The sequence below is a fragment of the Phascolarctos cinereus genome, unplaced genomic scaffold, assembly GCF_003287225.1.
Source record: "Phascolarctos cinereus isolate Bilbo 61053 unplaced genomic scaffold, phaCin_HiC Scaffold_726;HRSCAF=1367, whole genome shotgun sequence".
Taxonomy (NCBI): domain Eukaryota; kingdom Metazoa; phylum Chordata; class Mammalia; order Diprotodontia; family Phascolarctidae; genus Phascolarctos; species Phascolarctos cinereus.
Genome location: NW_027556098.1, coordinates 338,993,212 through 339,281,569, shown reverse-complemented (window position 1 = coordinate 339,281,569; position 288,358 = coordinate 338,993,212). Strand labels below are relative to the sequence as shown.

Below are 288,358 nucleotides of genomic sequence, written 5' to 3'. Positions count from 1 at the left end.
AGGAAGGAGAAAAGAACTTTTAGTGTTTAGGGTGCAACATTTTATATTATAATAACAAATAATAATAACATAATGTAATATATTATATAACATATTTTCTAATGTTATATATTTAGTATAGTAACATAATAGCTGTTTGGAACTATAGGACTAAAATACAATTTAAGAATATGTGCAATCATATTCTAGAGACCTATTCAGATGATCATCATCAGAAGATGACCCTACGTTTCCAAAGGCTCAGGTCCTATTCAACTGACATGGTTTCAAGATTGAGCCCAGGAGCCAGAATGCATGTCTGCCATCCAAGCACCAGCCTAGCCAGGTTTGAGAAGGCTTATCACCAACTGATTGGTCACCATGTCTGTCTATACTCTATTCTCCAAAGTGATAAATTCCTTTGGTCAGAGCCATTGGTAAAGAATACCAACTAAGGCACTCTTAGGTGTTATGATTCATGTCATCTGAGGACCCAGTTTCAAGTCCCTACTCTGCTACTGACTATCCCTATGAGCACGGGCAAGTCACAAGCTTCTTGGATCTCATTTTACTTTTTTAAATCAAAGATTTGAAATAGATGATCCTTCATAGCTCTAAAATTCCATGACTCTATTACATTCTTAAACTGAATGTTGGACTTGAAATTGTCTGAAATCAAATGTGGATAAGCAGTTATGTCTGCTGCCAGCTCTGTTATCATATAAGGTGAATCATCTGCTTTGCAGATTTCCCATGGTAACCTTGGGGCCTGTTTCCCTTCCTCCACTTCTTTAGATAGTCTTAATCACTGACAAGGCCAGACATGTCAGGCATTGAGGTCAAGCATTAAGAAGCAATAAGTGTCCATATATTTTAATATCTAATAAATGATTTTTGGACAAAAAAATCCATATAAATGAAATCAAGTATCTTTTGAAGAAATAGTCATGGGCCTATGGAAGATCATAAACAGTCATCTGGTTCAGTCCCTGGATGTAGGCAGAAAACATCTAAACTTTGCCAGATAGATAGCCTTATCTTAAAACTCTCTAAGAAATTCCATCAGAAATATAACCAGGCATTTTTTTTCACATGGAACAGACACTGAAAGGCACAGACACCAGGGAGAGAGACTGAATATCTAATGCTACTGTATCAGAGGAGACAAAGACCCAAGGACATTAGCCTCAGAGGCAGTGTTCCTAGGACAACACAAGGCTGCTAAGGAAGATGTAGCACCCCATTGCCTAGGGAGTAGGTACATGACTGAGATGTATAGATCTGTAGCATGAGTAGACTGGCTTGTGAGGGCCAGTTCTTGAAGCATGAACAGACATTCTCTTCCTAGTTCCAATACAACATGTGGAAAGTTTGGTGAGCCTACTTCCAACTGAGAAGGTGGTACTATATGATGCTGAAAAGTCTTTTAATTCAGTGCGGAGCTCAAAGAACCGGTGATTCAGAAGGTGCTGAGTGCACACAGATATAAAAGATGCCACCAGTTCAATCTCTCAGTCTCCTTTCTTTGCTGACAGTGAAAGAGGCAGGGCAGCTTTGAGCTGCTGAGTGGAGGTGGGGAAGCTGGCTATGTTACTTCATTAGGGAACTGTGTCTCTGACATCTCTGACATGAAGTAGCTCTGGATTTCTCTGTTCTTTTTCTTATCTTAGATAAATGAGTAGACCAAAAGAGGAGTGACCAAATAACCATGTGTGTTCAAAAGATCCTGAGGTCCTATCAGAGATCCCACCAGTGCCCGGGTGGGTAGTAGAGTCCACTGGAACTAGTAGCATCACTGCAAAAACCAGGAGGTAGCCGAGTAGCAATCTTGAGATGACCAGGCTCAGGCAGCAAACTTGTGGCCATTTCAAGGCCTGGAGAGATTATAGGGCAGCAGCTAAGAGAGCCAACCTAGCAGCAGCTGAGCACAGGGTCAGTGAGTGTCTTGGCATCTGAATACAAGTGGGGATAAAATGTCAGTAGCAGCTATGTGCAGTGACCCAACAACAGCTGAGTGGCCTGGCCTAGCACTGAATGACAGAGAGTTCGGACCTGAGGAGAAGCTTCATGAAGATTCCACAAAGGGAAAAAGGGACTCCCGTGACCATGAGTCAGAAAGTACCCCTTGAACACATGTTCTCCATACCTGTGATTGTCTCTACTATCTCTAAGGAGCTTGCATGAGCCTACGATTTAATAAAAGCTAGGAACAGCTAACATCTATATAGCACTTACTTTGTTCCAAGTATTTTCTTAAGCACTTAATTATTATCTCATTTTATTCTCCCAACAACCCTGGGAAATAAGTGCAATTATTATCCCTATTTAACTATTGAGGAAACTGAGGCAGAGGTCAAGTGACTTGCCCAGGGTCACATAGCTAATAAGTTCTGAGGCTGGATTTGAACTCTTTCTGACTCCAGCAAATCCCTGTCTAAAAAGCTAAAGGAGCTCAATTTCTTGATTAATAATTGGGGGTGGGGGTGGAGGGCCATAGCAGTGAGAGTCCAAGAGCTACAGAATGTGAGGCCACAATTCCTCAAGGTTAGCCCCTAGGACTCTGGAAGAAAAAAGTAGTCCTCCCTTCCTTCTGAGGACCCCAGCTTGCAAATACAAGTGCTCAGTTGGGGATGGTAGCCCCAAAAGGGGTGCTACATATCTTTTTAGAAGTAATGCTTGTTCATGAATTTCTCCTTTGTTTTCTTCCTTTTAACAAAATTTTTGTCTTTTTTTTTAAGGTATTATTCACATTTGGCATCTAAGAAGCCTGAGAGGTAACTCTTACAGCAAATAGATATTTTTGGAGCAGTTATTGAAAGAGAATGACAGCAACAACCACTACCACCAAACTTTATATAGTACCTAAAGGTTTTCAGAGCGCTCTACAAATATCATCTCCTTTTCTAGCTTGAAGCCAATCCACACCACCTTGCCCCCTTGAAGAAATCATCAAAGTGTAATGCCAGGGCTGGAAGGGACCTTAAGAATTATTTGATCCAACCCCTTCATTTGATAGAGGAGGAAATAGCCTCCATGGAGAGGAAGTGACTTACCAAAGGTCACAGCTCATTCAGTTCATATGGAAATTAAGGCTGAGCTAAGGTAGTGTCAAATAGAGACCATTTCTCATAGATGTACAGACTATTTGAGCTGGAAGAGGCTTTAGAAACCATCTTATCTGACTTTCTCATTCTACAGAGGAAGAAACAGAGGCCCAGAGTTAAGCGACAGAGCAGGGCCTTGGCTCCCAGCCTAGAGGGCTCTCAAGTGAGCTGTTGATACTTGCCTGCCAGGGGCTGACAACACTTTCTGAACAGCAATCCCTGGTCTATGGACTTAGGATAAGCAGCTGAGCAAGAAGTCAGGCCTCTCAGTGTTTCTAGGGACAGCTTGCTCCTGTGCTCACCCACTCCTATCTGGAATGGCAGGAATCAATCAATAAGCATATATTAAGTGCCTACTCTGTGCCTGGCACTGAACTAAGTTCTGTGGATACAAAGGGAGGCAAAAGGCCTCAAGAAGCATACAATCTAATGGAAGACACAAAATGCAAGCATACAAAGCAAGCTATACACAGGATAAATAGGAAATAATTAATTAGAGGGAAAGCACTAGAATTAAGAGGGGAAAAGCTTCCTGTTAATGATGGGATATTGCTTGGAACTTCAATGAAGAGGAAGTCAATAGGTGGAGAAGTTTTAGAATCCAGAGAGGTCACACTTAGAGGGAAAAGAAAGGAGGAAAGGTCCCTATGGTTGATGGGCTGCCTCTCTTCCCCCAGCCTTTCCTTGCCTGAAGGACCTGCCCCTCCTGCAGGGCAGACCATGCCCAGAGGTAGCTAGAAATTCCGAAGTTTAGGGAAGCCATTTTCCTCTCCTGGAAGCAGCCTGATCCATGTTCTTCTCAAAGCCTGGAGGCCTTGAAAAGCCCTGCTTTAATTTACAAGATGGCCCCCATGTGGCTCTCCAGCTGTCCCAGGCTCCAGGCTTTGACTTCCTTCACTAGCCTTAGACCAGCCAAGATCCAGGGAGGCTGAGTGAGGGATGGGGAAGGGATCACCATATTGCCAACTGCTGGTCTGCCCTGAAGTGCTACTGCTGTTGTTGCTGAGGTAACCAGCTAATTGGGCCAGGGCAAGGCCTTTTCTATTCACCCCTTGGCAGGGCCAGAGATCAGGTTCTTCTCTACCCCCTCACCCAATTAACCTAGAATTGAAGTCCAACCACTTTCCTAGCTGGAGTGGGAGTCTATTAACCACCTATTCTCACCATCCCGTCATCCCTCCTTCACCAGAGCTGCTTTGCCTCTTAGACTGCGTCTTTCTTAGAGGGGTAGAATCATGTCAGTGACCTTTTAAATTGCCCCCACCCTACAACAAAGCCTTAGTTGCCCTTCTCTGGTCATTCCTTTACGCCCCATTGCTACCCCAAGAAATCTCTTTCAGATGTTAAAAGTCTTAGAGTCAGGCAATTTTTCCTATTTCTAGCCTGAATCCCTCTTGATACAATTTATGCCAACTAGGCAACATATTAGCAACCACAGTTAGAACTCTGTTAGCTAATTCCTTGACAACGAATGGGATTAATCTGAGTTATGCAATGAATTACATTCATTCATTTTAGCACGCATTTATTGATTGCCCACTATTTGCACTGTGCTAGGAAACTTTGGGGATGCAAAGTAATTACATTGCCTCCCTGAAGGAATTAATAATCTGTAAATTCCTTAAGGTAGCACTGTGACTGATTCAACCACTTATGAGAAATAGTACAAACCGCTTCTTTACTTTTAAAGTTTTTGTGGATCTAATATTCCAAATCAGTGCTAAAACCATCAAAATTATTAGTGGTCCAATCTCTCTGCCAGAGGATACAGCCATTGGCAAAATGCATTTAGAGGTGAGAGGATGGGGAGAAGGTACAAAACACAGAGGCCTCTTCATGCTGAAAGTGTGTGTGCATTGTAGCAATCCAAGGATAAGGAAGTCTTTTTTAAAATTTTGGCTTGGGGAGCCAGAATTTAAATCCACACCATTAGTTGCCACCCCCAGTCATAAGAAAATCACAATATCATTGTCTTTGGTGTGGGAAAATTAAGATTTTGGAGCTCTGTCTTTATTCCGGTTTGGAAGATCATGACCATGGTTTAAAGTCCCCATATCTCCACACACTTGTGTCATTAACAACAGTATCTATGCCTGAAGGGAAACTGAAACAGGTGAAAAGTTTAAAAAAAATTTTTTAGTTTGTCATTTGGATATTTGGTCTTCGTGATGCTCCCCCCTATATTGGGGGGGGGGGAGAATTCCAAGTAATTAGCTACACTTTCCCATTTTTATCCAGTTGTTGGAGGATACGTAGATTCAATGCGATCCTCTTCACTTCCTAGCCAGAACTGTGGTAAGGAACAATTGTTCGTTGTTAAGAAAGAATTAGCCTCTGGCACGTTATTTAAAAAAAATAAAAAACAAAACTCCTTAAGCTTCCACAGCTACTCTTAGGCTAAAAGATACTATAATTAATGAAACTGAGAGGCCATTCCAAATCTACCTCCTCTCTCTTTCAAACTAAGTAGGGGAACTGCCTTTGGCTCAAGAATGTAGCAGAGGAGAATTTTCCACTCTCAGACTAGATTTTAGGATAACAACACAGAATGACTCCACCTAGACAAAAATATGATTCCTGCTATTACTTTCACAGAAAACCACTGGTACAATTAAAGCATATTAATGTGCAGGGAGAAGAGTACCAGACAGCCACAGAACTCCAGAAACCAGCTGCAGCTCTATGAAGTAAGATGCCGGAGCAGACCCTTGCCCACAAAGATGAGGTAAGTAAGACATGAAGTATAGCAGTCCCATAGAACACAAATGCATAAAGCAGCTGTATCTGTCTTACTGAACTATACAAGTGAGTCAGCCAAGCCTCTAAAGACTTCGGGGCCGAAAACTAATAACAATAAGCATATCAGACACATGGTTTCTATACAACTTGGACTCTGTGTTGAAAAGTTGGTTCTCTGGCAGTTTATATTTCTTTAATCCAATTTTTTTTCTCAATCTTTGAAAAAGGACCATCTATCACAATCATTTTCCCTCACCCCTTATTCTTTCATGACAGTTTGCCACCAGAACAGGTGTTGAGTTAATATAAGTATTTCTTGGTACTATGTGCCAGGTACTATGCTAAGTTCTTCTTACAAATATTATCAACATTACAATAAATGCTAAAGTGTTCTTTGCTTTACGTGACTTATGATTACCTAAGCTAAAGTTTCAAGCCTATGTTAATAGCACTATCTTAATCCACTGATATTTCCTTTTTCTACGATAAGTTCAGAATAGTCAACAGGATGTGTATAATAAAGTTTTCAACATAGGCCAAGAGTATACATTCCTTCCATCAACAGTAATTATATATGTATATATACTCATATACACACAATACATATACACTTGTGTGTACCTGTATGTATAAAAGGCTTTATATATGTATAGTTTTGTATCTATACAGAAAGAGAAGTTACATATATAGAGGAGAGGAGACAAAAAAGAGAGAGCAAGTGAGAGAAGGAAGGATAGGTAGAAAGAGTGAGGGGGTGAGAGAGAGAGAGAGAGAGAGAGAGAGAGAGAGAGAGAGAGAGAGAGAAAGAGATGCTAACATCAAACTCAATGTTGACAATAAGAAAAGAAACCTAGAACCACATCAGACCTTTTATTTGCCAACATGGTTTGTGCTCCTGGGAAGGGCATAGTGACTGGGGATTAAGCTAGCTCTATACATTAAGAGAAAATTCCCAGACACTGTAACTTCACATTTTTCTGTCTTATACTGTGTAAACTATACAAAATTGGCAGCATTATAAAATCTGTATACCACCTCCATTCAAGGTTTTTAAGATAGACTCAAAGTCAGCACACACCACACTTTTACAGTTGTTTTAATGTTGTTGGAGTTGTTTTAACTATTAAAAATTGAGAATGAAACTTGAAGACATTTTGGTCCAGTTAAATAGGGCAAACAAAGTGAGTACTGTCGTCTGATGTCTTTTATTAGTCCAACTTTGAATTCTGAACAAGTTTTCTTGCAAGTTCTCTTGACCACATAGAAATGGGTATGTGTAGATTTCTAAGATGAAAGCCCTTGCTTTTACTTTTTTCATGATGTGCTCTAAAAGAAAAAAAATCATTTTTCAGATATGCAATTATACTAATGCTTCACTTGAGTGAGGGTGACAATAAATTCTCAGAGGCATACCGGCAGAGTACAGGCTTGGACAGTGGCCTCCTGCTTGTTCCTGGAATGAGACACTTAGCTCCAGGCATTTTCTCTGGCTATCCCTCAAGCCTGGAATGATCTTCCTCCTCTGCTCTGACTTTTGATCTCTCTGTCTTCCTTTATGTTCTGACTAAAATCTCACCTTCTACCGGAAGCTTTCTCCAACCCATCTTAATCCCAGTGCCTTCCCTCTGTTAATTATTTCCTATTTATCTTAATTCCTATTATATCCCATTTGTCTTAGCTTGATTGTTTACATTTATTTGTATATTTTCTCCCCCATTAGCCTGTAAGCTGCTTGTGGGCAGGAAATGTCTTTTGACTCTTTTGCAAAGCCAGCATTTAGCACAGTCTTGGCACATAGTAGGCATTTAATAAATGTTTGTTGATTGCCCTACAAAGCTCAAAATGCTTTGCTGTGTGGGCTCCATGGTGGTTAGGTGGTGCAGTGAGTAGAACGCTGAGCCTGGAATTAGACAGATTTGAACTCAAATCCCACCATTAACTTACTACTTGTGTGACCATGAGCAACTCACTCAACTTCTCTGGGCTTTAAGTTTCCTCCTCTTTAAAAGGGGCTGGATTTAATGGCCTCTAAGGCCTTTTCCAACTCTAAATCTATGATTCTAACTGTAATTATGTGTCTGCTACCTAAGGGCAGGAGATTTAGAACTGAAAGGCACTTTAGAGACCATCTGGTTCAACCACCTCATTCTACAGAATGTGAAGGAACCTGAACATCAGAGAAATGACTGTGCCCAAGCCTACACAATGATAACAAAGGCAGAATCTGAACCCAGGTAACACCACCAGGTAATGTTTGACCACAACTCTCAAAGTCCACTTACTAAATTATAGAAGGATGGTGATATGCATTGGTCAAGGGAGCACCAATACTGATGAAATTACAGCCCCTTGAAGAATAGTCTACGGGACTATTCAACTATCTCTCAACTTCAATTATTTTTGATGGCTGTTCCCCATACCTGAAACTCTCTGACTCCTCATATGTCTCCTGGCTCCCCTAGGTTTTTTCACGTGGCAGCTAAAGTCCCATCTTCTGCCATTCTTTCCCAGTCTTCCTTAATCTTAGTGCCTTCCCCCTGAGACTACTGCCAATTTATCCTGCATGTAGTTTGTTTACACATAGTTATTTCCATGTTGTCTTCCAGATCAGACTGTGAGCGCTTGAGGGCAGTGACTGTCTTTTGCCTTTCTTTGTATCCCCAGTGCTTAGCACAGTACCTCATCAATTGCAGGCACTTAATAACTGCTTGTTAATTTGACTTGACTTGACTAAGTCAGTTCTTACCCTAGAGGTCTCACCAGGATCCACAAATTTAATTCACCTTTGACTAATAGTACCAGACTGACCTATGGGCTTTTCAACATCCAATGAGATTGAGATATTCTGATTCTGTTTTCTCTCCTGTGGATGAAAAGGTATATTTCAGTTTTCCAAGCTTTGCGTCAAGAAGTCAAGGTTCAGCCTTTGGGTGTGAGAAAGAGCAGAAGCCCCCTCGTTGTCTGTCAAAACGCAGTTCTGTTGAACTCACTTCGTTGTGTCTTTGTGAAATGACTATTAAGGAAATAAGTAAAAGAGAAAGAAAACACCCTGTTCAAAAGTCTGGTGTGGCATAGGAAAAGGTCATTTTCATTTTCTTTAATGACATTTTTGTAGAATGATGTCAGAAGCAGACTTAAAAACACAGTTTTAATCTTTGGCCTTTTCAAAGTCATTTGGAGGAGAAAAATCACTAGGCTAGGACCTGAAGACGTTTAATCTTTCATCTTAACTGTTAAAGAACAAAGCATTCGCATTTTATTTGATTCCCTTTTTTTATGTAGCTTCACCATTATTTGTCTTGAATTAACCTCATTTTCAGTGATTCTTTTTCAGTGATTGCATGTAAAGTAACCAAGAATGCTTTGTAACTTTGAATGCTCAGCTCTATGGCCTTCAATCAAAGCAGTTATTTTGCAAAGTTATTAGGCAGTGTCTAGACAGTGCATTCAGTCTAACAACTAATCAAGTCAGTGAAAAGGGGGGGGGAAGCATAACAGATCTTTTCTTTTATTAAATTAACTAATTTTTAAAGTTAATATTACCAGTTTAGTATTTTTGTAATATTTACTAATTATCCAAGAAATCACAATCATAGATTTAGAAATGGTAGGGACCTGGGAGCTCATATAGTCAAATTCATTGATTTTATACATGAGGGAAAAGAGCCCTTGCCCAAGGTCACAAGTAGTAAGTGACAGAGATGGGATTCTAACACAGATTCTTTGCTTTCAGATCCAGCACTGTTTTTCCCCCAATATGAATGTTCCCTATTTATGTAATAATATAGCAACCATTCTAGAGCTCCTCCTCCTCTCCAACTCATATCCACAGGGGATCCCTGCAATTTCCAGTTCTTTGCCACCACAAAGAGAGCTGCTATAAATATCCCATTCACATTCAAAGTTATAATTACTATTTGTGAATTTCCCCCACCTTATTTTTACTCACTATTTTCTTTCTCACCTTCTCTTTTTACCCTAACCCTGTTACCTTATCTTCTCCTCCTGCTTCACTCACTTCTCCAAAAGTTTCCCTCATCCCTTCCCCCCACCACCCCCAATCACAACCACACCCTCCAAAACTTCCCTCCCCCATCCATATATATATATATATGTATATATATAGTATATATATATATATATGTATGTATATGTGTATATATATATATATATGTGTATATATATATACATATATATACTTCTGTACTGTGTGGGCCATTACCAAGTTCACACCTTTTAGTATTAGAATAGACCACTCAGTGTATGAGCCACTAATGGTCACACATCCTTTACAAGATACAGATATGATTACTATAATTCAGGAAGGGAAAAATCCTTAAAACCTCATTGTTTCTGTTACCAGTTCTTTATCTTCTGTAATTTCATGCCCCCAACCCCAACTACAACAACTGGCATTTATGCTCTAAGATTCAAAAATCATTATAAACAGTATTAATCCTAGGATAAAAGATTTCTTTTTGGAAAAGAGCTTAGCAGTTATCTAATAGCTAGCATCTGTACAGCACTTTAAGGTTTACAAATACTTTACATATATTATCTCATTGGATTCTCACAACAATACTATGGGACAGATGTTAATATTATCCCCATTTTATGAATGAGGAAAACTGAGGCTGACAAAGGTTAAGTGACTTGGCCAGTCTGAGGCAGGATGTCAATCCCAGCCTTCCTAATTCCAAGACCATCTCTCTCTCCAAAACACCACCCTACTGCCTGTTTTCAAACCTCCTCATTTTTCATATAAAGACACCCTAGAGAGGTAAATTAATTTGTTCAAGGTTGCACAGTAAATGGAAAAGTCAAGATTTGAACCTAGATACTCTTACTCCAAATACAACATTCTTTTCCCTACACCTCAAGATGTTTCCTTTGAACCTTACAGCAAGCTTGTAAGGTAAGCACAGTAAGTATTATCATTTTTATTTTAGGCTCCGAGAATTTAAGTGACTTAATCATGGTTACACAGCTAGCAGCATGAAATCATGGTCTCTTTTGATATGCCCATTCCACGAAATTATGATAATACAGTATCACAATTGCCAAACATTCTTAGGGCAAACTCATCCAACTCAGATTTCTGACACCTGGTGGGACCTCAGCTGAAGGTCAGACCTCAAACTCTTCTTGGAGGAAGAAAGCCTGTGAATTCAGGCAAAGTTGCCTAATATCACCATAGGGATCAGCCCTCAGATATCATACCTGCAAACAGAACGACTAGAATTTTCAACAAAAGCCTAAAGTTCACCCACCTGTAACCTCACATACCAGAATGAATGCCAAAAGAGCCAGTGCCTCGCTGCATGCATCCCATGTGAGATGTTTTCTGGTTGCATTTCACCCCCCCCACCACCATCTTGGGGAATAATTACTGAGATTGCTCCACACAAGAGGCAGCTACGTGGTGCAATGGATAGAGTGCAGAGCCTGGAGGCAGGGAATCCTGAATTCAAATCCAGCCCCAGACACTTACTGGGCAAATCACTTAATTTCAATTTCCCAATCTGTAAAATGGGGGTAATAATATTACCCACCTCTCAGGATTGTTTGTTGTAAGGATCAAATAAGATAATAATTGTAAAGTGCTTAAGATAGTGCCTAGCACACAGTAAGTGCTATGTAAGTGTTAGCTATCATAATTATTATTAGTTCATGCTAGTCTTTGGGAACCCAGACTTCTGGTATAAGCTCTCTGCCACTTTTTTCTATCTTCCTGCCCTCTTGGCTGTCTCTGGAAGACAGTGCATCACAATCCATCCTCTTCAGGACTTCATTTTTCACCCAGGCAGTTTGCTGAGAGGGAAGAGAAAAAGCATATCCCTTGGTTCCTGCTCCCTGTTTCAGACATTCCCTTTGATACCATTACTCCGCAATCTGTCCTCTTTTGAGGATCACTCCAACCATTTGTATCATCATAATCAACTGACCTGAAATCATTTTCCCTTCTTTATCAAAGAATCCAGAATCTGGACAACAGTCTTTATCTTTAAAGTAACCCTTACTCTCATATTTGGGTACTTGACGATATACATTTATGTATATGTGTGCACATACATATATACACATGAGTATGCATATATACATACATGTGTATACATAAACATACATTCCAGATGTCCAGTTCATCCTCCTCCTCGATCCAATGGCCTACAGTTTCACTCTGCCTCAGTCATTCACATATCTAAGTCTTCAATATCACCCATAACTGGGCAACCTCCATAATTTTGAACTCAAAAGTCCCCTCTTTGAACATAGTTTTTTGTTGTTTCATCTCTCTTCCTCACCCCTACAAAATCTATTTCTCTTTTTTATACTTTTTACACATTTTATTTTCTGTCCCTCCCACTTCCCCTCCACTCCAGTTAATTTTTTTAAATGGAAATAAAACTTTTACTATATATCCATAGTCCCATAAAACAAAATCCCACATCCAAAAATGTATGTTGAATTCTGCATTTTAAGTCCATCATCATCATCATCATCTCTCCCTCTTTCATTTTTTTGGGGGTATAGGCTAAGTAATGATATTGTAGGAATAAAATACATAGCCATTTTAGTGACATTTCTGGCATAGTTTCAAACTGCTTTCCAAAATGTCTAGGCCAATTCACAGCTCCACCAACAGTGCATAAGTGCCTTGTTTTACCACAGCCCCTCAAACATTTTCCATTTTCCTCTTTTATTGTCTTTACCAATCTGATGAGTTTAATGAGTTACTTCAAAGTTTCTTTAATTGGCTTTTCTCTAAGTATTAGTGATTTGGAGCAATTTTTCATATGGTTGTTGATAGCTTGGATTTCTTCCTTTGAGAAATTCCTGTTCATATCTTTTGATCATTGATCTATTGGGGAACAGCTCTTATTCTTACAATTTTGAATTAATTCTTTATGTGTCTCAGATATGACTTCCCTATTTAACTTTTTTTTGGTCAACGTTCACTAGGATTATTGGTCTACTTGTTTGCCTTCTTTGCTTTGTCTCTCCCTGGTTTAGAAATCAAAACCAAATTTGTGTCATCGAAAGAAGTTGGAAGGGTCCCATCATTTTCTATTTTTGAAAAGTTTGTAAGTTATTGGAATTAATCATGCTGTGAATGTTTAATAGAATGTATGTCCATCTGCTCCTAGGGATCTTTTTATGTGGGAATTCATTCTGGATTGTTCAATTTCTATTCCTAATATTGAATTATCTAAGCAATCTATTTCTTCTTTTGTTAATATGGGAATTTCAATTTTTTGTTAATATATATCAGTTTTGTAAGCCTATAATTTGGCAAAATGGTTTCTGATAATTTCTTGCATCTTCAATTGTTGTGAATTCTTTTTTTTTCATTTTTTCTACAAACAATTTGGTTTTCCTCTCTTTTATTTTATTTTAGCAAGGCAATTGGGGTTAAGTGACTTGTCCAGGGTCACACAGCTAGTAAGTGTCAAGGGTCTGGTCTGAGACCAGATCTGATCTCAGGTCTGCCTGACGCCATCTAGCACCATCTAGCTGCCCCTTTTCTTCTCTTTTAAAAATCAAATTAGCTAACTATTTGTTTTTATTTAAAAGTATAGTTCTTACTTTTATTAATCAATTTAGTGATTTTTAAGAACATTATTAATTTCTTCTTTGATAGTCAACATTTCTACTCTGTTTTTAGTTGGGGGTTTTTTATTTGATATCGTTCTAGGATTTTTTTTTCCAGTTGTGTGCCCAATTCATTGATTAAAAAGTTTAACAATATGTGTTTTCCATTAAAACTGCTTTAGCTTCATCCCGTAGGTTTTAGCATGTTATCTCATCATTTTCTCTGATGAAATTTTCTGCTGTTTTTATAATTTGTTCTTTGAGCCACCAGTTATTTAAAATTGTCATTTGGTCTCCAAATAATTTTTAATTCTTTCTTCAAAGGTCCTCATTAAAAATAATTGCATTGCATTGTGATCAATAAATGACATGTGCAATATTTCTTTTCTGAATTTTTAATGAGGTCTTTATGCCCCACTACATGGACAATTTTTGTAAAAATATCATACACAGCTGAAAGATATGTAAATTCCTTCTGATTCCCATTCAGTAATCACTAGAAATTTTTCTAAGTCTCTATTCAATTCCTTGACTTTTTTCTTACTTATCTTTTGTTTAGATTTGCCTACATCTGAAAGGGGTACTTAAATTTATTTATCATCCTCACCACAACTTCCAGTGTTTCTATCTCCCCTTGTTCTCCCAATCTATCTCCTTCTCTGGACTCACTTTCCTTTTTTCCAGTCTTGCCCCAATAGTTGACTTGTTTTTCTATGCATTCGATTCCACCTTTGAATCTCTTGCTACCTTGTTCTGCTACTATTTATACCCTGACAATTTTCAACCCCAGATCACCTCCACCGTCAGTCAAATCCACATATACTCCCAAGTATAGAACATTACTAGAAGGAATCACAATGCCAAATTGGTTCCCTACAAATTCATATTTTCTAATTTCAACTAGGTCTTCATTACTACAGGACAATTCTGTTTTTTCCTGAATTGACGTTCAGTCTTCTGAGTAGCACACTTTTCCTCAAGCCTCCAACTCTCCTTCACACCCTTCTCATTCAGCAGATGTCACATCCTACTTGCAGAGAAAACAAAAGGCATCCTTCTGACACCATTAATCAGCAGCTAACTGCTATGAGCTCCTTCTTTACCCCCGCTTCATGTCTCAAAACCTCTCTGCATCTTTACCTATTACTTCCTTTTTTATCCCATCTTTAAGGAATGAGTGGCCTTTCTCCTTGCCAAAGCCAGCCTTTCTGTCTGTGGCCATAATTCCATCTCCTGCTTCCCAGAGGAGATTGTCCAATTGATCGTTTTCTCTCTTATCTTCAGTCTTTGTCTATCTATTGACTCTTTCCCTTACACCTACCAACATGCTAGGGCTTAATCCAGTCTCACATTTCAGGACAGCCTGGTCTTCTCAGTATTAGCATTCTGGTTATTGCTTCTGCCCAGTTTCCCTACTGAGATTCATAGTTGTTGAAAAAATGACAAACAGAAGGCATTGATGGCACAAGTTTTTGAAGATGAAGGGAGGTGGGATGAAGGGCAAGGGGAAACTGGATAATATCCAAACTGGATAATAGCCATTGTGGACATTAGATTTTATGACTGTCAGTCTTTGCTGTTGGTTGTGCATAATCTCTTTTGTCTTTTATCAACACCCTATTTCAGAGCATATACAGAGCAAATACAAAAGAAGTTTCAAATCCTACAGAATAGCAAACCTAAAACCTTGGACCCAGCACTCTGCCGTCCTGTTTCTCCATGTCTTCAACCAGGAGAGAGACCCATTAGTTAATCTCATATCCATTTTCTCCACAATTTCATTTATCACTTTTACTGGGAACCAGGATGGTTCTGACTACATACTGATTGATTCCTTACCATCCTAATACCTAGACCTCAGCACAGGAAGCAACATTTAAGAGCAGGAAAATGGACCTCAACAGCATTGTAGTTTTTGATTCAGAGGACTCTGAAGTAAGGCTTAAACAAAAGTTGTAGTTTTTGATTTGTTGTTGTTCAGCCATTTTCCAGTTGTGTCTGACTCTTTGTGACCCTGCTTGGGATTTTTTTGGCAAAGATACTAGAGTGGTTTGCCATTTCCCTCTTCAGCTCATTCTATAGATGAGGAAACTGAGTCGAACAGGGTGAAATGACTCGCCCAGGGTCACACACCTGGTAAGTGTCTGAGGCCAGATTTGAACTCAGGAAGATGTGTTCTTGACTCTAGTCCCAGCACTCTATCCATTGTGCCACCTAGATGCCCTTTTATGATACCCAATATTAATGATTTAATATTAATATATTTATTTTTACCACTTCATTTGCACACTTTTCTAAAATTGTGACCTTGATGAGGGGAATACAATGAAGTATAGCTCAAAGGGCAAAAGCAGGAATAGCTGAGTGAGTACAGTGGGGACCTGTACTAAAGGATTCAGTTGGTGGATGTATCTATGTACTCTATTGGTGTAGGGGGCAGAGCCAATGGATGATCGACAGTCATCTGCTCAGAGATCTTGACAGAGGAAGAGCAGATTGGCTTGGCAGACACCCACAGAGCCCTCTGGTGTGAGGTGGTTGTTATTACACTTTAGAAATCCTTAAGATCCTGCCAACCTCTCAACCTTAGTAGAGCTAGCAAGGGCCCTTAAAAGTCATCTGGTCCAAACTCTAATTTTACAGATTAAGAAATTGAGGCCTAGAGAGGTAAGGTGACTTACCTTAGGTGAAACAGATAGCAGAAAAGCTTGTATTCTTTTGAATACAAATCCAGCATTTTGTCTATCCTGCTGCCTCCCATATTGCTATCTATATAATAATGTGATCAGGATTATTCCTACTGTTCCTTCTCTTCTCCCTTTCACTGACAAATTATAGAAATAATTGATGATACTCACTCTTCTTCTTCACCAACTATTTTCACTCCTGTGTTACCTGACTTCTAACTCCACCATTCTACTGAAATTACTCCAAGGTTACCAACAACATCTTAACTTTCAAACAAATGATCTTTTTTTCATTCCTCATCTCTTTGGCCTCTCTACAATTTTTTATATTGTTGACCATTCCTTCCTCATGGACATTCTCTCTTCCTTCATCTTCCATGACCCTGATCTCTCCTGGTTCTCCTCATACCTAAGTGACCACTACTCCTCCTTCTCAGTGTTCTTTGCTGCATCACCATCCATCTCTTGACTTATTAAAATGAGTATTACCCAAGGCTTTGTCCTGGACCTTATTCTCTTTCTACATGAACTTTTGGGGGAATCTCATCAGATCCCAAGGGTTCAAGAATCACTTCTATACATATGAATCTCAAGTCTACATGTTTACCTCTAATCTCTCTCTCCTAAATTCTAACCATGTATCAACAGTTAACTATTGGATATCCCTTCCTGGATTTACAGAAGATATTCCAACTCAACTTATCCAAAATGGGATTCATTATTTTCTCCTCTAAACTGCTCCTTTCCTAATATCCCCTCTTACTTTTGAGGATAGCACCATCACCCCAATCACCTAGATTTGTAACCTTGGAGTTATGCTTGATTTTTCTTTTTTCCTCATCACTTATATCCAATCAGATGGGATGTTTGGGGAGGACTAGCACCTCTGGTGTGAAGGCTTACTGAGCGCTTTTCAGGGTTACTCATCCATCTTTGGTATCCAACTTTCACACAGCTCTCACCTGTGGCTCCAAGAAGCTATAGCATGTACAATGGCCACACCCTGGTAAAACCATCTTGACAGACAGGCTAAACCAAGTTGAGAGTAACCAAAAGGCCTCAAACCCACCAGTGAGTTAGGTGGGGTATCTACCCCAAGCATGTGAAGACTTCTTCTGGTGGAATGGGCAGATGAGAACAATTTCTTCTAACAGCCATGAAGCTGGCTAAAGCAGACACTGTGGAACACTTAAAGCTTGGTCAGACATGGGAAGATGCCAAGATCACCCACTGCATCCTGGGCCATTGCCAGTTGCCCTGACTTTTGTCTTGCCACTGGACTTCAATGACTCTGGAAGAGAGAGTGAAACTGGTGATTTTGTGCAACTCTGCCTCACTTAAATACAATTCACATGAAAGTCAAGACATTACCCATGATGTCATTGGTCCTCTTCAAAAACAAAGCATGAATGATAACAAGATGCCAAAGTCTTGATTTCACTTTCACAAAATTTCTCACACTTGTCCTTTTCTCTCCACTCACAGAGGCACCACCATGGGTTAGACCCTCATTACCTTCCTCTTGAACTACTATAACAACCTCCTAATTTGTCTCCCTGCATATAGTCTCTTCATTTCTCTCCACCCGGCTGCCAAAATGACCACCCTAAGGCATAAATCTGACCACGTGATCCCCCCCCAATCATAAAATGCAAACTCTGTGCCTGGCATTTAAGGTCCTCCACAATTTGGTTCTCCCCTACTTTCTAGCCTAATTTCATACTACTTCCCTTTGCAAACTCTACATTCTAGCTAAACTGAAAACGAGTACCTATTCCCTGAATTAGGAACTATATTTCCTTCCATTCCCTATGCCTGGATTTCCTATGTTCTCACCTCATTGTCCACACTCAGAATCTTTGTCTGTCAAAGTTCTCCAGTGCCTCCCCCACCTCCAAGTGTCAGTATTCTTTTTCTCTCTCTATTTTTCTTATATAGTACTTAATCAAATACCTATTGTATCCCTGCAATGGACTGTAAGCACCTTAAGAATAGGGATTATTTTTCATTTGTATCTTCTTGTCTGCAAAGTCTATTACAGTACCTTGAATAGACTCAATAAATGTTTGTTGAATTGAATTGGATTGATTAAATCCATTATATTTATGTTGAACCAGATGATCCCAACCCAAGTCTCCTTCTAGTTCTAATTCCATGATATAATTCTAATGGAAAAGATGTGTTCCTTACTTCTTTTTTAGACATAAATCCAAATTCATAGACCTATGATTCAAAGTAGTCAATGAAAGAACAGAGAGAACTATGACAAACTATTCTATGCTGGCGAAGACAAAATTTTAAAAGATTGTTTTGCTTAAGGTGATCAGCATAAACTGCCATTTTGATTCAGGCAAGGCACAAACTCCTCTTTATATGGCAGTGTTTTAATAACTGCAAAAAGTCTCTGGGAAATGCCTCCAAAAAAATCTTGGAAAACCCTGCAACATACAACTACAGAACCTTAAGGGATACAAAAACTCAAAGGGAAGAAATATACTAGCAATAAAACACCTGCCACCAGCAAACAGACATAACAAAATGTCAAGAGTTGTTCCTAATACAAAGAGAAACCTTAAAAGGGCTCACATTCTCTAGAATACTTCCTCATCTACCAAGCAGTCTTTGAAGCGAGGTCTAAGACTATCAATTCTATTTTGTTACTGTATTTTTTTAGCTCCTCCATCCCTCACTTTCTACTCTTGACTCTTCACCAAGTTAAACAAAGAACACCTAAACTCCATGGAGACTTAACCTGTTAAAAGCAGTTAAATGTTACTGGGCCTAGAAACCCTTGCATTCATGATGCCTAGATATGTCCATATCCAGGGGTTTGTCTCTGTGTCGATATGACCACCAATGGAATCCTTTAGTACAAGTCCCCATTGTATTCAGTCAGCTATTCCTGCTTTCGCCCTTTTAGCTATACCTCATTGTATTTCCCTCATCAGGGTCACAATTTCAGAAAAGTGTTCAAATGAAGTGGTAAAAATAAATGGAAGTACATTAATATTATAAATAAGTGGTGCAATGGATAAAGTGCTGGGCCTGGAGTTAGGAAGACTCATCTTCTTGAGTTCAATTCTGGCCTCAGACATTTACTAGCTGTGTGATCCTGGGCAAGAATCAGGAAGATCTGAGTTCAAATCTAAACTTAGAAATGTAATAGTTGTGTGACCCTGAAAAAGTTGACCTCTGTCTGCCTCAGATTCTTCAGCTGTAAAAATGGGGATAATAATAGTGCCTGTCTCCCAGGGCTATTAGGAGAATCAAAGGAGATAACATCTGTAAAGCACTTAGTACAGTGCCTCAATTCAGGAGGACCTTAAAAGAGGCTTATTCCCTTTCCTTCCCTCTCTCCTCAACAGTGGTAGAAAACCACTGGTCATCTAGCATCCTCTGCATCATTACCCTTCATATCCTCGAAAATGTACCACCACCTTCACTTTTCTCTTTTCCAGGACAAATAATCAAAGCTGTGTTAAACTTTGCTCAGTAGGCTGATTTTCCAATTCTTTGTTCATTTTCATTTCTTTCCCATAAGTTATCTTCATTTTATTTACCTGCATTAGTCCTTAATTGCCTAGTCCAAAAGTAGACATTATATATATATATAAAACAACAAAAGATATGCATATATAGTTGTTATAGTTATATACATATATATAAAACAACTATATAACTACAATACCAAAAAAATACAATTGACAATAAGTAAAATGGGACATGTTCCTCCCAGTTTTTATACTCCCAATCTCTACACAACTGAGAGTAAAACCAGAGGTATGGAAGCATTAACAGAGTCCTGAGCAGGTCTGAACATATAGAGACAAAATGGGGTCAGAGTGGCAAAATCAGGTGATGCAGCAAAAAAGCAGAACCAAAGAAAGTTTTATTGTCAGTCAACTAGTATTTATTAAGCACCTACTATGCGCCAGGCATAGTAAGCGTTGGGGATACAAAGAAAGGAACCCAAAAAAATCTGCACTCAAGCAGCTCAGAGTCTATCTACTTCCTATGACAAAATTAATGTGGGCCTGGGGAATCCAAGATCAGGGACTGCTATGAGCTTGATGTAATTATCTCACAGAATAAAGCAAAGCACAGAGTACAGGGACAGTATTGGCTTAAGGGCCAATTCATCAGATAGAATTGGAATTTCAGTCTTTCCCAGTTCTTGGAAAATACATCCTCCAAGGCACTTTTTGTGCAATTTGAGACGGCATACTAGTGGATATATGACACTCTCTGACTTGGAGGAGAGTCAAGGAGCTGTCTGAATCCTGTAGCTCATCAGTAATTTAATGAAGCTAGAAACAATAAAAGTTATAGTTAGTCTATTGCACATTCACAGAAATCCCAACTACCCTTAATATTTCCCAGGGGGAATATTATCAGTGAATGTAAAGAACACCTTTTTTCCTAAGGTAATCAGTCATTTTGATTCAAATCCAGTACTAATGAGTATCATAAAAAGTGAGTTTCTTAAAATACCCTATTCTTATTTGAACCAAAGTACTTCCCACCCATACATAATCTACAAAGGCAGTTTTTAACCAGTCCAATATAAAATAGATTTTTAAACCAAATAAGTACCCCCAAAATAATTGAGATCAAGTCTACCCTCCTAACAAGTTAAAATATGGTCTTTTCAATAGGCAAGATAGCAGGGTGCCAAAGAAAGGAAAATGGCTCATGAATGATAAGAGATGGGACTTTCCCCAATTTGTGACCTGGACAAGGTTAAAGATTAGTAAAACTCAGCCCACCAAAATGAAAAATGTCTATATAGAAAAAGCTAGAATATGGTATTTTACAACTTCTCATTTCTTGAAGAACTACAATTCTGCCACCAGAAATTGACATTGTATTTTATGGAGCAATTTGTATTTTTTTAATGCAAGTGCTTAATGAATGGAAATAGAAAGGATTTCACATACTTTTCAGCACCCATTTTATAGGTCAAATTCTATCTGGACACTTACTAGCTATACAGCCCGAGTCAAGGCACTTCTCTGAGTTTCACTTCATTTCTAAAATGGTAAGACTAAAGGTACTTACTTCACAGAATTGTTATGAAGATTAAATAAGATAATGTGTTTCAAACATTTTTGCAGACTTTAAAGCATTATATAAATATGAGCTAATACTATTATTGTTATCATTATTATGAAATACTGAAGAACAACTCCTCTGTAAGTCAGTCACAAGAGAGACAATATGACAAAATAGAGAGTATGTCTCAGAGTCAGGGAAACCCATATTCAAGTCTCAAATCTAACACATATTAGCTGTGTGACACTGGACAAACTACTTCATTTCTCAGTGCCTCTATAACATTATAACTTAATTATAAGTACCTATCCATATATATAAGCAACACTGTAAGTTACAGAGCTGTTATGGACCTCCATTGGTAGAGGGAGTTTCAGCAGTTCTTCATTAGAAATACTCTGAATTAACAAAATCATAAGTCTGGACAAAAAAAAGTAAATTTTTACACATTAAATATACATACACACATGTATATTTGTGGTTATGCTTAAAGGCATTGTAGATGATGAATCAACAGGAATACTTAATATCTATTACATTGTAATGCATGGTATCTAAATACTTAAAGAAAAAGTTAATCCAATTACAGGAGAAATAGACAATGATAGACAAATAGACAGAAAATAGATAAATGTTTGCAAAAATAAGAAAATAAGAGCTCTTTCCAAACTGCTTCTCTGATATAAATAAGATCTTGAGAACTAAACCAGGAAAAGATGAAGCATAGAAAGAAAACAACTGGACTAATATTCCAAATGAACATCAGCACAAAAAAATTAAATAAAATACTAACAAATAGGTTACAAAAATGTATTTAAAAGACTATATACACAGTACTGATTGTATTTGTACAAGGAATTCAGGGTCAGTTCAATATAAGGAAAACTATAAATATAAATAGACTATGTTAATAGCAAAAATAAAAATTATATGATTTGTATCAATAGATGTTGGAAAAGCTTTTTTAAGGGCAAAATTCAACACCCTTTTCTTTTAAAAATAATAATAATAACAAAAGTTTACAATAAATGGACCTTTCCTTAATAAAGTAAGTGGTATCTAACTAAAACCAAAAACCACCATTATATTTACTGGAGAAAGGCGAGAGGAATTTCCAGTAAGATCAGGGGTAAAGCAAGGATATCAGTGATCACCTTTGCTATTAAACATTGTATTAGAAATGCTAGCTCTAGCAATAAGATAAGAAAAAGAAATTGAGAGAATAAGTGTAGGCAAAGAGGAAACACAATTGTCACTTTTTTGCAGATGATATGATGATTAAATTAGAAAATCCTAAAGAATCACCTGAAAAGTAATTAAAACAATAACCAGTAAAGTTTGAGAATATAAAACTATTCTAGTATAAAGCTTCAGAATTTCTATACGAGATCAACAAAATTCAGTGGGAAGAGATAGAAAAAGAAATTGTATTCAAATTAACAACCAAGTATTTAAGATATTTGGGAGTCTATCTTCTAAGACACACATAGGAACTATATGAATACAACTCTAAAACATTCTTCGCAGAAATACAGACCCAATTAAGTGGAGAAATAGTACTTGTTCATGGGCAGGCCATGCCGAAATTCTAAAAATGACAATATCACACAAATTAATTTATTTATTCAGTTTCTTCCCAATAAAACTACCAGAATATTATTTTATAGAGCTATAAAAATAATAATGAAATTTATCCTCTTACCTCTTATCCTCCCCTATCCCACACCCCTGCCCTTTTAACATTTTCTGTCCTCAGTAAATCTACTGGACAGCTGCAGCAAAGTCTATAGTTCCATACCTGGGTTAGGCTAGTGATTTAATTAGGTTCAGCATATTCTTTTTTAAATACTTTCCCCAGGGCCTTGTACTAAAGAGTCTCAAAAAAAGTCTGCATGGCATAGTACATAATCAAATATGGAAATTTACGTTCTTCCATACTTCCAAATACATGCCAAATAATTTAACATATGTTATTTCACAAAATCCCTGTGTTACTACCTGTGTTGTTCCTTGCAAAAGGCCTTTTCCAACCCCGAAACAATAAGTACAAGAAAAAGATAGTCAAGCCTTCCTCCCCAGAGTGAAAGCCTGTCCCTACCGGGCTTCCCAGAACATGTGAAACTCTCCTTTTAGGACCTGAGACCAACTGGGCATCATCTCTTTAATCTTTAGTGAGAAACCAAACTATTCTGGATACGATCATTCCATGATTCCCTTAGGATATAAGGCCATCCAACTGTGGTCCAGATAAAATCACTATACATCCCTTCCCATGTAAGATACACCAAAATTTCTCAAAGGGTTCCTATATAAAGGCAAATTCCTTGGAGGTCCAGGCAAATTTCTTCTGAGTCCCCATACCAGAGGACACCTGAAATTTTCTCAGTGTATTCCTGCCACTGCAAGGACAGTCCAAATACACTTTTTAACTCACCTCTCCCTAGGACAAGCAGATTAACTTAAAGAGAAACACACACACACACACACACACACACACACACACACACACACACACACACACACACAACCTTCAAAGAAATATAGAATTCCCAAGGAGCATTTAGGGTTGACTGTTCAAAGTTTCTAGGTTAGCAGGCAGATTTTACCCCTATGGACCACAAAGATTCCTGACAAGCTGCCTAGCTTCATGTCACAAATAAGGCAAGCAATCTAGAACTACTTTTAAAAGAAATAAAGGAGGAAAGAAATAAAGGAAGAAAGAAAAGAGCAAAGAAAAAGAAAGAAAAGAGCATTTATGAACTAGGCACCAAAATTTTAGGTATATAAAATGTACATTCATATTGGCTACATTAATTACATTAATATAATGGGTACATATGCATTTGTATGAGCAAAAAATTATCTCAGGGAAGCTGGTCTAACTTCAGGGAAACACAAGAAAAGTTCTCTATTGTACAGTTGAAGCCTAAAACAAAAAGAGAGAAAAAATGCCCATTTTATTCTTCTGGATTCTAGAAACTAAGATATCTAATAGCTAAAGTCTCAAGTGGAGACTTTACCTTGTTTGACCTGCTTGACCTAGCTTAGAAAAGGAGACAGCCCAGCTGAATGAGGGAAAAAGTCATCCATTATACATTCAGAAGTAAACTTGGTGATGACTCCATGAAGGTAGGAATGGATTCCCAGAACTAGGAAACATTCCTCTCCCTCCCACTCATGTTTTGGAGGAAGGAGAAAGAGGAAGTCTCTTGTAGTAACCACTTTGAGTCTCTTGTAGCAACCACTTTCTCCCCAGGGACTGAGTATGTAGCAAAGTGATTGAACCTTTGATTTTTTTGAGTGGGGGGTGGGGTTTTGGATTTTGTGCTTTGGTCCTTGCTATACTTTCTAAGTAAATATTCCTTTGTTCAACTGAATTGATGTTAATTGATTAATTGATATTGGGACCATATCAGCTGATTAATTGATATTGGAGAGCACATTAGTTGAGGATTTATGAGCAACCATACTAGAGAAACCCTTAACCCCTTCAGAGATCTAGGCATAATTCCTGAGAGAAGTAGAAAGAACTGCCTACTGAGAATTTTACCACCAATTTGAATGGGAGTAGTGAAAAGTAGCCCCAGAGGGGATGGTACACATATACACAGCTGCAGATTCATAAATATCCTAGTACCCCCAGTATTTTCTTGAGGAAGATATAGATGTATGTGTGTATGTATAAACTCACACACACATACATACACATATATTTATATATACACATACATAGGCATGTGCATGCATGATTGCATGTATGTATTTAATACACACGTCTATATGGCTTGTCATCCTGATTTGTGGATTACTTAGTTTCTTTAGACAATGACTTAAAAGAGACTTAGATACTCAGAAAAATTTGCCAATAATGTAAAAACAAAAGACTTCAATAAAAGAGATGTTTTAGGAAAAATGTGCTGCTAGCTGAAGAATAAATGGCTTAAAGATTATTTGCAATACAGCATACAAAGTGTCCAGATCAATGTGTGAAAAGTAGTATTCAGACAAACTACGTGACACAAATTTGTGAGGTTTCAACATAGAGTCTTCATCTAAGAAAAGCAAAGTGTTCTTTCCGCTAACAATAATGGTGTAGCTATGCCCTTATTACTCACTGTTATGTGGTCGGCAACAAACAAGGAGGTTTCAGACATCCTGCAGCCTCCACATTTGGGTAGAACACTGAATTCGGGGCCCCACAGTCCATGGATGACTCATTTTGTGTGGGTTCTCTAGTCCTGCCTCTCATAGTCCCAATCCCACTCTGGTGAGGATACAAACTTTTCCAAGTTCCAACTCATCACTGGAAACCCATCCTATATCAGTATCTACATGTTGTTATAGAGAGAAAAACTAAGAAAGGGAGCAATAAAGGGGAAGTGCATATAACCAAAAGCAGAACCACAGTAAGAATTCAATTCATTGCTATCCATTTATTCTGGCTTTCCAGAACCAATGTAGCCAAACTGCTCATGTGGACAACTGGAAGGATCCTTCAGAGCCTCATTTGAACCAGTCCACCGAACTGCAATCCATTTGTCTGGCTGCACCTACAAACCTGGCCTAAATTAATTGTCCAGAGTAATATAGGTCTATCTGGAATATCAGGAATAGAACCCAGACCTTCTACCTACTAACTATGTGTTCTCTCCACCATATCATGGATTCCCTTCCCTTGTGGCCTGTTAGCTTTCATTTGCCCCAGGGTCACAGACTGCAATTTCACTACAAAAGATTAAAAGAATTGGTTTTATATATATGTATATATATATATATGTTTTTGACATTTTCAGATCCACAATATTTGAAAAGCTCATTAACTAAAATTGATCACTGGTTTAAGCATGCCTTTTTATTGAAGATCAGAAGAAAATGAAATGTTCTTTTATCAGCTGTAATTAACTATAAACATAGAATAAAAGTACTATGTTATATTAATATTATAAAATTTTGTCAGCATTGATATTGCTACTGCTGTTTGCAGTTTTGAATCTTAACGTTTTTAGTCTCAGTGGTGTTGGTCACTGTTCTGGTAGAATGGTGTTTTGTAGAGTCAGCCCTCCATAAAACTGGGCAAAAAGCTGCTTCCCACAGTCCCAAGGACTCCTTTGTGTCCCCTCAGAGGGCACCCTTTCTGGTTTCCCAATAACTTAATGCTGTCTGATCCCTTTTTTAATGAAAATCTGCCCTCATATAAGGCTCATTCATTTGTACTACAATGTAAAGGATAAATAGAGTCTAATGCTGCTACCATTTCAGTAGGGAGGTGCCGTAAAAAAAAATGAATGGAATGAATCTATGATTGGCATCCATTGAAAGTGACGAGATATCTCAGGGAGTATGGAAGTTTTCATTATCCTCCTGAAATACATGCATCAGCCAAGACCCCTACAACACTTGAAAGGTTAGAAAGCACTTCCCGCCCCCACAAACCTGATCACTCTGTGCAGGAAGCTGCCTGTTCAATGTACCTGTCTCCTACTGTTCACTGAACTGTATACTTCTCTTAAGTCTTTGTATCATAGTTACCTCTGTACATGTTTTAGCTCTCCTACTGAACTTTAAGATTCTAGAATTAAAGAACCAAATTTTCTTAATCTCCATTCCCTCTTAACACCTAGAATAGGACCTTGCACATAACAGATGTTGAATGCCCATTGAATGAATCAGTTAATAAGTGTTAGCTTTGAATGTGTTGTCTATAAAGGCATAGAAATTTGATTTTTTGGGTAGTATTATATTTCGTGGCTTAAATAAAAGCATTGACTTTGTCTTTACTAAATACCTTAGTCATGATCCTGTGACATTATGCTGGGCAGGACCTGCCATATTGGATATATAAATGAAGTACAGGGCTAAAATATTCAAATACATCTAATATTTTAAAATACATTTTATTATATTTATTCTTCCTTTTTTTCCCCTTTCGTCTTTTCTCCTCAACAGAAATGTAATCTTCTCACAAGCCACCTAGGGGCATGCTTTCAAAAAAACCAAAACATTAATATGTCAAGCTTAAGAACAGCAGCAATAAAACAAAGCCTCCCATAGTGACCAGCAGTTGCTGACCACCTCTAGGGTCATTTCCACAGGATGGCTTCCACATGCAGGGGCAGAAGATTGGCTAGCCCAAAAGATCTGATTCACCCAATGAATGAAGGCAATGGCTGGACACAAATGGAAGAGGCTAGTTCTCCCACTTTGCTGGTTGTCAGCCACTTTGTAGATGAGTAGTTCTCAAACTTCTTTTGCTCATAGCTCAGTATTATTCTTTGCCAAGAGACACCTTAACATATTATGAGATAGTTACAAATGTAAGTTCCATGCATTTACCAGCATACCTAGCCAAAATTCATGTTTGTCAGGACATATCTTTTGATATATTTATCTCCTCTTCCCCCCTCAATTTTTTCTGTTGGCTAGATTTAGAAATGAAGTTTATATTTCTATCTAAATAAACTACTCCAAACAGACAACGTAGGTCACAGGATACAGCACCTGGTAGAGACCATGTGATTCTATTGTTCTCTGCATCCAATGTTATATTGAAGTCTGTTTTTCTATATTGTTTCTCACAAAGCCGATGTCATAGTCTTACTCCAGAAATTACTTAATGGCTAATTCCCAAGTTGACATCAGTAGAGAAAATTAGGAGGGAGACAACCATGTAGTGCTGTGGCTGGAGACCCACATCCACTCTATTGCCAAACCTTGGCAATTTTACCTTCCTGACATCTCACATAGCTCCTCTTCTCTCCTCTGCCCTTGCCACTGCCCTGGTGCAGGCCCTCAACATCTCTCACCTGGACTATTGCAATAGCCTGCTGATTGGTGTCCTTGCCACAGGTCCCTCTTCACTTCAATCCATTCTCCACTCTGCTGTCAAAGTGATCTTCCTAAAGCCATGGCTTCTTCTTATCTCCATGATTAAATATAAACATTCTTAGTTTGGCTCCAAAGCCTTTCATAACCTGCCCCTCCCCCTACTTTTCCACTCTTCTTATACCTTACACTGGGGATCATCTCCAGTTGTCCTGATCTATATGTAGCCACTAGATCCAAATGGCTCCTGAGGAGAGAGTGAGGCTGGTGACTTTGCAAAGCCCTGCCTCACTTCAATCCAATTCACTTGCAAGTCATGGCATCACCTTCCTGATCATCACCATCACCATCACCTTCAAGAAAAAAGACAAACAACCACCTTATACCACCCCTCCCTCTACCCACATGCTTTGTAATCTACTGACCCTGGCCTCCCTGAAGTTCTCTGCTCTCCCTCTTCACCTCCACCCCCTGGTTTTCCTAGATTCCTTCAAGTCCCAGCTAAAATGCCATCTTCTACATGAAGCCTTTCCCAATCCCTTACTTCTAGTGCCTTCCGTCTGTTGACTATTTCAAAGTTATTCTGTATATAGTTTGTACATAGTGGTTCATATGTTGTCTCCCCCATTAGACTGTGAGCTCCTTGAGAGCAGAAATTATCTTTCTCCCCCTTTTCTGTGTGTCCCCAGAACTTAATATAGTGCCTGGCACATAGTAGGCACTTTTAAAATGTTTATTGACTGACTGAAAATCAGGAAGACCTAGATCTGAGTTCAAATTCTGTCTTAGACACATACCACTTGCGTGATCCTGTTAAGTCAATTAACTTCTCCCAGACTCATTTTCCTTCTGTGGTAAAAAAAAAAAAGGGGGGGGGGAGGTTGGACTCCATGGTGCCTAAAACTCCTTCTGGTTCTAAATCTATGATCCTATGACATATGGTAAGGTATATTTCTGATTATGAAGAATCAAAATAACCAGAAATGTATATGCACATATATTTATGTATTCTGCACTTTGTTTTTGTGATTCAGAAACAAATAACAAGGAAATACATTACTATGGGGCTTTAGCTTTAAAAAAAATTCTGTTATGGTAAACATACATTTCCCCCATCTATAGAATTTCATATTGATAACTGCTATTTATAATAATAAATTCAAGTGATTAAAGTGTCCTCTGTATTGTTCTGACCTACCTGGCCCCACTATGATTCCAAAATGGGAATCCACCTAGGGTTTGAAGAAGAAAGCAAGAGTGTCTCAACAATACAAAAGGGACAGAGGCAAATATCTGAGCAAACAGATATTTGTGTCCTGGGTCAAAAAGCCAGAGATCAACCCATATTCAAAGGAGTAAGAGAGAGGGGCCTGTCTGCTGTCCATCACAGAGAGTTCAATCCCTGGGGCTAAGGCTAAATGAGGAACTAGATCAAAAGAAACAGGTCAACAGAGAAAAAATATGCAGAGAACAGGATCAAAGGCAGGAATTACTGAGCTCAGGAGTCTCAGACAATACATTGGTTCGGCTTGCCCCCATGATTGGGAGCACTCAGCCCTGGCCAAGCTTTCCCATTCTGTTCCCGAGCCACAGCTGTGTTATGGCAGGCACTAACAGACATGAATCATCAGAGAAAGGCAAACTTCTCTGGTCAGTCTAGTTTTATCTTATTGTGTCTTAATTCTTTGAAAACTTGATAAACCATATATAGTACTATATGGCACATACGGTAAGTGAGCCAGTCAGAATGTCCAGTTAAACAGAACACACACCATTCCCCCATGATTTCAATTTAACTAAGTTTAACATGTGGTTTTTTTTTAAACCTTCCTATATGCGAGACACAGTGCTAGGCACTTGGAATACAGTGAAATAAGACAACATCCTGAAGGAGCTTACAGTCTAATTGTAAAGTACACAAAAAGCTATCATGCTAATTAACAGTAATAACAGTAATGATAATAGCTAGCATTTGTTTACTGCTTTAGGGTTGTAGTGCTTTATATATGTTACCCTAGCTGACCTCACGACAACCCTGTGAGGTAGGTCTTCTTATCATGCCCATTCTACAGATGGGAAAACTGAAGCTAAGAGAGGTTAGGTAATTTGCCCAATGTCCGAAAGCTAGCAAGTGTTTGAGGCAGGATTTGAACTCAGGTCTCCAAGCCCACTATTCTTCCTACTGACTCACCCAGCTGCCCCATTAAAATATGATACTTGAATTAGAAAGGTCCTTTTAGACCTTCAGCCCTGTCAATCCTTTTAGAGATTTGATGAGGGTAAGGTTACTTCCATTTGAAGGGACCAGCAGAGGTGGAATCTCAGCTGGATCTGGAAAGATTTCAACAAGTAGAGATTGGAAGCTCACATTGTCCAGACCCACAGCAGCTCCTAATACAGCCAAAGAATTTATATAAAGGAACATCAAAATCTAACCCAATGCTGCCATCAAAGACTGAGAGATTGGGACAAGAGAAAAGTGGTCTGAACTGTACTTCATTACTACCTACTCTCTCATTGGCCTCTTGAAATCTGGTTTCTGAACCAAGACTCAACTAAAACTGCTCTCTCCAAAGGTCACCAATGGCTTCCTGATCACAAAATCCAGTGGTCTTTTTCCAATCCTCGTTCTCCTTGACTTCCCTAACTTGTGACCCTGTTGATCACCACCCTCTTCCTAGATGCTTTCTTCTCTCACGGCCCTAGAACCACCATCATACTTTCATAGAATCCTCCGAATCTAAGAATTGGAAAGAACTTCAAAGACCATCTAGTCCAACTTATACCTGAACAATTTAACAATGCGACAGAAAAGCACTGTGACAATCACTGGAGATACAAAGACAACGATGAAATAGTCCTTGCTTTCAGGGAGTTTATATTCTACTGAAAGACACAACATGAGTACAAAGTAACTTCAAGGCAGAGAAAATGTCTAATAAATGGTAGTGAGAGGGAAGGAAAGTACATCTAGGAAAGCCCTTATATAGAAAGAGGAATCACCTAAGCTTCGTTTGGAAGAAAGCTAGGGATTCTGCAAGGTGGAGGTTAGAAAGGAGTGCATTCTAGGCACAGGAGACTACTTGTGCAAAAAAGCGCAAAGACTAGAGAGGGAATACTGCATATGGAGAGCAGGTAACTAGCAGGCTAGTTTGACTGAAACAGACAGTGTATATAGGAGAATTATATCAAATATAACAAGGTAGCAGGAAGCTAGATTATGAAAGGCCTTAAATGCCAGGCTGAGTATTCTGTATCTTACCTTAGAGGCAGTAGGACACCACTGAAGAATTCTGAAGTGGGAAACATGGTAAGATTTATGTATTAGGGATACCGACTTGGCCATTTTTATTTTTATTATTTATTTATTAATAAATATTGATTCTTTACCAATAATAATTATTATTATTTATTAAGCTGCTGTTGTTGTATAGCCTTCATTCTCAAAGTGATCAATGACATCCTAAGGGTGATGTCTTGCCTTGCTTGTGAATAGGTTATAAGTGAGGCAGAGCTGCTCAAAGTCATCAGCCTCACTCACTCCCCCAGTGGCATCAAAGTCCAGTGGCAAGACAAAGGTCAAGATGACTGGTCATGGCCCAGGATGCAGTGGGTGACCTCGGCCTTTCTAAATTAAGGTCTTTCCCAGGTCTGTGTGTCTGAGGCCATGTCCATTCAATGACTAAGGGCTAGGTAAGAGTAGAGACAAAAGATGGTTCATTTTACCATCACAAAGATATCAGTCTGGGAAGGCAAGACCCTCAAAGTTTCTGGCTAGAACAGAAAACGATTGCTATTTAAAATCATTCAAAACCATCAAAATCTAGACAATAAGCCACAAAAACCAGCATCCTTTTTTTTTTGACTATGCAATGGGGTTAAGTGACTTGCCCAGGGTCACACAGCTAGTAAGTGTCAAGTGTCTGGTCTGAAACCAAATTTCTATCCACTGCACCACCTAGCTGCCCCCAAAACCAGCATTTTTGCAGTGCTTTAGATGCAGATGCTACATATACCTATTTATAGATGGGGAAACCAAGGCTGAAAGGTTAAATGAGTTGTCCAGGGCCACAAAGCTGAAGCAGGATTCAAACTCCATTCTTCCTACATTCTAGTCCAGAACTCTATCCACTGCACCACCTAACTGCCAGTTTTTGGAGGATGGCTTAAGCAGGGGTGGGGAACCTTTGACTTCCAGGCCATATGTGGCCCTCTAGGTCCTCAGGTGTGGCTCTTTGACTGAATCTAAACTTCACAGAGCAAACCCCCTTAATAAAAGGATTTGTTCAGTAAAACTTGGACTCATTCAACAGGCTGCACCGAGGACCTAGAGGCTGCAGGTTCCCCATCCCTGAATTAGAGAGAGCAGAGACTGGAACCTGAGAAACCAATCTGGAGGCAATCTCATTTGTAATAGTCCAGGCAAGAGGTGATAAGAGCTTGAACTATAGTAGCAGCTGTGCAAGTTGTCCAAGAGTTCTTTCTGCATTTCCAACAAATGGTCATCCAGGCTTTACACGAAGACCTTCAATGAGAAGGAACCCACTTGCTCCCAAGGTACTATATTCAATGTTTTGGACAACTCTCATTGCAAGGCAGTTTTCCCTTACATTAAGCCTCCCAGCAACTTCTGCACCAAGCAGAACAGGACTAATCCATGTTCCAGTATTACGTGAGATTTGAACACTGGTATCATGTTCCAAAATCTTTTCTTCTCCGTTTTAAACATTTCTAGATCCTCCAAGCAAACCTCTATGACATTATCTGCAGAGCTCCATCCTGAACCCTAGAACCATCATCCTTATCAAGATGTGTGCCAGCTTGCCTCTCTCTGTACTAAACTGAACACTGTGAACACTAAACTGACCTGTGAAGGGTATTGAGAAATATGACATCCTTCATTCTGAACACTGTATCTTCTAGGACAGCATCAGCTTTCCTGGTTGCCATGTCATATTGTTGACTTATTTTGAGCTCGGAGTCTACTAACCCCCACCTGCTCTTTTAAATAACTATTCAACAACAAGCCACATCCTCTCCACCCTGTATTTGTGAAGTTGATTTTTACAAAAACCAAAGGGCATGACTTCATATTTATCCCTTATTAAGTTTCATTTCATTCAATGCAAGTTATAGTTCTAGTATTTTGGGATTTTTTTGAATCCTGACTCTGTCATCTATCATGTCACCCACTTCTTCAAGCTCCATGTCATCTGCAACTTTAAAGAGCATGCCATGTATACCTTCAGCTAAGGAAATTATAAACATGTTGATAGCATAGGGCCAAAGTTAGATGCCAGGGTCAATCTACTGAAGACCTCCTTCCAAGCTTATATGGACCAAGTAATGAATACCCTTTGGGTCCAGCTGTTCAACTAATTTTAAAGCTACCTGACTGCACTATCACATAGCCCATTTCCACCATTTTGTCCACATAGCTAGCTAACACAAGAGTCACAAAATGTTTTGCTGATATCTAAGTATATATTATATATATATAGTATTTTCCAATATAACAAGAAGAAAAAAGAGGAGGAGAAAGAAGAGGAGAAGGAAGAGGAGGAGGAAGAGAAGGTGAAAGAGAAGGGGAGGAGGAAGAGTTGTTAAGACTTGATGGAATTGTGTTAACATCTACTGATCACTGCTCTCCTTTTTAGGTACTCACAAACCATTCCCTTTAATAATGTGCTCTTGGATTTTTCCAGAATTAGAAATCAAACTCACTGTTCTGAAGACTCAATTCTTCTCCCTTTTTAATGACAACCAGGTCAAAATTCGCCCTCTTCCAATCCTATAACACCTCTCCCATTCTCCAAGATCTTTCAGAGATCAGTGGTGGTGATTTAGCAATCACACCTGCCAGTTCTTTCAGTACTCACATAGATAGTTTATTGAGAACTAATGACTTGAACACATTGAGGGTAGCTAGATGATGTCTGACTTTCTCCCCATTTATCTTGGGTTTCTACTTTGCTAACAATTGTTGCTTTATCTTTCCCAATTCAAAGATCATTCTTCCTCAGAAGAGCAAACAGTAGAAAAAAATAGAGAAAGAGTTCAGTCTCCTGACTAAAACTCATTATCACTATCCCATCCATCCCAAGCAGACATCCCATTCTTTCTTTGGTCTTCTTGTACTCAACATAGTTGTGTTTTTTTTCTTACTATAAATTTTGGTTATCTTTAATACTCGTCATTTAACAACCCCTGACAATCAGCTAGCTGGCCACAACAACCTCTGGGACTTGCAGTTCTTCCCTTATGGGAGATCAACCCTCAGACAAGGTAGAGGAGAGGGGTTTCACTCCCAGAGATGACAGGAGTTGGGGGAGACTCTCAAGGAAAAATAGGAAAGAAAGAGAGAGGTGACAGTCATCCCATGACAGCTGCAGGATCAGGGCAGCATCTGGTACCTGCTTTGTCTGTAGTTTCCTTCTATAATATCATGAGAGATGACCTCCATCTGAATAGGCAAGTTAGGAAGCCTGTGTGATAGTACTTTTTATCATAGGTGTTCACCCCCATAGAAAAAACAATGCTTAAGCTCATGTATTCTTTATGCCTTGAATTTCTTCCCTTCCTGTCTCCACCTGACAAATCCTTATACATTGTCCGTTTGTCCATCACCTCTTCCATGAAGCCATAATCTTCCTTCAGTAATAACTTTTACCTAAATATCTAATTTTGTACTGGGATAGACCAAAAAACCTGAATACTAGGCAGACTTTGTCTTCTTGCCTAACACTCACATTTCATTTTCTGGAAACTTCCAAAAACTCATGCTTGGACTCCTTACCTTGTTTAGCCAGGGCTTCTTGCCTTAGCCAATATATTCCTCTCTGGAACCACAGCAATTGGAAACTAACACAAAGTGCCTGAGTAAGATTTTGGCTCCTCCCCATAAAATCCATGACCGTTGGCTGTCTCCTGCAAACTGCTTTGGGGTGAAGACGATTGTGACCCAGACACACCAACTAGAAGATATGATGAAATGTTCAGCCAAGCTAGGTTCTAATCTGAGGGCCATCTCTTCCAAGATTTGCTGACCATCCTTGCTCCTCTATAGCCTAAACACCAATCTACCCTCATCCTGTTGAACACCCTAATCTTATTCTTGTCATAAAGGACTGAGACAGCTCCTCTCTAATGTATTTATTATGTTATACAAGAAATTGTTATGTTACATGATCAAATGAGAATACATAAAGTGTTTTGTATATCTTGAAGCACTACAAAAAAGCCAGCTATTATTATCCATTGTCTCATTCTCATGTCATTTTCATTTTATTTTAATAAAGTTCACATAGAATTGTTCCTAGGACAAGTTGCTATCCTGCTGTTATTCTATTTCATATTCTACAGACTTGTGCAAATGGATAAAATGAATGCTTTTTATAATTGAATGACAGTATTGCAATATGAATTCACTTTCTATAGATTCACTAAGCATTTTTGATACAACTGTATTAGGAAGGGGAAAGGGAAGGAAAGGAAGAAGCATTTATTAAGCACCAACTTGTTACACTAAAGCTTTGCAAATTTTATCTCATTTGGTAGTAGCAGTCAATGGGGATGGTATGTGCCTTATCCTATTTCCATTTGATTTTTCTTTACTCTGCTAGGTCTCTATAAATGGAAAACTTTTCATTCCATGTAGCATAGAGACTGTTAGTATTTAGCAAGTCAACATCTATTTTTAAAAATACTGTCCTAAGTTTTTATGGTCTTAGATGTCTTCTGGACTATTGTGGGTAACACTTCAATCAGTGATAACAAGCTGATTTTAGTAGTTCATAAGGTTAAATTCTCCAGGATATTTTATGGTCTCCATTTGTAATAAAAGACTCTGTTGTCTGTCAGTCTATTCAAGATAGCAAGCTTCTGATGCAAAAATGTTAACCATCAGGGCATATCTTTTTAGGTATTCAGTAGGTGTTAAGCTTTTGCAGTCTGCAGCAATGTGTGACACAGTTTCTACAGTGATTCCTTGGTCTCCTTATAGATGATCCTTACGTAATTTCTGGTGGCAATGACCTGGTTATGAATTGCCAACATAAACCCTTTCATTTCCACAAACAAATCCACATGACTCAGTCATTGGTTTGGCTCTTCATTGTCTACATATTTTTGGTGCAGTTCATGCAGATGTCACCCACAGAGGGTCTTTTGATTTCACTCATGGATCCTGGCTATTTGGAAGGCTCCATCTGGAGTTAATCCATTTTTTGTTACGTTCAACAAATTCAGTGATGTCTACCTGTTATCAGCCTTTATTCTTGCTCAGTAAAGCGATGTCTGCTTGTTCCTAAAGTATTTCTGTAGGTTTTTTGACTAGTTTATCACATGGTCTGAGAATGTCAGCCCTCTTCCTCATTTGTGGCAAGGAAATGTTAATCTTTCTAAAGCTGCATTAGGACAGTGGCCTTGTGTTTTGTTAATATCAAATTGGTTTCTGTTAAAATACTTTACTTACTCCCACCTCACCCTTCTTCATTTTGGGTGGAACAGAGTCAGTCATACAAGATAAACAGGCATAGGTGTATTGTAAACTGCATCTCACCCATCATTACATTCCCTTCCCCAATTCCTCAACCTCTTCCAAACTTCCAAATTATTGTTGTAGCTGTTATTTTTATTATTGTCGTCTCTGTTTGTACTTGATTCCTATACAACACTATAGGCCCTGGAGGATAGAGATTGTATCTCATCTATACTCTGAATCTCTGAATCTCCCTCAGCACTTAGCAGACTTACCTATCCTCAATAGGCACTTAAAAAATGTTTGCCAAACGAATGAATGAGACCAGATTGTGGGAGGTTTAAAATGCCAGACTAAAATGTTTATACTTTAAGGCAATGGGGTCTAGTTTGAATCTATGGCAATTGACTCTTTTGGAAGCTCTACTAGAGAAGAAGAAGAAAAAAAAGAAGAAGAAGAAGAAGAAGAAGAAGAAGAAGAAGAAGAAGAAGAAGAAGAAGAAGAAAGAAGAAGAAAAGAGAGGAGAAGGAGGAGGAGGAAAGATAGGAAAGGAGGGAAACTAAGGAGGAGGAGAGGACAGGAGAGGACAGGATGGGAGAGGACAGGAGGGGAGGGGGAGAGGAGGAGAAACTACAGGAAAATCTACCAAGCAATAAAAAAATTATTAAGAGTTTACTGTATGCAGAATACTCTGCTGGATGTTAGGGGAGATGTGTGTTTTAGGTAAGAGATCCTTCTTACCCTTGGGAAATTAGAAATAGGATATAGTAGTATAATGTTAAGTAAAGCAAGTATCACCAACTATATTTGAAATGTGTCCAGAAATTGGAAACAATGGTGGATGCAGATCTTACATCCCTATAATAGATAGAGCAGCACCATCATCTTCCAGATGTCTAAATGTAGGGTTTGATACAAGGAACAAAGGAACCAGTGTATTTTCTCCTACTCCCCAGCTTCTATCCTCACTACACTTCCTTATAATTCTGCTACTTGAGGTTTGGGGAGTAGGGAAGAGGAAGAGTTTAAAGACAAGGAACAGGATTAAAGTGAAGAAACAGTCATGACATTCTACCCTGAATCATTCATATGCTGTCAAATTCAGTGGATAAAAAATACAAGAAAGGAAATAGTAATAAAACCCATGGCTTCAAATACCTAGCCACACAATGCACTGAGTATGAGTCACAAATAAGATGAATTGCACTGTAATTAGAAAAAGGAGTGCAAAGAGGCCAATCTGACCTCCTAAGTATCACTGAGACTTGTTTTTTTTAGCTAACACTTCTATAGCTTTTACTATGTGCCGGGCACTTTACCAATTATTATCTCATTTGATCCTCACAACAACCCTGGAAGGTAGATGCTATTATCATTCCCATTTCACAGATGGGGAAACTGAGGCAAACTGAGATTTGTTTGTTTTTTTTAAGGGATTTGCCCAGGATTGCATATGTAGTGTCTGAGGCCAAATTTGAACTCGTCTTCCTGACTCAGGTCCACACTCTACCCCCTGTACTACCTAGCTGAATGAAATATGGCCACAGAAGGATATAATTCCTTCAAAAGGTACATGACTGGTAAAAGGAATGGCAAAGTCATACTGTACATAAAAAAGATATGCACATGTGAAGAAGGGCAGGAACTAGAGTAGAAAATTACAGAGGAGAATATTTTGGTGAAGGTCAAAGGGGAAGAAACAAAAATAATATTGTCATCAGAGTATATACTACAGGCTACCTAGGAAGTAAGAAGAAATAGAGGAAGAGCTTAGGAAATATAATAAGCCCAACACAGAAGTATGCAAAAATAGTGACAGAATACATCAGATGCAAAAGATATCTTTAATTAGAATTGAATCCCTTCTCTGTCTCTGTCTCTTCTCTCCTCTATCTGTCCTCTGTGTGTATATTTCTCTCTGTATGTCTCTGTTTCCATCTGTCTCTATCTGTCTCTCTCTGCCATCTGTCCTCTTTATGCCTTTCTGTCTCTCTCTGCCTTTCTCTATCTCTCTATCTCTGTGTCTCTGTCTCTCTGTCTCTCCTTCTGTCTCTGTCGGTCTCCCCCCCACCCACCCAAAGCAGAGTAGCTAGTAATTTCTTGACTTGGCAATTTATTCTTCAAAAAGCTCAAGATTTACAGCTAGAAGACACTTTAGCAATCATCTAGTTTTCCCTCCCCCATCCATTTTATTGATAAGGCTACTGAGGCCCAGAGAGGGGAAGTAACTTGACCAAAGCCATGAAGTGACTTTGACGCCATAAGTGGTAGAGGTAAGTTCTGAACCCTGATCTTATTTCAAATCCAGTATGTTTTCCACTGTGCCATGAAGAACCTGCAAGGGGAATTTTTATTCTGCATCTGAATATTGCCACCAAGAAGAAACTAGTTATTGAGATAAAAAACAATGAGAATACTTTGGGGAAGTAGCAACTAATCTTAAAATCCGTGACAGTTGAAAGAGAAGAAAGCCAGGCATAGGCTCACATGGTCAGTCATACAGCTAGTCCATGTCAAAGTCAGGACTTGAACCCAGGTCTTCCTGATTCTGAGGTCGAAGCTCTATCCTCAGTTCCATCCTGCTTCTCTATTAGTAAAATTACAAGTTTAATACAAGTTAGCAGTTTGAGATAGATGGGATGTCAGTTAAAAAGATTTGCATTAAGAGAGACATGATGTTCAGGACAACGGAAGTAAAAGTCCCATCATACTCTACTCTAGACAGAATACATATGGAGCATTGTGCTTAGGTGTTGAGCACAATAGTGTAGGTATAACATTTAGCACCTTATTTTAGGAATGACATTGATAAGCTAGAGTGCATCCAGGGGGGAAAACCTGGATCTAAAGAACATTGAAGTCATACTTTGTGAGGAATACTTGAAGGAGGTATGGCCTGGAAAGTAGAGTTAGGGAGAATAGAGTAACTGTCTCAATGTATTTGCAAGGGCACAAAGGTAAAAGAAGAAACATTACATGTGTAAAACATCAAGTAGTCTAGTATAACTGGATCACAGAATATGTCAAGGGGAGTGATATTCCAGAATACTAGAAAGGTAGGAAGGGGACAGTTTGTAAAGAGATTTAAATGTCAAAGAGCTTACATTTTATCTTAGAAGTAATGAAGAGTCACTTGTGTTTATAGAATGAGGAAAGTAATATGATCAGACCTGAGCTTTAGAAAAATTGTGGTGGTAGCTATGTGAAGGATGGATTTGAGTGGAGATGAGTTAAGCCAACTTAAAGAGATCAATGGAGAGGTTATTGCAATAACACAGGCAAGATTTAATGAGGAACCTGCACTACAGATATGGTTACATGAATAGAGAGAAGGTGATTTGTGGGAGAGACGTTGCAAGGATAGAAATTACAAGATCTGGCAATAGACTGGATATATTGGATGGAATAAAATGAGAAATCAATGATGATATCCAAGTTAAGAACTCAAGTAACTGAAAGGACCTTGGTGCACTTGATAATAATAGGAAAGTTTGGAAGAGGAATGACTTTGGAGAAAATTTACATTTGTTGAGTTTTAGGCACCCACAGGACATACAGTTTGAAATGTGAGATAGGCACTTGGTGATATGGGATTGGAGCCCAAGAGAAAGATTAGGATTCAATGTCTAGAGCTGAAAATCATCCATATATAGATGGTAACTGAACCCATGGGAATTGATGAGGCCAAAGTGAGAGAATGTTGAAAGAAAAGAGATGAGGGCCAAGGACAGAGCCATAGGACATGCCCATAATTATTGAGTGTGATGTGAATAAATCATCACAAGAGACTGGGGAGAAGCCATCAGATCAGTTAAGAACTAGGAGAGAGAAGTATTACGAAAACCCTAGAGGTGAAAATATCCAGAAAGAGAGGGCAGTCAAGAGTATCAAAGGCAACAGAGAAGTCAGAAAGGATGAAAATTGAGAAGAATTAGATTGGCAATTGATGCATCGTTGGTAGAAAGTAGTTTAAAATAATGATGAAGCAGGAAGTCAAACTGCTGGGAACTGAGAATGAAGGCATTCAGCTAGAAAAGGGAGGTAAGATGTAGGATAAAGGTAGCAGGAGTGGTAGGATCCAGTGAGGATGTTTTTAAGGATAGGAGAGACAGGTATACTTGTAAGCAGCAGGAAAGGAACCAGTAGATAAAGATGAAAGAGAAAAAAGAAAAAAGGACAATAGTGAGGGCAATCTTTTGGAGAAGTAGGAAGGGGATGGGATCCACCTCAACAGAGATCTACACAAAGGAGAAAATGGTAAGGGATAATGTCAAGGGGTGGTGAGATGAGGAAGGGAGAAAAACAAGTTTTCTATGAATGTCATCGAATTTTTCACTAAAGCCTGGTGAAGGATTGCTTCCAGTGGAGATGGCCATGTGAAAAGCTACAGAGGAGCCCAATTCTCACACATATACTCTAGTAAAGATTAAAAAAAAGGTACCAGATCAAATAATAAGCAAGAAATGAAAAGAAAAACAGTCTCAGGATATAAAATAAACCCACACAAATCATCGGCATTTCTATCTGTTACCAGCAAAGCCCAACAGCAAGAGATAGAAAGAGAAATTCTATTTAAAGTTACCATAGACGTTATAAAATATTTAGGAGTCTACCTGACAAGACAAACCCGGGAACTATGTGAACACAATTACAAAACACTCTTCACACAAATAATGTCAGATCTAAATAATAGGGAAAATATCAGTTGCTTATGAGTACGCCCGGCTAACATAATAAAAATGAAAATTCTACCTAAATTAAATTACTTATTTAGTGCCATACCAATCAAACTACCAAAAAATTATTTTATAGAGCTAGAAAAACAACAACAACAACAAAATTCATCTGGAAGAACGAAAGGTCCAGAATATCAAAGGAACTAATGGAAAGAAATTCAAGGGAAGGTGGCCTAGCTGTATCAGATCTTAAATTATATTATAAAGCAGCAATCATCAAAACTACTTGGTACTGCCTAAGAAATAGAGTGTGGATCAGTAGAACAGGTTAGGTATGCAAGACACAACAGTCAATGACTATAGTAATCTACTATTTGATAAATACAAAGACTCCAGCTTCTGGAGTGATGAGAAATCACTATTTATTTATTTTTGTTTTCTTGGTGAGGCAATTGTGGTTAAGTTATTTGCCCAAAGTCACATGTTATGTGTCTGAGGCTGGATTTGAACTCAGTTGCTCCTGATTCTAGGGCTGGTGCTCTATCCACTGTACCACCTAACTGCCCCAAGAAATCAATATTTAACAAAAACTACTGGGAAAATTGGAAAACAGATTGGCAGAAACGAGGCATAGACCAACATCTTACACCCTGTACCAAGATAAAGTCAAAATGGGTACATGATTTAGACATAAAGGGTGTTACCATAAATAAATTAGGAGAGCAAGGAATAGTTTACCTGTCAGATCTATGGAGAAGGAAAGAATTTATGACCAAACCAGAGATAGAGAACATTATGAAATGCAAAATGGATAATTTTGATTACATTAAATTGAAAAGTTTTTGTACAAACAAAGCCAAGATTAAGAGGGAAGCAGAAAACTGGAAAAGAATTTTTATAACAAATGTCTTTGATAAAGGCCTCATTTCTAAAATATACAGAGAACTGAGTCAAATTTATAAGAATACAAGTCATTCTCCAATTGATAAATGGTCAAAGGATATAATAGGCAGTTTTCAGATGAAGAAATTAAAGCTATCTATAGGCATATGAAAAAAGTGCTCTAAATCACTATTAATTAGAGAAATGCAAATACAACTCAGAGGTACCACATCACACCTATCAGATTGGCTAACATGACAAAACAGGAATGATAAATGTTGGAGAAGATGTGGGAAAATTGCAACACTAATGCATTGCTGGTGGAGTTGTGAACTGATCCAACCACTCTGGAGAGCAATTTGGAACTATGCCCAAAAGGCTAAAAAAAAATGTGCATACCCTTTGACTCAGCAATGGCACTTCTAGGTCTGTGTCCCAAAGAGATCATAAAAACAGGAAAAGGACCTACATGTACAAAAATATTTCTAGCAGCTCTTTTGTGATGGCAAAGAATTGGAAATTGAGGGGATGCCCATTAATCGGGGAATGGCTGAATAAGTTGTGGTATATGAATGTAATGGAATACTATTGTGCTATAAGAAATGATGAACAGGCGGACTTCAGAAAAACCTGGAAAGACTTATATGAACTGATGCTAAGTGAAACGAGCAGAACCAGGAGAACATTATACACAGTAACAGCCACATTGTGCCGATGACTGACTTTGATAGACTTGGCTCTTCTCAGCAATGCAAGGGTCTTAGACAACTCCAAAAGACTCATAATGGAAAATGTTTATCCACATCAAGAGAAAGAATTGTGGAGTCTGAATGCATATGGAAGCATACTATTTGCTCTCTTTTTCTTTTGTTGTTTTGTTTTATTGCTTCATTCTCACGGTTCCTCCCATTAGTTCTAATTCTTCTTTACATCATGACTAATGGGGAAAATAGGCTTACTATGAATGTATAAGTAGAGCCTATGTCAGATTACATGCCATATTGGGGAAGGGGGAGAAAATGTAAAACTCAAAATCTTATGGAAGTAAATGTTGAAAACTAAAAATAAATGCATTGATTATTTAATTTAAAAAAAAGAAAAGAAAAGAAAAACAACAGTGAGCTCTAGGATCCAGCCTAGGACTGCTTGAAAACGGGTCCTGCCAAGGCAGCCAGTATGAGTTAAGTCAATAGACCTGAAGCCTGACAGTACACTGATCAGAGACGCACTGGAGTGGGGGAGGGGGGCCTGAAGCCTGCAGCTGTCCTACCAATGTCACTCTTATAGTACTTGAAACTACTGGTATTCTGTACCCAGATATTCCAGAGAAGGTGGAAGCCAATGGCAGGAGCCACAGAAGCTGGAGACAATTAAACAGGGCCAGACTACCCTATCCAAGACCTTGGGAAGAGGTAGATCTTGGCCTTCACATAAAGTCCCAAACCAAGAACTGGGGCTGGAGATCTGAGTACATAAAAGAAAACAATGAAGAAATGCTATGGGTTAAGATAAGAAACCCAAGAAGTAAACTCAGAAGAAGAAGGTAAGTCCCCAATAAATACAAGTAGAGCCTCAGGGAGAAAAAAATGGCTTAGCCACAAGGACTCCAAGCGTGGCTAGAATAAATGAAGCAAGAGATAAATAAAAACATAAGTAAAATAAGATACTGGAGGTGGGGAATTGAAGGTGAATAAATAACTCAGAATTGGTAATGGGAAATCTTAATCATGTATTGGAAACCCTGAAAAAAATAATAATGGAGCAAAACAAACTCAATAATTCCAAAAGAGAAGAAAGAGTTTTAAAAAGCCAAAAAATTGAAAAAATAATGTACAATATAAGATATCTACTACCCAAAACAAATGACCTGGAAAATATATTAAGAAATAATTTAAGAAGGTTAGACCTCCATAAAACTATAACCAAAGAATATGATAAGAGGAGTAATATAAAATAAAACTAAAAAATATAACCACTCTGAGATATTACCTCATACACTTTAACTTAGCAAAAAATGGTAAAAGATGGACAATCTCATTGTTGGAGGAGCTTTAGAATAGGCACATTAAATTTATTGCTCGTGGAATTGTCAATTGGATCATCATAAATTCTCTTCCCTTCATCTTATGTCTTTTTCTCTCCCACTCCTTCTATCTTCTAGCTATTACTGAAACTTGTCTCCCCACTGATGACATAGCCTCCCCAGTCACCCTCTCTGATATTAGCTGCACCTTCATTCATTCCCCTCCCCTCATTGATCAAGGCAAAGGAGTTGGAATACTCCTTGTTCCCCACTGCTTCTTCCAGGTTCTCCCCTCTCCTCCATTACTCCTTTACCTCTCCTCCTTTGAGGTCCATGAAATTCATATCTGCTACCGAAACAAAATCCTGGTAGCTGTTTTCTACAGACTTCCAAGTCACCCCCCTTCCTTCCTCAATGAGTTCAACACATAGCTCAAAATTTGTCTCTCTTCCTCAACTCCTGCCTTCATACTTGAGCCATATCCAATCTGTTGACAAGGCCTGTCAGTTTCACCTTTGCAACATCTCTGTAACATGTCCCCTTCTCCACTCTAGTGCAGGCTCTCATCACTAATAATTACTGCAATAGGCTGAATGTGGGTCTGCCTGCCTCAAAAAGTCTCTCCCCACTGCAGTCCATCCTCCATTCAGCCACCAAAGTACTCTGAGGAACGGAAAAATCTTAGCGAACTGATACTAAAGCATCCTTCCTCTCTTATGGCAGAGAGGTAGGGAACTAAATAAAAGAGAATGTTGGATGTACTGGGGATCACAAGCTCTGTAGCAGATCTTTTTCCCTAAGGGGTTTTCTTCTTCTTTGACCTAGGATTTCATTAGTATAGGAAACTCTTGCTTCAGGGAGCTTTTCCTCCAGATGCAGAATTGCACCTTCTCTGCAAATTATAGCCTAGAAAGTTACCTAGAACCTTAAGAGGTCAAGTGACTTATTCAGGTCATATAACAAATATCTTAAATTCAGGTCTTCCCGGCTACTAGAAAGGCTCTCTCTGCACTATACTATGGTGCCTTTAACGGTTTTCTTTTCCCTAAGGAGGGTTCAGTCTAATGGGGTGGTAAATTACTGTGATGTAAAGATAAAAGGCCGCAGTGAAATATATTTGTAAAGTATATTTCATATTACTAAAAAATGCTTCATTAACCAATTAAAATATTGGCTCTTTTAACTATAACATCATGGAAGTGATTGTGTTAACTGTAATTGCCCTTAATTGTAATACTCCCCCCAACCCCCATATAGCCTTCACAGGGTGGAGTCTTTAACTCTGACAGCTCTGAGTGATATGGCCTGAAAAATTAAGCAGAAAATGTCCTAGCATACATGTATGGCCATGTGATTTTAAATGTCTGTAATTCTGAAGATCTTTAACCAATTTTCTTCAAATTTGGCTTGCTTTTCTTCCCCATATACAGACTATAAAGCTGCCATGTTTAAAGTTTACAAAAGATGGCCAATATTTTTTTTCACTTATGGAAGCAAAAAGAAAAACTAAAGTGTTTTTCCTAAGTGGGTAAAGTATATTTTTCGCCTCTGAGTAATTCAAAAATGTATGAGACTCTTTTGTTTAAAATTTTCACATAAGTGTGTGTCTATACACACACACACACACACACATACACACACACACACACACACACAAAACACATCTCCTCACACTCATATGAATATCCTTTGTAAGCAGAACAAAAGAAAATGTCAATTCAAGGACCATGAGCAGAGTTGGGGAGTTTGGAGAGGGAACAGAAGATACATAGTTCATAGTGTCATGCTGATAGCCATGTTATGCTTCTGCTATGAACATTACTGCAATTCGGCTGAAAACTAACTTTCACCCCTCTAAACATATATTCTGATGTTTTTCAAATCACAAATGTGGTGAACTGACTACTTTCAGCCTCCACACAAGTAATCTGAAACATCAAAAAGGGTCCCCGAGCCAATTCACAACCAAAGATAGACTCCAACTGAGAGGTGGTGAAGGCAGCAGTGTGAGTGGTGCTGGGGGGAATATTTTATGACTAAAAGAGACTTAAAAAATAGCAAATGAGGAAACCTCTCAACATGCCCTGCAATGGATCAGTATAATTGAGTCTCTCCAACCTGCGGGGGTTTTTTGTCTATGAAAAGCAAAACAAAACAAAACATTTTGAATCTTTTTTAAAGAACTTTTTTTGATTCAAGGTTTGGAATATCTCTAAATCTGACAGGGCCTAGACCTCCCTCACACACTTTAAATTCACACAGGACAGAGTTAGGAAGACTGTGAGCTCTCAGGTTAGGAGAAGTAACTAATGTTAATCATAAATCTCAAGACCCTTATTGCAAAGCCTCTAAGCAGAATACTAGATTCTTATTGTCCAAATTCACATCTAACAAATATGTACTCTCAAATCATCTTTTGAAGAAGGTGACAAAAGTCCAGAATACTCTAGACCTCGTATAACAGACCAATCAGATGTAGATAATTCACTATGGCCCAGGGGCATCATCTATGTGATAGGTTTGAGGGAATGTGAAGGTTAAGTTATGGAACTATTAGCCAAAATGAGTAACCTAATATTACATATAGCCATCATGCCAGAAGACTGGCAGATAGCCAGCATAACTTTCAGGAATAAGAAAGGTTCAGGAAGTAACTGAGAATTATAGGACTAGTTAATCTCATTCCTTTCTCTGCTGGAGAGCCTGAGAGAATCTAGAGTACATGGCAGGATAACTAAACAACTAAATAAATATGACTTTTTAAGAGGCTTTCTACAAAATTTCAAGTGAAAGTCCATTAAAAAAATAGTCACCAGGGGGTTAGAATGACTTTTTCATAGATAGGAAAAGGAATTGAAGACAAAGGGGAAAGGAAAGAAATAAACAGATACCTTTTGAGGTAGAGGAATTTAAACAGTGAGCTCTCTTAAAGTATGACTACTGATCTTATATAATAGGATATTTTCATAAATCACCTGGGAGAAGAAATACATGGTCAACATTTCAGGTTTGCAGAAGACACAAAGCTATTCTACGTAATGAAACCTAAAGGCAAAATGTGATAAGAAATCAATTACTAGACTAATAAATTAACATTTGTTAAATGTCCTACTACGAGTCAGACACTGTGCTAGGTGATACGGAGATAAAGACAAAAATTAAACAGGACCTGTGCTCAAAAAATGTTTGGAACATGCACTTATATAAGTAGATATAAAATATATAGATATAGTAAATGCAACGTAACGGGGAAAAGAGAGGTACATATTAACAGGTGAGGGGATCAGGAAAGACTTTATGGGGTAGATGATGCTTAAGCTAAGCTTTGAAGCAAGCCAAGGATTTTAAGTTGTGGAGGCTGGTAGGGAGAGCATTCTAGGCATGGTGGGAAGCCTGTGCAAAGGTACAGAGATGGAAGATGAAATGTGTGGGATGACAGCAAGAAGGTTGTTTATCTACACTATAGAGTTCATGAAGGTGGACTGTGTAATACACCTAAATAGACAGGCTGGGGTCAAATTGTGAAGGCTTTTGATGCCCAAAAAAAAGGGAGAATTTGTATTTTATTCTTGGCAAAAGGGAACCACTAAAAGGGGATGGGGGTGGGGTGATGGGAGAGTCAGAGCAGAGGAGTGACATGATCAAGCCCGCTATAACTTAGAAATATCACTTAGGCAGCTATGTAGAGGACAGACGAGAGACAGCAGAGATTTGGAGCAAGTCAAAAAATTAGGAAGTGATTGCAATAGTCCAGGGGGGAAATATGATGACCTCTTGAACAATGGTAGCTGTAGAATGAATTGATAGAACAACAGATGTAAGACATTATATAGGTAGTATCAATCTAGGCCAGAGAAGGGCCAGGTAAGTTTCAGTCTTTCCATTCCTTTCTAGGCTAATACGCCTGACTCTCCTGGTGTTTCCCTGGAAGCTCACTTTACCCCAGGACTTCACACATTGGAAGTGTCCTCTGTACCTGCAGCTTCTCCCTGTGATTGGATGGCTCTTCCCCAAACCTCTATTTAAAGAAGACATCCAGGACAGGTGTGTCTCCTTCCTCTACATACTGAATTCCTGACTTTCTCTACTTAGAACGCTGACTAGCACATAGTAGGCTTAATAAATGTGTATTGATTGATTGATATTCTACCGGGGGTAGTGCTTCCTTTTAAGTGTCATCTTCCCCTATTACAAGGTATGCTATGGGGGGCGGGGACTTTCTTTCTGCTTGTATTTGTATCCTAATGGCAATAGGGAATTATCAGAGGGTTCTGAAACTCACCTGGCTCTTTTCCCAGTGCTTAGCATAGTGCCTGGCACATAGTAAGCTCTTCATAAAAACTTGCGGACTTGTTTTGATTTGAACAAAACTGCATGATATGAAATAACAGGACTAAGGACTGGACCTGTTATTTTTAATATAGGGAACTCTAGGATGAGAAAATCCCCTCCATTAATGCAGGTCAGCAGGTTCTTTACAACTCACAGTCTTAGAGAGAAGGAATAAATATGTCAAGTTTAAAGATTTTAACATATAAAGACCTTTGGTATTTTTAAAAGTTGCCATGGGTCAACAGGTGGGAAATATTGAAAGGGATTATAGTAAGTGCAGAAGAGAATATTTGCAAATAGATGGCTATAACCCTGAGTTACTAAGTGAGTTGCCCAGACTAAGACAGCCAGTACTTGAACCCATATATTCTGGGGCTGAGGTCCATCTCTATACGCTATGCCATGCTGCCTTTCATAAGATAATAGTCAATATAAATAACCCAAATTCTGAGCAAGTCTGCCTGGGCAAGTCACCTGAGGGATAATCAGGGGACAGCTCCATTTGTTCCTACAAAATGTTAAGAGATCTAGAGGAAATCCTTTCCCAGAATGTTGGTCAGCCCAAGCCCTGTGGAGTTATCTGAGAAGACATGGACAAGAATAGTGATGGAGTCCTAATAAAGCTGCTCCCAGCCCCAATATTCTAACTTCCTTATGGGCCCCGCTGAATAACAGACATGTCCTGATTTAACCACACACTCCGACTTTAACCACACCACAGGCCCCCAGACTCAATATAGCCTCTGCCCCCAGATCCAATCCACGTATTTGAACAGGTATGTTCTTGTACTCAACCACAATCATATCATCCACTTAGCCCAAGACAGGACCATAATACCTAACTATCCATCTTGACCAGATAGGACCACAATAGCTAGCCAATAAGAAAGCAGCATGATCAGGATGTTTGACCACCAAACCACAGAAGGGACCTCTCCCCATTACCTAATCCCTTAACAAATCCCTCCTGCCTTTTTAATATTCATAATTTCTGTTGTATAATCAACATTATTACAGTATAAATTTGCCTATGTTGTCTTACTAAGCTGCTGGTGCCTCTTTGAACCTAGCACACTTCTGAGGGGTGTCACTTGCCTTTATTTGGATTAGAGGAGGTCTTACTCAGAATTCTTTGAGATGGTGTCACCACAACATACCATGAAACCGCAACAATAGTACAGGATGAATACATTTGAATGGGTTGCATCCTACATGGTTGGAAAAATATATCCATATCAAGATGATTATAAAATCCACTAAAATAGAGGAACAATCCAAACTATATTTTTGGGATAAATAGCCTGTAAACTATAAAGGGACATGACCCAGGAAAGGGACCTGAGAGATAATGTACACTGTTACCTGAAGACACCGTGTTAGTCAAAAAGGCCAAAGTGTAAGGCGTCACTGGGGAGAATATATACACAGAGAGAGAGAGAACAGTGGACATAAAGCTTGGTCTAGATGGAGACTGAGATAAAGATCTTTAATCTTTCTATATGCAGATATCAATATATAGGCCCAAAAGTCTCAGTGAAGTTTTTAAGTTTTAATAACTTCAGAAGTATAAAGGCTATGTAAACTTACAGGAAAACATTTGAAAGGTTAATTATTTAACATTTTAAAATACTGATATTTTTAATTAAAATTTTATATCATCCACCATTATATATATATGTGTGTGTGTGTGTGTGTCTGTGTATACATATATATGTGCATATATGTATATATACATATATACATACTGTAGTCATTTTTTTGAATTTTGAAAAACTTTCATCAGTTACTGCTCAGTGACTGAAAGGATGGCATTTGCATTCCTAGCTTTAAGATCATCCACAGAATAAGGTTTTAATGCATACATGACAGTTTTGATTTGATCCCTCAAGAAAAAGTATAATGGAGAGAGATCAGGTGACCAAGGTGTCTAAGCAAGAGGACCTCCTCTACATCTCCACCGATATGAAGTGTCATTCAAAAAATTAAATTAAAATTTAAAAATTATTGTACAAATTTTATAGAACTAAATAGACATAAAGAAATTCAAATCATTAAATTTTCAAATGATTTTTCTAAGTAGCATTTATACTTCTGAAGTTTTTAAAACTTAAAATGCACTAAGATTTTTGAGACATGCTATATATCTTTAGATATATTCCAATATGATATATGCAATTGCTTATACATATATATGCTGATATACATACATCTATTTCCATATATATGCACACATGTGAATATTATATGATATTATCTTTGTATGGAATTGTGCTTCTGTCTCTGAAATACATATCATTCTGGTTGCTATACCACTAATTCACATTTATATGTTGCTTTAAGGTTTGCCAAATGCTTTCTTTATAACAACCATGTCAGGCAAGTATTGCAAGTATTATTATCTCCATTTTTCATATTATGAATGAGTATGTAAGAAATTAAGTGAACTGACCCATAATTACACCATCAGCAAGTGTCTAAGGCCATCTAAACCTAGATCTCCTAATTATATGTCTAGCATCTTTAAATCCCAGAGAAAGAGATCAAGGGACCACTGTGTGAGGACAAACAGAAATAATTAGGACTATTTAGCCTGGAAAGGTAAAAATCACAAGAAGTTATAGTTAAAATCTATGAAAAATCAAAAGGGTGGTTAAGTTGAACACAAATTTATTCACCATCTACTTGAGAAAGTCCTTTGAAACTTGTTTAGAACCAATAAATGGAAGTATCACTTAACAAAGAAAGTAAAAAGCTTATGGAATACAAAGTGCATAAATAAAAAATACAAACACTGTTGTAAAAGGTACAGATCTATTTTCATTATGGGTTATTAAGGAAAGCTAAGGTGTTTGGCATCCCTGGCAGCAACAGGATTCCAGGCTGGATGAACCATGGATTTCACCCAATATGTCAGTTCCGTTCCTCATTAAAACAGCTTCAGTAGAGTGGAAATATCCTGGCTTTGAAATCAAAAGACCTGGATTTGAATCCCTTTTTCTGTCACTTGTTAGCTGCATGATGATGGAAAAAATCCTTCACCTTCTTTGTGCTTCAATTTCCTCATCTGTAAAATGGAAAAAAATAATAGCACTTATGTAACATCCACCTCACAGAGGCTGTAGGTTGGAAACACAGAAACATTTTAAGTGCTACATAAACATGCACTGGTATTGTATGTAAACAGGAGTAATAATACCTGTACTATCTACCTCACAAGGTTTTTGGGAGGATGGAATGAGATAATAAATGTTAAATCAGTAACAGCTTTTAGAATTAAAAGTAAAAATGATCAATGAGGCACAAAAGTGTATGGTTGAGATAGAAATCCCACTCACAATTACAGGTTGGGTTTCCAGAGAGTGGCTAACTACTACTTGCCTCAGTTCTAATGGTATTCCTGAGGGCATTGGGGTTTCTAATATTGTCATTCCCAAGCCCCCATCCACTGACTTTCCATTGTCAATTAAGCAGTAAAAATTCTACTAGTTCTTAGAAGGGGTATTTACTGAGAAGGTATAGCTAGAATCATAATTTCAAAAATGTCCTCTTCCTGCCCCAAACCAGAGCTTTGCTCTCTCTTTGCACAAGTAAAGTTCCCTGAAAGTTGGATACAAACAAAATACGATAGGGAAACACATATATAAAGAACACACATGCCCAAAAGATGCTTCCTAGTTTGTAGCATTGGAGATCTTCTTTGCCTTTCATACAGTCTTCATAAAGTTCCCCTTAGGTGTAGCTTTCTTCTGGGCCCTGAGAATTGATGCCTTTCTAAAGTCCGTAGGCAGCATACGTCTTCGTCATGAGAAGTCATGATCCTTGAACCTTCCATCCTTGGAGGACCGTCTTTCCAGCTCCATCTGCAGTCACTTCCTACGTCCTTATTGGCCACTACTGTTCCAGAGAACTCTACCAACTCCACACGTCAGTGGGATCCCCTCTGATGGCTCTAATGGATTTCACTGCCCGTTGTGCAATCCTTTCTTACAATACTCAATCACCTAAGATTAGGAAAGAAAAAACACACGAAAAACTGAAGCTTTGTTTTGCTGCTATTGTATGTCCTTGGTTTTTGAAGAGGACCAATGATATCACATGGGGTGATGTCTTCACTTGTGCTCTAGGTGTAAGTGAGGCAGAGTTGTGCAAAGTCGTCAGCCTCATTCTCTTTCCAGAATCATGGAAGATCGGAAACACAAAAGAAACTGAGGCAAAATGTGTTCGTAGACACATGGCAACCAGATGAGAAAGGAGCAGCTACCCTTCTTCTACTCACAGCTCACCAGGGTTCCATCTCATTCACCACCAGGAAGGAAAAGAAACAAAAGGGCAGATTGTTCCTCTTGGATGTACAATCAGTTCCAGTTCAGCATCTCATGAGTCATCATTCCTTTCAGATCCTCAGACAACCAGAAAACTCTTTGTCACCACACAATATTAGCCTCTGCCTCACTCAAGGATGCAAGAAGTCTCACCAAGCCTCCATGTGTTGGATCAAAGATGGTAAATTACAGCTGGATGGCCAAATTCAACCTCCCACCTATTTTTGTATGGCCAGTGAACTAAGAATGACTTGTTCATTTTTAAATGCAATAAAACTTCATTTGAAAATGTAAAAAAAAATTAGCTTTAATAAAAAAAAAACAGGCACCAGATTAGAGTTGGCCCATGGACCATAGTTTGTTGACCTCTGTGTTGTATTAGAACCAGTCAGGGAGCATCTGCACACAGTCTATATAAGCCACCAGGAAGGACAAATCTGAATATACTCTTCAGACTAGGCCTTCATTGGCCAGCTCCCCTCATTACTTAAGCGATCTGCAGCATACTACCAATGATAATTTGAGGATGAGAAATAGGATGATGATGATGATGATGACGATAGCTAACATTTGTATAGTGCTTTAAGATTTATAAAGTGCTTTATATATCTAATTTGATCCTTACAACAACCCTCTAAGATAGATGCTGTTATTATCCATATTTTACAGATGAGAAAACTGAGGCTGATAAAAATTAAGAGTCTTGTCCAGAATCACATGTTAAGTGTCTGTGGCAGGATTCAAACTCATCTTGCTGACTCCAGGTCTAGCATTATTGCCACTATACTACCTAGCCATATCATTAAGAAAATATATATGACCAGAAAAGGATATGGGCTGCTCCCTCACATATCAACAGCCCTAGTGTGGTGATGGAATCTATGTAATAAGTAAAATCATAGAGGGAAGGCTTCCAGCAACTGAAATTCAATTCAATAAACATTTATTATATGCCTACTATATCTAAGAGACAATGAAGCACAGGGGATAGAGAGCCTGCTTTAGCGCCAGAAAGACCTGGGTTCAAGTCCTGTCAATGACACATATATTTATGTGACCCTGGGCAATGAACTTAACCTCTGAAAACAACTGTCTAAGATTGAAAGTTGTAGAGAAATTGCCAGTCTGCATTCCCTGTAGAGGGAATTTTCTCACATGGGAGTTCTTTACATCAATGCAAGGCCTAGTCCCTACCTTTATCCTTATTGCTAGGGGATAAAAGACAAAAACAAAAGGGCCCCTGCTCCAAAAGGGCTTGTATTCCAAAGTAGAAAATAGTATGTTCAGAGACTTAAACAGAAAGTAAATTCAAAATAATTTGGGGGTGAGGGGAACCTCATATGGAAGGCTGTACTTGAGCTGAGGTTTAAAGGGAATTCAGTGTTTCAGAGGACAAAAGAGAAGAAGAGAGGATGGAAATGCCTGGGCAAGAGAGGGAGAACACAGCAAATAGCACCATCTGCTTGGAATGTAGGGCAGATGAGAGGAAGGAAAGGAAAATCAATTTGGAAAAATTGGTCAGAGCCAGATTGTAGAAGGCTTGAAATGCCAAGCCAAGGAATTTTATCTTAGTGGCAACTAGAGGTATTGATGTTTCTGAAACAGGGAATAGCAAAGAAGTAAACAAAAATTACATGAATATAATGGGTTGCAATCTGCACTAGTAGAGGGAATATCCACATTAATGAAAAAAGTGGATCCATCTAGTTGTTGTTGCTGCTGTTGTTATTGTTGTGGTTATTGTTACAGAATAATCTTGGTCAAAGATATCTGGTCCCGGACCTGGGGGTGATGAAGGGGTTGGTAATTTGTTGTTGTTGAAAGGACTATATGTCTAGCAAATATTTCCATTTTTTAGTATTCTTCCAATGTGCAATTAAGGATTGCATTTGAAGCAATGTTATTAACTTGAAAGGCAGTGTTGTGCTATTAACAGTAAATAATAATAATAGAATTTATATAGCACTTACTGTGTGGAAGGCAATTTACAAATATATCTCACTGAATCCTCAAAACAGTCTTGAGAGGTAAGTGCTATTATTATTCCCATTTTCAACTGATGAAACAGAGGCAAACAAGTTGGTAACTGTCCAAGGTCAAATCTGAACTCAATTCTTCCTGCCTCCAGGCCTGGTATTCTACCTACTGCCCCGCCTAGCCATCTACTATAGAAAAAAGAGGAAAACTGGGAATCAGAGGACTTGGGTTTGAAACTCAGCTCTGCTATTTACTACCCGCATGACCTTGAATGAATCATTTCTGGTCATCGGTTTCCTTACCTATAAAATGAGCACTGTGGACTGGCTCTAAATGATTCCTGAATAAATAAGCCTTTTTCTCTCCATAGGCCACCTTTACCTACCTGAAGATTGTAGAATTCTACCAAATAATTCCTCTTCCTCATGACATGGAGGTGATCAGAGGAGCAGAACACAAGTTCCAGTAAGGTTTACTAGTTGGAAAGACTTCAAGTCTGGGCACACATTCTGTACATCTGTTATCCAAGGACCTACTACTTAGCTTTGAGTGAAGAGGGAGAATTATTTCTACCGGATGATGAATAAAAAGTTCAGCCACAGAAACTCATAAAGAGGAGGTGTGCTCTTCATACCTGTGGAGAAAGTATACACACTGACAAAATCATAGAGCTTTCAAACTATAAAAACAAAGTAAAATTTCAGCGCTTCACTACTATTTACCTTCAAGATAAGACATGAGCATAAATTAGATATTTTGTCTGTAGAGATCATTCAGCTTCAGAACGTTTTTGTTTCATGTACTTTACAAAAGAAACATTTAAATTCACTATATCACTTGGCATTTAAGAAGTGGGAAGTTTCTCTAGAGATAAAAAGGTCTTTGTACAGTTAACTGCTAGATCTTTCTGTTCTTTTTCCACCATAGCAGTCAATAGTTCATCTCATGCTGCAACCTCAGACCTAAAGTAGGTGTCCAACCTCAGTAGGGCTTCTGAAGTACTGAAATGATAATAAAACTGAGACCCGGCTATCTCTGTCCCCTTTCCCAAATAGAAGAAAGTAAACTATCACATAAGGTCTAAAGGAAGAGGAAAACATTTCCATTCAATATTTGACAGGGAGGGGGTTGGGAGGAAGAGCATGTGCCTTCCTAAACAGAGGTTACCCTGATTTCAGAAGTCAAGCTTCACCACAGGGAATCACCTAAATGTCATCTTCCTCCTAATTTCCCACTTAACTTTATCAAGAGATAAATCTGTATGGTTTGAGATGGTTTGTGCCATTAGTATGTACTTTTGAGTGAGATAATAACCAAGAAATCATTTTTAAATGTTTCTTAAGAGGTGCTCTTCAACTTAGTTTATAGTTGTTCTCAACTGTTTTGTATTGTTTTTTAAATTACTGGGATGTTACTCACAAAGTATTTATAAACTTTATGTATGTCTTATTAGGTCCTGCCAACTATATTTTTGACTGTGGAGCTTGCACTTTCAAAAAGAAAAAATGTCTTCAGTACATCCTTATAGGCCAGAAAAACCTAAGTGGCCATAGGAGTGGAGTCCCACTTGGCCTTCCATTTTCTAATTTCATTACAGGATAGTTTACTGAATGAGAAAAAGGCAGTACTAACCCCAGCTACACATCAACAAACCCTTGGAGATGCCCTTGTGATTTCTCTTGAGGCCTTGGAACTGAAGTAGCTCAGGGTCTTAGAGGCCTAACCTCAGTGAAAGAGCTGGATCATTTTAAACCCAGTTTTTGCTGACTTTGCCTTAATGGACGTTAACAGAGGATATTTGTGTATGTCTACAAGTCACTAGTTTCTCTCTATGTATACTCTCCCTGTTTATATTCTGATGTAACTCCCTCTCTCCAGCTTTTGTCTGGTCTCTTAAGGCTGAGACCTTGCAAGATATAAGAAAGGGCCTCCTTCACTGTTCACTGGACTTACTGAGATCTGCCAAGGTCAGAGAAGCTTCCTAACACAGGGACCATCCTTTCCCTTTGGCCTCCAATGTCCTCCCTCTGGCCCAGTGGGCCAAACCAGTCCTGGACTCTCACTAATCCAACTGTTGCTTAAGGGTCAGACACCAGATATTTGTGGGATTTTCCTGCTTGATAGTGTTGTCCTGTCACTTTTCCCGCTAATTTCCTAACCTAAACACTTTTCTATTGCTGCCAGACCAGGAGCAGGTGATGGAAACTGTAATGAGTTGCTAAAACAGTTTGGCAGCTCAGTTAGGCAAGGGCCCTTAGTGACCCTCTCTTCTTCAGCCTAACCACTTTCACCTCCCTGGACCAGTAACAAATTTAACAAACCAGATATGTGAGCCCTCGAGTTTATTCGGATAAAGAGACAAGGAATTTCACTGCTATGTCTGATTGCTCAGAACTTGCAAAAAAAAAGTGACAACTTTTTGTTTACCACCACAACAAAGTGAAGGCAATCATTAGATAATAAGTGTTTTACTGGGTAAGAGTAATGGAGTGTTTTCCTGTTTAGCTAAGGAGGTTAAAACAACAATCCTGTAGCAAATCCTTAGGGTGAAGAAGGATTTAGAGGGGTTGGCGGATTTGAGGAAAGAGGAACCAATGTTAGGGCGAACGTGAGCGCCTGTCCACCACTCAGACCTGAGTTTGGAGATGCTGAATTTATTGGAACCTCCTTTCCCTTCCCTCCCCGCTTCAAGGAGACCAAGAAAAGCGCTTTATCTCGCTTACCAACTAAAATTGTTTGGGGAAAGTGTGGCAACTCTGGAAGTGGGAAGAAAATCCCGGGTTGTTGGAGAGGCGGCTGTCCACAGCAGCCTGATATGCCTTCGAAAAGGTAAGCCATTCATGCGCTCGCGTGTAAAAAATGGTGCACAACTGCTTTCCAAATCTTATCCAGAGCGCTCTTGGTTAAAAGTCAGGAGGGAAACAAACTTGAGACTTACCCCCCTGTGTGGTCATGTATGTTGTGAAAAAGGTAAATGTGAAACGCGATGCATTTCTTTCTTTCTTTCTTTCTTTCTTTCTTTCTTTCTTTCTTTCTTTCTTCTTTCTTTCTTTCTTTCTTTCTTTCTTTCTTTCTTCCTTCCTTCCTTCCTTCCTTCCTTCCTTCCTTCCTTCCTTCCTTCCTTCCTTCCTTTCTTTCTTTCTTTCTTTCTTTCTTTCTTTCTTTCTTTCTTTCTTTCTTTCTTTCTTTCTTTCTTTCTTTCTTTTTTTCTTGGAGCTCGGAAAAGATGTAACTGGAGGCGATGGTCCTAGAAAGTCCTCTTCGTTTTGTTTTATTTCTCCTTTTCTAGAGCCAGGCTAACATGTTGCTGAGGAAACTCAACTCAGAAGTGTCTGTTTATTCCCCGAGAATGGGCCCCAAAGAAAATATTTTTTGGACTAGGTGATCCGTAGTGATTCTCCAAGCAGCCCTTTGCTTTGCTCTCACCTCAAGCAGAAGTTAGAAAGGGGGAGGGAAGGAGCCAGGGTGAATTTCCTCAAACCATAAGCGCTACAATCTCCTCCTCCCACCTATTTTCTTTCTAAAAACCGAAACATTCCACGCAAAAGGCACCAGCCCCGGTAACGATGCCGTCGAGACTGAGGTGTGCTTTAAAGGTAAATAAATGAGCACATGTACCGTAAGCTTCTCAACGGAAAGGCGGCTCTGTCAGAAATGAAATTTGGGAGTCAAGAACCCACAAATTTCGTTTTTACTCTAAGCAACTTGTAAAAATGGAAGCAAATAATGACAGGTAGCTTACATTACAAGAGTTTGACTTATTTTGGTCAGTTTCGAGTTTATGTATAACTGTCATAGATGATTTTCATTCTTTGTGGATATTTAGTAAGGCAAAAACCACAAAAGTTATAGGAGAGAGAAATTCGGATTTTTTTTGTGAGTAAAGTCTGTATATGAACGGCAAGAGAAATTTGAACACAATTGTCTTAAAAACACTTGTAAGTCTATGTCACTTATTTAAGTTTGGGATAATAAAATGTCTTTCTCAAGGCTAATTCTCCTTCATTTACACCCTCAAAATCGGGTGTCTTTGCTATTGAATACTTTTTCTCAAGAATTTCGTTGCTAAGTGTGTTACTTCCCCCATCGAAGTTACACTGTCGACACTATAAGGAAAAGAGAAATGTGCTCTGTCAATGAGATTTCTTGTTAATGCCATTTTTAAAGCAAACTGTTCAATCAAGGTGTTAGCTCCTTGTCTGAAACATCCAAAGAAGCTCGGCACAGATGAGAATATCCCCAATTCTTTAGGAATATAAAAGAAATCCTGGAAGTACTGAGGGGGTGGGGGAGGGGAGTAAGGGAGGGAATAAAGGTACTAGTAATTATTTTTATTTCCATTAAGAGCATGGGACAGTTACTGCCCTCCGGGTGTGATAATAAGATGTAAAAGCAAAAGCCCATTCCGTAGTTGTGGGTGGATATCGAAAACATTACTCATTTTGTAAAGGACGTGCGAACTATGTGGTACACACTGACTTTTACAACATTGATATTGTACTAGCTGTAAAATACAATTGTATTATAATAGAGTGGAGCAGCTGAAACTGAAGATGAGAGGGGGAAACCAAGGAAAACTTCACGGCAGTTAAAAGGGGGGAAAGAAGAAGGAGAGAAGGGAAGGGACTTGATTCTCAGGAAGAAAAGTCATTAACATTTTGGTCATCATACTTTTGCATGGAAAAGGCATTATTCTGTTGCATGGAAAATACTTGTCTGGGATGAAACCTAAAGGCGTGCATATTTCTGGTGGTGTCTTTCAGACTGCCTATAGAGTAACTGATTTAGTTATTTGTTCAAACGTGTTGCCAGAAAGAACGAAAATGGGGCGCAAACCTGGTACAGTCAGTGCTGCGCAGGGTATTGGTGATGTTAAGAGTTAGTTGGTGCAGCTCCGGTTCTTCAGGATATAAAGGAGGGCTTCTCAGACACGAGCTAATTAGAAGGAATTTTCGTAGTTCGCAAATAATGAAGAGTAAGGTGTGAATGGTAGCTGCTAAGAATAGCGAGAGCAGACACATTAGTTGTTTATCACCGCATATTTCTGATTCTCTTAACTTCAAGGCTCTCTGTGGTATTTCTCCAAACGCTCAGACCTCAAGCTGCTGTGAGCACTGTTCCCCGCAAAGACGGTCCGGACTTACTCAAGTGTCAAATCTCACTAAGAAAGGGGTGGGAAAGGAAAAAGGACTCTAATAACTAAATGACTAAAGGCTTCCAGTATCTTGATGCATTTCCCATTAGTAAGGTAAAGTTATTTTATTATCCTTCAAGGTGCTGTGAGGGGGTGGGCGTATTTTATTTTGTAGTGAAATTTTCTTTCCCAAAACTTTTCAGGAACAAAACAAAACACAAAGGTCACTTGAAAATCATGTTTAATCTCCTCAACAGCTTTAAGAACTTTGGAGGCACCAGACCTCGTCCTCTGGGGCTTGTCTCTGGCTCCTTGGAGAGAAAAACGGATATTCATAGTTGGTTCGCAAGGCTGGACCCCGGCTCTAGCTAGAGAGAGAAAAACTGGCATAATCCTGTCCTCTAGAACTGAGCAGTGCAATTAACTACTGCTGTTTTCCCTCAAGGCATCCCCACTCCTCCCATCTTCTCTCGTAAGACCATCCCCTTCCATTGCAGGTGTTTGTTTTCTCTCATTTTATATTTTCCCTTTCTACTCTCACAAATCCCGTTACGCTAATCTGGTTTCTCCAGCCAGTTTGGTCAAAGCAGGTAAATTTGTGACAGAGGATCATAGAAATAGTGGTAGAAAGAACTTTAGAGGCTATCTAGTCCTTTTACAAATCAGGAAACTGAGGCCTAGAGAGGCTAAATGACTTGTCTAAAGTCACACAGACAAGTAAACTTGAGAGGGAAGACTGGAACTCAAGGTTTTCTGACATCAGCCTCTTTACCCTACACTGTGCTGCTCCCAAACCGCTACCTTCACTTTACCGGGTATTTTTGTTTCTCCAGAATTCTTTTAACCCTTTAGGCATCTCCGATGCTTAGGGGAAAGACGGGGGAGAATTCATTTCGCAAGCAGCCCGGATCCCTGGAGGCTAAAGGGAATGATGAAATAACGGAGGGGCAGAGGAGGTTAGGGGTCCAGTAGACTATCTCAGGACTCTTTAGAAGGGGGGGGGAAGGGGACGGGCTAGGGAAAATCTCAGAAACTCGTCTAATTGCAGGACGAGTTACTTTGCCTTACTAAAAGCCTCGGGTGTGCAAGATTTTCTTTAATTAAGAAAAAGAAAACGCCCCACTCCTCCCTTGTTGTTGAAGAACTTATCTTTATCCCCAAGCAAACTTTCTCCTTCAGTGTAAAAACTTTGTTGTGGAGGTCAAGAGGCAGACCGGAAGAGAGGAGGCGGTGAGGGGGGAGGTGAAGGGAGGGAGTAGGATAACCTGGGTTTGGGGTTAGCGTCTTCCTAAATCCACAAAGGTTCTGACCTCAGAGACTAGTCCCAAAGGGGTAGCAAATTGACAAGCTCTTTGGAAGCTAGAAAGAGCCCAAGAGAACAGACGCGGGGTGTGTTGCCGTTGCAAAAGCAGGCGTTCCCATTTCCAGATCATATTCCCCATAAAACCTAAAGCCAGACCCATCGCTAGGGTAAGTCCCCATTTCCCCGCGAGAAATAGATTTGTTTCCGATGCGAAATCCAAATCGAGGTCTTTGGTTCGGATTCAGGTGATGTGAGCAAGGCCAAGGCTTTCGATGACTCTAGGGAATAGCAGCTTTAGCAGATTACTTTTAAAAGAAAGGAGTCTAAATTATAGCTATTTCTCTCCAAACACAACAGTTTTTAAAACGCCAGAGATAGAAAACAGTGGAACTATAGAGTGAAAACAACTTCAGGTTTTAAAAATACTTTTGTTATTTCTACATTTTAAGGATTAAAAACAGCAAGAAATATCCCAGATCTTAACGAGGCAGTAGAATTCTCGACGCCTCAGTTTGCAATCAAATTTTATTATATGTGTATTTTCCCAAGAGAAGTTAAAAGGGACTGCAATAGGCAAAAGAAGTCTAGGGAAACAACAGATCATTGGCCACAAGTAAATCACAGGAAAACTCAAAGAGCTGGTGTTCTCTGAAATATGGCATTTTTGTCTCAATAACTGGGCCAAGAAAGTTTTCAATAAATTATTTTTAAAGAAATCCAAAGCATTTCTTCTTATAAGGTGGAACTCGGGGTACCATTTCTCAAGATTTTTCTTCTGTCCTTGAAAAAAAAAAAAGAGAATGGGACTGTCAGTCTTACGTTTTTAGACTCTGGTGTACTTACAGGTATGGCTAGGGAGATTTTTTTTTTCAAATCCAGAATGTTGGTCATTTTTAGCCAAACACCTCCTTGACATTATTCTATTCCAGGGAGCTCAGCTGAAATAGCTCCAACTTTCAAAACTTCATCCAGCATCATTAAAAATAGGGCTCTTTTTTTTTTGGAGTATTGAGGGTTCTTAATCCTCAATTCAGATTCTAGATAAACAAAAAGTAAACAAACTTAGCTGCGCAAGTTTTCTTGGAAAAATAAACCCATCAATTTTTAAAGAGGAATAGAAGAGGTGTCTGCCTAAGGATTTTTCTGCTGCTACGTGCGGAATAACACCTGATCTACTCAATTCAGCTGACCATCTGACAATGAAGCACTTGTTACGTGACATTGTTGCTAACATTTTGCTGAGCCATTTAGATATATAGATTTTTAAACAATTGATAAAAGCTGTACCTGCCCGTGCTGCAAACTCTCATACAGAGTCCTTGCTATCAGGGTAACCCATTAGATTTTTGTTGGGATCGTATCTGGTCAGGTTTTCGCACTAATGTACCGCACTGAAAAAGTAAACAACCTGAAGGCAAATTTGTTAGTGAGAAAAATCTCCTTTTTAAGTGGTGAGCCTTGGACTAGACGCCATCTCTCTAAGGGTTTTCATATACATAACTCTGGAAACAGCTCCACCCAGGAAATCCTCCACTGCCCAGAGGGCCTTACCCACAGGAATTGTACTTAATACAAACCTATCCTGGGCTCATCTGTCCCTAACTCAGTGGCTGAATCAAGTGAAAGGAATGAGTTCCCCACCAGTTTCATGAAGTGATAATAATAATTGAGAGGTTTTCTGCTGGGTTTTATCCAACTCCCATGTTGCAACAACTCTGAACGACCAAAGCTTTTTGCTCGATATTAATCCCAGTTGAACTGCCGGTTGCCCTGTGGTTAGCCGAGGTCTATTGCAGCTCTGCCTACTGTTTTCCGCACTGCTGCTTGAGCTTGCCCCTTCTTCCTGTGCCCATATCAGCATCTCGCTGCTAGTCTGCCACGTTCTCTGGGCAGTTGGCTAGCTTAGGCAAATCTGTTTTTAGAAAGACGTCGGGAATATTTTCCCTCCTCCTACTTCGCAACTGCCATCTCTACCCCACGGCACGTCCCTAATGACAGTTAACTTTATTTTTACACTAGCTAGAGGCCAAAGTTTTTCAAGCGTACCTACTCCAGACTCTTGCTAGGATAAGGCATTTGTTTGGTTTTCCCCTGGAGGAGAAGAAGGCGGGCAAGCTACCGGCGCCTCCCCAACCCCTTTCCCCAGCCCCCCTCCGTCACCCATCCGCTACCCTACTTCCCACTAGTCTTGGCGAGATCTCGGGAAAAGCCGCTGGTCCTGGTCTGCTCGGGGCTCTGGGAGCTGGGTGCTTTCGTTTTCCTTTCGCTCCTTTCGCTAAGCAGTTTGGAAAGCCGCGGAAAAGTCTGTGGTTGGGGGGGTAAATGGAGAGCGAAGAAAAGTGTTCTTTGGCTGCAATAAAGTAACTCTGGTGCTGAGGAGGGGGAGGGGAGACGAGGGGCATTAGGAGAGGAAAATGTGGGGAGGGAGCCAGGAAGAGTGAGGTTGGCGGAGTTGATCTAAATCGCTAGAGCTGATTGTAAAGACTGACTGACCCTGGAGGGTGTGTCATAAAGCCATTGTTTCTTTTGTGACAAAGAAAAATAAAACTCCACTTTTTTTAATGTAAGAAAAAATGTTTTGTGAAATGTAAATGCGACCACAAGGCAACGAAAATGTGTCCTCAATCCAGCCTAAGGGCGAACTGTAAAATAAAAGGAATGGGATAAGGGAGAAAGTGATAGTAGAAAGGTCCAACAGAGGCCTATTTGCTAATTACTTAGAAACCAGGATAGAAAGGTGGTAAACATCCACTAAGAAAAATCAGTCTTCTGCAGCAGGGGGAAAATCACGAAACCAACAGTTAGGATTAAAATCTGCTCAAAATTCTGACTTATTTGCAACAGGTTCCACTGAGCCTGAATTTGAAATCTCATTGTAAAGTATTCGAGTGTAAAGTACCCCACCTCATAATCTCCCTTTTTTTTAAATAACATATCTCGATATAAAAAAGAAACTCAGTAAGTTGATTGAACTAATGTTTAAGGTTCCCCCCCCTTTTTTTTAAATTCACAGCTAGGAAAGTTACACAAATATCTAACACAAGTAACAAAACCCAATAGCAACTTCTTGGTGACCTGAGTCTGAAACTTGAAGATCACACTACAGGTTCAGACAAGTCCAGTCCCCCAGCTTGCCTTGTATCGCTTTTACAACCTGCAACCCTCTCCGACATAGTGAGCACGGTGCTCTTTCCTCTCGAGGGGATGTTCTGGCCAAAGCCCCATTGGTCCCCTCTACACTAGGGCAAGGAGAGATTGGTACCTTCCAAAAACGACCTTTAAAAAAAAAATCCCACAACCTTTCCAGCAAGTTGTTTACCATGCTGCCCAGCTGCCCAAAGAGGAAAAAAGAGGTCCTATGTGTTTCCTGACCTTCTTCACGTGTCCAGCTCATCCTTGCTTGCTTTCTTTCAGGACCTGGCTTGTGAAATTATCGTAGCACAACTCTAACAAAGTTAAAATATGATATAAAAACAAGTAAATGAGTAGGGGAGCGGCTGGAAGCTGAGATTGTAAATAACCCTTGGAAAAAGTTAATTTTACTTAGTTCCATTGAAAGGCCGCCTCTTGTGTTTGTAGTATTCCTTATTTACACTGTTCAGACTTTGGCTATAAGCCAAAGAAGTGCTCAGTTTCATTTTGGGGCATGGTGAAGTCTATAATTTCGTGACCAGGTATAAATAGAAGGGACACATATTTTTCTTACAAGCCTATTGCCATTAACTCTTCAAAAACTAACGCTTTCACCTGCCGGTTTCAAACACCTTCCAGCAACAGGAATTTCAATCAAGGAATTGCCCCTAAAGAGTGGCACCCAGTAGGTGGAAGTAAACTGTGGCAAGTTGTCACAGAACCTGTGAAGACAAATCTTTTCTGAGCCCCTTTTTAACGCCTGAGCCTGTTGCCTTATGTGTGATTACCATCTCCCGATAATGTGCAGGCGTGTCGTTATCATGACCCAGGCGCAGCCAGGGTCTTTTTTTTTTCTCTTTCTACGTAGACATTCGGCCAAGAGTACGAGAGAGAACTAGAAAGGTTTGAAACACAAATATATACACATGCAATACACCGGCTTAGGTCATATATAAATGCACGAACATGAATACACCCTGGGGTGTAGACTGTTTCTCTGGAGGTGTAGAAACAAGGACACATGGGAACGCACAAATACACGTAAGCAAGGTGCGAACCCAACGGGGAACCGATCCCGTTTGCTAAGACGCTCTGGAATCGAGCAGTAGCGGGGACATTCGGGTACTAAGGGAGTAGTGCAGGGAGAGGGTTCAGGGGAAGGCAGGGGTGGGAGGCAGTTTCTCTTTGCGACTGCTACCGCTGATGGCAGGCGGCGCGGGAGCACTTGGGCTCTGGCAAGCTGGTTTTCCCTGGCAGGCACGTGACGGAGCTTGGCCGGATTGCTCCCGGGGCTGCAGAGTGGGAGGAGGAGGAGGAGGAGGAGGCGAGGGGGAAGAGGAGGGGTGGGGGGCTGTCCTGTTGTGTACTTAGGTCGTGTGCTGGGGCTTTTCTCTCCTAGGAGCGGAGAAGGGGAGAGGAGGGGGGGAGGGGCCACTGCTCCGCCTTCTCCTTTTCGCAATGTTGACGCAATCTATAAATAGTGGAACAAAAGGACCAACTTCCTCGGAGCTTTGCTGAAACTGCACAAAAAAATACCGTCGGGGGGTTCCCTCCAGCGGGGCGGTGGGGAGGGGAGAGCCGGGCGCGGGCCCGACCCGGGCCGCGGGGGACACCTGGCTGCAGGCGCTACCGCCTCCTCGCTTTGTATGCGCGGCAGCTCGAGTCCCGGGGCCAGGGGCTCTGCCGCTGCCTCCCTCGCCCGCCCGCCCGCCCGCCTGCCCGCCCGCGATCTTCCTCGGCTGACAGGTCAGTAGGTGCCGCCCGCTCCGGTGTCCTGTGCGCCCAGCCTCAGGGGAAGGGAGGGCAGCGGGGCAAAGACGACGGGAAAACCGCCTCCATCTACGCGCGCCGCGAGCCCGGGGCGGCGGGGAGGAACGAGGGCAGCTCGAGCCGTGCTGGGGCTGGGGCGCGGGAGCCGCACGGCTGGAAGGTCGGCGCGCCGGGAAGCCCAGCCCAGCCCCGCCCCGCCCCGCGGGCCCGGCTCGGAGGGCAGCAGACGGTGTCGGGCCGCCTCTGCCCAGCTCCGAGCCCGCACTGGAGCTCTCCGGCACCCCGAGGAGATTGGAGCGGCGAGAGGCAGTACAGCCGCCCAGCCGCACACGCCCGAGCTCCGGAGCCTCCTCACCCCGAGCGCCCGCCGTTGGGGGGCGGAGGGGGCGGGGGACCTGGCCTCCGAGCGCCCGGACGCGCAGCTGTGGCAGTTGCTTCGGAGTGGGGGGGAAGGAAGGGAGGAGGCGGGGGGACGGAGGCGGGGCGGGCGCTGTTGACAGCCGGGCGAGCGAGGGGAGGGCGGAGGTGGGAGACAGAGGTGGGGGTGGGGGAGCCCACGAGCGCGCGCGCAATGGGGTGTGGGGGTAATGGGAGGGAAAGAGTTGAGGACACGTGATGGGCAGACGCCCCCGCCACAGGCTGACAACGGTAGGATGACGTAATGGCCCCTAACAACGGGAGGCGGCACTTCCGTCCCCCTTCCCCATCTCCTCCGCTACATTACTGCGCTAGCCCCCAGCGGCTGCCGTTGATTTGCTAGGTCTTTCGAGACGAGGGTATTTCTCTCTACACCTTTGCCCCAGGAGAAGATAATGGCACACCACTCCAGTATCTTTGCCAAGAACACCCCAAAATGGGGTCACCGAAAGTCGGACACCACTGTAACGACTACCACCACCACCACCTCCCCTCCAGCCTCCATTCCTAGCTTCGTGTCCCCGCTTGGCCTGGAGCCAGGGCATTTTTTTCTAACCCTCTCCCCTGCGGGGCCGCCCCGCTCGCGTTCCCGCCTCCCCATTGTGTGAGCGGCCGTTCGGGACGGGGGGGGGCGGAGGCCGGAGCCGGCCCCCTGCGGCTCCGCGTCCATCCCGCCCCCACCGCACTCGGGCGGCCTAGTCCCGACAGCCTCGCGTTCCGCCGCCGCTCGGCGCTGTTTCCGGAGCAGCTGGGTGCGGGGGCGGGCTCGGAGGAGCCACCCCCCCCCACCGCCGCGTCCCTCGAGGGCGAGGTTCCCCACTGGGGCCGGGCCTCCTGGAGGTGTTGCACCGGCTTGTCGAGGGCCGCGGGGGAGGGGCGCGCTGTCCCTCTTCTCGGGGGAAGCTCAAGGCTTGGGGTGACTCAGCGCAGCGGTAGCTATTTGTAGGTCGGTTCGTTGTGGGCAAGAAAGACTGCACCCAAATCCGTCCGCTCGATGCGAAATAACTCCCTTAAGCAAGAATTGAACGATTTAAATTCTAGAAAAGCAAATGTTTGGCTGCAGGGGTATGGCGCAGAACCTGTCTTTTACATAAACGCAAGTTACTATAGAACTGCTAAACTTTTCGAGACGTTACTATAGATAGGTGAATTTGGGGGGATGCTGCAAAGCGCTCACGGCGCGTCCCCTTTGGTGTGCTTGTGCTACCTTGCGAGCGATATAATCAGGGAAAGCCCCAGCAGTCCTCTTAAGGAGGTTCTGAAATAACAGGAACAATGTTATTTACCGCCTGGTTGCACCAAATTTGTCAGGTGGGAGACAATGAAATCCAGATCTGAGGTCAGAGGCTAATTACAGAATTTGTAAAATATATTTCTTAAACGTTACCATGTGGTGCTTAGGTACAAAAGTGACTGTGTTTAATTCCTATAGGGTACTTGAAACACAATGAAAACATCGTAATTCTTAACAAAAAGATATGGCAAGAAATTCTTTGAGGATTTATAGAGCTAAATAGGTGTCTTAAGGAATAAACCAATCACTTCCAGGAGCTATCCTTTTTTAAAGTGGCACAACAGGTACCACAAATATTTTAAGTTTTCAGAAACACAGTGAAAGTTGCAGGTACTTAGTAACTGTGGGTGAATTTTTTTTTTTACTCGATGGCTGTTATTTTATTTCCTCATCCCTTTTATGGGAAGGAAAGGCGGGAGGGGGAAAGAGGAGGAGAGGGCAGACTAAGGTCCTACTAGGTGTCAGTCACTGTACTAAGTAAGCACTTTATAAATATCTCACTTGGTCCTCACAACAACCCTGTGAGGTAGATGGTGGTTTTATCCCCACTTTTACAGTTGAAGAAACTGAGGCAACATGTTAAATGACTTGCCCTGGGTCATGCAGCTAGTGTCAAGCTTAATTTGAATTCAGGTTTTCCTGACTCGAGGCCCAGTGCTTTGCAGCGCCACCTAGCTGAAATACAAGGAAATAAAAGCTGGTATAGAGAAGCGTCCTCAGCCAAATTTCTTGACTTGGAAAGTTTTCCTTTAGGAAATGGGACTTGGGGATGTTCTTGGAAAAGAAAAGGGAAATGCTTTTCTGGATGGGGAAATTGATTTTTTTAATCTACCTAGATAAAGAAATACAGAGTCTAAATTAAAAGTGAGACAAAAGTAGCTTGATAAAAAAAATTATTTCATCAAAAAGTCTGCAAATAATGAACCTTACTTTATGAAACAAGAAAAGAGTCCCTAATTGGGTATATGCCAAGATTCTTAATGTACTTTCAAAACTAGCTGAAATTCTGGTTTTTAGGTACTCCCTCTCATAGCTGATAGTTGTTGTTACCACAGCCTGAACGAGGGGCTTACCTTGTTACATGAGGCTCATTTGTAAGTGATCAGCGCTACACTTGTAGCATTTACTGTGATCTTGGTATCCCTCTCCTCTGCTGGGAGATCATCCCCACATTCATCCTTACAGATAGGTGCTAAAGGTAGCTTGAACCTGAATTGTTATGTTTCCACTGTGAGTACTTGTAGACCTCAGAAACTGACACACTATTAGCAGATCAGGGCTTGATTTCTTGTTTTGTTGATTTTCTAGACCTAAGAAAGTGATAGAGTAATTATTAATATTGCAGACTAGACTTAAGTATATTCTTCCTGGGGGAGCCAGTTGTTATAAACATTTACCAGCATATACTTAGACCATGCTCCTGCAGAATTAAGACCTAAGTAAAGGAAGGACCATAAAAAGATAAAACTTTTATACTAGGTCAAATCTACGTGCAATCTATTGAGTCCAGTATGCTGATGTGGCACTACAAATAGTTTTGGGTGATGGAATGGTTTGTCTCCCTTGTCAATCTCTAAGCATGCTTCAAACACATTTCCTTTAATAACATGTTACACAGTTATCACCATGAACTCATGTTCTTTAAAAAATTATATCTTTTGTCTTCATGTAGCTTTCATTTCCCAATACCCACAGACCTATCTCCTAAAATAGTAAGAAGGGTGAAAAAAGCAGTTTAGCCAAAAGAACCAGCGAATCAACTGGGATGACAGTATGTACAGTGTCTCTTGGTGCAGCAGAGTGGAGGAAAATGTGCTCTTGCCTCCTTTTAAAGGCCAAGTCTAGCTATCATACATACATAGTTCAGGTTTTTTTTGCTATTTCTGGTTCCAATTCACCTTAAATAAGTTGATAAGCCTCCCCAAGCTTCTCTGTATTTTTCATTTCTATCTTTTCTTACAGTGAAATAACATGCCATTGCGTTTCTTTTTCTTTTTCTTTTTTTAAGGTAATTGGGGTTAAGTGACTTTCCCAGGGTCACACAGCTAGTGTCAAGTGTTTGGTCTGAGGCTGGCCAGTGCTCTATCCACTGTGCCACCTAGCTGCCAGGTCATTGTATTTCTTTACCACAACCTTTAGCCACTTGCCATTTGAGGAGTGCCTACTTTACTACTCAAAAAAAAAATGCTGCTATAGAATTCAAATCTTTTTGAGATTATTTATATTTTATGGTGATACTACTGGAGGATTACTCTGCAATCTCAGTTTTCTCATCTATAAAATGGAGATGATATCTTTCTCCCTGCCTTGAATGAAAATATATGTTAAACACTTTACAAACTTTAAAGTGTTATATAAATGTCTGTTGAATTTAAAAGCTGGAAAAGTATACTATCCAATGTGTAAAATAGTACTTCATTAGTCATTGGATCATAAATTTTTAACTTAAAAGTCATCTAGCCTGCCCCTTTTAGCAGTCAATTAGCAAGTATTAAGCGCCTCCTGTGAGCCAGGCACTGAGGATACAGGTACAAAGCATGAAACGATCAGCGTTTGAAATGAGCTTTCATTTTGATGGGAGAGACAACTACATATGCAAATGTGTACTACATAAATATGAATATAAACATTTAGTTAATATAAAGTCAATAAATACACATACACCAAATGTTAAGTATAAGGTTACTTATGTAGAGAAAGAGAGAGAGAGTCCTAGCAGTTGGGAGAAATAAAGAGACTTCATAAAGAAAAGTGGTGTCTGAACACTTCATTTTCCATATTAGGCAGCTGGGCCTACAGTGGTTAAATGATTTGCCCAAAGTCACACAGAGCCAGAATTTGAACCCAAGTCTTTTGAGCCAAGTCTAACACTTCCCTTTGTACTATACAGCCCTTTTGAGAGTCAAGGGATGGTTCTAGCTAGAGTTCATTTCGGGACCTTTAGCAAAATTTTCAAAACCTCCCCCTCTCCCATCCTGTTTCTCATACCTTCTATGTATTATTTTTTTAAAAAAATCTCCCCCCCAAAAAAAAAACATCTCAAGCAAAATGTTGACTTGTAAATCCTCAGTTCAGGTACTGTTTAGGCACGTTGTCATTTGCAAAGGCATCTCTACTAAATCCTTTGATATGAAAGACTCTTTCACTTCTATCATGGCTGTCTGTCTGCCTTGGCATTAGCAAACATTCCTTGTCATCAGAAGCATCAAGGACTTAAGTGACTTGCCTAGGGTCACACAGCTACTGTTATGTGTCTGAGGCTGAAGTTGAACTCAGGTCCTCCTGACTCCAGGGCTGGTGCTCTATCCACTGCGCCACCTAGCTGCCCTTCATCAAGGACTTTTTAGGTTTGACTGTTAGTGCTAGTGAGATAATAGGACCACCGATTTAGAGCTGTGAGAGACTTCAGGGGCTATCTTGTTCAGTCTTCTAATTTAACAAGGAAAACTGATACTCAGGGAGACCAAGGGCCTTGCCCAGGGTCTCACAAGGAGTCATACTTGGAGGCAGGAATTGACCAGAGTTTCTTAGGCTACAGAACCAAGTGCATTCTACTGTGCCACACTGCTTCCCCAGCTCTGTTATTTCCATAAGATCATGGATCAGAGACCATCCTGATTGGCCTCATCATTTTAGATGAGGAAACCGAGGCTTAAGGAGGTGAAGGGATTGGTCTAAGTTCATACTGGAAGTGTCATAGACCAGATATGAATCCAGGCCCTCTGACTCCAGAGCTAGTGTTCTTGCCACTCTCACCCTGCATATCTCAACTGTTGTGGCAAAATGTCCATAATACTTTCATTCCAATAAGCAGAAACTTCGTCCTTCATTCATTAATGGTCCAAAAATTTCCTTTCTTGGATGGAATAAGCATCCATATCATACTAAGCACTTTACAAATATTCTTACCTGATCTTCACAAAAACCCTTGAAGATAGATGCTGTTATTTCTTCCATCTCACAGTTAAGGAAACTGAGGCAGACAGAGGTTAAGTGACTTATCTAGGTTACATAACTATTAAGTGTCTGAGGCTGGATTTGAACTCTGATCTTCAGGACCAGGCCCAATGCTCTAACCATTGCCCTACTTAATTGCCTCTAGGGCAGCTACACAAAGAAAAGCAAAAACATGGTTCTTGCCCTCAAGGAGCTCACATTCTAAGGTAGGGGTTTTAAGAAGCAGAGGTGAAGAGAAGATGCATTTCAGGCCTGGAACACAACAGCTGTACACATAAGGAATTGAGAGAGACGGTGAATGTTGTGTATGGGGAACAGCAAGCAGGGCGGTTTGACTGGAATGCAGAAGGGTATATTTTAAAAAGTGATTGCAAATTAATATAATATGCTGAAGCCTTCTATGTATTATTAAAATCTATATTGTGAATTGGAATATTTAGAATGTAGATTTTTTAAAACAAAAGATTATTTAGATGTAATTCATGTATCTGAGCATATAAAGAAAAAAGTATATTGCTTTTTAAAAATAAATGTTTTTATGTTTGATATTTTCTATACAGCAAGGATATAACAAAAGGTCTTATCATGCCATTCAATTTAAACAAACAGGTTGGTTTAGACCAACATCTTAAGACATGTTCCGTAATTAATTCAAAATGGATACATGACCCAAATATTAAATGTTATTGTATTGTTGGCAGAGTTGTGAATTAATGTAACCATTCTAGAAAGCAATTTGGAACTATTCAAAGAAAGCAACTATAATATCCATACCTTGTGCACACCTCCTAAGGAAATCAGTGACAAAAATGAAAGGCTCTGTTATACTTACACCAAAATGGTTCTATCAGTACTTTTCATGATAACAAAGACCTCAAAACAAAAGTTGATGCCTGTCCATTGAGGTGTGGATAAACGAGTTGTAGTATATGAATATAGTGGAATATTATTGAGCTACAAGAAACAATATGATGAATACAAAGAAGCAGGGAAAGACTTAGAAGAACTGATGCCAAGTAAGCAGAACCAGGAAAACTGTATACACAGTGATTGCAACAATATAAATAGAAAAAAACCCCCCACACACAGAGCAGCTAAACAATAACAACAATTCTGTGAAATTATGATGACCAAGTTTGACCCCAAAGAAGTGGAAAACATAGATGATGTGAAAATAAAAAATAAAAGCTATCAAAAATTATTTTTTAAAAACCTTGTAGGCCAGGCCTCAACTAGTAATGCTCCCAGTTTTCTGACTTAATAACTACCATTGAGCCAGTCCATAGGAACTTGGGTAAACAATGTTTTCATTGTGGAATTGAAGAGAGAATAATTGTCACCAAACCATACCGTGCAATTTTACAAATGCTATTTATCTACACTCTAGACATGCATCCTGACAGTGTTACTATGACAGAAAACTGTCAGCGAGCCAACTCATTTTGAGGGATCTAAAGTGATGGCAGGGTTGGCAAAATAAGTTTCAAATTAGTTTTATGATGAATGCTATTCTTACCTTTGTATGCCATTAAGACTATTGCACATACATAGAAGCACTTCAGAAGAATAGCAAAATGGAAATGACATATTAAGTCTGTTTAATAAAGACCATATACTGGTAATGCTAGTGTCTTAAGACAGAATACAGCCTTACTTTTTTAATAAGTAAAACCTAATATCTTTTCAGGTTATTCTGTATAATGCTATTTATCTTCACCTCATCTATCTTCTGTCTTTGATAGTTTAATATGAAATGGATTTTGAAAGATTAAAAAAAATTTATTAAGTACCTTTTATTTATGTACAAGGAAGTATAATGTATAGTCAAGGCAACAAGCATTTATTAACTTCTCTCTATGTGCCAAACACTGTGGCAAGCACTGTATAGCAGTGTATAAGATAGTCCATGAGGTGGTCTGGATGATCAAATGACTACATGCTGGTGGAAATTTAACTTCATCACAGAAGTATTCTTGCTGTGCATATTTGCTTCTACTGGTATGAGGATAATTACTACATACATTTTGAGCATACTTCCTGTGGCAACACATATGCTTTAAATAACCGATCAAGGAAAACAGAGATTCCAAAATTGCATTTCATAACATCTAGTAACAATAATAAAAGGAGAAAACTAGTAACAGTATATTTTCATGGCAAAATCTCATTCTTTTAAAGTACATATCCTCACAATTCAGCCTTGACATTTTATGAGATGCTTTGTCCTTTACTCTTTACATATGTTAAGTTTTACTTGATTCTTAATTTGCCTACTTATAATAAATAACCAGTTACCAAAATTATTCATTTCTCATGTGCTCCTATTAAATAAAGTTATTCAGATAATCTGGGAGAACTTTTATTTAGAGAAGTAACAAGAGTTGACACTTGTTTTCATATGAAACCTCAACCTTGGTGTCACCCTTAACTCATCTCTGAAACTCACCCCACAGATTCAGTGTCGTGCCAGGTCATACTTTCTACTCTGTCCCTGGCTGTCATATAAGTCCCTTTCTCTCTGTTCATTCAGCAGCCACCCTGGTATAGGTCCTCATCACCTCATGCTTGGACTACTACAGTAGCCTGCTGATTGGTCTCCTTGCCTTGTTTCTCCCCACACAGCCGGCAGCTGATCCTCCAGCTCAGCTTCCTAAAGTGCAGGTCTGACCATGTCACCCTTCTCCATAAAGTCGATAGTTATAATATAAAATATATATATATATATATATATATATATATAATATAAATATATATATACACATATATATATATATAGTTATAATATAACTATATATATATATATACATATATATATATACACACATATATATATGTATATATATATATGATATAAAATTCTATGTTTGGCATTTAAAGTCCTTAACAACCTAGACCCTTCCTACCTTTCCAGTCTTCTTAGATTTTACCCCCTTTTCACACCCTCCTGACATTAACCTTTGGGATTTTAATCATCATGTTGGCTTCCTTGAATAGTACTTGAATGATAAGATTCTTCAACCTCCTTAGTTCTAGCAACCTCCCATTCCACCATTCTTCTGCTATGGCCAATCCTAAACTTTATAATTCCACCCTTATACCATAATTTACCACCCTCTCACTCACACATTAAACAAGCGTCTTTCCCCATATTGTGACCTCCAGGTTCTTATTCTTCCAGCCCATTTCCCCCATTCTTATTTCACATGCCTCTACACTGAAATCTGACCCCCAAATCTGCTACTTTATGTTCTTAGAGAGCTTTTTGCCCCTAATCTTCTATTCTTCCTCTCATCTTCAATCCAGGATAACCCCCACCATCAAACTGTGTCTGCTCCTGATAGCTAAAACAAAGTTAGGAAGTCATGCTGATTTCACAAGCTTGTTGTTTAGTTATGTCCTACCCTTCCTTGGTCCTGTGGACCATAGCACACCAATACCAGCCATGGGGTTTTCTTGGCAAAGTTACTGGTTTGCCATTTCCTTCTCCAGTGGATTAAGGCAAACAGAGGTTCAATAAATTGCCCAGGATCACTCAGCTAGTGTCTGAGGCTGGATTTGAACTTGGGTCTTCCTGACTGTAGGCCCCCTGCTCTATCCACTGAGCTACCTAGCTACCTCACAGGTTTATGGTCATTTATAGCTCAGTTGGGCTGTTGTCTCCAACATTTACTGATTCAATTTTATTCTCCAAAGTGACTATTTTAAACTTTTTATCCTCTCAAATTCTCATCACAATCTTACCTTCCTCCTTTTCCATTTCTACCCCATTCACTCTCCCACTAACTTAGAGCAGATAATCTAATTTTTTATTTCATGGAGAAGATTGAGACAATCCACTCTAATCCTGAGGAGCTGTTAGCTGGATCCATAGGGATGAGGGCATTTGTTCCTCTTGATCTGGGGTGTGGACATGTAATTTGGACCCAGGTCAGACCTGGGGGACTTGGCCTCTAATGAGGAGTAGGCTTGTTTCTCACGTGTTTCATCCCATCATGCTACGCACCCTGGAGCCCATAGGAAAAATAGCTTACAACTTAGGTCTCACAAAAAAGGGAGTTATCTAAGAGGTACTTGGTACACAATATGAAGATATGGGATAAGTACTTTATTTTTACATACAAAGTAATGCTAAGCATGAAAGAATCATGGCACACATTAACATGATCAATGTAATATCCGCATGATTCACGTAGAATAACTTTCAACTATTGTTAAAAAAAAAAAAACCTGTCATGAGGCTAGTACTTAAACCTCATTTGAACATAAAGCAGTTTGCAGGTCTCCTGAGCAGGCATTTTATATTTCACCTTGGCTTGACACTGTCCAAAAAGATGCAGCCAGACTTGAGTTGGTCATCTTCTTGTGAATGGCTGTCCTCTCCAAGTGTGCTGGAGTAATCACTGCAGATTCCTCCTCTGCTACCATTTAATTCCAACTGCCGATGGAACTTCCAGACCTTTCAGACAACATTGTCTGCAATGATGGACAGGTCTGCCTCAGGATAGTCATTTGTCTAAGATTAAGAAAGAACAAACACAGAAGTTACGGAAGTGACCAGGGGTCCAACTGTAAGCTTGCTTCTTTGTGCCTCTTGGCACTAGCTGCCATGTGGGTGACATCCCTTCACCCATAGAGGGCAAGGTGTGCATCTGGAGAGTGGAAGCTGAGAGGAAGCCAGCTAATTGTCAGCAGCTGACTCTTTTTTCAACAATTTCAGCACCTAGTCCTGTTATCATTGTCATGGGGTAGGGAGATGGTGAAGGGACTACTCAGGGTTTATTTACCAAGTCATATTAAAAAGCAACATGAATAGCCAGAAGCATCTGGAAAAGTTCATCATCCTTAAATGGCCCTAACAATGAGTCACCATGTCCTTAGGGTCCTCAGAAGTTTCCAGGGGAGTTCTGGCTCTGGGCACATGTTCTATGGGATGGCTCTTACAGGCCATTCAGGCTCAATTCTAAATGGAAAACTGCTCAGACTCCCCTCCACAATCTAAAACTTAATAGGAATCCTTGTCCATCATATCTTCTCTCCTGTCTTAGAGGGAATGCATATTATTACTTTCTGAAGCCAATCTCTTTACCTTAAGATTTTATCCTTTCTCCACATTGCTTCTCTCAGCAAATCACCCTTCTGTCTTTCTCATGCATCTTAAGCTTCTCACTCTCCATTACTTCTTTCACATGTTTACAAATGAGCTGTTTTCCTATTCCTAAAAATATCTTCCATTGACCATTCTATAGTCTAGCTACCATCTCTGCCCTTTCATAGACAGCCTTGAAAAATGGCCTCCATCTCTACCCCTCTATTAAAACTGCTCTTTCAGAGGTTATCAGTGATCTACTAATTACCACATCAGGCCTTCTTACCTCCTTGACTGTAGCCTTTGACATTGTCAATCACCTTTTCTTTCTGGATACTCTTCCCCTTCCTTGACTTGTAAGATCTTCTGTTCTCTTGATTCTCCTCCTGCCTTTCTCTAATATGTCTCTTAAGATGAATGTTCCCTAAGGTTCTGTCCCTAATCCTCTTTTCTTTTAGTAGTCTCTCTTCCTTCTTGGCAATATCATTTGCTTCTATGGTTTGTTTCAACTGCACTCTCAATGAAGATAATTCTTAAGTCTATATTCCTGACCTGTGGAGCTCCAGACCTTTGAAAGTTTCTGTAATAGTTCTTTGAAGTAAACCACAAGGCATAACGTCTCCCTGGCTCCCTCTCCTCCCATGCATCAAAGCACACATCTTTGACCACACTTGTCTTTTCTTTCTTTTGCCAGTTACTGTTCCAAGTGACCCTGATTCACCATGTGCTGCGATAGTGGTGTCAGGTCACAAAATTCAGCTGGAGTTTGCAGCTGGCTAAAATAAGTAAGGTAAGAACATACTCTTTTCTTTTTTTATGTTTGTCACAAACTAGTATTAAGATTGTATATTATTTGAAACTAAAGTCTCACTAACTTGCAAAATATATAGCACAAACAAGGAAAAGAGGGGCAGTTACAGTAGTTTTCTGCTTGATGACTGTTGAGGTCAAGACTGTGCTGCATCATTATAACCACTCTTACAAGAAGCGGTCATAAAATTTAATAGACTTCTAAAATGAAGGATGGAGTGTATGCTTCCATTTATCAACATTATTGACTAACATTTATTTAAAACCTACCAGAGGTAGAATTTATCCTGATTACCTATGAGACATTTAGCAAGTTACAAGGAAAAAAAAACTTATAATATTTAATCTGAACAAAAAATTAAAAAGAAAATTTTAAAAATATTTAATCTGAATATTTCTCCACTGCAAAAACTCTCTTACATCATTAAATGTACTGTTTCACAATGGTTTGTTGTTGGGGTTTTTTTTTACATTTTTAAGCTGTTTACTTGGGGGAAAGTATTTATAACTTTTTGCTAAGTTGAAGAATTTACTTAATGTGAGAATAAAAGTTCAAATATGATGTTTTGGTTTTTTTACATCTTTTATTTTGATGTCTTTTGTTCTTTTGATGTCTCTCATTCATTTCTGAGTAGTTCCCTTCCAAAATTAGTTCAGCAAAACTAATCTACACATCAACCATTCCTGACAGTATACATAATATTACATGCTCATTTTCTCCCACCTCTGCAATAAAGGGCAAAGAAGGTCGTATGCATTTTTTTTGAATCATGGCTTTTACTTTCAAATTGTTATGAATATATTTCCTATTTCAAACCACATTCACCCAAACACAGTTGCCTCCTGAATCTTCAATTCAGAGTCACATTTTTACCACTAGTTTGTGGGAATAAGTTTAAGCATATATTATTGAAGTATAATTATAGGCTAAGGCTCTGTCTAAACCTAGTATGACAGTTATCTAAATTACCAATGAATAATAACATTTTATGATAAATTTTATCATGCCACATTATAAAACAGTTTCATTTGATTTCTAATATTCCTTTAAAACATTAGCAGAATCATAATTCTGAGAGTGAAGAAACTAATTTATGTTTCTAAAACTAGATACTGTAGGGTGTATCAGCTAGAATGTAGAAAGAACAACAGTAGAAATGCTCACTAATAGAGAAAATCAAGAAAGGAGCCAAAAGTAATAACCATGGCATCATATGTCTACAGAAATGCATAAAATATGGATAATCACAAGGTGAACTACATCTCCTAATGTAAGGAATCAAATTTGACCTCATTTGTGTATTACTAAGACTTAGTGACGAGAACAGAGCTCTGGAACAATGTGACATTAGGAAACTTCTCAGTGTTTTAGGATTATTGATAATTAACTAACCACAGCCAAATAAACTGATGTAATTTTAGGCCATATTAATAAAGAGAGGCATAGTATCCAGAGCCCAGGAAAAGAAAGTCTTCTGTACTCCGTCCTGGTCAGACTGCATTTAGGAATATTAATAGTCATTTCTGGGCACTGTTTTAAGAACGTTGAGGGGCAGCTAGGTGGCGCAGTAGATAGAGCACCAGCCCTGGAGTCAGGAGGACCTGAGTTCAAATTCGGCCTCAGACACATAACACTCACTAGCTGTGTGACTCTGGGCAAGTCACTTAACCCCAATTGCCTTCACCAAGGAAAAAAAAAAGTTGACATACTATGTATAGGAGGGCTACCAGGATGGTGAAGAGCCTTGAGACCATCTTCCAGGAAGTAGGAATATCTATCTTAGAGAAGAGAAGACTTGGGGCAAAGGGAACATGATAGCTGTCCTGTAGAAAATGGACTGGTCTTGGTCTGATTGACCTCAAAAGGCAGAACTAGTAGCAGTCATTTAAAACACTGAAGTGAGGCAGTTTCCAGTTCAAACAACTTAAGGAAAATGTCCTATTGCTTGTGTCTCTTCCATCCAGGATCCTTTGACTATTCTTCATGTGACATGGTTTCTAGACTTCTTCCATCATCCTATTTATCCTCCATTGGTTGCACTTTAGTTTGTTAGTTTCTCTTTTTAAAATGTTCCCAGATGTTAACACAAAATTTTACATGTCATCTGATTAATGCAGGATACAGGGAACTATTACTTTCCTTGACCTGGACTGCTAGAGTATATCCCAAGCCATGTTACACATAATCCTTTTGTTACTTGTGATGTGCATAGGAGTTTCATGAGAAAATTTCATTCTATATTTATTCCATGCGTACCAAATATATTCCACTATAACATATTAAACATGAAGTCCTATATTATAACAAAATAAATATAACTTTTTTGAATGAAAACAGACTTACTTCATCTATTTTATGCCAAAATATACCAATACCATCCCTTTCTTTCTCAGGCATAACATTCACCAGGGTCAGGATTTATAGGTTTCATAAATATAGTTCCAATCTGAAAGTATTTCATGGCTTAATTAATTTGGATAAATTGTTTTATATTAATAATAAAGACTAAAATTACTCTAGTTGCCATATCATACTGTGATAGTCTTATATTGAACTTCTGGCTCAATTAAAATCTCTAGATCATTTTATATAAATTATCAAACCATGTCTTCCCAATTTTGTATTTATGTTGCTTTTTTTTTTCTAAACATAGGATTTGAAATTTCAAAGCAATCTATTTTGTTTGGTCTTATTTTTCCAGCGTATGTTGATATTTTAAAATATTGATTCTGGTATTGAATATATTCAACAATTTGATGTATACTCCCAAAATAAGACATTTAAATGACAGTTCCTTTCCCATAGAATTTACAGAGTAAGAGGGACAATATTTATGTATACTCATATAAATATGATATAGAATAATATACATTACATGCATTATATTACATAATTATGTACATTATTATGACTTAGTGATTGGTAGGAATTCAGCAGGTAAGGTGGTTGTGAGGGATTGGTTTCCTTGGATTCATTGTCATCTAACGTTTTCCTTCAACACCATTCTTCAGGTCTCTTCACTGTTTGTTGCCCATGCCCGCAATGCTCTGACCTCCTCACTTCTATCTCTTACTGCCCTGTTTTCTTTCAAGACTCAGCTCAAATCCCACCTTCTGCAGGAAGCCTCTCCTTGCCTCTCCCAGTTACTAATTTTTTCCCCTTTCAAATTCATCTATTCTGTTTATATTTTATGTATACCTAGTTACTTATATGTTTTCTACCCCATTATAATGTATTCTCCTTGAGGGCAGGACCTTTTCTGGCCTTTCTTTGTATCCCTAGCATTTAGCAGAGTGCTGAGCACATAGTGACTAATAGAGCCAGAAAAGCATGGGGTATATATAAGGGGCACAGCCAGTAGTCCAGTAGAGCTGAAATGTAGAGGAAGTACATGGAGGGAAGGGGGAAGAGTAGTATGAGATGAGGCTAGGGAGGGAGGATGACATACCGGCTTGTGAACAGTATAAAATTCTAGGTAAAATATTTTGAACGATGAATAGGGAGTGATTGGGGGATTTTAAATAGAAGACTGCATCATGACTAGATCTGTGCCTAAGGAAAACAAGTGGCAGCAGTGAAGATGGTTGGGCGGCAGGAAGACCACTTAGGAAGCCCTTACAAGTCCAAGGAGGCGGTGGTAGTAAGGCATGTATTGAGATGATGGCAGTGGGAGAACAGGAAAAGATGGATGTTAGAGATCATAGAGGCAGAACTGATGAGCTACTCAAATATAACACCAGTGTTTGGAACGTAGAAGACTAGTTGAATTGTGTCTCTCACAATAGTAAAGTTAACACATTAGCCATTCCACCTATCATTGGGCCATCTGCAAACCTGATAACTATGCCTCTCATGTCTCCAAATTACTGATTAAAATGTTGAATGGGACAGGATCAAACATGCTATAGCACAGTTTTAGAGGTTACCCTCCAGGACAATCAATTACAGTGCTCTTTGGGTACAACTGTTCAACCACCTACCATTCAGCCCATATTCTTACATCTTCACAAAGATATCATGAGATATTTTGTCAAACACTTTATTGATGTTAAGGTAGATGGTTTATGCCATTCTCTTAACCTACCCATCTAATAACTTGCATAAAAAAAGAAACCATACACTTTATTTGATATGATTTAGTTTTAGAGAATCCATGTTGGTACACAGTAGTCGATGATTTCTTTTTTATGCTTATAAACCATCTGTTTTTAGAGTTTTGCAGGGATAGGTATCTTACTAGTCTGTTTTCTGGAGTCTGCGTTTTCTTCCCTTTTTTGAAAACTATGACACCTACCTGTTCTAGTCTTTTGGTAGCATTTCTCTGAAGAGATCAGTAGCAGTAATGCTTAAATTAAATCTGCAAGTTTACTCAAATTACTTAAGAAGTAATTTGACTAGCCCTAGAGGGCTTATTTTAAAAGAACTAGATGTCCTTTTTCTTTTTACCTTAGTCCTCAATTGTCACATTTATTCTTCCCATTTCTGGTTTGCAGATTATCATGACCACCAACATTCCTGCAGCTCTAAATTTATGATCCTATGATTCATCATAGAAAAGACTGAAACAAAAAAATTTAATGCTGCCTTCTTTCTTTCAATCATACTTTTCCCTCCAAGTTGTGGCACTATTCCTTATTCTCCTGGAAAGAGAAGCAGAAGGGAATTGGTATTTATAGAGACCCTACTGTGTATCAGGCACTATGGCTAAGCACTTTTTTACAAATATCTCATTTGATCCTCAACAACAACCCCGCAAGGTAGGTACTGTTAAGATCCTCATTTTATAGTTGAGTAAACGAAGGCAAACAGAAGTTAAGTTGTCCAGGTACACACAGCTAGTACCTATCTGAGGCTGGAATTGAATTCAGGTCTCCTTGATTCCAGGCTCATTACTATCCCTCTGTCCATGGCACCATCAGCTGCCTGCGTAAGTGCCTTAGTTGCAGTGGAGAAATTCTAAAACCTTTGCCAATAAATACAGGGGATAAAGAGAGGATACTACATTACCCCACTATTATTTGACAGAGTTCTATAAATGCTAATGGTAGCAGTATGACGAGGGAAAAAAATTAAAAGCATAAGCATTGACCAAAAAAAAAAAAACTCCACAAAATCATACATACAAGTGACATGCTGGTTTGTTTGTTTTTTTAACAACAGAGAAGCAAATAAACTAATTGAAATGATTGATAGTGTTAGTAAAATAGTAGGATATAAAATAAATTAATAAAAATTTCCACTATACATTACATTTAGGAAAAATACAACCCAGGAAGGAATATAATGAAATTCCAATCAAAATGATGATGAACACCCACTATCCCCCCCCTTTTTTTTTTTTTTGCTACCACAAAAAGTATAACATGTTGACTTTTGAGTGATTACTGATCTTGGTCTACATAGATTGAACTTGGGCAACTGACAAAATCAACCTCCCTAGACAGATTTGTTCTCCATAGTAGATGAAGAAATGAAAAGAGTATTTATTGAACAAGTGATGTTCCCAGCCAGCTCAGTGTAAGGTTATTAAGTTTACTGAAATAGATACAATATTTTGGACTGAAGAGAGCCTCCTCTCCATTTGAAATGCTGGGACTCTTAAATAGGATTTTGGTTTGAAGTTCATCTGATCTTTAAAGGCAAACCTCACAGAGGTTTTATAGATACACACGGCAATGGTATTATAGATAAACCAACTAAAGGCTCATCAAATTGAAGACTATTATGTTGACATGCTTCAGGCCCACCTTTCCCTTTGAGCCTATTGCTTGAATGGAAGATATGAATTCAGTCTAGACCTAAAAACAAGCAACGCATGATTTTTCTGAGCTCTGCATTAATCCCAGCCTAACTCCAAAATTACTCAGACTAAAATTAGCTAGGAGGACTTGCCATCCCAGGCTTAAATGTAACTGACTATCCAAGTTATGGGATTATAAATTAAGATATTAAAAAACCAAATGTCCACTAAAAATAAAATATCCCTGTTTTTATTATTTTTAAAGCAGAGTAATTATTTGACAAATTTGAAATGTTTTTATTTAATAAATCTCAACCAGTTTTATTTATTTTAGTAATATAGTTAATGAAGAAATAGAAAGTGAATAGTTCAATTTGAACTATTCAATACTATTCAATTTCTATTTCTTCATTAACTACTTAGTGAATTAAAATTATTCATAAATATAGGACAGTAACAAAGAGAACATTATTTTCTTTGAAGCTGTAAACCATTGTAAAGTTAGGATGAACTAACTTTTCATTTCAAGACACACGGGCTCACATTTCAAGTAAAAAGTAGTTTAATAACATCTCATCTCTCTCCCATCTAGTCTTCCAGGAAGATTTTTGTGCAGTTTAACAACCAGAAAAATATAGAATGGACAGAACTATTAACATTTCAGGATTTTGGTTTCATGTTACTGGTCTAGTTTTACCACTTGCATAATATTAAGTTTTCAAATTAACAAATTTTAAAGACATTTTCTCTTTTGTAATTAATCTTAACTCAGACTGCTAATATATAATGTGGTTTGTGTACATTTTCAACTTTCTTCTGAAAATAAGGTATGTGTTTGAATACTTTGGTTTTCATTTATTTATATGGTTTAAGAGTACATACTAGAATTATTAAGTTGTGTAATTAATAACTTATCTTGACAACTCAAGTATTTGGAACAAAAGAGCAAAGAAGTCAACTAACAAACCTGCTAGCATCCAAAATAAGTATTACAAAGGCCATGTTCAAATATTTAATTCAAAGGAGAGCATCTGAGACTCTCATTGCTCCAGAACCGATTGTCTCCTTTTTTTTTCATATTAGCTCTTAGTTTATCCAGTTCTATTTTTTTTTTTGCTTTTTTTAGGCAATTGGGGTTAAGTGACTTGCACAGGGTCACACAGCTAGTAAGTGTCAAGTGTTTAGTCTGAGGCCTGCATTTGAACTCAGGTCCTCCTGACTTCAGGGCCAGTGCTCTATCCACTGCGCCACCTAGCTGCCCCTAGTTTATCCAGTTCTAAAAATTTAGTTATTTGTTTCCTAACCCACTAAAGGGTTGTCCTGAAGAAAGTGCAAACCTTAAATCACTTTAGAAATTTAAAGTATTAGAAGCAACAAATAAGAAGGCAGGGGCAGCTAGATGGCTCAGTGGATAAAGCTCTGGCTTTGGAGTCAGAAGGACCTGAGTTCAAATTTGGCCTCAGACACTTGACACTTACTAGCTGTGTGACCCTGAGCAAGTCACTTAACCCTGATTGATTGCCTCACCAAAAAGAAAAAAAAAACAAATAAGAAGGCAAATAGCTGATAAAAGGGAGGAAACGGAAGAACTATAAAAAATGGACACGAGAACTAAAAAGTTTAGCAGAACTGGTAGAACTAACTGCTTAGAATAAGGACAGATTGTTCTTCATGCCTCACTGTGTGTTAGAGGCATCGTTATATCATTGGAAATGATAATTGGCATTTGTAATGACAACCTTGAGTCCTCAAGAAAATTATGTTCAGTATATGTTCTCTCTACCGAAGTTCTACTCCAGTATCTCATCAGATATGAAGGTGATCTTCAGTTCTTGAAGGCTATTGCAGTCCTGTATGAGATGTGGAAGAGTCAACCTCTCTGAAAAAGTTTCAGATATGGGCCTGATGACAGATGATATGTCCTCCAAAGATTGAGGCATATTACCAAGTCAACAAGCATTTTATTAAGTGTTCACTGTGCTAAATACTGGGAATGCAAGTAGAAAGAAAAAAGTCCCTGCCCTCAAGGAATTTATATTCTAATGGGGTAGAAAACACCTAAAAGGAATCTGAGAAATTAAGCATTTTAGAAAGATTTCTGTTCAAATGATTAAAATGAAAAAAGTTTTAAAACTTCATTTATCTCGAATCTTCAATTACATGAAATACCCTGTTCATTAGCAATGATTAAGATATAGGGTATTGTTCTTTCTATATACCAACATTGGCACAGGAGGTATTGCTGAATTTTATTGATCAAGAAAGGCTTTAATTTATGTGATACTAAATACTGTCGTATAGTACCATTCTAAAATAATTTATACCCAACATAATATTTTAATCTTATTTTTGATTCACTGAAACATTAAAAAATATCTATTAAAGGTACATAATTTTAGACTGCCTCTAGTTAGCTAAGCTCCATGAAGGCAGAATATCTCAACCAAACTTTGTAATTCCCATAGTCCCTAGCCAAGTACTGTGCACATAGTAAGGATGACTTCTCTCTTCCACCTATTCTAGCATACATGCTGCTTTTTTCCAAGTTGGGAGAAATATTTAATAGAGATGGACCGAAGCTGATCCTCCACAAATAGCAAGCACCAGTACCAACGTGGAGCAAGTACCACATTTCTACAGGTAACATTCCTAGTTGTTTATCAGCAGAATAGGTACATCCAATACAGTAAGTAGAATAAGAAAACTCTATATATAGATAAGGATCTTGGAAATGGATATTTTGTTTTTAACTTAGGTTTTCTATTTTATAGTTTTTAACCTAACTAGCAAATCATTTTGCAAATTATGTCTATTATTGGCTGTTTCCAAATGTATAAATGTTGTTATAGCATTAGTTCGCTAAAAAAATTGTTTGAACAATGATATTTAGTTATCGTTTTGAGTAAGAACATAGTGTCAGCATATTTACTTTAATTACTATTTATACATCCTTAGTAATAAATATTTATTGATTAATTGACATATATGTACTTGTACCAAAGTAAACATATACTCATGATACAGAACAATTTAACTCTCAGTCAGTAAAAATATGTGATGTGCTGTCTAGTTGATGATTTTTTGTCACATACTGTGTATCATCAAAATGTTTACCAAGGTAAAGTTATTAACTTTGATGGCCTCTTTACCCATCTAAATCAAATCCAGAATTACTGGAATTTTCAAAGAGTAGAGAGTTCAATTCATTTCCAGTCATCTCACAGTATTTTTATTTGGGGAAAGAGAAAACTTCTTTGTATCCGTTTCAGCCTTACCAGAGGAAGTTGTGTAAAAGAAAGCCCTAAATTTTCTATCAAATAACAAAAAAAAAAAGTTTGTTAGCCACCCTTAAAAGAGACTTAATGTTTGACAAATAGAATATTCATTTTTGAAAATTCTGAAAAAGGAAAAAAAGTCTCCTATTACTTGACTTCAGTACCAATTTAAACACAAGAAGGAAATGTGATGATTAGTATTCTAAGGATACCTTTTTCATTTATGATTCTTGTTTGTAGACTATTCAACAAAAAAGACATGAAAACATAGTCTTTGTAACATGGAATAAGCCCTATAAACAATAGAATCAATTCAGAGAAAAATTCAAGTTTGCAGGCATGAGTTTTGCTTATAATCCCAATTCATTTTTTCATTCAATTCTTCACAAGCCCATTATTTCATCACTGTGAATAATCCAGTGATAGTCAAGCTTCTGATGATGAACTTCTACCCTTAGCTGGGCTGGTCTTCACTCAAACTCACAGATCTCTGAAAATTCAGAGTGCACTTTAACCACATGCCACAATATGGATTGAATAGGACTTTAGCAGAAGAATTTTAAAAGTATGGAATAGAAGGTAAAATAGGGTGTACAGAATACTGAGGCTGTGATCAAAGGCCATTTTTCCATTGGATAACTGAATTCAGCAGCAGTTAAGTTTTGCCTCATGGTAGGCCATCAATAATTTTACTGTTGTAGACAGTCTTGAATAATTTTTATAATAGAAATGTGAATTTGAAGTAGAAAAAAGTAACACTGAAATGTCTTTTATTAAAAAAATTACTATCGTCTTATTTTCTACTTTTTGCAACCTATTTTCCTACAGTTTTTTTAAAGCCTTATTGATACCTTTTTTTACATGATAGTCATTTCTAGATTTCTACCCTCCAGTCTCTCCAGAATGAATCTTTTAATAAAGAAAAACAATTAAGCAAAAGCAGCCAGTACTGTAACTGTGTCTGTGACAATGCATCCAATGTTATTACCCTATGAATCCCTCTCTGGTAAAGGAAGGGGAGTTGTTTCATTATCTATGCTCTAGGATCAAGACTGAGTTTGGTTTCATTTGATTTATTAAAGTTTTAATGATGCTGTTTTATTTTTTTTTACATCACTCTCTCTTGTCAATGGCTGCAGTAGAACTTCTTGTAACAAATAAATATAGTCAAGTAAAACCAATCCACACATTGAGCCATATCTACAATCTTGTGCCTCATTCTGCACCCACATGGCTTCTTTGCTGCTAGTGGGGGTTGGATCTTTGAGTGTGTGGCCAGGGCAGGGAGGGGATAGAGGGGATTGAAATGTATCAGTTACCCTGAAGTCATTGCATTATTAGAGATCTGAAAGTCTTTCTGTATTGTTTTCTTTTTCATGATTGTGGTCATCACGTACATTGTTCTGGTTCTACTTACTTGATTCTTCATTCATTGATAAAAAGTTTTCTGAAGTTTCTCTGGATTTTCATAGGTATCATTACTTTATGGCATAATAATCATAGGATGATAGATTTTGAGTTGAAAGGAATCTTAGAAGGCCATCTAGTTTAACCCTCCTCATTTTTAAAGATGGCTAGTCCTAGGGACCCAGCTAACAGATCATACCAGTAATGTGACAAAAAGTGGAATTTGAAACCAGGTCCTCTGACTCCAAATCACTTTCCATTCTGTTACACCACACTGCCTCTCTAACATTCTTGCTTTCAATACTATATTTTGTTCCACATGCCATCTATCATAATTTGTTCAGCCATTCCATAATTGATAGGTAGTTACTTTCTTTGCAATTTTTTGTGACTACAAAAAATAATGTTATATTTAAGTATTTATGGGGTTGTAACCTCTTTGGGGCATATGCCTAATATCAATGAGTATTTACAAGTAAGTACCTTCTTAAATATAATTTCAAAATTGTTTTCCAGAATTGTTCAAAGCTCCACTAACAGTCTATTAGTGTGCCTGTCTTCTGACAGGCTCTACAATATGCATCATTTTTGTCTCCTTTGCCAATCTTATGGGTGGTATGAAATGTTACTAGACTTAACGATTTCACTGTGATGGTTTCCAATATGGAAATTCCCTCTACCAGTGCACCATAATACCTTTTTTACAATTTACAGTCCTAAGAGAATTGCCTGGGACTCTACAAGGTTAAGTGACTTGCCCAAGATCATATAGCCAGTATCTGTCAGAAGAAAGACTTAATTTAAACCCTGTTTTTCTAGAATCCAAGGAAGCTTATTATCTACTGTGCAACACTGCTTCTTTTAAGAGGAAAAATCTCTGTGCTTAAATTTGTATTTCTCTTAAGTATTAGTGATTTAGAGTATTCTTTCACGTGGTTTTAATGGTTTGTATTTCATCTTTTTAAAAAATGCCTAATTCATATCCTTTAACTACTTGTCTATTGGAGAATGGTTCTTATTTAAGATATAGTGATACAAATATATAAAAACTTTTTTTTGCCCCTTTTTCAGAGGCATTTGCTGTAAATATTTTCCCAATTAACTGCTTCTCTTCTAATTAGATGCAATTATTATGTTCATGCAAGAGTTTTTCAATTTTGTGTAATCAAAACTGTTTTATTTTCTATGAATATCTTTATCCCTTGTTTAGTTAGGAATTATCTTCCAAGCCATATTTGTATAAGGTATCTCTTTCTATTCTCCTTTATTTTCTTTACAAAATCATATTATTTTATATACATAGGTTATGTATCCATTGAAACTTATCATGGCACATGGTATAAAATGTTGGTCTAAATCCAATTTTTGCCAAAATGCTTTCTAATTTTCCACAAAGTTTTGGGATTTTTTTTTTTTGCTTATTTTTTGTCAAATAGGGAATCTTTATTCTAGGAACTGGTTGGTGTATTTGGGTTCTGAGCCTTGTTTAACCTCATCTATTTCATTGATCAACTTTTCTACTAACCAGTAGTAAACAGTTTTGATGTTACTATACTATACTTTGACCCATTAATTCCTATCTTTTTTCATTATTTTTTAAACGGTCTTGACCTTTTGTTTCTCTAGATGAATTTTATCATTTTTCTCCAAAATAACCTCTTGTGGTGTGATTGGTTTGATGACAAATCTGTAAATATGAGAAAGTCCAAGTTTGATATATTCTGAATTTTCCTTTTTATTTTTACACATAAGGAAATGAGTCTAAAGAAACTAAATAACTTGCCCAAAATCATACAGGTAGGTAGGAAGTAGTAGATGGGACGATTTGAACCATGGCCTTGTATAGCACTTTTTCTAGTGTATCTGACCTTTTTGCATACCTCACTCCCAAAGTCAGGAATTATTATTATTATTAAAAATAATAACACATTAGAGTTTAAAGGAATCCATTCGCAAACTCTAGACAAAATTGTACTTAAACAATTAAAATGAATTTGTACCACATCCACAGATGGATCCAAAGATTTAGTATCTACTATATGCAAGGCATGTTCCTCAGTGCTGTGTTTAGTCTATTTAAATTCCTAAGCTTTCCAAAATTAACTGGTATTAATATTATTAATAACATATTAGGTAAATTAAGTCCTTTCCTTTCATTTTCCAACCTTACTAGAGAAATCAATAAACTATACACAGTACTCTTTCTACTACAGTTCTATATTTTAAAGACTATTTGTTATACATGAGGTTGAGGAAGAAAAATAAAGATGGGTAGGGAATGATAAAAAGAAAGAAGATTAGGGGAGACAAAATTGGGTGTGATCAAGAGAAGAGACATAGAAGAGCTAAAAGTATAATGTAAGAAAATTATTTTACTTGTTATATTCAGATATGAGTGGCAGTGTGGTACAGTTAGTCAATAAGCATTTATTAAGTGCCTCCTATGTGCTAGGCACTGTGCTAAGTGTTGGGAAACAAAGAAAGGCAAAAGATAGTCCCTGCTTTCAAGGAGTTTAGAGTGTAATGGAACAGACAATATACAAATGACTGTGTACTAGTTCTATAGACGTCATATACAGGGATATAATCCTGTGTAAGGAACATACAGGAGATAATCAATAGAGGGAAGGCACTAGTATTAAAAAGATCAGAAAAGGCTTTTAGTGGACAACGTAATTTTAGCTGGTGAAGGAAACCAGGTGAATATGAAGAAGGGTCATATTCCAGTCATCAGAAACAGCCAGTGATAATGCCCAGGGTCTGGACATGGAGCTTCTCATGTGAGGAACAGCAAGGTGACCAGTATTACTGAACTGGAGAATATATAATAGGCAGTAAGGTGTGAGAAGGCTAGAAAGGTAGAAGGTGGATAGGTTATGAAGTGCTTTAAAAGCCAAACCATAGGATTTTTTTTATTTGATCCTTGAGATGATAGGGATCTACTGGAGATTAGTAGAGTAGGAGTGGCCTGATAAGATCTGTGCTTTAGGAAGAGAGTAATTTGACAGCTGAACGGAGGATGTTTTGGGATGGCGAGAGACTTGAAGCAAGAAGAACAACCAGCAGGCTATTGAAATAGTCCAGGCATGAAGTGATGTGTGGGCCTGAACCAGTGTTGTAGCAGTATGAAAAAATGGGGCACATTTGAGAGATATTAAAAAGGTAAAATCCACAGGTCTTGACACCTAGCAAACTTGGATGACTGGGAGAGTGGGTATATCCTTGACAGAAATAGGGAAGCTTAGAAAGGTGGAAGATTTCAGGAGAAAGATAATGAGTCCAGTTTTGGACATGTTAAGTTTAAGATGCCTATGGGACGTAAAATTTGAGATGTCTATGAGCTTGTTAGAGATGTGTCTGGAGGTCAGCAGAAAGGTTAGGGCTAGGTAAGTAGATTTGAGAATAGTCAATATAGAGATGATAATTAAAACTGTGGGAGCTGATAAGATCACCAAATAAAATAGTATGGGGGAGAAGAGAAGAGGGCCCAGGATGGAGGCCAGGACTGTAGAGAGCTGGCCTAGAAATGAGGAGGACTTGGATCTGCCTTTGACACATACCATCTGTGTGACAGTGCACAAATTACTTTAACCTCTCAGTGTCCCAGACAACTCTCTGAACCTTAAATTACACATGAATTGCCAGTCAGCATTGGTGGAGGGAATTTTCAGACAGGTCTGCCTCCCCCCTTCCCACTCTAAACACACACACACACACACACACACACACACACACACACACACACAAATCTTAATCCAAATGCTTTGGATACTTTGGATTTTCTGTGTATTTTATTCCATTCAGAAAGCAATATGATAGGATAATAGAAAAAAATTTGCATTTGAATTTCTTTTTAGTTGTGAAAGAAACAAGCATTAGTTTGCATTTTTATTTTAAGTCTGCTAGATACATTTTTAATGTTATTACAACAATTACAGGGAGAACTGTTAACTCACAGTTTCCTGTCAGTAAGGGCTCTGATTACAAGCAATTTCCAGCTAGTATATGTGATACAAAGTAAAGACGAAGAAAACTGTTACTAATTAAAAAAACAAGCCAATATTCCACTCAAGGAGAGATGGATAGAGTATGCAGTTCTCAAATAGTGTGCATCAGTTATAAGAGGAAGACTGGCTATTTGATTTTTTTTGTTCTGTAATCAAGAAGTCACTTTGTGGGCTATAACTAAATTTGGCTTACTATGTGCAGGTTCAAAGTTTCTAAACTACAACCAGCATTCATGAAGCTTAAAATCCAATTAATAATTACTTTAATGATTAAAAATTAAAGCTCATAATCCAAGAATAGAAGGATTTTAAATAAAATGCAGTCACCAGATGCTCTGCAGTCACCAGATGCAAAACTCAAGAATGAGACTTTTGTGGTAGCTCATCAAAAGACCTCAGAAGAATCCTCTCTGCTGGAAACTAATCCTTCATGGTTCAAACCACCACTTTATATATAAAGCATCAAGTGGGACTGAGCTAAGGGGCAGCATGGAAGAGAGGCCTGACCCCAGTAGCTGCAACAGCTCCAGGATGCATTCAAGTTCTTATTATAAGTGGAAAAGAGGGGTTGAGGAGGTGAGCACTCACAGTTGCAGGATGGATAGCAAGAACATGGCCAGAGTGAACAGCTGGATGGAATTTGAAATATGGCCTGGTCTGGGACCAACTAGATAATGGGCTAGGTGAGTCTGTGCTCACTCAGTCATCAGCTGGGACAGCTCAATTCTAGGGTGGGAGTTTCAAAGTTGTAAAAGAGATATGTATGACAAAAAGCCATTTTCCAGTAGATAAGTATACAACAAATTTGAACAAATGGCTCTCAAAAGAAAAATTGTAAAATATTAATGATCATATGCAAGAATTTTCCAACTCACTAATAATACGAGAAATGCAAATCCAAATAACTCAAAGGTTTCATCTTGTACCCTGTAAATTGGCCAACATATCATGGGAATAATCAGTTTTTGGAAAGGTTGTGGAAAGACAGGCAAATTAATGCTATAAAGTGATCTAACTACTCTGGAAACAAGTTGGTGTTATGGTAAGGAAGTGACTAAAAATCCATACCCTTCCATTCAGAGATCTCAGTGCTAGGCATAAGTCCTCATATAGGTTTTCAACTTTATTTTTTTAATAATTTAACTTTGTAGGTTAAAATGATAGGCCAAATCTAACAAGATAAAATTTAGTAAGGATAAATGTAAAATCCTTATACTTGACTTCAGAAACATCAGGGACCAAATGACTAGATAGAAGTTCACATGAAAAAGATCTGGGAACAAAAGTCTGAACAGTGTGAGATAGCAACCAAAAAAACTAATACAGGATTAGCTAGGTGGCACAGTACATAAGCTCTGGCCTTGGAGTCAGGAGGACCTGAGTTCAAATGTGACCTCAGACACTTGACACTTACTAGCTGTGTGACCTGGGCAAGTCACTTAACCCTGATTGCCTCACCAAAAAGAAACAAACCAAAATTACAAACTTAAGTCTGCTTTACTAGAGGCATAATGTCCAGAGTAGAGTTGATGATGGTATTATTGTGCTCTACCCTAGTCTGACTACATCTAGAATATTCTATTCAGCTAGGGGTACCATATTTTTTCCATTTTTTTTTCAGTCTTTTGATTTTATTCTTTTAATATATTTTTATTTATTTTGGTAAATATTTCCCAATTACATGTAAAAATATTTTAGTAATTACCTTTTAAAATTTTGAGTTCCAAATTCTCTCCCTCCCTTTTGCTCCTCCCCTTTTTCCTTGACAAGAGAAGCAATTTTATATCAAATATATATGCGAAGAGTCATGCTAAACATATTTATATATTAGCCATGTTCCAAAAAAAAAACAAAACAAAAAGAAAACAAGAAAAATAAAGTTAAAAAAAAGCATGCTTCAGTTTGCATTCAGAGTTTATCAGTTGTATCTGTGGAGGTGGACAGCATTTTTCATAGTGGAGGCCTTTGGAATTATCTTGGATCACTGTCATGATCAGAGTAGCTAAATCTTTCATAGTTGATCATCCTTACAATGTTGCTGTTACTGTGTACAGAGTTCTCCTAGTTCTGCTCACTACACTTTCCATGAGTTCACATAAGTCTTCCTAGGTTTTTCTGAAACCATCTTGCTTGTCATTTCTTATAGCACAGTAGTATTCCATTACAACCATATACCACAACTTGTTCAGCCATTTCTCAATTGATGGGCATTCCCCTGATTATTAATTCATTCCCACCAGAAAAAAAAAAGAGTTGCTCTAAATATTTTTGTACAAATAGATTTTTTTCCCCTAATCTTTGATCTTTTAGGGATATAAACCTAGTAGTAGTATTGCTGGGTCAAAGGGTATGCACAGTTTTATAGATCTCTGGGCATAATTCCAAATTGTTTTCCAGAATGGCTGGATTATTTCACAATTCCACCAACAGTGCATTAATGTTCCGATTTTCCCACATCCCCTCCAGCATCTGTCATTTTCCTTTTCTGTCACATTAGCCAATCTAACAGGTATGACGTAGTATCTCAAAATTGTTTTAATTTGCATTTCTTTAATTAGTAGTGATTTAGTGCATTTTTTCATGTGACTTTTGCTAGCTTTGATTTCTTCTGAAAACTGCCTGTTCATATCCTTTGATCATTTATCAACAGGGGAATTGGCTCTTATGCTTATAAATTTGGATCAGTTCCCTATAAATTTGAGAAATGGGGCCTTTATCAGAAAAACTTGCTATAAATTTTCCCCTAGTTTCCTGTTTTCCTTCTAATTTTGGTTGCATTGGTTTTGTTTGTGCAAATGCTTTTTTAATTTCATGTAATGAAAATTAATTTACTTCCTGTGATTTTCCCCGTCTCTTGTTTGGTCATAAACTCTTCCCTTATCCGTATATCTGACAGGTACTTTTTTTATGCTCCCCTAGTTTACTTATGATATCACCTATCATATCTGAATTATTTCTACATCTTGACCTTATTTTGGTATACAGTTTGAGAGATTGGTCCATGCCTAGTTTCTGACAAGTTGCTTTGCAGTTTTTGTCAGATGTTGAGTTCTTATCCCAAAACTTGGATCTTTGGATTTATCAGACACTAAATTATTATGGTCATTTGCTACTGTGTATTATGTACATAATCTATTCCACTGATCCACTACTCTGTTTCATAGCCAGTACCAGATTGTTTTGTTGATTACTGCTTTGTAGTACAGTTTTAAATCTGGAACTTTGAGGGCACGTTTCTTCACTTTTTTTTTCATTGATTCCATTGATATTATTGACCTTTTGATATTCCAAATGAATTCTGTTATTATTTTTTCTAGTTCTAAGAAATAATTTTTGATAGTTTGATTGGTATGGCACTGAATTAAGCAAATTAATTTAGGTGTGATTGGCATTTTTATTATATTGGCTCAGCCTACCCATGAGCAATTAGTATTTTTCCAAATGTTTAGATCTGACTTTATTTGTATGAAAAGCATTTTGTAATTGTGTTCATATAACCCTTGGGTCTGGTTTAGCAGGCAGACTTCCAAGTATTTTATACAGAGTTATTTTAAATGGAATTTCTCTGTCTCTTGCTGTTGGATTTTATTGGTAATACATGGAAGTGCTGATGATTTATGTAGGTTTATTTTATATACTGCTTTATAACAACTTTGCTGAAGTTGTTAATTGTTTGAGGTAGCTTTTTAGTTGATCCTCTGGGGTTTTCTAAGTATACCATCATGTCATCTGCAAAGAACAATAGTTTTGTTTCCTCATTGCCTATTTTTATGTCTTCAATTTCATTTTCTTGTCATTGCTATAACTAGCATTTCTAGTACAATATTGAATAATAGTGGTGATAATGGATATCCTTGCTTTACTCTTGATCTTATTGGGAAGGCTTCAAGTTTATCCCCATTATAGACAATGCTTGCTCTTGGTTTTAGGTAGATATTGCTTATTATTTTAAGAAAAGTTCCATTTATTCCTATGCTTTCCAGTGTTTATAGTAGGAATGTGTGTTATATTTTTGTCAAAGGCTTTTTCTGCATCTATTGATATAATCATGACTTTTGTTATTTTTTTTATTGATGTGGTCAATAATACTGATAGTTTTCCTGAGGTACCATATTTTTAAAAGACAGTAATTAACAATTATTATTAATAATAGCAACAATAAATCAAACCCAGTGGCCTATTCTTAATCCTTATTCTCCTCACCACTCTGCAATCTTTGACACTATCCCTCATTCTCTTCTTCTTTATGATAGTCTCTTCTGTCTAGTTCTCCTCCTACCTATCTGACTATTCCTTCAATGGCTTCTCTTCTAGATCATGCCCTCTAACTTTAGGTGTCCCTCAGGGTTCAGTCTAGGGCCCTGTTCTCTTCTTCCTGTATACTACCTCATTTGATGATTTCATCAGCTCCCTTGTGGATTTAATTATCATCTCTGCTGATGATTCTGAAATCTTCCTCTACTGCCCCAACCTCTCTGCTCACTTCCAATCTCCTATCTACAACTGCCTTTAAAACACCTTAAACTGGCTGTCCAGTAGACATTTTAAATTCAGTTTGTCCAAAACAGAACTCATTAGCTTTTCCCTGAAGCCCTCCTCTCCTTTTACCTTTCCTATTACTGTACAGGGTAACACCATCTTCCTAGTCTCTAAGGCTCACGGCATGGAAGACATTCTAGATTCCCCACTGCTCTCACCATCCGCATCCAATCTGTTACCAAGGCCTGTTAATGTCACTTTTGCAATATCTCTCAAATATGCTCCGTTCTTTCTGCTGACACTCTACCACCCTAGTGCAGGGCTAACACCTGGACTACTACAGTTGCTTGATAGGGGTCTGCCAGCCTCAAGTCCCTCCCTATTTCTATTCTCCATTTAGCCACCAAAGTGATTTTCTTAAAGTGCATATCCAATCATGTCATCTCCCTATTCAGTAAAACCCAATAGTTCCTTATTACCTCCAGGATCAAATAAAAAATGATTTGTTTGGCATTCAAAGCTCTTCACAACCTAGCCCCCTCTTATCTTTCTAGTCTTCTTACACCTTACTCCCCTTCATGTACTTTTTGATCCAGTGACACTGGCCTCTGGCAGTTCCATGAACAAGACACTCCACCTCATGGCTCATTTTTGAGACATTGTCTCTGGCTGTCCTCTCTTTCTGAAATGCTCTCCCTCTTCTGCTCTGCCTGCTGACTTCTCTGGCTTCCTTTAAGTACCAACTAAAATCTCATCTTTTATTTGAAGCCTTTCTTTCTGAAGCAAACAGAGGTTAAGTGGCTTGCCAGTTCCACAAAGCTAGTAAGTGTGTGACTAGTTTGAATTCAGGTTTTCTTGATTCCAGGCCCAGTACTCTATCCACTTCACCACTAAGCTGTCCCAAAAGGTATAGCTAACACAAGGTGGCATTCATATAGAGATCAACTAGGATGACACAGGGACATACAAGGCTTGGTTGAAGAAATCAGGGATATTTATCTCAGAGAACAGAAGACTTACAGGGACGTAGATAGTTGTATTTGAAACCGTTAAAGGACTACCATGGGAAAGGAGAAACAGACTTGTTCTGTTTGACCCTAGAGGTGAGAATTAGCAGTAGGTGTAAATAAGTTCCTTATCCCAATGAAAACACAAGTTCAGTCCCTATTCTTTTCCCCATGCTACTGTTAGATCACCATATCACTAACATTAATACTATAGGGTAGCATTTTATAATATGAAGTTAATTGCAAAAAATTTAAGTATTTAAATTTAGAATATGAGAAGTCTAATCCTTTAATGGAGTGATGTAAGTAAAAGTGTTCCCTCTAGAGCTATAAACTGCTCAACTATTTTAAATGAACTATTTCTTCAAGAGCAGCCTGAAAAGGGTAATTTGGCCTAAATACATGAGTATTCTGCATCCAAGAGGAAGTATGCTGTATTTTATTCAGCTTATTTAGCTATAGGATTGGTTCTATTTTGTAATTATAAAAAAAGGCAAGACTATGCTTTAAATAGACAACCTAGCCTAATCTGACAGATAATCTTTAAGGTCCCTTCCAGATGTTAAAACAAAAAACACAGTGATCTATTGAATTACATGAGGGTGAAATGATGTAGAAAACCAGCCATAGTTCCTGGGGGAGGCTTCTGATACAGTGTTTTCCATTTTCCTTAGGGTTCATCACCAACACCTCAGAGTACTTTCCTGTCAACTTCATGCAAAGTAATTATTTTGATTTTATAGTATGAACAGATAAACATATAAAGCAAAGTGACTTGCCTCGGGTCATAGAATTAGTAGGTGATACTCAGAGAAACAAGGACATGGTTAGCAGAAATCTTTTGTCTCCTTATCCTTTATACTTCCTTGATAGTGTCTACACTGTCAAGCCAAAACCCCACTAAGAAACTTTTGAAGTCTTCAGTGCTCCTTGTAAAAATTTTTCTAAAAATCAAGGTAGACTTTGGATTTTACTATATTGTAACTTCTCTAATTTCTTTGAGTAAACAGTAAAAATAGATCCATTTCTACATCTTTAACAGTTCCTTTTAAAAATGGTATTAACTTGAAAAATAGAGATTTTTAGATCCATACAATTTGCATTTTAACATTCTTTTTTTAATGTGCAAATTTGTGAGTGGGAGATTTGGAGAAAACAATTCATGTTCTAAAATTTTTAAACTAAGAATGTTAGGGTCATTGCAAGCTCAGTGGGTGCCAACAGTGTGGGGAACCTGTCCACAAAGCAAATGTAATCTTTTGTTAATGCCAACCTAAGTAATAGACAAAACAGTGCAATTAAACACACGTGGCTCCCCTACTATATGTCATATCTGGAATTTTGTACTCAGTAGTAAGTATCACATTTTAGGAAGGACATTGATAGACAGAAAGGAAAGCAGATGAGGGAAACAAGGATGAAGGGCCTATATTACGCGATATGAGAAAGAATTATGGTTACATAATCTTTCTAGAGGGGTCATTAAAGCTGCCTTCAAGTCTTTGAAGAATTCTTACATGGAAGAGGGATTAAACTTGTTAAACTTGGGCCTAAAGGACAAAACTAGAAATCATGGGGGGAAGTTAAAGAGAAGCAGATTTAAGCTTGATGTGGGATCATTTTTCCTTACAGTTTTAACTATCCAAAAGTCAAATGGGTCACACTTTCAAATGATGTGATAATCAAGCAAAATTGGGATGATCATCTCTTCGGAATGTTGTAGAGGGCTTCTTGTTCAGAAGTTAATTGGACTAGATAGATATTCTCTGAGATTCCTTCTATCTCAGATCCTGTGATTGTAACAATATGTCAGTCAACAAGCATTTATTAAGCAATTACTGAGCACCCAAAAAATAGTCCCAAAGGTCGAATTTTAACAGGGCAGACAACATGAAAACAACTTATGTACACATAAATGGAAGGGAATTCAGAGGATAGGCAATAGCCCCCTAAGGAGGGCAAGAAAGGCTTCTCTCAGAGGTGGGTTTTGACATGAATTTTAAAAAAAGCTAGGGAAACCAGAAAGTAGAGGTGAGGAAGAAAAGCAGTCTAGGCCCGGGGGACGACCAGTGAAAAGGCAGAGAATCAGAAAATAAAGTGCTATATTTAGGAACAGCAAAAAGGTCAGGGTTATTGGAGGGGAGTATGTGTGGAGTATAGTATATATATGTGTGGAGTAAAGTATAAGAAAAGTAGTGTACTGAAAGGTAGGAAGGGGTGAGGTTATGAAGGACTGTAAAAGTCAAACAGCATTTTATAGTTGATCTCAGAGGTAATAGGGAGCCAGTGGACTTTATCAAATAGAGAAACAACATGGTCAAATGTGCCCTTTAGGGGAATCGCTTTGGCAGCTAAATGGAACATGAATTGGAATGGGGAAGAGACTGGGGCAGGGAAACCAGCCAGAAGGTTATTTTAGTATCCAAGGCATAAGGTGATAAGGGATTGTACCACAATATGTGAATTGAGAAAAGGGGAAGTATACAAGAAACATTGTGAAGGTAGAAGCCACAAGGCTTGGCAACAGATCAGATATGGAGCTAAGTGTGAATGAGTTGAAGATTAACACCTAGGTTGCATGCCTAGGTGACTGGGAGGATGGTGATGCCCATTGCTAGGGAAATTTCAAAGAGGGGAGAGTTTAAGGGGAAAGAGAAGGAATAGTTATGAACATATTAAGTTTGAGATGTTTTTGGGACATCAAATTTGAGATGTGCAAGAGGAAATGGTGTAGCATATGCAAGGTACTAGGAGGCAGTATCCCCATTTTACTCTTAAGTTGGCAAAATGATATTGAAATACCGAGTTCAGTTATGAGTTCTACATTTTAAAAGAGTTTGGGATGCCAAAGCACATGGAGAGAAAAGGCACCCAGAATAGAGAGGGCTTGAAAATTTATGTTGCTTGGAGAAAACCTAAAGCAATTAGAGGTCATTAATCTTGGATTTATCCAGCCCCTAGTATGTGTCAGGCACTATACTAGGCACTGTGGCTGGAAGTGTCAAAATGATTAATCTCTGCTCTCAGTCTTAACATTCTACTGAGCAGATACATAGTGTTCACAAACAAATTGAAAGTGATTTCTTAGAGGGAGGGAAGGAAGAGCCCTAACAACTGGACGACGCAAGAAAAATGTAGTAAAGGAAAGGAGGCTGCACTTATACTGAACCTTGAAGGGACCTATGGATTCCCAATGGCAGAGGTAAAGAAGAAAAGCCTTCCAAGGCGTGGGCAAAGACACAGGCAGGAAATAGAACGAGGTGCATGAGGAACAGAAAGTAGGCCTATTTGGCTGGACTATTGAGTATATGATGGGGAGTAACGTATAATGAACCCAGAAAAATGGGATAAAGCCAAATTGTGAAGCATTTTAAATTCTCAACAGAGGAGTTTGCATTTGGAGGTAACAGGGAGCCACTGACACTTCTTGAGCAAAAAATGTGCCATAGAACTGTGTTTTTGAAATACCAGTGTGGCAGTAGAATGGATGGTGGAGTCTGGAGAGGATAAAGACAAGTTGCAGAAAGGCCAATTTGAAGGTTATGGTAATAACCCAGGTGAGAGGTGTTGAGGACTAAATTGATAGTGATATATGAGTGGAGAGGAGAAGAATGAAAGAAATAATGGAGGAGGTAGAATGAACAACTGATTAGACAGTGAGATGATAGTGAAAGTTAAGGATGAAGCCTTGGTTATGAACCTGAGAGATTAGCAAAATGGTGAAGATAAGACTAGGAGAATTTGGGGAAGAACATGCCAGACGTTAAAAACACAAAATGTTTTGACTCATGCACAGTACTGGCAGTATTACATTTCCTGATCCACTTTCAAACTTTCCCCTTTGTATGGCTCATTTTAATGCCTCAGTATTCACATAAAACCAATAGAATCTAAACCAAATGAGTCATCTGTGTGCATACAGAAAGTTGAGTATATCTTATTGAGCTGTCTTCTGAAGTTCTACCATATGAATTATAAGCCTGAGCTTTTAAGCAGTATTATGCTCAGATCAATATAAATAAATAAGACAAACGGCCATGCTCCATCTATAGGTTTTTCAAGAATCAAGTTCCAGGGAGAATTGTTTAATTGTAATTATTTACATTAAATTTTGATTTATAAGAATTGTCTGATTAACATTAGCTAGAGAAAATAAATTAGATTGAGGGAAACAAGAGCATTATGCAGTTGAAGAACCACAAAGATTCTTCAACTTAAGATGTAGTACCCAAAGTATTCCACAGTAGCTGAATTTTAAATAAAGACAGTTTGTTAGATCAGTAGACATTTTAACAAGCATTTACTGAGCACCTGCTGAACAAAAAGGCCTAGAGGATAGACATGTAGGATGCATAGACTGAAATGAGACACTCTAGACTTGAAGGAACTTATGATCTAAAGACAGAAATAAGATGTATACACAAAAAACAGACATCTTTCCACTTAACGTAGTTACTTCTGAGAAAATATTAAGGGGGTATAATTAGTTCCAAGGAGCAACATTTATATATGGATAGTAATCAATATGGAAAGAATAAGCTAGTCAATTTAGGGGAATTAAAGCCACTGGAGCTGAAGAGTTAGCTCAGATAGTTACCAGTCATTGATCTGTCTTGAGTGATGGGTTATAATATAAACTTTTCATAAGAAGATTTCACATTATTATAACTAGAGTTTGGTCATAAACACTATACATGACATCCATATGACTAATAAAAATTAGAATTTGATAACTGTAGGAGAGAAAGGAAACCTAAGCTTTTCCTGGTTCTTCAAATTATTTTGTATTTATCCTGCATTTACTTAACAGTGGGCATATTGTATCCTACCCAATAGAATGTAAACTCCTTGAAGGCAGCAGGGATTATTTCATTTTCATATCTGTATCCCCTATAACATAGCACAGTACTTATGACATATCAGACACTTGATAAATACTAGATTTGTTGATTCACAACTTTAAGCATGTAATCTGTGATTCTTCCCTTTTGCTCAGTAAGTCATCTAGCATTTATTAAATACCTACCATGTGGCAGGCACCGTGCTATCCAGTTACTAAGAGTCCTACCAGCTCCATCTCATTTTCTGGTGGTATAGTGGTGAGAATACTAGATTTGCAGACAAAAGACCAGCCTGACAAAGGATTTCAGGCCGTGGGGGGGTGGGGGAATATAGGGTTGCCAAGGAGAACTCTCCTGTTTGTCATGTGACCCTAGGCAACCAACCATCATTGACCTGTGTCTAGTCCAACCTATCTGCTGCCAGAAGTTTACAAGTTGTGCAGGTCTGGATTGGATGATCTCTAAGGTCTCTTAAAAATTCATCCTTTCCCTCTCTGTGCCACCATTTTAATGTTGTCCTTTTATTATCACTGGCTTGGACACAATACACTCTCTGCCTACTTCAAACTTTCATCATACTATTTCCAGAATAATAGTTCTTATATTTTTGTTATGTTACTCCTCTGCTGAAAAAATTTTCCATGGCTACTGCCATTGAATGAAGTCCAAATTCCTTTAGCTATTTTCAAGGTACTACCCTCCCTTTCCAACCTTATTTCATATTAACCCTCCACAAACTCTACCTGCCATTCAAAGTGAATTACTCTCTACCCTCCACCTCCCCCCTCAAAAAAATTCACTATACCCTTTCCTGACTCTAGGCCTTCAGGATCATGCAATTAATTCCTACTCTTCGAAAAGTCCTCCTATCTTCAACTTTACCTACCTATTTAGTATCTTAACCATCCTTTTAAATCAGACTCCAAAGCCATTCCCTCCCTAGTCTTCTCATCTGACTTCACATTAGTTTTTTTTGTTTAATAACTCACGAATGTATGTATGCAACATTTTCTATTGTTGTTCATTCATTTTTCAGTTGCATAGGACTTTCTGCGACCCCATTTGAGGTGTTCTTAGCAAAGATATTGGGGTGGTTTTTCATTTCCTTTTCTAGCTTATTTTACAGATGAGTAAACTGAGGCAGGCAGGGTAAAGTGATTTGCCTAGGGTCACACAGCTAGTAAATGTCCCAAGGCCAGATTTGAACTCATGAAGATGAGTCTTCCTGACTCCAGGCTTGCCCAATGTAACATTATATTATAGTTATTTACATTTTTATCATATCCTTCTTTAAGCTGCAGGAGGGAGAATCTTACCCAAACTTTAAATCTCCCCAAATATCTCTAACAGTAGTCATTTCTATTTTTAAAAAGTGAATGAATGAGAGAGAAGAAGGTAGTAGTGGAGAAACACAATAATTGACTTCAAATATTTGAGGGATTGTGATTTGGAAGAATAATAATGTCTTCTGTAGGTAGCTCCAGAGAATAAAATTAGAACCAGTAAGTAAAGATTATTTAGGGAGGTAGACCCTTTGTCCAGACCTAGAGAATTTGTGTGAGCCAAGGCAGAGGCCAGAAAGCACACTAAGTCCCTTCCTTAAGGGTAGGAATTTGTCTTAGTTAAATCTTCCCAAGTGCCTGACACATTTTTTCTCTACACACTAACACGTTTGTTTTGTTGTATTTATTTGCTAAGTAATAGGAAGGTTTTTGAGGAATGGAATGCTGTGAGCAGAGCTGTGCATTAGGAAGATTAATCTGGCAGCAGCATTTAGGATGAATTCAAAGGAGAATAAACTGGAAATGGAAAACCCTCATCTTCCATTGGGGGTTGGAGGCCATGGTAGAGAAGGAAAAGGGGAGACAGATACTAGAGATATTATAGAGGCAAAATCAGCTTAGGACTTCGAAATTAAACGGGGCAGGAATGATTGAAAATTATCAAAGGAAAGATTTGAGACCTAGGTTACTAGAAAAATAATGGCCCTATTCATAGAAACTGGGAAGTCAGAAAGAATTGTTGGCAAGGAGAAGATAATGAGTTATATTTTTGGAAAGTTAGAATCTGAGATCGTAATAGGACTAAATTTACATCCAAGTTGCTAGAAATAGGAAAATAGCATGGCAAAAGAACATATCACACCTTCAGCCCTTATCTAGATATAGGTGGGTGGCACAGTAGGTTGAGTTAGTCAACCAGCCGACCAGCAGGTACCTACCACATGACAGGCATTTTTATGCTAAGCCCTGGAGATACAACAAAAGGCAGAAACATTCCCTGATTTCAAGGAACTCATAGTCTAATGGGATAGACAATATGCAGACAACTATACAAAAGATGTATACAGGATAATTTGTAAATGATCTTTGGGGAAAAGCACTAGAATCAAGAGGGGCTTTGGCAAGGCTTCTTACAGAAGAGGGGATTTTTAGCTTAGGCTTGAAAGAAACCAAGGAACTGGGGAGGGAGAGGGTGAAATAAAAAGAGAGAATTGTAGGCATGGAGGACAACCAGTGACAATTCTCAGTGTAGAGAGGGAGTATCTTATGAAATGATCATCTAGGAGGCCAGTGTTACTGCATCCTAAAATATGCGGAGGGAAAGGCAGCTGGGGGCTAAGTTATGAAGGGCTCTAAAAATCAAACCAGATAATTTTATATTTGATCCTAGAGGTGATGATAGGAAGCCACTGGAGTTTATTGAATAGGAAGATGACATAGTCAAACCTTTAGGAAGATGAATTTGACTGCTGAGGGGAGGATGGATTGGAGTAGGGAGATCAAGCAGAGATATCAGCCAGAAAGTTGTTGCCTTCAGTATGAGGTGATAAGAGTCTAGTGGCATATCAGAGTAGAGAAGGAGGCATATGAAAAGATATGACAAAGATAAAATCAACAGGCATTGTCAACTGATTGAATTTTGGGTACGAGAGTGAGGAATCAAGGGTATATGCCTGTGTTGCAAGCCAAGGTGAAAAGCAGGATGGTAGAGCTCTTGACCTTAATGGGGAAATTACAAAGAGGGGAGGTCCTGGGGAAAAGAGAATGAGTTCTTTAGCACTAGAATGAAGTTAGGAAGGCCTAGGTTCGCATCCTGCCTCAGAGACTCACTGAGCCTTTGATTCATCTTTTTATGAAGTGGGGATAATCAATAGGATCTAATTTGGTTTTCATAAAAATAAGAAAAAATACATAAAGTGCTTAGCTCACATTGCTATTTGTTCATTTAAAATATGGGGCTGGAACTAAAGACAAGCATAAAACTGGAATTACAGGTCAATAAGGGTGATAACTTGAAGACATTGAAGCAAATGATACCACTAATGCATATACAGAGAGAGAAGAGAGTTGCTCACAATATCTCAGAATTAATTCTGTATCTAAGGGACAAAAGGAAAAACAGAAGTTAAATCAAAGTTCTGTGTCATAGAAGCATATAAAGAATTGTCAAGTGTGGGGCAGCTAGGTGGTGCAGTGGATAGAGTACTGACCCTGGAGTCAGGAGGACCTCAGTTCAAATCCAGCCTCAGACATATAACACTTACTAGCTGTGTGACCTTGCTCCAGTCCCTTAATCCCATTGCCTGTTCAGCAGTGTCAGAGGATTGAGAAGATTAGACCTGGGAAAAGACCATTAGGTTTAGCAATTAGGCAGTCATTCCTGATAGTTTAGTATTGGGGAAGAAACCAGATTATGAGGAGTTGAAGAATAATTAAATGATGAAGAATGGCAGGCGATGAATGTATGATATTACATTCTAGTTCAACAAGAAAACAAAGGAAATAAGATGGAGTGTGTAGTTCAGAGGACAGTATTTGTTCTCACAAGGGAAGACCTGAGCATGTTTTTTGGTAGAGACCAATTGGAAAAGGAGAGATTGAAGGTGCAGGGTTTTTTTTTTAAAGTAGTACATAAGGGGGCAGCTAGGTGGTGCAGTGGATGGAGCGGTGGCCCTGGAGTCAGGAGGACCTCAGTTCAAATCCAGCTCCTAGGAGATTTTTGCCCCAGGAAGTTAAGGAAGGACTAAGAGGTCCAAGGATTTCTGCTAACCACATCTTTGGTGGTCCAATGTACTAGAAGAGAGAGAGAAATTTAATATTGAGGGTTCCTATTAGCTATTTTTGAGGATTCCTATTAGGCCATAACAATGGCCTAAAAATCATAAATCATATAAATAATGCTTAAATGTGGTGCATTTGTTGGGGGGGGGGGGATTGCCATATTCACAGGTTTGAACAGTATTCTGTTTAGATACATTTCCACTAGCAGATTATGTGTATACTATGTCAAACTGAACAGTTATTGACCACTATGAATAATTCTTGAAAATTCATAAGTATTGAAAAAACAATATATTTTTAACTTCACAGTTAAATCAAGCATTTGCAACAATACTTAGGTAGCACGTCATAGTTATTTAGATAGAATGAGGAGCAGCTTCATTATAGAATGAATAATTTTAATTTTTTGTGAGGAAAGGGAAGGGAAATAGCATTTATGGAAGTTCCTACTATGTGCAAGACACTATACTAAGTCTAGACCTATTATCTCATTTGATTTTCACAACAACTATTCAAGGTAGGTACTATTATTGTCCACATTTTACAGTTGAGGAAACTGAGGCAAACAGGTTAAGCAACTTGCCCAGGGTCACACAGCTATTAAGTGTCTGAGGCCATATTCTGTACATTAAAAACAAAAATTACGGAAAAAAGGGTATAGCTAAGGATGTGTGACAGTTAATTTAGTTATTTGAAAATACAGTGGACAGTCCTTCCACTTCACTACTCATAATATTTATTTTTTAAAAAAAGAATAGTTTAGAAATCAATTATTATACAATATGGGTCAGTAATAGGCTAGAAGACCAGAGTAAATAAGTACAGAAATTCCATATTAAGCAGGACCCATTTAGGTGTCTTGAACATAGCAGATAAAAAAATATTTGTTAATTGGATTTAAACCAGTGTTAGGCATTAAAATATTTCTATAGCCTTTGCTACTGGGAAGGGTGAGGCTGGTAGGTCTCAGGAGTTATGAGCTGCAGTAGAAATAAAGCTCTGTCTAAATCTACCACCAGTAGGATGAGCCCCTAGAAGTAGGGGCTCACCAGAATGCCTAAGGAGGGAGAAGCTGGCCCAGGTTAGAAATGGAGCAGATCAGAGCTTTGTACCAATCTGCACTGAGGTCAGGCCTGTGAGTGGCGCCTGTACTTCAAGCCTAGGTAAGGTAGGGAGACCCAGTGTGCGCTCACACACACACACACACACAAATTGATTTAAACCAGCAAAATGTTATTTCTTTTAACATATACAGTATAAATATAAACTATTATCATAAGATTCATAAGATTTGGATTTTTTTTTTCATTGTGACAAAGTGGTATTCTACAAAAAACATAACTCCCATTAGCAAAATACGATTATTTAAACCCTTTAGGACTAGTAGTGCAAATATACCACTTCAAAGGAAATCCTCAAGGTTTCTCTAAGTCTGACAGAAACTGACATGGAATCAAGTAGAACTAAGCAAATCCTGGTCCTACACACTACACTGATTTACCTTTCTCTATAAGCTAGGTTCTATTATTATCCTAATTTTGCAGTTGAGGAAACTGAGTCAAATCACTTGCCCAGCCAGGGTCACACAGCTAGTAAGTGGGAGGCTAATAGGACATACAGGATAGGAATGAACAAAAACCCATAAACACCTTAGACATTTTTCCTCTCTGCCTTATTTTCTTCAACTATAAAATAAGGGTAGTGGATTCTGTAATGTTCAAGTTTCCTTTTAGCTTTAACAAAAGCAAAAGTATATAGGAAAATGTTAGACTCTAGGCAGATTTTTCAGACTCACGTGTTGTCTCTTTAAATATTAGGTCATGAGGCCAGGTTTAGAGACTTCTAAATGTATATTAATAGTCCCTCAACCTTGGTATTTAGTTACTTATTCACAAAACTTGGTCCATCTCTTCCTCTTGGTACCTGGGTAGCAGAGAGTTTTAAAAATGCTTTCCATTAGGCAGTGGAGAGCACATCTTTCTGAAAGGGCATTAACAAACTGGAAGGCATCAGAGGGAGGTAAGCAGGGTGGTAAGGAGTCCTGAAAGAATACTAAATGATTTTGGTTAGAAAAATTGGGAATGCTTAACTTTGAGAACACCAGACTTAGGGATAGATATGTTCAAGACAAAAAAAAACTTGAACTGTTTGAAAGGCTGTCATCTGGAAAAGGGATTAGACTTATTCTTTTGCAGTGGGTGGTAGTTTTAGAGAAGTAGTTTTAGGCTGGACATAAGGGAATACTTCCTAATAATTAGCACTATCCAGTGGTGAAAAGGGCTCCTTTGGGAGATAAGTACCTTCTAACCGAAGAGTCTTCAAAGAGATGACAAGTGACCTCTTCTAGTAAAGGGGATCCAGGCTTCAGGTTCTCACATTGGCCTAGTTGACCTCTGAGGTCTCTCAGGACTTGGACATCATGTAATTCTGATTCCAACAGACAGTGGAGGAGGGATCAGAACTGTGTTTTACTCACCCAGTGAAATATCAGGTTATCAAATCATGACCCAGTGATCTTCTCCTAAACAAAATGAAAAACGGATATTCAGAGAAATGGGAATTAAAAACCAGAAGCAGTAGAACCACTAACCTGCCTAAATTACAGTTTTAAGAAAGTACTTACTTCTGTTAGGTTACCAAAATTTCCTCTAATTCTTGCTACATTTTCAGCAATGAATTTAATTGCCCGAAACCAATATATATGTTGAAGTGCTCCTGATTCAGTAATCTCCACCCCACAATGGTCAGATTTTCAAATTCTTAACCTTCAGGAGGCAATCTTTTTAATTTTTTTTTTGTCAGTAGAGGAGCCATACTATTAACTGTTTAAAAAAATTTCCCTTTTTTTCCTTCCATAGTTTCATAGCATCAGTTAGTTTTGGCCATGAACAGCAGTCTGGGAAATAAAATAAAGTTAAGGTATTCATCCTAATTAAATTTGTGAAAAAAGCACCCAACACATATTTCTTTACTTCTGCACTTTACACTGCACATACCTTCAAATAAATCGAGTCAGCCAACACTCAAACTGTATCACAGAACAGATCTGAAAGTCACCAGGTCAAAGGTTCTTTGCTGACACTGTTAAGAGTATGAAATTCAGTAATTAAGCCCTAGTTTTACAAATAAGTACCAAAAATATACTAGCCCTCCTTAGGATTTTTACTACTTTATAAAGTATAAACAATATGATGTACTCTGATATATTGTTGTTGTTCAGTTGTTTCTGACTCTTTGTGACTCCATTTGGGATTTTCTTGGCAAAGATACTCTGATATAGGTAGTAAAATAAAACCCACCTTTGGCAAATAATTTTAAAAATTGATGTCTTTTTAGAGAGCTTATTGACCTAAGCATCTGTCTTACAAGTTGGCATACTAATAACTTACTGGTAATGAATTTAGCAGTTTTCAGAACATCCTGGTATCACTGTGAAAGATACTTCAGTATTCCAAAGGATCCAGAATTTCTTTTCTGTGGGTACACACTCTACTACAGGGATTCCATAGGCCCCCTACGTCAATGGATAGATTTCATCAAGTCCCCTTAACTTGGACAGAAAAAAAAAAAGTTAATCTTTATTTTCACTAACCTCTAACTGAAATTGGGCATTTTCTTCAGTTAATTTAGAATATTCTGAAAAGAGGTCTACAGGCTTCATCAGATTATGAACAGGATCCATGACACAGAAAAGATTAAGAACTCCTACTCTATTAAGAGTTATTGTGACCAAAGAATTCATCATCCTGATGACTCTATAAACTTAGCTATGCTCATCTTTGAACAGGTACAATATCTCCTTCACAGAGCCAGGACCAGAGCCTTTCCCAGCTTGATAGGACCTTCTCCAAAGTATGTGTTCCATTAGAAAGTCTTCAAGAATCTAGCACAGGGAGAGGTAGTATTTTAATGGAAGCTGGTGAATAAAATAAAAATTCAATTCAGTAAACATTTAAGTGCTTCCTATTTGAGGGGCACCCTCAAAGACAGTTGCTTCCCTCAAGAAACTTAATATTCTACCTGAGTGTATAACTACACAGCTAAATAAATACAAAACCCACTACATTGTTCAGTTCTTGAAGGCTATGACTTTATTTCTTTTTTTGTTTTTTGTATCCTCAGTACTAAAGCACAGTGCCTGGTGCATAGCAGGCACTTTAAAAATGTGTATTGGCTGTCCACAAAGTAATTTCAGAAAGAAGCCTGTACTAATGACTGGTGAGAATGAGAAAAGGCTTCTCTTTGGAGGTGGCAGGTGAACATGAATGAATCTGGGGATTGTAAGAGACCAAGGTGAGGAAGAAATACCTTCAAGCCTGGAGAAAAATTGTGCAAAGGCAGGTTGGTAGAAGATGCCATGTCAAGTTCTGGAAGTAACTAGTAAGTCAGCTAGCCAACATGTAGAACTTGTAAAGGGGTATAATGTAAAATAAGTCCAGAAAGATAGATGAGAGCAATTATGGAGGTTTTAATACAAGGTTGAGGAATTGGTATATCCTTGAAGAAATAAGGAAACATTTGAGATTTTTGAACAGGGGAATATGTTTAAACCTCTATCATAAAACATATTTGTTTAGCAAAGCATAGATTTGGAGAGGGGGATAGACTGGAAACAGAACCTAGAGAATTAGGAGGACATGGCAATAATGCATAGAAAGGTGATGAGAACCTGAAGTGAGGTGGGGGATGTGAAGTAGAGAGGAGGGGATGCATGTGAGATGTGGACACAGAATCAAGACTCAAAACTAATTGGACAGAGGGGGAGAGGGAAAGGGAAGAGTTGAAGAGTCGACTGACCTTATAGAGTAGTAACAAGAAGGATGGTGTGCCCTCATCAGAAACAGCATAGTGTGGGAAAGAAATGTGTAATATTAAGCTTAGGTCAGAAGCTACTTTAAAATCTCAGGAAGGAGACAGACACAGAAAAAATAACCAAATAAAAATCGAGGAAGTTGAACTAGGTGGCCTCTGACAGTCCTTCCAGCGCAACATCTATCATTTAGCAAACACAAGGGAATGCACAAGTGAAAAGGGATCGCTTTACTTGGCAAATAACTGGCCAGAAAGACCTAAGGACTTTTTTTAAAAAAAGCTGGATGACCTTATCATAGGATCGTAGTTATTTATAGAGCGGGAAGGGCTCTCAGTAGCCACCTGGTCAAAGTCTCTCATCGACAGATGTGGAAACTGAGGCTTAGGGAGATAAAGCGACCTGCCCACGGTTACCCAGGGGTAGTAAGTGTTGGAGCCATCCAAGTCCTCTGACCCAGAGCCAGTGAGCTTTCCACTGTAACATGATACCCACATAACTTAAAAGTAACGAACAGAAACTAGGAAAATAAAAGTGGGCCTGTATACTCCACCATACGCCTAAATCTCAGTTCTGTTCTGAGTGCTGATAATTCAGCTTACCAAGGACTGCACACTTAGACTTTTTTATTGGTGTAGTCATTAGTAGTAATTAAAGAGAAGGGGATTCGTCCAAGCAAAGTCTCTCTTGAACAGTGTGCCCTACACACAGGCAGCCTAGAGGAGGGAAGGAGTCCGTTGATCCTCAAAAACCATTCCTTCCAAACTCCCTAAATCTATGTAGAGATGCCACTAATACCCGCTTGGACTGTGGCTTTGGGTAGCACGCGTCTGAGCCGGCTGCAGCGCAGAGACTGACGGATGTGCTCAGACAGAAACACACTTATCGCATGGGTAAATTCACACAGTCTTACAAGCATTCTCTTATTCGGAGTGTTTCTAAAGGATCGGTTGCCCACCGTTTTCTTTTACGTTTATCCTAAACCACACTTGTTTACTTCGATCAGTTCATTAAACGGGAAACTACCTACAGACGGTTGCTGCGTTGCTGTAGCAGTTGGCTAGGTCTCTGCGGTTGAGAGGCGTGAGGGAGGACGCATGCGCCGTCACAGCAACTAAAGGATGTTGAAGTGGGGGACGCGGGGCGCGAAGAGTTTGATGCGCATGTGTAAAAGACTCGAGGGAGGGAGTGGAGAGTTGGGTGGGGTTTTGCGCATGCGCAAAAGTTGTTGGGAAAGTGAAGGGGGAGGGATGAGGGGAGAGATATTGACAGTAGTAGCCGCCCGCGTTCCCGGCATGCCCTGGGGCGGCGGGGTTGGCTCTAACGAATTTGAATGAGGAGCCCCTGCGCTTTCGGCGCCATTTTCGAGTGATGCCTGATCGCATCAATTCAGCGGGAGAGACTGGTCACTCTGGCCTGGGTGGAGAACCCTATGGAGAACCTGCCGAAAAATCACAAAAAAATACAAAAAAATTTCCTGTAGATGGAGGCGGTTCGGGGAGCTTCTTTGGGGCCAGCGCCATCGGTAAGGAACTGAGGAGACGGCGGAACGCCACCAGGGAGGCGGCAGCGGCGGCAGAGGGGGAGGGGGCTCTGGGGAAAGGGCGCAGAATCCGCCCTCTCCCAGGACAGGAAAATTCCCCCAGCCGGGGGACCAGGGCTAACCTGGGCGGGAGGGATTGGGCGGCGGCCGGTGGGTTGTGGCGGGAGAGGGAGAAGTGGAGGTGGGGGAGGGGAGCTTAGTTTGAGCGGGACCCGGCTGAGCCGCGGCGGTCGCGCCGAGGCCGCCCGGGGATCTGTCATCCCTGCTCCTCCCCGAGAGCCGAGGGGAGGGGGAGTCAGGGCTGGGGGTGGCGGGTCCCGGCCGCCGCGCTCCTTGACAGCGGCTGGCGGGCTGTCCCTTGCGCTTATCCCGCCGCGCACTCGCCGCGACCCCGCATTTCTGAATTCCCAGACGCTGGGTGCCCCGCGCCCTGCTCTTGCTCCTCTGACGGACTCTTCCTCGAGACAGGGAAATTGGGGAGGGGGGAGAATTCAAGAGCCTTAAGCAACCGGTGTCCGGAGACTCGGCAGTGTGCAGAGCTGGCTGCCCGCTGCCCAGGTGGACAATTGGTTTTCCTTGCGAGCCTGGCTCCGGACGTCCCGAAGGGAGGGCTGGACGCCCCGCAGCCGCTGCCCCCCGACCCCGTTCGGGTTGCTGGCAGGGAGGGGACTTGTAACGGCGCCTAATTTCTCCTCTGGTGGGGGGCGGGGGTTCGGAGGTGGCACCCCTGCTCTGGCCTCTTGTTTTCTCCTGCGGTTTGTCGGGTTTGGTTTTGTTATCATGGTGGGGGTGAGGCTTCGGAGGTGCGGCTCCCTCCTTTCCCCGTGGACCTAGTTTACTTCTGTTTCTCAGACACGTCGCAGTCAGAAAAGGCGATTTGCCAAGCGTTTCCCCCCGAAAAGTCTCCCCTTGGATTTGCTGGATGATTTATCCACCTCCATCTCCTTTAGAGAGCGCGCTTGTCTCCGTGGGGTAAGGAAGTGTTCCTTGTCGTTGGCTTAGTCGTTGTAGGTTGTTCTCTGTTGATTGTCAGGACCTTTTTGCTCAACAGCTCACGAATGACCGTGGTGATTGCTTTAACTTCATTTATGTAGTGCTTTATGCGTAATGTACCTTGTAAAATTCTTTCAGTGAAGGAAGATACGTATTCTAGATCTTGCCCCCCGCCTTTCCTCCAAATCGCCCGATTAACCCCTCTCTGTCGTGTACTTGGCATGTGGGGCGCTCGCCCTGGGAAGATGGTTTTTGCTTCAGTTATTGGGTTGTTCACCAGGGGAATAACGATGCACGGCGAACACAATTCACGCACTGTTAACTGGGGATTGGACTAAACATTGGGTTTATTCCGGAATTACTGCACGGATTAAGTTCGCGGGGGGGGGGGGTTGCCTCCGGGATGGACCGGACCGGCTTCGCTAATTGGCCTTTTCAAAAGAAGAAACGAAGGGGAAAAGTGGCCTGATGATTTTCAAATTTTGTGTAGTATTGGACCTAAAAAAGTACGGGACTGGAGGGTAGATCTGTCTCTTGCCCCCCGATTGGCTGGCAAGAAGCGGTTTGGGAGTTTGAAGGTTGAACTGGATGGTGGTATTTTCGATTTCCCCTGGTCCCTGGGCTAATTAATGCTCAGAACCTGTAAATTTTACTTAGAACTCCTGTAACTTGGAAATAACTAATTAATGGAAGGTGACCAGCGAAAAATGGTGTTAAAGTTTAAAATCGTTTTTAAAAAGATTTTCCAGTTATCTAAAGTTTGTGATTTTAAAGTAAAACAGTAGAGACTATGACTTTACAAAATAGTGATCTAAGGCAACACATTTAAGACTTTCGTATTTTGAAACCTTAGTTTTCATTGGTTAATGAAGCAAATGGGCATTTTTTTTAAAATTACCTATGTTAAATTTAGACTTTATTTACTTTTATTTTGATTTAGATCTTTTTTTTCCTTTGAGAGAAAAACATCCTATTTGTGTGAATGAATACACAAATTTTTTGTATATGTATTCACACACATACATATATATGTACACATGTATTTTAACCTAATTTTAAACTGAAAAGCTTTTCCTACAGGTTTTCATGAGTGGGAAACAAAATTTTTATAAAGATATTTTATAACAAATGTCATTAAACACAAGGTTTGGTCAGTCTGCCATTAATTTTCAATAAATTTACGCTGCTTCATACTTTATATCCCATAAGAGGTAGACATTAAGTATATGTGTACATCATATTTCATACTTTTGGTGGTGAATTCACTACCTAGAAATGTTCCTTTCTCTTTTGTAATTTTATTTTTTAGTAACTTGTGTTTGTTTAAATACTATTAGAAGTAGATTATTTTCCGATTTATTTCTGAAACTGTCATTCTCATTTCAGTTAGGCATGATAAAAGAAAGGTGGGTGTGGTTTTCAAAGAAAAGAAGTAAGCGCTGATAAACCAGGTGGCTGTAGATGTTGTACAGATAATTCTTTTGTATTTCCTAAGTAGATTTTCTTCATATTTTGATTCATATGATGGAACATTTTCGTTTTGTTCTTAAATTCTCACATTAGGTAAAGGATAAGTTCTTAGAAAACATTCAAGTAATTTTTAAATAAAATATTTAAAGAGACATACTTTTTTATGACACCCATATTGATAAATTGAAACTGTCTTGTGATCAGACAAATAGTATTGCTTATAAACAGAATCTTGTATGTTTTTCATTTCTAAGTTGGAGAGTTTCAAGAATATATCATTAAAGGAGGGATGACCTTCAAAAAATTTTTAGGGAATGAAAGTATTAAATGATCACTTACTAGAATCGGATGTGGGTCATAATTTTGTTTTGTTTTGTTTTTTTACTTTTCATTTTCTTTAAAGCTGTTATGAGAATTTTCAGAAGGTAGGAAATGTTCGATCTAATCATACTGGTCAAATTTAAGTATTAAATATATGAAGTGCCGTTATTTTAAATTTATTTTGTGTTTAGAAAATCCTTCATGTGAAAAAGGTGATAATTTCATGAATTCCAGATGTAACAAATACATCGTTTTGAGCTTTATATATGAATGGGTGTTAATTGATAATGATAATAAAAATAACCAGATTTTAATGACTTCTTTAATGTGATTTCTAGCTAACAGTGAAACTTTGTTTGGTTTTAGTGATAAGTAGATATATATTCCAACAGGTGTAAATTAGAAATATGTACTTGTACACCTTTATTTCTACACAGAATCGTGTTTTATTTATTAGTATATATGAACACAAGTACTCTTCTAATAATAGTGGTTATTATATATTGTGATAATAGAGTGGTTTTACTTTTTAGTGGCCTATATACTTGTAGTAAATTATTAGGGTACTTGGCTAGTATTGTGTGGGTTACCAGAATATATAACTATAATTATTAAAATATTTTTATTTATAAATGTGTGTTTTTAGTTTGTTAACCATTCAGTCAAGCAACATGCATTGATTAAGTGCCTGCTATTTGCCAGGTACTGTGCTAATCAGTGGGCATACAAAAAAGTCCCCTCCTCCCCCCAGAAAAAACCCCAAAGTTATGCAAGATCTAAAATGAAATTAATTTTTCATTGGAAAAATAATTTAATTCTTTTATTTTGCTAGGATCCTAACATTTTATGTATGTAGACTTCTGTAGTACAACATTGCATATTTTTCCAGTCACCTTAATAATTGATTTTTTTTAATAATCAATACTCCAATGGTGAGAGAACCGAAAACACTTTGTTTTCAAACTTTTCCCTTTTGTTATATTTTTAACTGCCTCCTTTTAGGGTGTTGTGAAGCCTTTTGTTTAGAGTTTTCTATTGTAGTGACTTCAGTCATAATAAAATGTAACCTACAAAAAGAAATTTTTGTAGAATAATTATATTTACCGAAAGGGAGAATGTGGTAAAAGACCTAGTGTAAACTTTCTTTATTTTTGCATTCAGTAGTTTATAGCAAATTCAAATTAAATAGCCAATTTCCTTTTTTTAACTTTTTTTTTAATTAAAGAACATGAGTTAACAAAATTTTGTCACTTTATTTGTCGAACTGTTTTAGGTTGTTACTTGAAATTGGCCCTTGTGTCAAGACTTCTGTCTTTGTTTAATGGAGCTTAAATCCACACATGTATTGATTTCTTTAACCCTTTCTAGAAAGAACAATATGACTTTGTCTGATTTTACTGGAAGAAACATGTTAGATAACCATGTCTTATTAGAGATTTAATGGATCTGTGATTTGTAGAAGTAATTATGATACAGATTTTTATTTTTTTTCTTCAATAAATGCTTCCCCTGACATTCCTCCCCTACCCTCAAACTTTTAGGACTAAAGGAGTTCCAAAGCAAAACTATGCTTTTATTCAGGTACTAAATATTTGAATTTTGAATTTTCAACCGATATTTCTATATAATTTTAGTTTCTTAAGTCCATTTACAATTAGTTTTTATTTTAAAGAAGTAACACATTAATGCTAGGTCATCAGTATTAATCATATTCATGCACATTCGTATTTCAGTCTAATTTATTGTATTTATCTCTGAATATTTTTATTTTTCAATCACCATGTTTCCTAATAATGAGGGAAATAGATATGGCCCTCATTAAGTTGCTTTAATATCTAAAATAAGATCAACCTTTTGAAACAAATCACAGATACTTGAATTTACAGGCTTCAAATATGTCTAGTAAAAAAGGTCTGGATTCTGTTCTAATATTTTTCATAACATTTCGTGATGTTTAATATGCTAAGAAACAGAAAATATTTATTTGTGCTATCAGAAAGTTGCTCAGATTTTTAATTTCCCTTGTTACTGCTGCATTTGTTCAGAAGCAAATCCCAAAATATCACCTGAAAATAGTCTTCCCAGTAGAAATAGAAGTTAAACAGAAAACTTTAACTATGTGCTTGTATTTGTGAAAGTGTTTTCTTAACAATGAGAAGTTATTTACTAAGAATGTTTTCTTAACAAAATAATGTATGATTTCCTAACAGAATGTGGAATTACACAATATTCTTACACTACACTTGAAATTTGATTCCTTATGTTTTAGAATTCCTTCTCCACCTTTTCTTCTTGCCCTATACATATGACATTAATATTTGGTTTATAATGTTCTTAATCTTACTTTCATTACCCTTGTCAATATAGTATTGTCTTATTTAACGATCTAACATTTTTCTTGGATTCTGCTTTAAAATAGCATCCCTTATATAATTTTAAACTCACTTAAAAAATGTGTAGAAGTGTATATATACATATGGATAAAAGTTAAATAGATTCAAATATTTTAGTTGGTCTTTGGAGGATTTTGCATGTTGAAGGAATGCTTTTGGATTTTCTTTTGAACAAATGTTGCATTTGAAGGAAGGTTTAAAAAATCTTGAGAAATAAAGATGGTTTGAAATTTTTTCTTAAGTGAAAATGGAAAATTTCAAGTACTGAAGTTCACTTTAGTTAACTAGTATTTGCCATCATTCTTTGTTGATATAAAAAATAGCATTTAAAATCTGTTATCATTGGAACATGAGAAGGCTAAACAATAAATGTTAAATGGGAAATGTATATTTGGTCACATCATTCTTAGCATAAGACAACCAAAATGATTTGGCCAAATAATCATTTCAGATCTGTTTCTTGCTTGTTAATAAGAGTATCTTTTTTGCATAAGTTTTGATTGAATGGACTCATTATACTATGGTCTTCCTTCATGTTTTCTGTTATTTAAACTTTATTTCAAAATTGGTTATTAAGGACTATTATAGTAGACTACATAGTAAATGCTACTTTGGATAAATTCATTTATATTTGTATAATTATTTAAAAATTTGACAATTTGGGGACACGATTGATTAAACAATTTGTCCCAAATACACCACCATCTTTTTAGCAATTTGAGGTGTGGTGTATTTTAGGAAGAGCAGTTAGCCACTCTAAAATCATCAAACTCTTTTTTAAAAAATGTAAAATAACATTTTCAAGTGTAACAAGTCTTGGGTAGCAATTCCAAATAACCTACCTAATTAGCCATACTATAGTTATTATGCATTCCTCATATCTTTCCCCACCCTTCCTACTCTCTAAAATGAATGTTGTAAAAAGAAATGAAAGCAGAAACATTAATCTGATTTGAAGAGGCTTCTGAAGATAAAGAAGCATATCACAGGTGTTTCTAATCAGCCAGTCTTTAAAACCAGCAGTATTTTCACATTAGGACTTCCCCTGAACATAAGCAAGGTGAGGGTCATTTTGATGACCTTACATCTATGTTTAAGGATCAGCTACAGAACTGTGGGTGTCGGAAATCTGTTGAGTGTCTTCGAGCTATAATACATGACATTTTTATTGCAGGTTTTGACCTTTCTATAGAGGAGAACTGATTCTGGAGAACAACTTAACTTCTGTGATTGAAAACCCCTGTGTTCTATGTGAAAAGAGATGGGAGATTAAGGTAGATTAATGAATTTATTACTTCTGTGGTTTCATATTTAAGAACTCAAAATTTTATGTTTGACTTTTGATATATGATTGAACTGTTGTTGTAGTTTAGGATTTTAGTAAAGTTAAGCAGACTAACTTTTCATTTGTGAAGAAAATTTGAAATCAGCCTCTCCATTTAAAAGACTCTGTGAGGAGTCAAGTTATGTGTAAGAAAACTGAGTTTGTAAGCAGTTTTTGGAATTACAAGAAATTTACTACAAAGTGATTCTCTTATGGATAGTTTCTCCAACTGAAATTTTAATGAGGGTGAGAAGGGGGAAGTATGCATAATTAAAGTGGTTTTTTGTTTGTTTGAATTTATTCTATTGTAAATAAGTCATTTTGTGGTTTACAATAGAGTTTTGTTGAAAGGAATTAACATTTGGGTAGTTTTGAGGGGTGGGTTCTAGATAGCTTGCAAAATTAATTTTCAAGAAACATTCATTTGTATAATTAACAGAATAGTGTTTAAAAAAAATGAGTACGAAATTAATATTAAGTCTTGATCTAGACAAGAATGCCAGTTTGGTTGAAACTGAAAACCTCACTGTCATTTAAGCAACAATAGTCTTACATGGAGCAAAATGTTTAAATTGCTCAAATCACATATTGTAATAAATGCTAACTTTATGTGCTAAATCTTAGAATAGCATGCCTCTTAATGCCTTTAATTTTGTGGGAAATGATTTAATAACAAACTTTTAAATAACAATTTATATTTTTCTGGAATCTTTTCCTTTTGGTCTGGGACATTTGGAAATTTAAGCTAATGACAAGAGTTTTCAAAATAGGAACTTTAAGTCTCTTAATTTAAACATACTAAACAGTACAGTTGAAATATTATCAAAAGTAATAACATTTTCAAGTAATGTCATCTTAATTTTTTTATGTTCCTTACCAGAACATTCTTTACATCAATTTTTTATAAATGGTGTAATTAGAATTTTAAGATAACTGAAATATAAGTTTGATTTTTAGTGTTCTTAAGGTTTTTTGTGGTTTTTTCCCCTGTTAAGTGTTAATCTCTATTCCAATATATTAGTCTCTTAAGTTGAGGAAAATCAATCTTTTAACATTTGGAGTGAATGAAATAATTGTAAACATATTATAAAGGTACTTTTATGACTAAATCATGATGGTTTTTTTTTATTTAAACTTGCAGTAGTAAACACATGGGCTATACAAAGTGTGTGACTATTAAAATATGAAATTGTGTCTTTGATTACAGTACAATTGGGATAAGGATGAGTAATTTTTCTCTTTCTCCTCACCTTCCCCCCATACAATTATAAAACATAAATAAGCATTAGCATCCCATGCTTAGATTTTTTTTTCATTTGCTAGAAATGTATTGGTGTAACTAGCTGATTGTATTTTTTATTTATATTCCCAAATGATAAGCTTAAGTCAAATAAATATTGTCAATTTTATCAGTTAAAAGCATCTAAAAGAAAGGTGAAATTTTATAATTATCTAAATATTTAGAATCAACCAGATTTAATACATCACTTTTAAATTTAAAATTTTTTAGAACTTTTTACTGCTGTATCAGATGTAACAATTAGAGGAAATGTACACTTTTGCCCAATGTTTGTAAATACATAAATTGTGTTCGTTGCTGTTGAAGTGACTATATGTTCTTCAAGGGCTACTTCATAGAATTGCCTTTTCCAGACTTAAACCACTGATGCACAAACATTTCAGTAGCTTAAGTTTAGTAATTCCTTAGATCTATAAAAACTGTATAGGTGTATTTTCTTTTTCTTTTTAGTTGTGGACAGTTTTGCCTGACTGAAAAACTTAAACTAAAAAGTAATACCTCTTACTTAGGAGATAGATACTAAGTGCCATTAGAAGAGTGTAGCTGTTTATAATATACTTCTCCCTTTAAACGGGGTGAGGGGATATTTTACAAAATTGTGGCTGTTTCAGTTTAGGAATTGCTTCACTAGATAAGTTTATTTCCAGTTTATTTAGCAAACAATTTGTCAGCGTTTTTGGTGGCATTTTTATTTTCATGCTAATATTTATCTTTACTTTTTTTTCATCATTTATATTCCATATGTTTTCAGAATTCTCAACATATATAGGCTTTTGCAGAGAAAATCATAACTGGTTGCAAAGTGCTGTTATCCTGTCAACATGCTTGCGTTTTATTAGAATTTTTTTAATTTTCAGAACTATTGCTTTTCCTGAGTATTTCAGTAGCAAAGTAGAAATACAAATAAATCATATGATGAATAATACTATGTATGTAGTGTATTAGCAGAGTTACTTTAATTTTAGATAGTTTGTCTGTTGTAAAACTTTAAAGTGTTAATGGTAATTTCCCCCCCCCAAGGGAGCTTTTGGTGGTAAATTTATTAAATTATTTTTAAGCATTTAGCTTCATGTTTTTATTTTTATCTCAGTGGCAGACATTTTAAAATTATATTTCTAATGTGTACTTTTTAAAGGAAAAATATCTAATAATTTTAACCCTAAGCATTATTATTATTAAGTGATACTTTGGGTAAATTTTGTTTTTGTTTTTTAGGAAAAAATCATGTAAAATAAGCTGGAAATATTTTAGGTGCTTATAAAATAATATTTCTTATACAATCAAGGCTTAGCTAAAATGTTTACTGCTCTGATATTTTATTCATGTGTACATTACTGGGAGTTGGTTTTGCTTTTTTTGTGACTAGATCATCATTTGGAGAAGAAACAGCATGTTTCACAATGTGGTTGCTGAGACATCTGATTAATCCACTAGTTAAAGTTTGGGTAATCCATTGGTGTTTTGAGATATGTTTTTAGAAATTTTTAAAAAATCATATTTAGATGTTTACTGTAGAATTTTTTCTTTACTTTGAGTGACTAGGGTTTTGTTTTAGTTTGTTATTTTTTTGTGTGTGTATGTGATTTGGGGATGTTTGTGTTTTTGATGTATGACTCCTGTCAAAATAAACATAAGGAGTGTAATTTCTTGGGGACATGGTCAAAATTAGACTGTTATCTTCTAATGTTCTTTACCCATGTTACTTTTGTAGTGAACTTGAACATTATTTGCTTTTTAATGATGGGGCAGAGAAATTGCTTAGTTCTGGCCAAAACTATATTTAATATTCTCTTAAGAACAGTTTTAAATTATATAAATAATTGAATAAAATTTAATGTTGCACATTTTTCTTCTAATGCCATGTAACCTTTCGGGATGAGCAATATTTGTAGCTATTAAACGATGTGGGTAATACTTTGATTCTCATGTTTATATTTCAATAAATATCTATTGAGTTATCAGCTAAGTTCTTATCCTATTAAAAAGTAGAAGTGTCATATTTTTAAAACAGTTGTATGTTTTTCAAAAGAAAGAGCAGGCCAAATTTGCTTTTTCTTTCTATATCAGAGTTTGAAGTTGTAGTGCCAGGAGCCTGCTGTTTTTTCTTCTTGGATGGGACTTTCATATTTTATAGGTGAATATTGATGAGATACCTGAACTTGTTTAAGTTCGTACAGAAAGACTTGGTAAACTCTCCAGTATAGTTCACATCAGTTCCTCATCTCATACTTCTGTAAGCTAAATTTGGAGGAGTTTAGGTAGTTGAATTAGTAATTGGGTATAAATTTGGCAATTCAGGGTCATGTTATGTCATTAAAAGGAAATGAAAACTCAGAAAAATATAATCGTATTTTCCCCCCTCAATGAGCAGATGCTTTGCTCACAGCAGTGTACCCCAGCCCACTGTTTAAGCAGCTGCTGATGGGCATATCATCCCAGTCCTTGTTTCTGCCCTCTTGAAGCTGGGAACAAGTTCTTGGGAATCTGCTCTTTGTCAACTGCTAAACATTAAAAACATTAGTGTGCAGGAGTGATAGTATAGGGGGCTGTCTACCTATTAGTGGCTGAGAACCTGAGAGGGAATCAAACATATGCAGATTATACTAACTTAGGGGAAATTATTCTTCACAATAAAAAATACTGTTATAAATTGGTGGTACTATTGATAGCTTATTCATTACCATATATAACAAATTATCTCTTTGTAAAAGTATTTTCCCACTTAAATACAAAAGGCAAGAAGACTTTAGTAATTAGTTGCTTTGTGTAATTTGTTGTGTGACATTTAATTTCTTTTGTGCCTTTTCAGAATTACCTAGCAGAAATAAGTATTGATGTTTAGGAAGAAATTCTTAGAGAAAAAATACTTAATATATGTTGGTACCCAAATTTAGGTTCTAGCTGTCAGAAGAGAAGTGGAAGGGGGGGATAGCATCACATAGGAATCTTTTCTACTTTTAGACTAGGTACCATAGTGGCCAGCTTTGCATCTTACTTTGGATTCTGATACATCTTTCCTGATTTCATCTACCATCTCCTTAACTGCAGAAGCAGTGGCCAGTATTTGTTTACTTGCCAGCATGTGTGCCGGCATCACAGAACCAAGACAGCTAAAGAAAACTAAGTAGCTTAATAAGTCAAATGGAGTTAATATGTTTACAAGTAGAAACCTGTATACTTCATTTTTTGAATTCCTGCATTTTGTCTCAATATTGATACAACCTATAAAGGGCAACAGTTAAATTAGGACTTTCTCTTTTTCTTCATTACTATATAACCAGCCCACCTCCTTTTCTAGTAATACCTGGCATTGATGGTAAAATTTTTCTAACGAAAAAAGTCTTCAGCACAGCAGTTAGAATCTTACAAAGTTATTTACCTAAAGATGTAGGTAACAATTGTAGTGTGAAAAAGTCTGAGCCATTTAAAATCTGCCCTTGTAAAAGAGTATCCACTCTAGTGTAATCACTGGTTTGCTGAAGGATTAGAACAAGTTAAATTTTAATATCACAGTAGAATTTTTCTCTAAATTTCTGGTGTAAAAGTTTTAGAATTCTTCATCTTTCTTGACTAGTTAATAATTTGATAACAACTGGGATTTATATAATAATCATTTATATCTCAATAAATAGTTTCATAAAATTTTCCCCACTAAATCATAGAAATTTCCAATATAATAAAATGAATGCAGTTTCTGAAAAGTATGGGACTTTTACATATTCCTTATGTAAGCTAAAAAATGATTGTGGACAAATTACAAATAAAATTTTGTAGTGCTACCATAACTCCTTTATGACATAATTTAAAATCTTGGTGTTTAAAATAGCATATTTTTCAAAAAATTGCAGTGATTTTATGTTCTTCATTAATATGATATTCATTATTTTCAAGATGAATGCAAATGAAAGTTCCTTGGAAAAATACAAAAAATATTATCTGATATACTCGGTATTTGTAGAGTTGTAAGAATAAGAAGTTTAGCCACAAATTCTTGAGGTTATTATATTGCGTTTGTACACACAAAACTGCCTTAAAACTAGAACAGAAAAATAAAAATATTAAAGAAAATTCAAAGATGCAGTATTTGTATTTCCCTTATTATCCTTATCTGTAGAATGAGGGAATTAAACTATATATTCTCTGAGGTTACTTCTGGCTTCAAATCTAACGAATGTTTACCACAAAATTCAGTCCTTTTTTTTTTTAAAACTGCATTGTTTCTGTATTTATTCCAGTTAAAAAGGAGGATTTTTCTATATAATAAAAGTCATATTTTTCTCTTGGTCTTTCTTTAGCTCTTTTTTTTTTAAATACCTAAACAGATTTAAATGTATTCTGCCATTACCGTAAGCCACTTGTAAAAATTCAAACATTTTGCAGGTCGATTTATATACTTTGAAGAAGTGTTGTGATTGTTTTTAGTAATTTTTTTTTCCCCTGAAGGAGTGACTGTGTCTTGGGCCAAATTCCCTGCCATTCTTGTTATTTGGGCCATTTTAGTATATTGTGCCCATGCCTAGACAGTGCCAGACAGCACAGTGAAAATGTGGGGGTGGAATCAGTTATTTAGGTGCTTCACATTTTGAAACACCAAACTTTTTCTATTTTATTTGGTGTTTTTCTTTAAAAATAAAATAATTTTTACATCAGTGTATTGCTGTTTTGTAAAAGAGCTATAAAGCAGCATTATATGATATAGAGCTAGAAGGGACCTTAAACATCATCTAGTCTGATACCCTCATTTTGCAGATAAGGAACCTGAAGCCCCCCCAAAAATGAAATAGCCTACTTGGGATGTGAACAAATCTCTGATCCCTCTATTTTCTGTCCTGTGGTATATGTTTGCAGGATAGCTGTTTATGAGGGGTATTGAAAAGTCTAGCACTAAAAAAGAATAAAACTGACTGAACTATGCAGGAATCAAACTATAACCTTGTCCTCATTGACTTGCTAATTTAAAAGTTCTTTAATTTTTTTTTTAATCCTGAAAACAGGTAAAATTTTCTGCCTTGATATGCTGACAATCCTTTTTCATTATTGCAGGTAGAAGATCAACAATGAAACAAGAATTTTCTTGTTGCTGCCTCTTATATCTATGATATCTCAAATATCTTAATCATAAATTGCAAGCTAAATCTTAATTTTATCTAGTACTGTAGGTCATAACTTTAGGACCACATCATGTGTAAATGTTTAGGTATTTGCAGATTTCAGATATGTTGGCCATGAGTAACTTATAACAGAATGTTTTATGTATATATTCAATATATAATCTAATTCATATTTATTTGATATAACACAAAGTTTTAACTGAGTATCTGCCATGTTGTTATCTTCAAGCCTAGATCTTTCTCTTTTTTTGTAGTTCTCCAAATTGTTAGACCAATCTCTAGTTTCTGCCAAGCTTCAACCTTAATATGTAAATTTTAGACATCTTTGTAATTTGCTTTTAGTTTTACAGAAGATACAATTAGTAGAAAAATGGGCTCTTTTTCAGATAGAAGAAAATTAATATTTTTGCTAATTGTACTGAGATGTATGAGGATTAGAAAATAGACTTGTGTTACACCTTTAAGAATATGGATCACACTGGGGCATAAAAAAAGATTTTAAATGATCCATTTTCTATTAAGCTTTTTTTTAAATCTTTTCTATTTTTTCCTAGGCTATAACAAATTAAGATAGGCTGTACTGGTACTATGTGATAACAACTTGTTGGCCTCAATTGAACAAGCATTCTTGTAAGTATTCTGTGATCTTCTCAGCCCTTTATCATTTCTATGAAAAGAGTTTATTATGTTTCAGCTTCTGATTTGTGAAATTTACTCTTAAAAGAGCCTTGACCTTAGACTATCAGCCTTCCATTTTCTTTTTAACCTTAGTTAAAAGTTAGCTGCTGACTGACTCAACATTAAAAAAAAGTGGGGGGTGGGGGTACCAAATCAATACTTGGTAAGTGTTCTTGATTTTGAAAGATAATTCTTCTTTAAAGATTATTTAACATAGTTTGACTTCTTTCCCTCACTTCCTCAAGTATAGAAATGGTAGTGACTTTAAGGTAGCTATGTATGTATTTTGGGGTTTTTTTATTCATTTTATGAAATGTTTAGTAACAAGTAAGTTTAATGGTTGCCTTATGCTTCCTTCACTTTGTAAAAAGAGTGGCATAGCCACTTAAAACATTTTTTATTATGCATGTCACTGGAGAGTAGATGTCTTGGTAAGCACCAATAGGTGGAAAAACAGGAAGAATCTTGTCTTTTTTCCTTCCTCATATATGCACACATCCTCCTACAGGATAAGAAACAGACATCTCTTCCAGTTCCTTTAGTTTTTGAGAAACTTGTGAATTATGCTGGAATCATTCTAGACAAAAGTTTGCGAAATACCAGTGCTACCTAGTATAGAAATAAATTTTTGTTAACCACTTATCAAATTGATCTCAATGCCATCTTATCTTCATGTAACCTTTGAGTGAATTGTTGATCTTTAAATGAAATCCAAATGTCAGATTACTATATCTATTTTCAATGGTGTTGCACCGTGACTTTTAGGTAAAAGAAAACGTAAGGCTTCAGATGCTTTTCCCTTACTTGGTTATATTTTCTCAGTATACCTTTGTTCTGATGACTCATTAAGTAAAGTTAGATTATTCTACACTTAAAAGGTAAAGCTCTAGATCAGAGCATTAATTCAGTAATTGGTGGCAAAAAGTTTTGAGTGAAAAATTAAAGTAACCTTTAAGGGCCCATAATAGTAAACTAGTGCTTCTTCAAACTGATAGCCAGAAATCCCAAGTTATCTTATTTTCTTTTTTTCCCCCTTTTAGTAGCACATGTTTAATCCACATTTGGATTTCTTAATTGGCTCCATGAAAGCCAACTTAACTTTCTCATTCTTAAATCTTGTACCAAAAAAAGGATCTTTTGGATGGTATTGTGCTGCTACCAATGGATAGAAGACTATCCATTTTCATGAAGACTTGAATGTCTGTTCACATCAGACACTTTTATGAGAAAGTTTAATGCATTCTTAACCTCTTTCTTTCTAACTACTTGATAAATTTCTAAGCAAACAATCTTTCTGGATGTTCTCTAGCATCTTTTTTTAACAAAGGGTGTTTGCCATATTTTTGATTGTGGTGCTTTACTGGGATCTCCTTGGCAATAGTGTGCCAGGATTTGCATAGACCTAGATCATAAATGGTTTAATATGCATCTGAAAGTAAGAACCATAATAATAGCCAAGATAATTGGAACATAAAACCACAGTCATTGGTCCTTATGTGTTTTTCATATCAAATTTTATCTATTTCTTATTCCTTTTAAATTTGCTGTTATATCTCTTTGTAATACTTAGAAATCATAGATTTCTAAGTCTGGATAGAAAGGGCTCATGGAATATCTTTGGCTTAGATAAGGTAATAAATCAATTTCTCTAATAACTAATAAAATGTTTGTTTTCTAGTTTGTTTTTTCTTTGTGATATGATTTTAGAAGATCTGAATTAATAGTCTAAGGCTAGGCTCTTACACTTGTAGCTTTGTAACACTGGTCAAGTTACTTCTCTTCTGAGCCGTTTATTCATCTGCAAAATGGATATAATACTACTTTAACTTAAGTGATTGTTTGGAAAGTACTTTGGAAGCCCTGAAGTAACATATGAAAATGAGTTACTATTAATCTTTAAGTACCAAATCTGAATATAGAGATAGTATTTTATTTTATGCATTTAAAAATATCATTCAGTGAAGGGGTCTGTGACACACACAAAAAAGGTTAAGAACCCCCACTCTCAGGGGAGCAATTGTTAAAAGAGAAAGGTAAGATAAAGTCAAAGGATCGAACCTTAGGGGATAGGAAATAGAAGCGGTTCTAGAGATAGAGGAAAAAGAAAGGAGTAGGAAAGCTGAAACAAGCAGAGAATAAAAGTTGGGAAAGTCAGTGGGGTGGGAAAAAACATCAAAACTTTTTTTTTTTAAGTCAAAGGAAAAGGGGGAGGGAGTTTGCCAAAAGTATTTCTAATGGGGAGGGTAAGTTACAGCAAGCATTTATTTTTTAAAAGATATTATCAAGGGGCCATGACAGTATATAAAATGAATTGGGTTGGTTTGGTTTTTTTTTAGCCTTGCAAGATATGCAAATACTAATGTAGGTGAATAGTATTTTTTTTATACCTAATTACCATTTCTCTTGTTGAGTTCAGGAGGTAAATGTTGATACCTAAGGTTTTCCTAAGATTAATTGCATTTTTATTTATTTACTCTTAAAAGTTAAGGTCATTTTGCAAGATGGAATACATCATTGGTATTGCAATAGTGTTTGTTCTTGAAATTGAGCCAGTTTAATTTTTAAGTTATTTATTTAAAAATTGTATGCTAAAAATTTAAAAATCATAGAAATTTCCATAAAATTATTGCATCAAAACAATTAAAAAATGAATGTTTAAATGACTATAGTAAAGAAACTTTTTAAAGGGTGCTTTTTTAAAAATTTCTGCTATTCCCTAACCCAAAACTTCTGTTATAGTAGTGACAGATGGAAGGGATGCTTTTAAATCTTGAAACTTTCAGCTAATTTCTTGATTTAAAATATTTGTGATCAAATTAAGCAAAACTTTACTGATATGATTTGATTTTTACTTTATAATTCACTATGAGGAATACTTTGGACAAAAGATATGCATGCTTATCAGTTTATACATAGATGATAGGAAATTTTCTTGTTGTTGTTTTCTATGCATAAAATCTTCAGGCAAATTGCAACCTTTAGGTAAATTTAATTTTTATTTAGGTATCAGTTCCCTTGATGTTATTATGTAATCAAAATGGAAAGCACTAGATATGTAATACCAACTAAGTATTTCAAAGAAATCTTCCAGAGTAAAGTATTAAATTAATATAAGAATTTGTAAAATTAAGTGATGAAATTGTACCCTGCTACTCATCTTCTATGATTATACCCAGATTTTGGTTGTTCTGGAGAGGATTAAGCCCCTCACTGCTTTTTCCCTCATGCTTTTGAATCATTTAATTATTCATTAGTTTTTCTATCAGAGGAATTCAGTGGGAAGTAGGGGAAGCAAAACCCAGATTAGTTAATTTGGCAACTCTAGTCAAGACTTTGAAATCTGAAAGAAAAATGTGAAACTGTGTTCTAAAATAGTCTTTTGAATTATACTTATATATTGTATTTACATTATTCCTTGATACTGATAGTGCAGATTTAACTGAATTTTTCTACAACTTGTGGTTAAATTCTTGAGGTCTAATGTTTAACTGTCTATTTTGGCACCATGCAACCAAAACTGATCAAATAATGCTAAATTTCTAGTTGTTGTGTAATCAAGATAAATGTCTATATTTAAATTTCACATAGAATTTTGTAAAATTGCATTTGTATTAAATGTCAGGGTTAATATAAATTTAGCAGTATTAATAATAATAGTCCTGTCCCTTTAAGGTTTTTGTTAGCTGCATAGTCCTTTGCTAGGGCTTTAAAAATGCATTTGTTCTTTGATTTTCCTCCAGATCATAATGGCATACCAAACCACCAGTGCAGTACTAGAGCAGTGGTGATCAAGGGCTGTGATATATCCCTTGAAGCCTGCCTACATGAAGAAAAAAAAAAACACCATTACAAGTTGTGTTGACACTGTGCTTTAAAATATTACGTTCTTTGAAAGACCTAAAATAATATAACAGTGACCCATCAGGATGCTCGAACAAACCAATAAGATAGAGAAGAAAGACATTTTCATAGCCATACTGAAAGATCTGTATTAGTATTGTGACATTCCTGTTTTGTGGTGATTGTACTGTTTCAAGGCCTGAACATAGTTCCCTTATAAATGGATCATCCAGATTTATCAGTCAAAAGAATAGTCTTTTGAGAGTACAATACTATGTGGGTAATGCAAAACAGGCACTACCTATTCTTTTCTCTACCGGGGAAAACCAACTGAATTGCAAAATAAAGTAGAAAATAGAACAAAGGGATTTTAAAAGTTGATTCTAATGTCAAAGCCACGATTTCCCTTCTCTACCTAACAAGCTTTATTCATCTAAAATCTCTGCAACTTCAACAGTATTGTTCTACTTACCACTAAAGAACTTCACCCATATACATTTAAATATAAACTGAACAATGTTGGGGGGAGAAGTGACAAAACAAGTATAAGTATTTAGCAGTTTTTCCAGACAACCTGAAATGATAACTTTCACTCTATCATGAGGTGTGGAACCTAATAGGAAAAATCCTACCCTGAGAATTATTTTTTTTCAGTGTGATTTTAATAATGTCACCAGAAGGTTACATCCTTTTACACTACAAAATAACTATTCAAAACAGCAATAATATCACATTTGAATGAGAATGTTATTACATATCAGCTATAATAATAGCTTCTGCAGTCATTTCTTAAACATAGCAGCGTGATTTGTAACAGAAGACACACTTCAGTTGGTATTGTTTGTTCATTTAGTCGGACATTTACACCATAAGAGTATAGGCCTTTAAAATTCTGGCATTCAACTATATATGTAAAAGAAACATTAATGTTCATGAAAAAAAATAATGACTAAGCAGACAATTTTTTAGCAATTGGAGTGATTGGTGAAAATCTTAAGATTTGATTACATTTTCAATATTTTGTATATTTCATTGGAGCAATTTATCTCAGAAATATCAAAAAGTTGTATTGTATCATGAAATCAGTGTTGAACATTCATTTTAAAAAAATGTATTTGCATGATTATACTGGATCCCTGAAAATTCTGAAGTGTAAATTGAAGAATTAGATGACGACCTCCCAGTCAACTAGGCGATTTGTTGTGCTCTGTAGTGTGGCTTTCAAAAGGTAATGTTATTTTTCCAAAGCTGCTAGGTCTGGGGAAATTTTTTATAGGCAAGAACAAGATTTGTCCAAAGTTCTTAAACTCTTGATAGTTTCTAAATGCGGCATTATTTGGTCAAACTGTAAGTTTAAGGAGAAAATAAAGTAACAAGTCTTTTGAAAGTGTTTGCTACATTTGTAATGAAATGAGATGCTTGAAAGGCAAATGCACAGGGGAATAGCTAAAGTGTTTTATGTGTCTAAATTTTACTCCATGTCCAAAGATGAAGCAGCAGTGTTTTGAAATAGAGTATAGATAGAATAATAGCAAGTTAAATTTTACTATGCATTTGTTAGGACTCTAAATTAGTTTGTATCTTTTTAAGACTGAAATCAACTGTCCAGTGTTTCTTTTAGCCATTAATTATAGCTTACATGAATGATTTGGATTTCACAAAATAGTCAATAAAAATTTGTACCAAAAGAAAACTTACCTAGAATGTCTGCATCAAAGAACAGCTGCATCTTAGCACAGCCTATTATAAACCAAAATTCAGGACTTTTTTAGGAAGGAAGATGTGTTCACAGTCATACTGAGCTTTAAATTCAGGTATAAAAATATTTTTAGGTACTTTAAATACAGCAATATTTATATAGTTTAAACTGAACATACTTGGTTATAACAGTTCTGATTGCCTGAACTTTATGTGTGAAAATGTGCTTTTTTGTCTTGTTTTCTAAAAGGTAGGCAACTGAAGTATAATTTATGAATATACTTTATAAATGTAAATTAACTACTACTTTTCCAAATCAGATATTTTTTAGGTCATTGATAACAGATGGCCTCAGTTTTACATGGGAAGATATTTAAAGACTGAAAAAGAAGATGGGGTAGAGTAAATAACTTGGGGGGAACATAGGTTTCTCAGTATGGGGACTATGTGCTATTTTTTTTGTATTTTTGATAAAATAATGCAAAAAAACCTCACTTTAATATGTAAATGAATAACTGAATGACTTAATAGTAATATTTATTAATTTCTCTTCATTATTATGAATCAATTGAGTACAGAAATTAAGTGGAGGGAAAAGAATTAGTGCAGCTCTTTGAACTCATCATGCTGATTAAACCATCTACTACAAATGTAAGACATTTAACAACGATACTGGTGAATTTTGTCTCCTGTGGTTGATGAGATTGACCACCTTGGCCCTAGTCAGTGGTAAGAGGTTATTTTTATTTTTTGAGAGTTTAATTTCATTTCAGATCTGAGCAAGTGAGCTTTTGCAGTTCACTAAAGAATGAAGGTGAAGGCATTAAGTGATTTGCCCAAGGTTGAGCAGCTGTTTATTGTAAAAGACAGTGTCCAATCTATCCCTAGTCCAGTATTTCTAATAGACCACATACTTCTTTCATCTCACAGATTTTTCTGTTTTCCAGTTCAAAAACTTGAAGTTATAAAGTATTAGTGATAGTATAGTCACTTAGATTTCAAGACAAAAGAAAACTTTTTTTAGTTTTTCTGAGCAATGAAAGATTTAGTTGTTTTAAAACTTTTCCTACACCTGTGGCCTTTTCTACTGATTGAAGGCATGTTCAAATTACCTCACTTTAAATTCTCACTCAGTGGGCTCTTTAATTTTTTTCTTGATACTTTATGTTTTACATCAATTACATTTCCTTGGATGATGAAGTACTAAAGAATATTACACTTGAAATCAGGAAGACCCAAGTTCAAATCGTGAATTAATCACTTAAAACTCAGTGCTTTCATCAGTTTCCTTATCTGCAAAATTGGAATAATAATAGTACTTATTTTACAGGATTGTCTCGAGGATCAAATGAGATAGTGTACATAGCAAAGTGCCATATAAATACTAACTATCCCCTCTCAGTGAGTCCACACTAGTGAAAGCAGGTAGTTGGGAAAGGGAACAGGTAAAACTGTGTATTGAAGAAATCTCTGCGATATTTCATACCTGTCACAGTTCCTCTACTTTTTTGCTCCATGCAAAGAAGTGAGGAGTTGTCATTTAATCTCTTGCCTTTTGGTCCTTTTCACAGCATTGAGTTTTAATTGACTTGTGATTCTTTCTGTTTGTTATATTTGTATATATTATTTTCCTAGTTCTTAGTTCATTTTGTATCAGTTACATGATCTTTTAACATGTGGCTAAAATAACAAGATTACTTTTGAAGGGGTTTGTCTTAAAGTATAAAATATGTGTTAACTCTGCTGTTATCTAAGGTAAAAATAAAATTGTTATTTTTTTGTTTCAGGTTAAAGTTATTTGGGTTTGTGGTCAAGACAGTATTGATTTTTTTTTCCAGAAATGTTAGAGGAAAAGAACTAGCTTTTCTTGTGTTGCTACACTTAGAGTGTTTATACTGTGTAAAAGAACTATGAACTTACTAAATTAAGTCTATTTAAAAAATAAAAACCTGGCTAATGTATATTCAATTCTTTTTCTAAAAATTGTATCTTAGGTTCTTCTTTAGGAGCTAGTGTGTAGACACCTTGGGGTAAAGTAGCAGCACATAATGGTTTGTTGGTTTTGAAAAGGTGCAGGCCATATTGTGCTGCCTCAAAAATACAAGGATCTGATCTTCTGAAGAAACTATATTGCTTGATAGCCAAAGCTTCATTGTGTGATATCAATGTCAACAGTGCCTTAGCAGCACGTAAATATTGGCGTTAAGATTTTAAAAGTATCTCCAGTATTAACTGTGCTGCTGAAGTAAGGTTGACCCCTCTCTACAAAAAACAAAAACACCTTGGTTTTTACTTTAAGATATATAATCCTAAACTATCTGTAGAAACATTTGGAAAATTAGTGTTTACATATATTTCAGTATTACTTTGCTTTTAAAAAATAATAGTTGTATTAAATTACCTAGTGAATTTCTGTTTTGTAAAGTAAACTGAAGGCATCTGATCTATGAATATTTGTCCACCATTTCCGAAGATAGAGAAATAGCCAGTTTTGGGTTTTTTTTTTACTGTTTTTTTAAATGGTTCTAAAGTATAAACTCTGGGAGCATGGAAAGGTGAGCATTTAGATATTTTTAAATGATGTGAAATTGCTAGCCATAAAATGTTTAGGGGTTTTTTCCCCCATAAAAGTCTTGGGTACTTCTTGTGCTAAAACTGCTTTTTAAGATGTAACCTTTAGCTCCATAGAGAGTCTCAGTTTTAAGATTGTAGTATCCATTTTAAAATGACTATTTTTAGATGCAGTGACAGAAAAAGCGTCTCCTTTAGGTGTTCTTCTTATTGTGACCTAATAAGCTCTTTTGTTATTCCATCATATTCTTGAATTAAAATTGATTATAATTAGTTTGTACGTCTGTATATTGAATAAAGCCAAATAAAGTCTTAGCACTTTGTCCTTTAAATAGCAAAAAATATACTTAGCAAAATATAAACTAAAAGTATAATGAATTATTTCCAGTAATTGTAATTAACCATTTGGGGAACTTAAAATAAGTTCCATTTCAGATATAAGTTAAATAATTACATTAAAGTTGGGAAATTAGAGAGAAGAGAGTTAAAAATAGTGTCTTTTATATGGGTGGTTGGGCCATTTAAAACCTATCTCTGAGGAAATCTGGCTGCAACAGCTTCATTAACAAGTCTTGCAAAGGAATAGGATATTGACTCAGCTTTCTGTAGTCCAGGTAATATTCAGAGATAGTCTTTATTTTGAAATATCTAATTGAGGGGAGGAAATAATCTCATTCTCTTTGATGTTTTCTAACAGTCACCATAAAATTCTTAATTCTAATTATGTATTGATTCAATTCAACATTTGTAATATCTTCTTAGTAGTCCAATAAATATTTTATGGTCAATTTAAGTTCAAATTGTATTATTCCAAACTTTGTCTAACGTGCCAGTCATTCAACTGAGAGCTTGCTTCCTAAGTATTTGAGGGTTTTGTTTTATTGGCGGGGGTTGTTTGCTTGTTTTGGAGGTTTTTATGTTTATGTTTTTATTGTTTTATATTTATGTTTAGTGTTTTTTTATTTATTTTTTATTGTATTTTTTTTCCTTGCTTTTTTTTAAAACCATATCAGATTATTCCAAGTTAGGGTTAATACTCTGCTTCTAAATTATTGTCCAGTATATCTTTTATATCCAAAGAAATCCTGTGTTTAATATTCATGTTCCAAATGTGATTAAGATCAGTTTATGTTGCTATTTCTAGTTAGATCATAGCTTCTCTTTCTAAAGATTACTGTAAAATCTCTCACCTGGGAGAGAGAAGATGAACTTTGGAAAAATAAACAGTGAAGCATACAAAGAAAGTAAAAATTTCAAAAATTTAATTTGCAGCCATCTCTATTAAAAACTTCTGACGGTAGCATATAGTAGGTATGTACTATATAGACCAATAGCAGCTCATCAGAATAAGAATTGAAACGCATCTCATTTAGTAGTGATCTTTGTTATGTCAAATCTTTTTGGAACTTTTAAGGAGCAGGTTTATTTTCATGTGTTGTTAAAACTTCAGCTTTAATTTTAATTCAGTAGTTTGCAAAACTTCACCTAGAAAGTAATATAAATGCTTATCAGTGTAAATTCAACTTTTTTGCTTCTTAGATTGCTTAGATTGCTTCCCAATGTCTTTCAGGTTTTCTTAAGTTGGTGCCGAATAATTGCATTGTTGACAGTTTCTCCAATGCATTAGTTGGAGTATGGAACTAAACCAAAATAATTCGGGCAAGTACATAGAGAATAGTGAAAAAAGTATTTTAGTATATTAAGAAAAAAATAAGATATTTTACTAAAATGTAGCCGCTGTTCATTTTTTACAGAGTTCAAAAGCTAAATAAAAATTAAACAACAAAATAAGAAAATTTTCAATAAACTAAAAGATATGCTTCACATTGTTTTTAATATGTTTTATACATAATACATAATTGAAAGAGCTTTTCTTGGGTCCATTCCTAAATAAGAGAGTACATACAACAGTATTTCCTACTCAGGGCTATCAGTATCATTAAGTTTACACTTGCATTTGGGGTACTTAGTTTATATTCTATAAATCATGACCTCTCTATACATTAATATCTTCATTTAAGCCTGCATTCCAAATCTTAATTACATTTCTTGCCTTTTGCAGGTGGATATTACCATCCTGATGGAAAAAGGCCTTGTCTCGAGTGTTTCAATATCTCATTTATTAAAGAAAGTAAAAATTAGTGTCCCAGTGTTTTGAGAGAGCTTTGGCTCTTTTAACATTTAGGTAGATTAATGTACTTACTGGAAATGAAGTAAAAATTATATTCAGTAATTCTTATCTATTACTTTAACAGAGGTTCTTTTAATTACTTATAATTGTTAAGGAGTTCTCATATATATATACACACATATATATGTACATATATATATGATAATATATATAATCAATTAACTCATATCCTCCTTTAAAAAAATAGCATAAGAGCCTATGACTTTTGCCTTTTTTTTAATTCTCTGTCTTTGTTTTGTTTAATTCAAGGAATCAGCAAAATTAGAATTATCCTCAGTGACTTTTACCCTTATTAATTTGTAATTCTACTGAAAAAGTCTGAAATTTAATTCAAAACAAAAAACATTTTAAGTTCTTTCAAAAAGTCGTCTTCCATACCAAAGAAACCTAGTTTGAAATGAGTAATAGATCCCTTTAGGTTACTATGTTGAATAAATTGTATAATAGAGGCTTCAGGTATTACAAATTGTTAAATAATCTGGCTGTATTGTTGATTTGTAGTTACATAGCTAGACGTTTTCCACCTAGTACTACAGGAACTCATCCTTTAACAGAAAAAGGACTGTACAGGAATAGGAGAATTTTCAGAAATAAAAGATTTCAAAATATTAAAATTTTGTTATGAATTTGTACTTCATAAAATGTTATTGTGTCAGAATTAAAATTGCACTATAACTGTTTAAATTTCCAACTAATAAGATAGCAAGGGACAAGCAAATAATTTTTTCATAGAGGACTACAAAAAGAATTGTTTTAAGTTGTAGGCTTCCCAATTTCATTCTATAAAATGTTTTAGTTGTTTTAGTATCCAAGACAATGAGGTCAAAGAATATCCTGAAATAATTCACAAATTTTATTTTGCTGTCTCAAAACTTCAGTATTTTAAAACCATTGTACATCTTTTTCTTTTGGTCTTTTTTGCTATTGTCATCTAGTTTAGTTGCTTGCTTATTTTTAGATATTTGGTTGTTTCCATTTGGGAAATTAATCACTCATTTAAATTTTTTATCCTGGAAATGGCTAAACATCTTAAGATTAACAAGAAAAATTTGTTGTTGCTGAGTGATTTCAGTCATGTCTAGCTCTTCCTGACCTGACCCCATTTGGGGTTTTATTAATAAAGTAATTTTATATAGAAATAGTTTTTTTTAACATGTTTTATAGACTACACTTCCACATAATTCTAATTCACTGTTCTTAGAACTGAAGAGGAACTCAGCTTTTCAATGTCTAGGATCATGTCTGAATATTATTTTTAAATAGTATATGTTATCTATATTACCGTTCTATGGCATTTCTATTGTCAGTTTTTTAAAATTAAAGACGCAACATGTTAACAAAATTTTATCATGCAGTCTTTGTCAGTTCTCATGTAAATGAAGGGAAAATATTTCTACATAAGCTTTTTACAACAAATTTTAAAGGAGTATGTAAATTATTTTGTATCTGGTTTTAACTGGGAATTAGTGGACCTTTTTTGGCTAGTTCTTGGAAATAATTTTCTTAATATAGAGATTTTCATCATCTGATTTTTTTGTTGTGGAATATAACTTTTAGGAGCCTTCACTTTTTAGCAACATTAATACATGACTGGGGGGTGGGGGGAAAAGGGGTAGATTCAGAAGCTCTTAGAGTGTTTTCATAATGAAAACTATTCCTAATTCAGTCATTTTTTAAAAAATGTATGTTTGAACTACATTATATATGTTGTTATTATACTTAGTCTCTATTTTTCTTTCTATATGTCACATTTTTCCTCTAATTGCTATTTATGACTAATTAAAGGTAGTAAAAACATATGAGGAATTTCTCATGTTCATTTGGCAAGGGAAACTGAAACTTTTTAGACATCTCTTAACTGGATTATGGATTTTTTATGTTTTTAGTGAAAACTTAGTATTTCAACTTTACGTTGGTGGAGTCACATTTCTACTGATGGTGAGACATAACCTATTAATCACTTTGAAGATTTCTCTAAAAGGCATTAAGTTTTATTAAGAAATATCCTTAGTATCAAAAGCATGCATAAAACAAAAAAATCTTTAAATATTGTCAAGAATACTTTCAACAGTATGTTCTGTAACCCAACATACTCTGTCATTCTCTATTTAGAATACCAGTCTGTGTATATACACATATATGTGTATAGTACATGCCATATTAAAACCATGGAGTCTTCATTTCTGTGGGAATTAACCTTATTGATTCATATTTCTCAGGAAAATTTTTAGTACTTTGACAGTAACCCATTTTTGAAATCCTATCATAGGCATACTAGGAGTACCATCCACAAATACTGTAAGTTTAGAGAATTATTTAGGATTATTCGAAATGAAGGAAGAAACAAAAATAAGCCTATGAGAAGGTATTTAAAAAATAGTAAAGCTGTGAGAACTTGCAAATCTTGGGACTTAGGGCAGAGCCTATTAGGACATTGCTGCTCAGTAACCCCTAACAAGCTCCTTCATGCATAGTCTGCTGTTGCCACCTGGCACAAGCTTAATAGAACTAAAATCAAACTAGCCCAGAACTAACTGTATACAGTAAGTTGTGTTTTATGCCATTCAAAAGCAGATTGACAACTCCTACATAATATGAACATTGTGGGAAATTGTACCCGTTTAACGTCCATACACAAAATGTTCCTTTCCTGACATTGTCCTTGATGATCTAAACTACGACAAGACTGTTCAGAATAGTGTGTGTGCAGTGGGGACAGAAAGCTGGAGTTTGAGTCAGAAAACCTGCATGAGAGCTCCAGTTCTTTTATTTGCTCTGCTTCTGTGATTTGGAGCAAGTGACAGGCTCTTCAGATTTAAAATGAGAGGGCTGGACTGGAGCATGTCTAAGAGCCTTTCTACTCAAACTCCTGTGGCATACGTGGCAGTCAACAAGCTATATTGAACACCCACTGAATGAAACAGTCCCTACTTTCAAGGAGCTTAAGCTCATACTTTTTGTTATACTTAACCAATTTGTATGTTGTCTTTCTTAATAGATTTTGAGCTCTTTAAGGGCAGGGAAAATGTCTTACACAAATTTGCATTCTTGCCAGTTTGCATAGTACTTTGCACATAATAGATGATTAAATATTAATTGAATAGAATGCCTTCTTCCCTTTTGCTACTGACCATGTATTCTACGTGATAGTGAAACTGAAATAATGTTCCCTCAATGTGTTCCTGAGATTTCCTTATGCTGTTTTAGGGAGAAAAACTTTTAAATGAATGTAAGAAAAAACTTCCTTTTGACTGAAATTAGCCAAAAATAAATGGGGCTACTTTTGGAGGTAGTTAATTCATAGGTTTATATATATGGTGGTTTGTTCATTATCATACAGGGAGTAGCAGCTGGAATTTGAACCCAGTCCTCTCTTGACTTTAGTGCCTTCTCAATCTTGCCATACTGACATCTGTAAACCATTTTGGCACAGAACAACTCACTTGAAGAGATTGATGACTAAAAGACTCTAGTTTTGACTTTGAAAAACAAGATTTAACCTATCATAATAGCCATTAATGAATGGTAGAAATGTACATCAGGAATAGGGGAAACCTGTAGAAGGTCGCTGATGGACACAAAATAGTCTGGCTGTATACACCTACTTTTTTAGTTTGGGAGTGAATCAGGAGAGCAAATAGAACATCCATTTCACTAACTTTTAAGGTTTTTCACAGTGTGACTTCCAAGGAACCTTTCCAACAGTTAACTTGTCTTGCTTCTCACATAGTCTTCGTCTCCTTCCTTTTTTTACTTTGTGTCAGCTGTCTCCCAGACCCAAAATACATTTTGTTTTTATTTCTGCCTCTTAGAAACTTTAGCTTCCTTCCAAATGTAAACTCAGGTGCCACCACCTACAAAAAAACCTTTCCTGATATCCTTAATTGTTTGTTCTTTTCGCATTAAATACATAAAATCAGTTTAATTCATACTTCCTATTAGAATATAGTTCTTTGAAGGTGAAGACTTTTTGTGTTTGTATTCCCAGGACTTTGCACATAGTAAGCACTTAATATTTATTGAATTATATAATTTAAATGATTGTTATAGGCCGTAAATGCCAAAGGTGTAAAAATGTGGAAGAAGTTGCTATGATTACAGTGATCAGGACCAGGATAGTATAACGTCACAGGAATTAAAGAGTTTCAGGAAAGGAGAGAGGGTGCACAGTAATTTCAAAGGCTTCATAAACGAATAACATAAACTAAGTTTAGAATGCATAAACAAGCATTTATTAAGTACATACTGTGTGTCTTTCACTGTACTTACAGAAGGGAAAGATCCTGGATTGCTTACAACAGCCACGGTGCTTCCAATGCCTTAAATTTTTTTCCACTTAATTCGGTTAGACTGCCTAAAATTTTACCAATTTATTTGGCTTAGACACCGCCCCGCCCCCCCCCCTTTTTTAATGCAACTAACTCAAAAGGGGTAAAGAGCTTTTCTTTTTAAAGTACTTTTCTATGAAACAGTTCTGTAGCTTTGAGAAGCTGTTCTGAATTAGTTGGAATAAGGAAAACAAGGAGAGAATTTTCTTAATTTCAAAATGAGGTACTTGAGGGGTAGGTCAGGATATGTGTAGACTGGGGACCTAGAGAAAAGAGTGCTAGAAAGTAGGGGAGGATTTAGAAATGGAGACTAGATTGACAAAAGTGGTTATCTATTTTAGGTTTTCTTTTCCTTCTGCCTCATATATACCCCCTTGCTTCTAGGACCTTGAGTTTAGGCTAGTTCTTTGTTCAGATATTTTGTATATTAAGTAGACTGTTGTAAGACTATGTCAGGAACCTACTATTATTTTATAACATTTCTGTTACAAGATGTTTCTCAAAAGTTGATTTAAAGAAATTTTTGGAAAAACACCTCTTATAGATTAAGTGCTACCTACACCCAGAAAACTAAACTAGAAGGCCTAAATTAATTTTATATAAACTAAATTTAAATTCTAAGAGTTGCTAAGGTGACTCCTGACATTGAGAAGCAGGCATAGCATTTTAAATCTAAAGGAATGAGTGAACCTGCAAATCCTAAAGAGTGATGAAGAAGTTCAGGGCCATAGTCAGCATGTATCTATTAAGTGCCTACTATGTGTCGGGCATTGTATAACCCTATATTTATAAGATTTATGGAGAACCTATATCCACAAGACCAATAAATACTATCTAATATAAAACAAACTTGCAAAATCATAGAATTTGTGAGCTAGAAGAGGACTTAGAAACCATTGTTTCATTTCACACATGAGGAAAAGGAGGTCTACAAAAATGTAATGATTTATTCAAGGATACACATTGCTCAAGTGAACTGTGTTAATATATTCTTGACACAACCCAGATATGCCATTCTCTGATTATCTTTTTTTAGGTCCCCCGAAGGATGGACAAATGGGCTGGAGAATGATTGTTAAGAGGAGGTTATATGACTGGTTATTCAAAGAAAGAGGACTTTCCCGTTCTGAATACATGCCACCACTATTCATGGGTGGGAAAGACTTGGTAGGAGTTTTTTATCCAGGTACTTCTAGTTGAGTAACAGCATGCACATTTCTCATGTTGCTTTTTTAAAAAAATAACATTTGAATGAGGAAAAGAATTATTCTTAGTATGAGTAAACCATTATAAGCATTTGATTTCATTTACAATAAATGACTATTTTAGAAGTCGCTTTTTGAAATGCTTTTCTGTGCTACTTGGGATTAAAAGATTTGGGAGAGGTGGCATGATGTGCTGAATCTGGAGTCAGAAGTCATAGTTTTCAATCTCTTATTTGTGTGACCTGAGATAAGTCATCTCAACTATAAAGCCCCCAGTTTCTCTAAGGCTTACCAGCTCTAAATCTCTGACTCTGTCATTTTCAGGAAATTAAGAAGTGTCATAATTCTAGTGGGAATGAACCTTATCATCTGGACTAACTACCTCATTCAGGAATCAACATATATAGCATCCCCACCAAGTAGATAGCATTAGCTTAAATATATTCAGGAATGGGGAAAATAACTATATTACAAAGCAGTTTATTCTAGGCCATTTTCAATTGTTAGAAAGTTCTTATAGTGACCAAAAATAAAGTCTACTTCCCTATACTTTCATTCTTTGATGTTACTTGTTACTTACGTTTACACTGGGTAAAACAAATTCATTTTCCAGAAAACAGCTTTTGAAGGCAGCTAAGTGGTGCAGTGGATAGAGTGTCAGGTTTAGAGTTCCTGAAGACCTGAGCTCAAATCTGGTTTGAGATATTTACTGGTTGTGTGACAACAAGCAGTCATTTAACCTCTTTTTGCCTTCATTTATAAAATGGGGGCTGTTATTATAGCACCTACGTCCCAAAGGTGTTGTGAGGATCTAATGAGATAATTGTAATGTGCTTGGTTCGGTGCCCAGCCAAGAATAAGTGCCACGTCAAAGTTACCTATCATTATTATTATCATCATACATCTTCCATATCATTTCTCCCTGCACATTTTTTTTCTCCTTTCATTACTAGTTCCTTTAGCTATTTTCATTTTGAATTTTAATGAGGAGGAAACTGGAGCCAAGGGAGGTGAAATGACTTGGCCAGAGACTGAGTATAGCTTCAGAGTGAGGTTCTCTGACTCCAAATCCAGTGCCCTTTTCTGCTTCCTCTTACCTTCTGGATGTGTTCCTGTTTGTCAGTATCTGCTTAAAATGAGACAAGTAGTCAACAGAGTGTAAGTCAGTAAATACATAGGTAACAATTGAATTGAAAATTGGAAATAATTCTAGCTTCTAAGATAGGATTATGTCTCATCAGTACTCTGTGTATATATGGGAAAATCATCCTTATAATTTTATATCTCTGTGTATTACCTGGTCATTGGCATCACCAATACATCATCTTTCAGAGATGCTCAAGAGAAATAAATAACTGCTGGTTTAGCTAATATGTATAAGAGGCAGAATACCTAAGATGACACAGGCAGTGAGTAGCAGAAGTCAAATTTCAACCTGTGTTCTCTAATTACATATCCAGCATTCTTCCTACTATACCACTGCCTTTATTGATTAGCAATCTAACATTCACTTAAATTAGAGATAAAATATGCAAGGACAAATCAGGTATTCATTTATAAAATTAGGATGTTAAACTACAGTTTTACCAGATGATCTCTAAGTAAGCCCTCTTCCATCTCTAAAGTTCTTTGATTATTTGAATAAGAAAAAATACTTAACTTTGTTATTACCTAAGTCACAATTGATAGATTTATTTTTTATTAATATTTTGCTCTTTAATTAGACACTTTGTATCAGAAGAATTTTTAACTGAATTTTGTTAATATCTCAAATATGTTCAGTATTTGAACCTCTGGACATTGGCAATATTTTAGTTTATATGATTTTTAAGGAATAAAATCAGTTTTATTGTAAGGAAGAAGTTTTTACATCCCAAAAGAAACATTTATGAAATGAATTAGATATTAGTTAAATATATAGTATGTATATGTAATACATTCTGTATGACATAACCTAATATTTTTTGAAGCAGACTTATACTCTGCTACTAGCTAAGCAGAGAAAGACACATCGCCTGGCCATTTGGGGATGACTTCCTCAGCTGTGGCAACCCAGGAAATAAAGAAAAATGCAAAAATGTGACTCAATCTCCCACTATTCCTGCACTAACAATGGTATTGTCAGAACGAGGTATACTTGGCACGTGGTATTCTTAAGGTGATACCCTGATTCAGTGACCAATAGATGAATCTTCCTCTGACAGAAATTATTCATGTCAATCTTTTCACTCCTACTATAAATTAAACCAAAAGAAGAAAGTCAACGATAAATGGAAGAAGTCAGGTTCTCATTGAAGAGGGAAATGAAGAAATTGGTAGCATCGGTTTTATTATACATCCACAGACGGAAAGGAACAGTTCATAGAATAACATGGTCTTCTGGCACTGTAGTGGTCATGATAAGTATCTGTAAAACATTTACCATGAAAATAATTGCAGCATGTGTACCAATACTCTTACAAAGGATAAGTTAGAGAAATTCTGTCAAGAACTTAATATATAGGTCAGTACGGAAGCAAAAGTGAGAATAGAGGAGGATGGCAAGAAATACATTGGAAAAGTGCATTAGTGATAAAAATGAGAGCAAATGCTGTGGACTACGCAGAATTATATCTGTACATCTTTGGGGGGGAAAAAACCTGGCAAATTTTGGACATGGCAAGCACCCAAATAACATCACAAAGAAATGAAATTGATTTTATTTTACCAAAAAAAAATTACTCATAACTGATATTGTAGTAATTCTTAAATCATCTCTCTCTACAGTTGTACCACTGACTTAGAGCAAAGATCAAAATCATTACAAAACTAGAATAATTAAAATTATTAAAAAGACATTTCAGTTGAAACAACTCAGTTGTGTTATATTTGAACAATTTATTGCTAAGAAAAACCTGGGAAAACTTATATGACTTAATGGCAAAGAGAAGTGAGCAGAACCAGAACAATTTATACAAAAACAGCAATATTGTAAAGATAACTTTGAAAGACCATTGTTATGACCAATATAATTAAGAAGGTTTTGATGTGAATCAACCATAACAGAGAACAATAGAGCCTAAAAAGCAACTTCATCAGAAAACAATGTATATGCCTAGCAAAAGATGGCAGTCCCAGACAACACCATTTTAGAACTTCAGGCTTGTTGTAAGAAATCTTAGAACGATAATGGAAGATAATGAGCTGGATCACCTCATAAAGCAGAAAGGAATGGAGATTTAAACTAATTTAAAAGAAAACTGAGTGAGAGATGCAACTGAGCAGTTATCCTGATTGCTGTTACAGCATTAAACATGAAAAGAGGACAATGAACCGAAGAAAAAAAAAATCCAAAAAATTTTATAGGACATTCTTCACTTTCAAAAACAGTAGAACTGTTTGTTTATAAGAAGAGTACAAATAAGGTATTAGCATTTTTATATAGCACTTACTATGTGCTAGGCATTGTGTTAGTACTTTTACAAATGTTTCACATGATCCTAATAACATACCTGCAAGGTAGGTATTGTTATCCTTGTTTTACGGGGATAAAACTTTAACAGGTTAAATGACTTGCCCACAGTCACTGAGCTAGAAAGTGTCTAAGGCTAGATTTAAACTTAGGTCTGTCTGACTCCAAGCCCAGGACTCTATCCTACTAACTGCTACCAGTGCCAAAGGTCCGGGAAAACAGCAAGATTGGATGAAGTATATGTTATGTTAACATGCTAGACAACATATTTATGCAGGTGTTGAAAGATTCGTAGTGTCTAAGCAGTCTGTAATACGACAAATAAGGAATTGGAAGAACTGAAGTAAAGGATGTCATCAGGAAGATGTATGCTAAGAAAATAAAGCTTACTGTTCCTGTGGCCAACGTGAAATATAAAAAGTAGATAGCCCAAACGCTCCACTGATAACCTTTTGGTATTAGGAGAAAGCAAGGAAAGATTCTAGCGCATTAGGTGGACCCTCTCTTGCAAACTGAGGAAACTTGGACAAGAGTTAGCTATGATGGGGTGGGTGTGCTTGGGTTATGATCTTCATTGTTGGAGGGAACTTCCAAATTTATTAACTGACAGCCTCCTGAATAGATAAATTTGTGTAATGTTTTTATTAAAATATAAAAAGACTGATGCCAGAGTCATAGGTTCTCCCTAGGATAGTTTGTTTATTCTTGCATTAACAGGCATATAAACTTAAGCACTCTATCCTCATAAATTTATAGTGTGTATGTAGTAAGCTATAGGGAACAGCATTTTAAACATAGGAAGGATTGGGAATAATATATTGTCTTTCACTTAAATATTTTCAATATAGATAACCTAGGTCTATGAGTGTGCATGCACGTGTGTACATATAAATGGAATAATTGTTTTCCATTTCAAGAAAGCTGTATGCATGTATACACACACACACACTTTATACTTTACCACAAAAGGACAGAATTTACCAATATCTGACTTACCCTACTGTAAGTTATTTTTTAATAAGAATATGAAAGCAGAGTATACAAAAACAGTAGGCCAAATTTTATCTTAACCCTCCTTTAAAAAGCCTAGGTCAAAGAGGTCCTGAACCGTACATGTGAATTTCATACTGCTGTAGTGGTGCAGTTGATTCCATTTGTTCAGTGACCTGAATTGTCATCTTCAGGCAAATATCACCATTTTATCTCCGTAATCAAATCTCTATTCGTTTTAGTACAGATGCTTGAAATAAAGATTTTAACACATTAAAATTGAATATGATTAAATTGTTATTTCTCTTTAAAGTAAGATTAAGTTAACTTTCTTGAAGAATCATTAAAAAATAAGTTCAAGCAACCATACAAACTAGTCAGCCATCTAATATAGATCAGATTTGTTGAAGAACATGATCCTTGAGGAATGGATAGACTTTGTTGGTCCTGGGTGTGTTGCTAACTTGCAGGAAGCAAATTAGCATCGTTGTAGAGGTGAGACTAAAGATGTTAGCCATGGTAAGAACTGTGTAAGTAAACAATGTTAAAAATAGGGGCAGCTAGGTGGCGCAGTGGATAGAGCACTGGCCCTGGATTCAGGAGGACCTGAGTTCAAATTTAGCCTCAGATACATAACACTAGCTGTGTGACCCTGGGCAAGTCACTTAACCCCATTGCCTAATTAAAAAAAAAACAATGTTAAAAATAGGATTAGACTATGTTTTTGTAGCTTTATTTGATTGTCTCTATAGCTAATAGTTGTAATTTTCTTTGAAGGAAAAAAAGGAAGGGGGAAGGGTGACAGAATAGAAAGTTTAGGGATTGCCTTCCTTTTGGCTTCAGAGTCTCAGGTGCTATCTTGGGTAAAAAATGGTTATTATATATGTACTCTGGTGATAAAAATCTTAATGTTCAAAGGTACTTCAGAAGTAATCTAGTTCAGTCCATAAATGGGAACTGATCTATAACATCACTGACCAGCATTATCCAAGCTCTCTTCAAAAACCTTAGAGGGTCTTATTACTTCATGAGGCAACTCATTCCACTTTTGAACAAGTTTTAGGAAGTTCTTTCACTTCACAAATTTGTTTCTTTTTAGCTTCCATCCATTGCTAAAAGTTTGATTCCTGGGGCCAAACAAAGTAAATCCAATCTATCTTCATTGAACAGAGATTTATTAACTGAATATTGTTTGCAGAGAAAGCTTCTTGGGCAGGATCCATATCTTATCTAAACTGTATCTCCCCTAGCCAAGTGCAATTCACTGAGATTTTTGTCTTTAACTTAATCAATCATGAAGACACCTTCAAGAGAACTTTAAGCATAGGTTTGTTACCCTCACACACACCTAAAACCTGGTAATGAACATATAGAGAATAAAGAAGTATAGTCCTTTTTATTTTTTGATTCTTAGTCTCTAGTAAGGTATTGTATAAATGAAAACTTGAAGAAGCCTCATTGTTAAAGAGAAAGTTATAAATAATTAATGAAAGGATAGTAAGAATGTTATAAAAGCTTTAATTCAGTTTAGCAATCATTTATTAATCATACCCGCTACAAGAAGCAACCCAAAAATGGATACTTGGTCTATCCTCAAATAGCATAAAATCCAAAAGAAGAAATAATACACGTTCGCATATACTAATTCACACAGCTTCCACTTTAGTTAAGGGGCCCTGATCACTTCTCACCAAGGTTATTGGAATAGCTTCCTAATTACTCTCAGTTCTCTCCCCATTCCTTTCTATCCTTCATACTGCTGCCAAATTTCCTTAAACACAGATCTAACCATGTGACTGCCCTATGAAAGCAATCCTGATGACTTATTGTTGTTTTTAGGGTCAAGTATAAACTATTTTTTAGCTTTTAAAGCCCTGATACAACTTGGTCCCAACCCATCTTTCCAGTCTTCATTGGATATTACTCCCCTTTGAGGCAGGTGGTGAGCTGGGCCTAGAATCTAGATGACCAGAGTTCAAATCTAGTCTGAGATACTAGCTGTGGAATCCTAGACAAGACATTTAATCTCTGCCTCAGCTTCCTCAAGCAGAAAAAGTTTTAATACTAGCACCTCCCTCCCAAGGTTGTTGTAAGGAGATGTTTTTAAAGCATTTAGGATGATGCCTAGCACATGGTTGGTGCTGTATGCTTATTCCCCACACTCTCCAGTCCAAATTGGCCTCTGTTCCTCACACATAACATTTGGTGCCTTTGCATTGGCCAGTTTGTACCTTGAGAAGGAGGTAAAGCTAGGAACCTGGTCTAAAGTAGGAAGAAACAGAATGAGTAAAGCTGTATCCAAAGAAACATCCAGGTAATTTAACAGAAAACCAGGAACTAGGGCAGAGCAAGAAGCCCCCTAGCTTTAGAATAAGGAGAGATTTTACTCTTGAGATGGAAGCATATATATAGAAGAGTTAAAAGTAGTACATGGTAAAGGAAAGCCATCTTTATTGCATGAACAAATAATATTATCTAATTAATTTTACTTTTCACCAAGCACTTAGTGAAATAGTGCTAGTATCCACATTTTGAATATGAGAAAACATTGAATTTGCATTCTATTGAGAGAATGTAACCTGTACACAGTTAAAATTATTACAAGGTAAGTTGAGAAAAAGAGAATGTCAACATGGCAAAATGAAGTAGGTGGCAAAAGAATTGAGCCTTGAAGAAAAATTAGAATGGTGGAAAGCACAGGAGGAGAGTATATCCCAGGCATATAGTGAGAGATGGAATGTTGAATATGGGAAGTAGTCCAGTTTGATGAATAACTTTCAATATTTGAAATAAAATAAATCTGGAAAGATAGATTGGAACCAGACCAGAAAAAATCTTAAATTCCATTCTAAGAAGTTTATATTTTGCCTCAGAGATAAGAGGGAGCCTCTGAAGGACTTTGAGCAATAAAATGATATGCTCAAACTTGTGTCTTATTAAGAGTCTGTTGGCAGCTATGTGAAGGATACATCAGAAGAAACTGGAAGCAGAAACCATTAAGCTGAGCCTTGCTATAAATGCAAGTATGTAATTCACATGTACTTGTAAAATTTAATTATATTATCTTTTATTGATTGGTAGTAAAGATATATGAGCTATGGTTACACAGTTTAAACAAACAGTTACATTTGTTCATTAAAATGTAAAAATTGTAATTCATTTATAAATAGTTATTTCCCCTATGGTCATTTTTCAGAGGTCTAGTTTCAAGCCCCCAGTATTATTTTTAAATTTTTTCCATGACTAGACCTGTTTAACAGGGATGATTTAGATTCATTTTTTAAAAATCATATTAGTAATAATAAGACCAAAGAGAGAAATTTATGAGAAAGTGATTTAGGAGAGAGAAGCAAGAGAGGCTATAAACATGTAGATTATATAGAAGCTCCCCAATTGTATATCATAAACACTTTTTTAAAAAATTAGTAGACTCTGGACATGGCAAGCACCAAACATCTTAGCCCCAAAAATCCTCTTTGCCCCCCCAAAAAAAGTGACCAAGAAAAAACTACTAACCTATGCCTACTTTGCCAAAATCTTTGAGGGTTATCTAGGCACCAACTGCAAGAATCCTTGAGCATATTAGTAGGGAAGAAACAGGCTTTTACAAACAATTTTCAGTAATGGACTCATCCTTACCAAAAGAAGTAGCAAACATTAGACCCCATTGTACTTATTTGTTGATTATAGAAAAACATTGGCTGAATGGAACAAAAAATACAGGCTTTTCTTTTTTTTTATCACAAGATAGCTCCCATTTCTTTAATATCAAGAATATTCATTTTCCTTGAAAAGTATAGCAAAAATAACACCATTCAGTGATCCTCTGATTATAAATGCTCTTCATTTGTGGTTGACTCTTCATGGTCCTGTGGACCATAGTATCCATGGGGTTTTCTTGGAAAAGATGCTGGGGTGGTTTGCCATTTCTTTCTCCAGTGGATTAAGGCAAATAGAGGTTAAGTGATTTGCCTAGGGTTGAACAGCTATAAAGTCTGAGGCAGGATTTGAATTCAGGTCTTCCTCACTATCAGCCCAGGTCTATCCACTGCACCATTTAGCTACCCCAAATGTTGGATAAAGCATAAAACATACGTATGCTTGCTAAAAAATGAACTGCTGGTAGAGGAGATCCAGCACAGATTCTAGGTCAAGGATTTCCTGTGGATGGTGAGGTTCTACTAGATGATTTTGTTTGCAGGTGACATTACATTGATTGCCTCAAGTCTCTGAATTTTTTTAAAGTAGCTAAAAATCTAAATAGTTCAGGTCCATTTGAAAGAATAGATTTTACAGGGTAATGGACAACAGGACTAACATGGTGATTCTTATTATAGGGTTTTAAAAGTTAAAATCTGGATTGTGGTCAACTTCGTAGTCCTATCAGGTAGGCAAAAATGTGCAGTAAAGATTTTGAGACAGGCTGATTCAAAAATCAGACAATATAGACCAAATGCCATTCTTAACATTAAAAATTTCAGTTGTTTTCACCTGTGTGAATATTTGGTAAACCTTGAATCCTTTGAAACATTAAGAAAAGTAGGAATAAAACAGTGGTAAAAGTTTCAGGTTCAAATTGTAAAACCATCAGGCTGTTGACTAGTTCATCCCATGAAGTTTAGATGTCTCCTGAGTCTTTTCTTCTCCAACCAAAAGAAATCTTAAGTTTCCTGGAAATCTTTTGTGTGGCCATTTCACTCTGATGGAAAAACCACATGACCAAGTACCATTTTGAAGACTTAAAGAAAAAAAATGTCAGATCTTGTATAGAGTTGATTATTTTTCTGTATTCAGAAATTGCAAAAATCAGTGCATCTTGTTTATAAGTAAATTATAAGTATTATATTTACTTTATATAAGTAAATTAGATTCTGCAGACCAGGAATAAGGTTTGGTAGGGATGGGGCAGAATTGTAAACTAATTTGGAGCTTTGAGAAAACGTGTAGTGGATCAGCTTCCCTAATTGGGAGGAGCCCTTCCATTGCATCCAAATACTTTTCACTGTGTTCTTAAGGTTTTTATTCTTTTTTGGAGCCATTTCTTACTTATACAACTAGAAATGCATTTGGATTAATAAGCATCTTTTTTAAATGCAGATATTTCTTGCAGATGGAGCATAGTCCCTTTATACTTTGGTATGAATTAGTTTGGTCAGATAGCTTTTCTCCTAATTTCTAATTCCAATTCCAACTCACCAAGAATATGGGAGTCTTCCAGGCAGATAGGCAAAGAAAGGATTCCAAGATAATTTTGTCCACAAGGCAAGGATTTGGGTGAGATTTGAAGGAAGCTAGAGAAGATAAGGTGGAAGAGCATTCCAAACACGGGGAGTATACAGTGATAGAAAAGCATAGGGTTGGGAGATGGCACATTGTGTTTAAGAAATAGTAAGTGGGCCACCGTAGAGAGATTGTGGAGTATTTGGGAAAGAGTCAAGTGTAAGATTGTGTATGACAAAGTGTAACAAGATTGGAAAGTGAGGAAGGGGCCAGGTTGTGAAGGGATTTAAATGACAAGTGGAGGACTTGATACTTGATGCTGGAGGAAATAAGGAACCATTGAAGCTTATTGAATAGTGGACCCAGTAGCCTAAGGCATTTCCAAAGGAAAAAAAAATGTAAAGTGAGTGATTTGGTGGTACCCTTTAATTTGGTTGAAATACTTTCACTAATCATGGAGGTTTCAGGCCTAAACAGAGTTTTGATAATTTTACTAATGCTTGTTGAAAACTAATCATATGGTGGCCAACCTATTGGTAATAAGCTTTTTGAAACTTAGAGATTAGTCCTTAGGTGACAGATGTACAACCCATCATTGGACCCACGGCCTTTTGCTTTACCATCATACCCTTTTAGAACACAGGGTTTACAAGCTCTGAGATGTCAGAATGGGACTTTGTAAAGGATGTATTAAAAGAAAGAATGTGTGTAAGGGTGTTAAGAAATTACACCAAAAATGAAACAACCCCAGGATTCACAAAATCAGCTGTATTGTCATTGAATTTTTAAGTCAAAGATCAAAGAAACACTGGAATAAGAGAAGACTTAGGTTATGACATTTGTCATCTGTGAGACCTTGGAGAGAGTCATAACCTCACTAAATCTCAATTTCTTCTGTGAAATGATGGGTCTGGGTTAGATAATCCCTAAGGGCCTTTGCAACTCTTAACATTCTTTGAAAATTGAGGAGAGGGGCATCTAGGTGGCACAGTGGATAGAGCACCAGCCCTGGATTCAGGAGGACCTGAGTTCAAATGTGGCCTCAGACACGTAATACTCACTAGCTGTGTGACTCTGGGCAAGTCACTTAACCCCAATTGCCTCACCAAAAAAAGAAAAGAAAATTGAGAGGCAATAAGAAAAAATTCAGTAAGATTGAGCTGATGAAGTATTTTGTTTTCTTAAGTTTTAAAAGTATGAAAAGAAGAAATTCAGCCTAGCCACTAGTTTAATTTAGTTCAAGAGCTAGAATTGGAAATTTTTAAATCAAGTGGAAAACATGGATTAAGATAATTAACCAGTAACTTAAATGCCAAGATACTATGCAAGATCAACATCCCTGTGTACTACCAAGAAACACACAAAAAGTGACAAAATCTTGAAGAATTGAAGTTCATTCTTTGCCATATATTCAGTGTAGAGCATGATAGGAAAATTTCCATCCCTAGTGCTCTTTCTGAGGGTATTATTCCAGCTCCCTTCCAGCTTGTAGTCAAGATTCTTGACTCCCTTGGCCATTTTGATAAAGAGGAATAGTTATTGGACATTCTATGTTTTTATTACCTAGTGCATAGTCCAGTGTAGTCCAGTCCTATGCTTATGAGCCATCTTTGACATCACTCTGAAAAATAATCTCAGAAATCTCAAGAGGCTCCAACTTTTACTGCCATTGATATTCATTAGCTTTTGACAAGCCATCATTCCATAATTTGGTAAACTAATATATAATAGCTTTGGATAACTTTAGTTATACTAGTTTGATTGTCTGGGGCAGAAACAAGCATTTTAGTAAGAAGTGAACTTTAATTGTGAAATTCTTACTTCATTCAAATTAGAAGTTTTTGTTTAGTACCTACACATACATACTAAGCTTTCTACTAGGTATCCCTAGGGGAGATTACAAAAGAATTAGTTCCTCAAAGAATTAATGATCCAGTTGGAGAAATAAGGCTTATAAACATGAAAAGTGAGCACAATTAAATGCCAGATGTTGTGATACCAAATGCAATGATAATAATCCTTAATTTTTTAATAGTTCACAAACATATTATTGGACAGATACTTTGCTCAGGTTGAGGCCTAGAAGGGTTAAGTGATTTGGCTAAGGTCAGACAACTTAATATGTGGACTAAAGTTCCAGTTATAGCTGAAATTAGAATGTAGATCTTCTGACTTTTGGTCCAACATTGTTCCTAATATACTATGGTTTCTCTGCTAAAAGAGGAATTTGCAGAAGAGAATGTTAACTGGGAGGCCTCATGTCAGAGGTAGGAGTTGAGCTGGACCAAAGACATGAGAATTAGGCAGGAGGAAATAGAAAAACATATCTGATATAAAGAGCAGCATGAGTAAACTGACTGTTAGTAGACATAGAGTTAGAAATTTTTCCCCCCAGGAGTTGGATTTCTATAAATTTTTCCATCAACACTTTTTTTTCTTTTTTTGGCCAGTCCCAGGGCTAGGAGCATAGAACAGAGTATGTGGTTTAAAACAAAGTAGTCTGACTCACGTAGGAATCCAGCTAATGTTTTTAGTGCAGTCTTCGCTTGGTTGGTTGATTTGGAAGAGCAAAATGGTGATTTTTTTTGTTGTTTGTGTGCTTTATTGATGCCTTATATTTTTATATCACAATCATTTCCAGACATCCCTCCCACCGCCAACGAGCCTGCACTTGAAACAGAGAAAGTAATTAAGTAAAACCAGCCATCACAGTGTGATATTCCACAGCCATAGCCCCCCACCCCTCCAAAGAAAGGAGTGGGGCGAATTTCCTTTTCTCCACAGCCAAGTTTGGTCATTACAGTTGCATAGCTTCCAAATGATTTTGAGTGTTTGTTGTTGTTGTTGTTGTTGTTATTTATGCTATTAATAGTGTATATATGTATATATATATATTTTTTTTTCTGGATCTGCTGCTTTTTCCACTTTGCATCATTATATACAAGTCTTCATCTGTGTTCTCTGAATTCTTATTTGGAGTTTCATGTAGCACAGTCTTTTTTCATTACTTTCATACATATACACACACATCAGCTTTCATAGAATCATTAATTTACAGCTGGAAAGGACCTTACAGAACATCAAATCCATCACCCCACATTTTATAGTTGAGCAAACTTAGGGTGAGAGAGGTTAAATGGTTTGTCTAGGGTCACATACCTAGAAGTATCCAAGGCAGGATTTAGACATATGATGCTACTATTTTAAATGTGTCTGAAAAAATAGTTTTGCAGCCTCCACTTAAATAATCTCCAACAAAAGGCAACTCATTGGACAGCTTTTGATTGTGTTGTGGTTTCTCCCGATTTTGAGCCAAAATCTCCTATAGTTTCACCTAGTGCTTTAATTTGTTTTCCTAGATCCAGCAGAACACATCTAATTATTTGAAACCTATATCTTGTTTTCAGATACTTAAAGGGTATCAAATTTTTACTTTTTCAGGTTAAACATTCCCAGTATCTTAAATCAAGCATGGTATAACATGGTTTTCTGTCTCCATACCATCCTGTTTGTTCATTGTAAAAGAATTATTACATGTCAATATCCTTTTTATGTGTTGCCCAGAAATGGATGCAATGTGCCAAAGTAGACTATGGCAGACTTCTCTCTTGCTCAAGATGCTGCACTTATATTAATGCAGCCTCAAGATTGAATTATGTCCTTGGCTGCCACCTCACATTATTAAATCATTTAAATTGCAGTATAGCAAAATCCATAAGGCTTCGTGTGAACTATTGTCTAGCCCACAGGTTCTTCACCTTTTGGTGGTCAGAATAATGTCTTTAAATGCATAAAACAAAATATATGAGATTACAAAGAAAACCAATTGTCTTGAAACATAATTTAAAACATGTTCACAGATCCCAAGTTTAGAACCTCTCATCTAACTACAAATTATACCTAGCTGATTGACTTTTGTAATCCATGTGTTAGTTAACAAGATCCTATGATATTTTACAAGGTCTGAGCTTCATTTTTCTCATCTGTGTTATTGTAAAGAATGAATGAAATAATGTATAAAAAACTTTTCGCCCCTCAAATTGAAAATCTATCATCAGTGTTCAGAAACCTGTGCTTTCACATATAGAGATTTAAGGTGGTTTGATAAATATCTTTTCTACAACAAATTTTGAATGATCCTGGGATTGTCAGAGTATTAAAATAGAAGCAGCATGAGTTCCATGGCCTATATAGCTCAGTATTCAATCTTAATGGTAGTACCAAAGACTATCTTGTTGAAGGACATTTCTTGACATCAATCTCAAAGATAAAAAAGCTAAGCTGAATGACCTGGTTTTCCTTTATAACCTATATTAGGATCCATCATCCATGAATTTGTCTGGACCTTAAAATCATAATATATTGATACATCAGATAAATCATATTTTTCTTATTTGGAATTTCATGCAGCACAATCTTTTTTCATTGCATTCATACATGTCTATATGTATATGTGTATATATATATGCACATATACACATACATACATGTATATTGATCACACTTTCTAGGTTAAATATCTTACTCTGAGAGAAATCTGCTAAAAACAACTGCTGTATAGTCAATTAAAAGCACATATGAAGCATTGATATAATTCTAAGTAAGTTATACTCTTCCATCAGTAGTAAAAATTAAATCCACTGGTAGCCAGCCATTTCTCATAGCCAGGATCAAGTTTGACTTTGCTATATAATCACCCTCAAACTCTTCAGGGGCCAGAGAGTCTCAAGCATCATCTAGTTTACAAATGACTTGGGTGGGAGGGTATAAGGAAAGAGTTGAGAAATATATAATACACATAGTTTAATGTTTCACAGGGTAGCCTTCAATGCTTAGACTTTGATGTGTACTAAAATGTCTCCACTAATGTATTCTGTTAAAGTAGTAAAGTCTTTCAGTAAGATAATACTTTGCAAGAATTTTCTTCTTTCTGTTGTCATAGTTGAGGTGTAGACCTGGCTTCTGGGGACAGGATGCCACAAAAGGATATTGAAGGATTTGGAAACCTTTGCTTATCCCATTATCATGTATGAAGTGATTCTCACTTTGCCTCCTAGGGCTACAAGTGAGACTTCACAATATTTCTGAAGTAACTCTTAAGAGAGCTTGGTTCCTCTTTGGCTCACTGAAAAGGATTCCTGCATGCTGAGTCTGTGATATGATACTACAAGGAATCATTTCAGAGAATTACAAGGATTTTGTTGGCATTGCCACCGTCCCAAGCTTTAAGTCTCAAGTAAGTATCTGAACTTAACCAAAATAGCCCTGTAATTTCAGCTATTTTTATGGCTGGTTTGGATTACACTATAATTGTTTAATAAATTATATCAATATAGTCTCAAACCCCAAATCAATCATTCTTTGGTTCATTTATGCAACAAAAACACATTCTATATGTTAGAATCAACCCAGAATTGCATGATATGAAATAAGCCCAGAAATAGGTTTCACCTGTAAGCTTCTAACCTCTTTCTGGCCAAAATCAACATTTGTTCAAACTCAGCAAGAGGCAAAAAATCAGGGCAGTACAAAACAGTCCGTGTCCTAGGATCAGAGATTATTAAAATGTTCGCTTGTACTGGGCTTGTTCATCTCCTTGTTCTTCCTCACTTTTGCTGATCTTCTGGACCCTGAGCTCTGCCTGCCTGGATCTACACACAGTACCTGCTTGATCTTCCCTGCCTTTGCTGAAATCCTGGACTTTGCCTATCTACATGAACCCATGGTACCCGCTTGTTCCTCTCTGCCTTTGCTGATCTCCTGGATTCTGGACTTTCGTTTTTCTACTGGAACTGATTTGCTCCTCCCTATGTTAATTGACCCTACTCTGTCCTTAACCCCTTGCCTGCCTATACTTTTGGTATCTAGCAAATGCTGGTGAATTAACTGAATACCCTTCCCTGCCCTTTCCTTCCTACCACATTCCATGGCATCCAAGCCCCCCTGCATGACAGTGGGAATTTATTGGCTTTTAAAAATAAATAAATATGATAAGAAAAGTGCCTGGTGTTATAGAATTCATTTTCTTTTTAAAGCTTAAATTCATTATTTTTAAATCTCCCTAAAATTAACTAGACCTCCTAATGTGACTTTTAGCTGCCCTCTCCTCCGCATTTTGTAGTCAAATGTATAGCATAAGATATGTTTTGAGCAAGATTCTGTAATATTCATGAAGCCATGATGCTTTCTAGAGGGACAGAGTTCATGTCATAGGCTTCCTTTACATATTCTACAAGGCACAATGTTAACACACTAGGAGATTTTCGGTACCACATTGGTCTGCATATAAGTTATACTTTCCTACAAAATCAGACAAAACCTGAGTGTGGTTTATATCTTAGTGAGAACATATTATTAGTAAGAAATCTAGACTTGTTCTGTAATTTCATTGGTATTGGGAACTCCCTCTATTAGATGCAGGTTGGCCTCTGCAGCTAGAGGACTAAGAGATGAAGTCTGTGACCCTTCTTTCCTAGGGTCCCACAGCCAGCATGTATGAGGGACAGGACTTGAACCTGGGCCTTCCTGGCCCACTCTACTCACTATACCAAGCTGTTGCTAGTAAGAGAATTCAATAAAAGTGACAAAGATGGAAGGAAAATCAAGATGAGCAAAGTAAATAAATAATTGTATTTGAATGGAAGGAAATGTTTAAAAAAAAACCTTTCAAAGTAAAGATTTTAATGCAATAATTTTGTGTAATTGTTATTCAGTTTTTGCCAATTCTTTTTAAAAATCTCATTTTAGGAAGCCAGTCTTTATTTGAGTCCAGCCTATATTCTGATAAATATGGTACAAGTTCAATGGAATTGAACTAGGGACCTGTTCAAGGAGGTATAAGGATGAGGTGATGAGTTGTATTCTAATCTCAGCTTTAAATTTTGCCTGGAACTGCCTCTGGTATTAAACAGCCAGAGCCAAATCTGAATGAAAATCCTTTTTGTTCCAAACCTTTTACTATGCAAACCACATTTTCTATTATGCCTTTAATACCACCATGCCCTTTGATGAAAATGTAATGTGAAATGTTTCTGTATGACAATTATGAAGAATTTTTATTTATTCATGTTTCCATAGTTATCACATAATTTGTCTTCATAAAATGTTTATGCTCCTTCATTATTGTACTTTATTTGACGTAAGGGACTGTGTCTTAATTCATCTTTGTATCCCTAATGCCTGGCACAGTGCCTTGAATTACTGTAAGTGTTTAATAAATATTATGTATTTATTCTGTTTTAATTTATTTTTAATTAAGATTAATTTCTTTATAAAAAGGAAGCTTTAGAATTAACCTGTTATTTAACATTGTCAATTTAAAAGATGTCAGTTATATTTATGGTATCTGTTGCCAACATAGTAATTGTCATATAAATTTCTTTGTATTTCTTTTTCATATCTATGTTTAATTCCTCATAGATGAAACTATGAAGCTAATGGACTGGTTTTATATAGTGAATAATCCTGCTTTACATAGTACTTTTTATTCTCAGTTCCTGGGAAAACGGCTCTCATATACTTATGTCATCCATTTTTTCATTAATAATGAGTACTCTCAACAATATAGACCATAATTCTTTCACATATTAGAATACAGTGTTTATGGTTGCTTTGCCCCCAAACACGGTGGTCATACATCTAGTACTCTCCAGATTTTGCTAAACTAGTTCTTAGGTGACAGACGTACATACAGTCTATCACTTAGCCCACATGTGAAGCTATTGTACTTTGGTAAGGTTTATCAGAGCTTGTACTCCACTGGCATTGCTTCTGAGACTCCAGAGCCATCTCTACACCATGATGAGGCAGCAGAGTAGAACTTTAGTAGTTGAGTTTAATAAAGTTTTCTTAAAATTGTTGTGCAGCTATCTGAAACAACTGATTTCCAGTGTAGAGAACTTCTAATACCAGGAGAAATCACAACCAGGCTACAACTTCTTAAGTGAGTCCTAGGAAGTTGCAGGAACTTGATAGGTTAAGTGACCCTCAGGGTCAGCTAGCATCAGAGACTAGATCTTCTGTCTTATGCACAGTACCAGGCTGCCTCTGTTTAACATTAATAATGTTTGTCAAAAATTGGAAACTTTAGGATACTGTTCAGTGCAGTTGCAAAATAAGGCAATTAAATCAGATCAACTTGAAGATTCTGAAGAGTATGTGGCCTGTGATTTACTATCTCCTGCTTCATCTAGTAACCTTTTAAATGTCTCATGGGGTGAAACTGCTGTGACTTAACCCTCATCAAACAGCTATTTATCCAGCCCCCAGCTCACTTTGTTCTGAAGCAATCGTCTTTGATAAAGAATCTTTCTAATGTCATCAAAATGTAATTTATTAAGATAACAGTCAGGTATGAATGAGAAGATAAAACCTTCCCACCGAGTTAGAAAAGGCCATGGAATGAGGCAGAACAAGAAGCGAGAGATACTGCAGCACTCTCAAATTCATGGTTGTGCTTCATGTGTTAAGGAAACTCCTCCATTCATAAGGACAGTTTACACAGAAGGGTGGGCTATTCTTGTGCTGATGAAATAGCTCATGTCATTTTTTTTAACTAAAAATGTGTGCGTTTTAAACCAGCGTCTTTCATCTTCAATTACAGGTTGGTCTTTTCCAGCTCTTCCCACCTTCTTGGGTGCCCTTTCTACTTCCTCACATGCATTACAAGTACTAAAATGTTGGATTCCAAATTATTGGTTAAACCAGCATATTACTTGTAAAAACAAAGAAAAGTAGTTTGGGTTTTTTGTTTTGTTTTAGTTTTTAAATAATCCACAGTACCAGTATACAAAGCAAAATAGTGCTTAGGGTTGCTGGAAATAACATATTTAATTTTGCCAGTGTTAAAAAAAGCCTCAATCAAAGCTCAATTATTTCTGCTACCCTTGTTTTTCATTAAAGATCCTTTTGATGTGTGAAGTGCTGGACATAAGTATAGGAAAACCAGCCAAGCACATGGATTCTGGAAAGAAATTAGACCCACAAATAGATATATAGAGATATACGTGCATAAACATAATTGTAAAACCAATTTCATTATTGCTAGAAAACACTGGTCAACAAGAACATTTGTGGAAATGGAATATTTTGATTATTAAATATTTTGGCTTATTTAACTTTTTTTTTCCTTTGGCCCTGGTTGGAAATCTTTCTAAAAGGTACGAATACACATTCTTGCTTCAGTAAGTAAGAGTATAGTGAGTATAATTGAGTCCTTCAGTGACTAAAGATCTGAACACGTATTACTACTTCAGAATGTGCCAGTATGTGTGGAAGGTTTAGGAGATTGGAATCAGGATGCACTGTCTCCAAGATTTCCCTAGAAATTGTGCCTTTTAATGTGTCTGCTATGGTCATTTTTTTGTTTCTACAAAATCCATAATACTTTTTCTTAGGATTTATCCTTTCCACTAAAAGCATGATGTAAGGGTTAAAAATCAGATTAACTGTCTTTTCCTCAATTCAAATCAAATGAGTTCTGGTTGTTAACCAAAGCTTCACTGGATAGGTCTGAAACAGTCATATCACATATTCGTTACTGAGTAACACAGTTTAAACCCTACAAGTACAATAGGATATGACTTCTCTCAAATGCATTTGTTTGCTATAAACAAAGCCATGAAGTTGATATGTTTGAAAACCTCCTGCTTCTGAAGGCTGAAGGGATGCTGCTACTGCTAACCCTGTTATGTTATGCCAAGAATGATAATACTTTCGGCTTTAGAATATGCCAGTAAAAAAATAAATAAATAAATTTTTTTAAAAAATTTTTAAAAAAATATGCCAGTAGCAATTGGGTGGTAGAGTTTTGCTCACATTCAGATCCATTTCAGTCATTTGTGAGTGATGTGGTTTGATTTAGCAAGTGAGTTTGAGGTTTTATAATTAAAACAGTTTTAATTATATACATTTTTTAAAATGATATTCTGAAATACCTTTGAAAAGACTGCATTTTTTAGTAGAAATGAGGCAATCAACAGATAATTATTGAGTGTGTACTGTGTGTCCACTGATGTGCTAAAAACTTTGAAGGTTACAAAAAATGTTAGCACTTGGGGAAATAAAACTCATACCCTTGAAACAATTAGAGGATAATTGAGTGCTAAATAATGTAGTACTGAAAAAAGAACAGTCATTGTGGGTTAGAGTAGTCAGAGGAGGTTGGACTTATTTGAACCTTAAAGAATGGTAAGATTTGAAAAGGTAGGAGGGATGAAAGAGGAGTATTCAGGGCTGGGGAAACAGCATGAGCTAAAGACAGAAGTGGAAATGAGCATGGTTTGGGGATACGCCAGGGAGGAGACTGGCCTGAATGGGACAAAGGGTACATGTTAAAAAAAATTATGAGAAATAAGTGCAACATGGGCTGGAAGAAGAGGGGATGGGGAGAGAGAGAAAGATGCTTGTTTTTAATCCAGGTGTCCTGATGCCTCTTGGGACAAAGCTGACAAAAAAAAAGTGGTTTGATAGGCCCTTGAAAGTTAGGATGCAATCATGAGAAAGGAATACAGCCTTCTGAAGAATTTTGGAAGGTGTACTGGAGAAAAAACAGAAGTCACCTGTGTATGGTATTGTCACTGTGACATCTCCCACACACACACACACACACGCACACACACACACACACACACACGCACACACACACACACAAAGACAGAAATGAGAGAAGGGCACAAAGACACTGCTCTGATTTCTGTATCCTGGATGTGGTTGAGCTTACCCCTGTGAAATGACTGAGCTCTAGCATCAGTGGAACAGCCTTTGGAGGAGAAGGCTCTTGATCTGTTTTTACAGCAGGAACTGTACACTTTGCTCAATAACTACTCATTCTTGGCTTATATCATCATTCAGTTTCTCAAATTCATTTTTGCTAACACAGGCTCTCCCACTTTTTCTGCATCTCTGCTGTACTCATTCCATGCCACCTAATAGTTGCAAGTATCTTACTACTTAACTCCTTTATCCCACGTTGGCAGTTTGCTCTGGCACAAAGGTGCATGCCTAATTAGAATCCTTGTTTTAACAATTCTATATGCTTTGTTTTTAAACTCAATGTAATTGGTGAAAAGTGCTCTGAACTTGGAGTCAAAAGGCCTGGGTTTGAGTGAGTTCCACTCTGCCATTTATTAGCTGGCTGACCTTGGACAAGTCATATAAGCTCTCTGAACCTCAGTTTCCTTATCTATAAAATGGTATAAAACTTGTAACTTCCCTACCTTATAAAATTAAGTTATTTCGGATGTTTTTTATTGCTTCTTGGTAGCCTTTCACTTTTCTGATGAGAACCCACTTTGAACAAGCTGAGAAGGTAGAGTAGGCAAAAGGAAGAAACGTTAGGTCTGCCCTTGTTACTAAAAAATGCTTTTTCAGTGAGGAAATGCCATAATGAGAAAGGAATACTGCCTTCTGAGGAATTTTGGAAGGTATACTGGAAGAGTACAAATGTATATTGATCACCTACCATAGTCCTTAAGGGTAGCTCTGTAAAAGTTCTTAGCCCAAGGTCCATGAATAGATTTCAGGGAGTCTGTGGCCTTGAATGGGGAAAAAACAAAAAAGCTACATCTTTGTTTTCACTAACCTGTAACTGAAATTTAGCATCTTCTTCATTATTTAAAAATCATTCAAAGAAGGGGTTCATGGAAAAAAAAGTTCAAGAACCCCTCTTCTCAGGTCTATGGAATGATTTTTGAATGATTTTGCTTTATATAGAAATTTATTAAGAGGAAAAGGAATAATAATACATTGCAAATTAAATATTTAATCATTTACTATAATAAGCATTTCTAATGTCAAATTAATGATACAGCACAGTTGTATCTTTTATGTTATACACACTGGAATTTTTTTTTGTATAAACAATGTATACAGGACATTAATTTCCATTTTATAGGATCCAGAACACAACTTAGCTTTTTACATGACTATAAAAGCTTATAGTTGTATCCTTGTTTTATTATATTATTAATCATAGCCATGATTTACTTTATGCCAGGGCTTCAATTTTAACTCCTAATTTTTAACATTGTTCTTATGGGAAAATACCATTTGCAATTATGATGATCCACTTTACAACGCGGTTTCCAGGAACACAGTTCTGCGAAAGTGGGAACTGCTTATGCTCCCCTACGTGGCTGGGGAAAGCTGCAGACCTCTGGAGAAGGCAACAGCATCCAGCAGAATCTGTGAGAGCGTCTCCCACCCATAAGAGGTGGGAGGTAGCTCATGCCAGTGGAGGGTACAGCTGAAGCAGATTCATGACAGTGAAACAGGCCGTAGATTCCTGATCCCGGAACAGTAAGTGACTGGGGACTTTGAGTGGGGTACTGGCTTTCTGATGCTGCCAGCATCATCTGCACACATGACTGTTGGAATAAAAATTTGCTTATGGCCAGCATGCTTGTAACTAGATTAATGTCACATTTGTCCAATAGAGTGGATTTCTTAGGTTTCTGGGTATATAAGTTTAAATGAGGGGTGACAATTCTCAAAAGTAACTCAGGTGCTTGGTGCCACGATTGTTTCCGTTTCTAGAGTAACATAAGATTGACTAGGAAAAAAAAAAGACACATAGAGCAGGTAGGAGTCTGTTGTGGTAATGCTAAAATAAGGTTTTGAGATCTAATAGTCTTAGAAATGGAAAGAATAAATCCAAGAGAAGAAATGACAAGGATTCAGTGAGATTATCTAAGAAAAGGCCCAAGTCGGTAATAGACTGGATATAGGAGAAAGACGCCCAGGTGTCTAGACTTGAAGACCAGGAATAGAGTCAGTACCTCTGAAAGAGAGGTCACAACTAGCAAGAGGATCTAGTTTTAGGGAGGAAAAGATGACGAGTTCAGTTTTAAACATGGAGTTTAAGGTGATGGCAGGACATACGAGAAGAGTTATTTTGTAGATATTAGAAAATGTGGAGCACAGGTAAAAGGGGAACAACTATAGATGTTGATTTGGAAATCACCCTCATAGAGGTTAAAGATTTATTGAGGATTACCAGCTAGGGATAATTGCACCCTTTCTCCAAAAACAGTGTGGGGAAAGAGATTTAGCAGCTAAAGTATAAAAGGACAATTGGGAATACTATATAAGCAATCCAAAAATGAATTAAAATTTTCCCCTTTTTTCTTAGCGTATCATATTTTTGCAGCTTATGCCTTTTGGAAAATTCCTTCAGTGATATTATTTATACAGTTAGACCCACAAATACTAGGGATGTTGTCCACCAACTGGAAAATGTTGTATTCACCAACAGACATGATCCTTCCACGTTGTTATTGAAAGAAAGATTGAACTAGGTTGAAGGGATGGGATAGAGGGTAGAAAGTCCAGACAATTCCATCAGATAAAACTTTGCAGAATGACATAGCTTTATTTCTGAAGTGAGAAGTATGTAATCAAATTGGGGAAAATATTCAAGATTCCAGTTCCACTTACTTCAAAAAAGAGAAAGGCAAAAATACCTGGCATGCTAAACTGAATTGTAGGAAAAATAAACATAATTGAAAACATCAATCAGAACAAACTTCCCTAGAGTGGAATTGACATTGTGAGGAAAATAGAATTCTTTTATGCTAAACAAAAATAAATGTAAGAAGTGATGCAAAAGGAAATTTAGAAAGGAGTTGGACAAGATTTCTTAATTTTTATGGATGGGGCCAGAGGTACAGAGAGGGAGCAGCTGAAGGTTTTATCTCAAGTCTATAACTTAGTGGACTTTCTCCATCCATTCCATTCTCCAGCTACTCAGCTTACTTCTAAAAGTGCTAAGCAAAATAATATGGTGGAGAAATGTAATGTATTTCCAAAGGAAATTACTTTGGGAAATTGTAAACTGCTTTAAAGATGACAAGGAGGTCTGAGTTTCAAAGAAAGCAAAGCAAAATTTTTTTTCCTTTCTGAAGGTGAGCACCTTAGACCTAGAACTAGACTTTACCCATTAAGATAATTTGAAAGGTCTTTCTCAGGTTGTCTTGTTGCTAACTGCTGGGCAAAGTGGTCATCCATTTCTAGAGAGAGATCTCATTTTATACTATGTTAAGTTAAATTTATCTTGTAATATGAAGAACCTTGAAACTTAACATATGCTTTTAAAATACCCTAAAAACCTCAGTAGTGTGTATCTTTAAGGTAACCCAGAATGTTTTGGGCCATGAGCCCTTTCACTCTATTTCTGTGAACTCCAAATTCAGTTACCTGCAGCAGGGAAATACTTACCACTGTTGTTTCCAACCTAGTACAACTGTCCCACAGACTTGGCCAGCTGTCCACTGCATTCAAATTGGGGAGGTAAGTGAAATTTTCTATCTTCGGGACATGTAATTTGTGGAAGTAAACCATACTGAATCTGTAGTCTCTGAAAGTTTATAGGATCATAGCATTTACTTGTTAATGTAATGTTGTTTATAGCGTTTTTGTATTTATACCCCCAAGGACTTCCCAGTAACATCTCCATCCCAAATAGAATCCTCCCATCATCTCACCCCTTCATTTTACAGATCAGGAAACTGAAGCCCAGTGACTTGCTCAAGGTTATATACATAGAAATTGGCAATGCCAGGATTGAGATCCAGGTCTTCTTACTCTAGTCTAAATGCATGAGTCTTTTCCAAATATACCATACTGCCTCTTATGTTCTTGACTTTTAATTGAGGATTTGGTATTGTCTCTCTTTTATTCCAAGTACTGTAGTCCTACTGGGTTTTGACTGATAAAAATCCTGTATGAGGTGTTTTATGAACATATAAAGAAAGGATCTGTCATCTCTTGAGTTACAGAACTCTTAATACAGTAACTCCTTCCACCAGAGGGGCAGATTGCAACCCTTCTATGACTTAACAGATAAGTCACCTGAAGTACATTGAGGTTACATGACTAGTAATTACCATGGGCCAGCATCTGAACCTAGGCCTTGACTCCATGATTAGCACTACCCCACCTTGCTTCTATCTGGAATGTTTGAGAGAATTTAAATAGAAGAGGCTCCATGGTGTGGTAGCAGATAGCAGGTCTCAAAGCTGAGAAGATCTCAAGTTGAAGAAGTGCTTTTGACCCATGCTAGCAGTGTTACCCTGGAGAAGTCGCTTAACCTATCAGTGCCCTGAGTGGCTCTCAAGACAAGTTGGAAAGAAGGTGCTGACTTGCAATGAACTCATCTAGGAGTTCCCTCTGCCAATGAATCCCAGTTCCAGTACCTGTCCTTATCCTATTTTATGTAGTACTAATTAGTAGTAGTACTAATACTTGTACTAATAGTAAATGAGGAGGAGGAGGACAGCTGGTATACAGTGCTTTAAGTTTTGCAAAATACTTTACAAATATTAATTCATTTGATCCTTGCAACAGCCCTAGAAGGTCAATGCTATTATTATCCCCATTTTACAGATTAGGAAACTGAGGCTGGTAAGTTATTATCACCCTAATTCATTTGCAGTAAGGTCTGTAGAAAAGAATCTGGTTTCCCCCAGATCCTGAACATAGTGAAAATAAGGCTTCTCCTTTTTGTTCAGTTCACTAGGAGGGCATAGGCTCCCGTTACGTAACCAGAATTCTGCAAGGCACTCTGGAGAACACAAAAGCCATGCAAGGCATAGTCTTGACCCTGAGTGTTCAGTTCCAGTTCAGTTCCGGTTTCTGTTGTAATCTGTTGAGATAAGAACTTAGGTAATGGACCCGTGGTGGTTTAAATTTCCATTTCAATACTGAAATCCACATGGCAAGAAAGAGCTAAAATAATTTTTTTTTTAAAACTACGAAACTGGTAAACTCATCAGTCAGTACATATGGAATCTCAAGAGTAGCCTTCTTTAGGAACTGCCAGGTGGCCAGTGCTGGGGTGAGACAGCCAGCCTGAAGGATAGGTTTGAAAAAAGGGCTAACACTGGACAAGTGGCATTTCAGCTTTATAAGCAAAAGTCCCATATACTTCATCACTTATTTAGTATTTGAATTTTTAAAGTTTATCCTGCTGATTCCTCTCCCACCTACTCCCAAAGTTTTTGCTTTTCTTATCAACCCTGCAGATTTTTGTTGGTAGGTTCACTTAATTTCTATGTCTCCATTCTAGGAGGGAAAGTAACATTACAGTAACAAGGCCGTTTCTCATCTCTGCTCTAGTCAAGGGACCCTGTAGACCTAACAGAAAGCCTGATAGTTCTTGATGGGCCAATTCACAGGAGAAAATTTTGCTTTGACTGAGTCAGAAGCTCCAGAAGTTCCAAAATACCATAGCAACATACTTTTCTCTTCCCTTATTGTTTCTAGAATGTTTTAAAACCTTTTTTTTCCCTAAACCTTTAAACCTTTTTTTACACTGGCTTTTACAGATTTGGCTTCCAGAAGGAACCATAGAATAGAATGTGACTGAGGCATCTCTCTTGGCTGCTCCTATTTCTTTTTAGCAATGTCTCTTGTGATATTCATTTATTTTAATGTGAGCATTTTTACAATTTATTATTGAAAATGAATACAAATAAAGGTTACAAAGCTACGCTAGATTTTGGCAAATGCAATCACAGTACACAAGTGAGAAACACTGAGTAGGTGGACATGAGAGAGTCTGTAACATATAGTTCCCAGGTTGCTGTCCAGTGACCATTCATTCCACTGTTATATCTCAAGTCTTTTTGGTCAACCAAAACTTGGCAGGAGGCCAAACTGGTTCTAATTTTACCATAACCTGGGAACAACTGCTAATTGGCAAATCATAATCACATACAAAAGCCGAACTAGACACCAAGGGTGTGCTTGCTTTTCAGAAAATCTCAACCCAGAAAGAAACCTTCTAGACATATAGAAATATAAGCTGCTGAGCCTTACAAAATCTAAGGTAAAACCCTGGAACTGCAGCAAAATCAAAACTAACCTTCTTGAACCACAGAAAATGCCAACTGAAGCAGTTCTTCTTAATCTAGTGAACTGAAACAAGCCACTGCTTTCTTGAGCAAAGGAGACATGGTGGTGGCAGGCAGTTGTAAGAGCTACATAAACAAGTCTATAGCATGAGCTTTTGCCACTGTTTGCTTATGATTTTAAACAAGAGACAAACAAGAACCAATTCAGCCAAGAAACAAAAAGCCCCTTGATCCTATGCAAATGTTCAGTTTGGGGTATTTTACCATCTACTTACCCCTGCTTCCTTTGACAATGTCACACTTTCTTTCCAAGCCACAATTTAGTTTTATTGCTGTGTCCTAGCATCCCATTTCCAATACCCACTCCACTTTCTATGCTTACAGTTTGGATCTTTGGGGGATTAATGAGATCATGTCTATAGGTGTGCTCAAATAATCAAGAGAATTCAGGAAATTTTACTAGAACAAGAAGCTTTCTGACACATTTTGAAAAAAGTTTTTCCATGAAGAATATGTATTTTTAACATTAAATTGTGATTTCCCCCAATAACAACAAAAAAACTGTGATATAACTTTAGCTTTGTGATAGCATCAAAGTTTAAAACCCAGTTTTATTTTTGTAAGGTGTAATTGCTGCATTTCATGCTATATCTTAGGTTTCCATATGCAGTGACATTTTACACACTCTAGCTCAACAAGTATTATTTCCATTCCTACCATTGTTCTTTCCTGTAAACATAAGTGAACTAAAAACATACCAGTAGGGAGTCCAAACATTTCCTGAATTGGAATATCTTCTTTGGAAACTTTAATCTACATTATTTTCTTCACCATAGATGTCAGTTTTTTGTAATCAATAAAAGGATACTCAGAATATAATAGTATAGAATGAATGGTAGATTACTAAAATTGATGTCTGTGGTAAAGAAAATAACATAGCTAACAAAAATAAAAACAAGGCTTTCTGCCTTTAAAGCACGTACTATCTGCTTAGGAGTACAGCATGTTTAACAGTGGGAAAGAAAAAGTCCAAAGTACTTTGGGAATATTTGCGAAGGGAGGGAACACTTTTTGCTGGAGAAAAATCTGAGGAACCTACATAGAACAGGTAGCAGCTGAGCTCAGCCTTGGAAAAAGTGGAAGATGGGGGCAGCTAGGTGGCAAAGTGGATAGAGCACTGGCCCTGAAGTCAGGAGGACCTGAGTTCAAATCTGGCCTCAAACACATAATACTTACTAGCTGTGTAACTCTGGGCAAGTCACTTAACCCCAATTGCCTCATTAAAAAAACTGAAAATAAATTTAAAAAGAAGGAAGGAAGAAGTAGAAGATTTTAACAGCAAAGATGAGGAGAAAACGTACTCTAGCCATCCCCCGGGAGTGGGGTCCTGAACAAATGCATGGAGGTGGCAGGTGGCACATTTAATTTGTTGGACAGTTAGTGCTACAGTTTGGCAGAGGCACAAAGTAATGGAAGGAGAGTCATATAAGATTGGGAAGAAGGGCTGAATGAAAAGCAGGTAAAACAAATGGTTGTCACTCCTCTGTTACAGCCTTATGAGGTCACAAAAGAATCATATGAAAGATATAAAGCATTATTAGAAAAGGAAGTGCCTACTTACCTTAAATGAAGATGACCTCACTATTACCACCCCAGGCCTCCTGAAGCATTTCCAGTTGGGAGAATAGTGGAGAATGATACTTCTAGTGTCAGGGGATTTATTATCTAAATCCTAAAGCCCTGATATTAGCATGACCATGGACAAGTCACTTTGCCCTTAATTTCCTGACTGGCTCACAGAGTTGAGAGAAAACTTTCCTGTAAACCTGCAATAATTGTGTAATGTTTGTATTTTATTTTGTTCTTTATCCTTTGCCCACTATGTAATGTGATGTAGTAGATAAGAAAGCTGTCCTGGAAGCCAAGGCGATCTGGGTTCAAGTCCTCCCTCAGACACAAACTGGCAGCATGACCCCAGGCAAATCATTTAACCCTAATCAGTATTCTAGGCCAATGGTGTCTAACTCAGATAGAAGCATGAGCCACTAAACCATATATCAGGTCACATGTCAGACTGACAAATTTGCTCGGTCTAGGCAACTCTCTTAAGTTACAAAGAAGGGGCTAACCTGCATTGGTAGCAGTTTTATAGCATCACAGATTTTGAATTGAAAGTTACCCAAGACGCCTCTAAGACAATCCTGTCAATTTACAAATGATAATTTTGAATCCCATAGAGGTTAAAGGACCTGTCCGGGATTACATGGCTACTAAGTGTATGAGGCAGGATTTTTTTGTTGTTGTTTTTGTTTTGGAGACAACTGGGGTTGTGATAGTAAGTGTCTAAGGCTGGATTTGTACTCATGTCCTCCTTACTCCAGGCCCTGTGCTCTATCCACTGCACCACCTAGCTACCCCCAGGATTTGAACCCAAGTTTCACTGAATCTAAGTCCTGTGCCCTGTCCTATGCCATGCTGCCTCAGCCAGAAGGGTTTCTTTATCCAGGAATTCTCCACACTCAAATTCACAGGTCCAGTCCCTAACTCATATTCTATGTTCCTGATCTTCAACAGAACTATTAGGGGGCCTCCTTTTGTAAACATTTGCTTTTTTTAAACTTTCCAAGAATCTTCTGAACTTAAGAGCCTTTAGCTTTGGCAATAATTATTCCTGATAGATGCTACAGAATCTTTTTCTGCCAATTATAAGGAGCTGGAAGTGACCTTAGAAGCCATCTAATCCAACCCTGTCATTTAACATATGAGGAAACTGAGTCACAGAGAGAATAACTTGCCCAAGGTCACACAGATAGCAGGTGGCTATATCCTACAAGTCACATTCTCACAGTTCCTTCTTTGAAAACAAGAATGGAATTTATTAAGTGTACAAAATGATACATTCATCATTCGAGGAAGCTTTAGCTCAAAGAAAAGCATGCAAATCATTATTCATCAAAATGGGAAATATCTCAATTAGATGACTTTCATATGGGGAACTTAGCCTTAAAACTTCTAAAAAAAATACTCCCACTTAGGAAGAGAAGGCAGATTCACCACATTTATAAGAAAACTCAGGAGCACACATGTAGAAAATTGAGGATGGCCTTGAAACCTGCAACTTGCAAGGAAAGTACCTTGAGAATGATAGGACTGAATGCCCAAGACACCTTTCCCAAACTCTCACTGACCACTCTTGTTGTGGTTAAACCCCTTCAGATGGAAAAATAGCAAAAATCTTCCTAGTCTTCCAGACCTCAGAGAGAAAGATCTGAAAGAGAACACCTCCTGTGAGACAAATGCAGAGATAGTGAAATGGCCAGTGCCTGCTGAGCTCTCCAGGACAGAAGGGAAAACAAAAACATCCCAACCTTCTATCCTGGGGGAAAGGGTGGGGGGATACTAATTTGTAGAATATGATGGGCATATTATTAGCACTCCTTTCCTTCTTCCTCCTTCACTAATACTACTTTCCAATGCTATCACCCCCCTGATAACACTGGCTTACTTCCACTCAAGTGAACAAAAGAGAAATGGCAGTTTTGGTCCCCATCTCCCTGATGTATATATAGTGTCTATGATGTCTTCAGAGCATTTTAATATCTTTCCTATTTATGTGTACATTTTTAAACATTCTAAGGAAGGTCTATAGTGCATTCAGAAATAGACCTCCAAGGCCTTTTAAATATCTGGTTGAAGAAATATTCTGGATTTTGCTACAGTTTTCTTTTTAGAAGAAAAAGTGGGGAAAAAAACAACAAAAAACCCAAATTTTTAGGATAATTTTAAGGATAACAGAAAAAAAACAAACACTGTAACAACCACCCCTGCCCACCTCATCATCTGTCAGTATATTCAAGTTCTGATTCCTAAAGCAATGTAATAGACTTTTTCCACATCCTCATTCAGAGGCAGCTCTCACTGCTTGTGAAATGACTGAAGGAGAGACCCAGCATTTTTATCCCAGAATTTAGCGCATGTCAGCACACCCTACCCAAAGCATGAAATTCCTGACCCGCCCCCCATAAAAAAAATTATATATGATACATATGTGTCTACATGTGTATATGCATGAATTTTTTTTCCTTTGGAATGTTGCTCTTTTAAAAGGAAATGCCCCTTTTTAGTCTAATGAGGACCAGGCACTTCATTTCTTTATCTGAGACTGTACTGGCATCAGCTGGGCTGCAGTGGTGGGCTCTGGTTTCACTCTTTCACTTATGGTAAGGTCTTCGGGCCTATTCATCCTTTCAAAACTGTAGCATTCAACATTCTCTTCAGAGGACAGAGTCCTAGTGCTCACCAGGTGGAAGCCCTCTTTTAGCAAAGTGTCCACAAGTAGTCCTAGTACATTACTTCCATTGGCCAGTTTTCGGTTATCAGGCTTTATAGAAACATACCTAAAGCAGAAGAAATAATTAATGTTTTGTTTTTTAAGCATTCTCTTAACCCCTACCAAAACCACTAACTACTAGTATACAACTAACTAGCTCTATAACTATCTACACACTCAACCTTAAAATATAACATGATATTGACTAAATAATATGTACTTTTAAATCTGGTTTCCCAAAGAAGCAAAATTTATTATTTATACAGCCAAAATAAGGGCAGGGGGGAGGCTTCCATAGCCATCTGGCGAATTCAGGAAAATTCACAGAACCAGACCACATGTGACAGGGAAAATAAAGCCTGTCTTTGCTTGAATCATTCAAATTTGTCCTGTTATTGTTGACATAGTAAATGTGTAATGTGACATAGTAATGAGTAGCTCTGTGTTTCCTACTCCTATGTAGAGGATCAAGAAAATTTTATCTTTATATGTACATCCTCTTTACTGCCTTACAGACAGGTGTATCAACACCCACAATAAAGGCAGTTGGCTTATAACATTCAAGGAAGCCACTTTGATAGGAAACTAATCTTCACTAGTTCCATGTGAAAGCCTAAACTTTTTCTAGGTTTGTAGAGTAAAAAGACATGGAAGACATCTCCAACTTTTTTTAAAAACAAGAGGTTAACTAAACATTGTGCTCAATGCTGTGTAGCCGTTTTTCAAATTACTAGTATCTAGTACAGGAGGGTACAAAAAAAGGGGGGGAAAAGTATTCTGAAAATTACAAAATTACAAAACACATTTCTCTACCCAAAGAAAGAAAGCTGTTTATTGAAAAAATTAACTTTTTCCTTAATGTTAGTAAAAGTATTTCCCTCTACTCCCAAAGTCCAAAATATAACCTAGCACATATTTAAAACATAAAAAACACATTGAGAAATAAAACAATTTACTAGAACATCTGAAAGAACTAGATTCTATATAATATATACAATACAGGGTAAACAATTACAAAGTAGTATACATTACCAAGAAAAGTTGAATCAAAGAATGTGATTCCATGTGAGGCACCCTCCCTCCCCTCCCCTCCCCCCCAAGCCAGAGGTAAAAAGATTCCAAGGCACCATAAGAAAAATAAAGAGGTATATTCTGTGAAATAAAAACCAAAAACAATTTGCAAGTTTAAAAAAATTTTTTTACACATTTTCCCATTGAGCCAGAATTAAAACAAATTCATGAAACCAGATGCAACAGGACAAATGCTACAGAAGAGAATACCTAAGATCCTGTGATATTAGGTTGAACTTAATCAAATGAGTTGCAGATGCAAGGGAAACAGCAAATCCAGGTATTTTGGATGCTAAGGAAATGTTCATGCTTTCAAGAAACTAATCTAACACATGATTTGGACATGATTATTGATTATTGGAATAACAGATGCTTATGCATCTAGATTATATACTATCTAAGCTGATGGCTACCAAACACAATGGGGTTTCAGTGGTTCTCTTTCAGAGCCAGAAATGTCAGACCAAAACTGACCCTTTTCTTCGCTGCCCTTCACCAGGCATTTTGGTTCAGGGTGACAAAAGAAAGACCCAGGCTCTCAAGCATTCCCTCTCTAACTTGCAGAAAGTACACAGAGGTTAAGAATAGATTCTTGAGTATGGATGGATGATCACGTTAAAAGGTCAGAGTTTTTTCATTCTAGCATCAAAGATCCCAATATGTTCATTTATTCAGGTTATCCACCTTCTGTAAAGCTAGCATTCATATATACATCAAAAAACACTTATGATGAGGTATGATAGGCTCATATTTATAACTAGAAAGTACTTCTAAGGTCATCTAGCCTAATACTTTCATTTTACAGATTAGGAAACTGAGGCCCAGAGTCACTAAGTGACTTTCTGAAACCTGGTCCCTTAGTACCAATCTAGTAATTTTTTCCCTGTACCATCCTGCCTTCTACTTGTTGGTTGGAACAGAATAACAAATACTACTTAAAAGAAGATCTTATGTCACTTGGCTAAGAGATTCATAAGATCAACTAATCAATACTTTTGTTCAATAGATGCTAGTGGTGTAACTACTAAAATAACAAGATTTAAAGAAATTAATACTATTCTTACACTAAGACTTAAAAATCAGCCCAGCCCCTAAGAAACATAACCAAGAAACAGAAGTATGTCACTTGGCAATGCCTGACCATCTCTGGTTCCCATCTTAAGTTTCTTTATTATTGCCTGTCAGCCTTTTCATTACAATTTATTCCAAAAAACCTCTGTGTTATGCATATGTGCATCTAAAGCCTATAGTTTGTTCAAACTCTTCTTTTTTACTCTCCTGGAATATTTCTGCTAAAATATTCTTTAATATTATCCTCATTTCTTCAATTTTTAAAGAGATTCCATGATACTAGCTATTAGTTCCTCCATAAAATAAAAAGACTTAACATATCCCTTTCTCAATGTAATCATTAGCCACCTACTCATGATTAAGACAATACCACCAACATATGTACTAAGTATGGTTGTCCTTCACATTAACTTTTAAAGTTTAGGACAATACCCCACAATACACTAGTGTCTCTTTATATACACATTTTAAACTTAATCAATGACATACACATCCAGTCATAGTTTCCCAAAAAGAAACGCCATCTTACACCTTTAGTAACACAGGGGAATGAAAATTACTAAGAACTTTAAGTAAGCTTTTATAATCTATCATATTAAACATTAATATAGTTATTAAATAACCTCTGTGTAGCAACTTATTGGAGGCCAACTTTAGGATCCTGTCAAGAACCCAGCATTAAAAAATATTGTCACAAAACCACCTTTAATATGTTGACATACCATCATTAATATATTCTGAGATGACTAAGAAGCTAAATGCTGAAGATGAAATATGGAAGAATGGCCAGGGATAGAAACATCTTCCCTTGGAAGTGTTTAAAAAATTTAAAAAAGGGAAGAAACCCCTGGGGGGGGGGAACAGATCATAAAGGGAGAAGAGTCAAATTAAAAGAATTTCTGTTAAGAGAAAATAAAATTTTCCAATGAATAAAAGCCAATTTCATTGGCAATGGAACAACTGATGTATAAATAATCCTTTGTTTCACACCCCACTTAGTAGTCCCAAAGCACCATTTTGAAAAAAAAAATTTTCTAGGAAAATAATTATCTTAGGCATTAGAAATTTTGTTTTTATAAAAACATCAAAGATTTGGACAAAAAGGAAGGGAGGCAAGGAGCCATATTGAAATAGAACAGAATACCTGGCTTCAGCCTGGTTACCAGTAGTATTATCAGAGCCACACTGGAAAACCAGGTCATGGTATGAAGGTCTTTGTGGTGGGACTGGAAGTAAGGTCTTCTGAGCAGGGAAAGAGCTACTGCTCCAGGTTTGGGTAGAAGACTGCTCTATAAACACTGTAATCCTCCCAGTTAACATCTCAACTGTGCTGCTACAGGAGCCAAAGACCCGGAAAAAGGCTCGAGTGTCCTGGCACGTAAAACGTACCTCTAAAATTTCTGGCTTAGGCTTTAGCTGTTCTTGGTCAAGAAGCTCAACCAGACGATCAAGTTCATAGAAATAAGCCTCCCTTCGGAGCCTTGGATAATCTGAAAAGTCAGTGGGTAGGGAAAGCAGTTGAGTTCTCAGGAAATCCAGGATGTAGCTGAACAGCAAGCCATCTCTGTCCACAAAAATTTGGCCATTCACCAGCTTGAATTCTTGGTCGCGACCATCTAACATGCGTGCCAGCCGAGACATGGGGAACTGTCGTATGGTGGAGAGCCGTGTCGTGAATGTCTTGCCTCCCACATTGAAAGTGACCAGTTCCTGACTACTCATTCTCCTTAATAGCTTCCAACCAAAGGCGGAAAAGCAGAGTTTGACTTTCTGGTTATTTCTAAATTGTAGAGTAGATCTATGATCATAGATAATGGATGTATCTAAGGGGGGGGGCATGGAGAGAGCAACAGAAACAAGATTGGATTCCCAGGTAACAGTAGCAAAGTAAATACTGTATCCAGCAGCTTTGTTTGCAGGGTCAGGTTGCTTGGTAACTGCCAGTATAGGAAATGAAAGGTAGAAAGGCTGAGTACTTTTGGAATGTTGTCAAGATAGATACTTTAGAGAAGAAATTTCAATCTGCACTCAGTAACCCTTTGTCCTTCACTCTATTAAAAAAAAAGTTGATCAAAGATTATCTTCAAAGTAATATGAAATATTAAAAGTATGATTTAAGGAAAAGATTTTAGCTTCAAAGAATTAACAATTCCAAAATAAAATTCTAAACCACTTTTATAAAAGGTAAATTCTGATTTCTATGTATAAAGAAATATTTTCATGGATGCAATGGAGAATAGTAGAGAAGATGAGAGAGTAACAAGTCTATGTAATTGTTTATAATCCATTCAGTATAAAATCACCTGATGCCTTCTAATTAAAGCCATAGCGTTAGACCTGATATTTAGGTGTGATGCAGCCATCACTTCACCCAGATTTTAATTCCCTAAACTTTAAACCACAGCCTAAAGAAAATTCTGCATCTTAACCAACTTCTTGATTTGGCTTCCCTTTCTTCTCACTCTCCTGTCCAGAATCACAGAATTTTAGAGATAGAAAAGTCCTTCAAGTCATTACCTTACCCTATTTCCGCTGAAGAAAGGGAACCAAGTTGACCCACTCGTTTTCATGAAATTCCTCTAGTTATTAAAAATAAAATAAGTTCAATTAAAGTAGCACACCCTGTATCTCTACTGCTCAGGTAGAGAGCAAAACAGTTTCAAGATAAGATCCACTTTTTATTCCTCTGGGAAATTGGCCAAGTAAGAGAAATAATAATAAGGATGTGCTCTGCAGAAGACAGGCAACAGCGTTTTCATGCCAGCAGGTAGGGCAATGTTTGCCTGATAACTGTGCTTTACAATACCTGTTGACAGGTTACATTTCATCTGTCACAGCAAGTGACTGACCAGCTTTATTCCTCTTCTTAAAAACAAAAACAACAAAGGTATACCCTCAAGTATGAGAATTCACTTAGTAGTTCAGCTGCCTTGATACTTCAGCTCCAATTGGAACACAGAAATAAAGGCATTTACCTGCTGGTGACATCTAGGAGAGAGAGCTGCTCCTACCGTATGTTGGGCCTATTTCTTACCTTCATCTATACCTGCAGAGTTCTGATCCAGGGGAAGCAGAGTAAAAACAATTTCCCGTATTTAACTACAGAAACCTGCAACTCTTTTTTTTAAGCACTTTTTTTTTCAAGCACTATAGCAAAGGTAAAAGAGCTTTTTAAAAAATTACCTAAAATTGATATATGGAGAAACTAACATTTTCAAGTATAGTTCTAAACCATACTGGCTCTAATATTTTAAGATATTTAGAGATAAATTAAGAATAGGGCAGAGTACATCAAGGATAATTTACATTATTAAGGTGGAAAAATTAAGCTGAAAATATTAATATACCCCACCAAAAACTGTAAACTAGTTATTTTAGTTAACATAAAGATTCAACAATAAATGGACCGTCACTAGATACAAAAAAAAAAGGGAGAATCAAATTAGTTCAGCTCTTCACAATGTCTTGTTCTGGAGATGTCTCATTAATAGAAGAAATACCACTTTCTCAGCACAATCTCTACTGCATGATTGTGAAATAATTACTTTATACTACTGTAGTGCAATTTGTACAAAATGTTATAGATCCCATATGTTTTCATTGTGTTTTCCATTTTTGTCACAGCCTAGATAAAATCAATTTGGGGGAGGGAGAAGCCTGCTTAGAAAAAACATTTAGGAGGAGAAATGGTATTTCAAGATTCCATCCTGTTTCACTTTTACCCTTAGTTTTTTTTGTTTTTGTTTTTTTGGGTTTTTTTGGCTAGGCAGTGAGGTTAAGTGACTTGCCCAGGGTCACACAGCTAGTAAGTGTTATGTGTCTGAGGCCAGATTTGCACTCAGGTCCTCCTGAATCCAGGGCTGGTGCTCTATCCACTGTGCCACCTAGCCGCCCCTACCCTTAGTTTTTTAACGTGAACAGTATACACATGCATAGCATGTTGGTTCCATGGGAATGCTTCTGTATAAAGATATTTCTGCCAGAAGCTATTTCATCTGAGCCACTAGTTTAGAGCATGTGTTCTTTAACAAGTATTTTTTAAAATATTTTTTCACAGGTTGTAAGTCAGTCCTGTCAGCTAAGGACAAAAGACAGAAATAGGACTGTGTGCTTGCAACAGATTTTTATAATAGTTTATATTTGCAAACAAATTCTGCCACACCATTCAGCAACACTAACGTGTAATTCTTGAACCTTTCACTGAAAACAAAAACACCATCCACCACCTGTTCCCAGTACAGAATTGCTTGATCTGCAATTTCGGCCGATTCTGTCAGGTAACTGGAGGTGAAGCTGGAGAGGTGGGCTTTCCAGATTGAGAAATCATCAAACAGAGATCCGCCCAGGGACACCGTGGGAGTGAAGTAAACAAGAAGGCCAACAAGACAGAGCGCCACCAGCATCTGACAGAAGCTCCAAGGAAGCTTGCTGGCGCATGGGACAGTTTCTTGAGGCAATGACATTTTGTCCACATCTACTAGTTTTATTCCCTCCCACTGACTAGTATCAAAGTTCTTAAATACAGGGTTTGCAGGCAGATCGGAGGAAGGCAAAGGGGTCTCCTTGATGACTTTGATCTTTTCCCTGAATTCCTGCATCTGCTGTAGGAATACAACGGGCTCCGATACGTCCTTGAAGGCCTGCGCGATGTTAAAAGCCAGGCGCTGCTCCTGCAAGATCGTGTTGAGCTTGTTGATCTCTGGGTCGTAGGTCTGCATGACCGCCAGCTTCATGGTCTCAAAGTCAGACAGGATCTCATTCTTCTTCTGCTCTAAGGTGTGCTGCAGCTTCTCAAAGAACTCCTTCACCTTATCGGAATCCTTAGTCAGCAGTTGCAGGGATTTCCTCTTGCTCGTCTCTAAGGTGTCCAGACGAGAAAGAGCATCTCCCCTACGCCAGGTCTCAAAACCTTGAAACAGTGATTCAAAGGCGCTCCTTTCCTGAGCGTAGGCGTCTTCAATAGAGCAGAAGACGTGCTTGGTGTGACTGCCCCGAGTGGCACATATCCCGCAGATCAGCTGCATGTCTGTCAAGCAGAAGATGTTGAGGGGCTGTCCTACGTGACCCTTACACACGGGCATTTTGGGAGACACTTTGATCTTGTTGTATTTTTCCACAATTCCCTTCAGGGAGTAATTGACCTGCAGGCTATTGACTCCAGTAGCTGAAGTTTCCTTCCGGCAAGTGGGGCACTTGAAAGGGGATTGTCTCCACAGCATATTCCGGACATTGCCCTCCAAGATACCTTCCAGGCATTTTTTGCAGAAATTGTGAGAGCAGGGCAAAACCCGGGGATCATCAAATAAGCTGCAACAAATAGGGCATGTGAGGTCTTCCTCCAGCAGCTCCATCATATCCTGTCAAAGAGAGAGGGAGAAAAACATTTTATTGATTCTACTTAATCAGTAGTTTCCACTAGGGGCTACTCATAATTAGAATCATCTGTTCATTAATCTAAAATGATGGTCTGAATTATACTTGCACATTCCTACACACAAACTGCTAAGTCTTTTCTCTGAAAACTCTCAGGTTAAAATTGTCATGACTTAGTATTGCCATGTCTCAAAGTTTCTCTTCTCTGTCCTGTCCCACTCTTTCACTATACTACTGGTCCAGATTCTGCACATCAGAATAATAGGCTAGAATAGCAAGGAGCAACCAGAAGATCGAGCACTGTATTAAAGTCTGCCTCATGTGCTATCAAACTGATCGACAGGCAAACCTATACAGGCATCCCACTAGGACTGTTAAATACTCCTTGTTAAAAGGCCCAGGACACAAGGCCTCTGTGTGGGCTCCCCAACAGAAGTGTTGGCTGAGGCTGAGTAAGGACTAGGAGACAATTGCAAGTTAAGCTTGTGGCACCCAATTGATTGTTTTAAAACTGGGAGCTGACCACTAGCTGTCAGGAACAAAGCTACTCAGTATTTGAACAGAACGAGCCTTTTACTTTGAGCCCAAAGAACAAAACCGAACTGTCAGCTCTTACAAAAAAGCACTGTAGGGCTACTTTAGAAATAAGGAGCACAGTAATACAAATTCAGGCCAGGCCTCCACAGCATCTTGTCCTCTTAGTTGGTTACATGGAAAAAGAATAATCATCTTTAGGAATTACAGGTAAAACTGACACTGATAAGACGGCAAATAACTTAACCTTATTTAAAGTTTATATCTACTTGCTGCTGCTTTGCTAGGCTTATTTGGGCAAGTAAACATCTCCATCCTCCCCATTCTTCCTCCTACAAAGTAAATTTTCAAGATTTCCTTATCTTTCCCCATCTTAAGGATAATAAACTCCAAATTTTGCCACTCTCACCAAAGACTGGTGGACAGCCTGTATTAAATAAATAAATTATCATTTAAAACAAATAACTTTACTAAATTCAGTAGGCTTTGGAAGTATGAACCAAAGCAAATACCAACAAAACCTAAAAAGCAATCTATGGGCCCTTTAAATCATGTAAGTAATCAAGGGAAAAAAACGTAATTTTAAAATTAGATCATCTGAGGAGAGCTACGATTAAATTTGTATCCTAAAATACAAAGTACAAAAGTAAAAGCTGAAAGTAAAATGATGGGTGTGTCCACTATTTTAAAGGTGGAAAAAACAGGTACTCATACGAGGTAAAGACTTGCAGACCTCACTACTTTCACGTGGTTCTGTGTAAGTTATAAAATGCGTCTTATAGATTAGGCCGAGAAAAGATCACTTCTTTCATTTCTGAGAGAGGACTGCACGGCCCAACACTGCCAAAAGCTGTGATCAACTGATGTTGAAAAAAAAACAACTTAGAACATCACATGGAGAAGTGGGCCTCGATTAGAAGAGAAAAGCGTTCTGAACAGAACTATGAATTTGTGGCTCAGGACAAAGGCCAAGATGTTCTCCAGAAAGATAGCAAAGCAGCTCCGAGATACTGCAGTTCTCTTGTAACTAAGTGTGTAAAGATTTGGTAGCACCCAAGACTTGTCCCTCCCTTGAATTTCTCCCAGCCACTACAGGCCCTGTTATCTTGTCCACAGTACTGTACCTTCTGTTCCTTTATTATGATAAGATAGCCCCCAACATGGCACTAAAACAATGGTTATGTAGGGGTCAGGGATAACAGAATGTGAACTGTCAGAGATGAAAAAGAATCTTCCTTGTTCATCATTCCCACTAGCCAGGCCAGTATTTCCTTAGGGTTATATCCAGGGGTACAAATTAAATGACGTATGGAGAAGAAAAGGACTCTGCACTTAGCCAAGGAATTGGAAGGAGAGTTAATTCTAGCACATACATAAGGTATAGAGAGAGCTTTTAACCAAAGGAAATTACAATGTGAACACAGAAAACTCAAGAAAATCTGGTGTTTACTAGTGAGAAAGATACTAGAAAGAAAAATTTAAGAATGAAAAACAAGTTAAGAAGCCCTAATCAACCCATAGCTTTACAATTACTATTGGGAAGATAACTTCACAGCCCCACTCAGTATACGCACATGTAAATGTAATGTTTAGCCATGCATTATAAATTTCCTAACCTTCTTTGTACCAGTAATTCAATAAGCTGAATAGAATTTACCCATGTGCCTACTATATCTGTATAGAAAATTTTAAATTGCTTGCTATCATTATTCTCAAGAAAAAATTAAGATTTTATAGAAAGTTGTTAGCACCAAAGTAGTGCTTGTAGAATAAGCGCCTTGTATATTGAATGTGATTATAGATGTACTATAACTCCCATAAAAACAAATAATGGTTTACATTTCCTTGACTTGACTTAACATGATCAAGTCATGAACTAAAAAACTGAGAAATAATACCCTTGGGAAAGGGGAAGAGATGGAGGGGCCATGAAGAGAAATAAATGCCGGTAACAAGACTGCTAGACCCTGCTAGGATAGTTATCAGAAAAAAATTCCCTATTTTATTGGTGATTTTCAAAAACTAATTTAACTCATAATAGAAACAAACATATATCCAGTCGAGATCTCTTATAGCTTAATTATAAAAGCAGTTGATTTTTCTCCTTGTCTACAGAAAAGGGTAGATTTAATACCACTATAAAAACCTGTGCTATCATAAGTAGAATGACAGCATTGTAAAGTCCCATATCACCCACAATTTTCTCCTTCTGTTATTAGGAAAATAAAAGAGGCAGCTAGGTGGTGCAGTAGAGCTCTGGACCTGAAGTCAGAAGACCTGAGTTCAAACCCTGCCCCAGACACTTAACTACCTATGTAATCCTGGGCAAGTCTTTTTAACTTCTGTCAGCCTCAGTTTCCTCATCTGTAAAATGGACAGGATCATCTACCTCCAAGGGTTTTTGTGATAAAATGAGATAATATTTGCAAAATGCTTTACAAATCTTAGAGAACTATAACTGCTAGAGATTACTGTTGTTGTTATTAAAAGGACCAAGTCAGGGCAACTAGATGGCCCAGTGGATACAGCACCAGCCCTGGATTCAGGAAGACCTGAGTTCAAATCTGGCCTCAGACACTTGACACTTACTAGCTGTGTGACCCTGGGAAAGTCACTTCACTCCATTGCCTTGCCAAAAAAAATAAAATAAAATAAAAGGACCAAGTCAATGCTTCACACATAGCAGGTGCTTAGTAAATGCTTGTTGGGCAAAAAAGGAAAAGACATTTTCTACTTTGAAGAGAACTAAGTATGAAATCAAATGGATTCATTCTTGCTTAGATTCAGTTTGCAAGTATTTCTAGGCTATTATGATATTCTGTACTTCAATTGCCCATTTCCTCAATCCAAAGATCTTAGACTACTTCTCCAATACCTGTCAAACAATGTAGTACCAAGGATTATAATCTCTATTTTGCAGATGATAAAACTATTCTGATTTTTTAAAAAATCATTGATGCTTTTGTTTTTACACTATATTCACTTCCAAATATATACCTTCCCTGTCCTCTATTCAGAGAGCCTGCTCTTGTAACAAAGATTTAAAAAGAGAACAGCCAACCAATATATCAATCATGTCTAATAATATGTAAAATATTTTATACCCAAATTCCCTCACCTCTACAATGAAGGGGGAAAGTCTTCATCCTCTGGGTTAAACTTGGTTATTATAATTATAGTGTTCAGTTTTAGTTCTATTTTTCCATTTAGAATCTTCTAATTATTCATAATATTTTCCTGGTTCTGCCTACTTTACTTTGCATGAGTTCTTATAAATCTTCCCATGTTTCTCTGAAATCTTCATTAGTTGTTACTTCTTATATTCCATTAAATTCATGTGCTTTAATTTGTCTAGCCACTCACCATTTAATGGGCATCAACTTTGTCTACAATTCATTGCTACCACAAAAAATGCTTCCAGAAATATGTTGGTGTACATACGTGGGCCTTCCTATATTTGTCCTTCCTGAGACAGCCTCACAGGGAAATCTTTTAATCAAAAGGTATGACCCTTTAAATAACTTCTTCCAGGCATCCTAATCAATCTTATTTGGAAGCAGGACTCAGCTCTCACTCTACCTTAGGATTAGATCTACTCATAATGATTACTAAAAACACTTTTCATGATAAAGACCTAGTTGAGAGGTAACAGCTAATATTCTGCTAACATTTATATATTGCTTCCTATATGCCAGACATCATACTAAGCATTTTATGATTACTATCTCATCTGATCTTCACAACAATTCTACGAGGTAGATGCTATTATTATCCCCATTTTACAGATGAGGAAACTGAGGCAGGCAGTGATTAAGCTGAGTTGCCCACAGTCACAGCTCGTAAGGTCTGAGGTCATGTTCAAACTCTGGTTTTCTTGACTCCAAGTCCAGCCTTCTATCCACTTCATCACCTAGCTGCTATGCTGTAGTCCCCCCTCACTCCAAAAAAGTAAAATCATAAAAAGTGCGAGCCAAGTATGATGAGCACTAGTGAAGTATAATGGTTTCACAAATTGTAGAAGTGCTCCCTTTATTCAGGTTACATTTTTACTGACCTTCATTTGGGTTGTATTGTCTTAATTAAATAAAATAAAATTATAGGTTAAGATTTGAGTTCTGGTCTTGGCTCTAATAGTTACTACCTATGTGACAAGGCATTTAAACTGTGTGAATTTCCTTTCCCACAAAATGGGAAAGGGCAATAAAACACACCCAACTTGATTCTTTAAAGAATAAAATATTATAGAATATGAAAATGCTCTAGCTTTTTAAAAGGTATACATGTGTTATTAACATTTCAGTACCTGAGTTCTTCAAAATACTATTCCCTCAACTGATTCACCACCTCTCCAAGCCATATTAGACAGTCTTCATAAGTTGATACAGCCAAAAAAAACAGACCTTGTGCCCAACTTTCAAATGATGAGCTTCTCAGATTTTAGGTAAGCCAGTCACCAGGTGACAAACACACAATCTGCATCCATGCTCGCACACATGCTTTTCCATTTTGGGAAAAGCTGGCATAGCCTCCTCCACCTCCCAAACTTCCTTCAAGAATATTATTAGCGCAGATAAAATCAGAATTTTGGCTTGCTTTTGATCAAATAGCCTGAAGAAAAAATAATGTGTTTGTTAAATGGTTTAACTAAATTGAAAAGAAAAGTACAAATACAAACTGAACAAAGAATAAAGTATCAAGTGTCAGAGGAGGTCACACCTCAAAGTTCATTTCATTAAAAGGAATCAGAAGAGTATGTTAGAATTCAGCACTGATTTTTTTAAATATCTAGTACAAATAGTTGCTAAAAGTTCTGTATGCATCCATGCTGGATAGTAGCTCACTTCATTTTTTTTCTGTTATAGTTTTAGAGTGAAAGGATAGGAACTGGGACAGAAATCAAACTTGTGACTTCATTGGCACAGGGAACTGCCAATGAAAAAAGTCCTCTACAATGGCACCTTCACCACCTTCTCTGCAATTAATAATCTTAGATAGGTAACTGAGCACTGAGAGATTAGGTAAAAACAGGAAACACAGCTAGTGTGTGTCAGAAGTAAGACTTGTAAGAACTAAGGTCTTCCTGGCTCTAAGGCCAATTCTCCATCCACTCCATGCACTCCATCCACTGCTGCCTCTCCTAGAATGAATACTAGTTAACATTACCAAGACATTTCTGACATAATTCTGATACAAAGGGCTCAAGAAAAGGTAATATGGAAGGATCACCTACTCTGAAGTCCCACAGATACACTATGGCTGGGCTAGAGTATTCTGGATGTATTTTACAAGATTGTATAATGGAAAGGAAAAAAAAAACAACAACAGTAAATTTAGAGTCTGAGGACTTTGGTTCAAATCTGACTCTTCCACTTACTCCCTAGGTGACCTTAGCAAGTCACAACTATTCTGTAAAATAAGGGTTCCTTCTAGCTCTGAAGCTATGATCCTACTCCAAATAATGATTTTTAGAATTACTTAAAAAGTAAGCAGTTTAACACCCATTTCTTTCTCTGCATTCATAGTCTAGTAACTTTAGTTTCAAATTCAATACTAATATCTAGAATACCTAAAAAGATCTCCCTAAATAAGCTGAGTTTAATCAGATAGTTTAGAAATAGTCAATAATTGGTAAGCTTGGAGAGAGAAAATGATTTATGATTAAGAGTTAATACTTGGAGATGTTATTTAAAAATAACAATAAAAACTAACTTTTGCTGACTATGTAAACGCTCAACTGATTCTCTTCTGTTTATCACTTTCCTCTCTATCACTTTTTATCCACCTAATCTCCCTTTTTTCACAATCCTATTATCTCATCCTCTCAGTGCAACTTCATTCAGTCTTTTGCTTTTCTCCCATTCCTGCCCTTCCTCTACTTTGCTTCTTAATCGTTCTTTCATTCTTTTATTTCTTTTCTCTTCCTTTTCCAGTGTAACTTGATAAAAGTAATTCAGAATGTTATCCTATGAATCTAGAAAAGGAAATGCAAGGTAAAGCCAGGGTAAGGGTATCGAATAGGTCAGATGTCTCTACTTCAATAATTTACATGAATTTACAAATTTATGAAATTTGTGAGGGACTAAAAAGGTTTTGCATTCCTGCCAAGATGTGTAAAGTCTGAAGAAATTATTTATCTATGTAGACATGTCTACACATGTAGACAAAATGACAGGGTAATATAACAAAAATATTTTCAGTTCTCTCCCCAGCCCCCCATAACCCTCATCAAATAACCACTGAATCTTTATCCTAACCTGCTCATAGAGAATATCTAATTAAAGTTTTAACTTGTTCACTATACAAGAGTGCATGTTAAAATTACTGGTTTCCACTAAGGTTCTATGAATAGAGTTCTATGTTTTCCATTTACTTTTTTTCTTCCAGCTAAAGTTTAAATGTGTTAAGGTGAAATAGGCAAATACATTTTCTTTCCCATGACTACATATAACTTTTTTGGTAGAAGAGAAACCCACATAACCAACTTTAACCTATGATGTTGTGGTTTCCATGGGCTTGCTTTGCATTTTAAGCAACCATTCACTTATTCATTCCACAAACATGCATTAAAAATTCTATGTGTAACACAGAGTGACAGAAGCCAGGAAGATACAAAGACAAATAAGAAATAGTCCCTTGCAATGAGTTTACAGTGTGCTAAGAGATAAGACAATAACACAGATAAATAAAATACAAATAAATTATAATAAGCAGATAAGATGGTTAAGTACTATAAACTCAGATGTGAGGCAGATAAGATAGCTTTCAAAAATACTTATAACAGTTATATCATAATAGATTAATAGCTTCCTTTGTTACCGTCTTGGTCCTTACTGTAAATAAATGCTTAATAGACATTTTATGATAGAAAGAAGTATTAACCACCAAAATTATACCCAACACTTGAGATGACTTTGGCATGGCAGTCAGATGTGTATAAGTCCCTTGTAAAATACTAGTCAGTGTATCAGGACAGCAGTGTAGTGTAGGGCAGTGGCAAGATCCCCAGAGTTAACATGAGCAGACCTCTTTGTCTCAACTCTATTGCCAGATGACACTGGAAGTCACTTAACCTTCTGTAGCCTCAATTAAATCATCCTCCAGATGTAATGGTACTACCTGCCTCATAGCTGTGAGGAAAGCACTTTATAAATCCTAAAGCATTTCTAAATGTATGCATATACAAAGATATCTAAATGTATATGGATACGTGTATACACACACACAAAGATAGAGGGTGATGCATAAGTAATGAGGGCAATGAGAGAGAGAGAGAGAGAGAGAGAAGCCAGTATTGGGAAAGTGCTACAAAATACAAGAAAGGAGAAGTGGTTTACTAATCTGCAGGCTTTACTGTGCTCCGTTAAACTGTCCTCACCCAAAATTTCTAACTCAGTTTCTCCCTAGAAATGTATCTAACAGTGTAATTGAAGTCATGGAAAAAGAAGATTCACATTACAGAGAATGGCTTTATGACTGACTTTAATCAATCAATATTTATTAAACATCTATCATGTGCCAGGCATTCTGCTAATGCAACTATTCTGCAGACAAGGGATATCTATCATTGGTTAAATATTGGAAAAAGTGCAAGGCTATACACCAGATCTGGGTCCTCATTTCACATCTTTTAGATGGGAGGATTACCTTTCTAAAGACAATATGACAAAAACTCTATCAAATCTTTCTAGCACGAAAATTAAAATCAGAAAATTCGGTATTCTGGCAGACCCAGTGGTAACAGAGCGAGTGGGTGTGGTACAGCTACAGTGAGCACAAGATTTGGAGTTCCGAACAACTGAATCCAAACCTCAGCTCAGGCACTTACAAGACCTCATGTAATTCTCTCCCCACCTCAGCTTCCTCATCGATAAAATGACGGAGCTGAACTAAACAACTTAGTCCCTCTCTAGACCTATATCTATGATCTTTTGATCAAATACAAGTTAAAAAAGGTAACTTACGAATCCTGGTGTACTGGCCAGAGTGCTAGCTTTGGAGGAGGGAAGACCTAAGTTCCAGTCTTGTGTGACATGTCCTTAACCTCTCAGTGCCCCCAAGCAAGTTTCTAAGACTAAAAGCTACAGAGCAGTTGTAATCAGCATGAGTTCCCAACAACACTGAAATCACAGGCCTTATTTTTTTTTAAAGATATAATCAATTTCATTTTATTTTTTGATAGGTCAAGTGACTTACCCAAGGATATATTAGTTATAGATAAGGTGGGATTTAGAAAGCTATACTTGGCCTTATGCCATTTAACCTTTTTTGCCAATGTCTTGATAAAGGCTTAGATGATATATTTATCAAATTTGAAGACAAGGAGCTAAGAGTTATGTATAATTAACACAATGGACCACAGTCAAAATTTGTAAAGATCTTGACAGTCACTCTATAGCATTCAGCCAAACCTAGTAATATGAAATTTAGTGGGATAAATGTAAAATCTTACTCTTGAGTTTAAAAAAAAGTCAATTTCATAAAATGAGGGAAAGGAAGCCAGACAGTACTGGCCAATCTGACCATAAGCTCTACTGTCTACATATATGATACAACAGCCAAAAAAAAAATCTAATGTGATCTTGGACTGCATTGAGAGGTGTAATGTCCAGGGCTACTGATGTGACCATCCTGCTGAATTCTGCCCCAAATGGATCTCATCAATTCTGGCTGCCACATTTACCAAGGCTATTATATGCTAAGAGTGCCCATATGAGAATTAGTTGAAGGAATAGAATATTAACCCAGTGGTGGGGAAACTGCTAGGTTCTCAAGTGTGGCCCTTTGAATCCAAACTTCACAGAACAAATCCCCTTAATAAAAGGATTTGTTCTGTAAAACCTGGACTCAGTCAAAAGGCTGCACCCAAGGACCTAGAAAGCCACATGCGGCCTCCAGGCTGCAGGTTCCCCACCTCTGGGTTAGCCTATACAAGGCAAGACCCTGGCAGGGGAACAGAGGAAATAGCTGTCTTCATGTTTTGGAAGAGCTGTCAAAGAATTTAATTCAATTCAATAATTTCAGCACCAACTAACTACATTCTTGGCCCTGGGAATTAAAAAAAAAATTGTCCCTGTCTTCAAGAAACTTACATTCTGCTGGTAGAGGGATTGGATTAGTTTTTCTTGGCCCCAAAGGATAAAACTAGGAATAAGGAGAAGAATCTGAAAAGAAGCAAATTTAGGCTTAATATAAGGAAAATCCTTTAGTTACTCCAAACCAATGGGCTACCCCAGCATGTTAGTGGATTTTCTCTCTCTCTGAAAGTCTTTTGTTTTCGGTGTTTTTTTTTTTTGAGCTAGGCAATGGGATTAAGTGACTTGCCCAGGGTCACACAGCTAGTAAGTGTTATGTGTCTGAGGTCGCATTTGAACTCAGGTCCTCCTGAATCCAGGGCCGGTGGTCTATCCACTGCACCACCTAGCTGCCCCTCTGAAAGTCTTCAAAGACTGAATGACCATTTATCAGTTTAATGGAGAGAGGATTCTTGCTTCTTTGGGTAAGGATTAAGCAATTCTAAGACCCCTTCCAGTTTTCCAGTTTTGAGATCTGTGAATCCAGGTTCTACAACTTGCCAACCAGTTCAGCACTGTTATTGGCATATTACAAAGGGACTAGGCACTCAAATGACTATAAAATGAGAATATTCGATTCTATAGATTATCTCTAGGGCCCCTTCTAGCTTTAAAAATCTGTGACTTTAGGATAATTTGGAGAATGGGAAGCATTAAGTAAGGTATAGTTCTAGACAATTTTACCCTTGAGCTGTGATTTAAAGAAGGGACAAAAATGAGCACTATGGCAGAGAGCAGAAATGACTATGGGACATTTTGGACAAAGATTCTGTGACAGAAGGACCAGGGACAGGGGGACATAAGACTGGGTGAGAACTAAAGAGAACAACCCAATGTTACAGCAGGAAATGAGAGCAGATAGACAGGTAGGGTGAATCCAGTCAGCTGGCAGGAACCACTTTTTTAAGGGGAGAGCAAGAGGAAGTTAGAGAGAGAGAGAGAGAGAGAGAGAGAGAGCCCAACATAACCAGTTAACTGACAAGTTCTCCAAGTCTAAATAAAGAGAAATGTGCCTAGGTAAAGAATAAATTATGGTTTTAACTACTCAGAGCACTGGACCTAGAATCAGAAGACTTAACTAACCTGATTGCTCCCCCCCAAAAAAATGCAAGGAAGAAAGGGGAGTACAGGAAAGAGAAGTTTTACTATTAATTTTATAAATGTACATGTTTTTAAGGTCTGAAAATTATGCTCAGTGACCTGGATGTTGATGATAAGTGTCTTCTGATGAACAACAACAACAATAATAATAATACAGGAGATTATATTTTCAAGTATATGTGAAAGAGAGTAGAGCACAACTTTAAAGCCTTCTCTACACCATAGAAAGGTCTGGTCTAACCTACCATACAAGGTTATTATGAGGATCAAATGAACTAATATATGTATAAAATACTTTTAGCCATAACTACTATGAAAATGTAGCTATTATTAGCATTATTATTAAGTATATCAATAACCTCGCAAAGTGTTTTGTACCTATAAAGTTTTCCATGTTGAGGGTAAGCTAATGTTATTGTGATGGCTATAGATCGACCCAGAACCAGGATGCAGCGGAGGAGGGAGATAAGAAAGGTAAAGCTGGAAGGTGATAAAAGTAAAAAATCAGCCATCAAGCCAATCTTATTCCACAGACACTGCAGCAAAGTAGGTGTTTTAAAATCTACTGGACAAGAAAGCCCAGACAAGCTATAAAAGAGAATCTTATTAGAACGGGTCTCAAAAAGCACTGAATTTGTAGTCAGACCCAGATTCACATTCCAGTTCTCTATATGATCTTGGGTAGTTAATTAACTTATCTGTGCCTCAGTTTCCTCATCTGTAAAATGAAGGGGTTGGATTATATGGCCTCTAAGCTCTCTTTAATCTTTAAAATCTATAATCCCAGTTACTGTAAGCCAAAAGCCCTCCCCTCTGCTTCCAAAATGCAATAAACTGGAGCCCTCCACTGCTGAAATCACAAAACCTGAAAAGGGCAAAGACCTGATTCAAGCAGAAAAGGCGTTGAACAAGGACTCGGCAGTAAGAGCCTAGGCTGAAAAGGATATGTGGCCGAGGATGAGAGGAGAAAAGAAAGATGGGTCTTGACCATGGAGAAAGTACAGTTTTGTTTCAGTCCGTTGTGCTGAAAGGTTTATAAAGCAGGCACACAAACTCTCTGAGTAGTCTGGTTTTATTCACCAGGCAGCCAGCCAGCCACGCACATGAGGGGCTTCCTGCGAGGAAGGGACACCTAGGCCCTTACACTAAGTCCCAGGTGGTTTTTCAGTCTACTCCATAAAGAAAGCCAGCCTGTTGGAGCATGGACAGAGGCAAAGCCAGACGCCGGACTCACCCTCCATTTGATTTTTTCCCCCACCTCTAGCGTCTTTCCAACCCTTGCTTCTGTAACCTACCGACCTGCCCCGTGCCCTGGCCAGCCTCGGCCCTCCCTGCCCTGTTCGGTTATGTGGCGGTTCTAGCTCCCGGGCACTGCCGGGAGCCAGGCCAAGCACCAGGGTTTGGGGCACAAAGACACGTTTCTGTAGTCTGAGTCCCTAACCCCATGGGCCTTGGCCAAAGACCCCAGTGTCCACAGCTCCTCCACTACCTCGGCCAGAGGTACCCCCATCCCTTCCTCCGGTCCTGGAGGCACGCGGAGCTGCGCGCGGACCAGCCCACGCCCGAACCCGGCCCTTCTCCCCAGACCGACCTGCAGCTGCTCGTGGGGTGCGTGTGCCGGCAGCAGCAGCAGCAGCAGCAGCCGGGGCTCAAGCTACCCGAGTGGCGCAGCTGCGCTTCCCAGGCGCGCGGCGGCTTCAGCCACAAAATGGACTCGCGGGGAGGTTGGCCCTGGTGGCCGGCCCGCCTTCCGGCCTCCCTCGGCACTGCAGCCGCCGCCGCAGCAGCAGAAATGGTTCGCCTTTGTTCCACCTCTCTCGCCCGTCCCGTGGGGGGGAGGGCCGTGGGGGGCGGGGGAGGTGGCTCTCTCGGGCCTCCCCAGGTCCCTCCCTCCTTCCCTCCCTTCTCCGTCCTGGGGCCAGCCCGGGTGCTCTGCCCGCCTCCGTGCTGTGCAAAGAGAGGGGAGGTACCTGGGGCCTCCTGGGCGGGGCGGCGGGGGAGGCATCCCCGAGCCCCTAGGCCGGGCGTGAAGAAGCGGCGCACTGAGATCCCTCGAAGAGCAGGAGCAGAAAGTCTCCCAGTCAAACCAGTGGGCTCCGAGACGGTTGGGTTTGGATTGTTGTACTTTTTTTTTTGTTCGTTTTATTTTTAGGAACAAAAAAAAAAGCCCAACCCTTCACACCGCTTCACCTGCATCTCTCAAGACGGAGTGCCTGCCCCGGACCCCGGGGAGCAGGAAGGGGGCGCCCCGCCCTCCCTCCTGCAGCACCCTCCCATTCCTGGAGGAGACGGAACAAGAGGCTGGGACCGAGGTCCCCTAACTCCCCAAAAGGGAAGGTCCGGCGAGGTCTAATGTAAAGCTGACGTTAACTGAGCTTAAACCCAGTTTCGTGAACCAGTTACTTTCAAGGGCTGAATTCGACCCAAGGAGTAAAAACACTAAAACTCGTACTTGGGAATGAACTGATGTTCTTGAAAGGGAGAAAAAGGACAGAGGGCGCAAGAAATTAGCTGTATAAACCCACCCTTAACCCTGCATAAAGCACCCAACTTGTATCCTTCTTTCTTGATTGTGACATCTGACCTCCGTTGTAGGGACTATTCCCAATTCGAAAATTAATTAAGATTTCTTCTACTACATTGTGCTACATACTCGGGGCAGGGCAGGGATGCCTTCAAGAAGCTTCTAATTCAAGAGATGAGAGGAGGGAAAATGTGACAAGTGTCATTAGAAAGGAACACAAAAGAGAAAAAAGAGAATAACAAAGGAAATATTATTTGATATGATCCTGAAAGGGTGAGTAGGACTTTTTATAGGGGAGGAACATTATAGAACTATAATTTCTGAAGACCAGTTATCTTGCTTTTTACAACTGCTTAAAAGTATCCTTGATATCAGTGAAAATTATCATTGAGAGAGTAATTTTCACTCATGGATTCCATTTCCTTACTACTCATTCATACCCCTTGTAATCTGAATTCCATTCCTAGTCCTACTAAAATAGTTCTAAGGTCATTAGCAGTCAATCAATAAACACTTATTAAGTACCAACTATAGTTAGGGCCTGTGCTAAGTTCTGGGGATACAAAAAGAAGCAAAAGTCAGTCCCTGCCCTCAAGAAGCTCACAATCTAGCCGGAGAGACGCTACATAAAGAAAAAATAGGAAATGATTAAAAGAGGGAAGGCACTAGAATTAAGAGGGTTTGGAAAAGGCTTCCTAATAGAAGTTTGAATTTTACTTGGGACCCAAAGGAAGGCAGGGAAGACAGTAGGCAGAGTTGAAGAGGGAGAGAATTCCAGGCAAGGGGACAGCCAAAAAAAAAATTGCCTGGAGTTGAGAGATGGACTGTGTTGTTTGAAGAAAAGCAAAGAGACCGGTGTCACTGGATTGAAGAGTATGTGGCAAGGAATAAGGTCATGAAGGGCTTTGAATGCCAAACAGAGGATTTTGTATTTGATCTGGAGGCGATAGAAACCACTGGAGTGTATTCAGTGGGGAGGTAACATTGGTTGGACATGCACTTTAGGAAAATCACTTTGGTGGATAAATGGAGAATGGATTGGAGTAGAGAGACTTGAGGTAGGCAGACCCACCAGCAGGCTATTACAAGTGATGATGCACCAGGATGGTGGCAGTGTCAAAGAAGAGGAGGGGTTGTATTCTAGAGATTTTGCAAAGGTGAAATGGATAAATCTTGTCAAAAGATTGGATGTAACAGATGAGAGATAGTGAGTTAACATTGAGGATGACACTTAAAATTGGTTGTAAGCCTAACAGATTGGGAGTGAGTTTGGCATGGACATATTGAATTTGAGATGTCTACTGGACATCCAGGTCGAGATAATCTGAAAGGCAATTGGAAATACAAGATTGGAGCACAGCAAATTGGTTAGAGCAGGATAGGTAGATGTGAATCACCATCATCGTTGTTTTGTCAAGTCCAACTTCTCATCACTTCGTTTGGGGTTTTCTTCACAAAGATACTGGAGTGGTTTGCCATTTCCTTCTCCAGATCATTTTACAGATGAGGAAACTGAGGCAAACAAGGTTAAGTAACTTGCCATGGGACATACAGCTAGTAAATGTCTGAGGCCAATTTGAACTCAGGAAGATAAATCTTCCTTGGTACTCTATCCACTGTGCCATCTAGCTGCCCCATTATCAAAGAGATGGTAATTAAATCCATGGGAGCTGATGAGATTGTCAAGTGAAGCAACACAGAGGGAGAAGAGAAGAGGACTGAGAACAGAATGCAGTAGTTTAGAGTGAATTGAATTCCTTTCCAACTACAGTTAAACAGCCTGACCTGGAGGAAGATCCAGTCAAGGAGACTGATAGACAAGAGGAAAACCAGGAGAGAGTTGTGTTTCAAAAACCTAGAGAGAAGAGGGTATCAAGGAGAAGAGGGGGATCAGCAGAATCAAAAGCTGCAGAGAAGTTGAGAATCCAACAAGTCCAGTGTCCTTTTGACTTCTCTGCACTATTTGATACTGTACACTGTAAATTACCAAAACTGAACTCAAAACTTTACACCACTCCCTTCTTTGGGAAACTTTATTCTCTTGGTTTCAGTAACATTGTGTCCTCAAGAATCTCCTCCTCTCTCCCCAACAGCAACCATGTATCTTGCTCGCTTCTCATTCTCCAACAGATTGCCCCTCTATCATCCCTTCTCTCTCACAAATCTTCAATCTCTTTGTCTTCTGGTTGTTTTTCTATTGCCTACAAACATGACCAAATCTTCCTGTCTTCAAAAACTTTCACTTGACTATTCCTTCTCCACTAACTATATCTCTTCTCCCTTTTGTGGCTAAACTCCTTGAGGCCATCTACAATGGGTACCTCCACTTTTCCCCCTTCTCACTCTTTTCTTAACTCTTTGAAATCTGGCTCCCAACCTCATCATTCAACTAAAATGGTTCCCTCCAAATTTATTAATGATCTCTTGTCAAATCTGATGACCTTTTCTCAATCCTCATCATTCTTAACCTCTCTGCAACTTTTGGCATTATGGATGACTCTCTTCTCCCTAGGTTTTTGTGAAGCTGCCCTTTCCTACTTCTCCTACCTGTATCACCACTCCTCTGTCTCTTTTGCTAGATCTTCATCCATATCACACCAACTAACCATGGGTTCCCCCAAGGCTATGCCCTGGGCCCTCTTCTCTACCTATTTCACTTGGTAACCTCCTAAGTTCCCACAGTTTCACTTATCTCCCTATGTAGATGACTCTCAGCTCTACTTGTCTAGCCCTAACCTTTTGGCTGGCCTGCAGTCTCACATCTCCAACTGCTTACTGGATATCACAAACCAGAAGTCCCACAGACATCCTAAATTCAACATTTCCAAAACTGAACTCACTATCTTTTGCCCTTAAACTCTTCCCTCTTCCTAACTTCCTAGTCACCCTCCTTCCAGGTGCCCAGGCTCACAACCTAGGTGTCATCTTTGACTCCTCACTCTCTCACCTCTAATATTCAATCATGCCCTATCATTTCCACCTTCATAATATCTCTTATATATGCCCCCTTCTCCCCTCTGGCACTGCCCCTACCCTGGTTGCAGACTCTCATTGGGTCACGTCTGGACTACTGAATTAGCCTCTTGATTAGTCTCCTGTCTCAAGTCTTTCCCCAACTGGAATCCATCTTCCACCCAGCTGTCAAATTGATCTTCCTAAAACTCAAGTCTGACCATGTGACTCCTCTATTCAGTAAACTCCAATGGCTCCTTATTACCTCCAAGATAAAATACAAAATCCTCTGTTAGGTTTTTAAAGTCTTTTGACTCCTTCCTACTTTTCCAGTCTTCTTACACTCCTACACGTATTCTGAGATCCAGTGACACTGAATTCCTTGCTATTCCTCCCATGTTTCCATAGTCTGTTTTGTATTCCTGAAACTCTCCTTCATCATCTCCTGCTTTCTAGCTTCCCTGGGTCCCAGCTTCTGCAAGAAATTTTCCAAGTCCTTAATTTTTGTGACTTACCTCTGAGACTACCCCCAATTTATCTTGTATATAGCTTGTTTGTGCATAATTGCTTGCATATTGTTTCTCCACTTAGACTGTAAGCTTTTTGGAAGCAGGAACTGTTTTTTGGCTTTCTTTGTTTCTCCAGTGTTTAGGGCAGTGCCTGGCACAAGCCACTGTTTAATAATTTAATGGTTTTTAAAATAATTTAATAATTTTAATGTTTAGGGTAGTGCTTAATAAATGCTCCTGATTGATTGATCCTAATCTCATCAGTGCAAAACCTCTTGCATCTGATCCCTCTTCTACACTTCCACCTTATTTTACAGACCTCATTTCCTCTTAACTGTTTACTTTTTAAAATGTTTTAATGCTTTGTTTTTCAAACATCATTGTTACTTTCCAGTGACTTTTCTCCTTCCCCCATTAGAACACTCTCTTGTAACAAAGCATTGCCCTGAATAGTTTCCCAAATAGTCTTCCTATCTTCAGTATGTCCCCTTTCCAATTCCTCCTGCATGCTGATGCCAGAGTAACATTTCTAACAGCCAGAAAATCAAGCCATTCCTCTGCTCCAGAGCTTTCAGGGGTAGGACAGTCTGGTTCCAATGCAACAATAGCTTTATCTCCAGGTACAGCCTTCTCATGTACTCTATGTTCTAACCAGAATGGACATCTCTTCATTCCCCATTCTTATCCTGCCTTTCCCTATCTCCAGGCCTTCACACTACCCCTCCCTGCACAGGCTCTCCCCTTCCCTGCCTACAACCTAACCCTACATACATTTAAAGTTTGCAAGTGCAGTCTACTTCCCATAGATGAGACAGTTCCAATCTCTCGTTTTCTTCAAGGCCTATCTTCAATGTTACTCTCTCTAGGAAGCCTGACTTCTCTGATTCTCCTAGGTAAAAATGATCTTTTCTCTTCAAATGTCTCGTTGTACTTTGCCTACACTTCTCCCTTTGCACTTCCTGAACTCTCTCTTTAATCAAAGTCATTTGGATGCTTATCTTTCCCTCCATTAGATTATAAACTGGGCCTGTGTCTTATCTTCTTATCTAGTCTCAGATCCTACCCCTTCATCTTGTATATAGTAACGCTTAATACAGGCTCATTGAATTGAATTAATTTCTAAGTGTTAACTTTAAAAGAAATATCCCTTACAGAAAATAAAAACCAAAAGAAACATTTTAAAAATGCTCCCAAGTTTAAAATGAAGTTTGGGGATCAGATCTGTGATTTCATTGATATAAAAACTAGATTAAACAACTAGATTATGTTATGAGAATTTATTTCCCTTTACTATTTGGGACTCAGGGCCAATCCTCCTGTAATTTTTGGTTAACTAAAAGTCTGTTTTAATATTAACATCACTTGAACAAAAGCTGTCCCATGGGATGTAAAAATTAAGAGCCTTAAATATTATTTAGATAAGAAGCAGAGGAAGAATCTCAAATGTCTCTGATACCTTGACCACATGTGAATCCTCCTCCTCAATCACCCTATTTGTGAATCCTCTAAATTTCAACCTGACTTAGTTTACCTATGGAATTTGTTGTCTGACATTTGTTTCCTTAGGGGACAAATGAGATTATGATTCTATTTAACCAAGTTTATTCAACTTTTATCACACAGAAGGAAGTATAAGATTATGGTTCTATCTTCTCTTTAATGGCCTAAGAGGAATGTACAAGATTGTAATATGTAAAAGAATGATTTCTCTGTCATTTTTATGTAATTTTGCCTATAAGAAGCCTTGTCAGAACTCTCATGACTGTTCAGGTTTTCTCTGAGGCCTGAACCTATCTTGAGCATAATACTAAAATCTAGGTTTTTACTTTCATAATTTCTGCATTGTAGTAAATAAGTAGTTGGCAGCATTTACCCACTACATGAACTCAGAGAGGAGATATCTCTCCCATGACAATTAGAACCCCCTCTACCAGCCACATCAGCTCTATAACTCATGGTCATAGAGAACTAACTGTCTCTGGCATTGAGAGTTTAAGAGACTGGCCCAGGGTCATCCAGCCAGAGTGTTTCAGAGACTGGTCTTAAGAGTTGCTCTTTCACAATGCTGCATCTGTTTCTCTAGCATTTATAAAAACTAGCATTTATATAGCACTTTAAGGTTTGCAAAGTGCTTCACAAATACTAATTTGATCCTCACAACAACCCTGAGATGTAGGTGCTATTATGATCCCCATTTTATAGATAAGGAAACTGAGGTAGACAGAGTGACTTACCCAGGATCACACAGCTAGGAAGTCTGAGGCTGGCTTTGAATGTATCTCCCTGATTCCAGATTGCCAGAATCTCTCCAGCCTACTGTACAGACTTGTTATACATTGAACACTAACGTCTGGCCAAAACTGGCCTCTACTTACTGCCTTTCACACACAGCCTTCTCCTATCTCCATTCTTTTGCCCAGGTTGTCATCCATGCCCAGAATGAACTCCCTCCTCACATCTGCCTCTAAGAATCCCCAGCTTCTTTCAAGTCTTGGCTCAAGAATTATCCTCTCCTTTTTTGGGGGGCAGGGGTGAAGCAATCGGGAGAAAGTGACTTGCCCAGGGTTACACAGCTAGTGTGAAGTGTGTGAGGCTGGGTTTGAACTCAGGTCCTCCTGACATCAGGGCTGGTGCTCTATCAACTGAACTACCTAGCTGCCCCTGAATTATCTTCTCCTTGAGGCCCATCTTGCCCCAGCCCCCAAGCTGCTAGTGCCTTCCCCCTAATTACCTTTAATTTACTTCATATGTTTTATATTTACTTATACATGTACATATTATATCTCCCTTCCTCTGTCTCCCGTGGAATAGGAGCTGTTCGAGAGCAGGAATTCTTTTGTTTTTGTATTGTATCCCTTTGGCACCTAGTATATGATAGCGCCTTAGTAAATACTTGTTAAATGATTAAGTAATTAATGAACTTTTTCCCTTGGTCAAATTTTCTGCTATTTCTGATAATGGCTAGGTACTGATTCAGATGGGAAAACTTAATTGCATTCTAGAGACTAGCCTAAATTCAGATAATTATCCTTTTCTAAGGAAATAGGAACTCTGCTAAAAATTCCTGGAAAACCACTAAACAAAATACATTGCATTTACTAGAACAGAATCTGAGAGTACATATGCTGTTGGTTGGGGACTTCTTATCAAGCCTAGGAACAAGTAGAAGGAAGAACTCTGTCCTCCCATGTTCTCTGGCTTCCACCCAATTCAAAGGAGAATGGCCAAAGAGGATTTCCACATGTAGCATGAGTAGGAAAGTGGCCCAATTACAAAAAGTTTGCATGTGCAGCTGACTTCCCAGTAGCATAGTTGAGACAGAAAGCAGGTCAACAGATATGGTGTAGACTAGATCCTAGCAGGCTGGATTTAGAACCAGGAAGACTTGAATTCAAATACTCTGTGTGTGTGTGTGTGTGTGTGTGTGTGTGTGTGTGTGTGTGTGTACACATGTGCGCACGCTCATTAGCTAGATACTTAACCTCTCTGAGGCTCAATTTTTCTAATCTCTTAAACGGAGATAATAATACCTGTAACACCTGCAATGTACAAGGTTGTTGAAAGGCTCAAATAGGATGATGTGGATGGAAATGTACCAGAAATGGAAATTTATAGAATAAGTAACATCTGGTCTCTTCCCTGGAGCATGGAGCAGGGGGAAGATGGTAAATGGTCACTTTTATTAAGATTTTGCTTGGGCCAACAAATCTGAAGCTGAGGTAGAACAGGCACATACAGAATGATAGACCTTCTGTATAGGGGAAGCCATTCCTATTTTTCTGTTCCCACCAAAACAGAATGGGAAGGGAGTGTGTACAAGCCAGGGAGCACAGCAGCAGGAGCAAAGGCTCAGAGGAGGAAGCGAGCTCAGCATATTCTGGAAAATGAGAAAGTTCTAACTAGCCTGAACCCTAGCTATAGAGGAAGGTTCTTAATTGGGGAAACTGAGTTGAAGCCATATTATAGAAGGACTTGAATGACAAGCTAAGGAGCTGAATCTAGGTGATGAGAAGTCACTCACCTCCCAGATTTCCTGGTTTCCTTTCAGTCTTAGCTAAAATCTTCCCTTCTGCAAGAAGCCTTTCCCAGTTTCCATTCCCTCTGTTATCTCTCATTTATCCTGTATATATCTTTTTTGTACATAGTTTAATTTTGTGTAGCTGCTGTTATTGGGTTTTTTGTTTTGGTTTGGTTTTTGCATATTGTCTCTGATTTTGAAATCCTTGAGGGGAGGGCCTGTTTGTGCTTTTCTTTGAATACCCAGTGTTTACAACAGTTCATAGCAGGAAATTAATAAATGCTTCTTGACTTGACATGGTAGTGGCATGGTGAAAGTAACCTTTTAGGAAAATAAGCCTGGTAGCAGTGTACAATACTAAAGTGAGGAAACTTCTTTTACTTGATTTTAACAATGCATGATAAATTACATTCAATTGTTTAGCTCCTTAAAAATGTTCAAAAAATTGTGAATTTGTACAAAAACTTTAATAAAGGAAATTCAACATTGCATATGTCCTTAAATATCTCCAGTAGAAAATGTATGTAAATTTTATGTTCTTGTGGAAAACTTATGTGCCAGAAAACCTAAATATCTGTATCATATTAGTGCTTATACTACATGTGGGTTAATGTGTGCTGGAAAACACACTCAACTAGTAGTCAGAAGACTTGGGTTTTCGTCCTGGCTTCACTTACTGTGTAACTTTGGACAGGTCACTCGATAACCAACTTGAACCTCAGTTTCCTTATTTATGAAGTACTATCTGACCTACTTGTCCAACTTAATTCAACTGTAAGGCTCAGATAAAATACTTTGTGCTAAATAAAGCTCTTCATCAAGTATAAATCACTGTACAATGGTCAGGTATTATTAACTATGTCTAAAAGTATATATGCCTCTACAGTTGTAAAACCCAACTCTCTTCTGCAATCGCTAATCTCTCCATTCAGTCCTTTTAATAGTGATTAATTACATTTCCTAGAATATTCAACAATGTCAATTACATGAGTCTTCTGGAAATTGCATTTCAAATGACCTAGATAAAGTTACTGACAGTGACTGAACTTCTTACTTTGGGGAATGAAACTTCCTTCAGCCAGCTACCGAACACTTCCATTGATAGAACTTTGTGGGTTTCCCAGCAACATCAACAATTACTTATATTTACATAGAGCTTTAAGGTTTACAAAGCACTTTCCTCACAAAGCCTCGTGAAGTAGGGAATGCAAGCATTATTAGACCCATTTTACAGATAAGGAAAATCAGGTTCAGGGGATTAAAGAATCTCTCTAGGGTCAAACAGCTATTAAGTATCTGAGCCCAGACTTAAACTCAGGTCTTCTGACTCCCAACCAGTGCTAGTTCAACCATACCATACCACAGTTGTTTTAAGGACCAAAAGGACCTTCTATAAGAAACCTCTTCTGATCTAATGTGTTGTGTTGCTTATCTCCAATTTATCAGGTATACATCTTGTCTGAACATAGTTGTATGCATGTAGTTTGCTCCATTAGATTGTGAGCCCCGTGAGAGTAAAGGCTGACTGCCTTTCGCCTTTCCTTGTACCTCTAGGGCCTAGTACAGTGCCTAGCATATAGTAGTTATTTAACATAATGCTTGTTGACTGCCTGACTAATATATTCAGATGCTAAAGAATAAACACTACATAACTGCACTGGTTGAAGAGAAAACTGTAATTTGTTCTAAGGTCTAGTTTTGAGTTCACTAGTCATTGTTTACTTCTCTTTGATCTCAGAAGATAGTAGTTTTGATGAATTCTTATAAATAATCCCACAGTTTGGGGGGGGGTTGGGATTTTTTGTTGTTGTTTTAGGCAATTGGGATTAAGTGACTTGCCCAAGGTCACACAGCTAGTAAGTGTCAAATGTTTGGTCTGAGGCAATCCTGAAGTTTAGAAAACCATATTTATTCTGCTCTTTTGCATGTTTTCTAGAATTGAATTTATGTAAATAAAATATTTTTAAAGACTTTGTCCTTATTTTATGCATCTTGTTTAAACTGACTGGTCCTCAAGATTCTCTGTAGTTCTCAATGGCTGGGAGATCCTGAAATGTTGAACACTGTCTTTTAATGGGAAAGCACTGATTTACATAAAATATAGTAGCACTTCTTACAGAGATTTGATTCTGAGTGGCTAGATATTACAGGTGCCTAAATGGATTCCACAAAGAAGAATGTACTTTTTTGTTTCATTGGCTTCTGTTAAGACACACAACACTTCTTTATAGTATAATTTATAATATTCTATTGAGTCAGCAAATGTTTTATGTGCTTTTGCACATAAAATTGCACACTTATGCTTTGCACTGAACCAATATGAATAAACTATGCCCATTAGAGAAGAAATGTGCCAGACTCTTATAATATCAATCATGTCATTATGTGACTGTGTACCTATCTGTGTCACTAGAGAAGAAATGCCATGTCATACCTCAAGCAAAGGGAAGCAAGAAAAATGATCAGAAAGGCATAGTGGTGAAAAGAGAATGTGTGAGTGAAAATCTCACTTCTACAAGTTGCTACCTATGTGATCTAAAGTGAGTAATTTAACCTCTCTGGGCCTCAATCTCTTCCTTTGTAAAATGAGATTGCTCCATAATTTTAATGACCAATCCTGGTCCCGAAGAAGAAATAAGAAAATACACCACTGTTTTTTGATTGGAAAGAGGGAGGAATGGTGTCAGACTCAGTTGATTAATTTTGCTTAACTGGTTTCCTTTTTTTTTTTTTAAAGGAAAGCTCACTGTGGCAGGTGAAGGGACATCTAGAAATGACTATGATGTCAAAACAAAGGACATCAGTAAAACTTTTTCAAATAAATAGTAGTAATAATACAAAGGGGTTAAATTAAATAGACTCTAAGGCCTCTTGCAGCTCTAAATTTTATGATTTAGATCCAAACTGCCTAGTCTGCTACGTGCCAACCATAGAGCATGAAGGCAAGAAGACAATTTTAACCAAAGGACTCAATATATAAATCCTTGAATAAGACCAGTACAAGTTTATATGCACAAATTGGTTTCACTTTTGACTGGCTTGCTCTTCTCGAGGACAAAAGTATGAAATAATCTAGTTAGCCTCCCTGTTCTTCATTCTTCCATCACCCCCCAACCTTGGATTCCCTGGCTTTCAGTAGGGATCAGAGTCTCTCCTCTTCTAGCAAAACCTAGTTCAAGACAGAAATTAAAACTGTTTCACACCAAAAAATAAATCATGACCAGAAGTAGCTTAAAGTGGATAGCTGCATTTTAAAAGAGACCAAAGCCTTAATGAAACTTACCTTCCCTATGCTTCTGAAATTCCTATCCTAAAACCTTCCCTGTTTACATGCATTAGTTTATTGACTATAGTTTGTCAGATCACCTATTGAAGCACTCACGTTCTAGATTAAAGACTTTAAGGTATGATTCAATAGGACTGGTAAGGTAGGAGTTATTGCCAGTAAAGTGCAAGTCTGGTGGGGCACTGCATATAATAGTCATGGGATAAAGGGTATCTAGCAAACTTGCTACTAAAAGTAGGGAAGGCTCAACTAGTACAGTAGGGGTGGGAACAAATGCTAAAAACTCACACTGTCTCTTCTGGCTTTGGTCCCTGTCATTCCTATCACCACCACCACCACCACCACCATCACCATCATCAAATATGAACTACCATTTGCATTCGCTAGGTGCTGTGCAAAGTGACTTCTAGGGGGTTTACACTATAAAGCAGCCTACAGCCTAATGTAAGTGCTGACAATACCGTCCCACAAAATTTAATTTTATTATTTTTTCTATTTCTTCTCCTTCCCACTCTTCACTTCTCCCGCACACACACACGAACAATAAAAAGAAAACCCTCATAACAAATATACATAAAATATGCCCTAAAACAAATCCTATATTGGCTATCTCCAAAGATACATGTCTCATTCTGCATTTTGAAGCTATCACCCCGCTTTGGTAGGAGATGGGTGGCTTGCTTCATCTTTGATCCTCTGGAATCAAGATTTGTCACTGCATTGATTCGAGTTCTCAAGTCTTTCCAAGTTGCTTTTTATTTGCAGTGTTGACATTGTGACATTTATTCTCCTTCTGCTCACTTTATGCTCAATAGTTCATAGAGTTCTTCCCAGTCTCCTGTAAAACTCTTCATTTTGTCATGTCTAATGGCCTAGTAATATACCACTATATTCTTATACAATAATTTGTTTAGCCATTCCCCAATAAGTAGACACTCCCTTAGTTTCCCCGGGGAAGCTAGGTGGATAGAATGCCAGGCCGGGAGTCAAGAAGACTCATCTTGCTGAGTTCAAATCTCAGACACTTACTAGCTATGTGACCCTGGGCAAGTTATATGACCCTGTTTGCCTCAGTTTCCTCATCTATAAAAAGAGCTGGAAGAGGAAATGGCAAACCACTCCAGTATCTTTGCAAAGAAAACCCCCAAATGGGGTCACAAAGAGTCGAACATAACTGAAAAACAACTTTAACAATAAAACCCTTAGTTTCCAAATGTTTTACTACTACAAAAAGAGCTGCTAAAAATATTTTTGTACATGGGTCCTTTTCCTCTTTCTTTGATCTCTTTGGGGCATAGGCCTAAAAGTAGGATATATATGCAATGTTAAAGATTTATTATATGCCAACCAAGTCAAAAAAAATTGTATGAGGCCAGCACATTTCAGAATTATTCACCATCATGTCTAAATATTCAGATAAAACTATTCAATGTGTAAAGTAAAAAGGGTGAGCTAATTTTCTCCTTTTGTTTCACTTCCCCTGGAAAGGGCTGGGGGAAATGGACTGTACAGAAACTTGACCTGAGAGATTCTGTGTTGTGCGTTCTATTAGTGGAACACGGAGGGGAACAGAGCGGCCATACAGCTTTTTTCATGATCATTGTGATATTGGAACTGAAGCAATCTCTGGGGACTCAGAGTTCTGTCTTTTAAGGATCCTTCATTCAGAACAGTTCATCTTGTGTTTCCTATCATTTTAAGCCTCAGATGAATCAACTGTTGTTTACCAGTGTGCACTGGGGCTTAAAACACTTGAAATAGTAGCTTCCTTAAACTCCATTTTAATGAGACAAACGTTAAAGATGCAAAGAGAATTTTGGAAATTCTGCTGATTGCTATCTCACTGGTTACAGTTTATATGTGAGCCAAAATTCTTCATTTAAATTTTTTTTTTACAGGGCTGGAAAGCTCTCAGTCTAGGTACATTTATAAATTAAACTCATGGCAAAAGTTGACTGTTTTGCACATGTGTTTTTGCTTATGTTTTCTGTTGAAAAGTAATAATAGAGAAAGCTTAGGGGAGATATAACAGCAGTTTTCAAATATTTCAAGATCTATCACCTAAAAGAAGGCTTAAGCATTTGTTATAGTGCTAGAGGGCAAAATTAAATAGCACTAATTGGCTGAAATTATAGGAAGGTGAGTTTCAACTCAAGATCCAAAGGTACTGCTAACAATCAGAAACTCTGATAGTAACAATGTGGACACTGAATTACAGACATTTTCTCCATCTATCTCATTCTCTTCTTGTGAGAGTTTTATACACAACTAACAATTAAATCTGTCTAGAAATGGAATGACTTACCTTGTGAGTTAGAGAGCTCACCATCACCGGAAGTGCTTAAGCAGAGGTCAGATAAGCACTTGCCAGTGATTTTTAGAGGGAATTTCTAAATAAGGTAAAAATAGTAGTAGATAACCTCTAAGATCCTTTCTCGTTCATTCACATAGCCAACCACCCTAGTTTAGGCCTTTATCACCTCTTCTCTGGACTACTGCAATAGCCTCCTACTTAGCCTTACTGCCCCAAGCTTCCCTGCCTCCAATCCATCCTCCTCTCAGCTCCCAAAATCATTTTTTCTAAAGTACAGGTCTGACCTTGTCATCTATCTATTCAGTAAGCTCCAAGCCTCCCTATTGGCTCTACAATCAAATATTAAGTTCTGTGTTTGGCATTTCAATTTCTTTCTAGTATACTTCATGAACTCTATCTAGCTACACAGGCCTATTGCTGTTCCACTTCCCATCTTTCTTATCCGTGCCTTTGCTCTGGCCATCCCTCATGCCTAGAATATTCTCCTTCCTCATCTATGCTTCTTAATTTCCCAGGTTTCCTTCAAAACTCTACTCAACTCCCACCTCCATCAAGAGGCCTTTCTCAGTCCCCCTACCCCTACCTCAATCGCTAGTGCCTCCTCTGTCTGAGATTAACTTCTGTCTACTTGGTATAAATCTTGTATGTATGTACCTGGTTATTTTCATGTTTCTCTCACCCATTAGAATGTGAGCTCCTTTGGCAAGGACTGGTTTTGCCTCTTTTTTTTTTTTGTATCCCCAGTGCTTAACACAGTGCCTAGCATTTAGTAAACACAATAAATGTTTGTTGACTTTCTGACATGACTTTCCTATGATTTAGCAAATACACTGCACATTAAGATAACTTTTCATTTTGTTAAAATTCCTATAAACACTGATATGTTTTTTTTCACTTTCCTTTTATTGGTTTCCCTGCCTTCCTTTTTTTTTCTTTTCTTTTCTTTTTTCTTTCTTTCTTTTTTTTGTCTGAATTTTTAAAATAAAGAAAGTGAGATAGGAAAGGCAAGTTGCCCAGAATGTTGGGAATCAGAGCCTGTGCCAGAATCATAACTTGGGGCTTTCTGGCTCTTAGGCCTGTGCCAAGATTAGTTTACTGCATTATTTTCTGACACTATTATTAGTATCACAGAATTCATTCATTTATTTTACAAAAATCCATGCATTTAAAAACTACACCTAGGGTGTTGTAGATTTTTTGTTTTTGTTTTTGTTGTTAGTAAATTCTTAATGATGCACATTCATTATTAAAATTTTAGATTTGTTTTATTTTGTTTTTTTAAAGAAAAAATCATAGAAGCTTAAAAGGTCAAGATCTGATACAAGAGTAAAATTTCCACAATAACTATCAAGCCACATAAATCCATTTCTTTACAAAGGAAGAAATAATTCCTGTGAGGAGTGTACTTGACATTGTCTGAAAAAACGGGAAGGTCTCAAGAATTTCATTTGACTTTAAGAGTGGTCAAGGTATAGAATTCTTTAAGCAAATTATTGGTTATTCTCATTTCTTTGAACAAATGTCTTCCCTGTAAAATTTATACTTTTCACCTAGTTTATCCAAGTCTGAGTTTAAACCTACTTACATCTCCTGGCAAAGGGCAAAGATCAAGAAAACCACTGAAGGAGAAAAGACTTATTTCTGCTGATGCAAGAGTGGCCTCTGCTGGCCATTTGTGTTTGGTGTCAACAACTGAATTTTTCGCTTAGCTGTAAATACTTTCTCTTCTCTTCCCTCACTGTCATCATCCTCATTAGTTTCTCTGAGGGCTTGGTCAGCAGCAGAGGCAGAAAATGAGCTGCAGTTTAGTAAGGTGAATGGACTTTGAGTAAGAAAAGAGGAATTGTAACTCCCTCTAGATTTCTGAGTATTTCAGTAATAGTAGTAGTCGTAGTGATCATGGTGATAGTATAGTAGTCATGGTAGTAGCCGTTTATAAATTATTAATATTTGACTGTCAAGTTGCAACCTAGGTCCCAATATGCCAAAGAGGAATACATTTTCCAAGACAGATATGACAGATGTCACAGAAATGTTTGAGAAAAGCTATCAAGGATTGGGGAATTAGCAAAGAAAAATGGCTTAGATAACAGTTGCATTTTGAAATTTGAACATTATTAATATCTCCTCCACCCAGAGGAAAGAGTGATGAACTAGGAGTCAGGGTGTCTGGGTTATAGTCATAGCCCTTCTTTTATGACAATCATTCCACTTCTCTGGGTCTCAGTTTCTTCATGTATAAAATGAAATACTTTACTGGATGCTATCTAAAATCTCTTGTAGTTCAGATATTCTATGATACCACTTATTCAAAAATAAATAAATAGGTAGATAGATGAATGAATAAATAAATGGATGGATGGATGAACAAATGTACCTTCATGACCTTGGGTACTTTCAGCTATAGGACTGACCACCAGCTTTTGTTAGATTTCCTATTTGATTTTATCCATCAAATGATTTTCACATGGTTTTCAAATCGAGCCAGATTTCTTCTCTTATTTTTGAAACATAGATTCTTTTTTTAAAAATTAATTTTATTTATTTTGTTACACTTCAAGTTCCAAACTCTCTCTCTCCCTCTCCACCTCGCATGAAAGGCCATTATTTGACACAAATCTATAAATATATGTAAAACCATACTATGCATTCCTCTATTTATCAGTTCTTTCCCTAGAGGAGGATGGCATCTTCTTCTTAGGTCCTTTGTAGTTGATTTGAGTATTTATAGTACTCAGAATAACTTGGTCATTCACAGTTATCTTTGAACAATATTGCTGTTACTGTATACAACATTCTCTTGGTTCTGCTCACTACATGCTCCATTATTTCATGCAATTCAGTCTTTCTAAAATCAACCAGCTCATCATTTCATATAGCGTAGTAGTGTTCCATCACAATCATATACAACTTGTTTAGCCACTTCACAAATGATGGGCATTCCCCCCAATTTCCAGCTTTTTGCCACCAGAAAGAGATTTGATATAAATATTTTAGAAGATAAAAATGATTTTCCTTTTTCCCTAATCACCTTGGGAAACAGACTTAATAATGGTATTGCTGGGTCAAAGAGTATACACAATTTTATAGCTCTTTGGGCATAATTCTAGATCGCTCTCCTAAATGGTTGGATCAGTTCACAGTTCCAGTCAGATTCTTTCTGCCTCTTCTCTTATATTACAGACACTGGCAGTGTCTTTTTAAATTAACCCTTTGTCTGCTTCAGAGAAGACAAAACCCTTTCCATTTAAAATGGTTCCTGCTGGCAGCTCAGTTATTGTCTGGACAGAAAGAAAGGGGGAAAAAAGTACTTGGAAGGTTGGATTATACAAGGAAAATACTCCCTTGATTTCAAATATATGATGGAGCAAAACACAAGAGAGGAGGAAATAATTACGTGACTCAAAGAAAAAAATCTTAGAAGATATCCCCAAAATTGGAAAGAGCACCAGCAGGAGAATCAGCCTGGCCTGCTTAGCCACCAGATTGTCATGTGACCCTGGGAAAGTCACTTTAAGCTCGAAGTGGTTCAGTTTTCTGGTCATCAAGATCAGGAGGTCAGACTAGATTCAATCCAATAATCACTTAGTGTTTTCCGTGTAGAACACTGGCCTACGTGTTAAGCAACATTCAACATTAAGACACAAATCTTATGGAGTTTAAAGTCCAAGAGAAAGACACAAGCCCAGATAAGCATAAAATGCACTATTACAGGATAAGGGTGAGGCCCAAAGGGAGAGAGGTGGTATGTGTGGTAGTGCAGCATTGTGAAAAGGGTACTGGGTGTGGAGTCAGAAGACCGGGTTCAATCCTGCCCTTACTACTTAAGTACTCATTTGACCTTTCCGTGGGTCACTTAGCACAGTGCTTGACTAATGGGTCTCAGGGAAGACTACTTAGTCAATTTATTAATTGGCCTCTAGTCCATGCTTCTACTAATAATTATTCCAGGTTTTTAAAAAACTAAAACCTGTGCCTGTTAGTGAATGTCAGTGTTTGAATGGCTTGGTACAGTGCTCGATTTCTTCTCAGATGAGGCAGGTTTGAAGTATGGCTCTGCTCTTATGTAAAGCTGAATGAGTCACTTCAACCCTCTCAGCCTCCGATAGCCCATCTGTAAAATGAAGAGGGATGACGAGTGTAGAATATATTTCTCAGGCCCCTTCAAATTCCAAATATAGTTTCTAATGAATTTCCATTAGTGTACTAGAATGTCTCATATTACTAGAAGCTTAAATAGCACTTTCACATCCTGATTTAAGGCAGACGTTCTCAATCTGGGGATCCATGGAAAGATTTTGGGAGATATGTGAACTTGGATAGGAAAAAAAATTACATCTTTATTTTTATTAACCTTTGGTTTCCTCTGTGGTCCTATGTATTGTTTTATTCATTTAAAAGTTATTCTGGGGCAGGTAGGTGGAGCAGTGGATAGAGCACCAGGGCTCCAAAGTCAAGAGTACCTGAGTTCAAATGTGGCCTCAGATACTTACTGGCTGTGTGACCCTGGGCAAGTCACTTAACCCTGATTGCCTCAAAAAACAAACACACAAAAAAAACCCCCTCCTTATTCTGAGAAAATGTCCATAGGCTTCACCAGACTGCCAAAGGGGTACAGGGCACACACAAAAAGCTAAGAACCTCTGGTTTAAGGTGTCTAGCTTCAAAACATACTTTTCAGTTGAGTTGAATTTTGCTAGGGAAATTCACCACAGCTTGCTCTTTAGTTATAACATGTGTGTAGAGTGTATGTGTTTTTGAATGTTAGGCTGCAATCTTTAAAGGGACATATTTGAATCATACTAAGCACACATAATTCAAAATCACTAAAACAATTATGTAGAATTTACATGACTCAGCGAAGGGTTGGGCAACAGGATTTTTGACAATTGTTTGGTCTCACTGTCAACAGAAAAAACATTTGTAACTACCCAGCAAATGATTAAAGGTTCAACTATTGCTTTCCAAACAGTTTCTGAGGTGATACAAGAAAGTCAGAGAATTTCTGTCATAATATCTATGTGTTATAGACTTTCACAATATTTATGCAACATGAGAGAAAAACAAAGACAAGAGACAGACAGATACAAACGCTTGGACAAAGAAAAGCTGTTTATCTGTCACTTGAGATCTGGAATGGGAGTAGACCATGCAGTGTGCTTCCTGTGGTATTCTAATACAAAAAGTTAATATCCACAGTGAGTTGGTGAGAAGTAAAATTAACTTAAAACTTTTATTTTAGAGTTGTTCATTAAACAAAGCAAAACATAAGAGATATGAAGACTAACTAGGGAAGCTACAGTAACCAACACCAAGTCCTTCACAGAACAGCATTTATTTATTTTGGCTTCCCAAGGGGAAAGAAAACACATACATTGTTCTTCCTTGGAAATCAATAATCTACAGTTAAAATAATAAATTGCTTTAGCTTTTATTTATTTTTACAGTGTTGTAATTGCATAATGGGGTGTGGAGTAGAGAACACAAGTACAGTAGTTAAAATAATAAATTTAAAGGGCAAAAGATTTCTTGAGGGAGTAATAAACAAAATCTAGAATGAATGTTATAATAATGTTATGAATCACCCAGGCATAATCACTAACAGTATAGAAATTAAATATTTTAGGATGATGTCAGTAACTTTTTTGCAACTTGATTTCTAGAATTCTGACTTTCTATTGTTAACTTTGGGTGTGATGATGGCTTTATTCATTAATATCCTATACAATTGACTAATCTATGGCAACTTAGATTTTAATGGTAATGCTAAAAAACAATCTGTGACTTTGTTAGTATTCAACTTCCCTTTCATATACAACTCAATAGAAAGAGTTGCCCGAAGCTCAGCTCTATTAAATTACTTTCCTGTGATCACACGCCTAACCCTTTTTAGAGCTAGAATTTGAACCCAGCTGTTCTTGACTCCAGTTCTGATGCTGCCCACTTCATAACACTAAATATAAAAGCATAGTAATTGGCTCCCCAGGCTTTTTATGTTTACAGTATCTTAGGCAAAGCTGGAAATATTTTCTTCATTTTATATCCTCAATTTGCATCTTTCAGCCATCTAATGTGCTTCCTGGGAGTATTCATTTTTAATGAATAATTTAGTGAATAATTCTATCAGCAATTTTATACACTTTAACATTCTGGACTGAAGAGGTTTAACTTTTTTTTTTTAAATAGAGACTCTTCCATCCCTTTATATTAGTTGTCCTTCACGGAAACTTCTTTGGCTCTGCTTCTTCCTCCAAGTGTTTGTTGTTGTTCAGTCATTTCAGTCATGTCTGACTCTTCATGACCCCATCTGGGGTTTTCCTGGTAAAGATACTGGAGGGGTTTGCCATTTCCTTCTCCAGCTCATTTTACAGTTGAGGAACTGAGGCAAACAGGGTTAAGTGATTTCCCCAGGGTCACATAGCTACTAAATGTCTGAGGCTAGATTTGAACTTAGGTTTTCCTGACTCCAGGCACAGCACTCTATCCACTGTGCCTCCTCAAAGTTGCTCCTCTAGGTATAACAACTATATATGCATAAGGTATTTCAGGTACACACATAACTTGGTTGTTCACCCACTTTGTGTGTGTGTGTGTGAGAAAGAGAGAAAGAGAGAAAGAGAGAGAGAGAGAGAGAGAGAGAGAGAGAGAGAGAGAGAGAGAGAGAGAGAGAGAGAGAGAGAGATCTGTGATTTCATTGGTGTAGGGAGCCCCTTTAACAATGCAGGTCAGCACCTTCTCTAAATAACCTATCATCTTAGAGAATTACCCACAGTACTAAGAGATTAAATGAATTGCCCAGGGACAATATGTGTCAGAAACAAGACTTGAACCAAGGATTTCCTAGTTTGAAGGGCACCTTTCCTTTAAAAAAAAAATAGTTGTTTTTATATTCACTTATAATCTGATCTTCTTACTGTTCATCCCTAGTAAACAACACTAATTAATTAATTGAATCTGATCATAAATATGCATCATGCTGGGAAAATCAATTCCCATGTTTGCCATGTCTGAAAATCTCTCTCTCTCTCTCTCCCCTCTTCTCTCCCTCTCTCTTTCCTACCCCTTCCCTGTCCCACACCTTCTCTCACTGAGAAGCCACATTTCTATTGGATTTTCTTTGTCTGTGTCTGACTCCTTCTTGGTTACTCTGTCTGTCTCTCAATAGAGAAATATGTAGTTATATGCAGATATGCCTCTATCTATCTATAAACAGCTTATGTTCTGACTTGTCTTTTCTGCTACTTCCCACAGATTTTTTTTTAAATATGCAATTTGGTGAATAAGTTACTTTATCAGCGCTAATTTCCTTGAACATATCTGTGAATTCTGTTCTGACCATTTTTTCAAGGTCTTTGGCATTTCAAATTCATCAGCTCTTACCTGATTTTTTTAAATTTTAAAATTGCTGTCACTTTTGAAACTATTCATTCCAACAAACCTTTTGGTTCAAATGGAGCCCATAGTTTTTGTATAGTTTCAACATTGACCCCAAACTTGCCCAGTTCCCTAAAAATCTAAACCCTTCTTTCCTGTACCATTGTTTCATCCTTATATCAACACTCTAGAATTCTGTCTATGTCACACCAGGAGTTAAGTGCCAAGAAGATCATCAGGTTAGTCCATGGTGGTGGGGAATTAGATATAAGATAAGAATCAAGATGGCAGGAGAGTTTGGGCAGAGATCCAAGTATAGGACCAGTTATCTAGGAGTTGTTCCCCAGAGTTTACCACCAATCAAAGTTCAAGAAGAAAGCCAGAGTGCTGAAATCAGGAGGTCAAAGCTGAGACTGGGAAATTCATAACTGTGCTCAAAGTTAGGCTTTGGCCTAAGAACTCAGAGGACAAGGTAGAGTCTTGACAAGAGTAAGCAAGTCTGGGGAGCAATAGGTCATAGTAGAGACAATGAAGTATAACCAAGTCAGTGGTCCAGAACCAGAAGTTAAGTAGGACATATAAGTTTTAAACAACCTCCTTGCTCCAAAGGGCCTTCTTCTTCTAGGAACTTTGTAGGGAGGCAATGTGGTACAACGGAAAGAGTGCTGGATTTGGAATCTGACCATTTGAGTTCAAATTCTTCTACTCACTATGATCTCTGTACTGATGATTCCCAGATGTACTTACCCAGGCCCAACCTCCAGTCTTGCATCTCCAACTGCCTACTGGAAATCTTGACCTGAATTTCCTGTAGACATTTTAAACTAAACATATCCAAAACTGAACTCATTATCCTTCCTCCCAGACCTTCGTCCTATTGTCAACAGACTTATCATCCACCCAGTCAACCAAGTTTGCAACCTCTCTTCCCTCTCTACCCCCATATCCAATCAATTGCCAAATCCTGTCGATTCTCCTTTGGTAATATCTCTTGTATATGTTGTCTTCTTTCCTCTGATACTGCCACCAACCTGGTCCACGTTCTTATCACCTCCTTCCTGGACTATGACAACAGCCTTCCAGTTGGTCTCCCTACCTCAAGTCTCTCCCAACTCCAGTCAGCTGTCCATTGATCTCCCTAAAGCACAGGTCTGACCATGTCACTTCTCTCTCAGCAAACTTCAGTGGCTCCATATCATCTCCATGATCAAACATAAAATCCTCTGTTTGGCATTCATAACCTGGCCCCTTCCATATATGTGTGTGTATTCATGTATGTATGTATGTATGTATGTATATATGTAGATAGATATATATAAAATACTCCTCAAATCCCCTCCCCCTGCCCCCAATGTCCTCTGTGATCCAGGCCTTCTTGATGTTCCTAATCCAGACACTCCAACATCCCAACTCTAGGCATTTTCACTGGCTGTCCTCCACACCTGTCACTCTTTCCCTCCTCATTTCTGCCTCTTGGTTTCTCTGGATTCCTTCAAGTTCCAGCTAAAAATCCCACCTTCTACAGTAAGCTTTTCCTGATCCCCTTTTAATGCTTCCCTCCAAGATTATCTCCATTTATTCTCTTGATACGACATAGCTGCTTATGTGTTGTCTTCCTCATTAGACTATGAGGTCCTTGAGAGCGAGGGCTGTTTTCTGCCTTTCTTCGGAGCACTTAGCACAAAGTGCCTAGCACCCAGGAGGCATTTCAATGAGTGTTGACTTGACTTGGCTGCCAGTATGACATTGGGCAAGTCACTCTGAGCCTCAATTTCCTCATCTATAAAATGAGGAGGCTGGACTCCATTGGCTCTGAGGTCCCTTCCAACTTTAAATCTGTGATCCTGTAATAAAGGGCAAGTGAGATAATAATACATGTGCTTTACAATCCTTTAAGTGCAATGTCAATGTCTGAGATAATAATACATGTGCTTTACAATCCTTTAAGTGCAATGTCAATGTCAGCTTTTATTATTATGATGTGTAAACTCCCCAAAATGTTTCTAATTCCTATCTCCCTAATTGGAACATTCTCCTTCTGGAACCTCACCTATAGAGATTATTTTCCCCACCTCCTTAATCTACTCAATTTCAGGACTGTGGCCTATCTGGGGTTAAGCTGTTCTAGTTGATGGCTGGGTAAAAATTCACCTGACCCATTATACCTAGCCTGTTTCAGACAATGCTTTATATCTCATCCATCCACCTACCCTGAAACTGGGATCGATCTGGACATCTTGCCATCTGCTCTGGATAATCCTCCCCTCTCCCCCCTTTTTTCCTGCTCTGAGTAGTAACCACATCAGTACTACAACTGCTGCTGGAAAGGACATGACTGTCTTTTGTCTTAGAGCTCTCCTCAAAATCCCTGTGACTCCCCAGACTAAAACTTCCTTCCCTGAACTCTCTGTGTTGTATCCTTCATTAGAATGTAAGCTCCCTGAATATAAGTACTGTCTCACTTTTATATTTTTATTCCTAGTGCCTAGTACATAGTAGGCTTTTAATAAATGCTTTTAAATTCATTTGTTCACTAGAAAGAATGTCAATATTTCCCAGAGGAAAGGGCTGCTTTGGGAAGGAGAAACTTCTTCCTCACTCTAGGTCTTCAAGAGGGATTTGAATGACTGAATGTTATAGAGTGGCTGACTCATCAGTTACATGTTGCACAAATAGCCTTTAAGGTCCTTTCCAACACTGGGACCGTCAGGTTCTGTGAAAAGACAATAGCACCAGCAATTTAAATATGAAGATGATCCTAGGAGCATCTTCTTTGGCATCTTTTATGATTGGTATTTAGTGTGGGTGGGCCTAGGCTCACAAGTGAATATAAGAATTATATAAGAGTTACAGCTGTAGATGTGTTTTGATTGGCAAGAGTAACAGAGCTGGAAATATACAGATTACTTCAGAGACTAGCTCATTCCTTATGCTTGAAAGTAAATAATATCTCAGAAAATACAATTAGCCAGATTCTCTCTCAAGAGCCCTCCTTTGGGTTTATGATTTGATGCATGAAAGTAATTAATTACTTAGGTATGTATCCCTACACCCAGATTATTCTCAAACCAAAATCTAAATGCACAGCCCCCAGCAAAAGCCCTTTCCACACCTCATTCCTCATTCACAAATCTACAGACACGGGGAGAGGGGGGAGAGAAATTCTCTTTTATTTACCTGTTCTTCCACTCAATAAACATTAAGCACTTATAATGTGTTAGGCACTGTGCTAATCTCTAAGGAATCAAATATAAGCTAAAAAAAAAAGGCAATCCCTGCCCTCAACCAGCCCACATTCTAACAGGAGAAGATAACATTTAAAAGGAAGATGAAAAGGTTGGGGGAAGGGGCACCCATGTTAGGGCATGGTGGTGAAGTTCAGAGAGTCAGAAGAATAACTGGAAGAGAAATACAGGATAACTGGCCTGGGCCCTTCCTCAAGATGAAGGTTTTGAAAATGTTACTGTTACTAAAAATATCTGCATTATTTATCCCTATAGTGTTGCTATAAGAATAAAATGATATAAGGAAAAGTGCTTTGCAAATCTTAAAGTTATTATTATTAATTTAAGGATTTTGTAATCAAAATGAAGTCCCCTGCCAGATTTAGTCTCCATTTGGCAATCATTTGATTTTAATTTAATTATCTTTTATTTATTTAATCATAAATTTTTTATTCTAATGATATCAGGTACCACTTCTGGAATTGTAACACAGAACCCCATGCCACATCTCTAGTACTGTACCTAAACATTTAAATGTCATTCACTAGATTAATGTTGTTAAGGCTATTGGAACCCATTCTGCATTCCACTGCCAACTGAAGGTTCATCTAGTTACTGGCGTTAAGGAGATGGGAATAAAAGCACAAGCGGATATTTATGAGGTAGAATAAAAAGATGAGCAGTGGGTTAGATCTACTGGGTTGAAGAAAAAAGAACAATTAAAGCCCCAGAGATGATTTTGGGTGACTAGCTGTGCTCATGAACAGAAATAGAGGCTGTGGGAAGTAGCAAGATTTGAGGGTGACATGAGCAGTTCATGTTGACATCTTAGGTGTGTTGAATTTAAGATACTCTAAGACAACCATGTAGAAATGGAGACAGAGATATGGCATTAGAACTCTGGGCAGAGGTTGTTGGTGGAAATATAGATGTCAGATTTACTTCACAGAGATGATAATTGGGGCAGCTAGGTGGTGCAGTAGATAGAACACTGGCCTTGAAATCAGGAGGACCTAAGTTCAAACACAGCCTCAGACCAAACACTTGACACTTACTAGCTCTGTGACCCTGGGCAAGTCACTTAACCCCAATTGCCTAAAAAAAAAAAAAGATAATGTCATGGTAGTAGATGAGATAACTAAGGGGGAGAATTAGAAGAATAGAAGAGAAAATGACATAAATTGTAAGCCCATAGTAATTTAAAGGATGAGAAAAAGATAATTAGCCAACAAATAGAAAAGAGAAACAGTCTCATAAGAGTATAGTTTCACAGAACCTGAGGGAAGAAAAAATATATAAGAAGCAGAGATTGGTCAACAGCATCAAATACTACAGAGAGGTCAAGGAGGGTGAGTACAGGAAAATGGACATTGAATTTCCTGATAAGGAAGGTATTACTGACCTTGGAGAAAACTGTTTCAGTAGAGTGGTGGGTAGAGTCAGATTGCAAAGAGATGAGGAGTAGAGAGAAGTATAGATAACTTTTGCTAAAATAAGATACAGATGAAAATATTAAAAAACAAAATAAGCAAGCATTTGACTACTGAGTATGCTTTCTGAATATGTAGCAGAATGAAGACTTAAAGGCTTTCCTCAGATAAGATGTTGCCCATGTATACATTAAATACATAAAAAACCTTCATGTGAAGATGTGTGATCATGGAAATAAGTATGTTCAACAATCTACTGAGTAAAGACAAGAAGGAAGGGAGGGAAGGAGAAAGGAAAGAAGGAAGAAGGAAAATAAGTATTCATTAAACTTCTAGTATGTACTAGGCATTCTACTTTGTGCTTTACAATTTTGGGGGGGTAAATTTTATCCTCACAACAACCCTGGGAAGTAGGTGATATTGTTATCCCTATTTTATAGTTCAGGAAACTGAGGGAAGTCACTTAAACTCTGTTTGCCTCAGTTTTCTCAACTGTAAAATGCACCTACCTCCCAGGGTTGTTGAGAAAATAAAATGATATAATATTTGTAAAATACTTTGGGAACTCTAAAGTTCTATATAAATGCTAGCTATTATTATCATGCTAATTACAGAACTAGTTATGTCATACTAATTCTAGAATGTACAGTAATACCAAAAAAAAGAAAAGGGAGGAGGGTTAGGGATAGACAGGGATAGAGAGGCTGTTACATCAATAAATGTAACTTGTACAAATAGATGATAAGATAGCCCAGAATTGAGTAAGAAGAGAAAACGTAGCTGGGTTACTTTTAGGAAACTGCCAAATGACTAATGGAAACCCATCTTTTTTTAGTGCCAATATTCACCAAGTGATAATGTATGACTGTGAATCATGGAATACAAGTCAAGAAGACTCAAAATTACAAATAACACAAAGATTAAAAGCAAGCTGCAGTATGTCATCAAATGATTATTTGCCTGCCAGAAGTTGAGTAAAAGTGGTTTATAATTTGTTGTAAAAGGATTAAACTCCCACTGTGTGGTGGGACTTAAAAGATAGGAATATATACCAGCAAGAGCAGCTTGTATAGGGAGCTTAGCTGATCTAGATGCATACAGTAGATAGCAATGACCTGGGAAGGCAAGGGACTACAAGTGGTCAGTCAAAGTAACTAACCAGGTCCAGGAAAGACAGCGTATTTGGGGGCCTAGGAGATCAATCAACCAGCACTCAGTAGTCACCAGTTACGTGGCAGGCACTGGGAATACAAAGACAGGCAGAAGGAGCCCAAACGAATGGGAGAGATGATATGTAAATGACTACATACAAACAAGATACACACCGGGTAAACTGGAGGTAATCAACAGAGGGAGGCACTAGCATTAAGGGGAATCACGGAAAGGGCTGTGTGGGGTTGTTGTTTTTGTTTCTTTCCTGTGGCTTGAAGGAAGTTAGGGAAGCCAAGATACAGAGATGAGGAAAAGAATTCCAGGCATGGTGGACAGCCAGTCATCAAAAGTAAGGAAGTAGAAAGGATTTAACAAGGTTAGTGCTAGTAAACATTGTATAACCTCAGGTCCAAATGTATGCTATTTTGTCCCCTGCTCTGATTTGATGCTCCCTTGTGTGAACAGATGAAGGTGTTGATTTTGGACAGAAAAAGATGAAACCTGCAGATGAAACCAACTTCTGGGCTTACCTCACATTCAGCAGTCCTGGGTATACTCTAACACAACCAGAAAGAATTCGTCAGAGGAAGGTAGACTTCTGAGTAAGTGAAATCTATAGTGTAATCTAGACATTGAGCTGAAATAACAGGATCCCATGGTTAAGTTCTGAGTTTGTCTTTTTTTATTCGTGTCCAACTCTCTGTGACCCCATTTTGGGGTTTTCTTGGCAAAGATACTGGAACGATTTGAAATTTCCTTCTCCAGCTCATTTGACAGATGAGGAGGGGAGGTAAACAGGGTTAAATGACTCGCCCACGGTCACACAGTTAATAAGTGTCAGAGGCCAAATTTGAACTCAGGAAGATGAGTCTTCCTGACTCCAGGCCCAGCAGTCTATGCACTGTGCCACCTAGCTGCTCTAAGTTCAAACAGCTGAGGTTTAAAATTTGAAATGGTGGTAAAGTTAATGGGAATTATTGTAACTCGGAAACAATGTCTTGTATTGTAACATGTCAAATTCAGTATTTGGGAACTCTCTTTCATGAACCAAAGAAGAATGAGCTTAAGAGTTACTTCAAAAACTGTTGTGGAAGGCTCACTTGTAACTCTATGAAATAAAATAATAATCCCTTTCATATACAGTGCTGGTATTCTCAAGGTTTCCAGATCTCAGAGGCAACATGATACTGTGGATAGAGCTCCAGATTTGGAATCAGAAGACCAGAGTTTACATCCTATCTGTCTGACTGTGGGCAAGTAATTTAATTTCCTCCCGTTTCAGTTTCCTCATCTGTAAAATGAAGGTGAATGAGCATATATGTGAGGACCCTTCTAGCTAAGACTCTATGATCTCTTATATTTTCAATTGTTCCCTTTCTACTGGTTCTTGGCCTATAAACAAGGCCAAGCCTCCTCTAGCCTTAGTAAACCCTCCATAGAGCCTACCTTCCTCTAACTCCCCTTTCCAGTTTGGCCAAACTCCCAAGAAAAAAGCAATCTACCCTTGTTGCCTCCACTCTCCTCTCACTTAACTTCTCAACAATGTACAATCTGATTTCTGACCTCATCACCCAACTCTACTGGTCTCATGCTTCCTGACCTCTATTGTATTTGTCAATGTCAAATCACTTCTAGGATACTCGCTCGTCTCTGGGTTTTCATGACACTATTTTCTTCTCATTCTCTTCCTACTCATCTGACCTCTCCTCAGTCTCCTTTGCTGGCTTATCATCCACATCAAACCCTCTGACTATGGCTTCATCCTGGGACCTTTCTTCTCTCTATATGATTTCACTTAATGAACTCATCAGCTCCCATGGGTTTGTTCATCATATCTCTACATAAATGACTCTCAGGTCTATACATTTAACCCTAGTCTCTCTCTTGAGCTTCTAAATCCACATCCTAAATCACCAACTTCCTAATAGACATTTCAAACTGGGTGTCTCATGGGCTTCTTAAATTCCACTTGTCCAAAAAAAATTTCATTGTCTTTCAACTCCAAAGTGACTTCTTTTCTCAGTTTTCCTATTAAGAGCACCATTAAAATTTCAGTCACCCAGGCTTGCCACTATCTGATCTAGTCAAACTGGCATTCTTTCCGTTCCTCACACATAGCACACCATCTCCCAACTCCATGCCTTTTGTAATATGCAGCCTCCATGTTTGGTGTGCACTTCTTACTAACCTCCACTTCATATAATCCCTCTTTTCCTTCAAGACACAGCTCATACATCACCTTCTACATAAAGCCTTTCCTGCCCTTCTCAACTGCTACTGTGCTCCCTCCCTAACTGCCTTGGATTTAACTAGTCAATTAACTATATTTCTGGGGGATTTTCTCTTCATTTTTTTGGGTAGGTGCCTGTGTATGTATATAAACACTTATCTCCACTGAAGGAGAGTGTAAGTTTCTTGAAAGTATGGATTGTTTCTTTCTTTCTATATGTATCTCTAACACCTAGCACAGTGTCTGGCATATATTAAGATACTTATTAAAAGTTTGTTGATGGGTTGATTCTAGAATGAAAGGTACAGAAAGCTCCCACAGCTCCAAGGGGCTCATATAGACAGGGGATCAGGGACTTTATATGTATCCAAAGTCATTGTTCTCCAAAGCTCTACTACATTATTATTTCATTATATTAATATACCACAATTTATTCAACCATTTTCCCCAGTTTTGGAAATTTAAGTTGCTCTTGGATGTTTATAATGATAGGTAATAGTATTATAAATTTAGCATTTATTAAGTGCCTACTATGTGTTGGGTATTATGCTAGAAAGGCAAAACAATACCAACATTCAAAGAACTTACATTCAATTAAAGTATTTTAATAGAGAGCTCTTTTTTGGGGTAACAGGGTGTTAATACTACTTCAGTGTATATTTCTAAAAACATAATTAGTGGGGACTTCAAAATGTTCAAATTTCCTGCTTGATACAAATATCTAAACTGATCAGAAATGACTCTTAAGAAAGTTTTTTTAAATAGTATAAAAATATAAGACAATTGTTCCTGAGAGGTGAATAGTTATCAGGTGAATATCACACCTAATAAGTGTGGAAAAGCCAGAAGCAAGGAGTACTTTTTGGCCCACTAGAAAAAAAAAGAGGCTAAGCAGGACAAAGAAAGAAAGCTCTGCTTTCCTTGCCCACCAGAAGGAAAGAAAATGAGCCAAAAAGCTTCTATTCTCCTAACTACCAAATAGAAAAGAGAATGAGAGCTAAGTCAAGACATACCTGTGACCAACCAGAAGAAAGAGTTAGTTGTGATTGTTCTGGAAGACCTGCATCTTAAATCTCCATATACTACATCCAGTCAAGTGAGTTCACATGCTAGAATTCAGGTCCTAAGGTCCTCCCCACTGAAGTAAGGAAATAATGCCTTATTTTTCACATTCCAAGCTCTTCCCAGATCTGAAAGTCAGTAAAAGTCTCTTAACTTCCAAAGGACAAGCCAGCAAGGGAGTCTTGCCCTATTCACAACAGAAAGCTACCTTCTCAATCCAATCAACATAACTTGTTAGGAGCTACTCTTTCTGGAGATCTGTTTAATAGTCTGAAACCAAGGGAGGGAAAAAAATGAGGTATTATTCTATCCCAGCCCTCTTTTTCAAATAGCTAGAAGTTGTCAGCTATCAATTATGATGTCAAGAACAGCTGAGCAGGCAGGATCCTAAAGGTATCTTTGACAGTTAACAAAAAATAATGAATAGTTTTAACTGAAGTCCTTGGAACATTTCTGCCACTGTTTTAGTTAGTGCTATATATAACTGACATACTGTCTTAGAATGCTTCCATCACTGTTGTGCAGTGTTGTTTCAATCACAGTTTGGAAAATTGTTCAGTTTTTTAAAAAGATTAATGTGTAACACTGTGGTACACCACATGGAATACATTAGTTACCTTAGTTAACAAAATGAGACAGACACGAGATTTGTGTCATAACATGACATGTTAATTGAAACTCATGAAAAAGTTCCATAAAATTGTGACTTTTGAGGTAAAGAAGTATTTTGAGGAGAGATATAGACTTCAAATTTTCTATTCAAAATCTGTTTGCCATAAACTGTTTAGCATATCTTTAGAGACCCCCATTAGGTGTGCCAATTTCCAAAGGAACTGTATGCCAAAACCAAATTTAACTTAAAGCAATGATTGTAGGCCAAATCACAGGTGTCACCCCTCATAAGGTTTATAAGGATATTGGTTGGTTCCTTCTTGTAGGGTTTTGTGTCTCTAATAGCAGGTTTAATTAGTGGGTACTCCAAGTATAGCACAATCACTCTTTTAGCTAGGCTCGCCCTGCCAGGGCTTAGATTCCTTTTGCCTCAAGGGCTTATCTCAGTTAAGTCTAAGGGCATATATCTGTTTTATTCTCTCGCTGGTTTTAGACTGTCCTCTTGCCTAGGGGTTTGATACAGTAAGCTTTAGAATTTCCATGGCATCAGTGTTTGCTCTTCTTTCTTTACCCCTACCCTCTCCACACCCGTACCCCCATGCTCAGCCATGTTGAAGCAGGGATATATTTTCTGGCTCTCTAGAGGGATCTAAACCCCTGAAATACATGCCCTCTGCTATCATTAACCACACCAGACAGTGGTATAATGGACACCTGATTTTTCTTTTATATAAAGGAGGGAGAACATTTATAAGCAATAATGATAAACAATTGAAGAACACATTATTCACAAGAAAACAGCTGTCTCCCATGGGAATAGAACCATTTCTTCTATGCTTCTAAGCTCTACCCTTTCCCAAAGGGAGGAGGGACTAGGAAGAAATTGTCTATCAGCTTAATGGAAATAAAAGCTTTGCAGTGAACTCCCTTTAACAGTTGAGTGGGGAGAGGAAGAGAAGAAGCAAATCTCCCTCCCCACCCTCTGCAACCGATCTTCAGTCTCACCACCATGTACAATCAATTCTTTGCCAGGACAAAGGGTCACTCCTAGGCTTACCATCTTTCTTGACATGAGTTTACAGGGTTGCAGAAAAAAGTGGAAGGTGAGCAACAGATACCCAAAAAGTCCCTAGACCTTATTCATATGTTTCCTCTCTTGTGGTGTGACCCAGAAGGATGGATAATCCAATTTCTCTCTCCCAAGAGCCTTTCAAAATAGTCCCAGAAAACCAATCCTATGTTCAAACTTCAAACACATTATCAAACTGTTGAACTCTAGGATAGTATTTGCTTGAATCTTTCACATAGGTACTACAAAGTAGAAGCTGCAGACTTCTGATTTAATGCATCTTTTCAACTGAGCAGCCATTTCAGATATAAACTTTAATTTTCATGGAACTTCAAATTAGAGGGAAACTTAAGAGATGCTATAAGCTAAATCTCTTTATTTTATAGATGAGAAAACTGAGGCCTGCTGCTGTGAAGTGACTTGCCCAGGGATAATACAGGTAGCTAGCAGTAGAGAAGACATTAGATCTTCCAATTACTACAACATCACCTTGCTTTTACCAGCCATCTAGGGTTTCTTTATGTAAACTGCAAGAAGTCTGGGCAAAACATGGATCCAAGATTTGAGAAGAGGCTAGGAGTTAGGCAAGTCAAAGACTCACAAATATCACCATTTAAATGATCAACAGAATTTGTCTTTCACCCATAGAGCATTAAAACTCTTCCTAATCAGTTAGGATCTCATGTTCTAGGGGATTTTGTAGCTAAATGGGCCATCATTTCTATACCACACTAACACCCTAGTTAACAGAAATGTAATGATTAGTCTGGCTTTTTCTCTCCACCCCCTCCTCATAATTTCAGCTGCTTTACTTTCCACTTTCAAGATCAAAATCTATCATAGGTTTTGGGACCAATATAGCCTTAAGCAGAGGGAAGTATAAGAATTCTAGGATCCATAGCAGGAGACAACTCAGCCTGAAATCTGCCTGATTGTTGGTCCTCCTCTGACCCTGTATCCCCATTCCAGGAACCAAGTTTTTGCCTTATTCCTTATGAACAAATTCCCTCCTTATAGCTTACTCATAGTAACTGGGTCTCAAATTAGTTTTCTAGCTCATCATAATGGTCCTGGGAACGATAATCTACTGAGAACTTTCCCTGAACTATAGCCTCAATGGCTTGGTCCTCTTCCAGACTTCTCTGTCACTGTGCTCCACCTGTTTGCTGTGACATTTTCCTATTATCCATTGCTAGAACTCCCTGAAATTGATCTATTACCTTCCTGGACCACTGATTACTGCCTGCTACCAGACTCCAATGCTGTGCTCCACCTCCTTATCTGGATACCACCTCATAGTGCCTACTTCTGGAACCTTTCCTGATCACCTTCCCTGTCCTTACAACTCTGTCTTAGTTTCCACATCTCATCTATTTTCTGTCTGATATATCCCAGATCTACCCAAGTCCAAGTTCTGGCAGGAGTATTCTCAGAGAATCACATAAACTCAACCACTTGCTCATGCAGTCTCAGAGTTGGAAGAAATTCCATTGACTCTTTGGCTCAACACACACCTGAAAAAAGAATTCTTCTACAATATGTTGGACATCCAGACTTGTTATTCAGACGTTGCTTGAAGACCTCCATCAAAGACGAACTCATTACCTCCTAAGGAAACTCATTCCACTTATAAGCAGCTCTAATTGTTAGAAAGTTTTTCCTTATGTTGAGCTTTAGTGTGGCTTCTGTATTACTTTGTTATGGGGCTTCTCCCATATGATGTGAATCCCAGGATCTCAGATTTGGAAGTGATATAAAAGGCCATCTGAGGACCTCTCTTTCCCCCCTACCCCCGCCATAACATCCTGACAAGTGGTCATTCAGCCTTTGCTTGAAAACCTCTGGGAACACTGGGGAGACCAACTTCTCTGTGGCACTATTACTTGAAGTTTCCCATCTCTGGGAGTAGGATGACGCTGTCTCCTTGAGGTATGGTACAGACACCATTAGACTCTGCACATCATAAGTCCCAGAAGCATTTATATAGGCTTTAAATTTTACAAGGTGCTTTTTGAACATATCTCATTTGATCCTCACAATAGCTCTGTGAGGTAGGTGCTATTATTATTATTATCCAATTTTAGAAATGCAAAAACTGAGGCACAGTAAGGTTAAGTGACTTGCCCAGGGTCCCACAGCCAGTAAGTATCTGTGGCAGAATTTGGATTCAGATATTCCTGACTCCAAGTTCTGTATTCTATGCAATGTGCCACCAGGCTGCCTAGTAGCCAAATACCTGAGACCTGATCTCTGGTGAATAATACGAGATATCCCAAAAGTCTTAGTGCAGCTTTAAGCATTACTAGCCATTTTAAGGATTATTACTAAAAAAGATTTGCTAGCAAGACTTTTTTAAGCTTTACTAGCTTAAAACTGTACTAAGACTTTGGGAGCCCCCTGTATTACCTTAACCAACAGCTTTTACCCAGAAGGACACTAAAGCTTTTCCATAACAGTACATATTTGTAAATTACTGATAAGTAAAATTTTCTGTTAATAGAGTTAGCCCATTTAGGTAGTGAAATTGCCCAGATCAAGCTGTGCATAAAATTTTTATATATACACACATAGTCTTGAGAATTATCTGCTTAGAGGCTGAAAGTTGAAGCCTTGGTAGTAGAAGCAGAAGATCAAGACCTTGGTTGTGGATAATGTCCATGTTCAGGGCACTCTTTCATAGAATTGCTTTGCATCTAAGAGCTAGCCCCAAATTTCTAGACAAATTTATGAAATATAGCACATTGAAAAGTGTGTTCACTGCCTTTTAGGGCAGAAGTTGTTATAATATATACTCCCTTGAGTATATATAACGCCTTGTATATAGTAGACTTTCAATAATTATTGATTGAATTAGAACATAGCAAAAGTACAATGTAGTACAGAGAACAGAGTGTTGAATTTGGAATCAGAAGACCCAGGCTGGAATGCTAGATCTGTTAGTTACTATCTATGTGACTCTGGGCAAGTGTCTTAACTTTCCTGTGCCTTTGTTTCTTCATCGATAAAATGAGGGTATTAGAGTAGATCACCTTTAAAGTCATACCCAGATCAAAATCTATGGTTCAACTACCTGCACAAATGATAAGAAGCCAGTGTTTTAGTTAGAAGCAGACTAAGCTAAGTTGTGGTGGCAGTGAATATTTAGTCCTTACTGCATATTTACACAACATTTATAATATGGGGAGATAAGAATTATTGTCTATATAAAGCAATTACCCCCAAAGCCCTGTAAGATCCTGAGACATCAAGGAAAGAAGGAACTATTATTTACTTACTAGGCCAGGAAAGTACAATAATATATTTTAGAAAGGTTTCCAATTGTAAGAATTGGTACAAAAAAGTGTTCTTGTTAAATGTAAATTACTCAAAATATTTAATTCACTGAAGTATCTCTTTCCCTCTTGAACTCTAGTTAATCTAGGCTTCATTGTACTCAATAAAGTAACTAGGTTTAAGATGCAGTAATTTAAAATGTAAATCTCAGGTTGCCTCTTAGCTCAATTACTCCTCCCACAGAAGGAGACTGACAGAGACAGATACAGGTAAAGGAGGGAGGGAAAGAGAGGGAGGGAGGGAGAGGAGAGAGAGAGAGAGAGAGAGAGAGAGAGAGAGAGAGAGAGAGAGAGAGAGAGAGAGAGAGAGAGCGCTCTTCATCTCCCTCTTACTGACCACTTCATCTCAGTAAGAAACTAGTAATCCATATAGGATCAATAGATATTCAAGGAAAGCCAGATTCAGGAAGAATGACTCCTTGTGGCAAATGAAAATGTCAGCTGTGAATTCAACAAAAGCACCAATCCCCAGAATCTGACAGAAAGCTACATGTAAGGGAAACTTCATGAAGGGAGAAAACAACTTCTACAACAAGAAGTTACAAATTACCCTTTTGTTGCATCTGTTCTTTAGACATGTTCCTCACTACATTTGTACCTTATTTGTTCTTATCCTTCCCTTAAGACCCTAAGTATATTTGTAGATGAATGTGCCCCAGGCTTTTGTGAGGAATATTTTTATATCTACTGTTCTTGCTAAAGTCTGGCTGATTATTAGTGGCAAGCATATGCGTGGGGTCCATGAGCCACAGTTCTAGAAACCCAGATCCTCAGGGTTACCCTGAAAACCCTAATTATAGTAGCAGCTGCCCTCTGGGGATTAGGCTGGCCAATCCAAGTGCAGGTAGGGAAAGTAGTCCTGGAGAGGATGTTACACTTTTATCCTGTGATCTCAAAAGCAAAAACAAAACACAACACAACAAAACAAACTAATAGAGGAATAAAGGAATAAGGAATTCATAAGAAATAAAAACAATAGTAATCAATCACTTAACTGTACCAGGCATTGTACTAGGTGCCAGAGATACAACGGCAAAAGTGAAAGCCCATCCCCCTAAGAGCTTATATACTACAAGGGGAGATCTCTCTCTCCCTCCCTCCCTCTCCCTCCCTCCCTCTCTCTCTCTCTCTCTCTCTCTCTCTCTCTCTCTCTCTCTCTCTCTCACACACACACACACACACACACACACACACACATATTTGTATATACAAATAAACACTCAAATTAAATACAAGGTAACTTGGGAGAACAAAGATATTTGTAGCTGGTGTAATCTGGAGAGGCTTCAAGTAAAAGGTGGCATTGGAGCTGAGCCTTAAAGAAAACAAGAGATTCCAAGAGAGAAAGGTAACAAAGAAGTGTTGGGGACAGCCAGCAGAAAGACACAGAGATGAGACATGGAGTTTCTTACAACAGTAAGGAAAACAATTTGGCTGTACTGTGCAGCAAGTGAAAAAGAGTAATAATAATAAGTCTGGAATGGTAGATTAGTATCAGGTTGTAAAAGGCTTTACATGCCAAACAAGAGTTCATATTTGATTCTAGAAGTAACAAGATCCATACCAGAGCTTATTGGGGGGGAGTACAGGGGTGTATTGGGGGAAGTGTTCTTACACTTAAGGAAAATTACTTTGGCATCTGTGTTGGAAGATGGTTTGGACAGGGGAGAGGCTTCAGGCAGGGAGACCAATTATAAGGCCATAGTTCAGATGAGAAGTGATGAGGACCTGAATTAGGGTGACAATTATGTGAGTAGAGTGAATAGAAGCAAAAGACATCAAGGAGGTAGAAACTATGAGATTTGGCAACTCCTAACACTATGATAATCATTTCAAAGCAGTTAAAATTTTTAATTTTATTCTTTATTCTAAGAATTTTTTTCTTACCTTGTGCCATTTCTGATGTCCACACTGTAAAGCACAACTACATTAATATTTCCAGGATGTCTTCTAATGGGATCAAAATTTTAGTTCTCATTATTCTGAAAAACAAATTTGGTTTAATAATCTGTTAGTAAATTTCTAAGAAAGAATCCATTTTTTGGATGACTCAAATGTACTGTTGTTTAAAGTTTTTCAACAGGAGATGTTTGTCATCTACCAAAAATAACACAAAAAGCAATAGAGAAAATATTGAGTAAGATGTTAACATTTGAAACGCATGCTCTACATTGCTGCTTGATCCATTCTAGGGTTCCTAGTACATGTCACAAAAGCAAGCAAGATTATATTCTTTATTTTAATAGTCACAGGCTGCTATTGCATTTGACATAAATGAGCACAGTGTAAAGCAATGGCTTACTTGGCTATTAGGGAGCAAGTCTTTACTGGCCTTATTTTTTACTGTTGTAGAAGGTGATAGCTGTGATAGACTGTGAATTTAACTCTGCACTTTTATGAGAGAAGACAATTCTTTCGACAATAATAATAAAGGGATTAGAGAATAACATATTGCAAATATATGAAACTTATGAGATCACTATTTGTCTATTAAAAATCAGGAAGCCATTATCAAAAGCTAACTTATTTTATTTGCTTCATACTTCTAGAGTATACCTTAGTTACTACAGTGAGGACAGGGCTTAGGAAGGTAATGTCTTGATGATAATTATTTTTTAAAATTCTGTTAAAGTCTTTTTTTTTTACCACCACAACAATTTTCCTATATACCTCCCCCACTCCAGTCCTCCCTTGTAACAAAGAAAAACAAATAAAAGAGACCAGTTCCACAGCTGTCAGTTCATATCTGCCACATGCAGCATACTAAGTATCTGGTCGCTGGATTTATTTTTGATTAATGTGCTTATTCTGAGTTCAGTTGCCTGTTGTTGTTGTTCTTATTGCCACTGTTGTAGTCATTGTATATGTTGTTTTCTTGTTTCTGCTTACTTTGTTCTGCATCAGTTCATACTAGTCTTCCCATCTTTCTTTGAATTCTTATATGTCATTTCATACAGAGCAATAACATTCTATCACAACTGTATTCTACAGTCTATTCAGTCATTCTCCAGTCTATGGATACTCATTTTGTTTATGGTGCTTTGTCACCAAAAAAGTTTGCCAGTTGCTTTTTCTAACCAGGGGAGGCTATGGCACGAGGATGAAGGTTCCAGTTCCAGCTCTGCCACTTGCTACTTGTGTGATATTAGGCAAAGTCACTTAATCTCTCTGACCACACCTTCCACATCTGTAAAATGAAGTGGTTGGACTAGGTTACTTTTGAGGTTCCTTCCAAGTCTAAATTTATGAAACTCTATATAGGTCATATCTATCAGATTGGTAGAGATTGACTGTAAAGCATAATGACAAATATTGAAGGACTGTGGGAAAACTAGACTACTAATACAGTATTGGTGGAACTGTGAATTGGTCCAGCCATTCTGGAAAGCAATTTGGAACTATGGCCCCAAAGTCACTAAATTATATTTTCTTTGACCCCCACAATAACCCTACTAGGTCTATATCCCCAAAGAAATCAAAGAAAGAGGAAAAGAACCCTTATGTACAAAATAATTATAGTGGCTCTTTTTGCAGTAGCATCTATTGGGGAATAGCTAACAAATTATGGTATATTAATGGAATGGAATGTTACTTTGCCATAAGAAATCACAAAATAGGCATTTTCAGTGAAACCTGGGAAGACCTATATGACCATATGTATAGTAAAGTGATCAGAACTAGGAGAACAAGTTATATAATAATAACAAAATTATGAGACTTGAAAATTTATCAAAGTAATGACCAATTGTGATTTTAGATGACTGATGATGAAGTATGCTACAGATAGAGAGGGGATGGACTCAAGATACAAAATAAGACATGAATTTTCAGACATAGCCAATGCAGAATGGGTTTTGTTCAGTACAAATATTAGTAGTTGTGATGATCTTTTTTATCTTATTTTTATCTTATTAGTCTTTAAATTGCATCATCTTTGACCATGGACAGATATTATATTTTAACAAAACCACATTGGCAGTGTGTGGAGAATGGATTGGAGTGGGTAAGAGACTTGAGACCTGGGAACCAGTTAGAAGACTAAGTCCAGGTTAGAAGTCATGAGCAATCTGGAATAAGGTTGTGTTTGAATAGTAAGAAGGTGACTTACAGAAGAGATGTTGTGAAGACAGAAACAATTGAAATGTGGCAACAGATTGGAGATGTGGGGTGAATCAGAGGGAGAGTTTAAAAATGTAAGCTTTCACTTCGAGCCAAGGACACTTTTAAGACTGGGCACTAATGGCTGCAAAAGTCAAATCCTTGTATTAAGGTTACCTGGTGGAAACATTCAGAACAAATCTAATACCAAGAAAGCAGTAATTTCAAGGCTTTCTGTAACAGCAACCTCTCCAATACAAGGGTACTGATTACCTTGAATGAAGTTTTTTTGGGGCAGACTAATTCTCCTTACTTCTTGTTTACCTAATTACTTGTCTTGATTACTAAGTCTATAGAATCTTACAGCTCTAAAGGCCAGCAAAGCAAGTCAAAACTTTCTTGAATTATTTTCAGGACCACACCATACACATGAAAAGAGAATAATGGACCAGGGGACAGGCAGAATAAATTTAACTCTAAGAAAAATTCTCTTATTCCCAAGAAAATTCCTTTGGTATCCATAAATAATATGAGGAAATAGGTCCTTGGAAAGATACGCTGCTCCCTCGATTTCTCCTCCCCTTTAGTTCAGAATGTTTGTTTGTTTGTATGTAGTTTAAGCTAATTTTACAAGGGTTGGGTGGGGAGGGTAGGCCTGATTAATCTTTAAGGTCCATTTTGACTATAGCAGATAGCCAAGAGACCCCTGATCCTAGGGACCTTGGAGATTCATTCAGCAAAAGAAGTGGGCACATCTCGCAGCCTGAACCAGCACTCTAGATGTGGGGGATGGGAGTTGGGGAACTGTGAGTTCTCATTTGGCGGCTGCTTCTTCTATGTTGCCAAGCCGGACAGACCCAGCAGTCAGGAACTGTCAGCTCCCAGGTGTGCTGATGGGAGGGGTCCTACATTGCTTATCATACTCTTGCAGACATCCTGCAAAACAGACAGATGGAAGGACAGGGGAACATCTCTTCCAGGAAAAGAAAAAGCAGTTAAAAAAACCCCCAAAACTCAAGCACCTCTCCTCCCCACGTAGCTACCAATGAGCTTGGCGTGTTGTAATCTCGGCTGGCTGCTCGGGTTTAGCTTTTTCCCAGTTCAAGGGGTCAAGGTCTCCTTTTAGACACTTCCTGCATGAGACCGGGGTGAATTTTCAGATCCGTCCTCTCCAGCAAAAGCAGGAGAATAAAATTCAACACAGGCACACAAACACCTTATAATTGACTCGGGTTTAAGGAGGGTACCTTTCTCCGAATGGGACATCCTCCTCTTGGACTGGTTGGCCTCAAAAAGCAAATCTAGGAGCGACTCGTGGAGAAGTCACAACGAAGGAAAACGTACTCTCCAAAAATGGCTCGGGTTACCTTGGGAAGCCGTCTTCCCTCACTGCAGATTTATCTTTAAGCGAAGGGTGCAAATTGTTGGGTGTTTGTGTATTCCTGTTGTGTCCTGTTCCTCTACGGGTTGAGCTGGACTAGTCAGTTACTGAGACCTCTTCCAACTCTGGGATATGGATCTGGGGATTGATTGCCCCTAGGAATTAGAATCGAAAGGGAAGAGATCATCTCAGCTGCCATCCAGATCTAGACCAAGCCCTCCATTTTACAGACGATGAAGACGCTGAGATTTATAAAGGTTATTTGCCCAAGGTCACACTAGAAAGTAGGGAGCAGTCCACATTCGAATCCACGCCACCATTCCCGAGTACCCGACTCTTTCTAGTTAACCACACTGCCTTTCCTGATATGCAAAGACCCAGTCACCTCGAAGCAGCTGGGGTCAAAAACCCCACGGCAAATTGTTCTGATTCTGCTTGCTTTGCCCTGTTTCATCAGTTCCTAGAAGTCTTTTAATTCCGGATTCATTTCACAAATTCATTTCACATTCTATCACAAGTGCATTCTACTATTTGTTCAGTCACTCCCCAATCTTTGGATATTCATTTTGTTTACAATTTCTTGACAAATTAGCTAGTAATTTTTCTAACCAGTCTCTTCGCTCTGCTGTAACGTGATACGGTGGGAAAAAAGGTCTGGCTTCGTATCATCCCGGGAGATGTTTGTAATGGGCGGCGCTGGGCACCTAGCAGGAGCTTAATAAAGGCTTGTTTTTAACCCCTTTCCTTTCTAGGTTCCATTCTAAGTTCTGCCACTCGCTACCCTTGGGGCTCGGGCTTTGGGGGGTTAAGAGGCGCTGGAAGGAGGGGCAATTTCTCTTTGGACGGGGCAACACCTTGTAGGTCTCTCCACCTTTTGAGGGGGTGCCCCTCGGCTTTGGAGGCTCTCTCAGCCCTGCCTCCCCCCCGGAAGATAAGTGGGAAAAGTAAGAAGACAGGCTTTAAGAGAAACTCCGTCTCCGTCCGTCTGTCCTTTCCCTAAGAATAATTTTTAAAGAGAATCCCTAGGTGTTATCACAGGATAATGACACCAAGGGCAACAACTCTTCGGGAAACGAAACACTCCCATTCACGAGACGTGGGAGGTGGATCGGGAACGTGCGACCCGCGCCCGCACCGCCCAACTCCTAAGAGCGTACGCCACCGGCGGACGAATTCATAACAATCAATGCACTAGCACGCGCAGTGACTCGAACGCTGCGCCGAAAGGTTCCGCCCTGCCCTGCTCTTTGCGTCTTCGACATACTGGCAGACAGATTCCTCCGCGGCCCCGCCCCTCCTCGCGTTGGCTTGCAGCTACCCATTCCTACGCGGCCGCCGTGCGAGGCCGATCCTGTGGGGGACGGTGGCTGGGCGAATCTCCACTCTGAGCGCCGCCTGTGCTTCTTCCTCCGAGCCCGCGGGGTCGCTGTGCCGCGGCACGAGCAGGGAGTCCCCGGCAAATTGATTGGCGGGCGGGGGTCGGGGGAGCCGCGTCGCCGGCGCCTGAGCCAGATCCCAAGCTTGAGCCTGAGCTTGGATCTGCGCCTGCGCCTTAACCGCGGCCCGGGCGGCGGCCCCGGTGGCAGCCCCAGCCCCGGCCCCCTACGGAGGCGGCCGCGGCGCGATGGCGGCCTCGGTCTTCTGCTGCTTGCGCTGCTGCGGCGACGCCGGGACTGGCCACATCCCGCTGAAGGAGATGCCGGCCGTGCAGCTGGACACGCAGCACATGGGTAAGGAAGGCCAGCCCGCGCTCCTGCCCCCCCATCGCCCTTTGGGCCAAAAGGGGCTGGCCCTGTTCCCCCCTGCCCCGCAAGGTGCTCGGCGTTCGAGGCTGGAGCGCGCCCCCCCTCCTGCTGTCGGGAAAAGCCTGGGTCTCTGTTGCCTGGTGGATTTCCCCCCCTCTCCTTCCCCCCCCCCCAGCGGGGTCTGGCTCTAGTGGCAGGTGAGGAGGTCAGAGGTCGGCTAGGGCGAGCTTCCAACCGAGACCCTGCGCCTGTTTTCAAAGGGTTAATAATCTGTGCCCTGACAGGCCGTTGGTCTTACCCGTTTGTGGAATGAGCCGTGCTGGTGTTCTCGATATTTTCACCTGCTCCCGAAGTCAGTCAAGTCGGCAAGCATCGATTAAGTGCCTACGGTGTGTGTGCCAGGCACTGGACTAAGCAGCTGGGGATACAGAGAAAGACACGAGACAGTGGGGGGAGGTAGTATACAAACTACTTAGAAACAGGATCGAGACAGGATAAATTTGGGGGTAATCCGTGGAGAGAAGGCGTTTGTGAATAGTCCCTGCCCTCAGGAAGCTCACAGTCTAATGGGGAAAACAACACGCAAACAGCTAAGTGCAAGTTATATGTGTGTGTGTGTGTGTGTGTGCATGTACACACGTACATGCATGCGCGAACACACGAACGATAAATTGGCGATAATCAGTGGAGAGAAGGCACTCATAAATAGTCCCTGCCCTCGAGAAGCTCAGTCTAATGGGGAAAACAACACGCAAACAGCTAAGTGCAAATAAGTTATATACAGGACACATGAGAGTTTTTGGAATATGCAGAATCATTCAGGAAGATGCTGTTCTTTCCTTCTAAGGATTTAACGTGAAAAGCTGAAAAAAACTGATGTATTCGTAATAGAAGCCATTTCCGTATCTGATTTTTTGACTGTTGGCCCTCCTTTAGAGCCCTCCGTTTATTTTCCACCCTGTTCATTCTCATAATTTCTTCTTTCTCTGTTTACTTTGGTTTCATGCAACCTTCCTCTCCACACCTTTTGATTTAATTTTCCCACTCTTAAGGTTTTCATAATGTTCTATCCACTAAACTCCACTTCATCTTTCTCTTAATCCATTCTCTGAAATGTCACATCATTCAGTGAGCCTTTCCCAATGGAGGCTAACCCATAGCTGCTGTTGTGGGTGTATCTCAAGACTCCATCCTTTATGTTCAGCTCTTTTATAATTTTCTATTTAATCCTTTAAGTAATTTATCCACTATCATGAATTCAAATACAGTTATCTTTATGTGGATTTAACCAAATATATTTCTGTGTCTTAGATTTACTCCATCTTACACAGAACTACGTATCTCACTGTCTGTGGTAGACCTATGAGATGTCTGGCTACCTGAAATTAAACATTACAAAGACAAAATTCCTAATTTCTTTTTTTTTTTTGGCTAGGCAGTGGGGTTAAGTGACTTGCCCAGGGTCACACAGCTGGTAAGTGTCAGGTGTCTGAGGCTGGATTTGAACTTGGGTCCTCCTGACTCCAGGGCCAGTGCTCTATCCACCAAAATTCTTAATTTCCAACAAACCTTTCTCTGTTACTCTTAGCAGTAATTATCAGTCTTCTGCTTATTTCCCAGTCTTGGTGATATTCTTCTCCCTCACTCCCCCCGCCCTTCCTATACACAATAGGCAGTCTTAAATGTTTGATGATGTTTGCCACTGGAACATCAGTATTAACACCCTTCCTAGAGTTTATGCTTTAGAATATATAGGGGAGATCATGTTGTAATTAGGTGTTTTTGTTACTTCAAGGAAAGAAATGCCATGAAATGGAGTCCTTGTTGGATCCATGCTAGGCCATTTCTTTTGAGCTATTCTATAAAGTGCCGGTATAGTGTCCCATATTGGGGGTGGGGAGTTAGGGGTGAGATATTCATTTAAAACAAGAAACATTTAGAACAACTAGATGTTATTGGAGAAAGAATTTGTCAAAGATACTGGAATGTTAAAAATTGTTATTGGAAACAATAGGTGATAATGGATCTCTAGTAAACACTGTGTTTAGTTTTGTATAATTTAAAAGATGCATTTTTGTTGAGACATATGAGCAGCCTTTGTGTATCCATTGGTATCCATGGAGTATCAGGAGAACTAGAGGGAGGGCCGAGCCTGATGAGTGTCCTGAGATCTGTGGAGGATCCCACAAAAGATGTTCATAGGATGAGAAGGCATGCAGAAGTTTGGGTGTGCATCATTGGAGGGGAAAGTACCCACGCTGATGACTTCATAGTTCCACATATCTAAATATTCATAGGTTCGTTGATTTAAGAAATAGAAGAGATCATCTAATTATTGAAGTAAGGCTAAGAATGTTGCTTGCTAGAAATCAATTAGCAGCTGTTGTTTCTAATAAAAATGATATAATCTCAATATTCTTGACAAATTTTCTTAAATAATATATCAATCCCTCCCCCCGAATTTTGCTAGTAAGGAAATTGGGGGCCTACAGAGGTTAAGTGACCTTTCAGTGATAAAATAAGGTAATAGTTACGGAAGCAGATTTGAACCCAGATCCTCTGACTCCCAATCTATTATTTCCACTGTACCACACTGCCTCTATACTGACTCAGCTGATTATATACTATTCCCTGCTTGTATTTTTCTGGAGGAGTCACATCAAGAATTGACATGTCCAAATCCTGCTAAACTAGTGATAATGTAATGACATTACCAAACCCAAATTGTGGCAACATTCCATAGACATTGAGTAGCAACCATTTTCTCATTCTTACATCAGCAGCATCACATTTTTAAAAGTATACTACCCTATAGTTTTATCAGTTCTCTTCTTATTCCCAGATGCACATGCTTTTCTCAACCAACATTTAAAGAATTTACATAGTTTTACAATGAACAAGTTTCATTACCAAAATTTAACGTTTCTGAAATAAGCCTTCTATAAAATGTAATTTAAGCTAAAATATGTATTTTAAAAGAGCAAAGTACATTTAATGATGGAATTGCCAGGGTGTTCAGCTGTTCATTTTCAATATTCTGTAATTAACAGCTGTCTTAATGAAAATTTGCTAAGTTATGTGATTTTCTTTGACTGTTTAGTGGTTTACAAGCACAGATGTCTAAAGCATATTTGTCTCTAAACTATCCAGCATAACTATTGGCTTGAAAAATTAGGCTTATTAACAACAACACATGCCTTAGCATTTTTTTGAGCTACATGTATTAGTTTAAATTAAATTATTTAAATGATTGGCTGACAACTGGGTTTATATAGCTTATTTTTACTCCAAAAGATTTTATAAGTATTAAATATAATTTAGGGAGAATCTCATTAATTTTATGTGATCAAAATTAAATAATATTTTGGTTTCTATCAACAAGTGACTTACATATAAAAGTTCAAGTGGGTATGTTTTCTGTCTCTTCACAGCGTTATAGAATTGTTTTTCTAATGGCTGATTGAAATGGAAAGCATAATTGCATAATGTTTTTAAATGACTAACATGTTTGCATTTTTATTTAGGAACAGATGTTGTCATTGTCAAAAATGGAAGAAGGATATGTGGGACAGGAGGTTGTTTAGCCAATGCACCTTTGCATCAGAACAAAAGCTACTTCGAATTCAAAATCCAATCCACAGGTTGGTTAAGTTGTATTCTATGGAAAGCCCTAAATATTGAGAATAATTATCAATGTAGGCAATAGAGGATTTTTTTTTTGGCCTGTAGGATGAGTACATTGATCATTTTCTTTGATCAGGGACATGGTAAAGGTAAACATCAGGTTTATAAAATGCTTTCCGCACAACCATAGGGCATGAAATAGTCCCATTTTACAGATGTGGTAATGTCATACTTTTGTCACTGAATACAGTGACCCTCATGAACCTAAGTAGGACTTAACTTTTTGCAGCTCTTGTTAAAATACCCTAAAACAGTCAATTTAGGATTATGACAGAATTTGGAAAACTTCATCTCTCAGTATAGGGTTTGGTTTTTTAAAATTTCAAACTACTTTTACCTAAATAATTTTCATTATGGCTATAGTGACTTACAACAGTATTGTACTTGGAGAAGGGCAGCATGATTAACATTTTCTATTAGTCTTTAAGTTCTCTTGGACCTCTTATTTAAATTGGATCTTTGATCACATGCTATATAATTCTGCTCCCAGTCACAGGTTGTATATGTATATATCACAGAGATAATTGTCTGATGTTTGTTTTCAAAAGTTATTTTAAGATAGGGAATTCTTTTTTTTATTTTAAAAATTATATTTTTTTCCAATTACGTGTAAAAACAATTTTTAAAGTTCTTTTTTTAAAAAAAATTTTGATTTCCAAACTCCTCTCTCCCATCCCACTTCATTGAAAAGGCAAGCAGTTTGATGTAGGTTGTATACATCTTATGAAACATATTTCCATATTAGTCATGTTGTGAAAAAAAAACAGACCAAAAAAACCCCCCACACACTCAAAAAATAAATTAAAAAAGTATGCTTTGATCTGAATTTAAATTCCACAAGTTCTTTCTCTGGAGATGGATAGCATTTTTCATCACAAGTGCTTTGGAATTATCTTGGATCTTTGTGTTGCTGAGAATAGCTAAGTCTTTCATGCTTGGTCATTGTACAGTATTGCTATTGCTGTGTAGACTGTTCTCCTGGTTCTGCTCATTTCACATTGCATCAGTTCATGTAAATCTTTCCGGGTTTTTCTGAAAGCATCCTGCTCATTGTTTCTTATAGCAAGTATTCCGTCACAATAATATACCAAAACTTGTTGAGCTGTTCCCCAGTTGATGAGCATCCCCTCAATTTCCAAATCCCAGCCACCACAAAAAGAGCTGCTATGAATATTTTTGTACAAATAGGTTCTTTTCCCTTTTTTCATCTCTTTGGGAAACAGACCTAGCAGTGGTATTGTTGGATCAAAGGGTATGCATGGCTTTGCATGGCTTTATAGCCCTCTGGGCCTCCTTCTTTATTCTCCAGAATGGTTGAATCAGTTCACAACTCCATCAACAGTGTCCCAATAAAATATGGAATTCTTAGAGTGTATAAAATAAATCTAAATCTAGACATCATCTCTTTTTTAGGTTTTGTTTTGTCAGTTGGCTACTTGTGCCAAAATGCCTTTTACTCCTCACTTATCTCTTTTAATTAGATCTGTTTTGTTTTTGCTTTGTCTGAGATCATGATTGCCACCCCTACTTTTTTTTCACTTAAGCTGAAGCAAAACAGATTCTGCCCTAGCCCCTTATTTTAACTCTGTGTATGTCTTTCTGTTTTAAGGTGTTTTTTTTTTGTAAATAGTATATTGTAGGATTCTGATTTTTAAGCCCCTCTGCTTTCCATTTCTGTTTTATGGGTGAGTTCATCCCATTCATATTTCACAGGTATAGTTACTAACTATATTTCCCTCTATCCAATTCCCTCCCTCCCCATTTATGCTTCTCTTTCTCCTTTTGCCCTGTCTTTCCTCAAAAGTGTTTTGCTTCTGACCACTGCCTTCCCCAATCCACCCTCTGTCAGGCTCCCTCCTTCTCTTTTCCCTCTCCTCTCCTCTCTTACTTCCTTGTAGGGTAAGGTAGATTTCCAAATCTGCATATGAGTGGGTATATTATTTCCTCTTTCAGATAATTCCAATGACAGTAAGGTTCAAGCATTGCTTCCCCACTCCCTTATCTTTTCTTCCACTTAAAAGTTCTTTTGTGCTTCCTTTATGTGCAATAATTTACCCCATTATGCCTTTCTCTTCCCTCTTCTCCTAGTGTATCCCTCTTTCTTACCCCTTAATTTTGTTTTTTTGTATATCATCCTGTCACAGTCAATTCACCTCTGTGACCTCTGTCTATGTGTACTCCTAACTGCCCTAATAATGATAAAGTTCTAAGGCATTACAAGTATCATCTTCCCATAAAGAAATGTAAACATTTTCACCTTTTGCTGGGTAAGTGATTCTTGGTTGTAATTCTAGTTTCTTGGCCTTCTAGAAGATCATATTCCAAGCCCTCTGATCCTTTAAGGTAGAAGTCAGTGTTATCCTGACTGTGGTTCCACAATATTTGAATTACTTCTTTCAGCTGCTTGTAGTATTTTCTCCTTGACCTGGGAGCTCTGGAATTTAACTATAATGTTTTTGAGAATTTTTCCTTTTGGGATCTCTTTCAGGAGGTGATTGGTGGATTCTTTCAATTCTATTTCACCCTCTGGTTCTAAGTTATCAGGGCAGTTTTCCTTGACAGTTTCTTAAAAGATGAGGTCCAGGCACTTTTTTTTATCAAGGCTTTCAGGTAGTCTAATAATTCTTAAATTATCTCTCAATCTATTTTCTGTTTGTTTTTTCAGTGGGATAGTTCACATTTTCTTCTATTTTGCAATTCTTTTGATTTTGTTTTATTGTTTCTTGGTGTCTCATGGAATCATTAGCTTCCAGTTACCCAATTCTGCATTTTAAGGAATTATTTTCTTCACTGAGCTTTTGTATCTCCTTTTCCATTTGGCCAGTTCTACTTTTTAAGGAGTTCTTTTCTTCAGTGAATTTTTGTACCTCTTTTACTACTTGGCCAATTCTGTTTTTTTAGGTGTTACTTTCTTCAGCATTTTCTTGTTCTTCCAACCTCTTGACTTTCTTTTCATAATTTTCTTACATCACTCTCATTTTTTTTCCAGGTTTTTCCTGTAGCTCTCTTACTTGATTTTTAAAATCTTTTTTGAGCTCCTTCAGGAATGCTTTTTGGGCTCATGATCAATCCACATTTTTCTTTGAGGCTTTGCGTCTTGCTGTTTTGACTTCGTTGTTTTCTATTGAGTTTGTGTCTTAATCTTCCTTGTCACCATAATAACTTTATATGGTCATGTTCTTTTTTTGTTGTTTGCTCATTTCCAGCCTATTTCTTGACTTTGAACTTTATATTAAAGTTGAACTCTGCTCCCAGTGTGTAGGAGGCACTACCCCAAATTTCAGGTTTCTTGTGCTGCTGTTTTCAGAGCTAGCTCTAGGGGTCTATAATGTTTTGGTTTTTCCAAGGTAGTATGATCTAAGGAGAGGTGTGCTTACTGCTCTTCTGGCCTGTGCTTTGGTCTGTGAACAACCACAAGTCCTCTTTTCACTCTGGACCGAGTTGAGGGTCCTTACCCTTGCTAATGTTCCTCCTCCCCCTGGGGCTGTGATCTGGAACTGCATATGGGCAGTGTGACAGTCCTGCACCCAGTGCCAGCAAAGGGTCCCCTGTAATCTCCATCTGACCAATTGTTGGTCTCCCTTACTGTCTGTGGGCTGACAGCTCCAGGGCTCAGTTGCCCAGAGAACCTGCTGCTGTCTTGCCAGGGGTGGCCTGTGCTGGACAGTTCTCTAGTATCCCAGTGAGAAGACCTTCCCTGCTGACTTTCCAAGTTGTCTTAGGCAGGAAAATTGTTTCACCCAGTCCTTTTGTTGGTTCTGCTACTGCAGAATTTATTGTGAGGTGTTATTTTAAAGTTGTTTGGAGGGGAATTTGGGAAAGCTCAGGCTAGTCCTTGCCTTTACTCCGCCATCTTGGCTTCACCTAGCTGCAAAATGCCTTTTACTTACTTGAAGCTAAGACTTATTTTGAAAATATTCAGTGTGTATTCAGATATCATATAACTCATTACATTCAAGGTATTAGGTACGATTCCATGCCATATAAACTTTGTAATTCATTCACCTCCTCCTCGTATATTAATACTTATTTCAATACTCTAAGCATTTGTGGTTTTGTTGACTGAATGCTCTGACCTGACACAGGTGTAACTCTGCCCATATATTGCAGTAGATGCCCTTTGTGCATTGCTGTGGCTGTAAAAAAACCTGTCTCCAGCCTTGTGGCCTTTTGAGCCTCTCCAAATTGAGGTTGATTCATAGATTGTAGACGTAGGATCCTTTGCCCATGCCAGTTTGGTAGACATGGCTAAAACAGCATGTGCTTAGTGTTTCAGAATTCAGTTATCTCTCTGATGCGTTGGGGTGAGATTTCAGTGGTGAGATGATAATATGCTGGGTGGCAAATATTATTTTACTATATACAGTAGGAGAAGGTGAGACAGGAACTAAGGATCAGAGGGGCAGAGCTTGAAACAATTCCAGGTTTGCTTGTTTTTTAACTGGTCTGAATGTTTGGTTACACTTCCTAGACCATTGGTTCTGAATCTGTTGGCCATGGAGCCATGGGGCCCTCAGAATTATTGTGAGGAGTTTTCAAAGCCGTATAAGAATTCAGCATTATCTTTTGTTTTAACCCAAATTTTCAATGATACAGGTTTATTTTTACATCTGCTTCATTTCCTAGTATATCTCTTTCCATCTCTCCAAATGCTATCCCTGGTTAATTCAATAAAAGCATTCACATTATATGCAGTGTTTGACACTCACAGTCCTCTGCCTTTATGAAGAAAGAAGGGAGATGCATTCTTCTGTCTGTTCTTTAGAGTTAAGCTTCTTGGTCATTATAATTTCACAACATTCATTTGAAATATTTTGTTGTTCTTTTCATTTACATTATTATGTTCATTGAGTCATTAGATGCATTGTTTCCTTATTTCTGCTGTCTTCATTCCAGTTAATGTAATTCTCTCCATGTGTATTCTTCATATTCATAATTTCTTACAGTTCTGTACTTTTATATCATATTTATATATGCCAAAATTTTTTTTAACCATTTCTCAGTCAATGGACATACACTGTTTCTAGTTCTTTGCTACCATAAAAAGTTAAGCATCATCATTTTGATCTTTATTTTAGTTCTAATATTATATGTAGTGTAGGTGCAGGTGCTATCGTGGAAGTCTGCAGAATTATTTTAAACTGAAAGGCTGAAAACCATTGTTTTTAACCACAGTACAAGCATTTTTTTTCTGATTTTTTTGTTGAATAGGTTTTTTGATACTTGAGATTTATTGAGATAATATATTGTTTAATTTTTCAAGATATTATTTCTTTCAGAATGAGTGCACCTGAAAATTTGACCCATTTCCACATTTTTATTCTTCAGTTCATTGAGTTATTTCTATTCTTATGTTCTTAGGGATCTGGGGCATTGGAGTTGCAACTCAGAAAGTTAATTTGAATCAGATTCCACTTGGCCGAGATGTTCATAGCCTTGTGATGAGGAATGACGGAGCCCTCTACCACAACAATGAAGAAAAGAATAGGTTGCCTGCAAACAGTCTTCCACAGGAGGGAGATGTAGTGGTGAGTTTCCTTATGAAATTTGTTTTCAAAATAATTATATTTGAATTACTTTTGAGATGGTTCATATTTTTTTTCTGAGGAGATTATATTTGAATGCCAATACTCAGTGATAGTCTAGCAACCTACGGCACCTATGCCAGAAATAGTAACTGTGCTGTTTACTCTTCTCCTGCTAACCTTACCCTGTTGCCTTTAAGATTACTCTTGGCCATGAGTCATTGGCACAAACTGCTCCCTGTTTGGGAGGATCAGTGGCAGGTTCTGACATGTATTGAATAGCCTTATCTGTCCCTGGCATTCTTGAAGGAAAGGAGCAGAACCTTGCCAGAAGATTTTACAAAGGTTGTACACCCTTGTGTTAGGGTGTTATATAAGTACTTCTGAGACTGGGAACTTGTTTAAGAAATATTTGTGTGATTTTGCTTTATTTGCATCTACAAGATTTTATTTAATTTGCTTAACTACCATCTTTTAGAGAATCATACTGGTTTACCAGAGAAATTGATCTTCATAGGATTAAAATTCCCTTCATCAAATTTTCAGAATTGTGTAAAAACATAGAATTATGATTTCAAAACTTGACTATATTTACAATTGTTTTGTTGTAAATACAAACCCAAACTATTTACTGTTGTTAGTGTTTTCTCTCCTTTACAACTATTTCTAGTTAATATTTGGTATAGATTGTTTTATAGTTTGGAGCTATTAGGAGCAGGCTCCCTAGAGCAGGGACACCCGTATTTAAAAAAGATTTAAGACCATCCTTGTATTTTGTGCTCTACTACAGTCATAAATATTAGCTTGATAGAAACATTTAGTAAACAAGGCAAAGTTTACAGCAAAGGCAATACAGGTAAAGTAAATTTAAGAAGAACAAAGTATGGAAACCAGTTTAGGGTAGATGCTGTTTACTCCATTTTGCTGTTAACTAAAAGCTGTTTTTAAGTCTTATAAAGGCTTTGAAATTCTTTTTTTAAAGAAAAAAGGTGGAAAAAAGGGTTTTTTTTTAAAAGAGATGGAAGGTTTTAACTATTTCTAAATATCTGCTTTTCCCAGTTTCCCCATTTAAATGTTATACAGTAATTGGTTCTGTGTTTGGGTTTCGTTTATCTAGATCATTGCCAGATGTCCACAGCATGGAACATCCTTTCTCAATTGGTTATTTTTTAGGAGACAATCTTGAAGTTAAATGGATACTGTCAACCTGTTTAGACTACAAAGATGAAGTTAAAACATAAGAAAGGGTAATAAGTAACAAATGTTTTTCTTTGTTGACTCATTGAACCTTATCCTTAACTTGGTCTTGCCCTCCTGTCTTTACTCCCTTGCCATGAAAGTCACGTTCTGAAGCTGCGCTGACTGACATCACAGACTGCCAGATTTAACCAGCCATTAGTGAGCCAATCAATACGATCAAATCAGACCTTGAGCTTTTGTGCCAGTTTGGATAAAAGGAGGACCAATGAAGATCAAGTGTGTGAAGGGTCAAGGAATTAGAGTAAAACATTTGTTACTTGTTATCCTTCCATGTTAGGGTAACTTCATCTTCATACCCTAAATGTTTGTAATAGTTAAGAACAAATTTTACCAAATTGCCAACAGTAGCATAGGAAAAGTAGAATGGATTGCAGGACCAGAAAAACATTTTCATATGTGGACAGTGTTTTAGCTTATGTACTTTGTTCTGCATCAAGTTCAAGAAAACTGAGCATTCTGTATCTGGCCAAATGAATTTCAGAAATTTATTTCTACGGTGTTCAGTCCTTAAGACCTCTGCTATAGGCACTCAAGGTGAGGTTCCTTAGGCTTATTGTTTTCTGTCTTGTGTATAATTTTTGAAGAGTAGAAGTTTTATTCTAAAAATGTGTTTTCAATTTCATTTTGAAGAATTTTTATTTATGATTAGCATTTATGTAAAATTTTCACCAAAAATTTCTATGTAATCGATGGTGAAGCTGAAGCGTATGGAGTGGAGCTGTTTTTTGTCAGTGATGTCAGTGTCAAAATGCTTATAGACAGAGAACTGATTTAGATAAATACAAAGGTTCTGTTTTTATTTGGGGGAGAAGTGAGAGGGAATAAATAAATGCTTGTTAATTGAAAAATAATCATAATAATAATTTTTTAAAAGAATTGGCTTAGACTCAGAAATACACTTCTCACATTCTTATCCCCCTTTTTCCTATGGTGTTGTGATATTTGTTCTCACTTTATAAACTTGGGTTTGTGAGGCTAGCTCTCCAGATTCTGTTTATTTCTTAGCTGCTTTGCCTACAGTTAGGCAGTGCTGCCACCATGTGGACAGTGGTTTTATTGTGACCTCATTCTGAACAGCTAGGCTTCTTATACATGTAAAAAGAACGGTGTGCTTTTCCATTCAATTATGCTTTTTATATAAAAGTAGAATTCTTTATGAAAAAAAGTTAAATGTGACTGGCTATCTCTAGTTATTACTACTAATTAATCACATTTAAATAGGTTATGTGCAAACTAAAATTAAGTTTAATACATTCTCAGCATAGTACTGAGATACAATTAAGTATGTTTTTCACCAAGCAGTCACTGCTCACTCTGAGATTTGAGTGATAACACTTCTTTCTGCTGTACTTTGAGTCTCTTCACTTGGAGTTTGATTCCAGAAGCAGATTCCAGGGGTGGCAGAAGTCACAGTCTGCTTTTCCTTTGGCTGCTAGTCCTTGGTATACGGTCTGGATTAGGCAAAAGGTAGGCGGGGCCATGGCGTCAGCTTCTCGCACTGTAGGGCACCCACCATAGGATTCCCTTTAGGCAGCCCCACAAGACAACTGCCAATGTGTAATTTGGAGAGAAAGGCCATGAGGGGAGGGTTCTTTCTCGTGGTTTGCCAGGCAGATTTCCATTCCTGCCCCGACTCCCATCTGGTATTTGTGTTCTGAAGACAGTTGGTCGTTTATCAATTAGTTCTTCTCTCCAGAGGAGATAAATGACTTGTTTTTAAAGGGGACCATACCTCTTTCTTTTTAAAGGACCAGCATCTCTTTCCAATTACAAGAAATTCATGCTAATAAGAGCATAACTTGTAAAAACTTTTAATAACAGAAACATTTAAAGGAAGCATAAGGATTTTGAAAAAAGCTAAGACATTTTTTCCAGCAAATGTATTTAATCTACATTTAACAGGTAGTCATAAAAAAATCCCTTTTATGTGCATCATTTTAAATGAATTTACTTAGAAGAAAATACTTTTTAGTTACTCCTGTGATTATAGTTTTTCTGGAAACAAAGTTTAAGATAAAGTTTAATTTTTTCCTTTCATCTTCTAGGTAATTCCTGCTTTTTCTCTTTATAGCTTTAGAATTTTCCCAGCTTACTTTGAACCATATAAGCTTTGTAATAGAGGTGATCTTTCTGAAACTAATACTAATTTCAGAAGACCTGAATTCAAATTCCAGCTCTTATATTCACTATCTGTGTGACTCTGGGCACCTCTTGTGGCCTCAGTTTCCCTGTCCATAAAATGTCAGACTAGATGGCTTCTCATGTGCCTTCTGGTTCTGAAACGCTGATCCTGTGTTCGTAATTTTAATTCACTTTTATTTGATGTTTTAAACTTTACAGAGCACTTTCTTCATGATCACCTTATGAGGAAAGTTGTACAGTTATTATCAGCCAAGTTATATATATGAGAAAATTGTGTTAGTGACTTGCTTTGGGCTACACAGGCAGGAAACGTCTGAAGTTGAATTTTAGCTATCTCCCCTGGCTCGTCATGTCCTTCACTTTCCGCTATACCACGTTGCCTCTAAGCAAAAAGAAGCACCAGTGGATGTGTTAGTATAACAAATTGAGGTGCACAACAGCATTTGTAATGCTTTAAAAACATGAAGAGGTGATACACTACAATGGTGACAACCACAATGAGTATTGCCCACTGGAAATCATGGAAAGCACGGAAAGCAATTCATTTTCAGCTTGAATTAAAAAAGATCTCTCTACTTGTTTATTACTTTTATGTTATTTTTAAGAGTACAAAGCACTAAAAATTCACATTATGTAGCTACTTTGCTACAATTTAAACTGTGTATTTGATATAACTATTATGATTGTTTTGTGTTTTAAACCAATTTTAATGTAATCAACTTGTTTTATTCAAGTAGATAAATTTATTCTCAGACTTTGTAATCCCTAATGAAAGCATTAGTGATAGACTCTCTGGGCACGTGACTCTTTCTTGCCTGGTTTTTTGTATTTCTGTGCCTGCCTCCAACAAAGATGTAGTGTGTTTTCTGGAAGATGCATTTTTTGTGGTGATGAGAAAATACATCCCACCGCTTTCAGCTTGATTATAAAAGATATACTTGTTAGAGCTATTGTTTATTAAATATTGTCCATTAAAAGACTTTAAAAATTTCTGCTTTACTCCCTAGGGTATTACATATGACCATGTAGAATTGAATGTTTATTTGAATGGAAAGAACATGCACTGCCCAGCATCAGGCATACGAGGGACAGTGTACCCTGTCGTATATGGTAAGCTCAGAATCCAAATTTCCTTTCAGCTTTTTGTTGTCATTCAGTCTTTTCAGTCACTTCCAGCTCTTCCCGACCCCATTTGGGGTTTTCTTGGTGAAGATACTGGAGTGGTTTGCCATTTCCTTCTCCAGCTCATTTTACAGATGAGAAAACTGAGGCAGACAGAGTTAAGTGACTTGCTCAGGGTCACATAGTTAGTAAGTGAGGCCAGATTTGAAATCAGGTCTTCCTGGCTCTGGGCCCAGTGCTCTGTCCATTGTCACCTGCCTGCCCTTTTTGTTTAGCATTTGTATTAATTTTCATAACAGTTGTGTTTCATATGTATAAGTTGTATAAAGTATTCAGTAGAACATCTTGATAAGCATTTAAAGGATTTCATTTTTCTAGATTTGTTTTCTCTGTAGATTAAAAATAGATAATTCTCCTGCAGTATTTTCCAAGTACAGTAACTGTGCTTGAATTTATAATCAGATCCCCATATTTAATACCTCATATTCTTTTCTTATTTTTAAAGTCTAAAGGCATTTGTTAAATTATTAGTAAGAATGCAGCAGCCATTTTACAGGACCCTAATGATAAAATATTTGCACAGTAATTTGGGACAACCTCAGAACAAAGATTTTTTTTGGAACTGGGGGTGGGGCTTTCACATAGACAAGGCTGCAGTTACCAAATAGTCTCCTTGAGAGTAAATACAGGGTGTCCCAAAAATCTTTGTGCTTTAACATTGCTAGGACTTTTGGGACACTAATATAAATTTTTCTTGGAGAAACTAAGAAATTGAATGTTAGGTTACATTGGTTATTTTGTATTTGATAGCAAGGGAAATTGGTTTTTTTGCTCTAGCTTGTTGGATTCTTGGTTCACTGCGGTAGATCATGAGGTGACAGGCAGAAAGTGAAATTAGGAGATAGGATTCACTATTTCTACAAGTGTGCCTGTCCCTGTACTGCCTGTGGCTTTCTTACTTATCTAGATTTCGTGCATTCAGGAACATTATAATCACTCCAGGCATTTATGGGCCTTCCTTTGACCTCAGAGTGTGCTCAGAGTAAAGGATTCTTTTCTCCTTTCCCCTCCTTTTTCCTTTCCCCCTCCTCATTCTTTACTCATCCTCTCCCTTTCCCATCCCCTCCACTTCCCTCCCCCTCTCCCTGTCATCCTTCTCTCTTTCCCCTTCTGCCTTTCTCTTGCCCTCCTCATCTCTCCCCCCTGTTCCCCTTTCACTTTTCTCACTTCACTGGAGGGAATGAGAGGGGAGAGAAGTAAAGAAAAAAGACACTTAAGGATACCTTAAAATTCTTTTGCTTTAGAATCATAACCCCGTTCCTGAAGCATGAACCCTGTCACTGACAAGTGGTCATCCAGCTTCAGCCTCAGAACTTCCCACGTCAGGGTGTACACTGCTCCTGAGGCATCCCGTTACGGTTTTTAATGGGACATTTCTGTCCTTTCATTGAGCTGAAGGCTTCCTCCCTATCATTCTATTCATTAGCCCTCATTCTGTCTTCTGAGGCTGAACCAGTTAAGTCTAAATTCCCTTTCTTTGTGGCAGCCCTTCAAGTATTCCCGAATTCTTCTAACTGATCCTACACCCATCAGAGGAATCCCCACTACAGTCAAACAAGTGGTCAAGTCTTTTCTTGAAGATTCCAGTGAGAGGCAACTTGCCACCTCCCAAGGCAGCACATTTTGCTTTTGGATAGCTCTGATTGTTAGGAAATTGTTAGACCTCAAGCCGAACTTTGCGCCTTTGAAATTTCCATGCATTTCCTAGTACTGCCCTCTGAGGCCACACAGAAAAACTGTAATCTCTTTACCACAAGATAACTTTAAATATTTGAGGACAGCTGTCTTGTGTGTGTGCCCAGTCTTCTCTCCTGCAGGTGAAATATCCACATTTCTTTCCAATCTTCCATCTGCCATGGACTCAACCAGTTCTGGCTGCTGCCTCTGGAAGCGACATAGGAGAAATAAGGAGTTGGACAGTTCTGCTTTTTCTCTCTTGTTATCAGCACACCAAGCATCAGACCTGTCCCTTTTCCCCATTTACCCCATTAAAGCTTTAAAACAGAAAACCTGTCCTTCTATTATCCTCAGCTTTCCCCACCAAGGTCAATTCATTCTGAGCTTTGGCATTCCTAGCACTATTTTTATAGGGCCATGTCATTCATAATTTTATAAATTCATTCTCTGTTATCTGCTCTAACTTTCATCTGGTGTATATATCTTTTAAAAATCTAATTTGGTTGGTGAGTTTCCTATGCAACCGTATTTGTATCTTCAGACAGCTCCCATTTTTCTTCCTCAATATTGTTTCACATTGTGCTTTGAAAATTTCATTCTTGAGAGTTTTCTATCCCTCCTATACTAATTTCCCTTGTAGTATTTTAGTCCATTTAGTCTCTGTTCTTCCTCTTAACCTATGAAATCCATTTCCCCAAAATGTTGATTACGTGGGAGACTGTGCCTGATTTTTCTCTCCTTTATCACAAACTTTAGGATGGAATGATCACCCCCAAAGTTCCCTAGCAACAATTTCCTCTTTTTAAAATTAATATCTTTTGTTTCCACATGGCCTAAATTTCCACCTCTCTCATTTTCCCTTCTCCGTCCTAGAGAGCCATCCAGTTTCTCCATTTTAGGGAGCATTAGATCCAAAGTAGGATTACCCCTTGTTGTTTCCTCTGCTTTTTGAAAGATAAAAGTATATCAATAAAAGCACTTTTAGCAGAGACCAAGCTCCAGCAGATGTCTGAACAGTTGAAGCCCTCCATCACTATTATAGCATGCCTCTGTGTCAGACATGTGATCTGTTTTCTAAAGAATTCCTTTATTTCTCTTTTGTGTCCTAGTAGTCTGTAGAATACGGTGAAGGCAAAATTGCTTCTGTTCTCCCTCCGTTGAGCTTTACTTAAATGCTCTCCACCAAGTTTTCCCCTTCCTGGTCACTGAGTTTGATTTAATATATTTTAATATACATTCCAAATGTACAATACCCCTGCCTTTTTTCAGGTGTATTTACCCAGAGGCGTACGTAGTACAGTCATGGGTTTCATTCCACTGAATTTCAGTGGAACTTACGAAATAAAATTTGGTTTCTGTCAGACCTGCTTTCTCTTGTTACATTTCTGTGTAGACGTTTGAGGCCAACTGCTTTAATACTGACTAATTTCTGAGATTCTTTATCTCTTATGAACTTCTGTGTGTCCCAGCTACTCTTCATCCTTCATCACATCTCTTCTCTTGGGCCTAGCTTTCCCCTTCTCCTATCTTTTCCATTTTAAAGCTATTTTATTAGATCTGCAAGATACCAGACAGATACATTCTTATTAGTCTCATCATTCCAGCCTGTCATTGTCTTTCCAAAAATGTGCTGCCCAGAACTCATTGAAATCATTTGTTATTGAGTTTTCAGAAATCAATTTACTAGGAATCTCTGTCTCTCTTGAAAAGGCTTCTCTTCTGCAGTTTAAAACTTTAGCGTCACATCTATCCTTTCTCTGAATTATTGATGGAAAATACAAGTAGACTGTATGGATATAAGCCTCAGGATTTTTTTTTAAACACCAACAAAGAAAGCTGCCTCTTTCTCTCTTCCTTATTCCTTCCTTCCATTCAGCACTAGAGATGGAGCCCTGTTATAGAAACCATAATCCTAAATGGGTAATGTTTTTAAAATGAACTATAGTCTTAAACAACATCAGTTGAGGTTATCATGAAATTGGAGGGACTGTACCTTGTGGAACTTAAAATACAGATAGGTTCCAAAAGGTTTTAGAAACATGGATTTTAGAGTTATGGCAGGTTAAGTGAACATCAGAAGGACTGAGAGTCCCTAACCTTCTGAGGTTAAAATAATGGGAGAAAACTACCATGCTCCTCAACACTTCCCCTTTCACATTCCCTGAATGTCCTTTGGTGCCATTTAGCTGCATGAGAACACTGGGAAGGACAGACCATGGTCTTAGCAATATGTTTTTTTCTTATGGCATTGAAAGGCAGTTCTTAAGATTGCAGGAGTCTTGATGACTGTCATTTTGAACCCATAATTCTTGGCCTAGTTACAAAAACCAAGTCAAATATTATAGTGGGCCATCTTGACTGAGGAAACAGTAAAGCGTGCTGTGAGTAAACTATTTGGGTGGTAAGTTTTTTGTCACTGTTTTACAACTCAAGGTAATAAAGAATAGTGGAAGGAATTCTTGTTTGAGCATGAGGAAACTTGGGTTCTATTCCACTGACCTTGGAGAAGTCACTGAATTTTTTGGGGCCTCAGTTTTCTGATCTGTAAAATGAAGGAATTCAATTTAATGATATCTGAAGTCCTTTCTAGCTTTGCCTCCCTGCAATTCTATGTTTGACTTATCTCTCATCATTGCCTCAAATGAAATTGCTTCTTATCTCATTTAAAACATGGCCACCAGGGCTCTGACTATCAGCTATGAAAATAGCTCTGTTCTTCCCCCTTTCCGGATGCTGGGCCTCTCCTGCTAACCAATTTCAGCTAGTACATCAGCTTCACATCATCCGTTTTTTTGTACCCTATTTGTTATCTCAGAAGGTGGAAGCCATTTTGACCCTTGGACTGATTCTAAGTACTTTTTTTCATGGCCAGTTATGAAAAAGAAGTCTATAAAAAGACCTGACAGTGAATACTAATAAAACCAAGTTCAGATGCATAAGTTGAAATTAATATGAATTCAGCTTAATTTTAAAGAGTGTAACAGTTTTTCAGCAGAGATACATAATGTGTTTTCCATGTGCTGTGTGTAGAATTCATAGCATAGATAATGAGTCCAGGCTTCACATAGTGTTCTGCAACAACTAGTTGTATAACATACCTTGGACAAGTCACCAAGACTTCTCTGGACTTCATTGTCACAGTCTTTGTAAAATCAAGATGTTTCCCCTCACTTGCCTCATAGGACTTTTTTGAGGATAAAATGAAACCATATATGTGAAAGTTCCTCGGTGTTTAATGTCTTATCTTAGCTGCTTTAATAATAATAATTAATTAAGGTTAATATTATTGTCGTTTAAGTGATTAAGACAAGATGTTTTCCTAGTCCTCAGGCTTAGAACCTCATAGTGGTTTTCACTCACTGGCCACTGTGGGCTCTACATCCAGACAGCCTGTGTCCTGGGATTTCGTTTCTTTGGTCCCTTGCTCCATCCTTACTTTTCTGTATGTTGCCTGAACTGTAGTTTAGTCCCCATCAACCCTCACTGGACCATTGTTGTCATCTCCTAACTGTTCTTTTCCCTCTCAGCTGATCGTACACCCCACTGCTGCATTGAAGTTCTTCATCTACAGCTTTGGCCAAATCATTTCCGTACTCAGAAATTATCAGTTACTTCCAATTGATACTTGTTCATTTGGATTCAGATTCTTTAAAGTAACATTCAAGTCTCAGCCTAACTTGTCAGCATCATTTCACACTATTCTTCTTCATACACCTCGTACGTTAGCTGATTACTTGGTCTTCCCTGAACACACTCAGTATTTTCCCATGCCCTTGCCTTTACCTACTTCTTTCCTCAGAAATGTCCTTCTCTTTGTTTCTGCCTATTAAATCCTATTCATTCTTGCTTGAATCCTAACTCCCCCATAAAACTTGCCCCAGTCCCTCTCACTGGAAACTTCTCTGTCTTCTTTGACCTTCCCCAGCACTTTGTTCATGCCTCTCTTCTGTCCATATCTCCTGAGTGGGGCATAGACTTCCTCAGCGCAGAGACAGTGTCTGGTTCATCTTGTAACTCCCAAAGGAGACCGCACGGTGCCTTTCTCACTAAGTGTTAGTTAAGTCAAAGTTAAAAATGTAATCTGAATTCTCCTTCCTCAGGAAATCCAAGTTTATCTTGATGTTTCTAGCATGAACTATCATGTTCTTGTATGAATTATACTGCTGTTCCATTTGAGAAATTTGACAAAGTTTTATATACTGTAAACTGTACACAGTGTTATCCTGGACACTCAGTAAGACACAAAGGTTTTTTTTACCGTCTGGCCCCTGCCCTCGTGGAACTTAAAGTCTAGCAAGCAACATATGACACACACATAATATTTCACAAAACAAGCCAGATGACCAGAGCTTAAACCCCACCTCTAATCCTAAGGACATCTGTGAAGTTGGGCATCACTTACCCTCACTGGACCTCGGCTTTCTCATCTAGGGGGTTCAGCTTAGTGGCCTCTGAGGTCCCTTTCCAAACTCTAAGTCTGTGATTCTTTGAAGTCATTACCCACAAGGAAGCTCAAAGAAGGCTTCCTGGGTGGAGCAATGTTCTGTTGGGCTTTAAAATATGAGTGGGAATACAGTGAAGGAAAAGGTGGGAAGGGAGGGAGGGCAGCATTCCAGACAAGGAAGTATGGGGTGCCAAGTGGATTAACAGGAAAAAAAATAAAGCTTTACCTTAATGCGATGGAACAAAATCATAGTGTAAGTAAGCAGTGCTTCACAAAGAATTTCACTTCATTAGATTAAGTTAGTATAATTAATAGTCACTCAGCATCCTCCCTTGAACCTTCTGATTTGAAGAGCAGAGGCTTACTCTGTTAGTAATTTAGCCCACTCTTTCATCTTGAAAAGAGACCTGGAGAGTCTTCCTAAAGACAGAGTTTACATTTAAGTTATTGGCCTGGTGATATTTCAGAATTCTTAATCTTACCTAGAATGAAGAGACACAGTGTGGTGTGGTTAAGCTCTGGAATTGGAGGCAGGAAGACCTGGATTCAAATCCTCTCTCAGACCAGCTGTGTGACACTGGGCAAGTCAGTTAGCTACCCTGGACCTCCCTTTCCTCATTTGTAAAATGAGAGGGTTGTATTCTATGGCTTCTGAAATCCCTTCCAGCTCTAATTCTATGTAAAATCCTATGAAACAGTGATATACCACTGATTAAATACCAGCCGACATCTGCATTGACAGGTTGGATAGTAGGTAAATCAGTTAGTAAACATTTAGTAAGCACCCTGTGTGCTAGGCACTGTGCTATGTTACTGTGTGAGTTTAAAAAAAAAAATTATAATTGCCCACTTACTAGAAAAAAAGGAGCCTTCATCAAAAACAAAACTATGCACATGGACATCCCACCTGCCTTTTTAGAAGGCTTCTTTTAAAGTTTTCAGTGCCATGATTGCAATACAAAGAGTGCATATTCTTTTTTTGTTTGTTTTTTGTTTTGCTTTGTTTGGCAAGGCAGTTGGGGTTAAGTGACTTGCCCAACAGCTAATAAGTGTCAAGTGGCTGGTCTAAGACCAGATTTGAACTCAGGTCTTCCTGACTCCAGGGCCTGTGCTCTATCCCCTGCGCCACCTAGCTACCCCTGCATATTCTCCAAATGACAAATTTGATCATTGTTAGAGTTGACAAGTTCTGTGGATTCTGCCTCCAGGTTATCTGCCAAATCTACCCTTTTCCAGTCCTGCAGCCATAACTTAGTATAAGCCCTCATTAGGCCTTATCCATCCTTTTTTGTGTGTGTATGTGGGTGTTTTGGGTTTTTTTGGTGAGGCAGTTGGGATTAAGTGACTTTCCCAGAGTCTCACAGCTAGTGAGTGTTATGTGTCTAAGGCTGGATTTGAACTCAGCTCCTCCTAACTCGGGGCCAGTGCTCTATCCATTGCACCACCCAGCTGCCCATATTTCTAAAGTGTAGGTCCGACTGTGTCACTTTCTGATGAAAAAGCTTCAGTGCACTTTGTTTGTCTCTAGGATAAAATACAAACTCCTCTATTTGGCCATGAAAGGCCTTGATTGTTTACCTCCAACCTCTCTTTGCAGACAGATTTCCCACAATCCCACATATTATATATTCCAGTCAAACTGCCCTGCTTGACATTACCAGACATGACATTCCATTTCCACCTCTCTGCCTTCATGCAGAGCCCCACCTTGTGCTTCAAATTATTTTGTATTTATTTGTTATACATATATCTGTGGTATGTGTTGTGCCCTCCCTTCCACCCAGTATTGTTTGCTTCTTGGAGAGCAGCTTTTTTGTGCTTATTTTCCCAGCACCTAGAATAGTAGCTGGCATGTGCCATTGTAAGCACCTGCTGAATCACATAGTGGCATATTTACTGTTCTTTATTGAACACATAATGCATTTTTCTACTAGTTTATTAACTAGCATATTAAGTGTGTTAGGTAAAAATGTATCTTAATGTAGTTAAACAAAATTGCACTCATTTATATCAGTTTTATTAGCTTTGAAGTAACCTTTAACCTTTTAGCTTAAGAACATTTTGTTGTTACTATACTGTTATATGAGAGAGGACATGTTGTTAAGACCAGTCAATGTCTTAAGCCCTTATTCAATGCCGAAAAAGTAGGAAAATTCCAGTCTCGGGCATAATTCTTTTCTTCATTGTTAAGTCATGTAGAACAAAGTATTTTTTTAACGATCACTGATGTTTTCAAGAAACTTCTCCACACATAGAAATGAAAATAAATCTTAACATGTGGAACCTTAAAGAAATGAGTTAATGATAATTTTGGAGTCTGATCTTTTCTTTTTGTTATTTTTCTGTTTTCTACATTTTCTCAACACATTAAAAACAAATTTGAATCAGATCTTGGCCTTGTTAGTCTGTGTTTCTCTAACAGGGAGGTGAAGAGAGGGAAAGTTTAGTCATAGGCTCTTGGAATTTCAGAGTTGAAATCCTGTTTTGTTGTTGTTGAAATCCATAATGACCTTATAGGATTTTCCAGTCACAATGACAGATGTTGATTGAATACTCACTCTCTGCAGTTCACCATATGTGGCAGGCTGAGAAGTTACAGAAGGGCAGTTCAGCATACTTGTACTGGCAGAGAATCATAGCTGAGAAAAAAGAAACCAGCCCAGATTCCCCATGCATGCCCCCAGGTGGAAAGGCACAGATGGGAGTCCAAGGGAGAATGGAGGAACATGTCTGGAGCACAACAACTGGGTTTATATCATCGTGGCTGGCCAAATTATTGACATATAGAGAAATCAGCAAGTATCCAGTTGTTAGAAGACCTAAAGCTCATAAAGAATTTTAATTTGAGGCAATAGCTGGTTAAATGCCATAATAGGGTACTCAGAAAGAGAATTATAGACAAGTAATGTTTGGGAATATCTTTAGTGCCATTTAAAGGGGTAATTTTGTAAGCAAGTAGTCCAGATGTATGGTGGTAAGGAAAAGGACTAGAACTGTGGAATTAGAGAAGGCCAGCCCGCAAAATATTATCAAGGATGAGGCAGAGTTAGTGATACAGATATGCTTTGGAATCGAGGTGAATCTGCCTTATTTGTTGATAATATTTTACACACATTTGTGGCCCAGGTAAGCATTCAGGCAGCAACCGCATATACAGTCAACGACAGGTTGCACGGATTTTTGACAGATGGCTTGGTTATCCTTGGGACTTAGTTGTCTCTGTTCTCTCAGGTAGGATTTTCCCTGTCTTTTGGAACCAGTGCAGCTTCCTGCCAGCTACGTACCAGTATGGTCACTTTTTTCCCAGTGCATTATTGCTAACTGGTGTCTAACTCAAGAAAGAGCCTGTATCAAAGGAAATAAGAAAAATGTTAGAATTCATCACTTTGACCTCCTTTGACTGCTTTTCTAGCTTTTTGTCTCTGATTTCTTCTCATCTGATCTCTCAGATGAAACAAAGAAAGTCTCAAGTAGATTTTACACTTAAACTTTTTTTCCTGTACTAATGCTTTCTCCTGTTATCTTGGATAATTAAGAGTTGACTATATATTTATCTTCATTTTATGTGGGATTAACTTAAATCAGATATACTTTTTTTTTTTTGCTTTTGTGGCATAGGACTAGTAATTCCAAAAAGAGTGGTTTGTATTATCCTGTTCCTTTGAATCTGTTAGATTAGAACCATAAAGAAAACAACATTTTAAGAGATTTTTGGAGCAGTGTCTATCAAGTTGACACTTTTATCTATATTAATTTAATGACAAGGTCACTGGAAATAAGCACAGTGACATATAAATGTTTCATAATATGGGTCAGAACAGTGAATATTTGTACTTTACTCAGTAGCTAAAGCTATCATTGTTCTTTTTTCACCAATAAAGGTTTTCAGTGAATTTAACTTACTTCTGAAAATCAGCCCAAAAGCATTTGTCTTTGGAGTGCAAGAATGAGAGCTTAAATTAGATTTGTGTGAAATACTTTTCTGTGTTTTGGAGAAACATAAAAGTAATTCCATCCCAAGAGCTCTATGTGCTTGTATGATAGCAAAGTGCTTTGAGATTTAGAATGTTAAACCTGATATTGTTCATTTAGAATTAATTTTATAAGCAGTCACAATGAATAAATTTTTCCTTGCTGTAAATTCTGCTTCTTAGGTTGTCTGTGTTGGGATAAAAATGTGTAATTATTTGATCCTCTTTTAGCCCCCTGATACAAGTCTTCATCTTGGGGTAGGGATGGCTCTGTGTCATTGACAGTTATGTAAGAAGAGCATAAACCCTGAAGTTTTACCAAGGTGGAAAAGCTTTAAGTGGAAGGGTCCAATGACAGATTAGATTGGGTGTGGCTGCTGTTCCAAAAGGCTCCTCACCAAATGGCTAGCCACTGCCACCAGGGGATTGAAACCCACAAAGGCATTTATATTTACTAAGATGTAAAGGTACTGTGATCTGCTTGTATTGAAGTGCCCATGCCAATGAAATCACGAGCTGTTGAAGTAAAATTTTGTGGCATACTTTTTTTGGAACAGAGGTCTAGACTGATAATTTCTTTAGGATAGGGAGAACCTAATGAGAAAATCCCTACCAGTGCATATTGGCAACTGTTCTGCAAGTTATGGTCTTAGCCAATTGCCTGAAGCACTAACCCTGCATCACCAGCTGCCTTGCACATATTTTAAACAGTATGTCTTGGAGGCATCTCAGATTCAGCATGCCTCAAACAGGATGGATTCTTTATATTTCCCCCAACTCCACCCCTTTTCCAAAATTTTGTCTTTTTGTTAAAGGGATTATCTTTCAGTCTACCAAGCTTGTCATCTTGGTGCTATATCCTTCAGTCCTCACATATCCAGACATCGTCAGATCTTGCTGTTTCTACGTCTACAACACCTCTCATCTGACCTCTTTCTACTAACACACAGTTACCATCCTAGTCCAGGCCTTACCACCTCTCAGCTGAACCCGTGCAATGGCCTTGGAATTGGCCTCAGGTTTCTTTCCACTTTAGTCCATCCTCTACAGTGTTGCTTGTGAAGTGGAGATCTGACCATGGCACTCTTTTTTTTCAGTAAACTCTAGTAGCTCCCCTATTGCCTCTAGAAATAAACATAAACTCTGTTTAGCTTTTAAATAAAGCTCTTCCCAACCTTTCTGCGCCCAATTATCCAGCCTCATTGTACTCCCCTGCCTGCTGGTAAGCCAAACGGGCCTTCTCTCTGTTCCTCACACAGCTCTCCAGCCCCCTCCCAGTGCTTTGTACTGGCTGTCCCCAGCTTGGGATGCTTGGGCTGCATTCCCTGTGTACCTCCACCTCTTATGGTCTCTCTGTTCCTTCCAGAGACAGCTCAGACACCTTCTACAGGAACTCCTTCCTGGTCTCCTCAGTTATAGTTGCCCTCCCCCTAAAACTGCTTTGTAGTTTTTCTCTTTAAATTTTTTCTCCTTATGCTTATATATGTCCTTGTCTTTTCCATTAGGATTTAAGCTCCTGAATAGGCATTGTTTCATTTGTTGTATCTATGTCCGCAAGCACTTGGCACAATGTGTGACACATAGTAGGTATTTAATAAACACTTGTCATTGGTTTTCCCTAAACCCTACCCCCTTTCTGAACTTTTGTTAATGTTAAGGGCACGGCCATCCCCCTAGTCACATAAGTGTCATCCTTGAATCTTCACTGTTACCCACATGTCCAGTCAGTTACCAGATCCTGTCTCCTTCTTTGTATCTTTGTATCTCCCAGATAGTTCCCCTTTTCTCCCCTCACACAGCTGCTGCACAAGCTTGGAACCTGCATTTCAAGAGCTCTGTGACTGATCACCCTGCCTCCCCGCTCCCCATTCTAGTCTATCCTGCACAAAGTTGCCAGAATGATTTGACTAAAAGTACAGATCTAACTATGTCACACACGTACCCCCTGCCCCCTCAGTAAATTCCAGTGGCCTCTTGTTCCATATACATACATACAAACCCCTCTGTTTGACATTTAAAGTTCTTCACAACCTCACTGCTTTCTCTCTTTCCAAGCTTTTTGTACCCGTTATTTTCCTCAGGTCAGTTAGTAAGTATTAAGCACCACAGTGTGCCAGTAACTGTGCCAAGTATTGAGGATACAAAGAAAGATAAAGATGGTGCCTGCTCCCAAGGAGCTCCCAGTCTAATAGGGAAGAAGATGTGCAAACAGCGATGGACGAGCAAGCTATAGAAAGAATAAATGGAAGTCATCTCAGAGGGAATGTTCTGGGTTTGAGGGGGATCGAGAACAGCTTCCTGTAGAAGGTGGGATTTTAGCTGGGACTTGAGGAAATCAGGGAAGCCAGGAGGTGGGGATGAGGAAGAAAAGACTTCCGGGCATGGGGGACAACCGGAAAAATACCCCACGTTAGGAGATGGAGCATCTTTTGTGAAGAGCAGCAGAAGGCGAAGGTCACTGGGTCACAGGGTGTGTGAGAGTGAGTAGTATCTAAGAAGACTGGAGGGGTAGGAGGGGGCTCTGAACATCCAGCAGGCTTCTGTATTTGATCCTGGCAGCAATGGAAGGCCACTCACTCCTGTGTTCCATCTGTACTCCCCTGCTTTCTGCTCCTCACATGCAATGCTCCATTTCCTCCTGTGCCTTTGAACTGCTTGCCATCTATGTTTGCAGTGTTCTCCCTGTTCATCTCCACCTCTTAGAATATCTGTTTTCCTTCAAGATTAAGCTAAACTTTCTGCCCGAGGCCTTTCCTGGTCCCCCAGTACTGCTGCCTTCCCCTCTTAACACCACCTTCCATCAGCTCTGTGTGTAACACATAGATGTCTTTTTATGTACACTTTGTCCCTTCATTGGGATATAAATCCCTTGAGGACAGGGACAATTTTTGCCATAAAGAAATTTTTTTTATATCCCTTGAGTTTAGCACAGTATTTGGTACATTTTTTGTTCAGTTGTTCTGCCATGTCCAACTCTTTGTGATCCTGTGAACCGTACTATCCATGTGATTTTCTTGGCAAAGATATCAAAATGGTTTGCCATTTCCTTCTTTAGTGGATTAAGGCAAACAGAAGGTAAGTGACTTGCCCAGGGTCACACACCTAAGAAGTGTCTGAGGCCTGATTTGAACTCAGGTCTTCCTGACTCCAGGCCCTATGCTCTAGACCCACTGAACCACCCAGCTGTCTCCTCTCTGGCATATAGTAAACATTAATAAGTGCTAGTTAATTGATTGATTGAGAGGTTCAATGGCTTCCTTGGGGCTACGTAGCCAATATATGTCAGTCAGGACTTGAACCCAGGTTTAAGTGACTCTAAGGCCAGCTCTCTAGCAACTTCACCATGCTACTTTTCCTTATGTGTCTGTCATTCATGTAAACTGAAATGTGTTTTTCTGTCCAAAGAAAAAATATTTCAGTTGCTTTATCCTAACTGCTCTCTATGATAAAACTCAGAATTTTACTTTTGAAAGTAAACTTTCTCAGTCTCTCCAGCTAGACTTGAATGTGTGTCAAAGACAAGTGGACAGTATATGCTGATTGATTGAAGTCCTTTTTGTGTTCTAAGACCATTCCAACTCAGTCAACATGACATAGCTGTGACTTGTGACAGTAATTTACATAACAGGAGAAATTTTTTTAAAAATTTATAAATTAATTTCAGTTTTTAAAAAGAGGGAAAATACCCTCTAAATTGTGGAAACATCTGTGGTTTGTAAGTGAATGCTTAGTATTTTTAACACATATATGTAATGTAATATAATATATAATTCACCGCACTAGTATCTCATTCTGAATAATAGATGTATAAACCATGTACAATCTTGCATGTGGAAGTGATAGAAGTGTAGGAAGACAGCAAAAGGGAACATGTAGAAAATGTAATCCTGGGGCTTAGAGCTCCACCAGGATGCAAATGACTTTGCAGTATATTCAGTTCTAATTTATTCTGAAGGCAGATTTTCCTGTTTGCAAACATACCTTTTCATGTGGTTGAAAATGCTACCAACCCCTCCTGCCCAACCTTGTGTCACTTTCCCTGTTTTACCTTTATCCATGTCTTGTCTGTTGATTACCACAGATGCTAGAACATTAGACTCACCCAGCTGCGATTCCCAAAAGTAGGACCCTTTTTTTTTTAGCCATCACTGGCTTGAGTTTATATTTTGGGAAGTGATGGTGGTATAAAAAGAAGATATCAATTAAAAAGTTTAAAAAACTTTATTTGGTTTTATAGATTAGAATATTAATATGTGCAAAGGTTTTGTGGTTCTGCTCCTGTGTGTTCCTAAAGATTTATTCTACAAATCAAAACAGATTCCATACCTTTTGTTTCCTGTTAATATTGTCGTCATAGGAAATAGAATTTTATTTCATAGTCATTTATACTATGTTATGCTTAAACTATATTAAGATAATCTGTTCTAATTTAATATCTGTTTCTTTCCTTTAGTTGATGACAGTGCGATTTTGGATTGTCAGTTCAGTGACTTTTATCATATTCCTCCAACTGGTTTTGAAAAAATATTATTTGAACAGCAAATCTTCTGAATATACTTCATTGAAACTTCTACCCCTACGATATCCCCCCCAAAAAAATTTACTGCCACCTTAATAAAGCCTCACTTGATCCCACAGGAAGTACATTCTCTGTTTTTAATAAACCTTTGTGAAGTTATCTAAGGAACCAACAGGTTAAATACAACAGCAGAATTGCCATTTAAAATACTAGTTGTGTTTTGGGATGTGCAAATCTGCATTCTGGACATTTTGATTCTTATATGCACAAATGGAAATTCACAGACAGTATTAAATGAAAATTTGGATGCTTTTGACATTTGGAAAGGAAATGTATTTCTTACATGAGACACTTTGCTTAAGTCATAGGGGTAAAGTCAGTTGTGATTTTATTCATTCTGAAGGTCGTACCTTGTTAAAAGAGAAGTATTATCTTGTCTGCAGCCCTCTTACTTTCTTTTATAGTATCCTTTTTGTGTACAGAATGAAGAGTGACAAATATGTAAAATTAACTGCTAGTTTTTTTCCAGCATGATCTATTCCGTATAAAAGTTGCTCTTTTTCATAAATGTTAGATTTCTGTTTAATTTGTACATTTCACTGCTTTGTATTTGCTTTATGTAAGAAATAACAGAATTATATATTTTTAATGATTGTCAAACATTATTATGTTGAATGTGAAAAAGCAAAACCGAACACAAGAAATATTTATGAAGACCACCATGCTGTATTATTTTACTCTCAGAGTGATTATGGATTGATCAGTGATGTAGTGTACACTGGCAAAACACAGTGGAAAATTATAATGAAGCTTTACACTTGAATTGTAAATCATAGTATCCTTTTCTGGAATATTTTATTTACATGTCTTGTTTTTCTGCAGTGAACAATAAAATGAATAATGGTTAAGGTGAAATTCAGTATCACAATTCACTACTGAAAACACATTCTTTTTAATTTGTGAGATATATATATGATGAGTCCAGTTTTCCTTTGTATACTAGGAGACATTATCTCAAAGTTTGGTATAGTTTGATATAGTGGAAAGAGCACTGAATAAAGTCAAAGGACCTACATTCAAATCCTGCCTCTGCTTCTGATTAGCTGGATGGTTTTGATGAAGTCATTTAATTTCTCTGGCCTACAGAGTCCTCATCTATAGCGTGAAGAGTGAATTTTTTTCAAAAGGCTGCTTTTTTATAACTGAGAGTAGCATTATAAAGACAGGAACATGTAGATAGACACAAAATGGCCCTGTACAAACCTGGTGTCCATGCTTGGCCAAGTCATCACTTGCCTCAGCTCTAATCCTATATGTTTACAAAACAGAGAAGTGAGTCCTTCCTGATGCCATCTAGATTTTGTTCTTTGCTCTCTAAGGCAAAATCACTGTAGTTTACCAAACTAAATGCAGAGTAGGTTAAAAAAAATAGAGGTCACCTCCTTCAGTCCCCTCCCTTTCACAGATGAAGATATTGAGATCCAGAGTGGTAGAAGTAGTTTGCGCTGGCCTAGAAGAGCTGAGGCAGGGCTAATGGTAGAACCCAGGTCTTTGGAATCCTAGAGCGTCAGCACTCTCTTCTCTGCATAGTACTGACTGTCCTAGGGACTGGGGAACTTTGGGGACTCTTAAAGTACCTGTGCCACTACCCACTTCTGCTCTGACGAAGGAAGCAGAGAGGAGAGTTCTGTACGTACACACACATACACCACTTAATATAACCTAATGAAGCATTCCTGAAGGTTTGTGATAAACTGATCCATTTGATGGGAAAACCTGGCAGAATGGTTGTCAGGCACCGATACTGAAGTGTTAATCATTTTCTTCAATATGCTCTTAGAAGGTTTATGAAGGAGTCAAACTGAACTCAGTTCACATTATATTAGTTTGTGACTTTGTATTAATATGTAAAGGGCATATTCACTTTTTAAAATTTTATTTTTAGTCTATACTGGTTACATCAATTTACTTTTCAATGTATTCCTCCCCTCTTTTTTATCCAGTGCAACTATGCCTTGTAACAAAAATTTAAAAAGCAACTCAGCAAAACTAAGAAACATATCAGCTGTATCTGACAATTTTTGCCATCCGTAATCCCCTGCCTCTGCAGCAAGGGGAGGAGGAAGGTAGAACACATTTGAAAGGAGTCTTAGTGCTTTATCACTAGAAAGCCCGTTTGCAGTCACGTCACTTGAGCCTTCCAGCAGACAGCCTTGTGGAGTAGGTCATGCTCAAGTAGGTGTGGCTTCTTAAAGAGGCCCCCAGAGGTGATGACTTGGCCAAGCATGGGCACCAGGTTCGTACGGCGCCATTTTGTGTCTGTCTACATGTTCCTGTCTTTATAATGCTACTCTCAGTTATAAAAAAGCAGCCTTTTGAAAAAAATTCACTCCTTCAAAACTCTCTTCCACCAAACATGCAGTACTAAAAATGACACTTTGTCTCAGAGTTTTCTCAACTTCTAGGTTCCCATTCTTTCTCTGGGAACACTTTTGAGAGAACTTAAAAATGAAGCACACCCTTAGATGAACAGAGAAATTAGTCTGACATAAGCACCTAACTTGAATGTTTAGTGGTAATAGGAGATATAAGTGCACATTCATTTTAGGAAATTAAAGTTCCAAGTTAGTTCTAGCTGGACGGGTGTCACGTTCAACATATTTTAGTTGCTTGTTCCTCTGTCTTGATATATTGTGTAAAGAATAATTCATAAAAATCCATTTACCAGGTTAATGTGGCTTTCTATACCAGCTCTGAAATTAAACAGTCGTGTAGCATTTTAGAGCAAACAGGACCTTGGGAGGCCAGCTGATAGGATAACATTACTCGGACTCAGAGAGCTTAAGTTTCGATTTTGACTGTGCTCTTTAATAGTACCGTTTATAATAGTGTTTAAGATGTGCAAAGTAGCTTTCAAGTTATTGAGACTTAGAGTAACCCTGTGAGAGAGGTGCTGTTATCCCTACTTTACATGTAGGCAAACTGAGGCAGACAGTGACTGGCAGAAGGTGAAACGGTTTGATAAGTATCTGAGGCTGGATTTTGAACTCCAGTCCGATTCCAGGTCCTGTGAGTGCTTTATGCATTGCTCCCTAGCCACTCATTCTGTCTGTATCCACACAACCCACTACTTTTTTTTTTTTTTTGCACATGGAGACTACCATTCAGATACAACAATAGGACAAAACTATACAGTTTTGATCTGGACTATCTGACAGGTTCTTATCTCATTGCTCCCTGGAGAACAGAATGTGTGGAATAACACTAGGTCCAGAACCACACCCAGTCTCAAGGTTTGAGGCACCCTCTTATTCCATGCTCTTATAGATCAAGTTTCAAGCCCCCTACTCCAAAGATCCTTCTTTTCCTGGCTTCCAACTCCCAATTATTCATCCTCCCTCTCAGATCCAGAGTCATTTCTGGAACTCCACACCCAAGCTCACCCTCACACACTCAGATCTGATTCATAGTCATGCAATGGAATCCCTCCCTCTGTGACTCAATCTGTCAGTTCAGTCACTGCCCAAAATGGTAATTATCTGAGTTTGTCTCAACTCTGACTGTGTGACTGTGGCAATTAAGAGATCGTTGGGAACTTTGGAGGCAGCAGTTTCAGGTGAGTGATGTCATAGGGAATCTCCTCTTCCATTTTAACTTTGGGTGGAACATCCCTCCCCCCCCAAACCTTTGGCAAACCCTTTTGTTGAGCATATACTTCCCTCCTTAGACATAAATTACACCTGATGGTGCTTAAGAGGATTGTTGAATAATGTTCTGTCAGTGGTTGCATCTCTCAAGCATGACCATAACATACAAACAGAAGACATGTTGGAGGAAAGTCTGATTGGTGGAATAGCAATGGGAGATCTGGCCCCTCATATTTATAATTGAGCATATTAAGAATAGAATGGAATATATGGAGAACAGAGCATGGATGGGATAGATAATGTTTTCATCCATTTGGAGAGTTAGCATTGTGGTCAGTGATTGAGCATTATGTGGCAAGGATGAGTCATGAGTTGATGAGATAATGGATGAGGGATAATATAGCATGGTTGTCACTCAGTGGGAGTGATTTGGGGGCATATCCAGATAGGGATGCCCAGCAATTTTGGAGTGGATATGGGTTCATATTCCTGAAGGATTGAACCTAGAATGAACCTTGTTTTGTGACATTGTGGATGACATGTGGACATCATGTTGGATGTTGGATGTTCTTCTAGGGCTTTGAGCCTTCAATTTAGGTTTCACTGCCCTCCCATTCCCAATATCATCTTTTGGGGAGCAATGAATAGACCTGAAATTTGCCATGCCTGAGTGATATGGTTGAGCCCCCAGTAGTCTCCACATCTGGAGAAAACATCTGGACCTTGGAAAGTGAACGGGTGAGAGAGAAGTGAGTGGGTCTGTTACACAGATTCACTTGAGAATCTTGATGAGTGAATTTAGATCAGTTAGAAAGACAGTAAGGTTTTGCCTGAAGAAATTTAGTGGCCTATCAAAGTCTCAATCTTATGTATTATATGTTTTATGATTCTTTGGTGAATATGGGAGTTGGGGAAGAGAGATCAAATATATATGTATAGTGTTTTTCTCTGAGGCTTTATGAATAGCCAAAGAGTAGGGCAGCAAATTAAAGCAGGTTTACAGTCTGTTCTAATACAATTAAAATCCCATATAATAATAAATTTCATTAGAAGATTTATGGTTGACTTTTTACTCAATTCAGTGTTGGAAATTTGTTTTATTTAAGAGTTTAATTCTAAAGGCTATTTTTTCTTCAACTACAGAATTGCATTTTGAAAACTAATGGTGCAGAAATCTTTATGCCACTGAATTATTTGAAATATGATAGGATTTAAAGCCCACAGGACAGAACTCTATTCAGGCACAATTGCCTGGAGATTTCATATAAAAATTCAGCTTCTGTACTAGGTAATTACTTCATTTCTCTGCTTCTTCTCTACTGTTTAAATGCAACAGTGGGATCCAAACAAAAAGAGTTAGTGTCCTGGGGTAAAAATAGGATTAATGTTGCTAGTTCAAATAAATGGAGTAACTCCATCTTTATAAATGACTATTAGGTTATTAAAGTTGATTACTTCATGTCATAAGAGGGTATATGACTCTCCTATTATTTTCTATTTGCCCTAAAATTTGAAGAATAATAATTATTAAAGGATGATCAAAACTATAAATATTTCCCAAGTAGCTCCTGCATTACAGGGAGACCCAAAAAGGAACCGTTTCTTCCCCAGTGGTTTACATTTATTTTGCAGTTAATAAACAGGGAATCAAAATTTAAACTTAAAACTTTTGAGGAAAGACAATACAATAGGATGTTAATTTTTTCACAGTTTGGAAGTCAGGGCAGTTGGTTTGTGAGACAGGAAGGCGATAGCTGCTGCTAGCAGTTCTAACAAAGCCACCAGTGTCTCCTTCCACGCCAAAGATGCCTATAGACAAGAAATAAAAAAAGGAGAAACCTAGGTAGAATTTCTGGGCAGTTTTCTAGACTGGCCCATCGTGCTGTGGTACTACTCCTGTGTTTTGGGGGAGAGAGGGAGAACAAGAAAATGGACCTCTTTGTGGGCGAGGCATTGCAGCCCGAGGGGTCTAGTCAGCTGAGTGACTTTCTCTGTGGGTTTTATTCCCCTGTGGGCGGGTACATCTGTAAGAACAGTTCTGTATGCCAGGCCATGTGATAAAGTTGTTTGAGATCTTAGGCACTTTTTAATGAGCTATGCGATGATGTCACTGTGTCATAAAGTCAGCAACAGCTGCATTTATGTTGGTCCTTTTTAGCCCTTCTTTGTTCTATTTCAGATGCCTTTGTCAGAGGAGTCCTGACTGTAATATCTCCACTATGGACTCTAAGTCTTTCCCCATCTCAGAATTCTAGAAGGACCTGAAAGAAGTAACACATAGGCTAGATGAACAGCTACAGGAATTGCAGGGAGGGGTCCCTCATGTTGTGGTAAAACAGGAGCACTGGCGTACGTGGTGACTTCGCTGGTGCTCTTCGATGAGAAGTGTTTCTCATGCCCAGAGCTGCTGTTGTTTTCCCTGTCCTCATTCCAGGAGGCTTTGTAGGGCAGTATGACCCAGTGTGGCTTGCCAAGCATGGACTTTACCATGGGCATGTTGGGGAAAACTTCCCTACTTGGGCACTTCTCCAATGGAGAAGGGCAGCTCCCTGATGGGGAAGTAACCTGTGTCATCTCTAGCGGAACTTGTAGCCACTGGAAAATACCAACATCACAAACAAGTTGTGGCTACTTCCACGATGGGTCTCTGTTGTCGTGGAAGATGGGCTTTGTCATACTCCAGGTCTCTAGTGGATCTCATCGATGTGAATACTCTTTTCAAGAAAACAGATCACAATCCACCCACTTACCTGTCCTATGTGATTATCATTGACTTTGCATGGATGTAAATAGAGCACAAAAGCTATCTCGCATTGAATTAATATCACTCCCACCAGGAATGTGATGAGGCAGGGTCTGTCCTCTACTTTGTCCAGGAAGGGAAGCAAGGAGGACAGGCCTTAGAAAGAGGATAGTCTTACTACAATAGAAAGACTGAAGAGTTGATCTTTGAAGTGTTTTATTGTTGTAGTAGTTTGCTATTTCCTTCTCCAGTCCATTTAACAGATATGGAAACTGAGGCAAATAGGGTTAAGTGACTCACCCAGGATCACCCAGCCAGTAAGTATCTGAGGCCAGATTTGAACTCAGGAAAATGAGTCTTCCTGATTCCAAGTCCAGTGCTCTATATACTGCACCACCTACCTGCCCAATGTATGAAGCTGATGGACCACATCAACTGGTCCAATGCTACCTGAAACTTCATAAGAAATATAACGTTTCTGAAACGATTTCTGAAGTTTTTAAATGACAACATCAGGAAAACAAAAGCCTGTTTTTTGAAGTTTCTCGATTGGTTAATTTTAGAACAAAAAATTTGAGCAAGTCATTGACTGTAGAACAAATACATAGTGTGAGCAGCAAGCCATTTTCTCAGAGAAGCCAGGTGTGTCCAGGCAAAGAAGACAGCTCCTAATTTGAAGAAATGTCCAGATTGGGGGGGCGGAGCCAAGATGGCAGAGTGAAAGCAGTGACTTGCTTGAGCTCTCCCCCCAAACCCCTCCAAATACTCATAAAAAATGGCTCTAAACAAATTCTGAAGTAGCACAACCCACAAAAAGACAGAGTGAAACAAATTTCCAGCCCAAGACAACCTGGATGATTGATCAGAAAGGTGTATCGTGCCGGGCTGGGAGTGCAGTGCAGCGCAGCGTGGGCATGCAGGCCGCAGCGAACCTGGAGCAGGCCTCAGAGGACTGAATCTCAGGCAGCTGTGGAGGTTTCCAGACTCCTCAATCCACGAATGCCAAAGACAACTTAGAAGGTCAGTGGGAAAAGTCTGTTTCTGTCGGTGGTCAGAGAGGAAGGCGTGGTCTCAGATCCATTCCCCAAGAGCGTGGCCCTGGGGGGGCAGCTGCTTCCCGAGCTTCCGGCCCACAGACTGAGGGGGAATCCAGTGGCTGATTAGAGAGGGATTGCAGGGATCTCTTTGCCAGTGCTGAGGCAGAAATCTCTTGCTTTGCCCATGCTTGGATCTGGGTCACAGTTCTGGGCGGCAGTGCTGGGGTGAGGAGGAGCCTGGCGTGGTGGAGCTTGTAGTGGCTGTGGAGAGGAACCCTCCTCACAGTTACAGGACAGAAAGGAATACTTGTGGTCACAGGCCAGGAAAGGAGTAAACACCTCGCCCCTTATCATACCACCTTGGAAGAACTGAAAATTTACAGGTCCCTACAAGTATCTCTGAAAACAGCTACACAAACCCCTGAAGCTTGGGACAGTACACTCTCCACATTGGAAGCAGACTCTTACCTTAACAAAGAGTTTAAAACTCAAGTAATTGGCTGGGATCATGAGCAAGCAGCGCAAAAAGAGTCAGACTATAATCTTACTTTGGTGAAAAAGAAGATCAAAATATACAACCAGAAGACAACAAAGTCAAAGCTCCTACATCCAAAGCCTCCAAGAAAAATATGAATCAGTCCCAGGCCTTGGAAGAGCTCAAAAGGGATTTTGAGAAGCAAGTAAGGAAGTAGAGGAAAAACTGGGAAGAGAAATGAGAGTGAAAAAAAAATCAAGTCAGCTTGCTAAAGGAGACCCAAAAAAATACTGAAGAAAATAACACCTTAAAAAATAGCCTAACCCAAATGGCAAAAGAGGTCCAAAAAGCCAATGAGGAGAAAAATGCCCTAAAAAGAAAAATTGGCCAAATGGAAAAGGAAGTCCAAAAGATTACTGAAGAAAATACTTCCTTAAAAATTAGAATAGAGCAATTGGAAGTAGTGACTTTATGAGAAATCAAGACACTGTAAACAAATCCAAAAGAATGAAAAATTAGAAAACAATGTGAAATATCTCATTGGAAAAACAACTGACCTGGAAAATAGATCCAGGAGAGAGAATTTAAAAATTATTGGACTATCTGAAAGCCATGATCAAAAAAAAGCCTAGACATCATCTTTCAAGAAATTATCAAGGAAAACTGCCCTGATATATTAGAACCAGAGGGCAAAATAGAAATTGAAAGAATCCACAGATCTCCTGAAAGAGATCCCCAAAGGAAAACTCCTAGGAATATTGTAGCCAAATTCCAGAGTTCCCAGGTCAAGGAGAAAATATTACAAGCTGCCAGAAGGAAACAATTCAAGTACTGTGGAAACACAATCAGGATAACACAAGATTTAGCAGCTTCTACATTAAAGGACCGCAGGGCATGGAATATAATATTCCGAGGGCAAAGGAGATAGGATTACAACCAAGAATCACCTACCCAGCAAAACTGAGTATAATCCTTCAGGGGAAAAAATGGTCATTCAGTGAAATAGAGGACTTTCAAGCATTCTTGATGAAAAGACCAGAGCTGAATAGAAAATTTGACTTTCAAATACAGGACTCAGTGGAACATGAAGAGGTAAACAGGAAAGAGAAATCATAAGAGACTTATTAAGATTGAACTGTTTACATTCCTGCATGGAAAGATGATATTTATAACTCATGAGACCTTTGTCAGTATTAGGGTAGTTGGAGGAAAAAATTATATGTATGTATATAGTAGATAGATAGATAGAGGGCACAGGGTGAGTTGAAGATTAAGGGGTCATATCTGGAGAATAAAATTAAGGGATGAGAGAGGATTATACTCGGAGAAGAAGAAAGGGAGAGGTAGAATGGGGTAAATTATCTCACAAAAAAAACAGAAAAGAAAAGTCTCTTACAGTGGAGGGGAAGTGGGGGAAGGTGAGAGGGAATGAGTGAATCTTATTCTCATAGGATTTGGCTTAAGGAGGGAATAACATACACATTCAATTGGGTATGGAAATCTGTCTTACCCTACAGGAAAATAGGGGGAGAAGGGGACAAGAGAGCAGGGGGATGATAGAGAGGAGGGCAGATTGGGAAAGGCAGTAATCAGAAGTAAATACTTCTGAGGAGGGACAGGGTCAAAAGAAAGAATAAAGGGCAGGGTAAGATTAAGGGAAATAGAGTTAGTTTTTCACATGTCTACTATGGACGTGTTTTGCATAACTGCACATGTACAACCTATATTGAGTTGCTTGCCTTTGTTGCTTGCCTTTTCAATGAGGGTGGGTGGGGAGGGAGGAAGAGAAAATTTGAAACCTAAAGTTTTAAAAACATGTTTAAAAAAAATGTTTTCACATGCTACTGGGAAATAAGAAATACAGGAAATGGGGTACAGAAGTCTATCCTGCCCTACAGGAAAATAGAAGGAGAAGGGGATAAGAGAAGGGGAGAGAGATAGAAGAGAGTACAGACTAGGGGAAGGGATATTCAGAATGCATGCCATCTTGGGGTGGGGGGAGGGGGGAGATGGGGTGAAAATTTGGAATTCAAAAACTTGTGGGAGTGAATGTTGAAAACTAAAAATAAATAAATTTATATTAAAAAAAAAAAGAAATGTCCAGATTGCCTCAGAACTCTTACATAAGCCACTGCCACTGGTGAACCGAAAAAAGTTAGGGCCTCCTATTGTCTAGAATTTTTTTTTGCCTTTTTCCTTTATGTGGTTGTATCTATATGTGAAGACTCTTCTCCCCCATTTCAGTGTCTGGAATGATTATTAAAACTGAATCGCTTTTATGACCAGTAAGTTGTCCCCAGTTGTTTTTTTTTTCTCTTCTGTGTGTGTATGTGTGCTCATGCATGTGCCTCCAATGTGGACAGGTTCCTGAGCCAATAAAAACTTGCAAAGTGAGAGTTCTGTTGGCTAAATTTACTTGTCTTAGGAAAGGAGAACTGTTTTCCAGACAAAATAATCCAAATAAAAGTCTTGACCACAAATGCTAGGTTGATTTCTCCTCTGAGGAATCATACTGCCTTCAGTCTGTCAACATGTTATATATCCAACGCACCTTTCAAAAGGACTGACAGTACTTCCCGCCATATTGGTAAGCCTAAGTTTAGATTCACCCAAGTTTGACAGTGTTCACACTCTGTGACAAACTCCAAACCAAGATGGATCTGAATCAGCTGAATGGGAGAGGGAAGCCCAGTGAGGACCAGATCAAGCCCGTGATTGATGTACATTGCCTCTAGGCAAAGGATGGCATCACTTTTAAGGGTGCCAGCATCAAGAATGCCCCTGGCCATTTTTTGTTTATCCATAATAATGGGAAACAGGGTTAGTGAGACTATGGTAGTAGAAATTTTGAGAAAATATAAAACCTTATTTTGTACAACAGCACCTACTTTCCTAAACATTTGACTAGAGTTGCTTACTAACACATAAATTAACTTATTTTTGTATTCACTCTTGTTTTCTTCCCTAATGAGCATCTTAATGTAGCAACCAGAGCCTCCTTTTACAATGGCACCCCAGAAAACTGTCTGCAGTTCCAGATACTTTGTGGATAAGCATCCACTCAAAACCATAGATGTTTGAAAGTTTTTACTGACATGTTTACTTTTATCGAGCCAACCTGAGGATCCAGTAATTTTTTTTAAAGAGATGTTTAATCAGTCATCATAGCAAAAATAGTTTTTTTAAAAGATGTTTAATGTCATCATAGCAAAAAAAAAATTTTGAATAGCAAAAAAATATTAAAAAAGTATATCCCCATGCATAAATGGGCCACATTCTCCTCCAGGGTACCACATCACTAGTGAGGAAGGCACAACTTCAAAGAACTCAGCATGAAAAATACTATTCACATAGAGAACTAAGCATATTTTTCCTTTATTTTTCTTGCTTTTTAAAAAATTTGACTAATGTAGTAATGTATTACATGACTTCATATGTATAATATGAAGAGAGGGAGAGTGATTTGGAATCACAAATTAAAAGCTGAAACTCCCTCATTTTACAAATAAAGAAACTTATACCCGGAGTGACTTGTCCCAGATCACATAACTAACTAGAAAGTGTCAGAGTCTAGACTCAAACCCTTCTTCTGACTGTAAGACCTTAAAAACTTACAGCACTAGCTAGTGAGGGCAACATACGCACCTCTCCATCCCTGCAAAGACTGGATCAAACATGGCAGATCAGAGATTTGTTATGATGGTAACATGGGCTTTGGACAGGGAAGAAAAAAGGGAAGATTGATTAGGTGAATTGTGGATCTGGGGAATTTTTCCTAGCAAGCAAACACAAATTTGATTTCAAATCCACATGTGCTACGTAACTCACAACTGATTTATTTCCTAACTTTTTTTTTTTAATGGGGCCTAAACCAAAGATATGTAAGTAGAGAGCTGAGAAGCTGGACCTGGACAGCATGTGAACTCCAACACTGGGATGTTCCTTTAGGCCGTGGTTCACTTGCCAAGACTTTTTAAAAATCCTTGGTATGAAACCAGAAGCTGGGTGATATAGGGAGGCACTGTGGTGTTACGGAAAGAACTAACTTGGAGGTTAGAAAGACCTGGGTTCGAGTCCAGGCCAATTCATCAGCCCTTTACCTCCTCCAGGCCTCTGTCTCTTCAGCTATAAATAGGAATAATAATCCCTGCATTGCCTCCCTCACAGAGCTGTTGTGAAGAAAGCTTTGTGAAAACTGTTTTGCATAGGGCAGCTAGGTGGCAAAGTTGATAGAGCACTGGCTGTGGGGTCAGGAGGACCTGAGTTCGAATCCAGCCTCAGACACTTGACACTTACTAACTGGGTGACCTTGGGCGAGTCGCTTGACCCCAATTGCCTTGCCAAGAAAAAAAAAATAGAAAACCACTTTGTGCCATCTCAAAGGGAGCTGTTATTTGTAGAGGCATATGTATGTGTATACATATGTGAGTATATACACATTCATACATAAACATGTATATACATACACACATGCACAAATAGCATGTCACCTGGTAGCATATAAATAAACTCCTTGCAAGCAGGGATTGTGTGATTGTTTCATTCTTTGTATTTGTATCCCAGTACTTTGCACAGTGCCTGGCACATTGTAGTCATTTTAATCGTGACTAACTCTTTCTGACCCCACCTGGGTGTTTTTTTGGCAGAGGTACTAGAGTAGTTTGACGTTTCCTTCTCCAGCTCGTTTTACAGATGAGGAAACTGAGGCAAACAAGGTGAAGTGACTTGCCCAAGGTCACACAGCCAGTAAGTATCCGAGACCAGATTTGAACTCAGGAAGATGTCTTCCCAACTCCCTTCCCAGCACTCTATCCACTGCGCCATCTAGCTGTCCCCCTGGCACATTGTAGTTGCTAGTTAACAAATTCTTGATCACTGATTCATCAGTTGATCTTTGCCTGTATTCCTCTGTGTGAAATGGCCTAGTCTGATCCCTAGGGAAATAGGAAAGGCCAAAATAAAGGAAAAAGCAACTGGAAAAGAGTATTTAGTTTTGTAGATGATGGTGGTTTTGTTGTGGTGGTTTTGTTGTATTATTTGCGATTTTTCTCTGGGAAAGGAATCCGAGTAGAAGCTGTGCAATCATTACACAGCTATGTCAGTTATGGCCAATGTACAGTGTCAGTGTGCAGGTAATAAAGCAGATGGACAACACTGAGGATAATCACAGTTAACATGGTTTTTACTTTATTGAGTTTCAAGCCCTTTAACTGTTATTAAAACAATAAATCTTTTTGGTACATTTTCCTCAAGGTAAAAAAAAAAGAAAAGGGAAGCCACACTGCACACTCATAGCCCAGAGGTTTCAGGAGCAGCAGGAAGTGGAGTGCATCAACCTATAACTGCAGACAGAGATTTCACTTGCATTAAATGGATGTCAGCGCAGGGCAACCAGTGGTAGACGAGGGCCGCAAGCACCTCGCTCCTTGTGGCCCAGCTGACCACAGTATTTGCTAGGGATTTAATGCTTCTACTTAACCAAAAGTTCAAGCCATCGTACATGCTAAGTGTGTCTAATTCAATCCAATTACTTGAAACAGAAATTGTCCCCAGCCCAGGTTACCAGATGGTTTCACATGTGTACGTATGCATGCATGCATGCACATGCCCAAATGTGTGCACACATATACATATGTATACATATTTGGTATACAGAAGAAAACAAAAAGAGTTTTAGAAGGCAAGACAAAGAGGGGGATTTTGTTCAATTTAATATATACTTAGAAAAAAAAAGCTATACGTGACAGAAGTTCGTGATTTCATATATACAATGCTTTTTTGTTGTTCTTTGTGTATTGGAATATATTCATTAATGATTGTTAATTTAAGCTCACAATTAAAAACGTTTGGAAAGAAGTACTGGATTTGGGATAGTTTATATGTAATATACACACATGTGTCTATGTACAGTGAGGGGTAGTATATATATGTATATATATGATATATATACATACAAGCATATACATATTTGTATGGAATATATACATGTGTTTGTGTATTTTGTATATACGCTACCCCCAATACAATGCTTTTTCCTTTTAAATAAATTATGTTTTTATAAGCTCAAATTAACAATAATTAATTATATTTAACAATCATTAAATTAACAATCATTAATGTATGTATAGATGTATATGTGTTTGTTTATTCTATCTATCATCTATCTATCCCTTAAGGGAGTATAGGATAGTGACCGGCTGGACCTATTTGTTACTTTACTAGTATAAGGAACTCCTTGGTGAAGACACTTTCTCTCTTAGAGAGTTGCCCAGAGCACTGAAATATTTAAGTGACTTGTGTAGGGTCACACAACCAGAGGCAGAAGCAGGACTGGAACTTGGAACTCAGGCTTTGTTGTCTCCAATGTTAGTTTTCTACCCACTATGCCATGCTGCCTCCTAAGGGTGAGAGGGAAGTGGGGTGATGGAAGGAGGGAGGGAGAGAGAAGGAGGGAGGAGCAGAGAGAGGGGGGAGGAAGGGAGGGAGGGAGAGGGGGAAGGAGGAGAGGAGGGAGGAGAGATCGGAAGACAGAGACAGAAGAGACAGAGAAACAGAGAGAGAGAGAGAGAGAGAGAAAATGAGAATGTGTGAATATGTTTTTCCCCTTAAGGGAGTAAAAGAAAGATGCCTAACTTATGGAGAAGTGAGTACAATATCAGTACAGACGGAACCTGGCTGAACAACTCACTGACAGAAAGTACTTCCAAATAACTTAGATTAAAAAAAAGGAATAAGTAAAAAGAGTTCGCAGTGGTAGCGGAGACAAGAACTTGAGGTGCATGATAAAAACCTTGCATTCCCAATTTGTGCCAAACACTTTTCCGTCTTAACTGGGAGCCACATGTACAAAAATATTCATAGCAGCTCTTTTTGTGGTGGCAAAGAATTGGAAATTGAGGGGCTACGCATCAACTGGGGAATGGCTGAACAAGACGTGGCATATGAATGTAATGGAATACTATTGTGCTATCAGAAATGATGAGCAGGCAGAATTCAAAAGAACTTGAAAAGACACATGAACTGATGAAGAATGAAATGAGCAGAACCAGGAGAACATTGTACACAGCAACAGCTACATTATGGCATCACTGACTTTGATAGACTTGGCTCTTCATAGCAACACAAGAATCTAAGACAACTCCAAAAGATTCATGATGGAAATTGCTATCCACACCCAGAAAAAGAAATATGGAATCTGGATGCAGATAGAAGCATATTGTTTGCTCTCCTTTTCCTTTGTTGTCTTGTTTTATTGCTTCATTCTCACGGTTCCTCCTATTAGTTCCAATTGTTCTCTACATCATGACTAATGGGAAAATATGTTTAACATGAATGTATATATGTAGGGCTCCTATATGGGATTGTATGCTGTCTGGGGGAGGGAGAGAAGAAATGGGAGGGGAAGAAAATTTAAAACTCAAAATCTTATGGAAGTGAATGTTGAAAATTAAAAATAAATAAATTTAAATTTTTTTTAAAAAGTGAGGGGATTCTTTAATGCCATTAGCTCAAATCCACATTCTGGTGAGTTTTCTTCAATATCGATTGCTTGTTACAGTTAGTATCTTCCTTGTATCATCAATACCCTCCCATGGTTAATGACCCAGTATCATTTAACCAATTAACATCAATTAGCTTAACTGATTAACGTTAATTAACTTTTAGAAAGGCACTTGCCAAGAAAATGTAAGAAACAGAAATTACAAAGTATTTCCCCCTAATAGCAGTTCTGCGTGCTCTAAGAATAGGGCTCCCATCCCCCTGTTACACTGTAATAATTATCATAAATATCACCAACAAAATGGCATCGCTTAAGTGCCTTAAGAGTAACTCCCAACCTTTGGGCTACAGAAAAGTTTTACAAGTTTACAAAATGTTTACCACTAGAGATCTTTACTTGTAAATTGAAAAAAATAAAAAATAAACCAACTTTGACTTCCCCTTCTTCTCCTTCTTTCTATATCATTCTCCTTCCATACTCAACAGGGCTGAGACATCAGAAGGTGGCAAGGTCCATGGTAGAGACTTTAGGTATTGTACTGCATTATAGTTTGATTTGAGAAGCACTATTTTAAGAGATATGGGCTCAGATTCTTATAATCTAGCCAATAGCTGACTAATGTTCAGATTCCTTAAGAGTCTGGCCAATATGGCAGATGTTCTAATAAACCTTGTCTTTGGCCAAAAGCAGGCTTGGGTTGAATTCTTGTGGGCAAGACCGGCATGTTGTGATTTTGGGGTCCCAGCACCCCTAGCCCTCAACATTTCAGTGGACCGTATGGGGAAGCTACCTAACCCCAAGTTCTCCAGCTAAGACATGGCCTCCCCCACTTCTTTCTTGCCCTGCAGTTGGGGTCACTCTCCAAGCAACTAGGAAGGCTTGGAGGTGCTTTTGGGCAGACAGTTACAAGGCTGTCTCGTGCTTGGCTTGGTACTCTCTGTTCACTGGTTTGGTTCGAGGCCCTGGACCTGGGTACACCTTCTGCAGCATAGAGGACAAAGATGAATACCCTATCCAGAAGTATATGCCCAATTCTGTCTATTCTCTTGGCACTAGGGAATTGGGAAAACTGCAGGTACTTTTTGGTTCCCTGAGGCTTACTTACTCCCTTCCCTCTACACCCCTGAATCCTCCTTCAAGGAGGCTACAGAGAAAAGTTAGAAGAGCTAAAAACATCATAGCAGATTCTGGAGGTTTTGTGATTAGTCATTAAGGAGTTTTGAACCACATCCTTACAACCCTGGTCACTCCCTTCTCCCACTCCCTTCCCTTGAGTCAAGAAGGTATCTGTTAATCCCTCTCATTGGAGAAGAGAGTTGCACCCTCCCCGACCTGGTGAAAGGAAGGAGGGGAGAGGGCCAGCAGCTACAGCACATAGGTCCCAATGGCAATGGCCTTGGGCCCTGGGGCAACCTTTGCCTGGAAGCAGCACATCCTGCTCAAGGTAAAGAAGCTAGCCTCTCAACTTGGGTAAGCACACTGTCTTGAAGTTGTAGTTTTAACTATTAATGATGAGATGTTGATTCTCTGTGTAAAATAATTTGGGAATGCATTTAAACAAAATTGAAGTCACCTGATTGGTAATGGGTTTGTTTCAAGTGTCAAATTGCTGAACTTTTTGTATCAGTTATGTCAAGCAACTTTTCATAATTTGGTTACTGCTAAAATAATTTGGCTATTGTTAGTTATTGTTTTAATGTATTAACTTGCCAAAAAGCTTATTTGGGAGCTTGCTGAGAATTTGCAAGTATATAGAAATAATATCTAACAATTGGCTTTTTACACCAGGACAAATTTAAATTTGAGATATAAATGATTTTAGGGGGCTCTTACACTTATACTTCTCCCTATATCTGGACCCTGCAGTCTTTTCTGTCAGATTTGTGTTTTCCAGACTACAGGCCATTCACCTACAGTTGGTAGCAAACAGAGAGTACCGGCTAATGTCCCCCCATCATCCCCTGTGCTTGGTTCCAATGAACCTCTTTGGGACCCCCTCAAGGCAGGGACAGCTCTATGCCCCTTGCCAGCAGGAATCAGTTTCAGAAGCCAAGACTTTCGACCCTTACCCCAAAAGAATTTGGGTCCCATTTCTTTGAGGTGGGAATGATAGGGATAGGATCTGAATGCCTAAAAGGAAAAGACTGTCTTTGGCATCTTGACCCCCAAAAAGGGAAAGACCGTATTTGGGATCTGGACCCCCAAAAAGGAAAAATCCTGGACTTTCCTACCTGGCCAAATCTCTTGGTGTTCACCTGGGATGATAATCCTATTAATTGGCCTTTCATTGTAGCTAAACCCAATATCCCAATTCTGTTCTGTTACCTCCCAATTATCCCTGGCTACTTCCCACCCTTAATCCTGTCTAGACTCCATTCTCCCTTGGTCACATGATCCAGGTCCCAGGCTTTCTGTTTACCCTAACTTAATGGCCACTCCCATCCAGATCTTCCTGAGACTACCTCCTCCAGTCACCCCAAACAACTTGGCCACTCCTAGATCCCTCCCACAGTCTCTGTATATAAGGTTCATCTGGTCTCCATTAAGGTGTTCAGCTTCTTATAATCTAGTCAAGAGCTCATCAATGTTCAGATTCCTTAAGAGTCTGGCCAGTATGGCAGATGTTCTAATAAACCTTGTCTTTGGCTGAAGAAAAAAAAAAGATATGGAGAATGAGCTGTCTTACATGTTCCTATTGGTCAACAAGCTGACAATAAAGATATCATCTCTTTATTTACTAATACAATGGAATCACATCATGCTTGCATCTGGGAGGGAGGGAAGGGGAGAGAGAGGAGAGGAGAGAAGAGAGAGACAGAAACAGAGAGGAACAGTTTAAATAGGGATAGGGTGTGATTTCATTGATAGAGGAAACTCCCTGTTATAGTTCTCTAAAGTGATGAGTTTTGGCTGCATAGAGCACTCATGCAGCTGGAGTGTGTCAGAGATGGTAGTTGAATCCAGTAGATAGAGAACAATGTAAATAGTGCAGGCAATTCCACAGCCATCCCACTCATGAGTGTATGTTGTGGAGGAAGTGTAAGATGGGAGACTTGAGTCTGCTACTGCCTCAGTCGGCTGTGGTTCCTGGGGATCTCTCATGGTGTAAGGACCTCAGCGCACAGACAGTGTGATTCTCCCATTTGGCATTTGATTCTGCTTAGGCTAGTAAAGCTAATGAAAGGGACAGGCTAACATGGCCTTCCTGATATTTTTTGTCACCTATATTTCCTTTCACTTCCTTATGACCTTTCTTGACTCATGAAGAAAGAAGAATTATATGGTGTTATCTACCTCTAATAAAATCACATTTGGATGCAAAGTCCTTTCAAGAGTGTTTCCCACCTAAGCATAGCTCCCCACCAGCTAAGTCTTTACCTATTTTTGTTTTCTTCTGTTTATGTAAAGGTTCCCACCTGGTTCCTGCTTCCATCCTGATTGATAACTGGGTATAGTGAAAAGTAAAATTTACATCTAGCTATTTCCACAACAACCATTTCAGGTCCATCTGCTCTCTGATATACACCACCTTCTTTTAAAGAGACCTTTTGCCATTCATACAATCCCCTTTCCAGGGCTAACTCTTTAAAGATACTGTAATTATACTTAAATTTTTAATATTTTCAGTTACAAATTCTCTTCTAATCTCCCCTTCTCTCCTCCCACTTTGAGAAAGCAAGAAAAACAAAACCCCTGTTACAAACAAGTATAGTTAAACAAAACAAATTCCCACATCAGCTGTGTCCAAAAAAATGTCTCAACTTATGCTATGAGTCCATGACTTCTATCAGAAGTTGGGCAACATATTTCATCTTGAGTCCTACAGAATGGTGATTGGTCATTGTGTTGATCAGAGGTCCTAAACCTTTCAAATTGTCTTTACAATATTATTGTAATTTTAAATGTAATATGTAAATACAATATGATTGTATTTACAATTTTGTTGTTATTGCAAGATTGTTCTCCTGGTTCTGTTTACTCTGAATCACGTCATATAAGTCCTCCCAGGTTTCTCTGAAACAATTCCCATCATCATTTCTTACAGTACAATAGTATACCATTAAAATCATACCTTTATCTGCAGGTGCTATGCCCAAAGGAATATAAATTTTGGTCACTGAAACCTCACAAGATATCTTGGGGTTTTCAGGCCAAATTTCTTTTTGAGGACCCTTCCTTAAACCAGAATCATTCTGGCTCTCACTGATTAATCAACAACAGGTCCCAACCCAAGCCTGCCTTGGTCATTGTTTGGGCTTGATGGATCAGAGTGAGCATAAACAGCAATTGTTTCTGTTTTGGCAAGAATTCCTCAGGGGTCTTCCTCTCTAAGATTGATTTTTTTTTTTTGACTAGGTAAAAGAGGCCATTTTTTGCCTCATTTCTTACCCAGCCTTAATCACTGAATGGGCATTTGGCCTCAGACGAACTGAGACCTGGGAAAGACCTTAGATTAAAAAGGCCAACGTCCCACTAAAAAGGCCAATGGCGTCACTGCGTCTGGGGCCATTTCTAGTCATCCTGATTTATATTTTGCCTCTGGACCCAGATGGCTCTGAAGGAGAGAGTCAAGCTGGTGACCTTGCACAACCCTGCCTAACTGAAATCCAATTCACTTGCAAGTCATGGCATCACCTTCCTGATGTCATTGGACCTCTTCCAGAACAGAGGATAAAACTACAACAATAACAAACAGCATCACATTCATATACTACAACTAATTTAACCATTCCCCAAACGACAGATACCTTATTAATTTCCATTTCTTTGGCCCCATAAAAAGCTGCCATAAATATTTTTGTGTATGTGGGTCCTTCTCCTTTTCCTTTGATCTCTTTGGGAGTATAGATGTAGTGGTGTATCACTGGGTCAAAAGGTATGCATAATTTAATAGCTTTTTGGGCATAGTTATAAATTGCTTTCCAGAATGGCTAGAGTAGTTAACAATTCCAATAATAGTGCAATAATGTACCCATTTCTGCAGCCCATCCAGAATTCATCAGTTTTATTTTTTGACATCTTTGCCAATCCAATGGTTGTGAGGTGGAAAATCTCACAGTTCTTTTAATTTTCACTTCTCTAATTTATCAGTGATTTAGAACATTTTTTAATGTGGCTATTGATAGCTTGAATTTCTTCTTCTGAAAACTGCCTGTTCATATCCTTTAACTATGCATCAATTAGGGGATGACTCTTATTCTTAAAAATTTTAATCAGTTCCATACATATCTTAAAATGAGACTTTTTTCAGAGAAACTTGCTGCAAAGATTTTTTCCCAACTTCCTGCTTCTCTTCTCATTTTAACTATATATTGATTTTGTTTGTGCAAAACCTTTTCAATTTTATGTTATTAAAAGTCACGTACTCATGGAATTTGTCTTGGTGTATGCTTTGAGATATTGGTCTATAGCTAGTTTCTGCAAGACTGCTTTCCAGTTTTCCTACCAGTTGAAGATTGGGTTCTTGCCCCAATAACAGGGATCTTTGGGTTTATCAAACAGGAGGCTACTGTGCTTGTTTTCTTCTGTCTATTGTGTACCTAATCTAATCAGCATCTCTGTTTCTTTGTTGTTGCTGCTTAATTGTTCAGTTCTGTCCATGTCCTACTCTTCATGACCCCACATGGGGTTTTCTTGGCAAAGGTGTGCCATTTCCTTTTCCAGTGAATTAAGGCAAACAGAGTTTAAGTGACTTGCCTAGGTTCGCATAGCTAGTGAGTGTCTGAGGTCGGATTTGAAGTCAAGGCTTCCTGACTCCAGGCCCAGCATTCTATCCACTGAGTCACCTAACTGCCTCTCTGTTTCTTACCCAGTACCAAATTGTTTTGATGGTTATGGCTTTATAGTATAATCTGAGATCTGGTTCTGCTAGACCTCCTTGACATCTTGTTCCTATAAATGAATTATTATTTTTTTCAAACTCTGTAAAGTAATTCATTGGTAGTTTGTTGTGGCATTGAACAAGTGAATTGATTTAGATAGTATTATCATTTTTATTACATTGACTCAGTCTACTCACAAGAAATTAATATTTATCCAGTTATTTAGATCTGCCTTTATTTGTATGTAGAGGGTGCTGTGTGTAGTTCCTACGTGTGCCTTGGCAAGTAGACTCCCAAGTATTTTCTATTTCTGAAGTAAATTTAAATGGAATTTCTTTTTCTATCTCTTCCTGCTAGACTTTATTAGTAATATACAGAAATACGGATGATTTGTGTGGGTTTATTTTATGTCCTGCAATTTTGCTGAAGCTGTTCATTGTTTCAATGTGGTTTTTTTAGTTGACGCTCTAGGATTCTGTAAGTAAAATGTTATATTAGCTGCAAAAAGTGATAATTTTGTTTCTTTTCTGCTTATGCTTGTTCCCTCAACTTCTTTTTCCTGTCTTACTGCTATAATGAGTATTTCTAGCATTGTATCAAATAGTAATGGTGATAATGGACATCCTTTCTTATTGGAAAAGCCTCTAGCTTATCCCTATTACAGATAATGCTGACTCTTGGTTTTAGATAGATACTGCTTATAATATTTAAAAGATATCTCTTTATTCCTATGTTTTTTTATTATTTTTTAAACAGGAATAGTCTATATCTTGTCAAAAAGTCTTTTCTGTATCTTTTGATATAAGCAAGTTATTTTTGTTGCTTTTGTCATTTATGTGGTCAATTTTGCTTACAATTTTTGTACTGTTGAACCAACCCTGCCTTCTAAGTATAAATCCAACCTGGTCATAGTGCATAACCTTTTTGATGTGTTGTTACAGTCTTCTTGTTAATATTTCATTTAAAACTTTTATATCACTCATCAGTTGGGGAATGGCTGAGCAAGATGTGGTATATGAATGTAATGGAACACTGTTATGTAATAAGAAATAAGCAGGCAGATTTCAGAAAAACCTGGAAAGACTTGTATGAACTGATGCAAAGTGAAGCGAGCAAACCCAGGAAAACATTATACACAATAACAGCAACATTGTGTGATGATCAACTATGAATGACTTAGCTCTTCTCAGCAATACAGTGATCGAAGACAATTACAAAGGACTCATTGTGGGAAATATTACCCACATCCGGATAAAGAACTGATGGACTCTAAATACAGGTCAAAGCATTCTCTTTTCACTTACTTTATTTTGTGTGTGTGTGTTCTTTTTTTTTTTTCCTTTTGGTCTGTTTCTTCTTTTTTAAATTTTTTTTGGTGAGGCAATTGGGGTTAAGTGACTTGCTTAGGGTCATACAGCTGGTGTCAAGTGTCTGAGGCTGGATTTGAACTCAGGTCCTTCTGACTCCAGGGTCAGTGCTCTATCCATTGTGCTGGTCTATTTCTTCTTTTACAACTGTGACTAATATGGAAATATATTTTATATGATTGCACATATATAACCTATATAAAATTGCTTGCCGTTTTAGGAAGGGGGAAGGGGAGGGAGGGAGGGAGGAAAACTTGGGAACTCAAAATCTTGTAAAAATGGATGCTAAAATTGTCTTTACATGTAATTGGAAAAAATATACTATAATAAAAAATAAAATTTTTGCGTCAATAGTCATTAGAGATATCGCTCTATAGGCTCTCTTTCTCTGTTTTGCCTATTCCTGGGATGGATGGATGGATGGATAGGTAGATATAGATTTGATATCAAGATCTTATTTGTGACATAGAAGGAATTTGGTAGGACTCGTTATTTTCTTCATGTTTTTCAAACAGTTTATATAGTATTAGAAAAAAATCATAAGATGAGATGGGTTTAGAAGAGACTTCTGTCCAATAGTTAAAGGGAAATTTCCTTTCATTTCCTCAGTAACAACAGTGTGACATAGCAAACCACCCTCTCCCCCAACAAAAAAAGTAATAATAGTGTGATCTTAGATTAACAAGGGAACATTCTTCATTGCCCACAATGGCTGACTCCTGTCTAACCTTGTTGCCCATAGTAAGTGAGGCAAGGAATCCACTTACTGTTCACTAGGGGATGCCCAAGGGAGTCAGAACCCTAGGAAACGTGTGTCTGGACACAGGGATTGCATCAGGAGGCAGGGGCTTGGTTGAAGGAGAAGCAGAGAGATGTGGGGAAAATGTAATGATGACAACAGGATTTTCTTTCCAGCTATGGAAAGCATACTAAAGATATCAAGGAGTAGTACAGTCCAATGCCCTGGCACATGGTTGGCAGGAGATTCCAACATTGCAGCTCAGACTCAACATGGCTACTTTCTAGAGATTGTGGAGGAAAGGATCCCAGGAGATGCCAGCTCCACATGGAAATACCTAATAGCTCAGTATCAGAGCCATGGTGAATGCTGGCACCCCCAGAGCTGGCACTCAACCCAAGGTCTTCTCTCTGGCCCAGTTTTACCTCTTATTTCCCCAGGGACTGGTGACTCTCCTATTAACATGTGAACCACCATTTTGTGTATGTGGGGAGAAATGAGAATGATTCTGTTACCCATTTCTTCATTTATTTTCTTGCAGAGTCACTTTGCTGTTTTGTCTCAGTGAAATATCTTGCTATTTGATTTCTGACCCTGGCCTGGCCTGTCAATAGAGAATGTCAGCTAGGGCAGGGCCTTGAGTCACAGCTGAATGTTTTGGATTATCCCAAACACCTCACTGTCCCAAGAAAGGACTCAGGTTACATTAGGTTACATTTGCAAAAGTGTAGTGCCCAGAATAGGGGAGGATGGAGTCCTAGTGTTCTGCCTTAGTCTCTTCCCTCTCCAATCAATTCTGCCTCAAGCACTAGCACCAGCCTCCCAGGGTTATTGTGAGAATCAAATGAAAGAGACATTCAAAGGGCTGTGCGACCGTAAAGCACTATCTGAATACTAGATGTTGTTATTGTTATTGTTATCAGCACCCCCTTTTAGGGAGGACACTGAGCACATCCAGAGGAGGAGAAAAAAAATGGTGGAGGCTCCAAAAACCATACTAAAGGAGAATCAGCTGAAGGAGCTGGGGCTGTTTGTTCAGCAGAAGTGAAGACTCAGCTATTTGAAGGGTTGTTATGTAGAAGAAG

The 288,358-nt window shown here is 37.9% G+C and overlaps 3 protein-coding genes and 3 long non-coding RNA genes across 14 annotated transcripts; 2 read left to right on the top strand and 4 right to left on the bottom strand.

Annotated features, from left to right (window-relative positions):
* Positions 1-61,580: 61,580 nt before the first annotated feature.
* LOC110213370 (uncharacterized) lies at positions 61,581-65,616 on the bottom strand. The gene is made up of 2 exons (XR_013487809.1): positions 62,389-65,616; positions 61,581-61,881 (listed from the first exon to the last, which is right to left on the bottom strand). It is a non-coding gene; the product is annotated as an uncharacterized LOC110213370 (long non-coding RNA).
* A 258-nt stretch (positions 65,617-65,874) lies between these two features.
* On the top strand, positions 65,875-185,159 carry LOC110213368 (uncharacterized). Of its 6 annotated transcripts, XR_013487804.1 has the most exons (10): positions 65,875-65,979; positions 77,452-77,547; positions 85,832-85,948; positions 119,093-119,192; positions 126,208-126,283; positions 141,996-142,145; positions 156,883-157,061; positions 163,913-164,122; positions 166,060-166,111; positions 179,205-185,159. It is a non-coding gene; the product is annotated as an uncharacterized LOC110213368 (long non-coding RNA). The 6 variants fall into 6 exon arrangements; XR_013487806.1 differs by lacking the exons at positions 163,913-164,122; positions 166,060-166,111; positions 179,205-185,159 and adding an exon at positions 136,011-136,099 and having other exon boundaries at positions 65,880-65,979; positions 156,883-159,056; XR_013487805.1 differs by lacking the exons at positions 163,913-164,122; positions 166,060-166,111; positions 179,205-185,159 and adding an exon at positions 158,302-159,056 and having other exon boundaries at positions 65,883-65,979.
* On the bottom strand, positions 75,567-112,549 carry LOC110213371 (uncharacterized). 2 transcript variants are annotated; one of them, XR_013487808.1, is made up of 4 exons: positions 112,229-112,549; positions 109,385-109,469; positions 108,689-108,909; positions 75,567-76,184 (listed from the first exon to the last, which is right to left on the bottom strand). It is a non-coding gene; the product is annotated as an uncharacterized LOC110213371 (long non-coding RNA). The 2 variants fall into 2 exon arrangements; XR_002325981.2 differs by having other exon boundaries at positions 108,865-108,909.
* Positions 171,528-177,295, bottom strand: KCNRG (potassium channel regulator). Its single transcript, XM_020993679.2, has 2 exons — positions 176,292-177,295; positions 171,528-173,072 (listed from the first exon to the last, which is right to left on the bottom strand). Exons 1-2 carry the CDS (start codon positions 176,984-176,986, stop codon positions 172,820-172,822), a joined length of 948 nt encoding a protein of 315 aa, XP_020849338.1. The 5' UTR covers positions 176,987-177,295; the 3' UTR covers positions 171,528-172,819.
* Positions 179,252-234,929, bottom strand: TRIM13 (tripartite motif containing 13). Of its 3 annotated transcripts, XM_020993676.2 has the most exons (3): positions 233,660-234,929; positions 230,202-230,296; positions 179,252-180,504 (listed from the first exon to the last, which is right to left on the bottom strand). In XM_020993676.2, the coding sequence occupies exon 3, from the start codon at positions 180,499-180,501 to the stop codon at positions 179,272-179,274; it is 1,230 nt and encodes a 409-aa protein (XP_020849335.1). In that variant the 5' UTR covers positions 180,502-180,504; positions 230,202-230,296; positions 233,660-234,929; the 3' UTR covers positions 179,252-179,271. The 3 variants fall into 3 exon arrangements, with proteins under 3 accessions (XP_020849335.1, XP_020849333.1, XP_020849334.1); XM_020993674.2 differs by lacking the exons at positions 230,202-230,296; positions 233,660-234,929 and adding an exon at positions 202,284-202,337; XM_020993675.2 differs by lacking the exons at positions 230,202-230,296; positions 233,660-234,929 and adding an exon at positions 192,818-192,908.
* A 395-nt stretch (positions 234,930-235,324) lies between these two features.
* SPRYD7 (SPRY domain containing 7) lies at positions 235,325-264,011 on the top strand. Its single transcript, XM_020993680.2, has 5 exons — positions 235,325-235,523; positions 239,063-239,179; positions 244,584-244,750; positions 249,157-249,259; positions 263,877-264,011. Exons 1-5 carry the CDS (start codon positions 235,418-235,420, stop codon positions 263,972-263,974), a joined length of 591 nt encoding a protein of 196 aa, XP_020849339.1. The 5' UTR covers positions 235,325-235,417; the 3' UTR covers positions 263,975-264,011.
* Positions 264,012-288,358: the final 24,347 nt, after the last annotated feature.

What these genes read in the sequence shown, in the direction of transcription:
- KCNRG (XM_020993679.2), bottom strand. Translation starts at nt 176,986, where the DNA reads ATGCCCCCCCCCTTAGATACATCCATTATCTATGATCATAGATCTACT. An exon ending in GGTAACCAGGCTGAAGCCAG is followed by an intron (nt 173,073 to 176,291) that starts GTATTCTGTTCT and finishes CTTCTGCTTTAG; the next exon opens with GTATGTTTCTATAAAGCCTG.
- TRIM13 (XM_020993674.2), bottom strand. Translation starts at nt 202,328, where the DNA reads ATGGAAGTGTTCGGTAGCTGGCTGAAGGAAGTTTCATTCCCCAAA. An exon ending in AGGAAGTTTCATTCCCCAAA is followed by an intron (nt 180,505 to 202,283) that starts GTAAGAAGTTCA and finishes TCTCTTTGACAG; the next exon opens with GATATGATGGAGCTGCTGGA.
- SPRYD7 (XM_020993680.2), top strand. Translation starts at nt 235,418, where the DNA reads ATGGCGGCCTCGGTCTTCTGCTGCTTGCGCTGCTGCGGCGACGCCGGG. An exon ending in ATTCAAAATCCAATCCACAG is followed by an intron (nt 239,180 to 244,583) that starts GTTGGTTAAGTT and finishes TTATGTTCTTAG; the next exon opens with GGATCTGGGGCATTGGAGTT. An exon ending in CACAGGAGGGAGATGTAGTG is followed by an intron (nt 244,751 to 249,156) that starts GTGAGTTTCCTT and finishes TTTACTCCCTAG; the next exon opens with GGTATTACATATGACCATGT.